Source organism: Hyperolius riggenbachi, chromosome 10 (genome assembly GCF_040937935.1).
Source record: "Hyperolius riggenbachi isolate aHypRig1 chromosome 10, aHypRig1.pri, whole genome shotgun sequence".
Taxonomy (NCBI): domain Eukaryota; kingdom Metazoa; phylum Chordata; class Amphibia; order Anura; family Hyperoliidae; genus Hyperolius; species Hyperolius riggenbachi.
This window is the reverse complement of record NC_090655.1, coordinates 287,709,643-287,998,000: the sequence shown is the minus strand read 5'-3', so window position 1 is coordinate 287,998,000 and position 288,358 is coordinate 287,709,643. Positions and strand designations below refer to the sequence as shown.

General features: G+C 48.0%; 2 protein-coding genes across 2 annotated transcripts; both read left to right on the top strand.

Moving 5' to 3' along the window:
* Positions 1-97,269: 97,269 nt before the first annotated feature.
* LOC137537282 (zinc finger protein 184-like) lies at positions 97,270-224,789 on the top strand. Its single transcript, XM_068259362.1, has 10 exons — positions 97,270-97,325; positions 110,044-110,163; positions 113,953-114,078; positions 114,164-114,287; positions 114,402-114,499; positions 114,613-115,398; positions 115,510-115,798; positions 148,056-148,747; positions 162,872-162,875; positions 223,194-224,789. The coding sequence occupies exons 2-10, from the start codon at positions 110,059-110,061 to the stop codon at positions 224,363-224,365; spliced, it is 3,396 nt and encodes a 1,131-aa protein (XP_068115463.1). The 5' UTR covers positions 97,270-97,325; positions 110,044-110,058; the 3' UTR covers positions 224,366-224,789.
* LOC137535896 (uncharacterized) lies at positions 200,201-222,981 on the top strand. Its single transcript, XM_068257771.1, has 7 exons — positions 200,201-200,245; positions 201,447-201,572; positions 201,658-201,781; positions 202,034-202,131; positions 202,245-202,422; positions 203,227-203,373; positions 222,962-222,981. Exons 1-7 carry the CDS (start codon positions 200,201-200,203, stop codon positions 222,979-222,981), a joined length of 738 nt encoding a protein of 245 aa, XP_068113872.1.
* Positions 224,790-288,358: the final 63,569 nt, after the last annotated feature.

Below are 288,358 nucleotides of genomic sequence, written 5' to 3'. Positions count from 1 at the left end.
ATAACACAGCTGACTGGAGAGGTGAGGAGGATTCTGGGAGGTCACATGACATCACTCTTATCTCTAGTAATATAACACACAGGTGACCTGAGAGGTGAGGGGGATTCTGGGAGGTCACATGACATCACTCTTATCTCTAGTAATATAACACAGCTGACTGGAGAGGTGAGGAGGATTCTGGGTGTCTCTTATCTCTAGTAATAAAGTACACAACCAGTTCTGGGCTGAGGTGGGGAAGGCACTAGCCCCTGAGGGTGCACCCATGCTCCCTCCCTATGAGTGCCCCCTGGCCTGGCCGATACAGAGTCGCGAGCAGAGTTTGTAGTATTGCTCCTCATCACATCGGGAAATCGGCCACGTCACAGGCTTGCAGCAACTTCTCTCTGTCTCCCTAAACTGGGGAGGGGGGTTCCCTAACCCCGGGGACAGTTTAGGGGACACTAAAAAGCTTGGACACACTGTAGGGACACTGGGAAGCTGGGACATACTATAAGGAGGCTGGGAAGCTGGGAGACACTATGAGGGGCACTGGGAAGCTGGGACACACTATGGAGGACACTAGGAAGCTGGGACACACTATGGGGGATACAGGGAAGCTGGGACACACTATGGGGGATACTAGGAAGCAGGGACATGCTATGGGGGACACTGGAAAGCTGGGACACACTATGAGGGGCACTGGGAAGCTGGGACACAATATGGGGGACAATATGAAGCTGGGACACAATATGGGGGACACTGGGGGGCTGGGACACACTATGGGGGATACAGGGAAGCTGGGACACAATATGGGGGACAATATGAAGCTGGGGCACACTATGAGGGGCACTGGAAGGTGGAGCATACTGTGAGGGGCACTGGGGAAGATTGGATTGGGGACACTGTGAAGCTAAGACACTATTGGGATGCTGGGACACACTATGAGGGGTGCTGGGAAGCTGGGACACACTATGAGGGGTGCTGGGAAGCTGGGACACACTATGGGGGACACTGGGAAGCTGGGACACACTATGGGGGACACTGGGAAGCTGGGACACACTATGAGGGGTGCTGGGAAGCTGGGACACACTATGGGGGACAATAGGAAGCAGAGGCACTCTATTAGGAGGCTGGGGCACACTATGGGGGACAATATGAAGCCGGGGCACACTATTAGGAGGCTGAGGCACAGTATGGGGACACTAGAATGCTATTGGGTTGCATTTAAGTCCTGGAAAGGGGTAATGGGAGGTATTAATCTCCAATGTGTAAATGTTCTCTGATACCCCGAGGAATGTCTCACTAGAAAAGGCCCCCCCTTGCTGCTGCTCCCATCAGGTGATCTGATTATCTAACTTGGGGAGGGAATGCCTTATACTGGGGGCTCATCAGGCCAGCTAAACTGAGGAGGGGCCCTGCCATATGCTGAGAAGGGGGGGGGGGAGGGGGCTCCTCTGGCTAACTTGAGGAGGAGGCTACCTAATACTGGGGGCTGATCGGGCTATCTAACTTGGGGAGGGGGATGCCTAGGACTGGGGGCTGCAGTGTTCTCCCCAGAATCAAACAAGTGGGCAGGCCGCCCACCTGAAATTAAGCCCCGCCCGGCTGTTTTCACGTGATCTATCAAGACGCGCTGGGCTCTCTTGCAAAATAGCAAAACCCAGCGCTGTCCTGAATCTGCGCTGCTTGTCTGCGTACAAAATCTTCTGCTTCCCGGCAGGCTCATACATTCATTGGCTCAGCGCGTGGTGAGAGGTGGGACCATCTGCACTAGCTTATAGCCTGTGGGGGGCGTGTTACAGGCTGTCTGCTTGCCGGAGTTTACAGGGAGACTCGAGCCTGTATGAGGTACACGCACATGGTTTAGCAGACCGGGGATTTATTGATGCAGTCACAGTTTCCAAATACCACAACTTCTCCCTCTGCTTGTACTCCTCACAGCCAGGTCCCTTCTCTCTGCAAGCGTCCAGCGTGTCAGGCTCCACCTCCAGCTACTGCTGTCCTCCGTATTCTTCTGATAGCCAGGACGGCATGGTTACGCTAGAAGCAAGCGAGTCACACTCTAGACCTCACAGCGTGTGGCCAGCTAATGGAGCACGGCAGCCCGCTCAGTAAATGCGGTCCCTCACTCCTCACATTCCATCTGGGCTCGCTCTAGTCTGGCTGCCAGTGACCACTGACCAGGTCACATAGCGTTCATTCATGCCTGTATATAGCAGGAGAGGCCGAGCCATTTTAGTTTCCTCAATTCCTAGTGCACTGTCTGTGCGAGAGGTGAGGGCCAGATCCTTTACTGCTAAATGAAAAAAAAACATTTCTGATTGGACTGCAGTCTGCCAGCATTTTTCAGAAAGGTCTGTACCTTGTATCCTCTGCTTTCACCCACCCCTAGTCCTAACCATTCCTTCCCCAGAGGCATCATTGCTACAAGACCTCACTGCTTTTTCTATACTGTATAGCAGACCTCCACTGCTGCAGCACAGATACATTTAGGTAGAGAACAGTATTTTCTGTGTCATCTGACAGGCAGCCATGCGCTGTAAACCTGCACAGGGCTGTGTAGCAGTGTGGCTTCAATTTATAACCAACGCTGATACACAGCTCTGGGTGGGCTTACAGCATTTAGTCGCCTTTCAGATGACGCAAAGGGCTCACATGTCCCTGCTTTTACCAGTACTGCTGCAGGGAGATGATCAGAAGGGCACTATCTGCATGGAGTCTGTATGTTCTCCCTGTGTCTGCATGGGTTTCTGCTGGGCACTCCTGTTACCTCCCAAATCCCAAATACATACAGATAAGTTCACTGGCTTCCCCCTAAATTAGCCATAGACTACAATACATACACTACACAATACACACATATGACTGGTAGGGACTAGACTGAGCCACTTTAATGGACAGTTAAGTGACAAGACAATATACGCTGTACATCACTGCGGAATTTGTCTGCGCTATATAAATACTTAAGTAATAATAATAATAGTGGGCACTCACCACCAATGAGTAGGTAAGCAATATATGGATGGGGGTGGTTTGAGGGTGAGACGGGGTAGTAAATACCCCATACATTTTCCCGATGCACCCCACCCGGCTACTTTTTCATGCCACCCGGCTGGAAAAAATTTCTGGGGAGAACACTGGGGCTGATCTGGTATTCCAAGTCCAAATATGCTTTATTGGAAGGACCAAATACCAAATACACTTAGCATTGCTAAAGCAAAACAATAGCATTAGCATGGGGGGGAGGGTGGTTGTGGTATTAAGGAAAGGGTATAGGGGCTTGGGGTATACAGTCCATAAGGGTGTGGAGAACAATACCACGGGAACGTGGAGCAGCACCAGCCCCCTGTGACGGCTGCTGCGGTTGTTCTTCTGCCGCCGCCTCTTCCTCCTCCACAGAAACACCTTCCTCATCATCCGAGCCTGACTCCTCTTCTTCCCCACACAACTCCTCTTCTTCCTCCTCCTCCCCCCTCTGTGGTGCCGCAGGTGTTGAGGAAACATCTGGTTCGGATGAAAATTGCTCCCCTGCCGTAACTGTTCTTCTTCACGCTCCTCCACAGCTTGATCCACCACTCTACGCACGGCACGCTCCAGGAAATAAGTGTAGGGGATCAAGTCGCTGATGGTGCCTTCAGCGCGACTCACCAGGTTGGTCACCTCCTCCTGCATTTCGCATCAGTGTCCAGTTGTTGGGCCACAACATCCCCATCTCCCCAGATTGTGTCCTTCTACTGTAATTGTACAGGTACTGGGTGGCGGCTTTCTCCTGGTCTAGCAGGCGAGAGAACATCAGCAGGGTGGAATTCCAGCGAGTTGGGCTATCGCATATCAAGCGTCTCACCGGCAAGTTGTTTCTCCGCTGAATGTCCGCAAAGCGTGCCATGGCCATGTAAGAGCGCCTGAAATGCCCACACAACTTCCTGGCCTGCTTCAGGACGTCCTCTAAGCCTGAGTACTTTGACACAAATCTTTGAACGACCAGATTCAGCACATGTGCCATGCAGGGTACATGTGTCAGCTTTCCCAAATTCAAAGAGGAAAGGAGATTGCTGCCGTTGTCACACACCACGTTGCCGATCTCCAGCTGGTGCGGGGTCAGCCAGTGCTCCACCTGTTTGTTAAGAGCAGCCAGGAGAGCTGCTCCAGTGTGACTCTCCGCTTTGAGGCAAGACATGTCTAAGATGGCGTGACACCGTCGTACCTGGCATGCAGCGTAGGCTCTGGGCAGATGGGGCTGTGTAGCTGGAGAGGAGGAGATGGCAGCACCACTAGAGTTGAACTGCCACTCAGGCAAGGAGGAGGAGGAGGATGAGGATGACAGCGAAGAGGATGTAGCAGGAGGATAAGGAGAGGAGGCAGCAGGAGGCCTGCCTGCAAGCCGTGGAGGTGTCACAAGTTGGTCCGCTGTGCAGCCACGTACTCCCTGCTTGCTGCCATCATTCACCAGGTTGACCCAATGGGCTGTGTACGTGAATCATTGATTTCCCCACCAAATTACTCCTGTGAAGTGTCAAATGCAGCGGATGTGGTGCTTGTAGTAGCGCTGGTGGCTGCGGTAGATGAGGTGTTCTGTGTTAAATAGTCAAGCACGTCCTGACAATCTTGGGAAGTGATGGCACGTGCCTTCCTCTGAGCACTGTACTTTGGGGCAGGGCCGCACGAAATCACATCAACATGACCTCGCACAGACCTGCCGGTGCCAGGTGGCCTTCCTCTGGGTCTGCCTCTACTTCTTCCTCTACCTGGTTTGTCCATTTTGTCCATCTCGGGGGGGGGGGGGGATGCTAGGTATATGCAGTGAGGTGGGTTCACTCAACACAGCAGCTAGGTAGATGCAGTGAGGTGGGTTCACTCAACACAAAAGGTAGGTATATGCAGTGAGGTGGGTTCACTGAACACAAAGGTAGTTATATGCAGTGAGGTGGGTTCACTGAACACAAAAGGTAGTTATATGCAGTGAGGTGGGTTCACTCAACACAAAAGGTAGTTATATGCAGTGAGGTGGGTTCACTGAACACAAAAGGTAGTTAGATGCAGTGAGGTGGGTTCACTCAACACAAAAGGTAGTTATATGCAGTGAGGTGGGTTCACTGAACACACAAAGTAGTTCTATGCAGTGAGGTGGGTTCACTGAACACAAAAGGTAGTTATATGCAGTGAGGTGGGTTCACTGAACACAAAAGGTAGTTATATGCAGTGAGGTGGGTTCACTCAACACAAAAGGTAGTTAGATGCAGTGAGGTGGGTTCACTCAACACAAAAGGTAGTTATATGCAGTGAGGTGGGTTCACTGAACACAAAAGGTAGTTATATGCAGTGAGGTGGGTTCACTGAACACACAAAGTAGTTCTATGCAGTGAGGTGGGTTCACTGAACACAAAGGTAGTTATATGCAGTGAGGTGGGTTCACTGAACACAAAGGTAGTTATATGCAGTGAGGTGGGTTCACTGAACACAAAAGGTAGTTATATGCAGTGAGGTGGGTTCACTGAACACAAAAGGTAGTTATATGCAGTGAGGTGGGTTCACTCAACACAAAAGGTAGTTCTATGCAGTGAGGTGGGTTCACTCAACACAAAAGGTAGTTAGATGCAGTGAGGTGGGTTCACTCAACACAAAAGGTAGTTATATGCAGTGAGGTGGGTTCACTGAACACAAAAGGTAGTTATATGCAGTGAGGTGGGTTCACTGAACACACAAAGTAGTTCTATGCAGTGAGGTGGGTTCACTGAACACAAAGGTAGTTATATGCAGTGAGGTGGGTTCACTGAACACAAAAGGTAGTTATATGCAGTGAGGTGGGTTCACTCAACACAAAAGGTAGTTATATGCAGTGAGGTGGGTTCACTGAACACAAAAGGTAGTTATATGCAGTGAGGTGGGTTCACTGAACACAAAAAGTAGTTCTATGCAGTGAGGTGGGTTCACTGAACACAAAAAGTAGTTCTATGCAGTGAGGTGGGTTCACTGAACACAAAAAGTAGTTATATGCAGTGAGGTGGTGTCACAGGAGCCCTTAGTGGTCAGACTGCAATTGGCCTTCTAAACGGTGCCAGCGCACGGATCGTGTGAACTCTGGTCGCAGTCAATGCGCAGGAACCCTTGGGAATTAGCCGCAGACAAACCAGAAGGGAGCCTGTGAGATACGGGTGATTACAACTTACACACGATTCCAGGGTATAACTGTCACCACTACGGGTAGGGGCCCGTGGACCCAACTGCCTGACTGATCCTGCGAATAAAAACGGTTAAAACACGCTGTATTCTGTCTAGCCAAAAACAACCAATAGTAGCGTCTCTTCAGAGACCCGGGATCAGTTCTGTGTGTGCTGAATAATAGGGTAGCTAGAACAACAACTGACGATAGCGTCGGTTTATTGAAAGCAATATAAATAATTAATATATACAGACAATTATTAAAATCAACAATTATTAAAACAGTAATAGCCAGTATGAAAAATAAAAAGGGAGAAAAAATACTTAGTTCCTGGAAAGATGTCCTTTAGTGGGAAAACTTATAAAGTTCTTGCTTTCAATCAAAGTTCAGAGTTCAGACCAGGTGGATGCCAGCATATCCTCAAGCTGGCACAGATGAAATCAAGATGATGTTTCAGGGTGGAGGACACTGAGTTTGGGTCCTCTGCCATTCTTATGCCCCTGATTCAGTAGGAGGGAGTGAGGGCGGGGAGCCACACACCCCCTTAGAAGATGAGATGAGCCCTCCCCTTGTCCTGGGGACCAGAAATCATATCTAACCATACATGGGCTCTATCTCACAGAACGGTACAGGTCAGGGCAGATTTATTAACATTTTCAGGTCTGTCTCGATTTACCCAGCGCCCTGATACCAGACATGAGGGGTGGGACCCCTGTGGTATCATCAGGGCACTTTCAAACTGCCTAACTGGCAGTCTTTACCTCAGAATGTTCTGAAACTTCCTCAGAACCAGCACCAGGACTCATGCTACACTTCCCCCACGTTTGGCGAAGCTGCCATCTCAGGAACCCTAGAAATATGACAGATCTGGGAAGTTTTGGATTATGCTATGAGACTCAGGTTATTCAGGATGTGTGCTAGCTGCTAGCAGCTGGCTTCCCTTTGATCCTTACCAGGGAGCAAGGTGTCAAGACCTCCCGGGGATTCGTAGCCTGCCTGGCTGAACCTAGGCCTCCTTATCACCCTTTGGTTAATTAACATCTACATGAGATCAGCTAGGTGTCACCTGGTTCCCAGAACAGAAAGGGGAATTAATGCCTCCATGTTATTCTGCCTTCCACAGGGAATATGTCCAAGCTAATTAACACCTCCCCCCAGCTTTTTACTCAGCTAAGACAAATCCCCCAGCTGTTCCTAGGCAGAGGGATACTACACATCAAATCTTGGTTTAACGATTTGTGTCGCTAACCGACCGCAATTGCGTTTTGGCCGACTGGGCGTCGCCCGGCGTCACAGGTGGGTTCACTGAACACAAAAGGTAGTTGTATGCAGTGAGGTCGGTTCACTGAGCACAAAAGGTAGTTATATGCAGTGAGGTGGGTTCACTGAACACAAAAGGTAGGTAGATGCAGTGAGGTGGGTTCACTCAGCACAAAGGTAGGTATATGCAGTAATGAGGTGGGTTAACTAAACACAACAGGTATTAGGTATATGCAGTACTGGGTAGTACAATGTGTAGCTCCCTGTTACACACACAGGTAGTCTCTGAATGTGTTGGGCCACTGGCAGTGGCACACACACAGTATGAATTATCAAGGCTATCTATGCAACACAAGTGTCAGTGGGACACACAGAAGAAAAAAAAATAGATCACAAGAAGAGGATTAGCTCTGAAAAGAGCTGTTGTGGGGTGCTATTACAGCAATAAGTTTCAGCCAGGAGCAAGCTAACAAGCCAAGAGCCTAACTAATCTTTCCCTAGGAGAAACGATCTGCAGCAGCTCGCCCTACTCTGGCTATTGCAGGCACACGAGTGAGTGTAATGGCCGGCAGAGCCTGCCTTATATAAGGGGGTGAGTGGCTCCAGGGCTGAGTGTAGCCTGATTGGCTACAATGTGCCTCCTGACTGTGATGTAGAGGGTCAAAGTTGACCCTAATGGAGCATTATGGAGCGAAACGAACTTCCGCAAACGTTCTCCTTCGCCGGCGAAGGCGAACCACCCAAAGTTCGCCTGGAACCGTTCGCCGGCGAACCGTTCGGGCCATCTCTACAGGAGACCAGGTCTGATAACCACACATACTACAGGGTAATGTATGATGCTGCAGGAGACCAGGCCTGATGACCACACATACTGCAGGGTAGTGTATGACGCTGCAGGAGACCAGGCCTGATGACCACACATACTGCAGGGTAGTGTATGATGTTGCAGGAGACCAGGCCTGATGACTGTACGATGCTGCAGGAGACCAGGCCTGATGTCCACACATACTGCAGGGTAATGTATGACACTGCAGGAGACCAGGCCTGATGACCACACATACTGCAGGGTAGTGTATGATGCTGCAGGAGACCAGACCTTATGACTGTACGATGCTGCAGGAGACCAGGCCTGATGACCACCCATACTGCAGGGTAGTGTATGATGCTGCAGAAGACCAGACCTGATGACTGTACGATGCTGCAGGAGACCATGCCTGATGACCACACATACTGCAGGGTAATGTGTGATGCTGCAGGAGACCAGGCCTGATGACCACACATACTGCAGGAGACCAGGCCTGATGACCACACATACTGCAGGGTAATGTATGACGCTGCAAGAGACCAGGCCTGATGGCCACACATACTGCAGGGTAATGTATGATGCTGCAGGAGACCAGGCCTGATGACCACACATACTGCAGGGTAATGTATGATGCTGCGGGAGACCAGGCCTGATGACCACACATACTGCAGGGTAATGTATGACGCTGCAGGAGACCAGGCCTGATGACCACACATACTGCAGGGTTATGTATGACGCTGCAGGAGACCAGGCCTGATGACCACACATACTGCAGGGTAATGTAGGATGCTGCATGGCGTACGAGAGGAATCGGCGCCGGGAGACTTGGGTGCAGGATACAGCCAGTATATAGCTGATCCTGCTGCTGCACAAGTTCCCGGCCATGTTAAATACTATTATCCCTCCAGGCCACCATGGATGGAGGGGAATGAAATAATTCGGCTTCCAGCAATTGCTGGAAGCCGAATTATTGTGTTGTAAAAGTAACTTCAGCTCTGTCTTCTGACGGCGCTGACGTTACTCCCTGTGCGCTGCTATAGCTGTAATTCCTATTACGGCCTATGGTGGCGCTGGCTGCTCCCAAGTCTCCTGCGCTGGATTCACTGTGTTCGGCTGCAAGAAACCAGGCCTGATGGCCACACCTACTGCTGGGTAATGTATGACACTGCAGGAGACCAGGCCTGATGACCACACATACTGCAGGGTAATGTATGATGCTGCAGGAGACCAGGCCTGATGACCACACATACTGCAGGGTAGTGTATGACGCTGCAAGAGACCAGGCCTGATGACCACACATACTGCAGGGTAATGTATGACGCTGCAGGAGACCAGGCCTGATGACCACACATACTGCAGGGTAGTGTATGATGTTGCAGGAGACCAGGCCTGATGACTGTACGATGCTGCAGGAGACCAGGCCTGATGTCCACACATACTGCAGGGTAATGTATGACATTGCAGGAGACCAGGCCTGATGACCACACATACTGCAGGGTAGTGTATGATGCTGCAGGAGACCAGACCTTATGACTGTACGATGCTGCAGGAGACCAGGCCTGATGACCACCCATACTGCAGGGTAGTGTATGATGCTGCAGAAGACCAGACCTGATGACTGTACGATGCTGCAGGAGACCATGCCTGATGACCACACATACTGCAGGGTAATGTGTGATGCTGCAGGAGACCAGGCCTGATGACCACACATACTGCAGGAGACCAGGCCTGATGACCACACATACTGCAGGGTAATGTATGACGCTGCAAGAGACCAGGCCTGATGACCACACATACTGCAGGGTAATGTATGATGCTGCAGGAGACCAGGCCTGATGACCACACATACTGCAGGGTAATGTATGATGCTGCGGGAGACCAGGCCTGATGACCACACATACTGCAGGGTAATGTATGACGCTGCAGGAGACCAGGCCTGATGACCACACATACTGCAGGGTTATGTATGACGCTGCAGGAGACCAGGCCTGATGACCACACATACTGCAGGGTAGTGTATGATGCTGCAGGAGACCAGACCTTATGACTGTACGATGCTGCAGGAGACCAGGCCTGATGACCACCCATACTGCAGGGTAGTGTATGATGCTGCAGAAGACCAGACCTGATGACTGTACGATGCTGCAGGAGACCATGCCTGATGACCACACATACTGCAGGGTAATGTGTGATGCTGCAGGAGACCAGGCCTGATGACCACACATACTGCAGGAGACCAGGCCTGATGACCACACATACTGCAGGGTAATGTATGACGCTGCAAGAGACCAGGCCTGATGGCCACACATACTGCAGGGTAATGTATGATGCTGCAGGAGACCAGGCCTGATGACCACACATACTGCAGGGTAATGTATGATGCTGCGGGAGACCAGGCCTGATGACCACACATACTGCAGGGTAATGTATGACGCTGCAGGAGACCAGGCCTGATGACCACACATACTGCAGGGTTATGTATGACGCTGCAGGAGACCAGGCCTGATGACCACACATACTGCAGGGTAATGTAGGATGCTGCATGGCGTACGAGAGGAATCGGCGCCGGGAGACTTGGGTGCAGGATACAGCCAGTATGTAGCTGATCCTGCTGCTGCACAAGTTCCCGGCCATGTTAAATACTATTATCCCTCCAGGCCACCATGGATGGAGGGGAATGAAATAATTCGGCTTCCAGCAATTGCTGGAAGCCGAATTATTGTGTTGTAAAAGTAACTTCGGCTCTGTCTTCTGACGGCGCTGACGTTACTCCCTGTGCGCTGCTATAGCTGTAATTCCTATTACGGCCTATGGTGGCGCTGGCTGCTCCCAAGTCTCCTGCGCTGGATTCACTGTGTTCGGCTGCAAGAAACCAGGCCTGATGGCCACACCTACTGCTGGGTAATGTATGACACTGCAGGAGACCAGGCCTGATGACCACACATACTGCAGGGTAATGTATGATGCTGCAGGAGACCAGGCCTGATGACCACACATACTGCAGGGTAGTGTATGACGCTGCAAGAGACCAGGCCTGATGACCACACATACTGCAGGGTAATGTATGACGCTGCAGGAGACCAGGCCTGATGACCACACATACTGCAGGGTAGTGTATGATGTTGCAGGAGACCAGGCCTGATGACTGTACGATGCTGCAGGAGACCAGGCCTGATGTCCACACATACTGCAGGGTAATGTATGACACTGCAGGAGACCAGGCCTGATGACCACACATACTGCAGGGTAGTGTATGATGCTGCAGGAGACCAGACCTTATGACTGTACGATGCTGCAGGAGACCAGGCCTGATGACCACCCATACTGCAGGGTAGTGTATGATGCTGCAGAAGACCAGACCTGATGACTGTACGATGCTGCAGGAGACCATGCCTGATGACCACACATACTGCAGGGTAATGTGTGATGCTGCAGGAGACCAGGCCTGATGACCACACATACTGCAGGAGACCAGGCCTGATGACCACACATACTGCAGGGTAATGTATGACGCTGCAAGAGACCAGGCCTGATGACCACACATACTGCAGGGTTATGTATGATGCTGCGGGAGACCAGGCCTGATGACCACACATACTGCAGGGTAATGTATGACGCTGCAGGAGACCAGGCCTGATGACCACACATACTGCAGGGTTATGTATGACGCTGCAGGAGACCAGGCCTGATGACCACACATACTGCAGGGTAATGTATGATGCTGCAGGAGACCAGGCCTGATGACCACACATACTGCAGGGTAATGTATGATGCTGCAGGAGACCAGGCCTGATGACCACATATACTGCTGGGTAACGTATGATGCTGCAGGAGACTAGGCCTGATGACCACACATACTGCAGGGTAATGTATGACGCTGCAGGAGACGAGGCCTGATGACCACACATACTGCAGGGTAATGTATGACGCTGCAGGAGACCAGGCCTGATGACCACACATACTGCAGGAGACCAGGCCTGATGACCACACATACTGCAGGGTAATATATGGCGCTGCAGGAGACCAGGCCTGATGACCACACATACTGCAGGGTAATGTATGAGGCTGCAGGAGACCAGGCCTGATGACCACACATACTGCAGGGTAATGTATGATGCTGCAGGAGACTAGGCCTGATGACCACACATACTGCAGGGTAATGTGGGATGCTGCAGGTGACATGGCCTGAGGACCACACATACTGCAGGGTAATGTATGATGCTGCAGGAGACCAGGACTGATGACCACACATACTGCAGGGTAATGTATGATGCTGCAGGAGACCAGGCCTGATGACCACACATACTGCAGGAGACCAGGCCTGATGACCACACATACTGCAGGGTAATGTATGAGGCTGCAGGATACCAGGCCTGATGACCACACATACTGCAGGGTAATGTATGATGCTGCAGGAGACCAGTTCTGATGACCTCACATACTGCAGGGTAATATATGACGCTACAGAGACAAGGCCTGATGACCACACTTACTGCAGGGTAATGTATGATGCTGCAGGAGACCAGGCCTGATGACCACACATACTGCAGGAGACCAGACCTGATGACCACACATACTGCAGGGTAATATATGATGCTGCAGGAGACCAGGACTGATGACCACACATTCTGCAGGATAATGTATGATGCTGCAGCAGACCAGGCCTGATGACCACACATACTGCAGGTTAATGTGGAATGCTGCAAGAGACCAGGCCTGATGACCACACATACAGCAGGAGACCAGGCCTGATGACCACACATACAGCAGGAGACCAGGCCTGATGACCACACGTACTGCAGGGTAATGTATGATGCTGCAGGAGACCAGGCCTGATGACCACACATACTGCAGGAGACCAGGCCTGATGACCACACATAGTGCAGGGTAATGTATGGCGCTGCAAGAGACCAGGCCTGATGACCACAAATACTGCAGGAGACCAGGCCTGATGACCACATGTACTCCAGGGTAATGTATGATGCTGCAGGAGACCAGGCCTGATGACCACACATACTGCAGGAGACCAGGCCTGATGACCACACATACTGCAGTGTAATGTATGGCGCTGCAAGAGACCAGGCCTGGTGACCACACATACTGCAGGAGACCAGGCCTGATGACCACATATACTGCAGGGTAATGTATGACGCTACAGGAGACCAGGCCTGATGACCACACATACTGCAGGGTAATGTATGGCGCTGCAAGAGACCAGGCCTGATGACTACACATACTGCAGGAGTCCAGGTCTGATGACCACACATGCTGCAGGTGAATGTACGACGCTGCAGGAGACCAGGCCTGATGGCCACACATACTGCAGGGTAATGTATGATGCTGCAGGAGACCAGGCCTGATGACCACACACACTGGAGGAGACCAGGCCTGATGACCACACATACTGCAGGAGACCAGGCCTGATGACCACACATACTGCAGAAGACCAGGCCTGATGACCACACATACTGCAGGAGACCAGGCCTGATGACCACACATACTGCAGGGTAATGTATGGCGCTGCAAGAGACCAGGCCTGATGACTACACATACTGCAGGAGTCCAGGTCTGATGACCACACATGCTGCAGGTGAATGTGCGACGCTGCAGGAGACCAGGCCTTATGGCCGCACATACTGCAGGGTAATGTATGACGCTGCAGGCGACCAGGCCTGATGACCACACACACTGCAGGAGACCAGGCCTGATGACCACATATACTGCAGGAGACCAGGCCTGATGGCCACACATACTGCAGGAGACCAGGCCTGATGACCACACATACTGCAGGAGACCAGGTCTGATAACCACACATACTGCAGGAGACCAAGCCTGATGACCAGACCTGATGACCACACACACTGCAGCGTAATGTATGATGCTGCAGGAGACCAGGCCTGATGACCACACATACTGCAGGGTAATGTATGACACTGCAGTAGACCAGGCCTGATGACCACACATACTGCAGGAGACCAGGCCTGAGTACCTCACATACTGCAGGAGACCAGGTCTGATGACCACACATACTGCAGGAGACCAGGCCTGAGTACCACACATACTGCAGGAGACCAGGCCTGATGACCACACACACTGCAGAAGACCAGGCCTGATGACCACACATACTGCAGGTGACCAGGCTTGATGACCACACATACTGCAGGAGACCAGGCCTGATGACCACACACACTGCAGGAGACCAGGCCTGATGACCACACATACTACAGGAGACCAGGCCTGATGACCACACATACTGTAGGAGACCAGGCCTGATGACCACACATACTGCAGGGGAATGTATGATGCTGCAGGAGGCCTTATGATTACACATACTGCAGGGTAATGTACGATGCTGCAGGAGGCCTAATGATCACACATACTGCAGGGTTATGTATGACGGTGCAGGAGACCAGGCCTGATGGCCACATATTCTGCAGTGTAATATATGATGCTGCAGGAGACAAGGCCTGATGACCACACATACTGCAGGGTAATATATGATGCTGCAGGAGACCAGGCCTGATGACCACACATACTGCAGGTTAATGTGGAATGCTGCAAGAGACCAGGCCTGATGACCACACATACAGCAGGAGACCAGGCCTGATGACCACACATACAGCAGGAGACCAGGCCTGATGACCACACGTACTGCAGGGTAATGTATGATGCTGCAGGAGACCAGGCCTGATGACCACACATACTGCAGGAGACCAGGCCTAAAGACCACACATAGTGCAGGGTAATGTATGGCGCTGCAAGAGACCAGGCCTGATGACGACACATACTGCAGGAGACCAGGCCTGATGACCACACGTACTGCAGGGTAATGTATGATGCTGCAGGAGACCAGGCCTGATGACCACACATACTGCAGGAGACCAGGCCTGATGACCACACATACTGCAGTGTAATGTATGGCGCTGCAAGAGACCAGGCCTGGTGACCACACATACTGCAGGAGACCAGGCCTGATGACCACACATACTGCAGGGTATTGTATGACGCTACAGGAGACCAGGCCTGATGACCACACATACTGCAGGGTAATGTATGGCGCTGCAAGAGACCAGGCCTGATGACTACACATACTGCAGGAGTCCAGGTCTGATGACCACACATGCTGCAGGTGAATGTACGACGCTGCAGGAGACCAGGCCTGATGGCCACACATACTGCAGGGTAATGTATGACGCTGCAGGAGACCAGGCCTGATGACCACACACACTGCAGGAGACCAGGCCTGATGACCACACATACTGCAGGAGACCAGGCCTGATGACCACACATACTGCAGAAGACCAGGCCTGATGACCACACATACTGCAGGAGACCAGGCCTGATGACCACACGTACTGCAGGGTAATGTATGATGCTGCAGGAGACCAGGCCTGATGACCACACATACTGCAGGAGACCAGGCCTGATGACCACACATACTGCAGTGTAATGTATGGCGCTGCAAGAGACCAGGCCTGGTGACCACACATACTGCAGGAGACCAGGCCTGATGACCACACATACTGCAGGGTAATGTATGATGCTACAGGAGACCAGGCCTGATGACCACACATACTGCAGGGTAATGTATGGCGCTGCAAGAGACCAGGCCTGATGACTACACATACTGCAGGAGTCCAGGTCTGATGACCACACATGCTGCAGGTGAATGTACGACGCTGCAGGAGACCAGGCCTGATGGCCACACATACTGCAGGGTAATGTATGACGCTGCAGGTGACCAGGCCTGATGACCACACACACTGGAGGAGACCAGGCCTGATGACCACACATACTGCAGGAGACCAGGCCTGATGACCACACATACTGCAGAAGACCAGGCCTGATGACCACACATACTGCAGGAGACCAGGCCTGATGACCACACATACTGCAGGGTAATGTATGACGCTACAGGAGACCAGGCCTGATGACCACACATACTGCAGGGTAATGTATGGCGCTGCAAGAGACCAGGCCTGATGACTACACATACTGCAGGAGTCCTGGTCTGATGACCACACATGCTGCAGGTGAATGTGCGACGCTGCAGGAGACCAGGCCTTATGGCCGCACATACTGCAGAAGACCAGGCCTGATGACCACACATACTGCAGGAGACCAGGCCTGATGGCCACACATACTGCAGAAGACCAGGCCTGATGACCACACATACTGCAGGAGACCAGGCCTGATGGCCACACATACTGCAGGAGACCAGGCCTGATGACCACACATACTGCAGGAGACCAGGACTGATAACCACACATACTGCAGGAGACCAAGCCTGATGACCAGACCTGATGACCACACACACTGCAGCGTAATGTATGATGCTGCAGGAGACCAGGCCTGATGACCACACATACTGCAGGGTAATGTATGACACTGCAGTAGACCAGGCCTGATGACCACACATACTGCAGGAGACCAGGCCTGAGTACCTCACATACTGCAGGAGACCAGGTTTGATGACCACACATACTGCAGGAGACCAGGCCTGAGTACCACACATACTGCAGGAGACCAGGCCTGATGACCACACACACTGCAGAAGACCAGGCCTGATGACCACACATACTGCAGGTGACCAGGCTTGATGACCACACATACTGCAGGAGACCAGGCCTGATGACCACACATACTGCAGGAGACCAGGCCTGATGACCACACATACTACAGGAGACCAGGCCTGATGACCACACATACTGCAGGAGACCAGGCCTGATGACCACACATACTGCAGGGGAATGTATGATGCTGCAGGAGGCCTTATGATTACACATACTGCAGGGTAATGTACGATGCTGCAGGAGGCCTGATGATCACACATACTGCAGGGTTATGTATGACGGTGCAGGAGACCAGGCCTGATGACCACACATACTGCAGGGTAATATATGACGCTGCAGGAGACCAGGCCTGATGACCACACATACTGCAGGGTAATGTATGATGCTGCAGGAGACCAGGCCTGATGACCACACATACTGCAGGGTAATATGATGCTGCAGGAGACGAGGCCTGATGACCACACATACTGCAGGGTAATGTATGATGCTGCAGGAGACCAGGCCTGATGACCACACATACTGCAGGGTAATGTATGAGGCTGCAGGAGACCAGGCCTGATGACCACACATACTGCAGGAGACCAGGCCTGATGACCACACATACTGCAGGGTAATGTATGGCGCTGCAGGAGACCAGGCCTGATGACCACACAGACTGCAGGGTAATGTATGAGGCTGCAGGAGACCAGGCCTGATGACCACACATACTGCAGGGTAATGTATGATGCTGCAGGAGACTAGGCCTGATGACCACACATACTGCAGGGTAATGTGAGATGCTGCAGGTGACATGGCCTGAGGACCACACATACTGCAGGGTAATGTATGATGCTGCAGGAGACCAGGACTGATGACCACACATACTGCAGGGTAATGTATGATGCTGCAGGAGACCAGGCCTGATGACCACACATACTGCAGGAGACCAGGCCTGATGACCACACATACTGCAGGGTAATTTATGAGGCTGCAGGATACCAGGCCTGATGACCACACATACTGCAGGGTAATGTATGATGCTGCAGGAGACCAGTTCTGATGACCTCACATACTGCAGGGTAATATATGACGCTACAGAGACAAGGCCTGATGACCACACTTACTGCAGGGTAATGTATGATGCTGCAGGAGACCAGGCCTGATGACCACACATACTGCAGGAGATCAGGCCTGATGACCACACATACTTCAGGGTAATGTATGATGCTGCAGGAGACCAGGACTGATGACCACACATTATGCAGGGTAATGTATGATGCTGCAGCAGACCAGGCCTGATGACCACACATACTGCAGGTTAATGTGGAATGCTGCAAGAGACCAGGCCTGATGACCACACATACAGCAGGAGACCAGGCCTGATGACCACACATACAGCAGGAGACCAGGCCTGATGACCACACGTACTGCAGGAGACCAGGCCTGATGACCACACATACAGCAGGAGACCAGGCCTGATGACCACACGTACTGCAGGGTAATGTATGATGCTGCAGGAGACCAGGCCTGATGACCACACATACTGCAGGAGACCAGGCCTGATGACCACACATAGTGCAGGGTAATGTATGGCGCTGCAAGAGACCAGGCCTGATGACCACACATACTGCAGGAGACTAGGCCTGATGACCACACGTACTGCAGGGTAATGTATGATGCTGCAGGAGACCAGGCCTGATGACCACACATACTGCAGGAGACCAGGCCTGATGACCACACATACTGCAGTGTAATGTATGGCGCTGCAAGAGACCAGGCCTGGTTACCACACATACTGCAGGAGACCAGGCCTGATGACCACACATACTGCAGGTTAATGTATGACGCTACAGGAGACCAGGCCTGATGACCACACATACTGCAGGGTAATGTATGGCGCTGCAAGAGACCAGGCCTGATGACTACACATACTGCAGGAGTCCAGGTCTGATGACCACACATGCTGCAGGTGAATGTACGACGCTGCAGGAGACCAGGCCTGATGGTCACACATACTGCAGGGTAATGTATGACGCTGCAGGAGACCAGGCCTGATGACCACACACACTGCAGGAGACCAGGCCTGATGACCACACATACTGCAGGAGACCAGGCCTGATGACCACACATACTGCAGAAGACCAGGCCTGATGACCACACATACTGCAGGAGACCAGGCCTGATGACCACACATACTGCAGGGTAATGTATGACGCTACAGGAGACCAGGCTTGATGACCACACATACTGCAGGGTAATGTATGGCGCTGCAAGAGACCAGGCCTGATGACTACACATACTGCAGGAGTCCAGGTCTGATAACCACACATACTGCAGGAGACCAAGCCTGATGACCAGACCTCATGACCACACACACTGCAGCGTCATGTATGATGCTGCAGGAGACCAGGCCTGATGACCACACATACTGCAGGGTAATGTATGACACTGCAGTAGACCAGGCCTGATGACCACACATACTGCAGGAGACCAGGCCTGAGTACCACACATACTGCAGGAGACCAGGTCTGATGACCACACATACTGCAGGAGACCAGGCCTGAGTACCACACATACTGCAGGAGACTAGGCCTGAGTACCACACACACTGCAGGAGACCAGGCCTGATGACCACACACACTGCAGGAGACCAGGCCTGATGACCACACATACTGCAGGTGACCTGGCCTGATGACCACACATACTGCAGGAGACCAGGCCTGATGACCACACATACTGCAGAAGACCAGGCCTGATGACCACACATACTGCAGGTGACCAGGCCTGATGACCACACATACTGCAGGAGACCAGGCCTGATGACCACACATACTGCAGGAGACCAGGCCTGATGACGACACATACTGCAGAAGACCAGGCCTGATGACCACACATACTGCAGGTGACCAGGCCTGATGACCACACATACTGCAGGAGACCAGGCCTGATGACCACACATACTGCAGGAGACCAGGCCTGATGACCACACATACTGCAGGGGAATGTATGATGCTGCAGGAGGCCTGATGACCACACATACTGCAGGGTAATGTATGACGCTGCAGGAGGCCTGATGACCACACATACTGCAGGGTAATGTACGATGCTGCAGGAGGCCTGATGACCACACATACTGCAGGGTAATGTATGACGCTGCAGGAGACCAGGCCTGAGGATCACACATACTGCAGGGTAATGTATGACGCTGCAGGAGACCAGGCCTGATGACCACACATACTGCAGGGTAGTGTATGATGCTGCAGGAGACTAGGCCTGATGACCACACATACTGCAGGGTAATGTATGAGGCTGCAGGAGACCAGGCCTGATGACCACACATACTGCAGGGTAATGTATGATGCTGCAGGAGACGAGGCCTGATGACCACACATACTGCAGGGTAATGTATGAGGCTGCAGGAGACCAGGACTGATGACCACACATACTGCAGGAGACCCGGCCTGATGACCACACATACTGCAGGGTAATGTATGGCGCTGCAGGAGACCAGGCCTGATGACCACACATACTGCAGGAGACCAGGCCTGATGACCACACATACTGCAGGAGACCAGGCCTGATGACCACACATACTGCAGGGTAATGTATGGCGCTGCAGGAGACTAGGCCTGATGACCACACATACTGCAGGGTAATGTGGGATGCTGCAGGTGACATGGCCTGAGGACCACACATACTGCAGGGTAATGTATGATGCTGCAGGAGACCAGGACTGATGACCACACATACTGCAGGGTAATGTATGACGCTGCAGGAGACGAGGCCTGATGACCACACATACTGCAGGGTAATGTATGAGGCTGCAGGAGACCCGGCCTGATGACCACACATACTGCAGGGTAATGTATGGCGCTGCAGGAGACCAGGCCTGATGACCACACATACTGCAGGAGACCAGGCCTGATGACCACACATACTGCAGGAGACCAGGCCTGATGACCACACATACTGCAGGGTAATGTATGGCGCTGCAGGAGACTAGGCCTGATGACCACACATACTGCAGGGTAATGTGGGATGCTGCAGGTGACATGGCCTGAGGACCACACATACTGCAGGGTAATGTATGATGCTGCAGGAGACCAGGACTGATGACCACACATACTGCAGGGTAATGTATGAGGCTGCAGGATACCAAGCCTGATGACCACACATACTGCAGGGTAATGTATGAGGCTGCAGGAGACCAGTTCTGATGACCTCACATACTGCAGGGTAATATATGACGCTACAGAGACCAGGCCTGATGACCACACATACTGCAGGGTAATGTATGAGGCTGCAGGAGACCAGTTCTGATGACCTCACATACTGCAGGGTAATATATGACGCTACAGAGACAAGGCCTGATGACCACTCTTACTGCAGGGTAATGTATGATGCTGCAGGAGACCAGGCCTGATGACCACACATACTGCAGGGTAATGTATGAGGCTGCAGGAGACCAGTTCTGATGACCTCACATGCTGCAGGGTAATATATGACGCTACAGAGACAAGGCCTGATGACCACACTTACTGCAGGGTAATGTATGATGCTGCAGGAGACCAAGCCTGATGACCACACATACTGCAGGGTAATATATGATGCTGCAGGAGACTAGGACTGATGACCACACATTCTGCAGGGTAATGTATGATGCTGCAGCAGAACAGGCCTAATGACCACACATACTGCAGGTTAATGTGGAATGCTGCAAGAGACCAGGCCTGATGACCACACATACTGCAGGAGACCAGGCCTGATGACCACACATACAGCAGGAGACCAGGCCTGATGACCACACGTACTGCAGGGTAATGTATGATGCTGCAGGAGACCAGGCCTGATGACCACACATACTGCAGGAGACCAGGCCTGATGACCACACATAGTGCAGGGTAATGTATGGCGCTGCAAGAGACCAGGCCTGATGACCACACATACTGCAGGAGACTAGGCCTGATGACCACACGTACTGCAGGGTAATGTATGATGCTGCAGGAGACCAGGCCTGATGACCACACATACTGCAGGAGACTAGGCCTGATGACCACACGTACTGCAGGGTAATGTATGATGCTGCAGGAGACCAGGCCTGATGACCACACATACTGCAGGAGACCAGGCCTGATGACCACACATACTGCAGTGTAATGTATGGCGCTGCAAGAGACCAGGCCTGGTTACCACACATACTGCAGGAGACCAGGCCTGATGACCACACATACTGCAGGTTAATGTATGACGCTACAGGAGACCAGGCCTGATGACCACACATACTGCAGGGTAATGTATGGCGCTGCAAGAGACCAGGCCTGAGGACTACACATACTGCAGGAGTCCAGGTCTGATGACCACACATGCTGCAGGTGAATGTACGACGCTGCAGGAGACCAGGCCTGATGGCCACACATACTGCAGGGTAATGTACGACGCTGCAGGAGACCAGGCCTGATGACCACACACACTGCAGGAGACCAGGCCTGATGACCACACATACTGCAGGAGACCAGGCCTGATGACCACACATACTGCAGAAGACCAGGCCTGATGACCACACATACTGCAGGAGACCAGGCCTGATGACCACACATACTGCAGGGTAATGTATGACGCTACAGGAGACCAGGTTTGATGACCACACATACTGCAGGGTAATGTATGGCGCTGCAAGAGACCAGGCCTGATGACTACACATATTGCAGGAGTCCAGGTCTGATGACCACACATGCTGCAGGTGAATGTACGACGCTGCAGGAGACCAGGCCTTATGGCCGCACATACTGCAGGGTAATGTATGACGCTGCAGGCGACCAGGCCTGATGACCACACACACTGCAGGAGACCAGGCCTGATGACCACACATACTGCAGGAGACCAGGCCTGATGGCCACACATACTGCAGGAGACCAGGCCTGATGACCACACATACTGCAGGAGACCAGGTCTGATAACCACACATACTGCAGGAGACCAAGCCTGATGACCAGACCTCATGACCACACACACTGCAGCGTCATGTATGATGCTGCAGGAGACCAGGCCTGATGACCACACATACTGCAGGGTAATGTATGACACTGCAGTAGACCAGGCCTGATGACCACACATACTGCAGGAGACCAGGCCTGAGTACCACACATACTGCAGGAGACCAGGTCTGATGACCACACATACTGCAGGAGACCAGGCCTGAGTACCACACATACTGCAGGAGACTAGGCCTGAGTACCACACACACTGCAGGAGACCAGGCCTGATGACCACACACACTGCAGGAGACCAGGCCTGATGACCACACATACTGCAGGTGACCAGGCCTGATGACCACACATACTGCAGGAGACCAGGCCTGATGACTACACATACTGCAGAAGACCAGGCCTGATGACCACACATACTGCAGGTGACCAGGCCTGATGACCACACATACTGCAGGAGACCAGGCCTGATGACCACACATACTGCAGGAGACCAGGCCTGATGACCACACATACTGCAGGAGACCAGGCCTGATGACCACACATACTGCAGAAGACCAGGCCTGATGACCACACATACTGCAGGTGACCAGGCCTGATGACCACACATACTGCAGGAGACCAGGCCTGATGACCAAACATACTGCAGGAGACCAGGCCTGATGACCACACATACTGCAGGGGAATGTATGATGCTGCAGGAGGCCTGATGACCACACATACTGCAGGGTAATGTATGACGCTGCAGGAGGCCTGATGACCACACATACTGCAGGGTAATGTACGATGCTGCAGGAGGCCTGATGACCACACATACTGCAGGGTAATGTATGACGCTGCAGGAGACCAGGCCTGATGACCACACATACTGCAGGGTAATGTGGGATGCTGCAGGTGACATGGCCTGAGGACCACACATACTGCAGGGTAATGTATGATGCTGCAGGAGACCAGGACTGATGACCACACATACTGCAGGGTAATGTATGAGGCTGCAGGATACCAGGCCTGATGACCACACATACTGCAGGGTAATGTATGAGGCTGCAGGAGACCAGTTCTGATGACCTCACATACTGCAGGGTAATATATGACGCTACAGAGACCAGGCCTGATGACCACACATACTGCAGGGTAATGTATGATGCTGCAGGAGACCAGTTCTGATGACCTCACATACTGCAGGGTAATATATGACGCTACAGAGACAAGGCCTGATGACCACACTTACTGCAGGGTAATGTATGATGCTGCAGGAGACCAGGCCTGATGACCACACATACTGCAGGGTAATGTATGAGGCTGCAGGAGACCAGTTCTGATGACCTCACATACTGCAGGGTAATATATGACGCTACAGAGACCAGGCCTGATGACCACACATACTGCAGGGTAATGTATGATGCTGCAGGAGACCAGTTCTGATGACCTCACATACTGCAGGGTAATATATGACGCTACAGAGACAAGGCCTGATGACCACACTTACTGCAGGGTAATGTATGATGCTGCAGGAGACCAAGCCTGATGACCACACATACTGCAGGGTAATATATGATGCTGCAGGAGACTAGGACTGATGACCACACATTCTGCAGGGTAATGTATGATGCTGCAGCAGACCAGGCCTGATGACCACACATACTGCAGGTTAATGTGGAATGCTGCAAGAGACCAGGCCTGATGACCACACATACTGCAGGAGACCAGGCCTGATGACCACACATACAGCAGGAGACCAGGCCTGATGACCACACGTACTGCAGGGTAATGTATGATGCTGCAGGAGACCAGGCCTGATGACCACACATACTGCAGGAGACCAGGCCTGATGACCACACATAGTGCAGGGTAATGTATGGCGCTGCAAGAGACCAGGCCTGATGACCACACATACTGCAGGAGACTAGGCCTGATGACCACACGTACTGCAGGGTAATGTATGATGCTGCAGGAGACCAGGCCTGATGACCACACATACTGCAGGAGACCAGGCCTGATGACCACACATACTGCAGTGTAATGTATGGCGCTGCAAGAGACCAGGTTTGGTTACCACACATACTGCAGGAGACCAGGCCTGATGACCACACATACTGCAGGTTAATGTATGACGCTACAGGAGACCAGGCCTGATGACCACACATACTGCAGGGTAATGTATGGCGCTGCAAGAGACCAGGCCTGATGACTACACATACTGCAGGAGTCCAGGTCTGATGACCACACATGCTGCAGGTGAATGTACGACGCTGCAGGAGACCAGGCCTGATGGCCACACATACTGCAGGGTAATGTATGACGCTGCAGGAGACCAGGCCTGATGACCACACACACTGCAGGAGACCAGGCCTGATGACCACACATACTGCAGGAGACCAGGCCTGATGACCACACATACTGCAGAAGACCAGGCCTGATGACCACACATACTGCAGGAGACCAGGCCTGATGACCACACATACTGCAGGGTAATGTATGACGCTACAGGAGACCAGGCTTGATGACCACACGTACTGCAGGGTAATGTATGGCGCTGCAAGAGACCAAGCCTGATGACTACACATACTGCAGGAGTCCAGGTCTGATGACCACACATGCTGCAGGTGAATGTACGACGCTGCAGGAGACCAGGCCTTATGGCCGCACATACTGCAGGGTAATGTATGACGCTGTAGGCGACCAGGCCTGATGACCACACACACTGCAGGAGACCAGGCCTGATGACCACACATACTGCAGGAGACCAGGCCTGATGGCCACACATACTGCAGGAGACCAGGCCTGATGACCACACATCCTGCAGGAGACCAGGTCTGATAACCACACATACTGCAGGAGACCAAGCCTGATGACCAGACCTCATGACCACACACACTGCAGCGTCATGTATGATGCTGCAGGAGACCAGGCCTGATGACCACACATACTGCAGGGTAATGTATGACACTGCAGTAGACCAGGCCTGAGTACCACACATACTGCAGGAGACCAGGCCTGAGTACCACACCTACTGCAGGAGACCAGGTCTGATGACCACACATACTGCAGGAGACCAGGCCTGAGTACCACACATACTGCAGGAGACTAGGCCTGAGTACCACACACACTGCAGGAGACCAGGCCTGATGACCACACACACTGCAGGAGACCAGGCCTGATGACCACACATACTGCAGGTGACCAGGCCTGATGACCACACATACTGCAGGAGACCAGGCCTGATGACCACACATACTGCAGAAGACCAGGCCTGATGACCACACATACTGCAGGTGACCAGGCCTGATGACCACACATACTGCAGGAGACCAGGCCTGATGACCACACATACTGCAGAAGACCAGGCCTGATGACCACACATACTGCAGGTGACCAGGCCTGATGACCACACATACTGCAGGAGACCAGGCCTGATGACCACACATACTGCAGGAGACCAGGCCTGATGACCACACATACTGCAGGGGAATGTATGATGCTGCAGGAGGCCTGATGACCACACATACTGCAGGGTAATGTATGACGCTGCAGGAGGCCTGATGACCACACATACTGCAGGGTAATGTACGATGCTGCAGGAGGCCTGATGACCACACATACTGCAGGGTAATGTATGATGCTGCAGGAGACCAGGACTGATGACCACACATACTGCAGGGTAATGTATGAGGCTGCAGGATACCAGGCCTGATGACCACACATACTGCAGGGTAATGTATGAGGCTGCAGGAGACCAGTTCTGATGACCTCACATACTGCAGGGTAATATATGACGCTACAGAGACAAGGCCTGATGACCACACTTACTGCAGGGTAATGTATGATGCTGCAGGAGACCAGGCCTGATGACCACACATACTGCAGGAGACCAGGCCTGATGACCACACTTACTGCAGGGTAATGTATGATGCTGCAGGAGACCAAGCCTGATGACCACACATACTGCAGGGTAATATATGATGCTGCAGGAGACTAGGACTGATGACCACACATTCTGCAGGGTAATGTATGATGCTGCAGCAGACCAGGCCTGATGACCACACATACTGCAGGTTAATGTGGAATGCTGCAAGAGACCAGGCCTGATGACCACACATACTGCAGGAGACCAGGCCTGATGACCACACATACTGCAGGAGACCAGGCCTGATGACCACATATACTGCAGGAGACCGGGCCTGATGACCACACATACTCCTGGGTAATGTATGACACTGCAGGAGTCCAGGCCTGATGACCACACATACTGCAGGAGACCAGGCCTGATGACCACACATACTTTTACATGTTGTCAAACTCTGGATGCTTCTGAGTGTATCTCTGATTTTCTGAGCTGATCTTCACCAGCCTGCAGTCCAGTTTGGGTACAAGTAGATGCTGTAACACCTGACTGGCTGTATATCTGCTGAGCATTGTGTATAAGGGGGGTGCAAGGTCTGCTCACAATCACAGAGCTCAGCAAGGTTTTGTAATATTGAAAGACACAGTGGTTGGTGGTGGCAATTAAGTTCCATGTAAATGCGCTATCTTGAGCCTGTTTACTGCAGGTACATAGGACAGATATTGAACGGTGCTGCATTTACTAAACCCACCACTACATTTGAGCGGTCTTATTATTTTTATTATTATTATTATTTACTATTTATATAGCGCCGACATGTTCCGCAGCGCTGTACAGAGTATATATTGTCTTGTCCCTTAGAGGTGCTTACTATCTAATCCCTTCCAGAGACCAATGTCTGTAGTCTATGTATGTATCTTAGTCTAGGGACAATTTAGGGGGGAGACAGGTAACTTGTTGTTTTTGGCACTAGGGGGAAACCGGAGTGCACAGAGGAAACCCACACAGACATGGGTAGAACATACAAACTCCATGCAGATAGTGCCTTGGCTGGAATTGGGTGATGCAAGGCGAGACAGCTAACCACTACGCCACCATGCTGCCTTATATTTCGGTACTGCTGAAAACCCACAGCATGCCCACTAAATTGGATTTTTTGATTAATGTGCAGGTTTAGCGCTGCTGTCTTCATCTAAGTAACTGTAATGCTGCCACTCCCCACCCACAAAGGAGAAATCATTTATGAACATCCCTCAGAGGTTTGATTTAAATATTTTTATAAATGAGTTTTCCTGTAATACTGGGGCTCCATCTGCCACCTACACTGGGGGGAGGGGGGGCTACACAACCGGAGGGGGGCACTTTGAACGCTCCACCTCTAGTACTGGGTAACCTTTTCCCGGCCCTTACACAGCTGACTGGGGAGGTGAGGAGGATTCTGGGAAATCATGTGACATTTATGTCGGTCTTTCTATACAGAGTTTTCCTCCAGTAAAGTCTGGTGATCATGTGACCATCACTGTGCCCCCACCTCACTCTGGGAGACACAATAAGGAGAAGATTCTGGAAATCACCAGGAAGATGATGGAGCTGCTGATAGGAGAGGTGAGCGGTGCTGGGAATTATGGGATATTATGCAGTAACAGCAAGGGGTGTGTCTGAGTGTTGACTGTATCATTGTATGTGTCAGGTTCCTGAAAGGTGTCAGGATGTCGCTGTCTGTTCCTCCATGGAGGGGTGCCAGTATATAGAAGGACACCAGGACCTCTACAAAGACACCATGATGGAGAATATGCCTCCCTTCACATCAACTGGTAAGAGGAGACTTTCATGTTTTGTAAAGAAGAGTGCAGACCAAGACCCCCCCCCCCCCCTCCTCCCATCATCTAATAAACACATAGAGACAATGTATACAGTCAGTGTGTGTGTTTCCTACAGATGTGTCCAGTAACAGAAACCCACCAGAAAGATGTACAGGTCCTCTTTATTCCCAAGATTGTCCACCTAGATCCCCCATCATCTGATAATCACATAGAGACAATGTATTCAGTCAGTGTGTGTTTCCTACAGATATATCCAGTAACAGGAACCAGGGCTGTGGAGTCGGAGTCGTGGAGTCGGAGTCGTGGAGTCGGCCAATTTTGGGTGCCTGGAGTCGGGGAAAAATGCACCGACTCCGACTCCTAATGAATTTGTAACTGTAATTAAAATAGAAAATATGATAAAATGTTCTATTTCTCAGATAATAGTCATTAAAATAATGTATATATACAGTAATAGCTGTGCTTAGTCCACAAACATGAAATAAACCAATCAAAATTAGTTACTTGTGCTGCTTCAATAAAGCAGTCCCCGTATTTTTAAGGTCCGATATACATATCTGATTGTGACTGTATATATGATGTGTACACAGGAATCTCTTATATATACTAAATAACATCTATGCTGTAAGAATAAAGCCTGATGTGTAGCTGTGTCACTAATAGAGATGGTCAAAGAGATGGAAATAATTCTGCACTGATGCTGATTTATGCAAATGTATGCACTCTCTTTGCTGATGTAATCAAATAATTTGATATGTTGTTAAAATTTGGTTTGGTGACTACAAATTAAAGGGTACCTGAGACGGATGAAAAGTAAAGTTTTATACATAACTGGGGCTTCCTCCAGCCCCCTTCAGGCTAATCAGTCCCTCGCTGTCCTCCACCACCCGGATCTTCTGATATGAGTCCTGGTAATTCAGCCAGTCAGCGCAGTCCGGCCACATGCCGCTCCCACAGCCAGGAACATTCTGCACCTGCGCAATAGTGCTGCACAGGTGTAGTATGCTCCTGGCGGCGGAGTGTGTGCCTGCGCACTACGCCCGACTGGCTCAAGTACCTGGACTCATAGGAGAAGATCCAGGTGGTGGAGGAGGACAACGAGGGACTGATTATCCTGAAGGCGGCTGGAGGAAGCCCCAGGTATGTATAAAACTTAAATTTCATCTGTCTCAGGTTTACTTTGTTACACAGTAGTACTATACTCTACATATGCACTCCCCATAGAGCTGCAGGGAATGCACTGAGAATGCTGTGCACATTGAACACAGAGGTGTTGTCTGTTTACAATCTCCTCATTCCCCTGCAGAGTACCTGCACATCACTCTTACATGTACCCACACTTACATTGCCTAGGGCCTGATAGATGTTCTTTGTTCCGGTTTGTACCTTTTACAAGTACTCTTACCAAGGACTAGTTTTAGTCTAAAGCGAATAAATATAGTAGTCTACATATCCTTCTCACTTCAGTTGTTTTGTAAAATTCCTAAGCGTTGGCAGTTAAGAGACGAATTTCATGTTACATACTTTTAGTCAACAAAATTGTAATATGCAAATTAGAGGAGTCGGAGTCTCGGAGTCGGAATCGGTGGAATCCTAAACTGAGGAGTCGGAGTCGGTGGATTTTTGGACCGACTCCACAGCCCTGACAGGAACCCACCAGAGAGATGTACAGGTCCTCTTTGTTCCCAAGATTGTCCACCTAGATCCCCCATCATCTGATAATCACATAGAGACAATGTATTCAGTCAGTGTGTGTGTTTCCTACAGATGTATGCAGTAACAGAAACCCGCCTGAGAGATGTACAGGTCCTCTTTATTCCCAGGGTTGTCCACAGGAAGATCCCACCATCCCCCGGCATTATCAGGTAGGTGGGGGGTGACGGTCCCCAGAGACTCCAAACCATGACACATTCTTTTATCGTGAGTATGCCGCTATCTGTGTTTTACATTTTACATTATCTCTCACTTTGTGCACTTAGGAGGGAGAACTTATACTAGGAAGTGATGTGGTTAAAGAGGAAGAAGAAGAGACATATGTGAGGAGTGATCAGCAGTCTCTGGAGGAGGGTGACATGATGAGGACATTTAAAGAGGAACAAGAAGAGACATATGTGAGGAGTGATCAGCAGTCTATGGAGGAGAGTGACATAATGAGAACAAGTAAAGAGGAAGAAGAGGAGACATATGTGAGGAGTGATCAGCAGTCTATGGAGGAGGGTGACATGGTGAGGACAAGTAAAGAGGAAGAAGAAGAGACGTATGTGAGGAGTGATCAGCAGTCTATGGAGGAGGGAGACATGAGGACAAGTAAAGAGGAAGAAGAAGAGACGTATGTGAGGAGTGATCAGCAGTCTACACAGGAGGGTGACATGATGAGGACCTATAAAGAGGAAGAAGAGACATATGTGAGGAGTGATCAGCCGTCTATGGAGGAGGGTGACATGGTGAGGACAAGTAAAGAGGAAGAAGAAGAGACGTATGTGAGGAGTGATCAGCAGTCTATGGAGGAGGGTGACATGATGAGGACAAGTAAAGAGGAAGAGGAAGAGAAATATGTGAGGAGTGATCAGCATTCTATGAAGGAGGGTGACATGATGAGGACAAGTAAAGAGGAAGAAGAAGAGGCGTATGTGAGGAGTGATCAGCAGTCTATGGAGGAGAGTGACATGATGAGGACAAGTAAAGAGGAGGAAGAGACATATGTGAGGATTGATCAGCAGTCTGTGGAGCAGGGTGTCATGATGAGGACAAGTAAAGAGGAAGAAGAAGAGACGTATCTGAGGAGTGATCAGCAGTGTATGGAGGAGGGTGACCTGATGAGGACATGTAAAGAGGAAGAAGAAGAGACGTATGTGAGGAGTGATCAGCAGTGTATGGAGGAGGGTGACATGATGAGGACAAGTAAAGAGGAGGAAGAGACATATGTGAGGAGTGATCAGCAGTCTGTGGAGGAGGGTGTCATGATGAGGACAAGTAAAGAGGAAGAAGAAGAGACGTGTGTGAGGAGTGATCAGCAGTCTATGGAGGAGGGAGAGATGAGGAGGACAAGTAAAGAGGAAGAAGAGGAGACGTATGTGAGGAGTGATCAGCAGTCTATGGAGGAGGGTGACATGATGAGGACAAGTAAAGAGGAAGAAGAAGAGACGTATCTGAGGAGTGATCAGCAGTGTATGGAGGAGGGTGACATGATGAGGACATGTAAAGAGGAAGAAGAAGAGACGTATGTGAAGAGTGATCAGCAGTGTATGGAGGAGGGTGACATGATGAGGACAAGTAAAGAGGAGGAAGAGACATATGTGAGGAGTGATCAGCAGTCTGTGGAGGAGGGTGTCATGATGAGGACAAGTAAAGAGGAAGAAGAAGAGACGTATGTGAGGAGTGATCAGCAGTGTATGGAGGAGGGTGACATGATGAGGACAAGTAAAGAGGAGGAAGAGACATATGTGAGGAGTGATCAGCAGTCTGTGGAGGAGGGTGACATGATGAGGACAAGTAAAGAGGAAGAAGAAGAGACGTATGTGAGGAGTGATCAGCAGTCTATGGAGAAGGGTGACATGATGAGGACAAGTAAAGAGGAAGAAGAAGAGACATATGTGAGGAGTGATCAGCAGTCTATGGAGGAGGGTGACATGATGAGGACAAGTAAAGATGAAGAAGAGACGTATGTGAGGAATGATCAGCAGTGTATGGAGGAGGGAGACATGATGAGGACAAGTAAACAGGAAGAAGAAGAGACGTATGTGAGGAGTGATCAGCAGTCTATGGAGGAGGGTGACATGAGGACATGTAAAGAGGAGGACAATGTTACAGAGGGCAGAACAGGTGAGTAATCAGCAGTAAGTGTAGAATAAATGTGTATCTGTATTGCTGTTATGTCACTGCTCACAGACTGGCCATATTAGGGGTTATGCTATGTGCTCATGTTAGATTTTTGCCATCTATAACTATCATTCATGACAGTATATGGTGACAGCTTACTAACAATAGCAGTACAGACACCCTGGGGAAGGGAAAGGTCTCTTTATTCTCTCACACTGGGCTGCCCTCCTTTCCTCTGACACTTTAGCAGGGGCAGCTTGCTGGTGTCAGCAGCACTGATTACCTAATAGTGTTACATTTCTGCTAATTTAGTTCCAGCTCTGATGCCCTTATGTCATTGTTCAGCCACCTTAGTGTGATCCCTGGTTGCTTAGATCTATGGGGAATTGCCTGCGTCTCAGCTCTTCCTGTGTCTGACACGGCTGAGGCGCACAGCCTTACACCCAGAGGCGGAGTATGGTGACATCATCTGTAGGTGAGTATGCAGCGCTGAGTTTACACACCCACAAGTATGGCTATAAAGCAATGCAGCCTTGGAAGAAGTGGCCAACAGTGTGAAATGGCTGACAGGCTTGCTTTACTACCCGCCCACTGCCTGACTCCTCCCATCACCTTGGTATGTCAGGCTTGCTTTAGTTCCCTGCACCCACTGCCTGACTCCTCCCATCACCTCAGTATGTCAGGCTTGCTTTAGTGCCCTGCACCCACTGCCTGACTCCTCCCATCACCTCAGTATGTCAGGCTTGCTTTACTACCCTGCACCCACTGCCTGACTCCTCCCATCACCTCAGTATGTCAGGATTGCTTTACTACCCTGCACCCACTGCCTGACTCCTCCCATCACCTCAGTATGTCAGACTTGCTTTAGTGCCCTGCACCCACTGCCTGACTCCTCCCATCACCTCAGTATGTCAGGCTTGGTTTACTACCCTGCACCCACTGCCTGACTCCTCCCATCACCTCAGTATGTCAGGCTTGCTTTAGTGCCCTGCACCCACTGCCTGACTCCTCCCATCACCTCAGTATGTCAGACTTGCTTTAGTGCCCTGCACCCACTGCCTGACTCCTCCCATCACCTCAGTATGTCAGGCTTGCTTTACTACCCTGCCCCCACTGCCTGACTCCTCCCATCACCTCAGTATGTCAGGCTTGCTTTAGTGCCCTGCACCCACTGCCTGACTCCTCCCATCACCTCAGTATGTCAGGCTTGCTTTACTACCCTGCACCCACTGCCTGACTCCTCCCATCACCTCAGTATGTCAGACTTGCTTTAGTGCCCTGCACCCACTGTCTGACTCCTCCCATCACCTCAGTATGACAGGCTTGCTTTACTACCCTGCCCCCACTGCCTGACTCCTCCCATTACCTCAGTATGTCAGGCTTGCTTTAGTGCCCTGCACCCACTGCCTGACTCCTCCCATCACCTCAGTATGTCAGGCTTGCTTTACTACCCTGCCCCCACTGTCTGACTCCTCCCATCACCTCAGTATGTCAGGCTTGCTTTAGTGCCCTGCACCCACTGCCTGACTCCTCCCATCACCTCAGTATGTCAGGATTGCTTTACTACCCTGCACCCACTGCCTGACTCCTCCCATCGCCTCAGTATGTCAGGCTAGCTTTAGTGCCCTGCACCCACTGCCTGACTCCTCCCATTTCCTGAGTGTATCAGGCTCTGTTCTCACTAAGCCTGCAACCAGCAAATGGACATGTCATTGGATCCTGTGCTAAGCAAATTCTGACTAGTGATATCCTGCAGTTCACATCAGTGGACAGCTCACAGCAAACATTAGCCATTGGTATTTACCGCAAACCTTATGCTAGGTTCGCGTTCCCCCCATACTTTAGCATGGTGCCATATTTTGACCCTTCAACCTCTAGTCTGGTAAAAGTGAAAATGTTTACATGAAAAAAGACACCTGGAAAAAGGGTGCAGGGAATTGCTGCTAGTAGAATATCACTAAAATTAGCCATATTCTACTACTGGATTTTTATAGTGAAATATTGGTAGTATTTACTGTACTGTAATATTCACTATGGCTAAACCAGGCCTTCTCTCACACAGATCCCTTGGTAGTGGTGCCTAACCCTAAATTTCCCCTAATCCGTAACCTCCCTCCCCCCTTTAGCCACACAGCCAGGAAAAGCAAGAAAAAGGGTACATTTTTTCTCCCCAAGAAGCCTGATTAGTGGCAAGAATGTAAAATTTTGATGCCCGATAGAATTGTAGTGCCTTTTTTTTTCAAAAGAGCTCCTGCACCCTTTATTCCTACTTCAAGTCAGGACAGCCAATTAACCATTTTTACCATATGGGCCACACACACCTGTAAAAGAAAGGAACCTGGCAGCCATTTTACAGTCATACTGGAGTCCGTGTAGGGAGAGCTGTGCTGCTGATTGAGGGACAGAGAGATAGCTTGCTGACAGTGTTCTGTGTTAGTCAGTGCTGTGTAGCTGTGTGCCTTCAGTTAGTGTAGGGAGAGCTGTGCTGCTGATTGAGGGACAAAGAGATAGCTTGCTGACAGTGTTCTGTGTTATTCAGTGCTGTGTAGCTGTGTGTCTGGAGTCAGTGTAGAGGGAGCTGTGCTGCTGACTGAGGGACAGAGAGATAGCTTGCTGACAGTGTTTTGTGTTATTCAGTGCTGTGTAGCTGTGTGCCTTCAGTCAGTGTAGGGAGAGCTGTGCTGCTGATTGAGGGACAGAGAGATAGCTTGCTGACAGTGTTCTGTGTTATTCAGTGCAGTGTAGCGGTGTGCCTTCAGTCAGTGTAGGGAGAGCTGTGCTGATCATTGAGGAACAGAGAGATAGCTTGCTGACAGTGTTCTGTGTTATTCAGTGCTGTGTAGCTGTGTGCCTGGAGTCAGTGTAGGGGGAGCTGTGCTGCTGATTGAGGAACAGAGAGATTGCTTGCTGACAGTGTTCTGTGTTATTCAGTGCTGTGTAGCTGTGTGCCTTCAGTCAGTGTAGGGAGAGCTGTGCTGCTGATTGAGGGACAGAGAGAGAGCTTGCTGACAGTGTTCTGTGTTATTCAGTGCTGTGTAGCGGTGTGCCTTCAGTCAGTGTAGGAGGAGCTGTGCTGCTGATTGAGGGACAGAGAGATAGCTTGCTGACAGTGTTCAGTGTTATTCAGTGCAGTGTAGCTGTGTGCCTGAAGTCAGTGCAGGGAGAGCTGTGCTGCTGATTGAGGGACAGAGAGACAGCTTGCTGACAGTGTTCTGTGTTATTCAGTGCTGTGTAGCTGTGTGCCTGGAGTCAGTGTAGGGGGAGCTGTGCTGCTGATTGAGGGACAGAGAGAAAGCTTGCTGACAGTGTTCTGTGTTATTCAGTGCTGTGTAGCTGTGTGCCTTCAGTCAGTGTACGGAGAGCTGTGCTGCTGATTGAGGGACAGAGAGATAGCTTGCTGACAGTGTTCTGTGTTGTTCAGTGCTGTGTAGCTGTGTGCCTGGAGTCAGTGTAGGGAGAACTGTGCTGCTGATTGGGGGACAGAGAGATAGCTTGCTGACAGTGTTCTGTGTTATTCAGTGCTGTGTAGCTGTTTGCCTGGAGTCAGTGTAGGGAGAGTTGTGCTGCTGATTGAGGGACAGAGAGATAGCTTGCTGACAGTGTTCTGTGTTATTCAGTGCTGTGTAGCTGTTTGCCTGGAGTCAGTGTAGGGAGAGCTGTGCTGCTGATTGAGGGACAAAGAGATAGCTTGCTGACAGTGTTCTGTTTTAGTCAGTGCTGTGTAGCTGTGTGCCTGGAGTCAGTGTAGGGGGAGCTGTGCTGCTGATTGAGGGACAGAGAGATAGCTTGCTGACAGTGTTCTGTGTTATTCAGTGCTGTGTAGCTGTGTGCCTTCAGTCAGTGTAGGGAGAGCTGTGCTGCTGATTGAGGGACAGGGAGATAGCTTGCTGACAGTGTTCTGTGTTAGTCAGTGCTGTGTAGCTGTGTGCCTGGAGTCAGTGTAGGGGGAGCTGTGCTGCTGATTGAGGGACAGAGAGATAGCTTGCTGACAGTGTTCTGTGTTAGTCAGTGCTGTGTAGCTGTGTGCCTGGAGTCAGTGTAGGGAGAGCTGTGCTGCTGACTGAGGGACAGAGAGATAGCTTGCTGACAGTGTTCTGTGTTATTCAGTGCTGTGTAGCTGTGTGCCTTTAGTCAGTGTAGGGAGAGCTGTGCTGCTGATTGAGGGACAGAGAGATAGCTTGCTGACAGTGTTCTGTGTTATTCAGTGCTGTGTAGCTGTGTGCCTTCAGTCAGTGTACGGAGAGCTGTTGCTGCTGATTGAGGGACAGAGAGATAGCTTGCTGACAGTGTTCTGTGTTATTCAGTGCTGTGTAGCTGCTTCCATAGGTGTTCTTGCAGTTCACCAACTAGAGACCCCAAAAGTTCTTTTGAGGACTGATCCTGCTGTTATTTTGTTGTTGTTTGTGGTGTGTAGCTTATTTACATCACCTGTTTAGTATAGTGTAGTGTGTGGCTGTTACAGCCCATCACTGTGTAAAAATAGCGGTTGAGTGACCATATTGTACTGTAGAAATGTTGTCACCTGACACTGTGGAGCTTGTAGTGCAGTGTTAGGCCCACACTGCACAAGCAGCATATTTTGTGATTGCTGTGTACTTAAAAAGATTAGGCAGATTTCAGCCAAATATTTAATGCCTCTGCCTCTAAATAAAGCCTTTGTGTAAAATACATATTTTGGAGGTAAATTTTGCTAGTTTCCACCCTCCGCCATGCAGCTGCCCTGGTTTTTGGATAGTTTGAAAGGCAATGGAGTCCCCACGAATGTTCGGTTGGGAAACATTTGCATAAAAGTCTGTGAATAGTCCGTGAACATTCATTCGCGATGTTCGTCCATCAGTAGTGTGGAGATGTATGCTGTGCCCATCGCAGTGACATAAATCACACGTGGCATAGATAGCCATGACAAGGATGGGAAGTCACAGCACATGTTACATCACATCCGCTGTCCTCCTGTTACTCCAGCTCACATTTACACATTGCCCAGCAAGCTCATGCTAAACCACAACTCCCAGGAGTGTGTAAGGGGCTAAATATGACCAACAAGCCCTCTTACTAGAATGCTATGCAAGACAAAAACTTTGCTTCTTAAAGGAACATTATCAAAGTTTAGTTTTTTTTTTTTTTTTTTTAAGCCCTTAATGCTGGGAATACACCATACAATTTTCTGTTAGATTCTTCTGTTAGATTTTCTGTTAGAATGCATAATTCGATTATTTTCTGTAGAGAATGGTCATTATCCCTGGTGCGATGTCTTCTGTTTATCTCCTGCTGATTAGAACAATGCCTAATTGCTCGGCAGACAGATGGTAAGATAGATACATTTCCAACATGTTGACCTTCTATCTATCTGGCAGGCAAATCTAACAGAAAACTGTATGGTGTATTCCCAGCATTAGGAGTTAAATGGACTTCGTAATGTCAGATAGTGGTAGTAAAAGAGAAATCAGCTTATCAGACCTTGCATAGTGCTAGGACAGTGCAGTGGTCTTATAAGCTGAATAGAGAAACCTGACACCACTGCACTGTCCTTGCACTATGCAAGATCTGATAAGCTGAATAGAGGAACCCGACACCACTGCACTGTCCTAGCACTATGCAAAATCTCATAAGCTAAATAGAGGAACCCATCACCACTGCACTGTCCTAGCACTATGCAAGATCTCATAAGCTAAATAGAGGAACCCATCACCACTGTACTGTCCCAGCACTATGCAAGATCTTATAAGCTGAATAGAGTAACCCGTCACCACTGCACTGTCCTAGCACTATGCAAGGTCTGATAAGCTGAATAGAGGAACCCGACACCACTGCACTGTCCTAGCACTACACAATGTCTGATAAGCTGAATAGAGGAACCCGACACCACTGCACTGTCCTAGCACTATGCAAGGTCTGATAAGCTGAATAGAGGAACCCGACACCACTGCACTGTCCTAGCACTATGCAGGATCTGATAAGCTGAATAGAGGAACCCGACACCACTGCACTGTCCTAGCGCTATGCAAGATCTGATAAGCTGAATAGAGGAACCCCACACCACTGCACTGTCCCAGCACTATGCAATGTCTGATAAGCTGAATAGAGGAACCCGACACCACTGCACTGTCCTAGCACTATGCAATGTCTGATAAGCTGAATAGAGGAACCCGACACCACTGCACTGTCCTAGCACTATGCAATGTCTGATAAGCTGAATAGAGGAACCCGACACCACCGCACTGTCCTAGCACTATGCAAGATCTGATAAGCTGAATATAGGAACCCGACACCACTGCACTCTACTAGCACTATGCAAGGTCTGATTAGCTGAATAGAGGAACCCGTCACCACTGCACTGTCCTAGCACTATGCAAGGTCTGATAAGCTGAATAGAGGAACCCATCACCACTGCACTGTCCTAGCACTATGCAGGATCTGATAAGCTGAATAGAGGAACCCGACACCACTGCACTGTCCTAGCAGTATGTGAGGTCTGATAAGCTGAATAGGGGAACCCGACACCACTGCCCTGTCCTAGCACTATGCAATGTCTGATAAGCTGAATAGAGGAACCCGTCACCACTGCACTGTCCTAGCACTATGCAAGGTCTGATAAGCTGAATAGAGGAACCCGTCACCACTGCACTGTCCTAGCACTATGCAAGGTCTGATAAGCTAAATAGAGGAACCCGTCACCACTGCACTGTCCTAGCACTATGCAAGGTCTGATAAGCTGAATAGAGGAACCCGTCACCACTGCACTGTCCTAGCACTATGCAAGATCTGATAAGCTGAATAGAGGAACCAGACACCACTGCACTGTCCTAGCACTATGCAAGGTCTGATAAGCTGAATAGAGGAACCCAACACCACTGCACTGTCCTAGCACTATGCAGGATCTGATAAGCTGAATAGAGGAACCCGACACCACTGCACTGTCCTAGCACTATGCAAGGTCTGATAAGCTGAATAGAGGAACCTGTCACCACTGCACTGTCCTAGCACTATGCAATGTCTGATAAGCTGAATATAGGAACCCGACACCACTGCACTCTACTAGCACTATGCAAGGTCTGATTAGCTGAATAGAGGAACCCGTCACCACTGCACTGTCCTAGCACTATGCAAGGTCTGATAAGCTGAATAGAGGAACCTGTCTCCACTGCACTGTCCTAGCACTATGCAAGGTCTGATAAGCTGAATAGAGGAACCCGACACCACTGCACTGTCCTAGCACTATGCAAGGTCTGATAAGCTGAATAGAGGAACCTGTCACCACTGCACTGTCCTAGCACTATGCAATGTCTGATAAGCTGAATAGAGGAACCTGCCACCACTGCACTGTCCTAGCACTATGCAATGTCTGATAAGCTGAATAGAGGAACCCGTCACCACTGCACTGTCCTAGCACTATGCAAGGTCTGATAAGCTGAATAGAGGAACCCGTCACCACTGCACTGTCCTAGCACTATGCAAGGTCTGATAAGCTGAATAGAGGAACCCGACACCACTGCACTGTCCTAGCACTATGCGAGGTCTGATAAGCTGAATAGAGGAACCCGACACCACTGCACTGTCCTAGCACTATGCAAGGTCTTATAAGCTGAATAGAGGAACCCGACACCACTGCACTGTCCTAGCACTATGCAAGGTCTGATAAGCTGAATAGAGGAATCCGACACCACTGCACTGTCCTAGCACTATGCAAGATCTGATAAGCTGAATAGAGGAACCCGACACCACTGCACTGTCCTAGCACTATGCAAGGTCTGATAAGCTGAATAGAGGAACCCGACACCACTGCACTGTCCTAGCACTATGCAAGGTCTGATAAGCTGAATAGAGGAATCTGTCACCACTGCACTGTCCTAGCACTATGCAAGGTCTGATAAGCTGAATAGAGGAACCCGACACCACTGCACTGTCCTAGCACTATGCAAGATCTGATAAGCTGAATAGAGGAACCCGTCACCACTGCACTGTCCTAGCACTATGTGAGGTCTGATAAGCTGAATAGAGGAACCCGACACCACTGCACTGTCCTAGCACTATGCAAGGTCTGATAATCTGAATAGAGGAACACGACACCACTGCACTGTCCTAGCACTATGCAAGGTCTGATAAGCTGAATAGAGGAACCCGTCACCACTGCACTGTCCTAGCACTATGCAAGGTCTGATAAGCTGAATAGAGGAACCCGACACCACTGCACTGTCCTAGCACTATGTGAGGTCTGATAAGCTGAATAGAGGAACCCGACACCACTGCACTGTCCTAGCACTATGCAAGGTCTGATAAGCTGAATAGAGTAACCCGACACCACTGCACTGTCCTAGCACTATGTGAGGTCTGATAAGCTGAATAGAGGAACCCGACACCACTGCACTGTCCTAGCACTGTGCAAGGTCTGATAAGCTGAATAGAGGAACCCGACACCACTGCACTGTCCTTGCACTATGCAAGGTCTGATAATCTGAATAGAGGAACCCGACACCACTGCACTGTCCTAGCACTGTGCAAGGTCTGATAAGCTGAATAGAGGAACCCGACACCACTGCACTGTCCTAGCACTATGCAAGGTCTGATAAGCTGAATAGAGGAACCCGACACCACTGCACTGTCCTAGCACTATGCAAGGTCTGATAAGCTGAATAGAGGAACCCGACACCACTGCACTGTCCTTGCACTATGCAAGGTCTGATAAGCTGAATAGAGGAACCCGACACCACTGCACTGCCCTAGCACTATGTAAGGTCTGATAAGCTGAATAGAGGAACCTGTCACCACTGCACTGTCCTAGCACTATGCAAGGTCTGATAAGCTGAATAGAGGAACCTGTCACCACTGCACTGTCCTAGCACTATGCAAGGTCTGATAAGCTGAATAGAGGAACCTGTCACCACTGCACTGTCCTAGCACTATGCAAGGTCTGATAAGCTGAATAGAGGAACCTGTCACCACTGCACTGTCCTAGCACTATGCAAGGTCTGATAAGCTGAATAGAGGAACCCGACACCACTGCACTGTCCTAGCACTATGCAAGGTCTGATAAGCTGAATAGAGGAACCCGTCACCACTGCACTGTCCTAGCACTATGCAATGTCTGATAAGCTGAATAGAGGAACCCGTCACCACTGCACTGTCCTAGCACTATGTGAGGTCTGATAAGCTGAATAGAGGAACCCGACACCACTGCACTGTCCTAGCACTGTGCAAGGTCTGATAAGCTGAATAGAGGAACCCGACACCACTGCACTGTCCTTGCACTATGCAAGGTCTGATAATCTGAATAGAGGAACCCGACACCACTGCACTGTCCTAGCACTGTGCAAGGTCTGATAAGCTGAATAGAGGAACCCGACACCACTGCACTGTCCTAGCACTATGCAAGGTCTGATAAGCTGAATAGAGGAACCCGACACCACTGCACTGTCCTAGCACTATGCAAGGTCTGATAAGCTGAATAGAGTAACCCGACACCACTGCACTGTCCTAGCACTATGTGAGGTCTGATAAGCTGAATAGAGGAACCCGACACCACTGCACTGTCCTAGCACTGTGCAAGGTCTGATAAGCTGAATAGAGGAACCCGACACCACTGCACTGTCCTTGCACTATGCAAGGTCTGATAATCTGAATAGAGGAACCCGACACCACTGCACTGTCCTAGCACTGTGCAAGGTCTGATAAGCTGAATAGAGGAACCCGACACCACTGCACTGTCCTAGCACTATGCAAGGTCTGATAATCTGAATAGAGGAACCCGACACCACTGCACTGTCCTAGCACTATGCAAGGTCTGATAAGCTGAATAGAGGAACCCGACACCACTGCACTGCCCTAGCACTATGTAAGGTCTGATAAGCTGAATAGAGGAACCTGTCACCACTGCACTGTCCTAGCACTATGCAAGGTCTGATAAGCTGAATAGAGGAACCTGTCACCACTGCACTGTCCTAGCACTATGCAAGGTCTGATAAGCTGAATAGAGGAACCTGTCACCACTGCACTGTCCTAGCACTATGCAAGGTCTGATAAGCTGAATAGAGGAACCTGTCACCACTGCACTGTCCTAGCACTATGCAAGGTCTGATAAGCTGAATAGAGGAACCCGACACCACTGCACTGTCCTAGCACTATGCAAGGTCTGATAAGCTGAATAGAGGAACCCGTCACCACTGCACTGTCCTAGCACTATGCAAGATCTGATAAGCTGAATAGAAGAACCCGACACCACTGCACTGTCCTAGCACTATGCAAGGTCTGATAAGCTGAATAGAGGAACCCGACACCACTGCACTGTCCTAGCACTATGCAAGGTCTGATAAGCTGAATAAAGGAATCTGTCACCATTGCACTGTCCTAGCACTATGCAAGGTCTGATAAGCTGAATAGAGGAACCCGACACCACTGCACTGTCCTAGCATTATGCAAGATCTGATAAGCTGAATAGAGGAACCCGTCACCACTGCACTGTCCTAGCACTATGTGAGGTCTGATAAGCTGAATAGAGGAACCCGACACCACTGCACTGTCCTAGCACTATGCAAGGTCTGATAATCTGAATATAGGAACCCGACACCACTGCACTGTCCTAGCACTATGCAAGGTCTGATAAGCTGAATAGAGGAACCCGTCACCACTGCACTGTCCTAGCACTATGCAAGGTGTGATAAGCTGAATAGAGGAACCCGACACCACTGCACTGTCCTAGCACTATGTGAGGTCTGATAAGCTGAATAGAGGAACCCGACACCACTGCACTGTCCTAGCACTATGCAAGGTCTGATAAGCTGAATAGAGTAACCCGACACCACTGCACTGTCCTAGCACTATGTGAGGTCTGATAAGCTGAATAGAGGAACCCGACACCACTGCACTGTCCTAGCACTGTGCAAGGTCTGATAAGCTGAATAGAGGAACCCGACACCACTGCACTGTCCTTGCACTATGCAAGGTCTGATAATCTGAATAGAGGAACCCGACACCACTGCACTGTCCTAGCACTGTGCAAGGTCTGATAAGCTGAATAGAGGAACCCGACACCACTGCACTGTCCTAGCACTGTGCAAGGTCTGATAAGCTGAATAGAGGAACCCGACACCACTGCACTGTCCTAGCACTATGCAAGGTCTGATAAGCTGAATAGAGGAACCCGACACCACTGCACTGCCCTAGCACTATGCAAGGTCTGATAAGCTGAATAGAGGAACCTGTCACCACTGCACTGTCCTAGCACTATGTGAGGTCTGATAAGCTGAATAGAGGAACCCGACACCACTGCACTGTCCTAGCACTATGCAAGGTCTGATAAGCTGAATAGAGGAACCCGACACCACTGCACTGTCCTAGCACTATGCAAGGTCTGATAAGCTGAATAGAGTAACCCGACACCACTGCACTGTCCTAGCACTATGTGAGGTCTGATAAGCTGAATAGAGGAACCCGACACCACTGCACTGTCCTAGCACTGTGCAAGGTCTGATAAGCTGAATAGAGGAACCCGACACCACTGCACTGTCCTTGCACTATGCAAGGTCTGATAATCTGAATAGAGGAACCCGACACCACTGCACTGTCCTAGCACTGTGCAAGGTCTGATAAGCTGAATAGAGGAACCCGACACCACTGCACTGTCCTAGCACTATGCAAGGTCTGATAATCTGAATAGAGGAACCCGACACCACTGCACTGTCCTAGCACTATGCAAGGTCTGATAAGCTGAATAGAGGAACCCGACACCACTGCACTGCCCTAGCACTATGTAAGGTCTGATAAGCTGAATAGAGGAACCTGTCACCACTGCACTGTCCTAGCACTATGCAAGGTCTGATAAGCTGAATAGAGGAACCTGTCACCACTGCACTGTCCTAGCACTATGCAAGGTCTGATAAGCTGAATAGAGGAACCTGTCACCACTGCACTGTCCTAGCACTATGCAAGGTCTGATAAGCTGAATAGAGGAACCTGTCACCACTGCACTGTCCTAGCACTATGCAAGGTCTCATAAGCTGAATAGGGGAACCCGACACCACTGCACTGTCCTAGCACTATGCAAGGTCTGATAAGCTGAATAGAGGAACCCGACACCACTGCACTGTCCTAGCACTATGCAAGGTCTGATAAGCTGAATAGAGGAACCCGTCACCACTGCACTGTCCTAGCACTATGCAATGTCTGATAAGCTGAATAGAGGAACCCGTCACCACTGCACTGTCCTAGCACTATGCAAGGTCTGATAAGCTGAATAGAGGAACCCGTCACCACTGCACTGTCCTAGCACTATGCAAAATCTGATGAGCTGAATAGAGGAACCCGTCACCACTGAACTGTCCTAGCACTATGCAAGGTCTGATAAGCTGAATATAGGAACCCGACACCACTGCACTGTCCTAGCACTATACAAGGTCTGATAAGCTGAATAGAGGAACCCGACACCACTGCACTGTCCTAGCACTATGCAAGGTCTGATAAGCTGAATATAGGAACCCGACACCACTGCACTGTCCTAGCACTATACAAGGTCTGATAAGCTGAATAGAGGAACCCGACACCACTGCACTGTCCTAGCACTATGCAAGGTCTGATAAGCTGAATAGAGGAACCTGACACCACTGCACTGTCCTAGCACTATGCAAGGTCTGATAAGCTGAATAGAGGAACCCGACACCACTGCACTGTCCTAGCACTATGCAAGGTCTGATAAGCTGAATAGAGGAACCCGACACCACTGCACTGTCCTAGCACTATGCAAGGTCTGATAAGCTGAATAGAGGAACCCGACACCACTGCACTGTCCTAGCACTATGCAAGGTCTGATAAGCTGAATAGAGGAACCCGACACCACTGCACTGTCCTAGCACTATGCAAGGTCTGATAAGCTGAATAGAGGAACCTGTCACCACTGCACTGTCCTAGCACTATGCAAGGTCTGATAAGCTGAATAGAGGAACCTGTCACCACTGCACTGTCCTAGCACTATGCAAGGTCTGATAAGCTGAATAGAGGAACCTGTCACCACTGCACTGTCCTAGCACTATGCAAGGTCTCATAAGCTGAATAGGGGAACCCGACACCACTGCACTGTCCTAGCACTATGCAAGGTCTGATAAGCTGAATAGAGGAACCCGACACCACTGCACTGTCCTAGCACTATGCAAGGTCTGATAAGCTGAATAGAGGAACCCGTCACCACTGCACTGTCCTAGCACTATGCAATGTCTGATAAGCTGAATAGAGGAACCCGTCACCACTGCACTGTCCTAGCACTATGCAAGGTCTGATAAGCTGAATAGAGGAACCCGTCACCACTGCACTGTCCTAGCACTATGCAAAATCTGATGAGCTGAATAGAGGAACCCGTCACCACTGAACTGTCCTAGCACTATGCAAGGTCTGATAAGCTGAATATAGGAACCCGACACCACTGCACTGTCCTAGCACTATACAAGGTCTGATAAGCTGAATAGAGGAACCCGACACCACTGCACTGTCCTAGCACTATGCAAGGTCTGATAAGCTGAATATAGGAACCCGACACCACTGCACTGTCCTAGCACTATACAAGGTCTGATAAGCTGAATAGAGGAACCCGACACCACTGCACTGTCCTAGCACTATGCAAGGTCTGATAAGCTGAATAGAGGAACCTGACACCACTGCACTGTCCTAGCACTATGCAAGGTCTGATAAGCTGAATAGAGGAACCCGACACCACTGCACTGTCCTAGCACTATGCAAGGTCTGATAAGCTGAATAGAGGAACCCGACACCACTGCACTGTCCTAGCACTATGCAAGGTCTGATAAGCTGAATAGAGGAACCTGACACCACTGCACTGTCCTAGCACTATGCAAGGTCTGATAAGCTGATGGATGTCCTTTTTCCTTCTACCATTATCTGCCATTCCTAAGTCTCTTAACTTCTGAAGGGCGTCTGGAAAAAATGTAAACTTTAATAGTGTTCTTTTAACACAGAAGGTATTTGTGCTTATTCAGGTTGGATAGAGCATTTGAAATGTCCCACAATGCACCACTGCTGAATATGCTAATCATCCTTATGTTGACCCTAAAAGCTGAACACACCCCCAGAACCGCTGGAATGCAATGATGTGTCAGGTTGTTTTAGGTTTCAGGGACAGCAAAGGGATGATTTGCATATTCTGCAGTGATGCATTGTGGGAGACATCATTTGCTCACTTTAACCTGAATAATCACAAATATCTTCTGTTTTGGGAAGGCAAATTTATGTTCCAGCTCAAATGTGACCGAGCCTGAGAGCTTCTCATGGTAGAACCTGTGTGATGTGATGACTTACAGGGGGTAGAATGCCTGCTATTCACACAGGAGGTACTGAAGGGGGCTCTCACACAGGCACAGAGGAGGCACTGAAATAACTGTGTGTGTCTGTGTGTGTGGGGGGGGGGGAGTGGAGATAGAGGAGGCACTGGAGGAGACACACAGGAGAGGCAGAGGAGGCAGTGAAGGGGACACACAGGAGAGGCAGAGGAGGCACTGGAGGGGACACACAGGAGAGGCAGAGGAGGCAGTGAAGGGGACACACAGGAGAGGCAGAGGAGGCAGTGAAGGGGACACACAGGAGAGGCAGAGGAGGCACTGGAGGGGACACACAGGAGAGGCAGAGGAGGCAGTGAAGGGGACACACAGGAGAGGCAGAGGAGGCAGTGAAGGGGACACACAGGAGAGGCAGAAGAGGCACTGGAGGGGACACACAGGAGAGGCAGAGGAGGCAGTGAAGGGGACACACAGGAGATAGAGGAGGCAGTGAAGGGGACACACAGGAGAGGCAGAGGAGGCAGTGAAGGGGACACACAGGAGAGGCAGAGGAGGCAGTGAAGGTGACACACAGAAGAGGCAGAGGAGGCACTGAAGGGGACACACAGGAGAGGCAGAGGAGGCAGTGAAGGGGACACACAGGAGAGGCAGAGGAGGCAGTGAAGGGGACACACAGGAAAGGCAGAGGAGGCAGTGAAGGGGACACACAGGAGAGAGGCAGAGGAGACAGTGAAGGGGACACACAGGAGAGGCAGAGGAGGCACTGAAGGGGACACACAGGAGAGGCAGAGGAGGCAGTGTAGGGTACACACAGGAGAGGCAGAGGAGGCACTGAAGGGAACACACAGGAGAGGCAGAGGCGGCACCGAATGGGACACACAGGAGAGGCAGAGGAGGAACTGAGGGAGACACAGGAGAGGCAGAGGAGGCACTGAAGGGGACACACAGGAAAGGCAGAGGCAGTGAAGGGGATACACAGGAGAGGCAGAGGAGGAATTGAAGGGGACACACAGGAGAGGCAGAGGAGGTAGTGAAGGGGACACACAGGAGAGGCAGAGGAGGCACTGAAGGGGGCACACAGGAGAGCCAGAGGAGGTAGTGAAGGGGACACACAGGAGAGGCAGAGGAGGCACTGAAGGGGGCACACAGGAGAGGCAGAGGAGGTAGTGAAGGGGACACACAGGAGAGGCAGAGGAGGCAGTGAAGGGGACTCACAGGAGAGGCAGAGGAGGCACTGAAGGGGACCCACAGGAGTGGCAGAGGAGGCACTGAAGGGGACACACAGGAGAGGCAGAGGAGGCACTGAAGGGGACACACAGGAGAGGCAGTGAATGGGACACACAGGAGAGGCAGTGAAGGGGACACACAGGAGAGGCAGAGGAAGCAGTGAATGGGACACACAGGAGAGGCAGAGGAGGCACTGAAGGGGCCACACAGGAGAGGCAGAGGAGGCAGTGAAGGGGACACACAGGAGAGGCAGAGGTGGCACTGAAGGGGACACACAGGAGAGGCAGAGGAGGCACTGAAGGGGACACACAGGAGTGGCAGAGGAGGCACTGAAGGGGACACACAGGAGTGGCAGAGGAGGCACTGAAGGGGACACACAGGAGAGGCAGTGAAGAAGACACACAGGAGAGGCAGAGGAAGCAGTGAAGGGGACACACAGGAGAGGGAGAGGAGGCAGTGAAGGTGACATACAGGAAAGGCAGAGGAGGCAATGAAGGGGACACACATGAGAGGCAGAGGAGGCACTGAAGGGGACACACAGGAGAGACAGAGGAGGCACTGAAATGACTGTGTGTGTGTGTGGGGGGGGGGAGACAGAGGAGGCACTGAAGGGGAAACAGAGGAGAGGCAGAGGAGGCAGTGAAGGGGACACACAGGAGAGGCAGAGGAGGCACTGAAGGGGACACACAGGAGAGGCAGAGGCGGCACTGAAGGGGACACACAGGAGAGGCAGAGGAGGCAGTGAAGAGGACACAGGAGAGGCAGAGGAAGCAGTGAAGGGGACATGCAGGAGAGGCAGCAGAGGAGGCAGTGAAGGGGACATGCAGGAGAGGCAGCAGAGGAGGCAGTGAAGGGGACATGCAGGAGAGGCAGAGGAGGCACTGAAGGGGACACAGGAGAGGCAGAGGAGGCAGTGAAGAGGACACACAGGAGAGGCAGAGGAGGCACTGAAGGGGACACACTGGAGAGGCAGAGGAGGCAGTGAAGGGGGCACACCGGAGAGGCAGAGGAGGCACTGAAGGGGACACAGGAGCGGCAGAGGAGGCAGTGAAGGGGACACACAGGAGAGGCAGAGGAGGCAGTGAAGGGGACACACAGGAGAGGCAGAGGAGGCAGTGAATGGGACACAGGAGAGGCAGAGGAGGCAGTGAAGGGGACACACAGGAGAGGCAGAGGAGGCAGTGAAGGGGACACACAGGAGAGGCAGAGGAGGCAGTGAAGGGGGCCCACAGGAGAGGCAGAGGAGGAAGTGAAGGGGACACACAGGACAGGCAGAGGAGGCATTGAAGGGGATACACAGGAGAGGCAGAGGAGGCAGTGAAGGGGACACACAGGAGAGGAAGAGTAGGCACTGAAGGGGACACACAGGAGAGGCAGTGAAGGGGACACACAGGAGAGGCAGAGGAGGCAGTGAAGGGGACACACAGGAGAGGCAGAGGAGGCAGTGAAGGGGACACAGGAGAGGCAGAGGAGGCAGTGAAGGGGACACACAGGAGAGGCAGAGGAGGCAGTGAAGGGGACACACAGGAGAGGCAGAGGAGGCAGTGAAGGGGACACAGGAGAGGCAGAGGAGGCAGTGAAGGGGACACACAGGAGAGGCAGAGGAGGCAGTGAAGAGGACACACTGGAGAGGCAGAGGAGGCAGTGAAGGGGACACACAGGAGAGGAAGAGGAAGCACAACTCCATGGACATCACTAATGAATTAATTAAATAAAATTTGGGTCATGACCAATTTGTAAAAAAGCTGGAGGGGTTTCCCAAGTTTTACAGGGGGCACAGTGATTTCTAGTCACACCCATTCCCCGCCTCCTCTGATCTCCTGTCCAATAGGAGCTGCAGGGTTCAGGTCCTTGGTTTCTTATTAGACAGAAGGATGGGAGGAGGAAAGTGGCTATACTGTATATGTAGGAGTATATATGTGTATCCTGTATATCCACCTACAGAAGTATTAGTGGTTTGGGATCTCCATGACATAAATGTATAATTCCTCCACCTCGCAGCTCCTATAATTTAGTGTTGTGTAAGGTCACAATATCTTTATTTGCACAATTGGGGACAAGAGAGAGATAAAGGGACATTACAAGGGGCATATGAGTGACACGAGGATACAATGGTAGTAAGAATGTGTAAGTGACACCACATTGCTCTACAAACATAACACAGATTTCTTGCTATAAGTACATAGAGGTCTGTTGTCACAGGAGTAACACATTGCTTCCATTGTCTCATCAAGCTCTACAATTTACTGCTTTCCATGTATGGCCAATGCTTTATGTGTAGGGAGGGGCAATGACATAAAAATAACTCTGACTTGTATGCAAATATAATGCAAAATGTATGCAGATAATCACATTTCTCAGGAAATGTATTTTCATTGTCCAAATTTCAAGATACAGAAAATGTGCACGCAAAGTTATTGTCCTGTGTTTGGCCGCCTGTAATGAGCACAACCTTCTGCAGTTCTCTGTCAGGCTGATAACTAGCGATGGTCAGTGACATGCCAATATCTCTGAGATGGTGCAAATTATATTATAATTATATGCAGAGTTATGCAGATGCTGCATCTGGCCCATTTCCAATCTGCATTATCTTTGCATCATTTTGGAATTCTCAGCAGCTCACTGACCATCCCTAATGATAATTGCTCCTCCCCTCAGAATTCTCTAACAGGAAGTGATGATGTTTCTCTATTTGCAGCGCAGAGTCCCAGCATCAGGAACCTCTCAGAGACTCGTCTCTCTGTATCCACAGACTGTACAACGGATGATGATGTCACTGGACAAGAGTCTCCTGCAGATATCCTGGTGACCCCAAATATTCCCCCTGACTCCCCTCACCTGTCTAACCGCGAGGGGCCTCATACCCAGCACAGCTCTCCCCCTGCTGGAGGGTCTTATTGCTGCTCCAAGTGTGGGAAATATTTTGTATGGAAATCACACCTCGTCAGACATGAGAGATATCATACTGGAGAAAAGCCCTATTCATGTGCTGAGTGTGGGAAATGTTTTGTATGGAAATCACACCTCGTCAGACATGAGAGATATCATACTGGAGAAAAGCCCTATTCATGTGCTGAGTGTGGGAAATGTTTTAGGGAAAAATCAAACTTTGTCAGACATGAGAGATCTCACACTGGAGAGAAGCCCTATTCATGTGCTGAGTGTGGGAAATGTTTTGGACAGAAAAACCAACTTGTCAGTCATGAGATCTCTCACACTGGTGAGAAGCCCTATTCATGTGCTGAGTGTGGGAAATGTTTTGGACAGAAATCAAACCTTGTCAAACATGAGAGCTCTCACACGGGTGTGAAGCCCTATTCATGTGCTGAGTGTGGGAAATGTTTTGGACAGAAATCAAACCTTGTCAGACATGAGAGATCTCACACTGGAGAAAAGCGCTATTCATGTGCTGAGTGTGGGAAATGTTTTGGACAGAAATCAGACCTTATCAGTCATGAAAGATCTCACACGGGCGTGAAGCCCTATTCATGTGCTGAGTGTGGGAAATGTTTTGGACAGAAATCAAACCTTGTCAAACATGAGAGCTCTCACACGGGTGTGAAGCCCTATTCATGTGCTGAGTGTGGGAAATGTTTTGGACAGAAATCACACCTTGTCAGTCATGAGAGATCTCACACTGGTGAGAAGCCCTATTCATGTGCTGAGTGTGGGAAATGTTTTCGAGTGAAAGGAAGCCTTATGAGACATGAGATGTCACACTGGTGAGAAGCCCTATTCATGTGCTGAGTGTGGGAAATGTTTTGGACAGAAATCAAACCTTGTCAAACATGAGAGCTCTCACACGGGTGTGAAGCCCTATTCATGTGCTGAGTGTGGGAAATGTTTTGGACAGAAATCACACCTTGTCAGTCATGAGAGATCTCACACTGGTGAGAAGCCCTATTCATGTGCTGAGTGTGGGAAATGTTTTCGAGTGAAAGGAAGCCTTATGAGACATAAGAAGTCACACTGGTGAGAAGCCCAATACTGAGTGCGGGAAATGTTTTGGCCATAAGTGTTCTTTTCCAATGTTAGGTTTACTTCTTGCAAATTGCATATGGCAGCATTTTTACACTGAATCCGAGGACTCCTTCATGCTGCTCAGTACATTGGATGGTTTCTGCTCTTTGACTGTCTATATTAAACTCCTTCAGTTCCTCCTGCAGTTGCAGGCGTTTGTAAGCGTTGGTCCCTAGCGTACGTCAGGCATTTTCCAGGTTGTGGCGTTGGCTGGTTATACGCTCTGCTACCATATATTGTGCGTTTGTTGAGAGTTTACTCAGCGTTTAACAGACGTTTTGACAGAAAGCCAAGGGAACCAGGAAGTGACGCTTATATTACAGGAAGTGACGCTTATATTACATGAAATGACGCTTATATTACAGGAAGTGATGTTTTACAGGAAGTAGAAACCAGGTAAAAATATAAAAATGGGGGACGGACTTCCGGTTCTGGCGCCTGTATGGGAGGAAGCAAGTAGCAGAGCTTCGTTAAGCCAGCCAGCCAGCCCGCGGCGGTGCAATAACCCATCCACACATCTGTGGATTATATCCCCGGGTGGCCTACAGTCTCCTGCTCACGGAGACATCACTCATGGACCGTTACCTCACTCGCTCTGCCAACACGTGAGGTGATACAGCGCAGCAGACACCACGAGGCAAGATGGCGCCTGGTACAGGAAAGCGCAGCTCCCGTTCTGACTCCCAGGCCTCACAACCCGACTGGGGAGAGGACTCTGATGCACCCTCAGAGGACGGTAAGAGAGCCCCACCACCCTTATACTACAAAGCCCTGGCCAAAGAAATGATGAAACTTCTGGCCCCAGATCTAGAAGCTATGGTGGGGAAGGCCGTCTCTAAGTCTCTAACGTCCATCACTAAAGAGTTGCAGAAACACTCCGCTAGACTAGATGACGCAGATCACCGCATTGAACTATGCGAAGGAGACTTGGATAAAGCATTCAATAAGATAGACTATCTTATGAAACAAAATGCTATTTCTCATGATCGCATTGAGGACTTGGAGAATAGATCAAGGCGTAATAATCTCAGCGTAGTGGGCCTGCCAGAGAACATCCGCCCTGATACGCTTCCTGAGCTCTGTGATTCTACTCTCCCCAGCTATTATCTTTGGAGGGGGACTTTAAAGTGGAAAGAGCCCATAGAGCAGGCCCACCTAAGCCGGAATCCCCCAAAGCCACTCCACGGCTTGTCATGGTGCGCTACTTGGACTATAACACAGCCAAAATCCTCAGAGCTTTCCAATCTCTGAATCAACCACTACTCCACCAAGATAAACCTATTAGGTTGTTTGTAACGATTGGTGTCAGCAACACAGATATTTCTGATTATTGGTAAACTGCAGTATCACCAATAATACAGATGCTATACCTGATTATGTGGTGATCTGCAGAATCACCAATAATACTAGTATAGCTAGACACAGGACACCTAATGTGGTATTGTGTTTGGTGCAACAGTAATTGGAGAAGTTATCTCCCGAGGAGCGGGAGATACAGACAGTACTGCAGCCAAGGATCCCCTGAGGGGCAGGGGATTCAGACTGCACTGCAGCCAGTGGACGCCTGAGAAGCAGGGACCACTGACGTTGTTTGAGAATATGATCACCTGAAGAGCAGGTGATCAAGAGTAAGCTATAGCCTAGGATCCCCTGAGGAGCAGGGAATACAGACTGTACTGCAGCCAGGAATTCCCTGAGGAGCAGGGAATTCAGATAGTACTGCAACCAGTGGACACCTGAGGAGCAGGGACCACTGACTGTGCTGCAAGGGTGGTCACAGGTGGAATGAGTGATTATGACTGTACTACAGCCAAGGATTCCCTGAGGAGCAGGGGATCGGACTGTACTGCAGCCAGTGGACCCCTGAGGAGCAGGGACCACTGACTGTGCTGCAAGATGATCTCCTGAGAAGCAGGTGATCAACAGACACTGCTTGCAGCTAACAGACACCTGAGGAGCAAGTGTCACAGACAGTACAGCAAGACTGATCACCTAAGGGTTAGGTGACAGCCCTTAAGAATTCCCTCACTAGTGGCAAGACCCACTAGTGAGGGCAGAAAGGTCAGACAAGCAAGGTCAGCAACGAACGGACAGATACAGTACAGAGGCGGAAGACTGATTCGGTATCAAGGTACAGGCAGAGTCGGCAACAGTTATCAGATAGGCAGAAGTACCGAATCAGTAAGCAAGAGAGTAGTCAGGAAAGCGAGAGATCATAACAGATAAACAATAGTAACATAACAATATCCTAGTCTAGGTGTGAAGTCCTTGGTTTCAACACCTGGGAACTAGACTAACAGATGAACAGTAGCAATATAGCAATATCCTAGTCTAGGTGTGAAGTCCTTGGTTTCAACACCTGAGAACTAGACTAAAGAATGGTACACAAGTCTACAATACAATAGTACTTAAAGCTATCAACGGAATCTGACTAAGTGTGAATTCCCAGCTCCGGCTGGTTCTAACACACTGTAAGATCTGACTAGGGTCTGAGTGCTCACACATAAGCATTCGCAACAGCAGACAACTCGCAACTGACAGGCAAGTCCTATAAATACCCAGAGCGCTCCACAGCGCCTCCCCAGTCACTCAGCCAATCTGGAGCATAGCTGGAGTCAGCTGACTCCCCTTTTACTTGCATAAAGGTCCTGTTGCCTGGCGCACGCGCAGCTCTTAATCTGTGTGCACTAGATGGACCAGGAGAACCAGCAGCATGTAGCTGCGCGGCAGAAGCCGGTGGCTGGAACGCGGAGATGGCCGCCATGCCGCTTGCCCATGCGGCGGCATCTCCGCTATTCTTTACATTGTTCAATGATTATTCTTATGAAGTATCCCAGAGACGCCAGGCCTTCACTAAAGCCTGCTCTTTTTTGGCTCTAAGAAACATCAAGTTTTCTTTCCTATATCCTGCCACTCTTAAAATAATGGAGGATGATGAGAAATTTTGCATCTTCAAAAACCCCAAGGAAGCTGATACCTACCTCCTCGCTCTATTCTCCTCTCCCAACCGCAAAGCTGCCTCTCCTGCTCCATCTTCAAGAGATGATCCTGCATGACTCTTTTCACATATGTTGGTCCTCCTGCTGCGGTCTGTGTCTTTTCTGGCTTCGGATGCAAAGATGCTTTGGAGCTACAGGGAAGAAGGGAAGTCCATGCTTCTTTGTTTTTTCATAGTTTGTTATTTTTTGGGGGAAGTTGGATTTGCTCCCTGCAACTATACCCCACCGATCTCCGTCACTTAGCGCCTTCCTTTTCTGGAATGGATCACTACCAAACTGTTGGAGCATACGTTTTTTCTGGTTCTCCTACTTTTGTTTTTTGATTGCTCTCTCTGGGGTCTATCGTTCTCAATGCATGTATAATAATGTCATTTGCTATACAGATCTCTCTGTTTCTTCAGGTTTTGGCACTGCTCGCCACCATACACTCCTTCCTTGAAGTACCTGTATTATGAAAGTGGCTTCATGGAATGTTAAAGGTCTGTGGTCTCCGGTAAAACGAGCACAAGTTTTAAGACATCTTAAGCATATCAATGCTGATATTGCTCTTTTACAGGAGACACACCTAGGGGCTCAAGAAATGCAATTTATGAACCAAAAAATGGGTTTTCTAAATGCATTGGCTCTCTAGCGATCAATAAAAAAGCTGGATTTCTCATTCTAATCAGCAAAAAACTGAATGCTACGGTGTATCACCTCTTCAATGACAATGAGGGTAGATGTGTGGCGATCAGAACCAACTTGCCTGATCACCCTTTAACAATATTTAACCTATATGGTCCCCATGAAGGGAAAAATAATGATTTCAAACATATCCATTCTCATATACTATCTATCAATCCTCAACAACTGTTAGTAGGGGGAGAGTTTAATGATGTTCTGCACATACTTGAAGATAGGAAGTTTAATACCTCCAAAATCGCTGCAGACTCGGTTAAGCCCCGTGCTTTGTCTGAATTTGCTACCTCTTTATCCTTACAAGACACTTGGAGATCTCTCCATCCTTATGATAGAGAGTATTCCTTCTACTCCTCCCCACATGAATCCTTCTCTAGGATAGACTATCTTTTTCTATCTGCCTCACTATGCTCCAGATTGGAGTGGGCTGAAATCCTGGATCTTGTCCTATCTGACCACTCCCCTATATCCATAAACCTTTTAGACCATAGAGGATCTGACTCTATCTGGCGATTCCCCTCTCATTTATACAGCGATGAAGCATTTCATTCCCTACTCCAATCATGGTGGTTTGAATACAAAGAAAATAACTCTCCACATCAGAAAGACCCCCATCTGTTCTGGGACACTGGCAAGGCTGTGCTCAGAGGCCGGATATTAGCCCACACCAGCTCTAAGGAACGCTTAATGTTTCATAAATATAACCAGCAATTACACCTCACTAGACAGGCTCACACACAATACAAACAACCCCCCTCCTCTCATCTTAGATCCCAATGGCTGAAAGCTAAATCTTTCACAGATAAGTGGATGAAAATGAGAGAAGCTTTCACCAAACCAGATCAGGCCCTTCAATTTTTCACATTTGGTAACAAAGCCGGGAAACTTCTGGCTACTCTAGGAAAAGGTAGATTCACCCCCTCTCCTCTCTCAATGCTTCAGAATGACCGTGGGGAACTTATACATCATCCCAGAGATATAAATGGCATTTTCTCCAAATTCTTCGGGGAGCTTTATTCTTCTCCTACCCCCTGTGATGAAAACAACAGTTTATCATGGTTAGAAAGAGTCCCACTGAAGACCCTTAGCCAAGATGAGCTAGAAGATCTCAACGCCCCGGTCACAGCCTCAGAGGTCACTTCTGTAATTAACAACTTATCAAATAACAAAGCGCCAGGACCTGATGGCCTATCCTCTGAATTCTATAAAATCCTCCAAAAAGACATATCCCCTACCCTAGTGGACGTATATGAGAAGATCCTAAGAGAAAGCCAATTTCTATCTTCAGCCAATGAAACTTATATCAAACTGATCTTCAAGAACAAGGACCCCACCAAAGCCGGATCCTACCGCCCTGTATCCCTTATAAACCAGGACCTTAAACTCCTAACAAAGCTAATGGCTAACAGACTAGCCCCATATATGCCCAAACTCATTCACCTCAACCAAGTTGGTTTCACACAAGAGCGATCGGCAGTTTCCAATATCAGGAAACCACTCACCATCCTTGAACAAGTCATAGCTTACCCTACAACATACCAAAAAAGTGCAGTCCTACTATTAGATGCACATAAAGCTTTTGACGAGGTAAATTGGAAATGGTTGGACCTTGTTCTCTTGAAAATGGGGTTTTCAGGCAACTTTATGAACCTCTATAGGTCAATGTATCAATCTCCTAAAGCCCACATATACACCCCTGGTTTCCTGTATTCTCCCTTTCTATTGCAAAAAGGTACTCGACAGGGGTGCCCCCTCTCCCCCCTTTTATTTACTATTGCCCTTAAACCCCTGGCCAGACTACTAGACAAATTAATTGGAGGCATTATGATTGGGGAGGAGCGGACCACTCGGGCTCTTTTTGCTGATGACATACTTTTATTTCTAAATCCTGATGAACAGGTACCCGAGATATTTAACCACCCTGGCGTTCTATTTATTGCGCCAGGGTGGCGGCGCAGCAGTTTTTTTAAAATATATATATTTTTTTAAATCATGTAGCTAGCCTAGCGCTAGCTACATGATGCCCCCCTCCCTGCGGCGTCCCTCCCACCCTTCCGATCGCCGCATACCCACGTTAGGAAATCCCATTCTGAACGGGATTTCCTTAAGGGCTTCCCCCGTTGCCATGACGACGATCGCAAAGACGGAGTCCCAATCCACCCCTCAGCGCTGCCTGCCACTGGTTGGCCAGGCTGCGCAAGGGTCTCGAGGGGGGGGGGTGGTTACGCGGCGGGTAGCGGCACATCGGTAGCGGTGGTGATCGTCCACAACACGCAGCAAGCTAAGTGCTTGCTGCATGTTTAATAAAAAAATTATGCAAATCGGCCCAGCGGGGCCTGAGCTGCGCCTTCCGGCGGTCATGTACGAGCTGAGCTCGTCCATACCGCCAAGGAGGTTAAATGAATACAAGACATAGGCCAAGAATCCGGCTTCCGGGTAAATAAATCTAAAAGTGAGCTATTATTTTTATCAAATAGAGCCCCTCCAGCAATCATAATCAATATGCTAGATGTGCAAGTCACCAAAGGACCTATTACCTACTTAGGTATTCAATTCCACAAAGATCCATCCTCTCTATATAACCTCAATATCACCCCTCTCATCCGTATACTGACATCTCAACTCCAAGGATGGCTTAACCTTCCTCTCAACCTCATGGGCAGAGGAGCATTAGTCAAAATGATTACCTTTGGTAAAGTCCTTTATCCCATGCAGGTGCTCCCTCTCCTCCTCAAACATGCCGACATCCAGCTATTAAATAGGGCTATTTCCTAATTTCTATGGAAAATACAAGAGCCAGAATCTCTTTCTCCAAATTACAACTCCCAAGGAGCCTGAGTGGTCTCAACCTCCCCAATATTCGCTTTTATAATTTAGCTTGTATGTTACGAGATGTCAGGGACTGGCTGTCTAAAACGTCAGGATTCTCTAACTTTACCTTAGAAAATGCTTTGATTGAACCTTGGTCCCCAATAGGTCTCCTTCATTCTAACTGGGCTTCTTTACCCCCTCGGCTGAGACATAATGTCATTGTTCGAGATACAATCATTACATGGAAGGAAACTAGAAAACTATTCCGCCTACCCTGGAGGGTTTCCAAGTACATGCCACTCTGGGGCACCCCAGCCTTTGAGCCTGGCATACAACATGGAGCCTTCCTTAGATGGGAGGAACAGGGTTTAAATAAACTCAGTCAACTCTTTGAAATGCACAAATCTAGATGGTTTAGCTTCCATAAACGTGCTCACGTCTGGAACCTGCCTAAATCTGACTTTCTAATGTACGGCGAGATCAAGTCATATGTAAAAGAGAGAGAACCGAGAGCCCAATATAGTGTAGTAGGTACTGATTATTGGATAATGTAAAAAAAAGAGTATAAGGATATACTCACAAACCAGGGTTACCTCCAGGCAACCACTGTAAAGGCAGGTGAGGAGATTGTCCTGTCCTCACTCAGGGTTAAGAAGTCGCTCTCTGTAGATAAGAAAGAAAGGGGTATCCCCCTCCACCAGGGGTGGATATTATATAATGTAATAGAGGACAGAGGCGCCTCTGTCCTCTATTACGTTAGATCAAGTCCTATGTTCAAAAACACCTCACATCTAAATCTTGTTTAGATACAATTACACCATTCAACCTATTTATACGGCCTGGAGGTGAGATACTTTCCCTTTCCACACTCCACTTAGGCCTACAAAACATTCAGGCATCTAAACTGGCTTTGATAAATCTGAAACGCTGGTCCAGCTACTTACACATCCCCAACTTGGAAGAAAAGATAATAGAAGGTAAACAGACATATCATAGTTTAATCATAAATGAATCATGGCGGGAATCCCATCTATTATTTTGACATCATGCAAAATATGCATTCAATATTCATTATAAAACTCCACCTCCGCACTACTCTTCAGAATGCCCCAAATGTAATCAGCCGAATGCTGACCTGGTTCATTGTATGTGGTTATGCCCAAAATCATACAATTCTGGGACCAAGTATCTCGGCTCCTCCTGCGTTTAACCACTTGCCGACCGCGCACTCATACCGCGCGTCGGCAAAGTGGCAGCTGCAGGACCAGCGACGCAGTACTGCGTCGCCGGCTGCAGGCTAATTAATCAGGAAGCAGCCGCTCGCGCGAGCGGCTGCTTCCTGTCAATTCACAGCAGGGGGCTCCGTGAATAGCCTGCGGGACGCCGATCGCGGCTCGCAGGCTAATTGTAAACACAAGCGGAAATAATCCGCTTTGTTTACATTGTACGTAAGGCAGATCGGCGATCCCCGGCCAATCAGCGGCCGGGGATCGCCGCCATGTGACAGGGGACAACCTGTCACTGGCTGCACAGGACGGATAGCGTCCTGTGCAGCCCCGATCACCGGGGATGAGCAGGTAGGAGAGGGAGGGGGGAATTTCGCCGCGGAGGGGGGCTTTGAGGTGCCCCCCCCCCCCGCAACATGCCTGCCCACCGGAGCGATCAGACCCCCCCTGCACATCATCCCCATAGGGAGGAAAAAGGGGGGGGGGCGATCTGATCGCTCTGCATGAAACATGATCTGTGCTGGGGGCTGCAGAGCCCACCCAGCACAGATCACAAAAAATAACGCTGGCCCTTAAGGGGGGGGGGGTAAAGGGTGGGTCCTCAAGTGGTTAAAATGTGGTACCCATAGTAGGGAACCTTTGCTTTATCTCTTTCATAACGAATCTAATCCCCCATCCTCTTCATCCCAATCAACCTCCAAAGCGCCCAAATACCCTGACATACTGCATCTTACCTTGGCGGCTGCTAAGAAAGCTATACTCAACAGGTGGATCTATCCCACTACCCCTAATATACAAGATGTTACAGATGTTCTTATGGACCTTTTTCTAATGGATAAAGTTGACTCTCTACTGCACAAAGAAAAAAAATGCCTAAAAGTTTTTCAAAAAGTGGAAACATTTTATCTTTCTTACATTTACTAATGACGAGATCCAGACATCCCTGGTCAGCCTTTTTCGATACACAGGATGGTATTGCACAGAAGACTTACAGTACATGGTACCCTAGGTTCCTTTAGACTAACTCCTTAAAGAGACTCCATAACAAAAATTGCATCCTGTTTTTTATCATCCTACAAGTTCCAAAAGCTATTCTAATCTGTTCTGGCTTACTGCAGCACTTTCTACTATGACAGTCTCTGTAATAAATCAATGTATCTTTCCCCTGTCAGACTTGTCGGCCTGTGTCTGGAAGGCTGCCAAGTTCTTCAGTGTTGTGGTTCTGATATGAACTCCCCCTTCCAGGCCCCTCTATGCACACTGCCTATGTATTAGTTAGATTAGAGCAGCTTCTCTCTTATCTTTTACAAGCTGGATAAATCGTCCTCTGAGCTGGCTGGGCTTTCACATACTGAGGAATTACAAACAAGGGTAAAGCTGTTTGCAGGAAGAAAAGAGCAGCCTGAAACTTCAGTGCATGAGAACTGCAGGGGGAAAGAAACACACAAATGATCTCTTGAGATTCAAAAGGAAGGGTGTATACAGCCTGCTTGTGTATGGATGTATTTTCTATGTGTGGACATACTACTGTACATCAACCTACTTCCTGTTTTGGTGGCCATTTTGTTTGTTTATAAACAAACTTTTTAAAACTGTTTTTAACCACTTTTAATGCGGCGAGGAGCGGCGAAATTGTGACAGAGGGTAATAGTAGATGTCCCCTAACGCACTGGTATGTTTACTTTTGTGCGATTTTAACAATACAGATTCTCTTTAAACGCCGATCAGTCCTCAACCATCCTCACAAGGAACAGAAACAGATATGAACTATATTTACCTTCAGAGAATAACTCTATTTTTATGCCACCCCATGAGAGAGCAATCGCAGGGAAGGAGGAGGGGGGGAAATGGGGAGGGAGTTTGGGATTGGAGTTAGTTGTATGGTTTTTAGGTTGTAACACTACACTGTATATACCACCTTTATTATCTGAAGACTCTGAAAATTCAGAGCCTCCTAGTAATTGGTTATTCAGTTTAATCTGCATTATGTAATCATTTTGTTCTGTCTAATGACAAGCTTCAACCGCTTCCTGGTTTCAATTTTTCATGCTTACTGTATGTTTAAAAATCCCAAATTAACATGTTTAGAAAAAAAAAAAGGAGGGGGGGTGTAGAGATTAATTTTAGAAAAAAGGGTGTTACATGTAAATTTGGGGCTCTAGCTTTTGGCAATATTTTATTTGTGGGTGTTGCAATCTAAGGCTGAATGATTTTCGGCTTTAAACTGCAAATTGTGATCAGGGGTAGGACGATCTTCAGATCACCAAAGCTGCAGTTATGTGGCGGTTTTCGCTGCCGCTGGTACCTGCTCTGCTCCCGGCTCTCTCCTCCTCAGTTGTGTATAATAGAAGGAGAACAGAGGCGCCAAAAGGATAAAATATGCTAAAAATGTTACAAAGTTAGGGAGGCAGTGGTGGACGCACCATCCCCAAACAGACACTAAAGCTGTTGATTAATCAGCACAAAAATGTATTCACACACTCGGATTATAACAGGCAACGCGTTTCGCAGGTATATTCCCGCTTCCTCAGGCAATAACAGTTGGAATATCACACAGCAAAAGGTCCAGTACACGCTTAGCGCCTCTGTGAGTGTCAGTTGGGTATGTAACAAATGAATTCCCTGCTGCAGAGGAGGCCAATGAGGGGTTATAGAGAACCAGAGACGTTGGACAAAAGATTTTATACATACCTGGGGCTTCCTCCAGCCCCATAAGCCTGGATCGCTCCCACGCCGCCGTCCTCCGCTGCCTCTATCCGCCGGTACCGGGTCCCGTACTTTCGGCCAGTCGAGCCAGTCAACGCAAGCGCAGTGCGTCACTGCCGGCAGACGCGGCCAATTGTACACAAGAACAGGGACTTCCTCCATACTATGTAGGCGCATGCGTAAGGATATAGAGGGAGTCCCTGCTGTTGTGTACAATTGGCCGCGTCCGCCGGAAGTGACGGGACCCGGTAGCGTTGATAGAGGCAGCGGAGAATGGCGGCGTGGGAGCGATCCAGGCTTATGGGGCTGGAGGAAGCCCCAGGTATGTATAAAAGCTTTTTAATTTTTTTAATACAGTTCGTCTCTGTTCCCTTTAATGAGTCGCACCCCGCCCCCTCCCTCTCAGGGACACAGCCAGGCCGGTGAATGGGGCACAGACACAGGAAGGACGGCCCGTCCCGCCCCTATCCCCGGGGACCCCGCCTCCTCCCTCTCAGGGAGACAGCCAGGCCGGTGAATGGGGCACAGACACAGGAAGGACAGCCCGTCCCGCCCCTATCCCCGGGGACCCCGCCTCCTCCCTCTCAGGGAGACAGCCAGGCCGGTGAATGAGGCACAGGAAGGACGGCCCACCCCTATGCCCGGGACCCCGCCCCCTCCCTCTCAGGGAGACAGCCAGGCCGGTGAATGGGGCACAGACACAGGAAGGACGGCCCGTCCCGCCCCTATCCCCGGGGACCCTGCCTCCTCCCTCTCAGGGAGACAGCCAGGCCGGTGAATGAGGCACAGGAAGGACGGCCCATCCCGCCCCTATCCCCGGGACCCCGCCCCCTCCCTCAGAGAGACAGCCAGGCCGGTGAATGGGGCACAGACACAGGAAGGATGGCTTGTCCTGCCCCTATCCCCGGGGACCCCGCCCCCTCCCTCTCAGGGAGACAGCCAGGCTGGTGAATGGGGCACAGACACAGGAAGGACGGCCCGTCCCGCCCCTATCCCCGGGGACCCCGCCTCCTCCCTCTCAGGGAGACAGCCAGGCCGGTGAATGAGGCACAGGAAGGGCGGCCCGTCCCGCCCCTATCCCCGGGACCCCGCCCCCTCCCTCTCAGAGAGACAGCCAGGCTGGAGAATGGGGCACAAACACAGGAAGGATGGATCATCCCGCCCCTATCCCCGGGGACCCCGCCCCCTCCCTATCAGAGAGACAGCCAGGCCGGTGAATGGGGCACAGACACAGAAATGATGGCTTGTCCCGCCCCTATCCCCGGGGAAACCTCACTGGAAGTTGTTGGTGAAGACAGAGGAGCCGGAGACCACTGCCCGGGGAGCCATTCACACATTGACACTTCTTTCTGCTCTCTACCTGATGGAGGGACGGACAGACAGCCAGTGACAACTACTACAGGTATTACTGTTGTCCCCTCTCTGCCTGTCCAGTGTGTGCTGCTGCCTGGCGGGGGGGTGACAGTGACTGACACTGACAACCTTCACCTCGCTGCTGCTGCTGCTGGCTGGTCGGCTTCTAGCAATCACCTGACTACTGGCTGCTTCACTCAGTTATTTCACTCATCCCACCTAAGCAGTGTATAGATAGGAAGTCAGCTAGATATATGTAGAGGGGGAGGAATATGATAGATTATATTTATATATATCCTGTATGGGTATGTGTGTGTGTGTGTATATATATATATATATATATATATATATATACATACATACACACACACACAGTGGGTTGCAAAAGTATTCGGCCCCCTTGAAGTTTTCCACATTTTGTCACATTACTGCCACAAACATGAATCAATTTTATTGGAATCCCACGTGAAAGACCAATACAAAGTGGTGTACATGTGAGAAGTGGAACGAAAATCATACATGATTCCAAACATTTTTTACAAATAAATAACTGCAAAGTGGTGTGTGCATAATTATTCGGCCCCCTTTGATATGAGTGCAGTCAGTTGCCTATAGACATTGCCTGATGAGTGCTAATGACTAAATAGAGTGCACCTGTGTGTACTCTAATGTCAGTACAAATACAGCTGCTCTGTGAGGGCCTCAGAGGTTGTCTAAGAGAATATTGGGAGTAGGGATGGGACGAATCCACAATTTCTTCGAATCCGGATCCGAATCTAAAAAGGTTCTCGAATATCTCAAACCTTTCGAATCCCGAATCTAACGAATCCTGCACATAAGAATTGTGCGATCCGTGGTATAGTTGCCTGCAGTATAGGTACCCAGGCATAGGTAGCGAGGTAAAGGTGCCTTCAGTATAGCTAGCTAGGTATGGGTGCCTTCAATATTGGTAGCTTTCAGTATAGGTAGCAAGGTATAGGGGCCTTCAGTATAGGTAGCAGGGTATATGGGCCTTCAGTATAGGTAGCAGGGTATATGGGCCTTCAGTATAGGTAGCAGGGTATATGGGCCTTCAGTATAGGTAGCAGGATATATGGGCCTTCAGTATAGGTAGCAGGGTATATGGGCCTTCAGTATAGGTAGCAGGGTATATGGGCCTTCAGTATAGGTAGGTATGTAGGTAGGCAGGTATAGGTGCCTTTAGGTAGGTAGGCACGTATAGGGGGCCTGTAGGTAGGTGGGTAGGTAGGTATTGAGGCCTGTAGGTAGGTATAGTAGCCTTTAGGTAGGTAGGTATAGGGGCCTTTAGGTAGGTAGGTAGGTATAGGGGCCTTTAGGTAGGTAGGTACGTGGGGGGGGCCTGTAGGTAGGTATTGAGGCCTGTAGGTAGGTATAGTGGCCTTTAGGTAGGTAGGTATAGGGGCCTTTAGGTAGGTAGGTAGTTATAGGGGCCTTTAGGTAGGTAGGTATAGGGGCCTTTAGGTAGGTAGGTACGTGGGGGGGGCCTGTAGGTAGGTAGGTATTGAGGCCTGTAGGTAGGTATAGTGGCCTTTAGGTAGGTAGGTAGGTATAGGGGCCTTTAGGTAGGTAGGTAGGTATAGGGGCCTTTAGGTAGGTAGGTACGTATAGGGGGCCTGTAGGTAGGTGGGTAGGTAGGTATAGTAGCCTTTAGGTAGGTAGGTATAGGGGCCTTTAGGTAGGTAGGTAGGTATAGGGGCCTTTAGGTAGGTAGGTACGTGGGGGGGGGGCCTGTAGGTAGGTATTGAGGCCTGTAGGTAGGTATAGTGGCCTTTAGGTAGGTAGGTATAGGGGCCTTTAGGTAGGTAGGTAGTTATAGGGGCCTTTAGGTAGGTAGGTATAGGGGCCTTTAGGTAGGTAGGTACGTGGGGGGGGGCCTGTAGGTAGGTAGGTATTGAGGCCTGTAGGTAGGTATAGTGGCCTTTAGGTAGGTAGGTAGGTATAGGGGCCTTTAGGTAGGTAGGTAGGTATAGGGGCCTTTAGGTAGGTAGGTACGTGGGGGGGGGCTGTAGGTAGGTATTGAGGCCTGTAGGTAGGTATAGTGGCCTTTAGGTAGGTAGGTATAGGGGCCTTTAGGTAGGTAGGTAGTTATAGGGGCCTTTAGGTAGGTAGGTATAGAGGCCTTTAGGTAGGCAGGTACGTGGGGGGGGGCCTGTAGGTAGGTAGGTATTGAGGCCTGTAGGTAGGTATAGTGGCCTTTAGGTAGGTAGGTAGGTATAGGGGCCTTTAGGTAGGTAGGTATAGGGGCCTTTAGGTAGGTAGGTACGTGGGGGGGGGGGCTGTAGGTAGGTAGGTATTGAGGCCTGTAGGTAGGTATAGTGGCCTTTAGGTAGGTAGGTATAGTGGCCTTTAGGTAGGTAGGTATAGGGGCCTTTAGGTAGGTAGGTACGTGGGGGGGGGCCTGTAGGTAGGTAGGTATAGTGGCCTGTTGGTAGATATAGTGTCAGGTAGGTAGGTATAGGGGGCCTTTAGGTAGGTATAGGGGCCTGTAGGTAGGTAGGTAAGGATAGTGGTAGGTAGGTAGAGAGAACCCCCCACGGCCTCCTCCGTCCCCCGTGCCTCCTCCGCTCACCCCTGCATAAGTATCTACTCACCTATCCATAGCGGAGCGCAGAGCGGCAGACCTCTTCGTTACTTCTCTGTTCCCTCTAGTGGCCGGACCGGCTTTTACTGATGACGTCATTGTAAAAGCCGTCACTAGAGGGAACCAGGAAGTCAGCGAGAGGTCTGCCGCTCTGCGCTCCGCTATGGATAGGTGAGTTGATACTGTATGCGGGCGGGCGGAGGAGGCGCGGGGGGGTCGGAGGAGGGCGAGCGCGAGCGGCGGATGCGCGGCGATGCAGCGTCGGGATTCGGCGGATTCGTATAGTGGAAAATGGCGTCGGGATTCGAATCCACGAATCTCGAATATTTCCCAATATTCGAGGGATTCGTGGATTCGCCAGATTCGTCGTCCCATCCCTAATTGGGAGCAACAACACCGTGAAGTCCAAAGAACACACAAGACAGGTCAGGGATCAAGTTATTGAGAAATTTAAAGCAGGCTTAGGCTACAAAACGATTTCCAAAGCCTTGAACATCCCACGGAGCACTGTTAAAGCGATCATTCAGAAATGGAAGGAGTATGGCACAACTGTAAACCTACCAAGACAAGGCCATCCACCTAAACTCACAGGCCGAATAAGGAGAGCGCTGATCAGAAATGCAGTCAAGAGGCCCATGGTGACTCTGGACGAGCTGCAGAGATCTACAGCTCAGGTGGGAGACTCTGTCCATAGGACAACTATTAGTCATGCACTATACAAAGTTGGCCTTTATGGAAGAGTGGCAAGAAGAAAGGCATTGTTAACAGAAAGCATAAGAAGTCCCGTTTGCAGTTTGCCACAAGCCATGTGGGGGACACAGCAAACATGTGGAAGAAGGTACTCTGGTCAGATGAGACCAAAATGGAACTTTTTGGCCAAAATGCAAAACGCTATGTGTGGCGGAAAACTAACACTGCACATCACTCTGAACACACCATCCCCACTGTCAAATATGGTGGTGGCAGCATCATGCTCGGGGGGTGCATCTCTTCAGCAGGGACAGGGAAGCTGGTCAGAGTTGATGGAAAGATGGATGGAGCCAAATACAGGGCAAACTAGGAAGAAAACCTCTTGGAGACTGCAAAAGACTTGAGACTGGGGCAGAGGTTCACCTTCCAGCAGGACAATGACCCTAAACATAAAGCCAGGGCAACAATGGAATGGTTTAAAACAAAACATATCTATGTGTTAGAATGACCCAGTCAAAGTCCAGATCTAAATCCAATTGAGAATCTGTGGCAAGATCTGAAAACTGCTGTTCACAAACGCTGTCCATCTAATCTGACTGAGCTGGAGCTGTTTTGCAAAGAAGAATGGGCAAGGATTTCAGTCTCTAGATGTGCAAAGCTGGTAGAGACATACCCTGAGGCTACTTGCACACCAAGACGTTGCGTTTTAGGGGACGTTATGGTCGCATAACGTGCCCCTAACACAACGTATGGTGGTGTTGAAGTTGGACGTCAGATTGAGCTGCGTTATGCAGCCCTCAAAGCAGCCGCTCCAGGTTAGTGATAGGAAGTCCGGATCTTTTTAAGGATTGGGATCATTTGAATCGGATCATTGAAAAGATCCGGATCTTTGAACCGAATCATTTGAATCATTTTACTAGGGAAGCAGACTGGGTGAAATGACTAGCAGGACAGGACTTTCCCTGCACTGTACATTCTGTATGTTCCTGTTTCTTCCAGACACACATCCATTGTGAACCGAATCTTTCATTGTGATGATCCGGATGATTCGACTCACAAAAAAGATCCGGATCAAATGAACAATTCGTTCATGATCCGGACAACACTACAGTCCTACCACGAGTCTCTGCAGTGCAGTGAATGTGGCTGGCCGGGGAGGAGGAGGGGAGACCTCCTCCTCCAACATTACTGAGCATGTGCAAGCAGTCTAACGCTGCTTAGCCCAGTATAACGTACAGCATGCAGCACTTTGTTTAAACGTGCTGCGTTACTGTGTAATACAACGTAGGCACTGTGAACAGCACAATTTTGCAGTGCTGTGAGTTAGGCTGCGTTACTGGCTGCTGTAACGTGGGACTTTAACGTCCCACTGTGAAACCAGCCTAAAAGACTGGCAGCTGTAATTGCAGCTAAAGGTGGTTCTACAAAGTATTGACTCAGGGGGCCGAATAATTACGCACACCCCACTTTGCAGTTATTTATTTGTACAAAATGTTTGGAATCATGTATGATTTTCGATCCACTTCTCACATGTACACCACTTTGTATTGGTCTTTCACGTGGAATTCCAATAAAATTTATACATCTTTGTGGCAGTAATGTGACAAAATGTGGAAAACTTCAAGGGGGCCGAATACTTTTGCAACCCACTATATATATATATATATATATATATATATATACAGTATATAGTAAATCAGGCTTTCCTAAATTAATATACTACACAATCATTACACACAAAGATGCAAACATGCAGGCTTACAAAATATAAAGTCTTGGTAGCATAGAGGTAGAGACATTGGTGCAATCAGGGCTGTTTCTAGCTTTTTTTTTCACCCCAGGCAATAAATTCTGCCCCCCCCCCCCCCCCCCTTTCAAAATAAAAATGAAAAACAACACTATAGAAGACATCCCATATGTTATAACCATGTGCCATATAATACATGCTGCCACCATGCACCTCATATATAACAACAGGTATTATGCCGCCCACACTACAAGTCCCGACATCATGTACCCACAGAGCAATTTCAGGTATCATGTCCTTCACATTGCAGCATCAGATTGTCAGGCCATGCAGTCTTCATTTCAGAATACTTTCCCACAAATCTGGGATATGTAAATGTGACCCCGCCTGTTAGGATAGCTGTGGCCTGGAGGGGGAATATCATGGTAGCAGCACACACATTTATCCTCTGCATATCCATGATGTCCCCTCCCACCACATCATGGGGGGAAATGCTGCCTTATCATGTGTGTGGGCTGTCATGGCCACGCCCATTTCTCACTGCAGCGCTGTCACTTCCTTTCCCTACAAGATCCCACAATGCACTTAGCATGCCGACCCCTTGAGATAAAAGGCCTCCTATGCTTTGTCATTTATGGCCATGTGGGGTACAATGGTATTTTTCCCTCCGCATTCGGAAAACCTCACACTTCTGTTGCTTTTTTCTCACACCGCATGCAATTCCTATTGCTGCTGTCAGCCGGCTGACGTGTGCAGAGAACTATATGGATATTCCACAGACTCTAATGTAATGTTAGCTGACTGCATGCAACAGATCTGTAGAAAACCGCGGTGACTCCAGTGTGATCCCTGCTGCAGTGTAACACTGTGTGTGAAATGCAGCAGCGTGTTCTCCAGTGTGATCCCTGCAGCACTGTAACAATGTGTGTGAAATGCAGCAGCGTGTTCTCCAGTGTGATCCTTGCAGCACTGTAACAATGTGTGTGAAATGGAGCAGCATGTTCTCCAGTGTGATCCCTGCCTCACTGTAACAATGTGTGTGAAATGGAGCATCATGTTCTCCAGTATGATCCCTGCCGCACTGTAACAATGTGTGTGAAATGGAGCAGCATGTTCTCCAGTGTGATCCCTGCCTCACTGTAACAATGTCTGTGAAATGGAGCAGCATGTTCTCCAGTGTGATCCCTGCCGCACTGTAACAATGTGTGTGAAATGGAGCAGCATGTTCTCTAGTGTGATCCCTGCTGGACTGTAACAATGTGTGTGAAATGGAGCAGCATGTTCTCCAGTGTGATCCCTGCCGGACTGTAACAATGTGTGTGGAATGGATTAGCATGTTCTCCAGTGTGATCCCTGCCGCACTGTAACCATGTGTGTGAAATGCAGCAGCATGTTCTCCAGTGTGATCCCTGCCGCCCTGTAACAATGTGTGTGAAATGCAGCAGCATGTTCTCCAGTGTGATCCCTGCCGCACTGTAACAATGTGTGTGAAATGGAGCAGCATGTTCTCCAGTGTGATCCCTGCCGCACTGTAACAATGTGTGTGAAATGGAGCAGCGTGTTCTCCAGTGTGATCCCTGCCGCACTGTAATAATGTGTGTGAAATGGAGCAGCATGTTTTCCAGCGTGATCCCTGCCGCACTGTAACAATGTGTGTGAAATGGAGCAGCATGCTCTCCAGTGTGATCCCTGCCGCACTGTAACAATGTGTGTGACATTGAGCAGCATGTTCTCCTGTGTGATCCCTGCCACCCTGTAACAATGTGTGTGAAATGGAGCTGAATGTTCTCCAGTGTGATCCCTGCCACACTGTAACAATGTGTGTGAAATGGAGCAGCATGTTCTCTAGTGTGATCCCTGCCGCACTGTAACAATGTGTGTGAAATGGAGCAGCGTGTTCTCCAGTGTGATCCCTGCCGCACTGTAACAATGTGTGTGAAATGGAGCAGCGTGTTCTCCAGTGTGATCCCTGCTGCACTGTAACAATGTGTGTGAAATGGAGCAGCATGTTCTCCAGTGTGATCCCTGCCGCACTGTAACACTGTATGTGGAATGGAGCAGCATGTTCTCCAGTGTGATCCCTGCCGCACTGTAACAATGTGTGTGAAATGGAACAACATGTTCTCCAGTGTGATCCCTGCCACCCTGTAACAATGTGTGTGAAATGGAGCAGCATGTTCTCCAGTGTGATCCCTGCCGCACTGTAACAATGTGTGTGAAATGGAGCAGCGTGTTCTCCAGTGTGATCCCTGCTGCACTGTAACAATGTGTGTGAAATGGAGCAGCATGTTCTCCAGTGTGATCCCTGCCGCACTGTAACACTGTATGTGGAATGGAGCAGCATGTTCTCCAGTGTGATCCCTGCCGCACTGTAACAATGTGTGTGAAATGGAGCAGCGTGTTCTCCAGTGTGATCCCTGCCGCACTGTAACAATGTGTGTGAAATGGAGCAGCATGTTCTCCAGTGTGATCCCTGCCGCACTGTAACAATGTGTGTGAAATGCAGCAGCATGTTCTCCAGTGTGATCCCTGCCGCACTGTAACAATGTGTGTGAAATGGAGCAGCGTGTTCTCCAGTGTGATCCCTGCTGCACTGTAACAATGTGTGTGAAATGCAGCTTCATGTTCTCCAGTGTGATCCCTGCCGCACTGTAACAATGTGTGTGAAATGGAGCAGCATGTTCTCCAGTGTGATCCCTGCCGCACTGTAACACTGTATGTGGAATGGAGCAGCATGTTCTCCAGTGTGATCCCTGCCGCACTGTAACAATGTGTGTGAAATGGAGCAGCGTGTTCTCCAGTGTGATCCCTGCCGCACTGTAACAATGTGTGTGACATGGAGCAGCATGTTCTCCAGTGTGATCCCTGCCACACTGTAACAATGTGTGTGAAATGGAGCAGCATGTTCTCCAGTGTGATACCTGCCGCACTGTAACAATGGGCTCGATTCACCAAGCGGTGCAAAGTGTTAGCACCGTGGTGAAAAGGCCCTTATCACGCCTAAAGTCACTTTAGGCATGATAAGAAGAAACTCGCGCGAAGTGCGCGCGCAACACCCGACGCTTCGCGCGAAGCTCCCATTAAGCCCTATGGGACTTTGCGCGCGCTCTCACGCGCGTACGCGCGAACGCGCTTACGCGCGGTAACTTCGCGCGAAGAGCAGGAAAAATCGGTGATAACTCAGTGGTGAAAAGGTCATCACGCCTAAAGTCTTTTAGGCGTGATAACTGGGTTATTACCGCTTTGTGAATCGAGCCCAATGTGTGTGAAATGGAGCAGCGTGTTCTCCAGTGTGATCCCTGCCGCACTGTAACAATGTGTGTGAAATGGAGCAGCATGTTCTCCAGTGTGATCCCTGCCGCACTGTAACAATGTGTGTGAAATGGAGCAGCATGTTCTCCAGTGTGATCCCTGCCGCACTGTAACAATGTGTGTGAAATGGAGCAACGTGTTCTCCAGTGTGATCCCTGCCGCACTGTAACAATGTGTGTGAAATGGAGCAGCATGTTCTCCAGTGTGATCCCTGCCGCACTGTAACACTGTATGTGGAATGGAGCAGCATGTTCTCCAGTGTGATCCCTGCCGCACTGTAACAATGTGTGTGAAATGGAGCAGCGTGTTCTCCAGTGTGATCCCTGCCGCACTGTAACAATGTGTGTGAAATGCAGCAGCATGTTCTCCAGTGTGATCCCTGCCGCACTGTAACAATGTGTGTGAAATGGAGCAGCGTGTTCTCCAGTGTGATCCCTGCTGCACTGTAACAATGTGTGTGAAATGCAGCTTCATGTTCTCCAGTGTGATCCCTGCCGCACTGTAACAATGTGTGTGAAATGCAGCTTCATGTTCTCCAGTGTGATCCCTGCCGCACTGTAACCGTGTGTGTGAAATGGAGCAGCATGTTCTCCAGTGTGATCCCTGCCGCACTGTAACAATGTGTGTGAAATGGAGCAGCGTGTTCTCCAGTGTGATCCCTGCCGCACTGTAACAATGTGTGTGAAATGGTGCAGCATGTTCTCCAGTGTGATCCCTGCCGCACTGTAACAATGTGTGTGAAATGGAGCAACATTTTCTCCAGTGTGATCCCTGCCGCACTGTAATAATGTGTGTGACATGGAGCAGAATGTTCTCCAGTGTGATCCCTGCCGCCCTGTAACAATGTGTGTGAAATGGAGCAGTATGTTTTCCAGTGTGATCCCTGCCGCACTGTAACAATGTGTGTGAAATGGAGCAGCATGTTCTCCAGTGTGATCCCTGCTGCACTGTAACAATGTGTGTGAAATGGAGCAGCATGTTCTCCAGTGTGATCCCTGCTGCACTGTAACAATGTGTGTGAAATGGAGCAGCGTCACACGTATATTTGTTTGGATGGCATACACTGGGCGTGTGTGAGGCATGACATCATATGTGTGAGATATTAACCCCAACATGGCAGCCATGACTGTGCAATAGTTATTGGCTGCTGTCATGGCAGAACCACAAGTCATCGTGATTGCAATCCAAAACTTGATTGGACCATGTAGGAATGCTTTGGGGTTTCCTCTGTCAAAGGACAGCAAAAGGTAACAAATAGGTGTGAAGAGCTTCATTAGGCTTCATTTCTGCCCTCTCAGTGACAGAGAAGTATAATCTCAGCATGAGGCAGGCCTAAGACAGTGATAGGCAAACTTGTCTCTCCAGTTGTTACTGAACTACAAGTCCCACAATGCATTGCAGGAGTCTTACAGCCACAGTCATGACTGTAATTCCTTACCAGCTGGAGAGACATGTTTGCCTATCACTGGCCTAAGAGAAGAGCTTCCTGCAGACCGCATGTCACATCCATATGGGGCCTGGACCTGTAACACATAAAGGTACATTTCATATTTGCTGGATATGAAGAGGCGCCATGTTTCTGATCACCTGAAAATATATCACTGAATTGCTGGCAGCAAGCCGGACCTGTGCATATCATTATTGTGTACATATCACAGCCAGAAACCACATTATTTCATCTCTTTGTAAGGGGACAGGCTAGGAAAGCCAAGTGTGATCTGATAATGATGTATATGTTTAGTGGGTCAGGAATCTGCTCCTATTGTGCATGTGTGATGAGCGATGCACAAAATATGACATATTAAGATAGGAACATTTTCCCTCCGATATGCATGAGGAGGTTCAGCCTAAAGCAGGGGGCGGGACTTGTAAACCCGCCTCCCAAAGCAGATTCCTCAGAAGAGAATCCTGCCTAGCGGCATCAGGCCTCAGTTTTCCAACAAGCCAGGAACATCTGGAGCCAGCAGAGGACTCTTATAGGGCACCCAAGGCGAAAATAAACTAATGAAATAAACAATTGTATCTATCTTCCTTCTCCTAAAAATTACTTTTTAAGATATTCCACAGTTTTAGTTTGTTTAAATCTACTTTTTAAGTTTTTACTGTTTTATTGTTTTTGCTCAATGACACATTCATTGAAGTATGCCAGAGCTAAAATCTATGAACTTTTGACCCTTTTTATCTCTTTCCTGCTCTCAGAATCAGAATCATTTATTTCGCCAAGCATGACTGGGTCATGCCCGGAATTGGTTTTAGCATCACAGGGCAGCTTCACAGAAATAAGTTACAGCAGAGGCATGAACGTAAACAGTGATCAGACAATAAGTTACAGCAGAAACATACAGTGAACGTAAACAGTGATCAGACAATAAGTTACAGCAGAAACATACAGTGAACGTAACAGTGATCAAACAATAAGTTACAGCAGAAAAACATACGGTGCAGAAAACCCGCGAGGCAGGATCACATCAAGAGCAAAGCAAAATACATGGAAAGATCACAGTACAGTAACCGCTCTTGTCCAATGGGTAGCGGCAGCAAGTAGGTGCTTCTGCATGGGATTTATAGGGAGTTCAAGAGTCTCACCGCTGTGGGGAAGAAAGTGTCTCTATGCCTTGATGTCTTTGTGAGGATGGACCAGAAACCTGAACCTCTGAAGCCATTTTCTGCTAGGAAAGTGTGTTATAATTGGAATTTCTTATCACTAAGGGGCCACACTGTAGTCACTTCCTGTCTGAGTCAGGACTGAGTCAGCCACTTACATACCTGATATTTAACTCTTTCAGGCAGAGAAAGAAAAAAAGGAACACAGCCTAGTTATTTGTGTGCCTGGCACTGTACATACCCATGTCTATCTCATCATGTCACCTTGGGGGTCCTTTAAGGCTGTCCTCCAAAAGGCATGGACTTCCACTTGTACTTCCACAGAGGACTGACATCTTCATACTTTATGTATTCCTTCTCCTCATTGTTCTCCTCTTTTATGTTTATGCTGTTTGCTACATTGTGCATTTTGTTACACAGAACATTTGTCTGTAATTGTGAGGAAACGCGGAAAAGCCGTCGTCTCTCATAGTGAGTCGGCTGTTTCCGCATCCAGCAGGGCGTCACAACGCGGAAAAACCGCGGCATGCCGCTTAGGCAGAGCGGCGGAATCCGCATTGGGAACGGCGGAATCCGCATTGAGAACGGCGGAATCCGCATTGGAGGCGGCCCCCGCAAGCGGTTCACAAAATACATTGTTAGACAGTACTGGTGTGGCTGGGACTGATAGTCCATCAAGATTCAGACTTACATGCACGCGAGCACAGAGGCAGAGTTTAAATAACAGTTAGAAGGGAGTCAGCTGACCAGCTGGGTCAGCTGACAATTTCCACTGCTCTCATTGGACCAGCAATTAGGGAGGTCCTGGAAAGGTCCTAGAGTATATATACTGCTGATTGTTCACTTGCTCTTTGTCTGGCGTGCGATCACATATGTGGGAGCACCCAGATCCGTAGTCAGATCCACAAGTGTGCCGGGACCAGCTGGAGCTGTAATCCTACACTTAGCTAGATTCTTTTGATAGCTAAAGTACTAGTTTGATTGTGATTATCTGTTATGACTTTTGCCTGCCTTGACTACCCTTCTGAACTCTGATCCTGTACCTCGATATTTCTGATACTCTGTTGCCGAACCCCGGCTCGTTCCTTGACTCTGCTTCTGCCTTCTGATTTTGTACCCCGATATATCTGATACCCCGTTGCTGAACCCTGCCTGTACTTTGACTCCGCCTTTGCCTCCTGATCTTGTACTTTATCTGTCCGTGTGTGTACGGCTTGGCTTGTCCGACCTCGAGAACCGACCTTGCTGTTAGAGGCGGTTCCTCGCTCTGTTAGTAATCCTTCCTCCTGAAGGTTACTTCCAGTCTGTCCTTCCTACTGTCAGTCTGACTCCTCCCGTCTTGGAGAGCTCAGGTCTGCGGAAGGAATCTGTGCAGTACTCCTTGCTGCACTGAGGCCTAGTCCTCTAAGTGTTACTGTTACACCCAACACTACTGTTATAAACTGTTCTTATCACCTTGCTTCGACACCAGTAACTTCTTACAGTTACGTCTCACAGACTATTGAGATCACTTGACTCTCCACACAGCAAGCAGGAGATAGACTTCCTCAGGCTTCTTCAAGGTTTACGTTATTTATTCAAGTAACAGATATACAGATAGATACAGTTTATCATCTCCTGGCAAAGCAGACTTCCATGTTGCGTTACAGCGGCGTGAGTATCTTCCTACTGAAGATACCCAGGTCTTCTTGTATCTACTCTATGTTACATCTAGACTACCTATGTACAGCATACATTATATCAGATTACAGAAAGGAAGAGCATACTTAGAGGTCCCAGTCAGCCTTGCGAGCTAGTGTGAAAGTAAAGAGCAGAATGCCCTCTCCATCGCTCACTCCGGGTTTAATACCGACTAGGAAAGAGTTAAATATGACATCATCTTTGCCACCCCCTAGATCAGATTATTGGTGGACCCACTCGTGGTGTCATCATACACACCTACTTGATTAATAATCAATGAGGCATTTGACCTATATGCAGGAATGTGGATGTTTAGTAAATATGGCTGATGTTTACTGTTCCTGTGGTGTACGTGTGGAGGTCAGAATAGGCCGATGGCCTTCTTTTAGGAACATGTTCTCAGTATCTGCGTGTATCCTCTGCTACACGCAGACCCTGAGATGCCTCTGCCTGCATCACAAAACCTCTATTTATTTTAAAGGCATACACTGCGGACAAGCCTTTTACATAAAACTCAGGCCAAGTAACTGAGGCCTACTTAAATTATAACAATCCCCCCTAAAACGGCTTGACCCGCAGATCCCAGCGTCTGAACCTCCCAGTACCTGGTTTCTTTCTTTTATGTTTCACTTTTCGATGTTCGTGCTCACACAACTTCTCTGCTCTCGGTGGTTACCCCTCGAAGAGAGAGAGCACGACCTCTTGGTCTTCCTGTAACCAGGCTCTCTGGGGAGGCCCTACTTCTAAATCCCTCTATACCACATGCTCAGCATTTGCGTCACTTGCGTATCACTCACAAACTTGCATGACCACAGAAAAGTGAAACTCGTTTGGTTGTTACTCAAGGGAGCAGTGCCAGGTGCCTTCTAAAAGAACGCCTTTATACAATCAGCTCCATCACAGGTACTACTAAACCTATACCCGTAACCCTGTATATCTCTTAATTTGAAAATATTGGTTCATGAGATTGTTTATGAGGCACCAATCTCTGGACCAGGTTAATTTGTTTTACGTAATTTTAACACGCAACCTCACCTGGATAATGATGCCTAAAGTTGTCATCCCCATCCAGACGACCAGTGGGTGTAGAAAGAACTTTGGAACTGCAGAGGCCCAGTCCGAGTGTCCCTGGAACATCACCGGAACCTTTGTCCACCAGGTCAGACTGGCACTCACCTGCTTATTTTTGTGTTCTACCTCGTTAAGATCACCTGTATCATGGTGAAATCTTACCTCTAACTTAGTGTACTGTTTGTTTAACCTTTGTAACAAAATGTGGTCGTCTTGGATCAAACCCTGTTCCCCTTTGTCCCATGTCGTGTTCTCTTTCAGGACGGGAACTACCCGTGAAACTTTGCACTTTAGAGTTCTCTTAACAATTTGAGAAACAACGTCATTCAACCTGGATGACTGGATCCATATGGGATCTCCACTCACCCAATATGTTCCCCTTGGAAAATCTCCCTTATCGGAACAATTATGAGAATATACCTTGAATGTATCATTAGACCTTATGTTAAAAAACCAAACCTTTCCTTCAGCCACCGGAACTATCGGTTGGGCTTCAGGGTGGATCTTTTGAATGGTAGCCTCGCATTCTGCGTTATTGAGCCTGCAGGCTTCTTCACTAAATTTGACTTGCCCCGGCCAACGCAGGTACTTCTGCAAGAATTGCCCGCATGAGGACAACTCTACTTGCTTCACTTCCCCGTCTAGCACCAAAAAAGGTTGACCTCTCAGGTCCTGGTGTAAGACACGGGTTGAGGTGGGAACTAAGGAAGTGGCGGTGCCTAAAGGAATGTTGCACCGTTTCCATTTGTTCACCCAAACATCTCGAAGCTGCCATGCAAAAGATCCTTCTCCAGAAAAATTAATATACCTCCCCTTGTCCAATCTCTCGCTGACAAAATATGTCCCCAGCTGTCCTGATTGGACCTCTTCCCCCCTTATGTCCTGAGGCACAATATGTACCTGAGGTCGGGAAGACTGTACTCTCTGCAATTTTTCAATTAAGAGTACCTCTTCGCTTACCCAACTAGCATGAGGATAAGTGGCTGCATCTGGACTGTGTAATATCGTCCCCTGTGGTGACCCGTGTGGTGTGAATGGGGTTCCCTGTGTTGGCTTTCCCTCCCCCGGGACCGCTCTCCCCACCCTCTTTGTCACCTGGAAATGTGGCTTGATCTCGATTTTTACTTCTTGTTTCGAGAACCACCCACCCTCGGCTTTCCAGCCTTTACGTGTGTATAGTTGTTTCAGAGGCACTCTCTGTTGGTAGCTCCAGAGTGTGATGTTGTCCCCCCTGTCTCTCCGGCAGGAGAATTGACGCCTCCTACTCGTTCCTCTCCAATCTGGAACCATCTCACTCTGCATAACCAAGACAAGGTACCCCTGAATCACACACTCCACCTTTTGCATGTACCCATTGTACTGCAATGTACCTTTTAACAAAACTTTGGATCGGTGCGTCGATTCTGGGAGTGTGGTACTCAATAGCAGATTTATACTGCCATTCAATTCCCACTGCCCGCACACCTGACCCTTTAGACCTTTCACCCACATTGTGCCCTAAAATTTGTTTTCTCCTGGCACAAGTGCTCTTTTCCTCCGTCCCTGCATGGTCCATCTGTGCCAAGCAGAGGGAGGTGTGAAAGGATTAGTACCTTTGTCACCCAACATTAACATGCTTGGGCCTTGCATTCTCATTAACCCCTTATTATACATGAGAATGTCCTCTCTTCGTTCTCCTAGGACGGAATGGCAACCTAGGATCACCATCAGCACGGTACTCTTCATTATAAAAGCACCACCTTGGGAAAGAAAAACATTAGCAATTTGCACTATGCTTTGCTCAGTCAGTTTTTTTAGACGTTTTCCGATCTCAGGAACCTCGGTTTTTAGTCTCTTTCCAATTTCAGGAATCTCGTGTTTTAGTCTCTTTCCAATTTCAGGAATCTCGTGTTTCTCCAAACTTAGATTGGCATCTGGAACCTTTCGCTTATCCGACTGACATCTCCATCTTTGCTGCCAGCACTGCAGCTGTCTCGATTCCATATTGCCCAACTCCTGAAATCAAAATACAAACAAATCAATTCTTATTAATGATTTGGGATTCGCCCTGCGGCTTGTACTCTGTACACTTTAAGTTGATCAATATATATCGTAATTGATCTCGTTGCTTTATGGTTCTCATGAACTCTGTTTACTCTTATTGGTAGATTGGAGTTAAACTTCACCCCCCTACCTCAGTACTATCCTCAGTACTTACCTGTTTAAAATATGCTCCCGCGGACTTCACCTTTGGAAGCTCTCACCTCATTGCAGCTCACTCCACATCCCCCCCCTATCTGTCCATGCGCGGCCGTCGCATGCACAGATTACGGATGCCACACCTGTTGCTGCTTTGCAGGTGAGCCTGCAATGCTCTTACTCATTATCGCATTAACTTATCTAGAACTTCATAGCGATACCAGCTCTGCTAGAAGTTCTGTGTGTTGTACCCTCTGATCGATGTTTGCCGTGCCACCACCCCCAGACTTAACAAAAAAAATGGCTGCCTCCCTGTAGGAAGGAGCATTTAAACAACACAGGGTGCAGGGCTAAGCATACCAGCGTCACATGCCCGTATGCAGATCCCTGAATGCCCACGTGGTAGGTAGTCACATGGCAAACACCGTACTGATACACTGTCACTCTGTAAATGGCAATTCTATCATCTGTATAATTGCCCCATGAACTGCTGTCAGTTCTTGTTCTATGTGATACAATTGAAAGGAGCTGGAAAAAAACATATTTGACCAATCAGTGGACGAAAAAAAAACGCACAAAAAACAGCCCCAGCCCAGCATAGACCTCTTAGTCAAGCTCTGGCCCTGTCCACGACAAAAAAAACGGAAAAAAGCGTTACCGCTCTGCAGCAGCGGCGACGGAAACCCGGATTGGTCATCTCCCTTTTTTCCACCTCCGGCACCCCCCTGATGCACTGTCCCCCCCCTATACTCTATTGGGAACTCATGCTGCACCACCCATTAAGGTGCCCCACTTACAGGAATAATCCCGTAAGCAACTCAGTACAGACACTTTCCTGACCTGCACTGCTACGTGTGTCCCTGCACCTAGCTGGGACACTCTTCCTATCTGTGCTCCTGCTAATCTGACAGTAATAGCTTGTTGCACGTATCCTGGCATTCCTTTCCATGGACTCAGGGAAAAACTCTGGGGAAATACTTCGAGAACCGAGACACACAGTAGCATGTCCAAAAAAAAGAAAAAAGAATCCCCTATGAATGATTCCTGGTCTGTATCAATCAGTCCACAGACTATGTATGTCAAAAAATATATATCAAATTTTATTTGTAATCAAATCACATAGTAAAAACATTAAAAAGCATAAAACCCCCCATCACCCCTATAATAAAGGGATCTCTGGATACAAGTTTTATGTGAATGCAAATATAATGACACAATCTTAGGTACAATTACCCTGGAAAAAAAACAGGAGCCATGCAAAAACAAACAAACAAAAAGGCTGTGTATCAGCCAACCATATTCAATGTGCAAAACAGCAATAAAAGTGCATAAGAGGAGGGATAGTGGACTGCACCCCACACCCAGAAAAACCGGGATATGTGCCGCAGTCCACACCCCACCACCAGTGCTAAACACAAGTTTACGAGTACATATACCACATAGGTGAAAATTAAAAAGTGCATGAGTGCCTAAACCATATAAGGTGCAAAATGCAAGGCTGAACTGTTGTCCAGGGTATTACCTTAAATATATCAGAGTCCAGAGTGGGGGATGCCGCCTTACGCGCTCGCAGATTAACATCTGCTTCTGTCGAGGCTCAAGTTTGTTGTGAGTTTGATTGTTTAAGTACGGAGGGGTTTGGGGCGGGGATTCCTGTTCTAGCGTACGTGGCCACGTACTATGCACGTCCACCGCCGCTAATCAATAGCGGCAGCGGCGTCGACCTGTTACTGTGGGCATATACGGAGGACACACTGGGCGTGGCATTGGCCATCTCATTATCCACGCAGCCAATCACGCGCATCAGATTGGCGCTGCGTGTCACGCGAACCCGTAGGTCGCGTAGGCAATATGTCCGTGCGCTCCAGAATTGGCCATCCGGCCAACCAGACGCACTGAAATTACGCCATATTAAAGCGACCCTGTGGTCACATAGATGCTGACACCTATTGAATCGATCCTACACACAGCATATCAAAAACACCCAAGCAACCCCTATAAGCCCCACCTCTGACTTACAATATCATAATCACAGAATTACATACAGATAATCTCTAGAACATCATCATATAATAAATCAACAGTGACATTATAATAATAACATAAAAACATAATATTGGATCCCAAAATGCTTGGTCCACAACGGCTCGTTAATGGTGTTATACTGCACTCTAGTGGTGAGGGACTACATCCAACAAGAAACCTATGGAAATTTATAAAGAATGTTGTAACATTAGTAAACTGATCTCCATATACAATATATTTCCATCAGGTGAACATATTGTTAGACAGCTTGGGGTTCGCTACTCACCAACTGACCCCACCTGGATCACATGCAATATAAAATGAACACACTAGAGACAGGAAAGGGACAGCCCAGAGGGTCCATAAATTAAATCATAGCTGTGTGATCGACGAAAGACAATGCACACACGACAAACCGGTGTTACTTTTTTACAGCCACACAGCAGAGGGTGATACACCATACCACATCAAATGCTAGCACCTGTTACTCACTTACAGGTGCATGGTTGCTATACTTACCAACCGCAACCATATATGTTTTTATTTAATTAAATTGTGAGAATTGTCACAAAATCATACTTACCAAACAATTCAGTGTGTGTAAATGGGTCTATGAGACAAAAGGGCACACGACAATTACCGACAAACAAAATTGGAGTACATCGCCCCTATTGCTTTAAAAAACAGCCGTAGCTGAATTCATCGTTTAGGCCCCACGGAAGTCGAGTCTGCAACTCATATATCCATCTGAGTTCCTTCTTTAGTAAAGTCACCGATATGTTACCTCCCCTCTCATTTGTTCTCACCTGCTGGATTCCCATGAATTTCCACCCCCTCAAGTCACTTCCATGCTGGTCAAGGGCATGTTCTGCCACCGGGGTTAAAGTCCTTCCTTCCTGCCTGTCCCTCTCTGCCAGTTTTATGGTTGAGATATGTTTTTGTAGTCTCAGTTTAAGCTGATTTTTTGTCTGGCCCACATATTGTCTGTGGCATGGACATTCTAGTAAATAAATTACTCCTTTCGTCTGACAATTAATAAAGTCCCTAATTTCATAGGACTTACCTGTTTTGGAGCTTCTGAAGATTTTACTAGTGATCATCAGTGGGCATACAGAACAGCTTCCACACCTATGACTACCCTTTAGGTGTCGGCTCCTCGTATCTTCTGAGAAGTGGCTTGTACTTAGAATATTCTTAAGTGTTGGTGCCTTTTTAGCTGTTATACTCGGGTAATTGGTGATACATTTTTTTATTACTGCATCATTCTGCAGGATATTCCAATGTTTCTTCATGACTTGATGGATATCATCCCATGCATTGTTGTATGGCGTAACAAATCGTGTCAATTTCTCCTGCTTTTCTCTCCTTGGTCTTGTTGTTAAAAGGTCCTCTCTTGGTGTTGCTCTTGCTCTTCTCAACGCGCGTTCTAGGCAACTTCGGGGGTATCCCCTGTATTGGAATCGTCTCTGCATTTTCTTACTTTCTTTTTCATATTCTTCTGTCGTTGAACAGTTCCTTTTCAAACGTATAAATTGTCCCATGGGTATGTTGGTTTTCAAATTCCTGGTATGGTGGGAGTCAAAACTGAGTAAGCTGTTTGCAGCCGTGGGCTTCCTAAAGATGGTCGTTTGCAGGGAGTCCTCCTCTCCTTTATAGATTCTCAAATCCAAGAACTCCACCTCTCTCTCGGAAATGGTGTAAGTCAGTCTGATATTCAAATTATTGACATTAAGTGTATCCAAAAATTCCCGGCATATGTACTCCGGTCCCTGCCATAAAATTAGCAGGTCGTCGATGAAGCGATACCACCCCAAAATGTGGGGATGGTACCGCTCCATCGACTCGTTCCACACTGTCTCTCTCTCCCACCACCCCAGAAATAAATTTGCCACTGATGGTGCGCATTTAATGCCCATGGCAATTCCTTTGGTCTGTAGAAAGTACCTCTGATCAAAGATAAAGAAATTTTTTGTCAAAATAAACTCTAATAATTCAAGTAAGAACTCATTTTTGTCTCGGTTGTTTCTACTATCCATCTGCATGAAATATCTCACAGCATGGATGCCCTGCCGGTGATCAATATTTGAGTATAGCGATTCTACGTCGCACGTCACCAAAAGGGTGTCCCTGGGAAGATGTACATGATTGATCTTGTTTAGAAGGTCCCCAGTGTCCCTAATATATGACTCCAAACTTGTAACAAATGGTTGGAGAAAATGGTCTACATATTGACTCGGTTTCTCGTTCAGCCCACCTATACCCGAAATTATCGGTCTCCCAGGTGGGTTCCTTTGGTCCTTGTGAATCTTCGGTAACATATAGAAGGTTGGTGTTATCGGCCACTCGTTCCACATAAATCTATATTCATTCGTGTTGATAATTTGTTCTTGTGTTGCTCTCTGCAGAATCCTCCTGAGTTCACCCTGAAACAATTTGCATGGATTATTCTTTAGTTTCTTGTAAAACTCCACATTTTGCAGTTGTCTATTAGCTTCTTTAAGGTACATTGAGGTGGGCCAGATCACAACATTTCCCCCTTTATCTGCTTCTTTTATTTGTATTTTCCTATCACCCTTCAGGTCTTTTATTGCTTTCCTCTGCTTTGATGATAAATTATGGTACCCTCTAATATGCTGTTCCTCTATCCCCTCTAGGTCCTGGCTCACAAGCTCAAAAAATAGTCTCACCTCTGGGCACACAGAGAGGGCCGGTGTAAATTTTGAAGCTGGTTTAAATGCTGGATCACCCACCTTATTTTGTGATTCACTTTCTTCTAGTAAACTCAGGAGATCCTGCATGGCCTGTTGGTCCTGCAGATTCGGGAACAGGTTTTCACATTCAACCACTTCCTTTGTGGATTTGTCGTAAAGCTTTCTGAGTATAAGGCGTCTGCAAAACAGATATACATCCTTAGTGACCTCAAATCTGTCAAACTGGTTAGTTGGCGCAAAAGAAAGCCCTTTCTCCAGTACCCCCCTCTCATCATGCGTTAAAACCCTGTCGGACAAATTGATGATTTTAAGTACCTCTGATTCATCTCCATCGTCATCAGCACTCTCCTCTCTGCCCCTGCCTTTGCCGGGATTCTTTTTCGTGGGATTTATCCTCCTGGTGTTTATTGCCCCTGTTTGGGTCACTTGTACCCTTTGTTTTATACCTGGATCATGGCCTTCCAATTCAGAATCCGGGCAGTCACTTGAGTCAGATACTGAGGCTATACTTTCTTCTCCTATGCCCGATCCTTCATTTGGTTTTGGGTGTTTGTTTGGTGGGTTCTTGGGCCTTCTCTGGCGCCTCCACACCTGTTGTCCCTTCGGATTCCCTCTGTGATTCCATTTAAATGCTCTATTTGTCATATAGTCCTTCCTATCCCTCTCCAATTTGCCTTTCTTATTTTTTAGGATATCAGCCTCTATTTTAGAGATGTCATTTTTAAGTTTAATCATGAAGGTTTCAACCCATTTCTTCTGGTCCATCTCATTAATTCTAATCTGTAATTCATTGATCTTCACCTTTGTCGCTACCAGAAGTTTCCGATCTAATGTAAGCAACATCTCAACTATTATTCTGGAGCATTTGCTTAAGCCTTCCTCCCAAAACTCCTTGTCATCTGGCCCTAATTGCCAGGAGGGGAAGATTTGGACCCGTAACCCTCTTGGGTAGATGCATTCCCTCATATAGTTCTCTAGGCTTTTCACATTCCACCAGGTTTTTATGTAAAGCAGGTGGGTATCTTTATACTCATTGCATAATGATCTTAAGGGGTCCGTTGGGGCCTCCCCCACCGCCCCCCCACTAGGTGCGTCCTGAAATAGTATCTTCAATTTATCTGCCCAATTGGATTCAAGTGTGTCCAACAAATTGGGATCCATATTTAATTGCTCTATGGAAAAAATCAAAGAGATTTTTAGAAGCTTATTAGAACACATTAAATTATTTGTCGAGCAAACAAAATTATATCTCCACAGTTCACACACGGGGAAATTATATTCAAAGCATAACCAAAAAAAAGAAAAAAGAATCCCCTATGAATGATTCCTGGTCTGTATCAATCAGTCCACAGACTATGTATGTCAAAAAATATATATCAAATTTTATTTGTAATCAAATCACATAGTAAAAACATTAAAAAGCATAAAAACCCCCATCACCCCTATAATAAAGGGATCTCTGGATACAAGTTTTATGTGAATGCAAATATAATGACACAATCTTAGGTACAATTACCCTGGAAAAAAAACAGGAGCCATGCAAAAACAAACAAACAAAAAGGCTGTGTATCAGCCAACCATATTCAATGTGCAAAACAGCAATAAAAGTGCATAAGAGGAGGGATAGTGGACTGCACCCCACACCCAGAAAAACCGGGATATGTGCCGCAGTCCACACCCCACCACCAGTGCTAAACACAAGTTTACGAGTACATATACCACATAGGTGAAAATTAAAAAGTGCATGAGTGCCTAAACCATATAAGGTGCAAAATGCAAGGCTGAACTGTTGTCCAGGGTATTACCTTAAATATATCAGAGTCCAGAGTGGGGGATGCCACCTTACGCGCTCGCAGATTAACATCTGCTTCTGTCGAGGCTCAAGTTTGTTGTGAGTTTGATTGTTTAAGTACGGAGGGGTTTGGGGCGGGGATTCCTGTTCTAGCGTACGTGGCCACGTACTATGCACGTCCACCGCCGCTAATCAATAGCGGCAGCGGCGTCGACCTGTTACTGTGGGCATATACGGAGGACACACTGGGCGTGGCATTGGCCATCTCATTATCCACGCAGCCAATCACGCGCATCAGATTGGCGCTGCGTGTCACGCGAACCCGTAGGTCGCGTAGGCAATATGTCCGTGCGCTCCAGAATTGGCCATCCGGCCAACCAGACGCACTGAAATTACGCCATATTAAAGCGACCCTGTGGTCACATAGATGCTGACACCTATTGAATCGATCCTACACACAGCATATCAAAAACACCCAAGCAACCCCTATAAGCCCCACCTCTGACTTACAATATCATAATCACAGAATTACATACAGATAATCTCTAGAACATCATCATATAATAAATCAACAGTGACATTATAATAATAACATAAAAACATAATATTGGATCCCAAAATGCTTGGTCCACAACGGCTCGTTAATGGTGTTATACTGCACTCTAGTGGTGAGGGACTACATCCAACAAGAAACCTATGGAAATTTATAAAGAATGTTGTAACATTAGTAAACTGATCTCCATATACAATATATTTCCATCAGGTGAACATATTGTTAGACAGCTTGGGGTTCGCTACTCACCAACTGACCCCACCTGGATCACATGCAATATAAAATGAACACACTAGAGACAGGAAAGGGACAGCCCAGAGGGTCCATAAATTAAATCATAGCTGTGTGATCGACGAAAGACAATGCACACACGACAAACCGGTGTTACTTTTTTACAGCCACACAGCAGAGGGTGATACACCATACCACATCAAATGCTAGCACCTGTTACTCACTTACAGGTGCATGGTTGCTATACTTACCAACCGCAACCATATATGTTTTTATTTAATTAAATTGTGAGAATTGTCACAAAATCATACTTACCAAACAATTCAGTGTGTGTAAATGGGTCTATGAGACAAAAGGGCACACGACAATTACCGACAAACAAAATTGGAGTACATCGCCCCTATTGCTTTAAAAAACAGCCGTAGCTGAATTCATCGTTTAGGCCCCACGGAAGTCGAGTCTGCAACTCATATATCCATCTGAGTTCCTTCTTTAGTAAAGTCACCGATATGTTACCTCCCCTCTCATTTGTTCTCACCTGCTGGATTCCCATGAATTTCCACCCCCTCAAGTCACTTCCATGCTGGTCAAGGGCATGTTCTGCCACCGGGGTTAAAGTCCTTCCTTCCTGCCTGTCCCTCTCTGCCAGTTTTATGGTTGAGATATGTTTTTGTAGTCTCAGTTTAAGCTGATTTTTTGTCTGGCCCACATATTGTCTGTGGCATGGACATTCTAGTAAATAAATTACTCCTTTCGTCTGACAATTAATAAAGTCCCTAATTTCATAGGACTTACCTGTTTTGGAGCTTCTGAAGATTTTACTAGTGATCATCAGTGGGCATACAGAACAGCTTCCACACCTATGACTACCCTTTAGGTGTCGGCTCCTTGTATCTTCTGAGAAGTGGCTTGTACTTAGAATATTCTTAAGTGTTGGTGCCTTTTTAGCTGTTATACTCGGGTAATTGGTGATACATTTTTTTATTACTGCATCATTCTGCAGGATATTCCAATGTTTCTTCATGACTTGATGGATATCATCCCATGCATTGTTGTATGGCGTAACAAATCGTGTCAATTTCTCCTGCTTTCCTCTCCTTGGTCTTGTTGTTAAAAGGTCCTCTCTTGGTGTTGCTCTTGCTCTTCTCAACGCGCGTTCTAGGCAACTTCGGGGGTATCCCCTGTATTGGAATCGTCTCTGCATTTTCTTACTTTCTTTTTCATATTCTTCTGTCGTTGAACAGTTCCTTTTCAAACGTATAAATTGTCCCATGGGTATGTTGGTTTTCAAATTCCTGGTATGGTGGGAGTCAAAACTGAGTAAGCTGTTTGCAGCCGTGGGCTTCCTAAAGATGGTCGTTTGCAGGGAGTCCTCCTCTCCTTTATAGATTCTCAAATCCAAGAACTCCACCTCTCTCTCGGAAATGGTGTAAGTCAGTCTGATATTCAAATTATTGACATTAAGTGTATCCAAAAATTCCCGGCATATGTACTCCGGTCCCTGCCATAAAATTAGCAGGTCGTCGATGAAGCGATACCACCCCAAAATGTGGGGATGGTACCGCTCCATCGACTCGTTCCACACTGTCTCTCTCTCCCACCACCCCAGAAATAAATTTGCCACTGATGGTGCGCATTTAATGCCCATGGCAATTCCTTTGGTCTGTAGAAAGTACCTCTGATCAAAGATAAAGAAATTTTTTGTCAAAATAAACTCTAATAATTCAAGTAAGAACTCATTTTTGTCTCGGTTGTTTCTACTATCCATCTGCATGAAATATCTCACAGCATGGATGCCCTGCCGGTGATCAATATTTGAGTATAGCGATTCTACGTCGCACGTCACCAAAAGGGTGTCCCTGGGAAGATGTACATGATTGATCTTGTTTAGAAGGTCCCCAGTGTCCCTAATATATGACTCCAAACTTGTAACAAATGGTTGGAGAAAATGGTCTACATATTGACTCGGTTTCTCGTTCAGCCCACCTATACCCGAAATTATCAGTCTCCCTGGTGGGTTCCTTTGGTCCTTGTGAATCTTCGGTAACATATAGAAGGTTGGTGTTATCGGCCACTCGTTCCACATAAATCTATATTCATTCGTGTTGATAATTTGTTCTTGTGTTGCTCTCTGCAGAATCCTCCTGAGTTCACCCTGAAACAATTTGCATGGATTATTCTTTAGTTTCTTGTAAAACTCCACATTTTGCAGTTGTCTATTAGCTTCTTTGAGGTACATTGAGGTGGGCCAGATCACAACATTTCCCCCTTTATCTGCTTCTTTTATTTGTATTTTCCTATCACCCTTCAGGTCTTTTATTGCTTTCCTCTGCTTTGATGATAAATTATGGTACCCTCTAATATGCTGTTCCTCTATCCCCTCTAGGTCCTGGCTCACAAGCTCAAAAAATAGTCTCACCTCTGGGCACACAGAGAGGGCCGGTGTAAATTTTGAAGCTGGTTTAAATGCTGGATCACCCACCTTATTTTGTGATTCACTTTCTTCTAGTAAACTCAGGATCCTGCATGGCCTGTTGGTCCTGCAGATTCGGGAACAGGTTTTCACATTCGACCACTTCCTTTGTGGATTTGTCGTAAAGCTTTCTGAGTATAAGGCGTCTGCAAAACAGATATACATCCTTAGTGACCTCAAATCTGTCAAACTGGTTAGTTGGCGCAAAAGAAAGCCCTTTCTCCAGTACTCCCCTCTCATCATGCGTTAAAACCCTGTCGGACAAATTGATGATTTTAAGTACCTCTGATTCATCTCCATCGTCATCAGCACTCTCCTCTCTGCCCCTGCCTTTGCCGGGATTCTTTTTCGTGGGATTTATCCTCCTGGTGTTTATTGCCCCTGTTTGGGTCACTTGTACCCTTTGTTTTATACCTGGATCATGGCCTTCCAATTCAGAATCCGGGCAGTCACTTGAGTCAGATACTGAGGCTATACTTTCTTCTCCTATGCCCGATCCTTCATTTGGTTTTGGGTGTTTGTTTGGTGGGTTCTTGGGCCTTCTCTGGCGCCTCCACACCTGTTGTCCCTTCGGATTCCCTCTGTGATTCCATTTAAATGCTCTATTTGTCATATAGTCCTTCCTATCCCTCTCCAATTTGCCTTTCTTACCCGTGTGGTGTGAATGGGGTTCCCTGTGTTGGCTTTCCCTCCCCCGGGACCGCTCTCCCCACCCTCTTTGTCACCTGGAAATGTGGCTTGATCTCGATTTTTACTTCTTGTTTCGAGAACCACCCACCCTCGGCTTTCCAGCCTTTACGTGTGTATAGTTGTTTCAGAGGCACTCTCTGTTGGTAGCTCCAGAGTGTGATGTTGTCCCCCCCGTCTCTCCGGCAGGAGAATTGACGCCTCCTACTCGTTCCTCTCCAATCTGGAACCATCTCACTCTGCATAACCAAGACAAGGTACCCCTGAATCACACACTCCACCTTTTGCATGTACCCATTGTACTGCAATGTACCTTTTAACAAAACTTTGGATCGGTGCGTCGATTCTGGGAGTGTGGTACTCAATAGCAGATTTATACTGCCATTCAATTCCCACTGCCCGCACACCTGACCCTTTAGACCTTTCACCCACATTGTGCCCTAAAATTTGTTTTCTCCCGGCACAAGTGCTCTTTTCCTCCGTCCCTGCATGGTCCATCTGTGCCAAGCGGAGGGAGGTGTGAAAGGATCAGTACCTTTGTCACCCAACATTAACATGCTTGGGCCTTGCATTCTCATTAACCCCTTATTATACATGAGAATGTCCTCTCTTCGTTCTCCTAGGACGGAATGGCAACCTAGGATCACCATCAGCACGGTACTCCTCATTATAAAAGCACCACCTTGGGAAAGAAAAACATTAGCAATTTGCACTATGCTTTGCTCAGTCAGTTTTTTTAGACGTTTTCCGATCTCAGGAACCTCGGTTTTTAGTCTCTTTCCAATTTCAGGAATCTCGTGTTTTAGTCTCTTTCCAATTTCAGGAATCTCGTGTTTCTCCAAACTTAGATTGGCATCTGGAACCTTTCGCTCATCCAACTGACATCTCCATCTTTGCTGCCAGCACTGCAGCTGTCTCGATTCCATATTGCCCAACTCCTGAAATCAAAATACAAACAAATCAATTCTTATTAATGATTTGGGATTCGCCCTGCGGCTTGTACTCTGTACACTTTAAGTTGATCAATATATATCGTAATTGATCTCGTTGCTTTATGGTTCTCATGAACTCTGTTTACTCTTATTGGTAGATTGGAGTTAAACTTCACCCCCCTACCTCAGTACTATCCTCAGTACTTACCTGTTTAAAATATGCTCCCGCAGACTTCACCTTTGGAAGCTCTCACCTCATTGCAGCTCACTCCACATCCCCCCCTATCTGTCCATGCGCGGCCGTCGCATGCACAGATTACGGATGCCACACCTGTTGCTGCTTTGCAGGTGAGCCTGCAATGCTCTTACTCATTATCGCATTAACTTATCTAGAACTTCATAGCGATACCAGCTCTGCTAGAAGTTCTGTGTGTTGTACCCTCTGATCGATGTTTGCCGTGCCACCACCCCCAGACTTAACAAAAAAAATGGCTGCCTCCCTGTAGGAAGGAGCATTTAAACAACACAGGGTGCAGGGCTAAGCATACCAGCGTCACATGCCCGTATGCAGATCCCTGAATGCCCACGTGGTAGGTAGTCACATGGCATACACCGTACTGATACACTGTCACTCTGTAAATGGCAATTCTATCATCTGTATAATTGCCCCATGAACTGCTGTCAGTTCTTGTTCTATGTGATACAATTGAAAGGAGCTGGAAAAAAACATATTTGACCAATCAGTGGACGAAAAAAAACGCACAAAAAACAGCCCCAGCCCAGCATAGACCTCTTAGTCAAGCTCTGGCCCTGTCCACGACAAAAAAACGGAAAAAAACGTTACCGCTCTGCAGCAGCGGCGACGGAAACCCGGATTGGTCATCTCCCTTTTTTCCACCTCCGGCACCCCCCTGATGCACTGTCCCCCCCCCTATACTCTATTGGGAACTCATGCTGCACCACCCATTAAGGTGCCCCACTTACAGGAATAATCCCGTAAGCAACTCAGTACAGACACTTTCCTGACCTGCACTGCTACGTGTGTCCCTGCACCTAGCTGGGACACACTTCCTATCCGTGCTCCTGCTAATCTGACAGTAATAGCTTGGTGCACGTATCCTGGCATTCCTTTCCATGGACTCAGGGAAAAACTCTGGGGAAATACTTCGAGAACCGAGACACACAGTAGCATGTCTCTGTATTTCTACCCCCTCCCTTTTAGCTGTTCTGCCCGGAGCCGCGAGCACAGCCTGACGTGACGTGGATCCCCCAGCCCCTCCTCCCCCCTGCCATGACGTGTGGGGGCCATGACTCTTGGGGGCGGGCCCTCTCCACTGCCGCCATTTTGAGTCCTGGACTGCCAGCTAAGATGGCTGCTCCCATAGCAGCCTCTCGATCCTATAACTTTAGGAGAGAAACCAAACTCACACAGAACATACATTTTTTATGCATAGTTACACACAGCATCGATACATTTTACCGAGAGTCAGCCTTCCGCTACCTATACTCTCTGGGATGCTTGCCAAACTTGAGACAAACCGCGTCACAGCTGCAATGCTAAATATTTTACATCTTAGCATCACCCAGGAACGTAGAAACCTCTCTCTCCTCACAAATCATTTGCAGCATATCTCCGCCATAACTCAGAACTACTCAAGCGCGCAGCGTAACTCTAAACCACATTAACCGCTAGTACTTCTGAGACGCACATTTATCAGTCTGACATGACTACAACATTAAACCTATATATACATTTAGAACTTTTAGCGGCCCTGACTGGAACTAGATAAACTTGCACCTCTCACTACGCTATCCACTACGGACAGAGAGGAAAAAAACACACTGATCGGGCTCTGGAAAAACGCCAGCTCAGCGAAGAAAAAACTTACTTCTAAGTTTTACTACTGTCTCAACTCCCCTCTCCTGTCTACTCAGCTATCTCTCTCTTTCTTCTCTCCCCTCTTCTCTCCCCCCCATCCATTACTAACAGACTGGAACACTGCTGTCCTCTCTCTGCCGCGGGGGACCCCCCCTATCTGTCTGGCACCCTTCCCAGTCTCTGGACGGGGAGAAAAAAAACAAAACCAACATAGGAAGAACGAAAAAAAAAAAATGAAGCACGCAGCCTCCACGCTGCAATTAACACAGAATGTACATATGAACACATTATCCTCTCCTTGTTAAAACACCAAATACAACACAGATAACGCCATATAACAACGTAAATCCTACTTGCCTGAGCCGCAGATTCTTGGCAATTCATCAGCATTCCCGCAACTTCTCCTGCGAAACTTCCATGGACTCCGGAACTTTCTGAGCGTGTTATCTCTGTTATCTCCGTCCCCACCCTGGACTGGCTCAGTGGATCGATATCTCCCGCAGTAAGTTGCAAGCTGGCCCCGGAGTGTCCCGTCCGACCCATATTTCGGCTGGTAACTGCAGTGCACAATGCAGTCACAGTGTAACGTCCAAGAGTTTTGCCGCTGATCCTCGAATTGCAGCCCGTGTGCTTGCTTGGCTCACGCAACGCACACTCCCCACACCACTTATCAGTCTCAGCTTGATAAGCTTTACAGTCCGCGTCTATTCCGCTTGTTTTGCTGTAGAACATCTTGAAAACTTCTTCGGCCCCGGCCCCTGTCTGCCTGTTTTGCTAGGCAGGGAAGGGTTTCTGCACCACTGTTATAAACTATTCTTATCACCTTGCTTCGACACCAGTAACTTCTTACAGTTACGTCTCACAGACTATTGAGATCACTTGACTCTCCACACAGCAAGCAGGAGATAGACTTTCTCAGGCTTCTTCAATGTTTACGTTATTTATTCAAGTAACAGAAATACAGATAGATACAGTTTATCATCTCCTGGCAAAGCAGACTTCCATGTTGCGTTACAGCTGCGTGAGTACCTTCCTACTGAAGATACCCAGGTCTTCTTGTATCAACTCTATGTTACATCTAGACTACCTATGTACAGCAGACATTATATCAGATTACAGAAAGGAAGAGCATACTTAGAGGTCCCAGTCAGCCTTGCGAGCTAGTGCGAAAGTAAAGAGCAGAATGCTCTCTCCATCGCTCACTCCGGGTTTAATACCGACTAGGAAAGAGTTAAATATGACATCATCTTCGCCACCCCCTAGATCAGATTATTGGTGGACCCACTCGTGGTGTCATCATACACACCTACTTGATTAATAATCAATGAGGCATTTGACCTATATGCAGGAATGTGGATGTTTAGTAAATATGGCTGATGTTTACTGTTCCTGTGGTGTACGTGTGGAGGTCAGAATAGGCCGATGGCCTTCTTTTAGGAACATGTTCTCAGTATCCTCTGCTACACGCAGACCCTGAGATGCCTCTGCCTGCATCACAAAACCTTTTATTTTAAAGGCATACACTGCGGACAAGCCTTTTACATAAAACTCAGGCCAAGTAACTGAGGCCTACTTAAATTATAACAACTACACTCTACTCAGGTGAACAGAGGGTAGCTAGTATATCGGATTATCAGTGATACTGCAGATCACGTATAATCTGGTATACATCTATATTCCCAGTGATTCTGCAGATCACTGGTAATCAGATCCTCTCTGTGCTTCACCGATCGTTACAGTAATAATCTATTTACACTTTATAATAAATGGCAGAGTCATTGTTTGGCTATGACCTGTTGTGAGTATCACAGGATGAAGCTGCTTCTGAAGAGACCGTTACCCAGAGATCTGTATTATTTAGAAATATTAGGTTGTATTATCCCTGTCTTCCCCACCTCAGATTAGTAAGTCCCTCTTTCCCGAATAGAAGAGGTGGTGGCAGTTTTTTAGTTGCATGTAGCAATTGTATGTGTGTACACATCCTCTCCTGGTCTGTCTGTAAGCCCACTTCCAGCACTCCAACACATCGATTGTATCCATGTGATTGGATGGTCTGTGTGCCCGACTAGATTGGGAGGCTTGAAGCAGGCTGGCCAGTAGGGGGCGTGTCACAGCTGCCATATGAGCACAGGCTTGGAAGTGATTGGGCGAGAGTTTGTATACACCCCACAACTCAGGTAGCAGGTCTTACAGGAACTGAGGCATGAAGCAGGCTGGCCAGTAGGGGCGTGTCAGCTGCCATAAGAGCACAGGCTTGGAAGTGATTGGGTGAGAGTTTGTATACACAGCTCAGGTAGCAGGTCTTACAGGAACTGAGGCTTGAAGCAGGCTGGCCAGTAGGGGGCGTGTCCCAGCTGCCATAAGACCACAGGCTTGGAAGTGATTGGGTGAGAGTTTGTATACACCTCACAGCTCAGGTAGCAGGTCTTACAGGAACTGAGGCATGAAGCATGCTGGCCAGTAGGGGGCGTGTCAGCTGCCATAAGATTGCAGGCGTGGAAGTGATTGGGTGACAGTTTGTATACACAGCTCAGGTAGCAGGTCTTACAGGAACTGAGGCTCTGTTATTTTTCAATACTATAACTGATTGTAATGATGAATTGTGGGAAGGCCGAGACCTAAAAGCTGAGGGGCAGCAGCTGGCAGGACTCAGGATCAGATCCACAGCCTCCAACCAATGAGCAGAGGAGAGGGGTGGACATTGCAGGACCAGCCAGGAGGACAAAGCAAGGGGAGGTCTCGCTGTGCCGCTGGGGCTGATGGACAGGACAAGATACCCCAGGGTGCAGGCGCAGAGCAAGATCTCCTAATCCAAGTATAAAAGCCTCCTCCAGTGATGCCACACATGACATGGGGACCCAGCAATGCAGGCCCTGGTGTGATCAGTGGTGTGAGAGCAGCTGCTGCTGACAGCTGGGAGGTAAGAAAAACTACTCATCAAAACTTCCCTGAGACCCCCTTCACTACAGGGCCCCAGGCAAAATTAGCCAATTACCCTGCCCCCCCACCTCCACTGACACCCCCTCTAGTAAGTGAAATTAATGCTGACTTTAAACCCCCCATGTGCCACTTCTCCTCCGTGATCTGGTGCGTGTTATCACATTATACATGCTGCCGGGTCACTGAGAAGATGCAGCCAGCGAGGATGAAGATGGGAAGGCATGGACTAATGGAGGAGAGCACCAGCTGGACAGGCAAATCACACGCTACCGGAAACTTTTGTAGGAATTTTGGGGACCACTATATAGCAAGTAGGAGACTTGGAGGGGGTGGTGGGTGACAGTGGGCCTTGGGCGGTGAAGGGTACAAGTCCGACTCTGGTAGCCCTCTGGTAGCAGAAATAGCCGGGCCTGATCGGGTCCATGCTATTACGCAAGTGCAGACAGCTCACGCCTGCTCAGTAGCATGGACCCAATCAGGCTCGGCTTTTCCTGCCAGAGACCGACCGTGGCGACTCTACTGCGTATGTGTGACCTGCTGACAAGGCTCTTGTCGGAGGAGAGGGACAAGGGAAGCCTCTGTATAAACCAGCTTCCCTCTGCTCAGGTAGACTGAAACGTCCTACAAAACAGCTGTCACTGAGATGCTGGGCTTTCTTATGGCATTTTTAGAGATTTTGCTCTGGATATTTGCCTGATGAAGCTGGAACCTAGTCCTGAGAAACGCGTTGCATTCTCTAGAGCTGATGCAGAAAAGGCTGATAACATTCCACACTGCACACCAATGTAACCAACCTGTACTTAACATAATAATGCTCTTTGTGCCGATAGCGCGAGAGTTTTACCATAGCAGTGCGCGTAAACCGTGTACACATGGTATGGGGGTAGTGTACTACACTACTGCCGTGCAGTGCGTACACTGTTTATGTGCATTGCTATGGTAATGCTATTAGCACAACAAGCGTTACTAGGTGTGGTACAGGCCGGTCACATTGCCACATGGTGTGCAATATTATCAGCCTTTGTTGCTTCAACCCCTGTGAGAGTTTTTATTTTATCTCTCACTCTAAATTGTCTTCCTTAACACTTGAGAGGAGACAAGTTCATATCCTCTTCTTTTTAAATTATTAATATTGTTTAGTATTTGTATCGTCTTGTCACTAACAGTCGCCCAGAGGAGCTCACAATCTAATCCCTACCGCAGACATATGCCCATCATAGTCTAGGGCCAGCTTTGTTACTGGGTAATATATAATATCCTTAGCTTGATCAGCTACGTTCTACTGACTGTGCAGGCGGCCTGCGGATCTCAGCGCTGGATCCGGTCAGTGCAGGGCGGGGAATAGTCTTTAGGATCCAGAGGCTTCCCCTCCGGAGGTGAGGTGTGGGGTACAGGGGCACAGTCACATCTCACAGCTTCCTATTGCAGTGTGCCTGAACTCTTACACAGGACAGAAGGAGATCATAGAGAAATGCACCCTGTATGTATGAAATCTCACAGGTAGTATAAGCGTACCGCTATTTCCAGTCAGTGCATGCAGTTCCACAACCAGAGGCTGCAGTTAGCCTATTCACCACAAGATGGCGAACGCTCACCTCCCAGGTGGAACGCACAGAAAGGAAGTAATGAAGCCACAGAGAGGATGTGATGTAACAAAGCAAGAAGAATTGTAGGAGTTTGAGACACACGGCTGTAAGAGGTAATTCTGTGATTATTGTTATATATTGGGCAGAGCAGAGGTCGGGGTGGACATACTTGTTATATATTGGGCAGTGCAGAGGTCGGGGTGGTAATACTTGTTATATATTGGGCAGAGCAGAGGTCGGGGGACATACTTGTTATATATTGGGCAGAGCAGAGGTCGGGGTGGGCATACTTGTTATATATTGGGCAGAGCAGAGGTCGGGGTGGACATACTTGTTATATATTAGGCAGAGCAGAGGTCGGGGTGGTCATACTTGTTATATATGGGGCAGAGCAGAGGTCGGGGTGGTCATACTTGTTATATATTGGGCAGAGCAGAGGTCGGGGTGGACATACTTGTTATATATTAGGCAGAGCAGAGGTCGGGGTGGTCATACTTGTTATATATTGGGCAGAGCAGAGGTCGGGGTGGTCATACTTGTTATATATTGGGCAGAGCAGAGGTCGGGGTGGGCGTACTTGTTATATATTGCACAGAGCAGAGGTCGGGGTGGACATATTTGTTATATATTGGGCAGAGCAGAGGTCGGGGTGGACATACTTGTTATATATTAGGCAGAGCAGAGGCCGGGGTTGACATACTTGTTATATATTGGGCAGGGCAGAGGTCGGGGTGTACAGTCTTGTTATATATTGGGCGGAGCAGAGGGCGGGGTGGAAATTCTTGTTATATATTGAGCAGAGCAGAGGTAGGGGTGGAAATTCTTGTTATATATTGGGCATGGCAGAGGTTGGGGTGGACATACTTGTTGTATATTGGGCAGAGCAGAAGTCGGGGTGGACATACTTGTTATATGTTGGGCAGAGCCGAGGTCGGGGTGGACATACTTGTTATGTATCGGGCAGAGCCGAGGTCGGGGTGGACATACTTGTTATATATTGGGCAGGGCAGAGGTCGGGGTGGACATACTTGTTGTATATTGGGCAGAGCAGAGGTCAGGGGGGACATACTTGTTATATATTGGGCAGAACAGAGGTCGGGGTGGACGTACATGTTATATATTGGCTAGAGCAGAGGTCGGGGTATACATATTTGTTATATATTGGGGAGAGCAGAGGTCGGGGTGGACATACTTGTTATATATTGGGCAGAGCAGAGGTCGGGGTATACATACTTGTTATATATTGGGCAGAGCAGAGGTCGGGGTGGACATACTTGTTATATATTGGGCAGAGCAGAGGTCAGGGTGGACATACTTGTTATATATTGGGCAGAGCAGAGGTCGGGGTGGACATACTTGTTATATGTTGGGCAGCAGAGCAGAAGTCGGGGTGGACATACTTGTTATATATTGGGCAGGGCAGAGGTCGGGGTGGACATACTTGTTGTATATTGGGCAGAGCAGAGGTTGGGGTGGACATACTTGTTACATATTGGGCAGAGCAGAGGTCAGGGTGGACATTCTTGTTATATATTGGGCAGGGCAGAGGTTGGGGTGGACATACTTGTTATATATTGGGCAGGGCAGAGGTCGCGGTGGACATACTTGTTATATATTGGGCAGAGCAGAGGTCGGGGGGGCATACTTGTTATATATTGGGCAGAGCAGAGGTCGGGGTGGTCATACTTGTTATATATTGGGCAGGGCAGAGGTCGCGGTGGACATACTTGTTATATATTGGGCAGAGCAGTGGTCGGGGGGGGCATACTTGTTATATATTGGGCAGAGCAGAGGTCGGGGTGGACATACTTGTTATATATTGGGCAGAGCAGAGGTCGGGGTGGGCATACTTGTTATATATTGGGCGGAGCAGAGGCCGGGGTGGACATACTTGTTATATATTGGGCAGAGCAGAGGTCGGGGGGGCATACTTGTTATATATTGGGCAGAGCAGAGGTCGGGGTGGACATACTTGTTATATATTGGGCAGAGCAGAGGTCGGGGTGGACATACTTGTTATATATTGTATATTGGGCAGAGCAGAGGTCGGGGTGGGCATACTTGTTATATATTGGGCAAAGCAGAGGTCGGGGTGGGCATACTTGTTATATATTGGGCAGAGCAGAGGTCGGGGTGGACATATTTGTTATATATTGGGCAGAGCAGAGGACGGGGTGGTCATACTTGTTATATATTGGGCAGAGCAGAGGTCGGGTGGACATACTTGTTATATATTGGGCAGAGCAGAGGTCAGGGTGGACATACTTGTTATATATTGGGCAGAGCAGAGGTCGGGGTGGCCATACTTGTTATATATAGGGCAGGGCAGAGGTCGGGGTGGACATACTTGTTATATATTGGGCGGAGCAGAGGTCGGAGTGGACATACTTGTTAAATATTGGGCAGAGCAGAGGTCGGGGTGGACATACTTGTTATATATTGGGCAGAGCAGAGGTCAGGGTGGACATACTTGTTATATATTGGGCAGAGCAGAGGTCAGGGTGGACATACTTGTTATATATTGGGCAGAGCAGAGGTCGGGGTAGTCATACTTGTTATATATTGGGCAGAGCAGAGGTCGGGGTGGTCATACTTGTTATATATTGGGCAGAGCAGAGGTCGGGGTGGGCGTACTTGTTATATATTGCACAGAGCAGAGGTCGGGGTGGACATATTTGTTATATATTGGGCAGAGCAGAGGTCGGGGTGGACATACTTGTTATATATTAGGCAGAGCAGAGGTCAGGGTGGACATACTTGTTATATATTGGGTAGAGCAGAGGCCGGGGTTGACATACTTGTTATATATTGGGCAGGGCAGAGGTCGGGGTGTACATTCTTGTTATATATTGGGCGGAGCAGAGGGCGGGGTGGAAATTCTTGTTATATATTGGGCATGGCAGAGGTTGGGGTGGACATACTTGTTGTATATTGGGCAGAGCAGAAGTCGGGGTGGACATACTTGTTATATTTTGGGCAGAGCAGAAGTCGGGGTGGACATACTTGTTATATGTTGGGCAGAGCAGAGGTCGGGGTGGACATACTTGTTATATATTGGGCAGGGCAGAGGTCAGGTGGACATACTTGTTGTATATTGGGCAGAGCAGAGGTCAGGGGGGACATACTTGTTATATATTGGGCAGAACAGAGGTCGGGTGGACCTCCTTGTTATATATTGGGCATAGCAGAGGTCGGGGTGGACATACTTGTTATATATTGGGTACAGCAGAGGTCGGGGTGGACATACTTGTTATATATTGGACAGAGCAGAGGTCGGGGTGGACATACTTGTTATATATTGGGCAGAGCTTGGGATGGACGTACATGTTATATATTGGGAAGAGCAGAGGTCGGGGTGGACATACTTGTTATATATTGGCTAGAGCAGAGGTCGGGGTGGACATATTTGTTATATATTGGGCAGAGCAGAGGTCGGGGTGGACATACTTGTTATATATTGGGCAGAGCAGAGGTCGGGGTATACATACTTGTTATATATTGGGCAGAGCAGAGGTCGGGGTGGACATACTTGTTATATATTGGGCAGAGCAGAGGTCGGGGTGGACATACTTGTTATATGTTGGGCAGAGCAGAGGTCAGGGTGGACATACTTGTTATATATTGGGCAGGGCAGAGATCGTGGGTGAACATACTTGTTGTATATTGGGCAGAGCAGAAGTCAGGGTGGACATACTTGTTATATGTTGGGCAGGGCAGAGGTCGGGGTGGACATACTTGTTATATATTGGGCAGAGCAGAGGTCGGGGTGGACATACTTGTTATATGTTGGGCAGCAGAGCAGAGGTCGGGGTGGACATACTTGTTATATATTGGGCAGGGCAGAGGTTGGGGTGGACATACTTGTTATATATTGGGCAGGGCAGAGGTCGCGGTGGACATATTTGTTATATATTGGGCAGAGCAGAGGTCGGGGGGGCATACTTGTTATATATTGGGCAGAGCAGAGGTCGGGGGGGCATACTTGTTATATATTGGGCAGAGCAGAGGTCGGGGTGGGCGTACTTGTTATATATTGGACAGAGCAGAGGTCGGGGTGGACATACTTGTTATATATTGGGCAGAGCTTGGGATGGACATACTTGTTATATATTGGGCAGAGCAGAGGTCGGGGTGGGCATACTTGTTATATATTGGGCGGAGCAGAGGCCGGGGTGGACGCACATGTTATATATTGGGCAGAGCAGAGGTCGGGGGGGCATACTTGTTATATATTGGGCAGAGCAGAGGTCGGGGTGGTCATACTTGTTATATATTGGGCAGAGCAGAGGTCGGGGTGGACATACTTGTTATATATTGGGCAAAGCAGAGGTCGGGGTGGGCATACTTGTTATATATTGGGCAGAGCAGAGGTCGGGGTGGACATGCTTGTTATATATTGGGCTGAGCAGAGGTCGGGGTGGACATACTTGTTATATATTAGGCAGAGCAGAGGTCGGGGTGGTCATACTTGTTATATATGGGGCAGAGCAGAGGTCGGGGTGGTCATACTTGTTATATATTGGGCAGAGCAGAGGTCGGGGTGGTCATACTTGTTATATATTGATTTTTATTGAAAAAATATATACAAAATATACAATACAATAAATAATAATGATATTCGTGATCAAGGATCACAAAAGCAAAACATACTTAATCGATATATACATTGTATATCTTATACATAATGCATTAGCAACAATACTATTTACACAAGCTGATGAATTATCCATATCACAAACTCCCTGAGCAGAAGAATACTCATTCAATCTACATTCAAAACCAGGCAGGACAACAGGAAACATGAATCCATCACCCTACACCCAACAAGTGACTATCACCAGAAACAATAACCACTCATTCTGCCATTTATGCAGGAGGGGTAAACAAAGACAAAAATATCAAAATCAACACAGGACAAACAAGGACACCCATAAGTTAGTTGGAGGGATAACTCCACTAATTATGTCTGCGGCCAATCATCAAAAAAGGTATGAAAAAAAACCCCCCAAAAACTGAAAAGGGTGATAAGAAACAGAAAGCTCACCCATAAGAGACGGAGATAGGCTAAGGAGGCCTGATGTTCTGCCACGCAAGGACCCAGGCACCTCTGCCCAAACTACGCCTCTCCAAGTCCCGGATCCTAGATACCTCACCCAGAATATTGCCTACCACCACCTGAACAGGAATGGTTTTATGCCTAAGTGGTACCTGACACCGTGCCAACCATGTGTGCTGCCTAACAACTAAGCTGACTAAGTATAAGGTGCATAAATCAAAACCCTGGTGGTGTCTGAATGCTCCATACGCCCACTCTGCGTAACTTAGACGCTCCAGAAAGGGAATACCTAGGCTTCCTCCCACCTGTTTATACACTTCAACGTTAAAAGGACAATGAAGTAGAAAGTGGTCCATGGATTCCTCAACACCACCACACTCCTCACGAGGACATCCACGTGCTTCCACCTTCAAGCACTTAACATTACTTCTAACGTAAAGCTTGCCATGAAAAGAGAGCCAAGCAATATCCCACAATTTATTTGGAATCCGCGGTGAATTAAGAAGTCGCAAACCCTCCTCCAATTTTACGCTTGGGCAATCTCTCAGGTACAGTGGCTCATGAAAGTATGAGTCTACCACCCGGCTCGTAAGGACACGCCTCTCGACCGATTTGATATCCTCCACAGTCAATCCCCACTGCCTTAATTTTCTCAAGCACATAACAACATAGGTCGGAAGATAGTCACGACGTGACGCCAGTCTCTTCACTGAACCACCACTTTCCCAACTCTTGAGGTAAGTCCCAAACCAGGTCCGAAAGATGCCTACCCAGTCAGGTGGGTTCTCTGCAGACATATTACCAAGATTGTGTTTAATAAAAATCAGAGTAAAGAAAACAATTGGGTTGACCATGTCTATGCCACCCTCCCGCCTGGCTCTGTAGGTGATGCTTCTACGCATGATGTTTCATCTATTTCCCCAGAGCATCTGGAAAAACAGATCACAGATCCTTGCATACAGAGATTGAGGCAAAACTGCAACATAGCTGACATATAAGAGGATTGGAACCAGATGGCTCTTGATCAGGTCCACCCTTTCCCTAAAGGTCAATTTCCAACCTTTCCATCGTGCTACTTTGGTGCTGACATCATTCAGCCTACTAACCCAATTTTGATGACCATAGTCACCAGGTCCAAATTCGATGCCAAGAATCTTGATTTTCGGGCACGGGAAAGGAGCCAGGAAGTACAAAGCTCTCTCCATCATTCCCCATCCAGAAAATTTCACACTTGTCTGGATTGACTTGTGAGCCTGATGCTTCTGAGTACTCGGCAATCTCCGAGACTACCACCTCTGCTTCCTCTGCCTTAGAGATCACCACAGTCACATCATCAGCACAGGCCACAACGCTGAAGGGTGAGACACCAGGGATGTCCACAGGAACTCCACTGAGCGCACTGCTCTCCAACCTTCTCACGAAAGGATCAATCGCAAATACGTACAGGAGGGAGCTCAGCGGACCACCCTGACGCACACCAGAACTTACTTCAAAAGGTTCGCCAACCCAGCCATTAATAAGCATGAAACTCTCTGCCCCTTTGTACAAAGTACGAAGCCAATCAACAAAACCTCCCTGTAGGCCGTACACACAAAATAGCCTCCATAGGTACTCATGGTTGACCCGATTAAAGGCTTTAGACATCTAGTGCCAGCAAATACTTTCCCCCGCCCTCAGCCCTGCAACATTCCAGGTCTTCCTGGACAGCCGAAAGTGCTGAGAAAGTACTTTTTCCTGAAATCAAGCAGTACTGGTGGCGAGAAAGCACACATGTCGCCTGAGACAATTGCCAGAACAAAATTTTCGGCAGAATCTTCCTGTCGATGTTGAGAAGACTGATGGGGCGCCAGTTCTCAATTATCTCAGGATCTTTGCCTTTTGACAAAAGGATCACCGCTGACTGTCTCATGGATGGTGGTAACTCACCCTCAGCAAGACATTGATTAAAAAGCTCTGCCAATTGTGGTGCCAGAAATGACTTGAAAGCCCTGTAAAACCCGGCCATCAACCCATCTGGACCAGGTGTCTTTTTGGGTGTGAGACTATCAATAGCTCTCACTACTTCTTCAGTGGTGATCTCTTCTGTCAGACATATGTCAAAAGCATCTGCATCACCCAGACCTGGAGTTGAGACCCAAAAACTTTCCATTTTTGCTTGGTCAATTGGCTTTTCTTCAAGCAGATCAACCTAAAAACTTCTGGCGATGGATAGGATTCCAAGCGTCGACTTTGCTAACGAACCCGATCCATCCCTGAGACCACTGACCGTTTTAAGGGCTGCGCCTTGTCTGCAATTCAGATAGGGATCAGGCAAGTGGTATTTGCCATAATCCCTCTCCAAACACAGAGAGGACAGACGGTCATACTGTTGCTGCCTAAGTTGATCCTTGACCTTAGAGATTTCTCTATGATCTCCACCTTCCGAAACAAGAACTTCAAGCCTTTTCCTCAATCGTTGGTAAGCATATTTACCAATTTGTCTTTTTCTGGCTAGGTTCTTGAAAAGAGCAACAACACGTCTTTTGACTACCTCCCACCACTCCGACCTGTTGTCAAAGCGGTCCAGTATGGTAATCTGTGCCTGAAAAAATTCCTTAACAGATTGTCTTACACTCTCTTCCAGTAGCATAGACGAATTTAGTCTCCAGATACCCCTACCTCTGGGAGCAGCATCTGAAACATTGAGGTCCACCGATAGAATACAGTGATCCGAGAATTCTACTGCCTGTACCCTAGGGGCCGTGGCAGTGAAACGCTCTGTAACAAAAAACCTGTCTATCCTACTCTGACTATCTAATCTACGAAAGGTGTACCCAGTGAGGTCTGGTGATTGTCGAACGTGAACATCCACCAGCCCAGCCTCACTAACTATCCTATTGAGAAATTTGCTGTCAGAGCCCAGCTGAGTGTTGGTACCACTCCTGTCCATAACCCTAACAATGGTGTTGAAATCACCACCAAACACTACCGGCTGGGTCGTAAAAAGGAAAGGCCTGATCGCTGTAAAGAGGCACTTCCTCTCCCAGGCCGACTGGGGTGCATAGATATTAATTAATCTGAGGTCTTGCCCCTTCACAGCGACATCTAGGACCAGACATCTCCCCATCTCCACCTCAACCACTCGCCGGCAAGTTACCATACCAGTAAAAAGCACCGCCACACCACTGTAAGGCTCAGCCGCAAGAGACCAAAAACTCGGACCGGACCTCCAGTCCCTCTTGGCCAGATGGATATCAGCCAAAGAGGTGAGCCTAGTCTCCTGCAAAAACAAAATGTCAGCATCAAACTCACTGAGAAAAAATAAGGCTAGTTTACGAGCTCTTACTGATTTTATACTGGCCACATTAACCACTTCACAACTGAGGGGTTTTACCCCTTGACCACAAGAGCAATTTTCACCTTTCAGCACTCCTTCCATTCATTCGTCTATAACTTTATTATTACTTATCACAATGAAATGAACTATATCTTGTTTTTTTCACCACCAATTACGCTTTCTTTAGGTGGGACATTATGCCAAGAATTATTTTGTTCTAAATGTGTTTTAATGGGAAAATAGGAAAAAAATGTGGGAAAAAATCATTATTTTTCCGTTTTCGGCCATTCTAGTTTTTAAATAATGCATGCTACTGTGATTAAAACCCATGAAATGTATTTGCCCATTTGTTCCGGATATTACACCATTTAAATTATGTCCCTATCACAATGTTTGCCGCCAATATTTTATTTGGAAATAAAGGTGCATTTTTTCAGTTTTGCGTCCATCCCTAATTACAAGCCCATAGTTTATAAAGTAAATGTTATACCCTCTTGACATAAATATTTAAAGAGTTCAGTCCCTAAGGTAACTATTTATGTATTTTTTTTAATTGTAATTTTTTTTTTACAGTGTGGGGGGTAATGAGTTAAATTATAATGTAAAACTATATATTTGTATATGAAAAATGCTTTTGGGTGTAGTTTTACTATTTGGCCACAAGATGGCCACAGTAACTTTTTGTGAATGCGTCCTGTAAGCATCGGAAGTACGCTTACAGGATGCTCAATGAGGCTTGGAAACTTTTTTTTTCACAACGATCGTGCTGCTTCTCATAGAAGCAGACGATCATTGCTGGGGGGCTTAGATCAACAAACATGAACGTTTTTTCCTGTTCATTGATCTCCGGGCGAGCGGGCGGCGTGCACGAGCGCGGGTAGCGGCGGAGGTGCGTATATCTACGCCCCTGGTGGGGAAAGGTTGTGCAAAGGGGTGTAGATATACGAACCGCTGGTGGTAAAGTGGTTAATGGTTGCCAGTTTCAATGGTGGGGAAACAGCCATTTGAGTGTTTAACCACTTGAGGACCCACCCTTTACCCCCCCCCTTAAGGACCAGCGCTGTTTGTTGTGATCTGTGCTGGGTGGGCTCTGCAGCCCCCAGCACAGATCAGATTGCATGCAGAGCGATCAGATCGCCCCCCTTTTTTCCCCCCTATGGGGATGATGTGCAGGGGGGGTCTGATCGCTCCTGCGTGCAGGCTAGTTGCGGGGGGGGGCACCTCAAAGCCCCCCTCCACGGCGACATTCACCCCCCTCCCTCTCCTACCTCTCCCCCCCGGTGATCCGGGCTGCACAGGACGCTATCCGTCCTGTGCAGCCAGTGACAGGACGTCCCCTGTCACTTGGCGGCGATCCCCGGCCGCTGATTGGCCGGGGATCGCCGATCTGCCTTACGGCGCTGCTGCGCAGCAGCGCCATACAATGTAAACAAAGCAGATTATTTCCGCTTGTGTTTACATTTAGCCTGCGAACCGCCATCGGCGGCCCGCAGGCTATTCACGGAGCCCCCCGCCGTGAATTGACAGGAAGCAGCCGCTCGCGCGGGGTGGTTATACTTGTTATATATTGGGCAGAGCAGAGGTCGGGGTGGGCATACTTGTTATATATTGGGCAGAGCAGTGGTCGGGGTGGACATACTTGTTATATATTGGGTAGAGCAGAGGTCGGGGTGGGCATACTTGTTATATATTGGGCAGAGCAGAGGTCGGGGTGGACATACTTGTTATATATTGGGCAGAGCAGAGGTCGGGGTGGACATACATGTTATATATTGGGCAGAGCAGAGGTCGGGGTGGACATACTTGTTATATATTGGGCAGAGCAGAGGTCGGGGTGGACATACTTGTTATATATTGGGCAGGGCAGAGGTCGGGGTGGTCATACTTGTTATATATTGGGCAGAGGTCGGGGTGGGCATACTTGTTATATATCGGGCAGAGCAGAGGTCGGGCTGGACATACTTGTTATATATTGGGCAGAGGTCGGGGTGGGCATACTTGTTATATATCGGGCAGAGCAGAGGTCGGGGTGGACATACTTGTTATATATTGGGCAGAGCAGAGGTCGGGGTGGACATACTTGTTATATATTAGGCAGAGCAGAGGTCGGGGTGGACATACTTGTTATATATTGGGCAGAGCAGAGGTCGGGGTGGACATTCTTGTTATATATTGGGCAGAGCAGAGGGCGGGGTGGACATACTTGTTATATATTGGGCGGAGCAGAGGTCAGGGTGGTCATACTTGTTATATATTGGGCAGAGCAGATGTCGGGGTGGACATAATTGTTATATATTGGGCAGAGCAGATGTCGGGGTGGACATACTTGTTATATATTGGGCAGAGCAGAGGTCAGGGTGGGCATACATGTTATATATTGAGCAGAGCAGAGGTCGGGGTGGACATACTTGTTATATATTGGGCGGAGCAGAGGTCGGGGTGGTCATACTTGTTATATATCGGGCAGGGCAGAGGTCGGGGTGGACATACTTGTTATATATTGGGCAGAGCAGAGGTCGGGTGGACATACTTGTTATATATTGGGCAGAGCAGAGGTCGGGGTGGACATACTTGTTATATATTGGGCAGAGCAGAGGTCGGGGTGGACATACTTGTTATATATCGGGCAGGGCAGAGGTCGGGGTGGACATACTTTGTTACAGACGAGGTCATAGTACACCTGTCACTATCCTGATCATCACCCTTGCAGTAATTGCCATACAAGAGACTGTTATGTAACTGCTGTAACGTGTGGTCCCCCTACATGTGCCATGGATTATTGGCATCTCAGTGCTAGTCTACTTTAGAGGACTCAGCAGGAAACCTCATAGGGAAATTCTGCTAACAGGATTGGGTGGACGGAACCTTCTCAAACTACTAGATTGCAGATAGATTGTAGTAAGCTGCACCCACACTATTCAGCCAATCCCAAAGCTTACTGCTGTAGAGGGTGCTTAACCTCCCTGGCGGTAAGCCCGAGCTGAGCTCGGGCTATGCCGCGCAGGGAGATATCTCAGCCCCTGGTGGGGCGATTTGCACCATGTAAAGTGCTGTGCGCGCAGCTAGCACTTTTGCACAGCTTGATCGCCGCCGCTCTTCGGCGATCGTCCGTACGCAGCGGCAAAAGTGGGCCCCCCCCCCCCGCCAGAGCCCTGCGCTGCCCGGACCAATGAGTTCCGGGCAGCGCTATGGGCTGGATCGAGTGCGCCTGACGTCAGGACGTCGGCTGACGTCCATGACGTCATGCCGATCGTCACCATGGCGACAGGAGAAGCCAAACAGGGGAACGCGTTATATACGCGCTCCCCTGTTTGCTATTGTTGCCGGCGGCGATCGGACTAGAGGGCCACATGCGCCCTCTAGTGGTGTTTCATGTAGCTACCACTCTGGTAGCTTTACATGAAACAAAAAAAAAATTAAAAAAATAGTTTTTTTTGACCATTTTTAAAAAAAAATTAACTGCCAGGGAGGTTAAAGAACTGTTCCCTAAGAGGTTTCCTGCTGAGTCTCCTAAACAAGACTAGTGCTGCCAGTTGCCCGTGTCTCCCAGCTATTATCCTCCAGTATGTAATGTCCCCACCCCAGTAAAACCACTGCTTCCCCAGTACAGCCATGTCCCCCAGCATTACCATTATCCTCCAGTATGTAATGTCCCCCTCCCCAGTAATGCCATTTCTCCCCCAGTATAGCCATGTCCCCCCTGTGTCCCCCAGCATTGCCATTATCCTCCAGTATGTAATGTCCCCACCCCAGTAATGCCATTTCTCCCCCAGTATAGCCATGTCCTCCCTGTGTCCCCCAGTATTGCCATTATCCTCCAGTATGTAATGTCCCCCACCCCAGTAATGCCATTTCTCCCCCAGTATAGCCATGCCCCCCCTGTGTCCCCCAGCATTGCCATTATCCCCAGTATAGCCATGCCCACACTCCAGTATTTCTCCCTTCCCCCACCTCCATGCAGAGTAGTAAGAGGACGGATTACATTGGTTTATAGCTACCTGTCAATGTGTGCTCCAGGCCTCTGCTCCCATCAGCCTCAGTCTCTGCCTCTCCTCATATCCTCATCCATCTACCACTACCAGCACTGCTGTAACATCACAGGAATGATAACAGTGGGAGGGGTTGCCTCAGTCTCCGCCTCTCCTCATATCCTCATCCATCTACCACTACCAGCACTGCTGTAACATCACAGGAATGGTAACAGTGGGAGGGGGAGGGGAGGAGAGAAGGCCAGCTGGAGAGGAGGCAGAGGGAAGACAGGACTGCAGCATGCTGTTAGTATAGTGCACAGGTAGCTATAAACCAGATTATTATGCTTTCCTGCAATACTCTGCATGGCCCCACCTCCCACAAGTGACAGCAATGGGGAGTGCTGGGGGGAGGGGGATCCTGTATTGGTAGATTCACCACTGACAACTTTACAGCCTAAATTATCTTCCCTTTTTTTATCTATCAAAAGGCAGCAGCATTCTGTATGGATCACATGACCACCTTACTGAGGATGGAGGAGGACCAGAGTCACATGACTGAGAGGATATTCAACCTCACCCTGGAGATCATCTGCCTGCTGACTGGAGAGGTGAGGGGGATTCTGGGAGGTCACATGACATCACTCTTATCTCTGGTAATATAACACACAGGTGACTGGAGAGGTGAGGGGGATTCTGGGAGGTCACATGACATCACTCTTATCTCTAGTAATATAACACAGGTGACTGAAGAGGTGAGGGGGATTCTGGGAGGTCACATGACATCACTCTTATATCTAGTAATATAACACAGGTGACTGAAGAGGTGAGGGGTATTCTGGGAGGCCACATGACATCATTCTTATCTCTAGTAATATAACACACAGGTGACTGGAGAGGTGAGGGGGATTCTGGGAGGTCACATGACATCATTCTTATCTCTAGTAATATAACACAGCTGACTGGAGAGGTGAGGAGGATTCTGAGTGTCTCTTATCTCTAGTAATAAAGTACACAACCAGTTCTGGGCTGAGGTGGGGAAGGCACTAGCCCCTGAGGGCGCACCCATGCTCCCTCCCTATGAGTTCCCCCCTGGCCTGGCCGATACAGAGTCGCGATCAGAGTTTGTAGTGTTGCTCCTCATCACATCAGGAACTCGGCCACGTCACAGGCTTGCAGCAACTTCTCTCTGTCTCCCTAAACTGGGGAGGGGGCTCCCTAACCCCGGGGACAGATTAGGGGACACTAAAAAGCTGGGACACACAGTGGGGACACTGGTAAGCTGGGACACACTATAAGGAGGCTGGGAAGCTGGGAGACACTGAGGGGCAATGGGAAGCTGGGACACACTATGGGGGACACTGGGGGGCTGGGACACACTATGGGGGATACAGGGAAGCTGGGACACACTATGGGGGACAATATGAAGCTGGGGCACACTATGAGGGGCACTGGAAGGTGGAACATACTGTGAGGGGCACTGGGGAGATTGGATTGGGGACACTGTGAAGCTAAGACACTATTGAGATGCTGGGACACACTATGAGGGGTGCTGAGAAGCTGGGACACACTATGGGGGACACTAGGAGGCTGGGACACACTATGGGGGACAATAGGAAGCAGAGGTACACTATTAGGAGGCTGGGGCACAGTATGGGGACACTAGGAAGCTGGGACACACTATGGGGGACAATAGGAAGCAGAGGCACACTATTAGGAGGCTGGGGCACAGTATGGGGACACTAGGAGGCTGGGACACACTATGGGGGACAATAGGAAGCAGAGGTACACTATTAGGAGGCTGGCGCACAGTATGGGCACACTATTAGGAGGCTGGGACACACTATGGGGGACACTAGGAGGCTGGGACACACTATGGGGGACAATAGGAAGCAGAGGTACACTATTAGGAGGCTGGGGCACAGTATGGGGACACTAGGAAGCTGGGCACACTATTAGGAGGCTGGGACACACTATGGGGGACAATAGGAAGCAGAGGCACACTATTAGGAGGCTGGGGCACAGTATGGGGACACTAGGAAGCTGGGACACACTATGGGGGACAATAGGAAGCAGAGGCACACTATTAGGAGGCTGGGGCACAGTATGGGGACACTAGGAAGCTGGGACACACTATGGGGGACAATAGGAAGCAGAGGCACACTATTAGGAGGCTGGGGCACAGTATGGGGACACTAGGAGGCTGGGACACACTATGGGGGACAATAGGAAGCAGAGGCACACTATTAGGAGGCTGGGAAACAGTATGGGGACAATAGGAAGCTGGGGCACACTATTAGGAGGCTGGGACACAGTATGGGGACACTAGGAAGCTGGGACACACTATGGGGGACAATATGAAGCCGGGGCACACTATTACGAGGCTGGGGCACAGTATGGGGGACACTAGGAGGCTGGGACACACTATGGGGGACAATAGGAAGCAGAGTCACACTATTAGGAAGCTGGGGCACACTATGGGGGACAATATGAAGCTGGGACACACTATTAGGAGGCTGGGGCACAGTATGGGGACACTAGGAAGCTGGGACACACTATGAGGGGGACAATATGAAGCCGGGGCACACTATTAGGAGGCTGGGGCACACTATTAGGAGGCTGGGGCACACTATGGGGGACAATATGAAGTTGGGACACACTATTAGGAGGCTGGGGCACAGTATGGGGACACTAGGAAGCTGGGACACACTATGAGGGGGACAATATGAAGCCGGGGCACACTATTAGGAGGCTGGGGCACAGTATGGGGACACTAGAATGCTATTGGGTTGCATTTAAGTCCTGGAAAGGGGTAATGGGAGGTATTAATCTCCAATGTGTAAATGTTCTCTGATACCCCGAGGAATGTCTCACTAGAAAAGCCCCCCTTGCTGCTGCTCCCATCAGGTGATCTGATTATCTAACTTGGGTAGGGGAATGCCTTATACTGGGGGCTCATCAGGCCAGCTAAACGGAGAAGAGTCACTGCCATATGCAAGGGGGGAGGGGAGGGGGAGGGGACTCCTCTGGCTAACTTGAGGAGGAGGCTACCTAATACTGGGGGCTGATCGGGCTATCTAACTTGGGGAGGGGGGATGCCTAATACTGGGGGCTGATCTGGTATTCCAAGTCCAAATATGCTTTATTGGCAGTACCAAATACACTTATTATTTATTTATTTATTTATAAAGCGCCAACATATTCCATGGCGCTGTACAATGTAAGAAAACAAACAAGGGATACATAATGATACAGACAATGATATACAGGATCTTCTCAAAAAATTAGCATATTGTGATAAAGTTCATTATTTTCTGTAATGTACTGATAAACATTAGACTTTCATATATTTTAGATCCATTACACACAACTGAAGTAGTTCAAGCCTTTTATTGTTTTAATATTGATGATTTTGGCATACAGCTCATGAAAACCCAAATTTCCTATCTCAAAAAATTAGCATATTTCATCCGACCAATAAAAGAAAAGTGTTTTTAAAACAAAAAAAGTCAACCTTCAAATAATTATGTTCAGTTATGCACTCAATACTTGGTCGGGAATCCTTTTGCAGAAATGACTGCTTCAATGCGGCGTGGCATGGAGGCAATCAGCCTGTGGCACTGCTCAGGTGTTATGGAGGCCCAGGATGCTTCGATAGCGGCCTTAAGCTCATCCAGAGTGTTGGGTCTTGCATCTCTCAACTTTCTCTTCACAATATCCCACAGATTCTCTATGGGGTTCAGGTTAGGAGAGTTGGCAGGCCAATTAAGCACAGTAATACCATGGTCAGTAAACCATTTACCAGTGGTTTTGGCACTGTGAGCAGGTGCCAGGTCGTGCTGAAAAATGAAATCTTCATCTCCATAAAGCTTTTCAGCAGATGGAAGCATGAACCCACTTTTGAACCAGAAACAGCGGCAGAAGCGCCTGACCTGGGCTACAGAGAAGCAGCACTGGACTGTTGCTCAGTGGTCCAAAGTACTTTTTTCGGATGAAAGCAACTTTTACATGTCATTCAGAAATCAAGGTACCAGAGTCTGGAGGAAGACTGGGGAGAGGGAAATGCCAAAATGCCTGAAGTCCAATGTCAAGTACCCACAGTCAGTGATGGTCTGAGGTGCCATGTCAGCTGCTGGTGTTGGTCCACTGTGTTTTATCAAGGGCAGGGTCAATGCAGCTAGCTATCAGGAGATTTTGGATCACTTCATGCTTCCTGTAATACTGGAGCTCCATCTGCTACCTACACTGGGGGGAGGGGGGACTACACAACCGGAGGGGGGCACTTTGAACGCTCCACCTCTAGTGCTGGGTAACCTTTTCCCGGCCCTTACACAGCTGACTGGTGAGGTGAGGAGGATTCTGGGAGATCATGTGACATTATTGTTGGTCTTTCTATACAGAGTTTTCCTCCAGTGAAGTCTGGTGATCATATGACCATCACAGTGCCCCCACCTCACTCTGGGAGACACAATAAGGAGAAGATTCTGGAAATCACCAGGAAGATGATGGAGCTGCTGATAGGAGAGGTGAGTGGTGCTGGGAATTATGGAATATTATGCAGTGAAAGCAAGGGGTGTGTCTGGGTGGTGACTGTATCATTGTATGTGTCAGGTTCCTGAAAGGTGTCAGGATGTCGCTGTCTGTTCCTCCATGGAGGGATGCCAGTATATAGAAGGACACCAGGACCTCTACAAGGACACCATGATGGAGAATATGCCTCCCTTCACATCAACCGGTAAGAGGAGACTTTCATGTTTTGTAAAGAAGAGTGCAGACCCCCCCCCCCCCCCATCATCTGATAATCACATAGAGACAATGTATTCAGTCAGTGTGTGTGTGTTTCCTACAGATGGATCCAGTAACAGAAACCCACCAGAGAGATGTACAGGTCCTCTTTATTCCCTGGAATGTCTACAGGAAGATCCCACCATCCCCCGGCATTATCAGGTAGGTGGGGCTGAGGGTCCCCAGAGACTACAAACCATGACACATTCTTTTCTCCTGAGTATGCTGTTATCTGTGTTTTACATTGTACATTATCTCTCACTTTGTGCACTTAGGATGGAGAACTTATACAAGGAAATGATGTGGTGAAAGAGGAAGAAGAAGAGATGTATGTGAGGAGTGATCAGCAGTCTATGGAGGAGGGTGACATGATGAGGACAAGTAAAGAGGAAGAAGAAGAGACATATGTGAGGAGTGATCAGCAGTCTATGGAGGAGGCAGACATGATGGGGACATGTAAAGAGGAAGAAGAGACATATGTGAGGAGTGATCAGCAGTCTATAGAGGAGGGTGACATGATGAGGACAAGTAAAGAGGAAGAAGAAGAGATGTATGTGAGGAGTGATCAGCAGTGTGTGGAGGAGGGTGACCTGATAAGGATCTATAAAGAGGAAGAAGAGGAGACGTATGTGAGGAGTGATCAGCAGTCTATGGAGGAGGGTATCATGATGAGGACAAGTAAAGAGGAGGAAGAAGAGACATATGTGAGGAGTGATCAGCCGTCTATGGAGGAGGGTGACCTGATGAGGACATGTAAAGAGGAAGAAGAAGAGATGTATGTGAGGAGTGATCAGCAGTCTATGGAGGAGGGGCACCTGATAAGGACATGTAAAGAGGAAGAAGAAGAGACGTATGTGAGGAGTGATCAGCAGTCTATGGAGGAGGGTATCATGATGAGGACAAGTAAAGAGGAGGAGGAAGAGACATATGTGAGGAGTGATCAGCAGTCTATGGAGGAGGGTGACATGATGAGGACAAGTAAAGAGGAGGAGGAAGAGACATATGTGAGGAGTGATCAGCAGTCTATGGAGGAGGGTGACATGATGAGGACAAGTAAAGAGGAGGAAGAAGAGACATATGTGAGGAGTGATCAGCCGTCTATGGAGGAGGGTGACCTGATGAGGACATGTAAAGAGGAAGAAGAAGAGATGTATGTGAGGAGTGATCAGCAGTCTATGGAGGAGGGTGACCTGATGAGGACATGTAAAGAGGAAGAAGAAGAGATGTATGTGAGGAGTGATCAGCAGTCTATGGAGGAGGGTGACATGATGAGGACAAGTAAAGAGGAAGAAGAAGAGAAGTATGTGAGGAGTGATCAGCAGTGTATGGAGGAGGGTGACGTGATGAGGACATGTAAAGAGGAAGAAGAGACGTATGTGAGGAGTAATCAGCAGTGTATGGAGGAGAGTGACATGATGAGGACAAGTAAAGAGGAGGACAATGTTACAGAGCGCAGAACAGGTGAGTAATCAGCAGTGTATATAGAATAAATGTGTATCTGTATTGCTGTGATGTCACTGCTCACAGACTGGCCATATTAGGGGTTATGCTATATGCTCATGTTAGATTTTTGCCATCTATAACTACCATACATGACAGTATTGGGTGACAGCTTACTAACAATAGCAGTACAGACACCCTGGGGAAGGGAAAGGTCTCTTTATTCTCTCACACTGGGCTGCCCTCCTTTCCTCTGACACTTTAGCAGGGGCCGCTTGCTGGTGTCAGCAGCACTGATTACCTAATAGTGTTACATTTCGGCTAATTTAGTTCCAGCGCTGATGCCCTTAAGCCATTGTTCAGCCACCTTAGAGTGATCCCTGGTTGCTTAGATCTATGGAGAATTGCCTGCGTCTCAGCTCTTCCTGTGTCTGACACAGCTGAGGCGCACATACAAAAATTAAATATACTGCCTGACTCTACCACCACCTTAATAATTAGTAATACCCACACCTCAGTACAGGGGGAGTGACCATATGTAATATATACAGAATGGGCCATTTATATGGATACACCGTAATAAAATGGGAATGGTTGGTGATATTAACTTCTTGTTTGTGGCACATTAGTATATGTGAGGGGAAAACTTTTCAAGATGGGTGGTGACCATGGCGGCCATTTTGAATCCAACGTTTGTTTTTTCAATAGGAAGAGGGTCATGTGACACATCAAACTTATTAGGAATTTCACAAGAAAAACAATGGTGGGCTTGGTTTTATTGTAACTTTATTCTTTCATGAGTTATTTACAAGTTTCTGACCACTTATAAAATGTGTTCAATGTGCTGCCCCTTGTGTTGGATTGTCAATGCAACCCTCTTCTCCCACTCTTCACCCACTGATAGCAACACCGCAGGAGAAATGCTAGCACAGGCTTCCAGTATCTGTACCCTCTTCTCCCACTCCTCACACACTGATAGCAACACCGCAGGAGAAATGCCAGCACAGGCTTCCAGTATCCGTACCCTCTTCTCCCATTCTTCACACACTGATAGCAACACTGCAGGAGAAATGCCAGCACAGGCTTCCAGTATCTGTACCCTCTTCTCCCACTCCTCACACACTGATAGCTACACCGCAGGAGAAATGCCAGCACAGGCTTCCAGTATCCGTACCCTCTTCTCCCACTCTTCACACACTGATAGCAACACCGCAGGAGAAATGCCAGCACAGGCTTCCAGTATCCGTACCCTCTTCTCCCACTCTTCACACACTGATAGCAACACCGCAGGATAAATGCTAGCACAGGCTTCCAGTATCCGTACCCTCTTCTCCCACTCTTCACCCACTGATAGCAACACTGCAGGAGAAATGCTAGCACAGGCTTCCAGTATCCGTACCCTCTTCTCCCACTCCTCACACACTGATAGCAACACTGCAGGAGAAATGCCAGCACAGGCTTCCAGTATCCGTACCCTCTTCTCCCACTCTTCACACACTGATAGCAACACCGCAGGAGAAATGCTAGCACAGGCTTCCAGTATCCGTACCCTCTTCTCCTACTCCTCACACACTGATAGCAACACCGCAGGAGAAATGCCAGCACAGGCTTCCAGTATCCGTACCCTCTTCTCCCACTCTTCACACACTGATAGCAACACCGCAGGAGAAATGCTAGCACAGGCTTCCAGTATCCGTACCCTCTTCTCCCACTCTTCACCCACTGATAGCAACACTGCAGGAGAAATGCCAGCACAGACTTCCAGTATCTGTACCCTCTTCTCCCACTCCTCACACACCGATAGCAACACCGAAGGAGAAATGCCAGAACAGGCTTCCAGTATCTGTACCCTCTTCTCCCACTCTTCACACACTGATAGCAACACTGCAGGAGAAATGCCAGCACAGGCTTCCAGTATCCGTACCCTCTTCTCCCACTCTTCACCCACTGATAGCAACACCGCAGGAGAAATGCCAGCACAGGCTTCCAGTATCTGTACCCTCTTCTCCCACTCTTCACACACTGATAGCAACACTGCAGGAGAAATGCTAGCACAGGCTTCCAGTATCCGTACCCTCTTCTCCCACTCTTCACCCACTGATAGCAACACTGCAGGAGAAATGCTAGCACTGGCTTCCAGTATCCGTACCCTCTTCTCCCACTCCTCACACACCGATAGCAACACCGAAGGAGAAATGCCAGAACAGGCTTCCAGTATCTGTACCCTCTTCTCCCACTCTTCACACACTGATAGCAACACTGCAGGAGAAATGCCAGCACAGGCTTCCAGTATCCGTACCCTCTTCTCCCACTCTTCACCCACTGATAGCAACACCGCAGGAGAAATGCCAGCACAGGCTTCCAGTATCCGTACCCTCTTCTCCCACTCTTCACCCACTGATAGCAACACCGCAGGAGAAATGCCAGCACAGGCTTCCAGTATCTGTACCCTCTTCTCCCACTCTTCACACACTGATAGCAACACTGCAGGAGAAATGCTAGCACAGGCTTCCAGTATCCGTACCCTCTTCTCCCACTCTTCACCCACTGATAGCAACACTGCAGGAGAAATGCTAGCACTGGCTTCCAGTATCCGTACCCTCTTTTCCCACTCCTCACACACTGATAGCAACACCGCAGGAGAAATGCCAGAACAGGCTTCCAGTATCTGTACCCTCTTCTCCCACTCTTCACACACTGATAGCAATACCGCAGGAGAAATGCTAGCACAGGCTTCCAGTATCTGTACCCTCTTCTCCCACTCTTCACACACTGATAGCAACACTGCAGGAGAAATGCTAGCACAGGCTTCCAGTATCCGTACCCTCTTCTCCCACTCTTCACACACTGATAGCAACACTGCAGGAGAAATGCCAGCACAGGCTTCCAGTATCCGTACCCTCTTCTCCCACTCTTCACACACTGATAGCAACACCGCAGGAGAAATGCCAGCACAGGCTTCCAGTATCCGTACTCTCTTCTCCCACTCCTCACACACTGATAGCAACACCGCAGGAGAAATGCCAGAACAGGCTTCCAGTATCTGTACCCTCTTCTCCCACTCTTCACACACTGATAGCAACACTGCAGGAGAAATGCTAGCACAGGCTTCCAGTATCCGTACCCTCTTCTCCCACTCCTCACACACTGATAGCAACACCGCAGGAGAAATGCCAGCACAGGCTTCCAGTATCCGTACCCTCTTCTCCCACTCCTCACACCACTGATAGCAACACCGCTGGAGAAATGCCAGCGCAGGCTTCCAGTATCCGTACCCTCTTCTCCCACTCTTCACACACTGATAGCAACACTGCAGGAGAAATGCCAGCACAGGCTTCCAGTATCCGTACCCTCTTCTCCCACTCTTCACACACTGATAGCAACACCTCAGGAGAAATGCCAGCACAGGCTTCCAGTATCCGTACCCTCTTCTCCCACTCTTCACACACTGATAGCAACACCGCAAGAGAAATCCCAGCACAGGCTTCCAGTATCCGTACTCTCTTCTCCCACTCTTCACACGCTGATAGCAACACCGCAGGAGAAATGCTAGCACAGGCTTCCAGTATCCGTACCCTCTTCTCCCACTCTTCACACACTGATAGCAACACCACAGGAGAAATGCTAGCACAAGCTTCCAGTATCCGTACCCTCTTCTCCCACTCTTCACACACTGATAGCAACACCGCAGGAGAAATGCTAGCACAGGCTTCCAGTATCCGTACCCTCTTCTCCCACTCTTCACACACTGATAGCAACACCACAGGAGAAATGCCAGCGCAGGCTTCCAGTATCCGTACCCTCTTCTCCCACTCTTCACACACTGATAGCAACACTGCAGGAGAAATGCCAGCACAGGCTTCCAGTATCCGTACCCTCTTCTCCCACTCTTCACACACTGATAGCAACACCGCAGGAGAAATGCCAGCACAGGCTTCCAGTATCCGTACTCTCTTCTCCCACTCTTCACACACTGATAGCAACACCGCAGGAGAAATGCCAGCACAGGCTTCCAGTATCCGTACCCTCTTCTCCCACTCCTCACACACTGATAGCAACACCGCAGGAGAAATGCCAGAACAGGCTTCCAGTATCTGTACCCTCTTCTCCCACTCTTCACACACTGATAGCAACACCGCAGGAGAAATGCTAGCACAGGCTTCCAGTATCTGTACCCTCTTCTCCCACTCTTCACACACTGATAGCAACACTGCAGGAGAAATGCTAGCACAGGCTTCCAGTATCCGTACCCTCTTCTCCCATTCCTCACACACTGATAGCAACACCGCAGGAGAAATGCCAGCACAGGCTTCCAGTATCCGTACCCTATTCTCCCTCTCCTCACACACTGATAGCAACACCGGTGGAGAAATGCTAGCGCAGGCTTTCAGTATCCGTACCCTCTTCTCCCACTCTTCACACACTGATAGCAACACTGCAGGAGAAATGCCAGCACAGGCTTCCAGTATCCGTACCCTCTTCTCCCACTCTTCACACACTGATAGCAACACTGCAGGAGAAATGCCAGCACAGGCTTCCAGTATCTGTACCCTCTTCTCCCACTCCTCACACACTGATAGCAACACCGCAGGAGAAATGCCAGCACAGGCTTCCAGTATCTGTACCCTCTTCTCCCACTCCTCACACACTGATAGCAACACTGCAGGAGAAATGCCAGCACAGGCTTCCAGTATCCGTACCCTCTTCTCCCACTCTTCACACACTGATAGCAACACCTCAGGAGAAATGCTAGCACTGGCTTCCAGTATCCGTACCCTCTTCTCCCACTCTTCACACACTGATAGCAACACCGCAGGAGAAATGCCAGCACAGGCTTCCAGTATCCGTACTCTCTTCTCCCACTCTTCACACGCTGATAGCAACACCGCAGGAGAAATGCTAGCACAGGCTTCCAGTATCCGTACCCTCTTCTCCCGCTCTTCACACACTGATAGCAACACTGCAGGAGAAATGCCAGCACAGGCTTCCAGTATCCGTACCCTCTCCTCCCACTCCTCACACACTGATAGCAACACTGCAGGAGAAATGCTAGCACAGGCTTCCAGTATCCGTACCCTCTTCTCCCACTCTTCACACACTGATAGCAACACCGCAGGAGAAATGCTAGCACAAGCTTCCAGTATCCGTACCCTCTTCTCCCACTCCTCACACACTGATAGCAACACCGCAGGAGAAATCCCTGCACAGGCTTCCAGTATCCGTAGTTTCAGGTATCTTCACAGCATAGACAATTGCCTTCCGATGACCCCAAAGATAAAAGACTAAGGGGATCAGATCGGGAGACCTTATGGGCCATTCCTCTGGCCCACGACGACCAATCCACTTTCCAGGAAACTGCTCATCTAGCAATGCTCGGACCTGACACCCATAATATGGTGGTGCACCACCACACATTCTGCACTCATACACCCCTTCGGGTAGTACCAATTCATCCAATCTTCAGAGAGGTGGAGGGAGCTAGTGCAGGTTACAGTGAAAAATGATGAGGTCTTCAGCTTGCAAGCGTAAAGCAGCATATGCCGGCATGTATAAGTCTCACCAATCCTGTGGAACTCCTGTGGCTTCCGTCTGGTATACCTCCGGATTCCGCCTCCTCCAGGATCACCCACATCAACTTATGTGTAATGGTATCGCTGGCTTTTCTGATGGTCAGCGTATCAGCGCTACCCGTCCTGCACTGCCGTGCTCATTCAGGGGGGAGACGCTCTTACCACCTACAAACGCTGCTTCTGCTACCGCCGCACTGGCTGTGGGATTTGAACCCGCCCATCGACACGTTCTGCCCGCCCCCCTTGTGAGCTTCGTCAGGATGTGCGCTGAGGCGCACAGCCTTAGACCCAGAGGCGGAGTATAGTGACATCATCTGTATGTGAGTATGCAGCTCTGGGTTTAAACAGCCACAAGCATGAGTATAAAGCAATGCTGCCACCAGTGTGAAATGGCTCACAGGCTCACTTTACTACCCTGCACCCACTGCCTGTCTCCTCCCATCACCTCAGTATGTCAGGCTTGCTTTACTACCCTGCACCCACTGCCTGACTCCTCCCATCACCTCAGTATGTCAGGCTTGCTTTAGTGCCCTGCACCCACTGCCTGACTCCTCCCATCACCTCAGTATGTCAGGCTTGCTTTACTACCCTGCATGCACTGCCAGACTCCTCCCATCACCTCAGTATGTCAGGCTTGCTTTAGTGCCCTGCACCCACTGCCTGACTCCTCCCATCACCTCAGTATGTCAGGCTTGCTTTACTACCCTGCCCCCACTGCCTGACTCCTCCCATCACCTCAGTATGTCAGGCTTGCTTTACTACCCTGCACCCACTGTCTGACTCCTCTCATCACCTCAGTATGACAGGCTTGCTTTACTACCCTGCACCCACTGCCTGTCTCCTCCCATCACCTCAGTATAACAGGCTTGCTTTAGTGCCCTGCACCCACTGTCTGACTCCTCTCATCACCTCAGTATGACAGGCTTGCTTTACTACCCTGCACCCACTGCCTGACTCTTCCCATCACCTCAGTATGTCAGGCTTGCTTTACTACCCTGCACCCACTGCCTGACTCCTCCCATCACCTCAGTATGTCAGGCTTGCTTTACTACCCTGCATGCACTGCCAGACTCCTCCCATCACCTCAGTATGTCAGGCTTGCTTTAGTGCCCTGCACCCACTGCCTGACTCCTCCCATCACCTCAGTATGTCAGGCTTGCTTTACTACCCTGTACCCACTGCCTGACTCCTTCCATCACCTCAGTATGTCAGGCTTGCTTTACTACCCCGCACCCACTGCCTGACTCCTTCCATCTCCTCAGTATTAGTGGTGCTCAAATACCCCTTTTCAAAATTCGAGTTAGGTCGAATTCGAATAGTAAATTATTCGAGATCAGTCGAATATTCGAGTCGAATAATTTTTACTATTCGATTCGACCTCGAAATTCGAGCTCACTATTCGAGTCGGTATTCGAGCTCATTATTCGAGCTGACTATTCGAAATGGCCTTAAATAGCTTCCAACACTTGTTTTGAGGGTGAATGATGCAAGAAACCTCTTTTTTTCCAAGTAACAACAGCAAGTGATTATGTGGGGATGTTCCTTTAAAAAAAAAAAGTTGAAAAGAGAAGTTGTGTCCAGAAATTTGTTCAGTACTGTATATACTTCTTCTTCTTCTTCTTTATCTTCTATATCTTCTTCTTCTTCTTCTTCTTCTTCTATATCTTCTTCTTCTATATCTTCTTCTTCTTTTATATTGTCTTCTTCTTCATCTTCTTCATCATCATCTTCTTCTTCTTCATCTTCTTTTTCTTCATCTTCTTCTTCATCTTCTTCATCTTCTTCATCTTCTTCTTCTTCTTCTTCTACATCTACTTCATCTTCAACTTCTTCATCTTCTTCTTCTTCTTCATCTTCTTCATCATCTTCATCTTCTTCTTCTTCTTCTTCATCATCTTCTTCTTCATCTTCTTCTTCTTCATCTTCTTCTTCTTCATCATCTTCATCTTCTTCTTCTTCATCTTCTTCATCTTCTTCATCTTCTTCTTCTTCATCTTCTTCATCTTCTTCTTCATCTTCTTCATCATCTTCTTCTTCATCATCTTCTTCTTCTTCATCTTCTTCTTCTTCTTCATCTTCTTCATCTTCATCTTCTTCATCTTCTTCTTCTTCATCATCTTCATCTTCTTCTTCATCTTCTTCTTCTTCATCATCTTCATCTTCTTCTTCTTCATCTTCTTCTTCTTCATCTTCTTCTTCTTCATCTTCTTCATCTTCTTCTTCTTCATCTTCTTCATCTTCTTCATCTTCTTCTTCTTCGTCTTCTTCTTCTTCATCTTCATCTTCTTCTTCTTCATCTTCATCTTCTTCTATATCGTCTTCTTCTTCACTTATTTCTCTTTTCAAATTTTTTTTTTTAAAGAAATGCAGCTATTTTTGAGCGTAACAAATAGCTGGTGGCGCACGCATGTTGGAAGCGCCATTGTATGTGCTCCCTGGCAGTGGAAACACACAGACAGCAGGAGGTAAATTCAGCAGCAGGAGGAGGATGATGAGTGTGTGGCAGCAGGCAGTCAATGAGGCAGGCAGCGTGACATAATAGCCCTGGTACCTAGCGGTGATACCAGGGCTGTAAATAAACACAGCAGGCAGGAGGTCCCAGACAGCGGTCGTGCAGCCCACATTGTGTCCAATACACAACTGGGACAACACAGTTTTCAACCCGGGCACCTCAGAAAAATTAAACCTTTTTTTTTTTTTTTATGGTTTTGTAGTTTTGGTTTTACAACCAATTACACAGATATAGCTATTTTTTGACGTAATAGCTGGTGGCAGAGTGGCAGCAGAAGGTAAATCTGTGTACCCTGGCGTTGGGAAACACAGACAGACAGACAGCAGCAGCAGCAGCAGCAGGAGGAATGGAGGAGTAATGTGAGCAGCTATTGTTTGACGTAATAGCTGGTGGCAGAGTGGCAGCAGAAGGTAAATCTGTGTACCCTGGCGTTGGGAAACACAGACAGACAGCAGCATCAGCAGGAGGAATGGAGGAGTAGTGTGAGTGTGGCAGCAGGCAGGCAGCGTGACATAATAGCCCTGGTACCTAGCGGTGATACCAGGGCTGTAAATAAACACAGCAGGCAGGAGGTCCCAGACAGCGGTCGTGCAGCCCACATTGTGTCCAATACACAACTGGGACAACACAGTTTTCAACCCGGGCACCTCAGAAAAATTAAACCTTTTTTTTTTTTTTTATGGTTTTGTAGTTTTGGTTTTACAACCAATTACACAGATATAGCTATTTTTTGACGTAATAGCTGGTGGCAGAGTGGCAGCAGAAGGTAAATCTGTGTACCCTGGCGTTGGGAAACACAGACAGACAGACAGCAGCAGCAGCAGCAGGAGGAATGGAGGAGTAATGTGAGCAGCTATTGTTTGACGTAATAGCTGGTGGCAGAGTGGCAGCAGAAGGTAAATCTGCGTACCCTGGCGTTGGGAAACACAGACAGCAGCATCAGCAGGAGGAATGGAGGAGTAGTGTGAGTGTGGCAGCAGGCAGGCAGCGTGACATAATAGCCCTGGTACCTAGCGGTGATACCAAGGCTGTAAATAAACACAGCAGGCAGGAGGTCCCAGACAGCGGTCGTGCAGCCCACATTGTGTCCAATACACAACTGGGACAACACAGTTTTCAACCCGGGCACCTCAGAAAAATTAAACCTTTTTTTTATGGTTTTTTGGTTTTGTTTGTAAAACAAATTACACAGATATATAGCTATTGTTTGACGTAATAGCTGGTGGCAGAGTGGCAGCAGAATGTAATTCTGTGTACCCTGGCAGTGGGAAACACAGACCGACAGCAGCAGCAGCAGGAGGAATGGAGGAGTAATGTGAGCAGCTATTGTTTGACGTAATAGCTGGTGGCAGTGTGGCAGCAGAAGGTAATTCTGTGTACCCTGGCAGTGGGAAACACAGACAGACAGCAGCAGCAGGAGGAATGGAGGAGTAGTGTGAGTGTGGCAGCAGGCAGGCAGTGTGACATAATAGCCCTGGTACCTAGCGGTGATACCAGGCCGTAAATGAACACAACAGGAGGTCCCAGACAGCGGTCGTGCAGCCCACATCGTGTCCAATACACAACTGGGACAACACAGTTTACAACCCGGGCACCTCAGAAAAATTAAACCTTTTTTTTTTTTTAATGGTTTTTTGGTTTTGTTTGTAAAACAAATTACACAGATATATAGCTATTGTTTGACGTAATAGCTGGTGGCAGAGTGGCAGCAGAAGGTAAATCTGTGTACCCTGGCAGTGGGAAACACAGACAGACAGCAGAAGGGCAGTACACAGCAGCCCACTGTAGGTGTAAAATGTGTGGCTGCAGGCGACGTAATAGTCAAAGTGAACCAGGCTGGCTTAGTGAGCAGGAGCCAGGAGGTGGTAAAGGGTGGTAAGGCACATTAACGATGGTTCTTAGCCAGTTCATGTCCCCCTCTCGCCGACAACAGGGGCCAGGAACTCGCCTTCCACCCACGCCTGGTTCATCTTGAGAAACGTCAGTCTGTCCACAGACTTGTGAGACAGACGTGAGCGTTTCTCGGTGACCACGCCACCAGCTGCACTGAAGCAGCGCTCGGACAGCACGCTGGAAGGGGGGCAGGACAGCACTTCCAGGGCGTACTGCGCCAGCTCGCTCCAGATCTCCAGGCGCTTGACCCAATACTCCATGGGATCAACAGGGGCATCGCTGTCAAGCCCGCTGTAGGACCCCATGTAGTCAGCCACCATGCGGGTCAGGCGCTGGCTGTGACCGGTGGAGGATGCTGCTGCATGCACCTCCTCTCTAGTCACTGCTGCCGGAGCCTCTACAGTCCTGTAGAGCTCGTGGCTGAGAGACAGCAGGTCTGTGGGGCGCTTGCTGCTGGATGCAGGCACCTGCTGCTGCCTCTGTGCTGGCTGCTGGACAGTGGGGGTGGAAGGCTGGGGGAAGGCTTCCTCCAAGCGCTCAACAAGGGCCTGCTGCAAGCTCCTTATTTGTTGCGCTGGGTCTCCTCCTGCAGGCGGCAGGAACTGGCTCAACTTCCCCTTGAGGCGTGGGTCCAACATCATGCTGATCCAGATGTCCTCCCTCTGCTTCATCTGGATCACCCTGGGGTCTCTGCGCAGGCACGTCAGCATGTGCGCTGCCATTGGGAAGAGGCGGGCCACGTCTGCTGGCACATCGACGGCAGTGCTGCTGTCCTCATCCTCCTCCTCTGCCTCGTCAGCCTCATCCTCTCTCCACCCCCGCACCAACTCAGCTGCACTGTGCTGCTCCCCCTCATCAGCAGCAAGGTCAGGGACCTCCACCAAGTCCTCCTCCCCCTCCCCCTCAGAGGTGGACTGTGCAGCTGCTTGCCGCTCCTGCTGGTCCAAGGCTGCCGCTCCCTGTTCCAGCAAAGCATCGAGGACCCTGTTCAGCAGACAAACCAGGGGCACCCACTCGCAGACCATAGCATGGTCCCTGCTCACCATGTTAGTGGCCTGCAGAAAGGGAGCCAGCACTAAGCACACCTGCTGCATGTGCCTCCAGTCATCATCGGGGACGATGGACGGGATGTTGCTGGTCTTGTCCCTTCTCTGAGCGGCGGAAACAGTGGCCAGGGCAAGGTACTGTTTGACAGCGCGCTTCTGTTCAACCAGACGCTCCAACATCGCCAGGGTGGAGTTCCAGCGAGTCGGGACGTCAAGGATCAGCCGATGGCGTGGCAGATCCAGCTCCTTTTGCACGTCTTCCAGGCTCGCACAGGCTGCAGCCGAGTGCCGGAAGTGACGCACAACGTTCCTTGCCGTTTCCAGCAGTTCGCCCATCCCCTGGTAGGTGCGCAAGAACTTCTGCACCACCAGGTTCAGCACGTGGGCAAGACAGGGGATGTGGGTCAGGTTTCCCCTGTCTATTGCGGCAACCAGATTGGCCCCATTGTCGGCCACCACCTCTCCGACTCTGAGGCCTCTGGGGGTCAGCCAAATCCTCTCCTGCTCCTGGAGTTTGGCCAACACATGGGTTGCCGTCAGCTTGGTCTTCCCAAGGCTGACCAAGTGCAGCAGCGCTTGGCAGTGGCGGGCCTTCACGCTGCTGCTGAGGCGGGGGGTTTGGCCAGGTGTGCCGGAGGATGGCAGAGGATCGGAGGAACCTGCTGCAGTTCCCCTGACCCTGCGGGGTGGCACCACCCACTGTGTTGCTGCTGCTGCTGTGCCCGCTGCTGCTCTCCCATCCTCACCCCCTTCCACCAAGCTGACCCAGTGGACAGTGAAGGACAGGTAGCGGCCTGTCCCGAAGCGGCTGCTCCAGGAGTCCATGGTGACGTGGACCCTTTCACCAACCGCGTGCTCCAGCCCTCGCTCCACATTGGCCATCACAAAGCGGTGCAGTGCAGGAATGGCCTTGCGGGAGAAAAAGTGTCTGCTGGGGAGCTGCCAGTCTGGGGCTGCGCAAGCAAGCAGCGCACGAATGTCGCTCCCCTCCTGCACGAGCGTGTACGGCAGGAGTTGGGAGCACATGGCCCGTGCCAGCAAGCCGTTCAGCTGCCGCACGCGACGGCTGCTGGGAGGCAGAGCCCTAACCACCCCCTGGAAGGACTCGCTCAAAAGGCTCTGGCGTGGCCTTTTGCTGGCACGGGAATCAGCAGACACAGCGGAGGAGGCCACTGAGGACTGGCTGCCAGAACAGGCCTCAGTGTCGGCGGCAGAAGTTGCAGAGGGGGGAGGAGCAGTGCGTTTCCGCACTCCTGCTGGTGCTTCTGGAGGAGCAGGAGGGCGGGTGGCTGCTGTTGCTGCTGCTGCTGAAGGCTGTGCAGTGATGGGTGTGGTGCCACTGCCAGCACCAGATGCCTTCAGCCTCTGGAACTCCTGATGCTGGTGGAAATGTTTCGCAGCAAGGTGGTTGATGAGCGAGCTGGTGCAGAACTTTAAGGGGTCTGCACCTCTGCTCAACTTCCGCTGACAGTGGTTGCAAGTGGCGTACTTGCTGTACACTGTGGGCATGGTGAAAAAGCGCCAGATTGGTGACAGAAACATCCCCCTACGGCATGGAAGCGCTGCTGCCTGTCTCCCTGTGGTGGTTTGGGGGGGGGGCTTGGGGGGCTTGGGTGCGGCTGGTGGTGGTACTGGCAGATGCTGCTGCTGCTGCTGCTGAGCCTGAGACACCAGCAGGCTGTGGGACCTGCCTACTGCTGCTGCCAATGCTTGCAATGATGCGCCTCCTTGCAAGGCCCACAAGAGCATCCTCCTCCTCCTCCTCAGAGCTGCTGAGGACGACATCCCCTGGAGGTGGTGGCACCCAGTCTCTGTCTGTCACCGGGTCATCAACATCCTCCCCCTCCTGAAACATGTCCTGCTGGGATGAGGACCCCCCAAACTCCTCTCCTGATGCATGGATGGACTGCTTGACTGTCGCCACAGTCTTGCTGTCCAATCCCTCATCCCCCAAAGTGCCCATCAGCATCTCCTCCTCAAGATCGCCAACAACAGCAGACAATTTACTCATGATGCCTGGGGTCAAAAGACTGCTGAATGACAGGTCGGCGAGTGACGGTGAACTGGCCTCCTCCCCAGACCCTGCTGGGCGGCTGCTGCGAACAGGGGTGGTGGTGGTGGTGGTGAGGGTGGAGGCCTCAGATGCAGAGCTGATGGCGGGCTGCTCATCCTCCGTCATGAGTTGCACCACAGTGTCTGCATGCTTTTCCTCAATGGGACGTTTCCGACCCGGCTGGAGGAAAATCGGAGCAGGTGCTACACTTTGCTGCTGCTGTGTCTCTGCAGCGTGAGTTGCAGATGCTCCTGCTGGGCGGCGCCCAAGGTGTCCAAGGCCAGTGGCTATGGGAGGAATGTTAGCCACTGACGCTGCTGCTGCTGCTGCGGAACTGTGCATGGTGGCGCGCCCGCGGCTTGCCACAATGCTGCTCCCTCTCCTCCTGATTCCCTTGCTGCCCTTCCCCTTGCCCAAACCGCGCTGGCTGCCACTTCCAGACATCTTCGATGTTTTGGGCGTATAGACAAAAGTTTTTTAAAAGGGCGGGTGAAAAGTGGGGTACTTTAATGGAGTGGGTTGGTGGGTGAGGTGACTGAGTGAGTGTCCCTAGTACAGTAAGTAAGTAGTAACAGTCAGGAAGTACAACTAGCAGTTACAACTTACAATAATCAGTAGTAATCACAAGTAAATTTAGTGTGTGTACACTACAGACAGTGAGTGCACGCACGCGCAAACACGCGCAGGAGCTAGCCTATGAACAGTGACTGAGTGAGTGTCCCTAGTACAGTAAGTAAGTAAGTAGTAACAGTCAGTAAGTACAACTAACTAATTACAATAATCAATCAGTTATCAGAAGGAAATAGAGTGTGTGTAGTGTGTACACAGACAGTGAGTGCACACACGCAGGAGCTAGTAGCCTATGAACAGTGACTGAGTGTCCTAGACTCCTAGTACAGTAAGTAGTAACAGTAAGTACAACTAACTAATTACAATAATCAATCAGTTATCAGAAGGAAATAGAGTGTGTGTAGTGTGTACACAGACAGTGAGTGCACACACGCAGGAGCTAGTAGCCTATGAACAGTGACTGAGTGTCCTAGACTCCTAGTACAGTAAGTAGTAACAGTAAGTACAACTAACTAATTACAATAATCAATCAGTTATCAGAAGTAAATAGAGTGTGTGTAGTGTGTACACAGACGGTGAGTGCACACACGCAGGAGCTAGTAGCCTATGAACAGTGACTGAGTGTCCTAGACTCCTAGTACAGTAAGTAGTAACAGTAAGTACAACTAACTAATTACAATAATCAATCAGTTATCAGAAGGAAATAGAGTGTGTGTAGTGTGTACACAGACAGTGAGTGCACACACGCAGGAGCTAGTAGCCTATGAACAGTGACTGAGTGTCCGAGACTCCTAGTACAGTAAGTAGTAACAGTGAGTACAACTAATTACAATATTCAATTACAATAATCAATCAGTTATCAGAACTTGGAAATAGAGTGTGTGTAGTGTGTACACAGACAGTGAGTGCACATACGCAGGAGCAGCTAGTAGCCTATGAACAGTGACAGTGAGTGTCCTAGTACAGTTACAGTATATAACTACAATACTAATACAATCAGTAGTAAAGGACAGCAGAAATACTGGTATAGAATAGAGAGAAATAAACAGAGGACAGGAGGACAGCTGCCCACACAGGCAGGCCCTGAGGCCTAAAGCTGTAAGCCTGCAGCAGCTGGCCTGTCTCTATGTAACACAAAAGCTACTAACTAAAATACAATGTCTAACTAACTAACAACAATATAGGTGTGTATAGGAGGTGTATGTGAGCAAAAACGCTAGGTAAATGACCACAATAAAGCTCTTGCTAAGCCAAAGCACAAAGGAGCAACTCTCTCTCTATGCAAGTCTCAGGCAAGGACGGAGAAACGTAACATGGCGGCCGCTATTTATAGGGTAGGGGCTGGCCAGGGTCCCCCTCTGTGATTGGCTGCCGTCAGAGGGCCTGGGAGCCCTCTGATTGGCTCTAAGGACATCAATCTGGGCTATGACGCTATTCGAGCTCGGTACCGAGCTCGAATAGCGCCGTTTGCTCGAATAGCTCGAATAGTGAATGGGCTATTCGAGTGTACGCGAATAGCCCATTCGAATAGCTGCAGCTATTCGGAGCTCGAATACCGAGCTCGAATAGCTGAAAAAGAGCTCGAATATTCGAGCTACTCGAATATTCGAGCTCTGCTGAGCACCACTGCTCAGTATGTCAGGCTTGCTTTAGTGCCCTGCACCCACTGCCTGACTCCTCCCATCACCTCAGTATGTCAGGCTTGCTTTACTACCCTGCACCCACTGCCTGACTCCTCCCATCACCTCAGTATGTCAGGCTTGCTTTAGTGCCCTGCACCCACTGCCTGACTCCTCCCATCACCTCAGTATGTCAGGCTTGCTTTACTACCCTGCACCCACTGCCTGACTCCTCCCATCACCTCAGTATGTCATGCATGCTTTAGTGCCCTGCACCCACTGCCTGACTCCTCCCATCACCTCAGTATGTCAGGCTTGCTTTAGTGCCCTGCACTCACTGCCTGACTCCTCCCATCACCTCAGTATGTCAGGCTTGCTTTACTACCCTGCACCCACTGCCTGACTCCTCCCATCACCTCAGTATGTCAGGCTTGCTTTACTACCCTGCACCCACTGCCTGACTCCTCCCATCACCTCAGTATGTCAGGCTTGCTTTAGTGCCCTGCACCCACTGCCTGACTCCTCCCATCACCTCAGTATGTCAGGCTTGCTTTAGTGCCCTGCACCCACTGCCTGACTCCTCAGGGGGAGAGGGGTGGTTTGGCCGGGCATCGGGGGCGGGCGATTGGCGCCCCCCACCCCGGTGCCCGGGCAAAGAGGGGAAAATAAAGGTTGTTGGAATAAAAAATTCTAAGGGTGTAAATAGCACGGCACTGATTGAAATATTCATCTGTTATACTCACCAGAGATTGGAAGTATTGGAAGAGATGTAAAGAGGGGGAAATAGGGGAAATGTGAAGGGTTAAATCTATGTCGATGGTTTTCACGTGGAGAAAGACGCAAAAATGTGAGATAGGAAGTGCCCGGTGATTTTCAGAATAGATGTACACTCGGGGGTGAGGGGGGTAGAGGGAGGGAGTCTAGTCATGACTCGGGGTGCACTTAGTTCCTTCCTCGACCTACAAACCAAAGGAAAAGAGACCCACGAGGGGGACATGGGGGGAGGCGGGTGGGTGTGGGGCGCTTCATTGCCCCCTGGGGAGATTAGCATGTAAATAGTAAGTTTGCGAATACAGGGGAATAGGAGGGTAAGTGAGGGATTACAATGAGGGCAGATCACAGCCCCGAGATCAGGAGGGAGGGGTGGGAATTGCTGGTAAGTTAGATAATAAGGGTGTGAGTATAGGGGGATAGCAACTGAGGAAAGAAATAATTTGCCTTAAAGGCTTTGATGTGAATAAAACGGTATTATATCTCTGCCTGCTGTGTTATTGTAAGAGGAAACGCCTGGCCCATTTCCCTGGACCTGATGAAGGTAATTTAGAGGCCCAGGAAAAAGTAAAGGAGAGAATTCTAGAAAGGATTGTCTTGTTTCTTCAAGGAGGGATAATCTGTGGGGGGAGGCAGTGGAGAGAGAGGAAAGATGGAGAGGAAGGATAGAGAGGACCAGTCCCGTGAGCGGGTGCAGAGAAGACTCCATTATGATGACTCGATCTCAACCTCCAGTGGGCCAGAAAGCCCTCAGATGGAAAAGTATAGACCCTCTGCACAGGAGAAGCATGCTCCAATATCCCAGTATAGGGGTAAGTGGCCGACATCCACTACAACATATAGGATGGGTCATTCTGCCTTTTCATGTTTCTTATTCTAATTCTTTTCTCTTATTTTATTTTTCTTGGACCGATTCTCTCATGCCCGTAAAATTAGAAAGGATAAGTAGATGGCATCAAAATGTAAAGTAAGTATAGATTAGAATGTCCCAGGATACTTTATTTTCCCTTAATGTCCATGGTGTTAATGTCCCAGAAAAAGATCTACTCTATTACGGTGTTTATAAAGAGATAAGATCCAGAAAGCATTCCTCCAGGAGACTCATTTCAGAGGGACCAGCAGCCAAAGATTACCATCAGGAAATTCCCTTCTGCCTTTTATAGCAATACTCCAGACGCAAGGAGTAGGGGGGTAGCGATAGTACTGGCCAGTAATGTTAGGCTTGAAGAGGCGGAGGTACGTGGAGACACACAAGGAGTAGGGGGTAGCGATAGTACTGGCCAGTAATGTTAGGCTTGGAGAGGCGGAGGTAAGTGGAGACACACAAGGAGTAGGGGGGTAGCGATAGTACTGGCCAGTAATGTTAGGCTTGAAGAGGCGGAGGTAAGTGGAGACACACAAGGAGTAGGGGGGTAGTGATAGTACTGGCCAGTAATGTTAGGCTTGAAGAGGCGGAGGTAAGTGGAGACACACAAGGAGTAAGGGGGTAGTGATAGTACTGGCCACTAATGTTAGGCTTGAAGAGGCGGAGGTAAGTGGAGACACACAAGGAGTAGGGGGGTAGTGATAGTACTGGCCAGTAATGTTAGGCTTGAAGAGGCGGAGGTAAGTGGAGACACACAAGGAGTAGGGGGTAGCGATAGTACTGGCCACTAATGTTAGGCTTGGAGAGGCGGAGGTAAGTGGAGACACACAAGGAGTAGGGGGGTAGCGATAGTACTGGCCAGTAATGTTAGGCTTGAAGAGGCGGAGGTAAGTGGAGACACACAAGGAGTAGGGGGGTAGCAATAGTACTGGCCAGTAATGTTAGGCTTGAAGAGGCGGAGGTAAGTGGAGACACACAAGGAGTAGGGGGGTAGCGATAGTACTGGCCAGTAATGTTAGGCTTGAAGAGGCGGAGGTAAGTGGAGACACACAAGGAGTAGGGGGGTAGTGATAGTACTGGCCAGTAATGTTAGGCTTGAAGAGGCGGAGGTAAGTGGAGACACACAAGGAGTAGGGGGGTAGCGATAGTACTGGCCAGTAATGTTAGGCTTGAAGAGGCGGAGGTAAGTGGAGACACACAAGGAGTAGGGGGGTAGCGATAGTACTGGCCAGTAATGTTAGGCTTGAAGAGGCGGAGGTAAGTGGAGACACACAAGGAGTAGCGGGGTAGAGATAGTACTGGCCAGTAATGTTAGGCTTGAAGAGGCGGAGGTAAGTGGAGACACACAAAGAGTAGGGGGGTAGCGATAGTACTGGCCAGTAATGTTAGGCTTGAAGAGGCGGAGGTACGTGGAGACACACAAGGAGTAGGGGGGTAGTGATAGTACTGGCCAGTAATGTTAGGCTTGGAGAGGCGTAGGTAAGTGGAGACACACAAGGAGTAGGGGGGTAGGGATAGTACTGGCCAGTAATGTTAGGCTTGGAGAGGCGGAGGTAAGTGGAGACACACAAGGAGTAGGGGGGTAGCGATAGTACTGGCCAGTAATGTTAGGCTTGAAGAGGCGGAGGTAAGTGGAGACACACAAGGAGTAGGGAGGTAGCGATAGTACTGGCCAGTAATGTTAGGCTTGAAGAGGCGGAGGTAAGTGGAGACACACAAGGAGTAGGGGGTAGTGATAGTACTGGCCAGTAATGTTAGGCCTGAAGAGGCGGAGGTAAGTGGAGACACACAAGGAGTAGGGGGGTAGCGATAGTACTGGCCAGTAATGTTAGGCTTGGAGAGGCGGAGGTAAGTGGAGACGCACAAGGAGTCGGGGGGTAGCGATAGTACTGGCCAGTAATGTTAGGCTTGAAGAGGCGGAGGTAAGTGGAGACACACAAGGAGTAGGGGGGTAGCGATAGTACTGGCCAGTAATGTTAGGCTTGAAGAGGCGGAGGTAAGCGGAGACACACAAGGAGTAGGGGAGTAGTGATAGTACTGGCCAGTAATGTTAGGCTTGAAGAGGCGGAGGTACGTGGAGACACACAAGGAGTAGGGGGGTAGCGATAGTACTGGCCAGTAATGTTAGGCTTGAAGAGGCGGAGGTAAGTGGAGACACACAAGGAGTAGGGGGTAGCGATAGTACTGGCCAGTAATGTTAGGCTTGGAGAGGCGGAGGTAAGCGGAGACACACAAGGAGTAGGGGGGTAGCGATAGTACTGGCCAGTAATGTTAGGCTTGAAGAGGCGGAGGTAAGTGGAGACACACAAGGAGTATAGGGTGGTAGCGATAGTACTGGCCAGTAATGTTAGGCTTGGAGAGGTGGAGGTAAGTGGAGACACACAAGTAGTAGGGGGGTAGCGATAGTACTGTCCAGTGATGTTAGGCTTGGAGAGGCGGAGGTAAGTGGAGACACACAAAGAGTAGGGGGGTAGCGATAGTACTGGCCAGTAATGTTAGGCTTGAAGAGGCGGAGGTAAGTGGAGACACACAAGGAGTAGGGGGGTAGCGATAGTACTGGCCAGTAATGTTAGGCTTGAAGAGGCGGAGGTAAGTGGAGACACACAAAGAGTATGGGGGTAGCGATGGTACTGGCCAGTAATGTTAGGCTTGAAGAGGCGGAGGTAAGTGGAGACACACAAGGAGTAGGGGGGTAGCGATAGTACTGGCCAGTAATGTTAGGCTTGAAGAGGCGGAGGTAAGTGGAGACACACAAGGAGTAGGGGGGTAGCGATAGTACTGGCCAGTAATGTTAGGCTTGGAGAGGCGGAGGTAAGTGGAGACACACAAGGAGAAGGGGGGTAGTGATAGTACTGGCCACTAATGTTAGGCTTGAAGAGGCGGAGGTAAGTGGAGACACACAAGGAGTAGGGGGGTAGTGATAGTACTGGCCAGTAATGTTAGGCTTGAAGAGGCGGAGGTAAGTGGAGACACACAAAGAGTAGGGGGGTAGCGATAGTACTGGCCAGTAATGTTAGGCTTGAAGAGGCGGAGGTAAGTGGAGACACACAAGGAGTAGGGGGGTGGTGATAGTACTGGCCAGTAATGTTAGGCTTGGAGAGGCGGAGGTAAGTGGAGACACACAAGGAGTAGGGGGGTAGCGATAGTACTGGCCAGTGATGTTAGGCTTGAAGAGGCGGAGGTAAGTGGAGACGCACAAGGAGTAGGGGGGTAGTGATAGTACTGGCCAGTAATGTTAGGCTTGAAGAGGCGGAGGTAAGTGGAGACACACAAGGAGTATGGGGGTAGCGATAGTACTGGCCAGTAATGTTAGGCTTGAAGAGGCGGAGGTAAGTGGAGACACACAAGGAGTAGGGGGGTAGCGATAGTACTGGCCAGTAATGTTAGGCTTGAAGAGGCGGAGGTAAGTGGAGACACACAAGGAGTAGGGGGGTAGTGATAGTACTGGCCAGTAATGTTAGGCTTGGAGAGGCGGAGGTAAGTGGAGACACACAAGGAGTAGGGGGGTAGCGATAGTACTGGCCAGTAATGTTAGGCTTGAAGAGGTGGAGGTAAGTGGAGGCACACAAGGAGTAGGGGGGTAGCGATAGTACTGGCCAGTAATGTTAGGCTTGGAGAGGTGGAGGTAAGTGGAGACACACAAGGAGTAGGGGTGTAGCGATAGTACTGGCCAGTAATGTTAGGCTTGGAGAGGTGGAGGTAAGTGGAGACACACAAGGAGTAGGGGTGTAGCGATAGTACTGGCCAGTAATGTTAGGCTTGGAGAGGTGGAGGTAAGTGGAGACACACAAGGAGTAGGGGTGTAGCGATAGTACTGGCCAGTAATGTTAGGCTTGGAGAGGTGGAGGTAAGTGGAGACACACAAGGAGTAGGGGTGTAGCGATAGTACTGGCCAGTAATGTTAGGCTTGAAGAGGCGGAGGTAAGTGGAGACACACAAGGAGTAGGGGGGTAGCGATAGTACTGTCCAGTAATGTTAGGCTTGAAGAGGCGGAGGTAAGTGGAGACACACAAGGAGTTGGGGGGTAGTGATAGTACTGGCCAGTAATGTTAGGCTTGGAGAGGCGGAGGTAAGTGGAGACACACAAGGAGTAGGGGGGTAGCGATAGTACTGGCCAGTAATGTTAGGCTTGAAGAGGTGGAGGTAAGTGGAGGCACAGAAGGAGTAGGGGGGTAGCGATAGTACTGACCAGTAATGTTAGGCTTGAAGAGGCGGAGGTACGTGGAGACACACAAGGAGTAGGGGGGTAGCGATAGTACTGACCAGTAATGTTAGGCTTGAAGAGGCGGAGGTAAGTGGAGACACACAAGGAGTTGGGGGGTAGTGATAGTACTGGCCAGTAATGTTAGGCTTGGAGAGGCGGAGGTAAGTGGAGACACACAAGGAGTAGGGGGGTAGCGATAGTACTGGCCAGTAATGTTAGGCTTGAAGAGGCGGAGGTAAGTGGAGACGCACAAGGAGTAGGGGGGGTAACGATAGTACTGGCCAGTAATGTTAGGCTTGAAGAGGCGGAGGTAAGTGGAGACACACAAGGAGTAGGGGGGTAGCGATAGTACTGGTCAGTAATGTTAGGCTTACAGAGGCGGAGGTAAGTGGAGACACACAAGGAGTTGGGGGGTAGTGATAGTACTGGCCAGTAATGTTAGGCTTGGAGAGGCGGAGGTAAGTGGAGACACACAAGGAGTAGGGGGGTAGCGATAGTACTGGCCAGTAATGTTAGGCTTGAAGAGGTGGAGGTAAGTGGAGACACACAAGGAGTAGGGGGGTAGCGATAGTACTGGCCAGTAATGTTAGGCTTACAGAGGCGGAGGTAAGTGGAGACACACAAGGAGTAGGGGGGTAGCTATAGTACTGGTCAGTAATGTTAGGCTTGAAGAGGCGGAGGTAAGTGGAGACACACAAGGAGTAGGGGGGTAGCGATAGTACTGACCAGTAATGTTAGGCTTGAAGAGGCGGAGGTAAGTGGAGACGCACAAGGAGTAGGGGGGTAGCGATAGTACTGTCCAGTGATGTTAGGCTTGGAGAGGCGGAGGTAAGTGGAGACACACAAAGAGTAGGGGGGTAGCGATAGTACTGGCCAGTAATGTCAGGCTTGAAGAGGCGGAGGTAAGTGGAGACACACAAGGAGTAGGGGGGTAGCGATAGTACTGGCCAGTAATGTTAGGCTTGAAGAGGCGGAGGTAAGTGGAGACACACAAAGAGTATGGGGGTAGCGATAGTACTGGCCAGTAATGTTAGGCTTGAAGAGGCGGAGGTAAGTGGAGACACACAAGGAGTAGGGGGGTAGTGATAGTACTGGCCAGTAATGTTAGGCTTGAAGAGGCGGAGGTAAGTGGAGACACACAAGGAGTAGGGGGGTAGCGATAGTACTGGCCAGTAATGTTAGGCTTGAAGAGGCGGAGGTAAGTGGAGACACACAAGGAGTAGGGGGGTAGCGATAGTACTGGCCAGTAATGTTAGGCTTGGAGAGGCGGAGGTAAGTGGAGACACACAAGGAGTAGGGGGGTAGCGATAGTACTGGCCAGTAATGTTAGGCTTGAAGAGGCGGAGGTAAGTGGAGACACACAAGGAGTAGGGGGGTAGTGATAGTACTGGCCAGTAATGTTAGGCTTGAAGAGGCGGAGGTAAGTGGAGACACACAAGGAGTAAGGGGGTAGTGATAGTACTGGCCAGTAATGTTAGGCTTGAAGAGGCGGAGGTAAGTGGAGACACACAAGGAGAAGGGGGGTAGTGATAGTACTGGCCACTAATGTTAGGCTTGGAGAGGCGGAGGTAAGTGGAGACACACAAGGAGTAAGGGGGTAGTGATAGTACTGGCCACTAATGTTAGGCTTGGAGAGGCGGAGGTAAGTGGAGACACACAAGGAGTAAGGGGGTAGTGATAGTACTGGCCACTAATGTTAGGCTTGAAGAGGCGGAGGTAAGTGGAGACACACAAGGAGTAGGGGGGTAGTGATAGTACTGGCCAGTAATGTTAGGCTTGAAGAGGCGGAGGTAAGTGGAGACACACAAGGAGTAAGGGGGTAGTGATAGTACTGGCCAGTAATGTTAGGCTTGAAGAGGCGGAGGTAAGTGGAGACACACAAGGAGAAGGGGGGTAGTGATAGTACTGGCCACTAATGTTAGGCTTGGAGAGGCGGAGGTAAGTGGAGACACACAAGGAGTAAGGGGGTAGTGATAGTACTGGCCACTAATGTTAGGCTTGGAGAGGCGGAGGTAAGTGGAGACACACAAGGAGTAAGGGGGTAGTGATAGTACTGGCCACTAATGTTAGGCTTGGAGAGGCGGAGGTAAGTGGAGACACACAAGGAGTAGGGGGGTAGCGATAGTACTGGCCAGTAATGTTAGGCTTGAAGAGGCGGAGGTAAGTGGAGACACACAAAGAGTAGGGGGGTAGCGATAGTACTGGCCAGTAATGTTAGGCTTGAAGAGGCGGAGGTAAGTGGAGACACACAAGGAGTAGGGGGGTAGCGATAGTACTGGCCAGTAATGTTAGGCTTGAAGAGGCGGAGGTAAGTGGAGACACACAAAGAGTATGGGGGTAGCGATAGTACTGGCCAGTAATGTTAGGCTTGAAGAGGCGGAGGTAAGTGGAGACACACAAGGAGTAGGGGGGTAGCGATAGTACTGGCCAGTAATGTTAGGCTTGAAGAGGCGGAGGTAAGTGGAGACACACAAGGAGTAGGGGGGTAGCGATAGTACTGGCCAGTAATGTTAGGCTTGAAGAGGCGGAGGTAAGTGGAGACACACAAGGAGTAGGGGGGTAGCGATAGTACTGGCCAGTAATGTTAGGCTTGGAGAGGCGGAGGTAAGTGAAGACACACAAGGAGTAGGGGGGTAGCGATAGTACTGGCCAGTAATGTTAGGCTTGGAGAGGCGGAGGTAAGTGGAGACACACAAGGAGTAGGGGGGTAGCGATAGTACTGGCCAGTGATGTTAGGCTTGAAGAGGTGGAGGTACGTGGAGACACACAAGGAGTAGGGGGGTAGCGATAGTACTGGCCAGTAATGTTAGGCTTGAAGAGGCGGAGGTAAGTGGAGACACACAAGGAGTAGGGGGGTAGCGATAGTACTGGCCAGTAATGTTAGGCTTGAAGAGGCGGAGGTACGTGGAGACACACAAGGAGTAGGGGGGTAGTGATCGTACTGGCCAGTAATGTTAGGCTTGGAGAGGCAGAGGTAAGTGGAGACACACAAGGAGTAGGGGGGTAGTGATAGTTCTGGCCAGTAATGTTAGGCTTGAAGAGGCGGAGGTAAGTGGAGACACACAAGGAGTAGGGGGGTAGTGATAGTACTGGCCACTAATGTTAGGCTTGGAGAGGCGGAGGTAAGTGGAGACACACAAGGAGTAGGGGCGTAGTGATAGTACTGGCCAGTAATGTTAGGCTTGAAGAGGCGGAGGTAAGTGGAGACACACAAGGAGTAAGGGGGTAGTGATAGTACTGGCCACTAATGTTAGGCTTGGAGAGGCGGAGGTAAGTGGAGACACACAAGGAGTAGGGGGGTAGCGATAGTACTGGCCAGTGATGTTAGGCTTGAAGAGGCGGAGGTAAGTGGAGGCACACAAGGAGTAGGGGGGTAGCGATAGTACTGGCCAGTAATGTTAGGCTTGAAGAGGCGGAGGTAAGTGGAGACACACAAGGAGTAGGGGGGTAGTGATAGTACTGGCCAGTAATGTTAGGCTTGAAGAGGCGGAGGTAAGTGGAGACACACAAGGAGTAGGGGGGTAGCGATAGTACTGGCCAGTAATGTTAGGCTTGAAGAGGCGGAGGTAAGTGGAGACACACAAGGAGTAAGGGGGTAGTGATAGTACTGGCCACTAATGTTAGGCTTGGAGAGGCGGAGGTAAGTGGAGACACACAAGGAGTAGGGGGGTAGCGATAGTACTGGCCAGTAATGTTAGGCTTGAAGAGGCGGAGGTAAGTGGAGACACACAAGGAGTAGGGGGGTAGCGCTAGTACTGGCTAGTAATGTTAGGCTTGGAGAGGCGGAGGTAAGTGGAGACACACAAGGAGTAGGGGGTAGCGATAGTACTGGCCAGTAATGTTAGGCTTGGAGAGGCGGAGGTAAGTGGAGACACACAAGGAGTAAGGGGGTAGTGATAGTACTGGCCACTAATGTTAGGCTTGGAGAGGCGGAGGTAAGTGGAGACACACAAGGAGTAGGGGGGTAGCGATAGTACTGGCCAGTAATGTTAGGCTTGAAGAGGCGGAGGTAAGTGGAGACACACAAGGAGTAGGGGGGTAGCGATAGTACTGGCCAGTAATGTTAGGCTTGGAGAGGCGGAGGTAAGTGGAGACACACAAGGAGTAGGGGGGTAGCGATAGTACTGGCCAGTAATGTTAGGCTTGAAGAGGCGGAGGTAAGTGGAGACACACAAGGAGTAGGGGGGTAGTGATAGTACTGGCCAGTAATGTTAGGCTTGGAGAGGCGGAGGTAAGTGGAGACACACAAGGAGTAGGGGGGTAGCGATAGTACTGGCCAGTAATGTTAGGCTTGGAGAGGCGGAGGTAAGTGGAGACACACAAGGAGTAGGGGGTAGCGATAGTACTGGCCAGTAATGTTAGGCTTGGAGAGGCGGAGGTAAGTGGAGACACACAAGGACTAGGGGGGTAGCGATAGTACTGGCCAGTAATGTTAGGCTTGGAGAGGCGGAGGTACGTGGAGACACACAAGGAAGATATTTGTTGGTAAAGGGACTTATTAATTCTCGTAGGATGACGCTGGGGGTAGTCTATGTCTCTAACTCGGGTCAGGCGGGGTTTCTGGAGCAGATTTTGAATAGGTTGGTTGACTTCTTGGAGGGATCAATAGTGATAGCGGGTGATGTAAATTTAGTATTGGATCCCTCTATGGATTCCTCTACAGGGAGATCCGCTCTCACAAAGGGAGCCATACAGAGGGTTAAACGTGCTCTCATAAAACGACAACTAATCGATATTTGGCGTATCCAACACCCCTCAATGAGAGATTATACGTTCTATTCCTTCCCTCGTAACTCCTCCTCCCGCATAGATTATTTTTTGATTTCTCATATTTTTCTTTCGGAAGAAGATGAAACTAAGATAGAAGCTGCCCTGATCTCGGATCATTCATCTATCAAGTTACATATAGGACGGAAAATAATAAGGAATGGACCATGGAGTTGGAGTCTAAACCACTCACTCCTGAGAACTGAAGAGATAGCTGGGAGGATAGCAAGTGAATTGAAGGTATACTCTAAGGAGAATGATAAGGAGGATACTCCCCCTTATTGGTCTGGGAAGCTCACAAAGCGTTGATAAGAGGGACTTTGATCAGAGAAGGTAGTTGGCTGGAGAAGGAGCGAGAAAGAGAGGTAATGACCTGTGTAACAGAAATTGAGAAATTGGAGCTCTTACATAAAAATACACTGAGTAAGGAGATGTTGGGAGAGCTTACGAGGAAAAAGGAAAAACTTAATAATATCCTTTTTACAAAGGCAAAATACGCTGCCATGAGATGTAAGGGGAGCTTTTATGAATTTGGGAATAAGGAGGGGGGGGGGGGGGGGAGGCTGTTGGCCAGAACCCTGAAACAGCAACAGACATCTAACTACGTCCCTTTTCTCTGCGACCCACATGGTCAGAAACCTCATGGAAATGAGTCACTAACTAAGATGTTCGGTTCCTACTCTAGCAAACTATGCAAAATAGAAGATGTCCCAAGAGGTGGGGATGGGAAGCGGGGGAGGAGGAGGGAATGGAGGAAGCCTCAGGCTTGGCCCTTTAGAGGTTAGTATGGAAATATTAATTACAGCGGAGGAATTATTTGAGGCTGTGGGGCAAATGTCAAGGAGGAAAGCTCCTGGACCCGATGGCTTCTCTTTAGACTATAATAGAAAATACAGAGATATATTAGAACCCTTTTGGTGAAGGGCATTGACTTCCTTATGTATAGAGGGTGGATTTGGGGTAAATTTGGACATGAATCGCTAGCCTCCCATATCTCAGTGATTATAAAGGAAGGGAAGGATTCTGCTTCCTGCTCAAGCTACAGACCTATTTCTCTATTATCTATAGATCTAAAGGTCTTCACAAAAATAATGGCGATTACACTGTCCCCGGTGCTGAAAGAACTAGTGCATTCTGATCAAGTGGGATTTATAAAGGGGAGGGAGGCTCGTGGTAACACAGTTAGATCCGTGGATATAGTCCAGTGGGTTAGCTCCTCACCTGACCCTGTGTTATTGCTTTCTACAGATGCTGAAGAGGCGTATGGCAGAGTCAGGTGGGGATTTATTAGAGTAGTATTGAAACACATAGGACTTGGTGAGAACATGAGATCATGGATCTTATCCACGTATAGAGACCTAACAGCTAGGATTAAAGTAAATGGGATGTTATCGCAGTCCATTGAGACAGCAAATGGCAAACGTCATGCTCAGAAGCTTATTTTAAAGAGAATTTGTACAATAAAAAACATACCAATGGAGTCACTGTGATCCCCTGGGTCCCTCTTGGCTGTTCCCGCTGCTCCAGACCGGCCCGTCTGGCACCAACAACCATGCCACGCTCAAAATTGCTTAAATCCCCTTTTTTTCCCCTTCTGACATTCAGTTTGGAGTTCAGGAGATTTGTCTCAATTCACTAAGCTTATCTCCTGTCTTTAATAACGTTTCTAGAGTGGTCACCATGGTGATAAGGCATGTAGTATTCAGGCAACATTTTACCTCAGGCAAACCTAAAGTTAACTCTTCTGTCTTTAAGTTAACTCTCCAATCCTTAAAATAACTCCAGAGTTAAAGACAGGCTGTTAATTAACTGCATGTGAAAATAACTACAGAGGAGGTAAATTAACTACGGAGGAGGTAAAATAACTACAGAGGAGGTAACTTAACTACAGAGGAGGTAAATTAACTACGGAGGAGGTAAAATAACTACAGAGGAGGTAACTTAAAGTGGATCCAAACCAAACATTTTTTTTTATTTAAAATATTTAGTTGCACCAGTCTGACACATACAAAGATAAATAAACACTCCTTCAAACCTATGATCATTTCAGTGCATGCTTTTCACCCTTCTCTTTTCATAACTACGGTTATACTGGGGGCAGCCATTAGCAATTCCTCCATTTCCAGACACCATCTACTCCACCAGTTTGCCGGATTCTGTCCCGGCAATATGAAAGGAAGGGAGGGGTTCCTCCAATAAATGTAAAATATTTTATATTTGTCATCATGCAGCTGAAAAAAGGCTGCTACTTATTATTATAATTTAGAAAATAGATTTTATTTCTAAAATCTTGTATTTTTAATTTGGGTCCACTTTAAGGAATGAAGAGATAAAATAACTCTCTCACTGTGTGGAGGTAAGTTTTCTCTTGCCTTATTATCTCCAGCATGATCTTAGTGAATTGAGGCCATTATTGTCTTGACCAGGACCACATCCCTAAATGCATTGAAGCAACTGCCATCTGATTGGTTGATTAGATAATGTTCCTAATAATCCTTTAGGTAAGCGTGTATATATATATCCTATACAATAAAATGCAAGTGTCCCTGCGTCATCAGCTGAATGGTTGTGTGTCCCTGGCTTTGTTGTACTGAGCATGTGCGCAGCCAGGGCAGTTAGGACACAGGGCCGGACCTGACAGTTTGCTGTGTGTGGTTCACAGAGGTTCTCATTGCATTGTGGGAAATAACAGCTTTTTCCAACTGCCAAGCAAGCATCTCCCTGTGTGCATATACTTCAGGCAGTGGTGGGGAACGAGCAAGTGGGACGCGTATGTGCGCGCATTGCGGGGGGTAGCGGCAGTGACCTAGCGCCTGGTTTCTAACAGGCGGACCTCTTTACTAATATATATATATATATATATATATATATATATATATATATATATTCTGTATCATGTTACAGTATACTGTACTGCAGGTTTTTCTACATAGTGAATTATCTGCGCTCCAGTCTACAGACAAGGTGAAACTGAGAGCAATAAACAAAGCACACACACAGAGACTACAGGGGGCGTGCATAACCTCTCCCTATCACAGCAGAGGCAGCACATTCCTCTCTGGTTCGACAAAGCTTGACAAAGAAAAGAAGATTAGATATATTACAGAGACAGTGCAACTAGAAAAGGCTGCAGTAATCCAGATCGCATTAGAACAGATATAAGAACTTATAGGATAGGAGAAATAAGGCTGACATTTTTGTTACAGAGTCTCTTTAAAAACCGTGCGTAAGAATATTGACATAGCAGGAGTTAGAATAGGGCCAACAGAGCAGAAAATTGCCGCCTATGCTGACAAAATTCACCTATTGATTTTTTTAAGGGGAATATTTACAGTGCTACTATTCTTACACTGTTAATGGCAGAGGCCTCAAACCTGCGATAGTCAGGCATTGGGTGACTGGGGTCCAAATTCACTAAAGGGGGTGGAGCCACAAACAGCCAATCAGATTTGTTAGATTGATTTCAGCCATTCTGTTATTGGCAGGGTTCTCAAACTTGACACAGTTGGTCACTGGGTAACTTGGATTAATGTTCAGGAAAGTGGGTGGAGCCTACAACAGCCAATTAAAATTCACCTATTAATTTTCAAGGGGAACATTTACATTGCTGCCACTCTTATACTCTTAATGGCAGATGCCTCGAATCTGGTACAGTCTGTCACTGGGAGACTGGGGTTTCAATTCAGAAAAGGGAGTGGGCCACAAACAGCCAATCAGATTTGTTTAATTTCAATGGAAAAATGCAACTTATTGATGCCAAGGACCCCAAAGCTCATAAACTTGGACTGGTGATTGAGTGACCGTATGTCAAGGCTAGAAACAGTGGGCGGAGCCAAAAATAGCTTTTTACATGGGAAAATATAAACTGCAGCCATTCTTACACTGTTAATAGCAGATGCCTCAAACCTGCTACAGTTTGTCATTGGGTGACTGGTGTTCAAATGCCAGAGAGGGGTGGAGCCTCAAACAGCCAATCTGATTTGTTTAATTTATGGGAATATACAAATTATTGATGCCAAAACTCACAAACTTGGTCATTGAGTGACTGTGTGTCAAGGTTACAAAAACTGGATTGTGTCAAAAAACAGATTTCCCTGGGAAAATGTAGACTGCAGCCCTTCTTACACTGTTAATGGCAGAGTTCTCAAACTTTGCACAGTTGGTCACTGGGTGACTGGGATTAATATTCAGTAAAGTGAGTGGAGCCTAAAAAAGCCAATCAAAATTCACCTGTTGATTTTCAGGGAGAATATTAAAATTGCTGCCATTCTTGCACTGTTAATGGCACAGGCCTCAAACCTGATACAGTTGGTCATTGGGTCACTGGGGTTCAAATTCATAAAAGGGGGCGGAGCCACACGCAGCCAGATTTGTTTAATTTCAATGAGAAAATGCAAATTATTGATGCCAAGGATCCTAAAGCTCATAAACTTGGTAATTGAGTGACTGTGGGTGGAGCCAAAACAAAAGTGGATGCAGCCAAAACAAATTTCACTGGGAAAATATAAACTGCAGCCCTTCTTACACTGCTATTGGCAGGGTTCTTGAACCTTCCCCAGCTGGTCACTGGGTGACTGAGATTAGTATTCAGAGAAGTGGGTGGAGCCTATCATAGCCAATCAAAATTCACCTGTTAATTTTTCAAGGGGAATATTTGAATTGCTGCCATTTTTACACTGTTAATAGTAGATGCCTCAAACATGCTACAGTTGATCATTGGGTGACTGGGGTTCAGATGCTGGAGAGGGGTGGAGCCTCAAACAGCCAATCTGATTTGTTTAATTTCTATAACGATATACAAATTATTGATACCAACGACCCCAAAGCTCACAACCTCGGTCATTGAGTAATTGTGTGTTAGGGTTAGAAAAAGTAGGCGGAGTCAACACCAGCCAAATACATTGCCCGGGCAACGCCGGGTCATCAGCTAGTGAATTAATAAAATAAAAATGTTGTCATGACCGGTTTGATAAAAAGCTGGAGGGGTTTCCCAAGTTTTACAGAGGGGCACAGTGATTTCTAGTCACACCCATTCCCCGCCTCCTCTGATCTCCTGTCCAATAGGAGCTGCAGGGTTCAGCTGCTTAGTTTCTTATTAGGCAGAAGGATGGGAGGAGGAATGTGGCTATACTGTATGTATAGGAGTATATATGTATGTATGTATATCTAGCTACAGCAGTATTAGTGGTTTGCGATCTCCATGACATAAATGGATAATTCCTCCACCTCGCAGCTCCTATAATTTAGTGTTGTGTAACGTCACAATATCTTTATTTGCACAATTGGGGACAAGAGAGAGATAAAGGGACGTTACAAGGGGCATATGAGTGACACGAGGATACAATGGTAATAAGAATGTGTAAGTGACACCACATTGCTCTACAAACATAACACAGATGTCTTGCTATAAGTACATAGAGGTCTGTTGTCACAGGAGTAACACATTGCTGCCATTGTCTCATCAAGCTCTACAACTTACTGCTTTCTATGTATGGCCAATGCTTTATGTGTAGGGGGGTCAATGAGATGTATTTAACTCTGTAGTTGTATGCAAGTATAATGCAAATTGTATGCAGATAATCATATTTCTCAGGAAATGTATTGCATTGTCCAAATTTCAAGATAAAGAAAATGTGCACGCAAAGTTATTGTCATGTGATTGGCCGCCTGTAATGAGCACAACCTTCTAAGAAAAATTTCAGGATACAATCCTTTAGATGTGTAAAGGATCAAAACACAGTCCTTTTTCAGGGCAGTCCACCTTGCCCACCAACACTTGTTTTTGTATCTTTAAAAAGGACTATAACAACTGATGCAATCTCAAGAAGGCAAAAAAGATCTCTGAAAAACTTTATTCGCACAAGTAAAAAACATCCAAAAACATGGTTCTTCAATATCACAATAGTAGGTCTTGGAAATACAATAAATTAGTTTTGAATTAGTAAATGCCTTGAAGTTTAATACCTGCAAAGCTATAACCAGTTACTGATTCAAAACTAATTTATTGTATTTCCAAGACCTACTATTGTGATATTGAAGAACCATGTTTTTGGATGTTTTTTACTTGTGCGAATAAAGTTTTTCAGAGATCTTTTTTGCCTTCTTGAGATTGCATCAGTTGTTATAGTCCTTTTTAAAGATACAAAAACAAATGAGCACAACCTTCTGCAGTTCTCTATCAGGCTGATAACTAGCGATGGTCAGTGACATGCCCATAACTCTGAGATGGTGCAAATTATATTATAATTATATGCAGAGTTATGCAGATGCTGCATCTGGCCCATTTCCAATCTGCATCATCTTTGCATCAACTTGGAATTCTCAGCAGCTCACTGACCGCCCCTAATGATAATTGCTCCTCCCCTCAGAATTCTCTAACAGGAAGTGATGATGTTTCTCTATTTGCAGCGCGGAGTCCCGGCATCAGGAACCTCTCAGAGACTCGTCTCTCTGTATCCACAGACTGTACAATGGATGATGATGACATTGGACAAGAGTCTCCTGCAGATATCCTGGTGACCCCAAATATTCCCCCAGACTCCCCTCACCTGTCTAACTCTGAGGGGCCTCATACCCAGCACAGCTCTCCCCCTGCTGGAGGGTCTCACTCCTGTTCCACGTGTGGGAAATGTTTTGTATGGAAATCACAGCTTGTCAGTCACGAGATATGTCACACTTGTGAGAAGCCATATAAATGTTCTGAGTGTGGGAAATGTTTTGTACAGAAATCAAACCTTGTCAGTCATGAGAGAATTCACACTGGCGAGAAGCCCTATTCGTGTGCCGAGTGTGGGAAATGTTTTGGACATAAAGGAAAACTTGTCAAACATGAGAGATCTCACACTGGTGAGAAGCCCTTTTCATGTGCTGAGTGTGGGAAATGTTTTGGACAGAAATCACACCTTGTCAAACATGAGAGATCTCACACTGGTGAGAAGCCCTTTTCATGTTCTGAGTGTGGGAAATGTTTTGGACAGAAATCACACCTTGTCAAACATGAGAGCTCTCACACTGGTGTGAAGCCCTATTCATGTGCTGAGTGTGGGAAATGTTTTGGCCAGAAGTCAGACCTTGTCAAACATGAGAGATCTCACACTGGTGTGAAGCCCTATTCATGTGCTGAGTGTGGGAAATGTTTTGGGCAGAAATCAGACCTTGTCATACATGAGAGATCTCACACTGGTGTGAAGCCCTATTCATGTGCTGAGTGTGGGAAATGTTTTGGAGAGAAAGGAAGCCTTGTCAAACATGAGAGATCTCACACTGGTGAGAAGCCCTATTCATGTGCTGAGTGTGGGAAATGTTTTGGACAGAAAGGACACCTTGTTACACATGAGAGAACTCACACTGGTGAAAAGCCCTATTCATGTGCTGAGTGTGGGAAATGGTTTGCACATAAAATAAGCCTTGTCAAACACGAGAGATCTCACACTGGTGAGAAGCCCTATTCATGTGCTGAGTGTGGGAAATGTTTTGGAAATAACGGAAGCCTTGTCAGACATGAGAGATGTCACACTGGTGAGAAGCTCTATTCATGTGCTGAGTGTGGGAAATGTTTTGGAGAGAAAGGAAACCTTGTCAAACATGAGAGATGTCACACTGGTGAGAAGCCCTATTCATGTGCTGAGTGTGGGAAATGTTTTGGACATAAAAGAACCCTTGTCAATCATGAGAGATATCACACTGGTGAGAAGCCCTATTCATGTGCTGAGTGTGGGAAATGTTTTGGACATAAAAGAACCCTTGTCAAACATGAGAGATATCACACTGGTGAGAAGCTCTATTCATGTGCTGAGTGTGGGAAATGTTTTGGAGAGAAACGAAGCCTTATGAGACATGAGATGTCACACTGATGAGAAGCCCTATGTGTGTACTGATTGTGGGAAATGTTTTGGCCATAAGTGTTCTTTTCTAATGTTTGTGTTTCTTTTTACATGGCAGCATTTTTACACTGATTCCCGAGGACTCTCATGCTGGTCAGTGCATTAGATTGTTGCTGCTCTTTGGCTGTCTATATCAAACTCCTTCGACTCCTCCAGCAGTTGCTTGCTATTCCAGGCGTTTGTAGGCGTTGGTCCCTAGCGTACGTCAGGCATTTTCTAGGTTGTGGCATTGGCTGGTTGTACGCTCTGCTACCATATATTGTGCGACGACAGTCAGTGACACCCTCAAGCAAGAGGGTAAGACACAGAAAGAAATTTCTGAATGAATAGGCTGTTCCCAGAGTGCTGTATCAAGGCACCTCAGTGGGAAGTCTGTGGGAAGGAAAAAGTGTGGCAGAAAACGCTGCACAACGAAAAGAGGTGAGCGGACCCTGAGGAAGATTGTGGAGAAGGGCCGATTCCAGCCCTTGGGGGACCTGCGGAAGCAGTGGACTGAGTCTGGAGTAGAAACATCCAGAGCCACCATGTACAGGCGTGTGCAGGAAATGGGCTACAGGTGCCACATTCCCCAGGTCAAGCCACTTTTGAACCAGAAACAGCGGCAGAAGCGCCTGAGCTGGGTTACAGAGAAGCAGCACTGGACTGTTGCTCAGTGGTCCAAAGTACTTTTTTCGGATGAAAGCAACTTTTACATGTCATTCGGATATCAAGGTGCCAGAGTCTGGAGGAAGACTGGGGAGAGGGAAATGCCAGAATGCCTGAAGTCCAGTGTCAAGTACCCACAGTCAGTGATGGTCTGGGGTGCCATGTCAGCTGCTGATGTTAGTCCACTGTGTTTTATCAAGGGCAGGGTCAATGCAGCTAGCTATCAGGAGATTTTGGAGCACTTCATGCTTCCAGCTGCTGAAAAGCTTTATGGAGATGAAGATTTCATTTTTCAGCACGACCTGGCACCTGCTCACAGTGCCAAAACCACTGGTAAATGGTTTACTGACCATGGTATTACTGTGCTCAATTGGCCTGCCAACTCTCCAGACCTGATCCCCATAGAGAATCTGTGGGATATTGTGAAGAGAAAGTTGAGAGACGCAAGACCCAACACTCTGGATGAGCTTAAGGCCGCTATCTAAGTATCCTGGGCCTCCATAACACCTGAGCAGTGCCACAGGCTGATTGCCTCCATGCCACGCCGCATTGAAGCAGTCATTTCTGCAAAAGGATTCCTGACCAAGTATTGAGTGCATAACTGAACATAATTATTTGAAGGTTGACTTTTTTTGTTTTAAAAACACTTTTCTTTTATTGGTCGGTTGAAATATGCTAATTTTTTTAGATTGGAATTTTGGGTTTTCATGAGCTGTATGCCAAAATCATCAATATTAAAACAATAAAAGGCTTGAACTACTTCAGTTGTGTGTAATGAATCTGAAATATATGACACACACACACACACACACACACACACAGACACACACACACACACACACACACACACACACACACACACACACACACACACACACACACACACACACACACACACACACATACACGCACATACACTTACACGCACACACACACACACACGCACACACACACACACACACACACACACACACACACACACACACACACACACACCCATAATTATTCATACCCCTGGCAAATTTTGACTTAAAATTACTTTTATTTAACCAGCAAGTAATTTTTTGAGGGGAAATGACATAGGTGTCTCCCAAAAGATAATAAGACGATGTACAAGAGGCATTATTGTGGGAAATACATTTCTCAGCTTTTATTTACATTTGAGCAAAAAGTGTCCAGTCCAAAATGATTCATACCCTTCTCAATAATCAGTAGAAAATCCTTTACTGGCTATTACAGCAATCAAACGCTTCCTATAATTGCAGACCAGCTTTTTGCATGTCTCCACAGGTATATTTGCCAATTCATCTTTAGCAATGAGCTCCAAGTCTTTCAGGTTGGAGGGTCTTCTTGCCATCACTCTGATCTTTAGCTCCCTCCACAGAGTCTCAATTGGATTCAAGGCAGGACTCTAGCTGGGCCACTCCAAAACCTTAATGTTGTTGTCTGCTAACCATTTATTCACCTCTTTTGCTGTGTGTTTTGGGTCATTGTCATGCTGAAATGCCCACTGGTGCCCAAGGCCACGTTTCTCTGCAGACTGCCTGATGTTGTCGTTGAGAATCCTCATGTATTTCTCTTTTTTTCATGGTGCCGTTTACTGTGATTAGGTTCCCTGGTCCATTTACTGAAAAACACCCCCAAAGCATTAGGTTCCCACCACCATGTTTGGCAGTGGGGATGGTGTTCTTTGGGTTGAACGCTTCTCCTTTTTTACCCCAAATGAAGGAAACATCATTGTCACCAAACAATTCCATTTTTGTTTCATCTGACATAACACAGAAGACCAGAAGTCGTCCTCTTTGTCCAGATGAGCATTTGCAAAGCCTAGCGAGCTTTTGTGTGCCTTATCCTCTAGATTATAAGCTCGCAAGGGCAGGGACCTCCTCCTAGTGTTTCTCATATTGCTTTCATTTTAACATATCCACATGTACCAACTACACATCAACTGTATGTATTTGTATTTCTACTATTCATTGTCATGACTGTACAGTGTCTTGTATCTCTTATGTATATTTGTTCCCCATTATTTGTTTGTACTATGTACAGCGCTACGGAAGATGTTGGCGCTATATAAATAAAAAATACTAATAATAATAAAGTGGCGTCCTTCTTGTTCTGCATCAGTGGAACCCAGCAGTATGCAGTGTCCGTTGGATTGTCTGCCTTGAGACATTGCCACCAGCAGAGCCCAGATTCACCAGGATGGCCTTGGTGGTGATCCTTGGATTCTTTATCACCTCTCTCACTATCCTCCTGGCCAGCACAGGTGTCACTTTTGGCTTCCAACCACACCCTCTGAGATTTTCCATAGTGCAGAACATCTTGTATTTTTTAATAATATTTTGCACTGTAGCCACTGAAACTTTAAAACATATAGAAATGGCCTTGTGGCTCTTTCCTGACTTGTGAGCAGCCACAATGTGCAGCCGCAGGTCCTCACTGAGCTCCTTTGTCTTAGCCATGACTGTCCACAATCCAACTGCAGAGAGCTGCTGTTTTTTTTTTTTTTTTTTTTTTTAAATATCTTTATTTATATCATTCCATTTATACAAAATTTATACAAAATCCATTCATACAATCTTCAGCAGGGATATTCCCTTTTACCCACATGTACATATAATATTGATTTTATCAAATCGACAATCTGCTCTTACTACCCCTTAAAAAAACAACAACAAAAAAAGAGAAAAGAGAACATGTCCACGCCTTAGTTTCTTGGGTGTATCATCTTGTTAATCTCAAGCACTCATGCATTACCCTCATGCACCCCTTACTCTCATCCAACTTACATACTCGCTCCTCTTTCATTCATATACTGGTCCTCTTCTATTTTCTTTCATTTTCACTCTCCCCTTTTCCTCCCTTCTCTTCTCTACCCCTTACTTTCTTCTGTCACTGAACCCCATATGGGGCCACCCTCCTGATCACATTCCCCTCACCAACCATCATATTCCCCTTCCCTCTTAAATACCTCCCATTGAGACCATTTCTTCTCATATAGACCCCCCTCTCCCTTAATAAAGCTAGTTAATTCCTCCATTCTCTGTGTTTCTACCACTTCTTTAATCCATTCCTGAATTGTTGGTGGACTCTGGGTGGATTTCCAATGTTTTGCTACTAATATTCTTGAGGCATTAATCAGTGATTTCAGCAAGGAGTTTTTATATTTTTTAACTGACCATCTATTACTATGTAACAAAAAAAAAGCAGGGTCCTCCTGTGTCTCTACCCCGGTGATCTGCCTTATTATACCCCTAACCTCTGACCAGAACCCCCCCCCCCCCCCAATTCTTTACATCCCCAGAAGATGTGAATGATATCTCCCCTCTCCTCCCCACATCTCCAGCACATTGATGAGGCACCTGGGAACATTCTACTCAATCTGTCCGGTGTATAATACCACCTTGCAAAGATCTTGTATCCTGCTTCCTGTCCTCTTGTGGGCATTGCTGACCTACTAGCAAAGGTTAGTACTTTTTTCCACTGTACCTCTGTGAATACTTTCCCCAAATCTTTTTCCCACTTCTCTCTCAAAGTTTTTGTGTGATCCTCACTCTCATTGAGAATCTTATATACCCTTGACAGCATTCCCTTATTTTGCCCTCTGCCTCTACACATTTCCTCGAATGGGGTTAGGTCTCTAATTAGTGCCTCCTTAGAACCTTGACTTCTCACGAAAGATTTTATCTGGGCATATTTCCATTCATCCATATATCCCCCTTCCCCTGTATCCAACAATGTCTGAATCGGGATCCATTCTGCGCCAGCTATTATATTACCAACTTTCAGCCCCTGTCGCCCCTTCCAGTGTGGGTATTTATGAAGCTCCATTCCCGCCGGGAATTTTATATTCCCGAAGATGGGAATCATGGGGGTAGGCCAGGGCGACACGCCTGCGTTCTTCCTCCCCTTTCTTAAAATATTCAGTGTGTGTCTCACCAATTCAGTCCCCTTTTTCTTTACCTCTATCCCACTTTTCTCCTGAATCCAGGGGAGGTTACCTATCGGGCTCCCTATCATTTCCTCCTCTACCATTACCCACCTCTTCTCCTCACGATTCCTGTTCCAGTCTATTATTCCAACCAATACCGAGGCCTCAGCATATTTTTTAAAGTCTGGGACCGCCAAACCCCCTTTCTCCCTTTCCATCGTCTGTAACCTATAGCTTACTCGAGTTTTCCGACCTCTTTCTATAAATCGACCTATAATACTTTTCAAATGACGAAAAAAGGGAGGAGGGGGTATTGGAACTGGTAAAGCCTGGAACAGGTAGAGAAAACGGGGAAGAACATTCATCTTTATGATGGATATTCTGCCGAACCAGGAGAAACATGGCCCATCCCAAGCTTCCAAATCCTGTTTTATCCTTTCCAATAAGGGGAAGTAGTTGTCATTTACTATATCTTTTAAGTCAAAACCTATCTTTACTCCCAGGTACCTCATCATTCTATTCTGCCATTTAAATGGGAAATTCCGGATCAATTCTTCCCTTTGTTTCCCTCTCACCCCCCCCCCCCCCCCCCAAGCGATTATTGTAACTTTGTCAAAACTGATCTTCATATTAGAGAGCCTCCCAACTTTATCAAATTCCCTCACCAAGCTAGGTAACGACCTCTGAGGATCTCTGATGTAGAATAACATGTCATCTGCATACGCTGATACTTTATGCATCTGTCCCCCAATTTCCAAGCCCCGTATGCTGGAGTCCGCTCTCACCCTACACAAGAATGGTTCCAATGATAGGGCGAATACTAGTGGAGACAGGGGACATCCCTGTCTCGTCCCATTTTTTATTTCACATGGGTCAGAGGTCACCCCATTAACTCTTATCTTTGCATTTGGAAAAGTATATAGGCCCATTACTCTTGCACTCCTCTTTTCTCGTAACCCCACATGTTTTAACACCCCTTCTATGTAGGCCCACTCCACCCTGTCAAACGCTTTCTCAGCATCTGTAGACAGAAATACGACAGGGTTGGAGTGGGCCCTCGTCCAACATGCCAGATCCAGGGTGCGGGTAGTGCCGTCCCTTGCCTCCCGCCCCCCATAAACCCCACCTGGTCTGGGTATACCAACTGATTCATAAGCGGTGCCAGCCTATTGGACAAAATGTTTGCGAAGATTGTAATATCTACATTCAGTAGTGCTATTGGTGTAAAACTTTGGCACTGCATTGGGTCCTTTCCCTCCTTGTGCAGCAGTGAGATGTAGGGCTCCAGCATACGGGGCGTAAATCCGCAACCCTCTCCCTCCCCCTCGGTCATTCCATTGCTTCAGCTAAATATCCCACCAATTGTTCACTAAACCTTGCATAATATTCCATTGTTAGCCCATCCGGGCCAGGTACTTTACCTAGTGGCATTTGTTTTATTGCTATTTTAATTTCCTCCACCTGAATCTGACCTTCCAGGAATGAGGCGTCTTCCTCTGACAGCCTGGGCATTCCACTTTCCTCTATATAACTTCTTATTTCCTCTCTTTTCTCCTCTCCATCTCCCGGTGATGTCTCCACTTTCCTCTATATAACTTCTTATCTCCTCCCTTCTCTCCTCTCCATCTCCCGGTGATGTCTCCACTTTCCTCTATATAACTTCTTATCTCCTCCCTTCTCTCCTCTCTATCTCCCGGTGATGTCTCCACTTTCCTCTATATAACTTCTTATCTCCTTTCTTCTCTCCTCTCCATCTCCCGGTGATGTCTCCACTTTCCTCTATATAACTTCTTATTTCCTCTCTTGTCTCCTCTCCATCTCCCGGTGATGTCTCCACTTTCCTCTATATAACTTCTTATTTCCTCTCTTGTCTCCTCTCCATCTCCCGGTGATGTCTCCACTTTCCTCTATATAACTTCTTATTTCCTCTCTTGTCTCCTCTCCATCTCCCGGTGATGTCTCCACTTTCCTCTATATAACTTCTTATCTCCTCCCTTCTCTCCTCTCTATCTCCCGGTGATGTCTCCACTTTCCTCTATATAACTTCTTATTTCCTCCCTTCTCTCCTCTCTATCTCCCGGTGATGTCTCCACTTTCCTCTATATAACTTCTTATCTCCTCCCTTCTCTCCTCTCCATCTCCCGGTGATGTCTCCACTTTCCTCTATATAACTTCTTATCTCCTCCCTTCTCTCCTCTCCATCTCCCGGTGATGTCTCCACTTTCCTCTATATAACTTCTTATCTCCTCCCTTCTCTCCTCTCCATCTCCCGGTGATGTCTCCACTTTCCTCTATATAACTTCTTATTTCCTCTCTTCTCTCCTCTCTATCTCCCGGTGATGTCTCCACTTTCCTCTATATAACTTCTTATCTCCTCCCTTCTCTCCTCTCCATCTCCCGGTGATGTCTCCACTTTCAAGTTATACAGCCCCTTATAATATTCCCTAAACACCCGGGTTATTTCTCCCAACTCATAAACTACTCTAGACTTTTTGTCTTTTATGCAGGGGATATAATTACTCCTCTGCTGTTTTTTTAGGACCCTCGCTAACATAGCGCTGCTCCTATTCCCATATTCATAAAAGGAGCGTTTGCATCTTAATGCCACATTTTTAACCCCTTGAAACAACAATGCCCTCAAGCGCCCGTGTGCTCTCTTTCCCTCTCTAATTCCTCCCAGCACTCTTCCATGTTCTCCCCCTTATGCTGTTCCAGTCTTTTTATATTTTCCAGCGCATTTTTTATATTCCTATCCCTTTCCTTCTTCTTTCTAGTCCCCTTCTGTATCAATATACCCCTCATATAGCATTTGTGGGCCTCCCATACCGTCATTTCAGACGCCTCACCCCTGGAATTTGTAAAAAAATATAAATCCAATTCATCTCTCATCTTTTGTACAGTCCCCTCATCTCTTAATAATGAATTATTTAATCGCCACATCATGGGTCCCTTTATTTTTTCTCCCCACTCAAGTTTCACTATTACTGGTGCGTGATCTGACAGTGTTATGGGGCCTGTTTCTGAGCCACTTACTACAGAAAGTATATCATGCGACACCAGGATATAATCTATCCTGACGTGGCACTTATGCATCTGAGAATGTGTAGTCCCTCACCGTAGGGTTACACACGCGCCAATCGTCCACAAGCTGTGCCCTGCACAGTAACTCTTTACTTCTTTTATAGGTTTTCAAGGATGTCGTTGTTCTTCCCTTAGATGTATCCAATCGGGGGTCCAAAGACATATTCAGGTCTGTACATATTATCACACCCCCCTCCCTAAATGATTCTAATTTATTAATGAATCTCCCCAGGGTTTCTACCTGTTTAACACTTGGCGCGTAATATGACCCCACCGTGACTATCCTGTTCTTCAATTCACCCTTAAGTTAAATCTCCCCTGTGGATCTGCATATTCTTCCTTTAAAATAAATGGGACATCCTTCGATAATAATATAGCCGTCCCCTTCACTTGAGATGGTTGTAGACCGCTCAGATGTATTGTCTGGTAGTACCTATCGTAAAAATGTGGGACACATGGAGCTTTAAAGTGGGTCTCCTGTAGGCAGATTATATCTGCCCCCTCTCTATGGCATAGCCTAAGGATAGATGCTCTCTTCTCCGGGATAGTCAAGCCCCTGGCGTTCAGTGACAACATTTTAAGGCTACCTAACTTCATCTTTATGTACCTTCCTTGTTCTCAATTCTGTCCCAGTATCCATTTTTTAAACTTTTCCACCCATTCTTATCCCCCCTCCCACATTCACACCCCTCTTCTCACTCATCCCACAGCAATCCCCCTTCCCATCCACCCTCACCCCTTTTTTTCTCCCTGAGGAATCTTTCCTCTTGAAACCCATCCCCAGTTTCTTAGGCGTGCTGCTCCGCCTTCTGGGTATTAAGCCACCATCCCCCTAAAGCGTGGAAACTCAACCTCCCCCCCCCCCATGAAGCTCCGCTTATTTCAGCTATCCACCAAAAACTGAGGGGGACAAAATCATCAAGGAGGGGGGGGGGGGGGGGGAAAGAGAGAGAGAAAACAAACAAATCGAAACAAAACAAATCTAATCAAATCAAAACCCAATTTCAGCCCTCCCCTCCAGACCTTTGCCATGGCGCGTTCCCCCTTTTCTCTTCTTCTTATTTTAGCCTTCTAACCCTCCCCCACCCCCTACAATCCCCCCCCCCCCAATCTATCAACGGGGTCTGCGCCAGGGCTCCAGCTGCTTACCTACAATATACACTTTCTGATGATGTCGCCATCTGTATATTATTCTATCCTATATTTCTACTAACACCAATATCCCACAGAATATATACACAGATTAAATCATTCTCACAATAATCTCCCTCCCATAGATGCAATTTGATTGCCTCCAGTGCCACATCAGAGCTGCTGTTTTTTACCTGTTGAATTGATTAAAACAGCTGTTCCCAATTAATCAGGGTAATTAGGATACTTTAAAACAGCTTGGACTATTTGGAATAGTATAAAACTTTGGATTCTCCCACAGAATGTGACAGTTTGTGAAGGGTATGAATAATTTTGGACTGGACACTTTTTTCTCAAATTTAAATAAATGCTCCCCCCCCCCCCCCACACACACACACAATAATTCCTCTTATTATCTTTTGGGAGACACCCATGTCATTTCCCATCAAAAAATAACTTGTTGGTTGAATAAAAGCAACTTTAAGTCAAAATTTGCCAGGGATTTGAATAATTATGGGAAGCACTGTGTATGTATCTATATATATATGTGTGTGTGTGCCATATGCGTGTATGTGCGTGTAATGCTAGCTATAGAAAATACACACATACATATAATTGTAGTCTGCCATGGGGCTGTGTACACCAAGCAGGATTCCCAGTATATATATAATGTGTATGTGCCATATGCGTGTATGTGCGTGTAATGCTAGCTATAGAAAATACACACATACATATAATTGTAGTCCGCCATGGGGCTGTGTACACCAAGCAGGATTCCCGGTATATATATAATGTGTATGTGCCATATGCGTGTATGTGCATGTAATGCTAGCTATAGAAAATACACACATACATATAATTGTAGTCCGCCATGGGGCTGTGTACACCAAGCAGGATTCCCAGTATATATATAATGTGTATGTGCCATATGCGTGTATGTGCATGTAATGCTAGCTATAGAAAATACACACATACATATAATTGTAGTCCGCCATGGGGCTGTGTACACCAAGCAGTATTCCCAGTATATATATAATGTGTATGTGCCATATGCGTGTATGTGCGTGTAATGCTAGCTATAGAAAATACACACATACATATAATTGTAGTCCGCCATGGGGCTGTGTACACCAAGCAGGATTCCCAGTATATATATAATGTGTATGTACCATATGCGTGTATGTGCGTGTAATGCTAGCTATAGAAAATACACACATACATATAATTGTAGTCCGCCATGGGGCTGAGTACACCAAGCAGGATTCCCAGTATATATATATAATGTGTATGTGCCATATGCGTGTATGTGCGTGTAATGCTAGCTGTAGAAAATACACACATACATATAATTGTAGTCTGCCATGGAGCTGTGTACACCAAGCAGGATTCCCAGTATACGCTTTGAGCTTTTATATCTGAGGCATCACACATGGCAGAGGGTGAGGAAACAGGCTCAGTGACATGTTTATCCCAGCAGTGCTCATCAGTCCCTCTTTATCCTCTGAAGCTGAAAATGCTGTTTTTCTTTTTTACAAGCCAGAAATTCATATTCTGTAATGACTGCCGGTAGCTTGACACTTCCCATTTTCTTCCAGAAGTAATATTCTGCACAATAGGGGAGCCTATTACTAAGTTCTACACCCGGGCTAAGGCTGGGATCACACACGTTGGGGTTTTGTGTCATGGAGCAGAGCAGTCTGATCCATCATTGTGTATTAAAAAATTGTGTATCAAATCAAAATCCCAATTTCTGACAGACATCGTGCAACTCCATCTCTTCCTAAAATCGTTCAGGCCTATTGCAACCCCCTTTAGGGCATAAAATAATACCGCATGTCGGGCTATTTATACATATTGTGAAAAAACCACATGAACTGTAACTATAGCTAATAAAAACCCTTTAAGGCTCATTTAAACTGGAGGAGTCTTAAATATCATATGCCCAACTCTGACCCCCAGATCCAGATTTCTCAATCAATTGGTACAAGGAGTGAAAACTTCAGGACAATAATTTATATATAGATAAATCAATTAATTATTTTTACAGTTATTAGAACAATAGCAAATCGAATTACTGCTTCTTACAAAATCCACAAAATACTTCTTAAAGAGACTCTGTAACAAATGAAAAAAGTTCCCCTGGGGGGTACTCACCTCGGGAAGCCTCAGGGTCCCAATCAAGCTTCCCCCATCCCTGTAGCTGCAGGCAGTCCAGCGCTGGCTCCCCCGAAGCGTCCCACAATCCTGCTCGACAAGCCTGACAAGACTTGCTATATTTACCTTCCCGGCTCCAGCGGGGGCGCTGTTGAGGCACTCAGCACGGAGATAGGCGGAAATAGCCGATCTCTGTTGGGTCCGCTCTACTACGCAGGCGCAGGAGACTTGCAGGAGACCTGCGCCTGCGCAGTAGAGCGGCCCGACAGCGATTGGCTATTTCCGCCTATCTCCGAGCGGAGAGCCAATACTGCGCTTGCGCTGGAGCCGGGAAGGTAAATATTTACATCCCCGCTGTTCGGAGGGGCACAGCGAGACCGCCGCTGGAAAGAGGAGGATGAGGAAGCCTCGATAGGATCTGGAGGCTTCCCCTACCCGAGGTGAGTATTCCCCCCCCGGGGAGGTTTTTCTGGTTACAGGTTTTCTTTAATATTAGACCATTAATCACAAGCAAGGCAACCACAAGATAGCATACATCTTCTACTGTAATGTAATGCACGCTTTAGCTTTGAGAACAAGGGAAAAATATGGAAGTGATCTAACCTGTCTACATCCACAAGAATAGCATGCATTTTACTTTACTGCAGACTCTTATGCGGGGGATACACGGTACGTTTCTGTACCGTGTATCGAGCAGCTGATCCGGCCAGCGGATAATATTCAGCCGGTCCGATCATGCTGCTCGATCCCTGGCGGCGGACAATGGCAGGGAATCGAGCGGCTGATAATGGCGGGGATGAGCGGTAATCGATCCGCGCGGATGAGGTCGATCCGGCGTCTAATCTGCTGCCGGATCGACCCGTGTATTCTCAGCATTAGGTCTCCTTCACATTGAGGAACATGTAAAAGCGCATGATAAAAAGATGCATGCATTTATGCCGCTTTAGCGCATGTTTCAGTGCATTGTGTTGCGCTTTTCTTAAGCATATTTAGTTGTAGCAGTTTTCAAGGGGAAGAAGAAGAAGGGGACTAGATCCCAGAAAGCTTGCATAATTTAACTCTATCAGTTATCCATTAAAAGGTATTATTTTTTACAAAACGTTGATTTTTCTACCTATATAATACAGCAGTTGTCAATAAATTTTTTCCACAATAATTCCTCTTGTACATCGTCTTATTATCTTTTGGGAGACACCTATGTCATTTCCTGTCATAGAATTACTTGCTGGTTGAAAAAAAGTAACTTTATGTCAATGTGTGTGTGTGTGTGTGTGTGTGTGTGTGTGTGTACAGTGTGTGTGTGTGTGTAGTGTGTACAGTGTGTGTGTGTGTGTATATATATACAGTGTGTGTGTGTGTGTGTACAGTGTGTGTGTGTGTAGTGTGTACAGTGTGTGTGTGTGTGTGTGTGTGTGTGTGTATATACAGTGTGTGTGTGTGTACAGTGTGTGTGTGTGTCTGTACAGTGTGTGTGTGTGTGTACAGTGTGTGTGTGTGTGTGTGTGTGTGTGTCTGTACAGTGTGTGTGTGTGTGTGTGTACAGTGTGTGTGTGTGTGTACAGTGTGTGTGTGTATACAGTGTGTGTGTGTGTGTGTCTGTACAGTGTGTATGTGTGTGTGTGTGTGTGTACAGTGTGTGTTTTTATTAAACCTATAAACTCTTACAGCTAATTGTTCATTATTTGAAAATCTGACAAATCAGTAAAATACAACAACCTATGCAAAATTATTTTGCATGAAAACAGGGAACTAAATATTCAGCAGTTTTGGTCAATGATGGTTGCAAACATTTTGGCAATAACAGGATACCCACAAGATGCCCCCATGTGTACAGATAAGAAAAACATAAATCACCAGAGCTGGCAAATACTTGGAAACAAAGGCCAGGGGCTGAGGGTCAGTGTGTTCTTTTTCACAACAACTTGCTTAACCTCCCTGGCGGTAAGCCCGTGCTGAGCACGGGCTATGCCGCGCAGGGGGATTTCTCAGGCCCTGCTGGGCCGATTTGGACACTTTTTGTTTTGCAACACGCAGCTAGCACTTTGCTAGCTGCGTGTGCAGTCTGATCGCCGCCGCTCTGCCCCGATTAGGTGCCTCCGTTCGCCGCGCCGCCCCCCCCCCCCAGACCCCGTGCGCTGCCTGGCCAATCAGTGCCAGGCAGCGCTAAGGGGTAGGCCGGGACTCCCAATGACGTCGGTGACGTCATGCCGCCCGTCGCCATGGCGACGGGGGAAGCCCTCCAGGAGATCCCGTTCTTTGAACTGGGGGGATGCCGCTGAGCTGCGGCTATCATGTAGCGAGACTTTGTCTCGCTACATGAAAAGTAAAAAAAAATTGAAAAAAAGAGTTTGCTGCCCCCTGGCGGATTTTTAATAAACCGCCAGGAGGGTTAATAGGAAAGTGTCTTTGATGCAGCACCTTGCAGCTTGGTTATGATAGATTTGCCACACATCTTGTGCTAGTTACCATAGATGTACTTATTCCATGGCTATCATATATATTCTAGTGAGCTGCAGCAACTCCAAAGTGCTCATTTTTAGCAATACCATTGCGAACACAAATAGGGTTGCAATGTTATGAAATATAACCGTATAATAACTACCTCAAATAATATTACGGTATGATGGTATCACAGTATACAGTATTACACAATTATTGCCTTGTCGCTAATCTTTCGGGGGGCTCACGCAGCAACGTAGGACAACGGAGTAGCGAGGGGAGCCTCAATAGGATCCTGAGGCTTTCCTCTCTTGAGGTAAGTAGCTGATTTTGTTTAAAGTAACTTTTAAAGTAAAATTATTTTACGGCCATAACTCGACCTTTGGGATCTAGCGTATACCCAAACTGACCAGTTATTGTTGCCCCCAGTATAGGTTAGCAAGGTAGGTGCCTCCAGTATACGTAGCCAGTATAGTTATAGGTTCCTCCAGTATACGTAGCTAGTATAGTTGCCCCAGTATAGGTATAAGTGCCTCCAGTATAGATAGCTAGTATAGTTGCCCCAGTATAGGTATAGGTGCCTCCAGTATACATAGCTAGTATAGTTGCCCCAGTATAGGTATAGGTGCCTCCAGTATAGCTAGCTAGTATAATTGCCCCAGTATAGGTGCCTCCAGTATAGCTAGCTAGTATAGTTGTCCCTAGTATAGGTGGCTCCGGTATACAGTGGGATGCAATAGTTTGGGCAACCTTGTTAATTGTAATGATTTTCCTGTATAAATCGTTGGTTGTTACGATAAAAAATGTCAGTTAAAAAAATAGGAGACACACACAGTGATATCTGAGAAGTGAAATTAAATTTATTGGATTTACAGAAAGTGTGCAATAATTGTTTAAACAAAATTAGGCAGGTGCATAAATTTGGGCACCACAAAAAAGAAATGAAATATTTAGTAGATCCTCGTTTTGCAGAAATTACAGCCTCTTAACGCTTCCTGTAGGTTCCAATGAGAGTCTGGATTCTGGTTGAAGGTATTTTGGACCATTCCTCTTTACAAAACATCTCTAGTTCATTCAGGTTTCATGGCTTCCGAGCATGGACAGCTCTCTTTAACTCACACCACAGATTTTCAGTTATATTCAGGTCTGGGGACTGAGATGGCCATTCCAGAACATTGTACTTGTTCCTCTGCATGAATGCCTTACTGGATTTTGAGCAGTGTTTAGGGACGTTGTCTTGCTGAAAGATCCAGCGCAGCTTCAGCTTTGTCACTGATTCCTGGACATTGGTCTCCAGAATCTGCTGATACTGAGTGGAATCCATGCATCCCTCACCTTTGACAAGATTCCCAGTCCCTGCACTGGCCACACAGCCCCACAGCATGATGGAACCACGATCATATTTTACTGTAGGTAGCAGGTGTTTTTTTTTTTTTTTTTTGGAATGCTGTGTGGGTTTTACTCCATGCATAAGGGGCTTATTATGACCAAATAACTCAATTTTAGTTTCATCAGTCCACAGCACCTTATGCCAAAATGAAGCTGGCGTGTCCATATGTGCGTTAGCATACCTCAAGCGGCTCTGTTTGTGCTGTGGGTGGAGTAAAGGCTTCCTCTGCATCACTCTCGCGTACAGCATCTCCTTGTGTAAAGTGCGCCGAATGGTTGAAGGTTGCACAGTGTCGCCATCTGCAGCAAGATGATGTTGTAGGTCTTTGGTGCTGGTCTGTGGGTTGTCTCTGACTGTTCTCACCATTCGTCGCTTCTGTCTATCCGAGATTTTTCTTGGTCTGCCACTTCGAGCCTTAACTTGAAGGTAGCTAGTATAGTTGCCCCCAGTATCGATATAGGTGTCTCCAGTGTAGGTAGCTAGTATAGTTGCCCCAAGTAGAAGTATAGGTGCCTCCAGTGTAGGTAGCTAGTATATTTCCCCCAGTATAGGTACAGGTGCCTGCCAGTATAGATAGCTAGTATAGTTCCCCCAGTATAGGTATAGATGTCTACAGTGTAGGTTGCTAGTATAGTTGCCCCAGTATAGGTGCCTCCAGTGTAGGTAGCTAGTATATATACAGTGGCTTGCAAAAGTATTCGGCCCCCTTGAAGTTTTCCACATTTTGTCACATTACTGCCACAAACCTGAATCAATTTTATTGGAATTCCACATGAAAGACCAATACAAAGTGGTGTACACGTGAGAAGTGGAACGACAATCATACATGATTCCAAACATTTTTTTACAACTAAATAACTGCAAAGTGGCGTGTGCGTAATTATTCAGCCCCCTTTGGTCTGAGTGCCATCAGTTGCCCATAGACATTGCCTGATGAGTGGTAATGACTAAATAGAGTGCACCTGTGTATAATCTAATGTCAGTACAAATACAGCTGCTCTGTGAAGGCCTCAGAGGTTGTCCAAGAGAATATTGGGAGCAACAACACCATAAGGTCCAAAGAAGACACGAGACAGGTCAGGGATAAGTTATTGAGAAATTTAAAGCAGGCTTAGGATACAAAAAGATTTCCAAAGCCTTGAACATCCCACGGAGCACTGTTCAAGCGATCATTCAGAAATGGAAGGAGTATGGCACAACTGTAAACCTACCAAAACAAGGCCATCCACCTAAACTCACAGGCCAAACAAGGAGAGCGCTGATCAGAAATGCAGTCAAGAGGCCCATGGTGACTCTGGACAAGCTGCAGAGATCTACAGCTCAGGTGGGGGAATCTGTCCATAGGACAACTATTAGTCATGCACTGCACAAAGTTGGCCTTTATGGAAGAGTGGCAAGAAGAAAGCCATTGTTAACAGAAAAGCATAAGAAGTCCCATTTGCAGTTTGCCACAAGCCATGTGGGGACACAGCAACCATGTGGAAGAAAGTGCTCTGGTCAGATGAGACCAAAATGGAACTTTTTGGCCAAAATGCAAAACGCTATGTGTGGCGGAAAACTAACACTGCACATCACTCTGAACACACCATCCCCACTGTCAAATATGGTGGGGGAAGCATCATGCTCTGGGGGTGCTTCTCTTCAGCAGGGACAGGGAAGCTGGTCAGAGTTTATGGGAAGATGGAGGGAGCCAAATACAGGGCAATCTTGGAAGGAAACCTCTTGGAGACTGCAAGAGACTTGAGACTGGGGCGGAGGTTCACCTTCCAGCAGGACAACAACCCTAAACATAAAGCCAGGGCAACAATGGAATGGTTTAAAACAAAACAGATCCATGTGTTAGAATGACCCAGTCAAAGTCCAGATCTAAATCCAATCGAGAATCTGTGGCAAGATCTGAAAACTGCTGTTCACAAATGCTGTCCATCTAATCTGACTGAGCTGAAGCTGTTTTGCAAAGAAGAATGGGCAAGGATTTCAGTCTCTAGATGTGCAAGGCTGGTAGAGACATACCATAAAAGACTGGCAGCTGTAATTGCAGCAAAAGGTGGTTCTACAAAGTATTGACTCAGGGGGCTGAATAATTATGCACACCCCACTTTTCAGTTATTTATTTGTAAAAAATGTTTGGAATCATGAATGAGTTTCGTTCCACTTCTCACATGTACACCACTTTGTATTGGTCTTTCATGTGGAATTCCAATAAAATTGATTTATGTTTGTGGCAGTAATGTGACAAAATGTGGAAAACTTCAAGGGGGCTGAATACTTTTGCAAGCCACTGTAGTTCCCCCAGTATAGGTATAGGTGCCTCCAGTGTAGGCAGCTAGTATATATAGTTCCCCCAGTATAGGTATAGGTGCCTCCAGTGTAGGCAGCTAGTATATACAGTTCCCCCAGTATAGGTGCCTCCAGTGTAGGCAGCTAGTATATATAGTTCCCCCAGTATAGGTATAGGTGCCTCCAGTGTAGGTAGCTAGTATATACAGTTCCCCCAGTATAGGTATAGGTGCCTCCAGTGTAGGCAGCTAGTATATATAGTTCCCCCAGTATAGGTATAGGTGCCTCCAGTGTAGGTAGCTAGTATATATAGTTCCCCCAGTATAGGTATAGGTGCCTCCAGTGTAGGTAGCTAGTATAGTTGCCCCTATTATAGGTGCCTCCAGTGTATGTAGCAAGTATAGTAGCCCCCAGTATAGGTGCCTCCAGTGTAGGTAGCTAGAATAGTTGCCCCTAGGATAGGTATAGGAGCCTCCAGTGTAGGTTGCTAGTATAGTTCCCCTAGTATAGGTACAGGTACAGGTGCCTGCCAGTATAGATAGCTAGTAGAGTTCCCCCAGTATCAATATAGGTGTCTCCAGTGTAGATAGCTAGTATAATTCCACCAGTATAGGTGCCTCCAGTGTAGGTATAGGTGCCCCAAGTGTAGGTAGCTAGTATAGTTCCCCAGTTTAGGTATAGGAGCCTCCAGTGTAGGTAGCTAGTATAGTTCCCCCAGTATAGGTATAGGTGTCACAAGTTTAGGTAGCTAGTATAGTTCCCCCAGTATAGGTATAGGTGCCTCCAGAATAGATAGCTAGTATAGTTCCCCCAGTATAGGTATAGGTGCCTCCAGTGTAGGTAGCTAGTATAGTTCCCCCAGTATAGGTATAGGTGTCACAAGTTTAGGTAGCTAGTATAGTTCCCCCAGTATAGGTATAGGTGCCTCCAGAATAGATAGCTAGTATAGTTCCCCCAGTATAGGTATAGGTGCCTCCAGTGTAGGGAGCTAGTATAGTTCCCAGAGTATAGGTACAGGTGCCTGCCAGTATAGATACAGTAGCTAGTATAGTTTCCCAGTATAGGTATAGGTGTCCCAAGTATAGATAGCTAGTATAGTTCCCCAGTATAGGTATAGGTGTCTCCAGTATAGATAGCTAGTATAGTTCCCTCAGTATAGGTATAGGTGTCTCCAGTATAGATAGCTAGTATAGTTCTGCCAGTATATGTATAGTTGCCCCCAGTATAGGTATAGGTGCCTCCAGTGTAGGAAGCTAGTATAGTTCCCCCCAGTATAGCTGCCCCCAGTATAGGTAGCTAGTATAGTTCCCCCAGTATAGGTATAGGTGCCTCCAGTGCAGCGGCTGGGGAGAGTGGGCAGAAACTACTCTCCTTCCTCCAGCCAGCCACACGGGGCATCCATCTTGTTCCTCCCAAGCATTGTCACTTTAATAACAGTGCCCCCTGTGGTGACATGTGGCTACGTCTTCACAGGGTGTGCAGTTACCAATGTGATGACGCCTGGGAGGAAGTAGATTGTAGCAGTGTGTGGCAGAAGGTAGGTGAGCCCCCTCTCCCTGTGGATGCAGAAAATAAACGCAATGGGCAACATGTCAGCACAAAATAAACGCAATGGGCAACATGTCAGCACAAAATAAACGCAATGTGGGCAACATGTCAGCAGAAAATAAACGCAATGGGCAACATGTCAGCACAAAATAAACGCAATGTGAGCAACATTTCAGCACAAAATAAACGCAATGTGAGCAACATCAGCACAAAATAAATGCAATGCGAGCAACATGTCAGCACAAAATAAACGCAATGTGAGCAACATTTCACCTGTAAAAAAAAAGCATTTACTCACCTGACAGAAGTCTCCGGCCTCTGGCGCGCTGCTCCATCTTGCTCCTGCACTGCAGTCTCCCGCGCTGACAGGCAAGATGGTGCCCAAAGCCCTGTACTGGAGACACAAATAGTCTCCAGTACAGGGCTTCGGCAGCCATCTTACCGTAGCCCTGCTCGCCTGCCGGAACGGAAGACTATGCAGGCTGGAGCGGGGCTGCGGGCAATGAACTGTCACAGCGTTTATAGATGCCGCAGCCAGTTCATGCAGATACGGTGGCAAGAGTCCCGAGGCCGGGATGTCCCGCGGCTAAAAGCGGGACGTTTCTCAGGACCTCATGCAGCCTGGGACAGCGGACCCCGAAGGCGGGACGCGTCCCGGGTAAAGCGGGACGTATGGTCACCGTATATAAATACTGCTTTCATCCTGTTTGGGTTTGAGTTACATTGTTGTGAAACAGGACTGCTTCAATTACCGCCAACAATACTTTTTTACATAAATTAATATATTGCAAACACAATCATTACACACAAAAGTGCAAACTTGCAGGCTTACAAAATGTAAAGTCTTGGTAGCATAGAGGTAGAGACATTGGTGCAATCAGGGCCGTTTCTAGCCTTTTCTCACCCCGGGCAATACCCCTCAGAAAAACAAACAAACAAAAACATGACACTAGAGAAGACATCCCATATGATATAACCATGTGCCATATACTACATGCTGCCACCATGCACCTCATATATAACAGCAGGTATTATGCCGCCCACACTACAAGTCCCGACATCCTGTCCCCACAGAGCAATTTCAGGTATCATGTCCTTCACATTGCAGCATCAGATTGTCAGGCAATGCGGTCTTCATTTCAGAATACTTTTCCACAAATCTGGGATATGTAAATGCAGGGCCCCCAACCGCCCCGATTTAGTCGGGACGGTCCCGATTTTGGGGGGCCGTCCCGCGCCGCCCCCCTGGTCCCGGCCGCTGGGGAGAGAGGGGAAAAAAAACTGATCGAGGCACCAGCCCGGGATGCGGCATGGATGGCCGCCGCCATTACACTTCTCCCTCCCTCCTAATATGCCCCCCAGGTTCCCCTTCCCCCCGCAGAGTAAAATGGGAAGCGGAGCGAGCTGTAAGTCTTACCACTGCCTCTCCGTGCGTACCGGGATCTCATCTGGTCTCGCTTCCTGCTTCCTGTGACGTCACAAGAAGCTGAGAAGACCAGATGAGATCCCGGTACGCACGGAGAGGCAGTGGTAAGACTTACAGCCCTCTCCGCTTCCCATTTTACTCTGCGGGGGGAAGGGGACACTGGGGGGCATATTAGGAGGGAGGGAGAAGTGTAATGGCGGCGGGCGGCGGCCATCCATGCCGCATCTCGGGATGGTGCCTCGAACGGTTTTTTTTCCCCTCTCTGCCCACCCACGGCCACCCTCACCCTCCTCCCCACCCACTGGCACCCTCACTCCCTTTCGGGAGTAATTAACATAAATTAATAGTTATTTTAAAAAAAAACTTTTTTGTGGGGTGGGCGTGACTAGGGGGTTGGGGTGTTGTCAGGGGTGTGGCCTAAGTGTCCCGTTTTCTCCCATTAAAATGTTGGGAGGTATGTAATGTGACCCCGCCTGTTAGGATAGCTGTGGCCTGGAGGGGGTATATCATGGTAGCAGAACACACATTTATCCTCTGCACATCCATGATGTCCCCTCCCACCACATCATGGGGGGAAATGCTGCCTTATGATGTGTGTGGGCTGTCATGGCCACGCCCATTTCTCACTGCAGCGCTGTCACTTCCTTTCCCTACAAGATCCCACAATGCACTTAGCATGCCAACCCCTTGCGAGAAAAGGCCTCCAATGCTTTGTTATTTGGGGCCATGTGGGGTACAATGGTATTTTCCCTCCACATTTGGAAAACCTCACACTTCTGTTGCTTTTTTCTCACACCGCATGCAATTCCTATTGCTGCTGTCAGCTGGCTGACGTGTGCAGAGAACTATATGGATATTCCACAGACTCTAATGTGATGTCAGCTGACTGCATGCAAAAGATCTGTAGAAAACTGTGGCGACTCCAGTGTGATCCCTGCCACACTGTAACAATGTGTGTGAAATGGAGCAGCATGTTCTCTAGTGTGATCCCTGCCACGCTGTAACAATGTGTGTGAAATGGAGCAGCATGTTCTCTAGTGTGATCCCTGCCACGCTGTAACAATGTGTGTGAAATGGAGCAGCATGTTCTCTAGTGTGATCCCTGCCACGCTGTAACAATGTGTGTGAAATGGAGCAGTATATTCTCCAGTGTGATCCCTGCCGCACTGTAACACTGTGTGTGAAATGGAGCAGCATGTTCTCCAGGGTGATCCCTGCCACACTGTAACAATGTGTGTGAAATGGAGCAGCATGTTCTCTAGTGTGATCCCTGCCGCACTGTAACAATGTGTGTGAAATGGAGCAGCGTGTTCTCCAGGGTAATCCCTGCCACACTGTAACAATGTGTGTGAAATGGAGCAGCATGTTCTCTAGTGTGATCCCTGCCGCACTGTAACACTGTGTGTGACATGGAGCAGCATGTTCTCCAGTGTGATCCCTGCCGCACTGTAACAATGTGTGTGAAATGGAGCAGCATGTTCTCTAGTGTGATCCCTGCCACACTGTAACAATGTGTGTGAAATGGAGCAGCATGTTCTCTAGTGTGATCCCTGCCGCACTGTAACAATGTGTGTGAAATGGAGCAGCATGTTCTCCAGTGTGACCCCTGTCGCACTGTAACAATGTGTGTGAAATGGAGCAGCATGTTCTCCAGTGTGATCCCTGCCGCACTGTAACAATGTGTGTGAAATGGAGCAGCATGTTCTCCAGTGTGATCCCTGCCGCACTGTAACAATGTGTGTGAAATGGAGTAGCGTGTTCTCCAGTGTGATCCCTGCCGCACTGTAACACTGTGTGTGAAATGGAGCAGCGTGTTCTCCAGTGTGATCACTGCCACACTGAATGTGTGTGAAATGGAGCAGCATGTTCTCCAGTGTGATCCCTGCCGCACTTTAACAATGTGTGTGAAATGCAGCAGCATGTTCTCCAGTGTGATCCCTGCCGCACTGTAACAATGTGTGTGAAATGGAGCAGCATGTTCTCCTGTGTGATCCCTGCCACACTGTAACATTGTGTGTGAAATGGAGCAGCATGTTCTCCAGTGTGATCCCTGCCGCACTGTAACAATGTGTGTGAAATGGAGCAGCGTGTTCTCCAGTGTGATCCCTGCCGCACTGTAACAATGTATGTGAAGTGGAGCAGCGTGTTCTCCAGTGTGATCCCTGCCGCACTGTAACACTGTGTGTGAAATGGAGCAGCGTGTTCTCCAGTGTGATCCCTGCCGCACTGTAACACTGTGTGTGAAATGGACCTGCGTGTTCTCCAGTGTGATCCCTGCCACACTGTAACAATGTGTGTGAAATGCAGCAGCATGTTCTCCAGTGTGACCCCTGCCGCACTGTAACAATGTGTGTGAAATGGAGCAGCATGTTCTCCAGTGTGATCCCTGCTGCACTGTAACAATGTGTGTGAAATGGAGCAACATGTTCTCCAGTGTGATCCCTGCTGCACTGTAACAATGTGTGTGAAATGGAGAAGCGTGTTCTCCAGTGTGATCCCTGCCGCACTGTAACAATCTGTGTGAAATGGAGCAGCATGTTCTCCAGTGTGATCCCTGCCGCACTGTAACAATGTGTGTGAGCTGCAGCAGCATGTTCTCCAGTGTGATCCCTGCCACACTGAATGTGTGTGAAATGGAGCAGCATGTTCTCCAGTGTGATCCCTGCCGCACTGTAACAATGTGTGTGAAATGGAGCAGCATGTTCTCCAGTGTGATCCCTGCCGCACTGTAACAATGTGTGTGAAATGCAGCAGTGTGTTCTCCAGTGTGATCCCTGCCGCACTGTAACCATGTGTGTGAAATGGAGCAGCATGTTCTCCAGTGCCGCACTGTAACATAGTGTGTGAAATGGAGCAGCATGTTCTCCAGTGTGATCCCTGCCGCACTGTAACAATGTGTGTGAAATGGAGCAGCGTGTTCTCCAGTGTGATCCCTGCCGCACTGTAACACTGTGTGTGAAATGGAGCAGCGTGTTCTCCAGTGTGATCCCTGCTGCACTGTAACACTGTGTGTGAAATGGACCTGCGTGTTCTCCAGTGTGATCCCTGCCGCACTGTAACAATGTGTGTGAAATGGAGCAGCGTGTTCTCCAGTGTGATCCCTGCCGCACTGTAACAATGTGTGTGAAATGGAGCAGCATGTTCTCCAGTGTGATCCCTGCCGCACTGTAACAATGTGTGTGAGCTGCAGCAGCATGTTCTCCAGTGTGATCCCTGCCACACTGTAACAATGTGTATGAAATGGAGCAGCATGTTTTCCAGTGTGAACCCTGCCACAATGTAACAATGTGTGTGAAATGCAGCAGCGTGTTCTCCAGTGTGATCCCTGCCGCACTGTAACAATGTGTGTGAAATGGAGCAGCATGTTCTCCAGTGTGATCCCTGCCGCACTGTAACAATGTGTGTGAGCTGCAGCAGCATGTTCTCTAGTGTGATCCCTGCCACACTGAATGTGTGTGAAATGGAGCAGCATGTTCTCCAGTGTGATCCCTGCCGCACTGTAACAATGTGTGTGAAATGGAGCAGCATGTTCTCCAGTGTGATCCCTGCCGCACTGTAACAATGTGTGTGAAATGCAGCAGTGTGTTCTCCAGTGTGATCCCTGCCGCACTGTAACCATGTGTGTGAAATGTAGCAGCATGTTCTCCAGTGCCGCACTGTAACAATGTGTGTGAAATGGAGCAGCATGTTCTCCAGTGTGATCCCTGCCGGACTGTAACAATGTGTGTGAAATGGAGCAGCGTGTTCTCCAGTGTGATCCCTGCCGCACTGTAACACTGTGTGTGAAATGGAGCAGCGTGTTCTCCAGTGTGATCCCTGCCGCACTGTAACACTGTGTGTGAAATGGAGCAGCGTGTTCTCCAGTGTGATCCCTGCTGCACTGTAACACTGTGTGTGAAATGGACCTGCGTGTTCTCCAGTGTGATCCCTGCCGCACTGTAACAATGTGTGTGAAATGCAGCAGCATGTTCTCCAGTGTGATCCCTGCCACCCTGTAACTATGTGTGTAAAATGGAGCAGCATGTTCTCCAGTGTGATCCCTGCCACACTGTAACAATGTGTATGAAATGGAGCAGCATGTTCTCCAGTGTGATCCCTGCCACAATGTAACAATGTGTGTGAAATGCAGCAGCATGTTCTCCAGGGTGATCCCTGCCGTACTGTAACAATGTGTGTGAAATGGAGCAGCATGTTCTCCAGTGTGATCCCTGCCGCACTGTAACAATGTATGTGAAATGGAGCAGCATGTTCTCCAGTGTGATCCCTGCTGCACTGTAACAATGTGTGTGAAATGGAGCAGCGTGTTCTCCAGTGTGATCCCTGCCGCACTGTAACAATGTGTGTGAAATGGAGCAGCATGTTCTCCAGTGTGATCCCTTCCATAATGTAACAATGTGTGTGAAATGGAGCAGCATGTTCTCCAGTGTGATCCCTTCCATAATGTAACAATGTGTGTGAAATGGAGCAGCGTATTCTCCAGTGTGATCCCTGCCGCACTGTAACAATGTGTGTGAAATGGAGCAGCATGTTCTCCAGTGTGATCCCTACCGCACTGTAACAATGTGTGTGAAATGGAGCAGCATGGTCACATGTCTCTATATGTGTTTTACTGTATACTGTAAATAAAGTTGATTGAAGTGAAATGTATATTTGTTTGGTTGGTATACATTGGGCATGTGTGAGATGTGACATCATATGTGTGAGACTTTAAAACCAAAATGGCAGCTATTTGTGCAATAGTTATTGGCTGCAGTCATGGCAGAACCACAAGTAATCGTGATTGCAATCCAAAACGAGATTGGACCATGTAGGAACGCTTTGAGGTTTCCTCTGTCAAAGGAAAAGGCTTCCCTAACAAATAGGTGTGAAGAGCTTCATTAGGCTTCATTTCTGCCCTCTCAGTGACAGAAGCATAATCTCAGCATGGGGCCGGCCTAAGAGAAGAGTTTCCTGCAGACCCCATGGCACATCCATATGGTGCCTAGACTTGTAACACATAAAGGTACATTTCATATTTGCTATATCCTCCACAGCCTCCAACCAATGAGCAGAGGAGAGGGGCAGACATTGCAGGACCAGCCAGGAGGACAAAGCAAAGGGAGGTCTCGCTGTGCCGCTGGGGCTGATGGACAGGACAAGATACCCCAGGGTGCAGGTGCAGAGCAAGATCTCCTAATACCAGTAATAAAGCCTCCTCCAGTAGAGTGACCAGACGTCCCGGATTGCCCGGGACGCGTCCCGGATTCGGGGTCCGCTGTCCCAGGCAGCATGATGTCCCGGGAAACGTCCCGCTTTCAACAGCGGGACGTCCCGGCCTCGGGACTCTGGCCACTCTATACTCATGAACTGGCAGCGGCGTCTATAGACGCCGTGCCAGTTCATTGCCCGCAGCCCCGCTCCAGCCTAACTGTCTTCCGGTGTTCCGACACCGGCAGGCGAGCAGGGCTACGGCAAGATGGCTGCCAGAGCCCTGTACTGGAGACTATTTGTGTCTCCAGTACAGGGCTTCGGGCGCCATCTTGCCGTAGCCTTGTCAGCGCGGGAGAGAAGATCAGCAGCAAGATGGTCCCGGGAGCAGCGCGCCAGAGGTCGGAGACTTCTGCCAGGTGAGTAAATGCTTTCTTTTCCAGGTGAAATGTTTGCCCGCATTGCGTTTTTTTTTTCCAGGTGAAATGTTTGCCCGCATTGCGTTTCTTTTCTGGTGAAATGTTTGCCCGCATTGCGTTTCTTTTCCAGGTGAAAGGTTTGCCCGCATTGCGTTTTTTTTTCCAGGTGAAATGTTTGCCCGCATTGCGTTTCTTTTCTGGTGAAATGTTTGCCCGCATTGCATTTCTTTTTCAGGTGAAATGTTTGCCCGCATTGCGTTTTTTTTTCCAGGTGAAATGTTTGCCCGCATTGCTTTTCTTTTCTGGTGAAATGTTTGCCCGCATTGCGTTTCTTTATTGGTGAAATGTTTGCCCGCATTGCGTTTCTTTTCTTGTGAAATGTTTGCCCGCATTGCGTTTCTTTTCTGGTGAAATGTTTGCCCGCATTGCGTTTATTTTCTGGTGAAATGTTTGCTTGCGTTGCGTTAATTTTCTGGTGAAATGTTTGCCCGCATTGCGTTTATTTTCTGGTGAAATGTTTGCCCGCATTGCGTTTATTTTCTGGTGAAATGTTTGCCCGCATTGCGTTTCTTTTCTGGTGAAATGTTTGCCCGCATTGCATTTCTTTTTCAGGTGAAGTGTTTGCCCGCATTGCGTTTTTTTTTCCAGGTGAAATGTTTGCCCGCATTGCTTTTCTTTTCTGGTAAAATGTTTGCCCGCATTGCGTTTCTTTATTGGTGAAATGTTTGCCCGCATTGCGTTTCTTTTCTTGTGAAATGTTTGCCCGCATTGCGTTTCTTTTCTGGTGAAATGTTTGCCCGCATTGCGTTTATTTTCTGGTGAAATGTTTGCTTGCGTTGCGTTAATTTTCTGGTGAAATGTTTGCCCGCATTGCGTTTATTTTCTGGTGAAATGTTTGCCCGCATTGCGTTTATTTTCTGGTGAAATGTTTGCCCGCATTGCGTTTATTTTCTGGTGAAATGTTTGCCCGCATTGCGTTTATTTTCTGGTGAAATGTTTGCCCGCATTGCGTTAATTTTCTGGTGAAATGTTTGCCCGCATTGCGTTAATTTTCTGGTGAAATGTTTGCCCGCATTGCGTTAATTTTCTGGTGAAATGTTTGCCCGCATTGTGTTAATTTTCTGGTGAAATGTTTGCCCGCATTGCGTTTATTTTGTACTGACATGTTGCCCGCATTGCGTTTATTTTGTACTGACATGTTGCCCGCATTGCATTTATTTTGTACTGACATGTTGCCCGCATTGCGTTTATTTTGTACTGACATGTTGCCCGCATTGCGTTTATTTTATACTGACATGTTGCCCGCATTGCATTTATTTTGTGCTGACATGTTGCCCATTGCGTTTATTTTGTACTGACATGTTTGCCCGCATTGCGTTTATTTTGTACTGACATGTTGCCCGCATTGCGTTTATTTTGTACTGACATGTTGCCCGCATTGCGTTTATTTTGTACTGACATGTTTGCCCGCATTGCGTTTATTTTGTACTGACATGTTTGCCCGTATTGCATTTATTTTGTACTGACATGTTGCCCGCATTGCGTTTATTTTGTACTGACATGTTGCCCGCATTGCGTTTATTTTATACTGACATGTTGCCCGCATTGCATTTATTTTGTGCTGACATGTTGCCCATTGCGTTTATTTTCTGGTGTCCGGGGTAACTGTTACTGCATTTATTATTTAATGGTCATAGATGGCTATGTTTGCTGCTTTGTGGTTACGGTATACTATTAGCATCACACAGTTTCTGCACACCCATGATGCAAAGTCTCGTTTGTCTTATGCCTCACTGTTACATCATTACATTAGCTCCGCCCATACAATGTCATGGCCATGCCCATTTTTCGCCGCGGCACGCCGCAGCCCCCCACCCAGTCTTTATTGCTGTGCGCTCCTCAGTCCTCCCCACTTTTCGCCGCGCCACGCGCGCTGTCCCCCACCCCCCTCCCCGTCCCAGGTTGGACCCACAAAAATCTGGTCACTCTACCTCCAGTGATGCCACACATGACAGGGGACCCAGCAATGCAGGCCCTGGTGTGATCGGTGGTGTGAGAGCAGCTGCTGCTGACAGCCGGGAGGTAAGAAAAACTACTCATCAAAACTTCCCTGAGACCCCCCTTCACTACAGGGCCCCAGGCAAAATTAGCCAATTACCCTGCCCCCCCACCTCCACTGACACCCCCTCTAGTAAGTGATATTAATGCTGAGTTTGATCCCCCCATGCCCCACTTCTCCTCTGTGATCTGGTGCATGTTATCACATTATACATGCTGCCGGGCCACTGAGAAGATGCAGCCAGCGAGGATGAAGATGGGAAGGCATGTACTAATGGAGGAGAGCACCAGCTGGACAGGCAAATCACACCCTGCCGGAAACTTTTGTAGGAATTTTGGGGACCACTATATAGCAGGTAGGAGACCTGGAGGGGGGCGGTGGGTGACAGTGGGCCTTGGGCGGTGAAGGGTACAAGTCCGACCCTGGCAGCCCCCTGGCAGCAGAAATAGCCAGGCCTGATCGGGTCCATGCTACTGCACAAGTGCAGACAGCTCACACCTGCTCAGTAGCATGGACCCAATCAGGCTCGGCTTTTCCTACCAGAGACCGACCGTGACGGCGCTACTGCGTATGTGTGACCTGCTGACAAGGCTCTTATCGGAGGAGAGGGACGAGGGAAGCCTCTGTATAAACCAGCTTCCCTCTGCTCAGGTATACTGAAATGCCCTACAAAACAGCTGTCACTGAGGCACTGGGCTTTCTTAGGTCACTTTTTGAGATTTTGCTCTGGATATTTGCCTGATGAAGCTGGAACCTAGTCTCGAGAAACGCGTTGCATTCTCTAGGGCTGATGCAGAAAAGGCTGATGACATTCCACACTGCACACCAATGTAACCAGCCTGTACTGAACACAATAATGCTTTGTGTACCGATAGCGCAAGAGTTTTACCATAGCAGTGCGCGTAAACCGTGTACACGTGGTATGGGGGTAGCGTACTACACTACTGCCGTGCAGTGCGTACACTGTTTATGTGCATTGCTATGGTAACGCTATCAGCACAACAAGCATTACTAGGTTTGGTACAGGCCAGTCACATTGCCACGTGGTGTGCAATATTATCGACCTTTGTTGCTTCAACCCCTGGGAGAGTTTTTATTTTATCTCTCACTCTAAATTGTCTTCCTTGACACTTGAAAGGAGACAAGTTCATATCCTCCTCTTTTTAAATTATTAATATTATTTAGTATTTATATTGTCTTGTCACTAACAGTCCCTCAAAGGAGCTCACAATCTAATCCCTACCGCAGGCATATGCCCATCATAGTCTAGGGCCAGCTTGGTTACTGGGTAATATATAATACCCTTAGCTTGATCAGCTACATTCTACTGACTGTGCAGGAGGCCTGCAGATCTCAGCGCTGGATCCGGTCAGTGCAGGACGGGGAATACTCTTTAGGACCCAGAGGCTTTCCCTCCGGAGGTGAGGTGTGGTGTACAGGGGCACAGTCACATCTCACAGCTTCCTATTACGGTGTGCCTGGACTCTTACACAGGACAGGAGATCATAGAGAAATGCACCCTGTATGTATGACATCTCACAGGTAGTATAAGCGTACAGCTATTTCCAGATGGCTGAGTCAGTGCATGCAGTTCCACAACCAGAGGCTGCAGTTAGCCTATTCACCACAAGATGGCGAACTCTCACCTCCCAGGTGGAACGCACAGACAGGAAGTAAGAAAGCAGCAGAGAGGATGTGATGTAACAGCTAGAGGAATTGTAGGAGTTTGAGACACACGGCTGTAAGAGGTAATTGTGTGATTATTGTTATATATTGGGCAGGGCAGAGGTCGGGGCGGACATACTTGTTATATATGGGGCAGAGCAGAGGTCGGGGTGGGCATACTTGTTATATATTGGGCAGAGCAGAGGTCGGGGTGGTCATACTTGTTATATATTGGGCGGAGCAGAGGTCGGGGTGGACATACTTGTTATATATTGGGCAGAGCAGAGGTCGGGGTGGGCATACTTGTTATATATTGGGCAGAGCAGAGGTCGGGGTGGGCATACTTGTTATATATTGGGCAGAGCAGAGGTCGGGGTGGTCATACTTGTTATATATCGGGCAGAGCAGAGGTCGGGGTGGACATCCTTGTTATATATTGGGCAGAGCAGAGGTCGGGGTGGACATACTTGTTATATATTGGGCAGAGCAGAGGTCGGGGTGGACATACTTGTTATATATTGGGCAGAGCAGAGGTCAGGGTGGTCATACTTGTTATATATTGGGCAGAGCAGAGGTCGGGGTGGTCATACTTGTTATATATTGGGCAGGGCAGAGGTCGGGGTGGACATACTTGTTATATATTGGGCAGAGCAGAGGTCGGGGTGGCCATACTTGTTATATATTGGGCAGAGCAGAGGTCGGGGTGGTCATACTTGTTATATATCGGGCAGAGCAGAGGTCGGAGTGGTCATACTTGTTATATATTGGGCAGAGCAGAGGTCGGGGTGGTCATACTTGTTATATATTGGGCAGAGCAGAGGTCAGGGTGGACATACTTGTTATATATCGGGCAGAGCAGAGGTCGGGGTGGACATACTTGTTATGTATCGGGCAGAGCAGAGATCTGGATGGTCATACTTGTTATATATTGGGCAGAGCAGAGGTCGTGGTGGGCATACTTGTTATATATTGGGCAGAGCAGAGGTCGGGGTGGACATACTTGTTATATATTGGGCAGAGCAGAGGTCGGGGTGGTCATACTTGTTATATATTGGGCAGAGCAGAGGTCGGGGTGGACATACTTGTTATATATTGGGCAGAGCAGAGGTCGGGGTGGGCATACTTGTTGTATATTGGGCAGAGCAGAGGTCGGGGTGGCCATACTTGTTATATATTGATTTTTATTTGAAAAAATATACAATACAATAAATAATAATGATATTCGTGATCAAGGATCACAAAAGCAAAACATACTTAATCGATATATACATTGTATATCTTATACATAATGTATTAGCAACAATACTATTTACACAAGCTGATAAATTATCCACATCACAAACTCCCTGAGCAGAAGAATACTCATTCAATCTACATTCAAAACCAGACAGGACAACAGGAAACATGAATCCATCACCCTACACCCAACAAGTGACTATCACCAGAAACAATAACCACTCATTCTGCCATTCATGCAGGAGGGGTAAACAAAGACAAAAATATCAAAATCAACACAGGACAAACAAGGACACCCATAAGTTAGTTGGAGGGATAACTCCACTAATTATGTCTGCGGCCAATCATCAAAAAAGGTATGAAAAAAAACCAAAAAAACTGAAAAGGGTGATAAGAAACAGAAAGCTCACCCATAAGAGACGGAGATAGGCTAAGGAGGCCTGATGTTCTGCCACGCAAGAACCCAGGCACCTCTGCCCAAACTACGCCTCTCCAAGTCCCGGATCCTAGATACCTCACCCAGAATATTGCCTACCACCACCTGAACAGGAATGGTTTTATGCCTAAGTGGTACCTGACACCGTGCCAACCATGTGTGCTGCCTAACAACTAAGCTGACTAAGTATAAGGTGCATAAATCAAAACCCTGGTGGTGTCTGAATGCTCCATACGCCCACTCTGCGTAACTTAGACGCTCCAGAAAGGGAATACCTAGGCTTCCTCCCACCTGTTTATACACTTCACCGTTAAAAGGACAATGAAGTAGAAAGTGGTCCATGGATTCCTCAACACCACCACACTCCTCACGAGGACATCCACGTGCTTCCACCTTCAGACACTTAACATTACTTCTAACGTAAAGCTTGCCATGAAAAGAGAGCCAAGCAATATCCCACAATTTATTTGGAATCCGCGGTGAATTAAGAAGTCGCAAACCCTCCTCCAATTTTACGCTTGGGCAATCTCTCAGGTACAGTGGCTCATGAAAGTATGAGTCTACCACCCGGCTCGTAAGGACACGCCTCTCGACCGATTTGATATCCTCCACAGTCAATCCCCACTGCCTTAATTTTCTCAAGCACATAACAACATAGGTCGGAAGATAGTCACGATGTGATGCCAGTCTCTTCACTGAACCACCACTTTCCCAACTCTTGAGGTAAGACCCAAACCAGGTCCGAAAGATGCCTACCCAGTCAGGTGGGTTCTCTGCAAACATATTACCAAGATTGTGTTTAATAAAAATCAGAGTAAAGAAAACAATTGGGTTGACCATGTCTATGCCACCCTCCCGCCTGGCTCTGTAGGTGATGCTTCTACGCATGATGTTTAATCTATTTCCCCAGAGCATCTGGAAAAACAGATCACAGATCCTTGCATACAGAGATTGAGGCAAAACTGCAACATAGCTGACATATAAGAGGATTGGAACCAGATGGCTCTTGATCAGGTCCACCCTTTCCCTAAAGGTCAATTTCCAACCTTTCCATCGTGCTACTTTGGTGCTGACATCATTCAGCCTACTAACCCAATTTTGATGACCATAGTCACCAGGTCCAAATTCGATGCCAAGAATCTTGATTTTCGGCTGGGGCACGGGAAAGGAGCCAGGAAGTACAAAGCTCTCTCCATCATTCCCCATCCAGAAAATTTCACACTTGTCTGGATTGACTTGTGAGCCTGATGCTTCTGAGTACCCGGCAATCTCCGAGACTACCACCTCTGCTTCCTCTGCCTTAGAGATCACCACAGTCACATCATCAGCATAGGCCACAACCCTGAAGGGTGAGACACCAGGGATGCCCACAGGAACTCCACTGAGCGCACCGCCCTCCAACCTTCTCACGAAAGGATCGATAGCAAATACGTACAGGAGGGAGCTCAGCGGACAACCCTGACGCACACCAGAACTTACTTCAAAAGGTTCACCAACCCAGCCATTAATAAGCATGAAACTCTCTGCCCCTTTGTACAAAGTACGAATCCAATCAACAAAACCTCCCTGTAGGCCGTACACACAAAGTAGCCTCCATAGGTACTTATGGTTGACCCGATCAAAGGCTTTAGACTGATCCAGTGCCAGCAAATACTTTCCCCAGCCCTCAGCCCTGCAACGTTCCAGGACTTCCCGGACAGCCAAAAGTGCTGAGAAAGTACTTTTTCCTGAAATCGAGCAGTGCTGGTGGCGAGAAAGCACACATGTCGCCTGAGACAATCGCCAGAACAAAATTTTTGCCAGAATCTTCCTGTCGATGTTGAGAAGACTGATGGGGCGCCAGTTCTCAATTATCTCAGGATCTTTGCCTTTTGACAAAAGGATCACCGCTGACTGTCTCATGGATGGTGGTAACTCACCCTCAGCAAGACATTGATTAAAGAGCTCTGCCCATTGTGGTGCCAGAAATGACTTGAAAGCCCTGTAAAACTCGGCCGTCAACCCATCTGGACCAGGTGTCTTTTTGGGTGTGAGACTATCAATAGCTCTCACTACTTCTTCAGTGGTGATCTCTTCTGTCAGACATATGTCAGAAGCATCTGCATCACCCAGACCTGGAGTTGAGACCAAAAAGCTTTCCATCTTTGCTTGGTCAATTGGCTTTTCCCCAAGCAGATCAACATAAAAACTTCTAGCGACGGATAGGATTCCAAGCCTGGACTTTGCCACTGAACCCGATCCATCCCTGAGACCACTGACCGTTTTAAGGGCTGCACCTTGTCTGCAATTCAGATAGGGATCAGGCGAGTGGTATTTGCCATAATCCCTCTCCAAACACAGAGAGGACAGACGGTCATACTGTTGCTGCCTAAGTTGAGCCTTGACCTCAGAGATTTCCCCATGATCTCCGCCTTCCGAAACAAGAACTTCAAGCCTTTTCCTCAATCGTTGGTAAGCAACATATTTACCAATTTGTCTTTTCCTGGCTAGGTTCTTGAAAAGAGCAACAACGCGTCTTTTGACTACCTCCCACCACTCCGACCTGTTGTCAAAGCAGTCCAGTATGGTAATCTGTGCCTGAAAAAATTCCTCAACAGATTGTCTTACACTCTCTTCCAGTAGCATAGACGAATTTAGTCTCCAGATACCCCTACCTCTGGGAGCAGCATCTGAAACATTCAGGTCCACCGATAGAATACAGTGATCCGAGAATTCCACTGCCTGTACCCTAGGGGCCGTGGCAGTGAAACGCTCTGTAACAAAAAAACCTGTCTATCCTACTCTGACTATCTAATCTACGAAAGGTGTACCCAGTGAGGCCTGGTGAATGTCGAACGTGAACATCCACCAGACCAGCCTCACTAACTATATATTAGGCAGAGCAGAGGTCGGGTTGACATACTTGTTATATATTGGGCAGGGCAGAGGTCGGGGTGGACATACTTGTTATATATTGGGCAGAGCAGAGGGCGGGGTGGAAATTCTTGTTATATATTGGGCAGAGCAGAGGTCGGGGTGGAAATTCTTGTTATATATTGGGCAGAGCATAGGTCGGGGTGGTCATACTTGTTATATATTGGGCAGAGCAGAGGTCGGGGTGGACATACTTGTTATATATTGGGCAGAGCAGAGGTCGGGGTGGACATACTTGTTATATATTGGGCAGAGCAGAGGTCGGGGTGGACATTCTTGTTATATATTGGGCAGGGCAGAAGTCGGGGTGGACATTCTTGTTATACATTGGGCCGAGCAGAGGTCGGGGTGGACATACTTGTTATATATTGGGCAGGGCAGAGGTCGGGGTGGACATTCTTGTTATATATTGGGCAGAGCAGAGGTCGGGCTGGACATACTTGTTATTTATTGGGCAGAGCAGAGGTCGAGGTGTACATACTTGTTATATATTGGGCAGAGCAGAGGTCGGGGTGGACATACTTGTTATATATTGGACAGGACAGAGGTCGGGGTGGACATACTTGTTATATATTGGGCAGAGCAGAGGTCGGGGTGGACATACTTGTTATATATTGGGCAGAGCAGAGGTCGGGGTGGTCATACTTGTTATATATTGGGCAGGGCAGAGGTCGGGGTGGTCATACTTGTTATATATCGGGCAGGGCAGAGGTCGGGGTGGGCATACTTGTTATATATTGGGCAGGGCAGAAGTCGGGGTGGACATTCTTGTTATATATCGGGCAGAGCAGAGGTCGGGGGTGGACATACTTGTTATATATTGGGCAGAGCAGAGGTCGGGGTGGACATACTTGTTATATATTGGGTAGAGCAGAGGTCGGGGTGGACATACTTGTTATATATCGGGCAGAGCAGAGGTCGGGGGTGGACATACTTGTTATATATTGGGCAGAGCAGAGGTCGGGGTGGACATACTTGTTATATATTGGGCAGAGCAGAGGTCGGGGGTGGACATACTTGTTATATATTGGGCAGAGCAGAGGTCGGGGTGGACATACTTGTTATATATTGGGCAGAGCAGAGGTCGGGGTGGACATACTTGTTATATATTGGGCAGTGCAGAGGTCGGGGTGGACATACTTGTTATATATTGGGCAGGGCAGAGGTCGGGGTGGTCATACTTGTTATATATTGGGCAGAGCAGAGGTCGGGGTGGACATACTTGTTATATATTGGGCAGTGCAGAGGTCGGGGTGGACATACATGTTATATATTGGGCAGAGCAGAGGTCAGGGTGGACATACTTGTTATATATTGGGCAGAGCAGAGGTCGGGGTGGACATACTTGTTATATATTGGGCAGAGCAGAGGTCGGGGTGGCCATGCTTGTTATATATTGGGCAGAGCAGAGGTCGGGGTGGTCATACTTGTTATATATTGGGCAGAGCAGAGGTCGGGGTGGGCGTACTTGTTATATATTGCACAGAGCAGAGGTCGGGGTGGACATATTTGTTATATATTGGGCAGAGCAGAGGTCGGGGTGGACATACGTGTTATATATTAGGCAGAGCAGAGGTCGGGTTGACATACTTGTTATATATTGGGCAGAGCAGAGGGCGGGGTGGAAATTCTTGTTATATATTGGGCAGAGCAGAGGTCGGGGTGGAAATTCTTGTTATATATTGGGCAGAGCATAGGTCGGGGTGGTCATACTTGTTATATATTGGGCAGAGCAGAGGTCGGGGTGGACATTCTTGTTATATATTGGGCAGGGCAGAAGTCGGGGTGGACATTCTTGTTATATATTGGGCCGAGCAGAGGTCGGGGTGGACATACTTGTTATATATTGGGCAGGGCAGAGGTCGGGGTGGACATTCTTGTTATATATTGGGCAGAGCAGAGGTCGGGGTGGACATTCTTGTTATTTATTGGGCAGAGCAGAGGTCGAGGTGTACATACTTGTTATATATTGGGCAGAGCAGAGGTCGGGGTGGACATACTTGTTATATATTGGACAGGACAGAGGTCGGGGTGGACATACTTGTTATATATTGGGCAGAGCAGAGGTCGGGGTGGACATACTTGTTATATATTGGGCAGAGCAGAGGTCGGGGTGGTCATACTTGTTATATATTGGGCAGAGCAGAGGACGGGGTGGACATACTTGTTATGTATTGTGCAGAGCAGAGGTCGGGGTGGTCATACTTGTTATATATTGGGCAGAGCAGAGGTCGGGGTGGACATACTTGTTATATATTGGGCAGAGCAGAGGTCGGGGTGGGCATACTTGTTATATATTGGGCAGAGCAGAGGTCGGGGTGGTCATACTTGTTATATATTGGGCAGAGCAGAGGTCGGGGTGGACATGCTTGCTATATATTGGGCAGAGCAGAGGTCGGGGTGGACATACTTGTTATATATTGGGCAGAGCAGAGGTCGGGGTGGACATACTTGTTATATATTGGGCAGAGCAGAGGTCGGGGTGGGCATACTTGTTATATATTGGGCAGAGCAGAGGTCGGGGTGGTCATACTTGTTATATATTGGGCAGAGCAGAGGTCGGGGTGGACATGCTTGCTATATATTGGGCAGAGCAGAGGTCAGGGTGGACATACTTGTTATATATTGGGCAGAGCAGAGGTCGGGGTGGTCATACTTGTTATATATTGGGCAGAGCAGAGGTCCGGGTGGACATACTTGTTATATATTGGGCAGGGCAGAGGTCGGGGTGGGCGTACTTGTTATATATTGCACAGAGCAGAGGTCGGGGTGGACATATTTGTTATATATTGGGCAGAGCAGAGGTCGGGGTGGTCATACTTGTTATATATTGGGCAGAGCAGAGGTCGGGGTGGACATACTTGTTATATATTGGGCAGAGCAGAGGTCGGGGTGGGCATACTTGTTATATATTGGGCGGAGAAGAGGCCGGGGTGGACGCACATGTTATATATTGGGCAGAGCAGAGGTCGGGGTGGACATACTTGTTATATATTGGGCAGAGCAGAGGTCGGGGTGGACATGCTTGTTATATATTGGGCAGGGCAGAGGTCGGGGTGGTCATACTTGTTATATATTGGGCAGAGCAGAGGTCGGGGTGGAGATACTTATTATATATTGGGCAGAGCAGAGGTCGGGTGGTCATACTTGTTATATATTGGGCAGAGCAGAGGACGGGGTGGACATACTTGTTATGTATTGTGCAGAGCAGAGGTCGGGGTGGACATACTTGTTATATATTGGGCAGAGCAGAGGTCGGGGTGGACATACTTGTTATATATTGGGCAGAGCAGAGGTCGGGGTGGACATACTTGTTATATATTGGGCAGAGCAGAGGTCGGGGTGGACATACTTGTTATATATTGGCTAGAGCAGAGGTCGGGGTGGACATACTTGTTATATATTGGGCAGGGCAGAGGTCGGGGTGGACATACTTGTTATATATTGGGCAGGGCAGAGGTCGGGGTGGACATACTTGTTATATATTGGGCAGGGCAGAGGTCGGGGCGGACATACTTGTTATATATTGGGCACAGCAGAGGTCGGGGTGGACATACTTGTTATATATTGGGCAGAGCAGAGGTCGGGGTGGACATACTTGTTATATATTGGGCAGAGCAGAGGTCGGGGTGGACATACTTGTTATATATTGGGCAGAGCAGAGGTCGGGGTGGACATACTTGTTATATATTGGGCAGAGCAGAGGTCGGGGTGGACATACTTGTTATGTATTGTGCAGAGCAGAGGTCGGGGTGGACATACTTGTTATATATTGGGCGGAGCAGAGGCCGGGGTGGTCATACATGTTATATATTGGGCAGGGCAGAGGTCGGGGTGGGCATACTTTGTTACAGAGGAGGTCATAGTACACCTGTCACTATCCTGATCATCACCCTTGCAGTATTTGCCATACAAGAGACTTATATACAGTGGCTTGCAAAAGTATTCGGCCCCCTTGAAGTTTTCCACATTTTGTCACATTACTGCCACAAACATGAATCAATTGTATTCAAATTCCACGTGAAAGACCAATACAAAGTGGTGTACATGTGAGAAGTGGAACGACAATCATACATGATTCCAAACATTTTTTACAACTAAATAACTGCAAAGTGGCGTGTGCGTAATTATTCAGCCCCCTTTGGTCTGAGTGCAGTCAGTTGCCCATAGGCATTGCCTGATGAGTGCTAATGACTAAATAGAGTGCACCTGTGTGTAATCTAATGTCAGTACAAATACAGCTGCTCTGTGACGGCCTCCGAGGTTGTCTAAGAGAATATTGGGAGCAACAACACCATGAAGTCCAAAGAACACACCAGACAGGTCAGGGATAAAGTTATTGTGAAATGTAAAGCAGGCTTAGGCTACAAAAAGATTTCCAAAGCCTGGAACATCCCACGGAGCACTGTACAAGCGATCATTCAGCAATGGAAGGAGTATGGCACAACTGTAAACCTACCAAGACAACGCCGTTCACCTAAACTCACAGGCCGAACAAGGAGAGCGCTGATCAGAAATGCAGACAAGAGGCCCATGGTGACTCTGGACGAGCTGCAGAGATCTACAGCTCAGGTGGGAGACTCTGTCCATAGGACAACTATTAGTCGTGCACTGCACAAAGTTGGCCTTTATGGAAGAGTGGCAAGAAGAAAGCCATTGTTAACAGAAAGCATAAGAAGTCCCATTTGCAGTTTGCCACAAGCCATGTGGGGGGCACAGCAACCATGTGGAAGAAGGTGCTCTGGTCAGATGAGACCAAAATGGAACTTTTTGGCCAAAATGACAAACGCTATGTGTGGCTTCAAATTAACACTGCACATCACTCTGAACACACCATCCCCACTGTCCAATATGGTGGTGGCAGCATCATGCTCGGGGGGTGCATCTCTTCAGCAGGGACAGGGAAGCTGGTCAGAGTTGATGGGAAGATGGATGGAGCCGAATATAGGGCAATCCTGGAAGAAAACCTCTTGGAGTCTGCTAAAGACTTGAGACTGGGGCGGAGGTTCACCTTCCAGCAGGACAATGACCCTAAACATAAAGCCAGGGCAACAATGGAATGGTTTAAAACAAAACATATCCATGTGTTAGAATGGCCCAGTCAAAGTCCAGATCTAAATCTAATCGAGAATCTGTGGCAAGATCTGAAAACTGCTGTTCACAAATGCTGTCCATCTAATCTGACTGAGCTGGAGCTGTTTTACAAAGAAGAATGGGCAAGGATTTCAGTCTCTAGATGTACAAAGCTGGTAGAGACATACCCTAAAAGACTGGCAGCTGTAATTGCAGCAAAAGGTGGTTCTACAAAGTATTGACTCAGGGGGCTGAATAATTATGCACACCCCACTTTTCAGTTATTTCTTTTTAAAAAATGTTTGGAATCATGTATGATTTTCATTCCACTTCTCACGTGTACTCCACTTTGTATTGGTCTTTCATGTGGAATTCCAATAACATTGATTCCTGTTTGTGTCAGTAACGTGACAAAATGTGGAAAACTTCAAGGGGGCCGAATACTTTTGCAAGCCACTGTAACTGCTGTAACGTGTGGTCCCCCTACATGTGCCATGGATTATTGGCATCTCAGTGCTAGTCTACTTTACAGGACTCAGCAGGAAACCTCATAGGGAAATTCTGTTAACAGGATTGGGTGGACGGAACCTTCTCCAACTGCTAGATTTCAGATAGATTGTAGTAAGCTGCACCCACACTATTCAGCCAATCCCAAAGCTTACTGCTGTAGAGGGTGCTTAAATAACTGTTCCCCTGTGTCCCCCAGCATTGCCATTATCCTCCAGTATGTAATGTCCCCCTCCCCAGTAATGCCATTTCTCCCCCAGTATAGCCATGTCCTACCTGTGTCCCCCAGCATTGCCATTATCCTCCAGTATGTAATGTCCCCCTCCCCAGTAATGCCATTTCTCCCCCAGTATAGCCATGTCCTACCTGTGTCCCCCAGCATTGCCATTATCCTCCATTATGTAATGTTCCCCTCCCCAGTAATGCCATTTCTCCCCTAGTATAGCCATGTCTTCCCTGTGTCCCCCAGCATTGCCATTATCCTCCAGTATGTAATGTTCCCTACCCCAGTAATGCTATTTCTCCCCCAGTATAGCCATGTCCCCCCTGTGTCCCCCAGCATTGCCATTATCCTCCAGTATGTAATGTCCCTCACCCCAGTAATGGCATTTCTATCCCAGTATAGCCATGTCCCCCTGTGTCCCCCAGCATTGCCATTATCCTCCAGTATGTAATGTCCCCTACCCCAGTAATGCTATTTCTCCCCCAGTATAGCCATGTCCCTCTGTGTCCCCCAGCATTGCCATTATCCCCAGTATGTCATGTCCCCCACCCAAATAATGCCATTTCTCCCCCCGTATAGCCATGTCCCCCTGTGTCCCCTAGCATTGCCATTATCCCCAGTATGTAATGTCCCCCACCCCAGTAATGCCATTTCTCCCAAGTATAGCCATGTCCGCTCTGTGCCCCTCAGAATTGCCATTATCCTCCAGTATGTAATGTCCCCACCCCAGTAATGCCATTTCTCCACCAGTATAGCCATGTCCTCCCTGTGTCCCCCAGCATTGCCATTATCCTCCCGTATGTAATGTCCCCCACCCCAGTAATGCTATTTCTCCCCCAGTATAGCCATGTCCCTCTGTGTCCCCCAGCATTGCCATTATCCCCAGTATGTAATGTCCCCACCCAAGTAATGCCATTTCTCCCCCAGTATAGCCATGTCCTCCCTGTGTCCCCCAACATTGCCATTATCCTCCAGTATGTAATGTCCCCCACCCCAGTAATGTCATTTCTCCCCCAGTATAGCCATGCCCACACTCCAGTATTGCTCCCTTCCCCCACCTCCATGCAGAGTAGTAATAGGAGGGATTACATTGGTTTATAGCTAGCTGACGCAGTGTGCTCCAGTCCTCTGCTCCCATTAGCCTCAGTCTCTGCCTCTCCTCATATCCTCATCCATCTACCACTACCAGCGCTGCTGTAACATCACAGGAATGGTAACAGTGGGAGGGGTTGCCTCAGTCTCTGCCTCTCCACATATCCTCATCCATCTACCACTACCAGCACTGCTGTAACATCACAGGAATGGTAACAGTGGGAGGGGGAGGTGAGGAGAGAAGGCCAGCTGGAGAGGAGGCAGAGGGAGGACAGGACTGCAGCATGCTGTGAGTATAGTGCACAGGTAGCTATAAACCAGCATATTATGCTTTCCTGCAATACTCTGCATAGCTCCACCACCCACAAGTGACAGCAATGGGGAGGGGGATCCTGTATTAGTTGTTTCACCACTGACAACTTTACAGCCTAAATTATCTTCCCTTTTTTATCTATCAAAGGCAGCAGCATTCTGTATGGATCACATGACCACCTTACTGAGGATGGAGGAGGACCAGAGTCACATGCCTGAGAGGATATTCAACCTCACCCTGGAGATCATCTGCCTGCTGACTGGAGAGGTGAGGGGGATTCTGGAAGGTCACATGACATCATTCTTATCTCTAGTATTATAACACACAGGTGACTGGAGAGGTGAGGGGGATTCTGGAAGGTCACATGACATCATTCTTATCTCTAGTAATATAACACACAGGTGACTGGAGAGGTGAGGGGGATTCTGGGAGGTCACATGACATCACTCTTATCTCTAGTAATATAACACAGCTGACTGGAGAGGTGAGGAGGATTATGGGTGTCTCTTATCTCTAGTAATAAAGTACACAACCAGTTCTGGGCTGAGGTGGGGAAGGCACTAGCCCCTGAGGGCGCAGCCATGCTCCCTCCCTATGAGTGCCCCCTGGCCTGGCCGATACAGAGTCGCGAGCAGAGTTTGTAGTATTGCTCCTCATAACATCGGGAACTCGGCCACGTCACAGGCTTGCAGCAACTTCTCTCTGTCTCCCTAAACTGGGGAGGGGGCTCCCTAACCCCGGGGACAGATTAGGGGACACTAAAAAGCTGGGACACACTGTGGGGACACTGGTAAGCTGGGACACACTATAAGGAGGCTGGGAATCTGGGAGACACTATGAGGGGCACTGGGAAGCTGGGACACACTATGGGGGATACTAGGAAGCTGAGACACAATATGGGGGACAATATGAAGCTGGGACACACTATGAGGGGCACTGGAAGGTGGAACATACTGTGAGGGGCAACGGGAAGATTGGATTGGGGACACTGTGAAGCTAAGACACTATTGGGATGCTGGGACACACTATGAGGGGTGCTGGGAAGCTGGGACACACTATGAGGGGTGCTGGGAAGCTGGGACACACTATGAGGGGTGCTGGGAAGCTGGGACACACTGTGAGGGACACTAGGAGGCTGGGACACACTATGGGGGACAATAGGAAGCAGAGGCACTCTATTAGGAGGCTGGGGCACCGTATGGGGACACTAGAATGCTGCTTGGGTGCATTTAACCAGCTGAGCGGTCTGAACGAGCTCAGCTCGTCCAGTACCGCCGGAGCCTGCCGCTCAGGCCCTGCTGGGCCAATTTGGCTCAAATAAAAAGCAGCACACGCAGCCGGCACTTTGCCAGCCGCGTGTGCTGCCTGATCGCCGCTGCAGTGCGGCGATCCGCCGCATGCAGCGGCGAAAGAGGGTCCCCCCAGCCGCCTGAGCCCAGCGTAGCCGGAACAAAAAGTTCCGGCCAGCGCTAAGGGCTGGATCGGAGGCGGCTGACGTCAGGACGTCGGCTGACGTCCATGACGTCACTCCGCTCGTCGCCATGGCGACGAGGTAAGCGAAACACGGAAGGCCGCTCATTGCGGCCTTCCGTGTTATTTCTGGCCGCCGGAGGTGATCAGAAGATCGCCTCCGGAGCGCCCTCTAGTGGGCTTTCATGCAGCCAACTTTCAGTTGGCTGCATGAAATAGTTTTTTTTTTAATTAAAAAAAAACCCTCCCGCAGCCTCCCTGGTGATCTTAATAGAACGCCAGGGTGGTTAAGTCCTGGAAAGGGGTAATGGGGTGTATTAATCTCCAATGTGTAAATGTTCTCTGATACCTCGAAGAATGTTTTACTAGAAAAGGCCCCCCTTGCTGCTGCTCCCACCAGCTGATCTGATTATCTAACATGGGGAGGGGGTTGCCTTATACTGGGGGCTCATCAGGCTAGCTAAACTGAGGAGGGGCCCTGCCATATGGTGAGAAGGGGGGGGGAGGGGGCTCCTCTGGCTAACTTGAGGAGGAGGCTACCTAATACTGGGGGCTGATCGGGCTATCTAACTTGGGGAGGGGGGATGCCTAATACTGGGGGCTGCAGTGTTCTCCCCAGAATCAGACAAGTGGGCGGGCCGCCCACCTGAAATTAAGCCCCGCCCGGCTGTTTTCACATGATCTATCAAGACGCGCTGGGCTCTCTTGCAAAATAGCAAAACCCAGCGCTGTCCTGAATCTGCCCTGCTTGTCTGCGTACAAAATCTTCTGCTTCCCGGCAGGCTCATACATTCATTGGCTCAGCGCGTGGTGAGAGGTGGGACCATCTGCGCTAGCCTATAGACTGTGGGGGGCGTGTTAGAGGCTGTCTGCTTGCCGGAGTTTACAGGGAGACTGGAGCCTGTATGAGGTACACGCACATGGTTTGGCAGACCGGGGATTTATTGATGCAGTCACAGTTTCCAAATACCACAGCTTCTCCCTCTGCTTGTACTCCTCACAGCCAGGTCCCTTCTCTCTGCAAGCGTCCAGCAAGTCAGGCTCCAGCTACTGCTGTCCTCCGTATTCTTCTGATAGCCGGGACGGCATGGTTACAATAGAAGCAAGCGAGTCACACTCTAGACCTTACACCGTGTGGCCAGCTAATGGAGCAGAGCAGCCCACTCAGTAACTGCTGTCCCTCACTCCTCACATTCCATCTGGGCTCGCTCTGGTCTGACTCCTGTGACCACTGACCAGGTCACATAGAGTTCATTCATGCCTGTATATAGCAGGAGAGGCCGAGCCATTTTAGTTTCCTCAATCCCTAGTGCACTGTCTGTGCGAGAGGTGAGGGCCAGATCCTGTACTGCTAAATGAAAAAAAAACATTTCTGATTGGACTGCAGTCTGCCTCCATTTCCTGCCACCTCTGCCCATCATTTTTCAAAAAGGTCTGTACCTTGTATCCTCTGCTTTCACCCACCCCTAGTCCTACCATTCCTTGCCCAGAGGCACCATTGCTACAAGACCTCACTGCTTTTTCTATACTGTATAGCAGACCTCCACAGCTGCAGCACAGATACATTTAGGTAAAGAACAGTATTTTCTGTGTCATCTGACAGGCAGCCATGCGCTGTAAACCTGCACAGGGCTGTGTAGCAGTGTGGCTTCAATATATAACCAACGCTGATACACAGCTCTGGGTGGGCTTACAGCATTTATTCGCCTTTCAGATGACGCAAAGGGCTCACATGTCACTGCTTTTACCAGTACTGCTGCAGGGAGATGATCAGAAGGGCACTATCTGCATGGGGTCTGTATGTTCTCCCTGTGTCTGCATGGGTTTCTGCTGGGCACTCCTGTTACCTCCCAAATCCCAAATACACACATATGACTATGGTAGGGACTAGACTGAGCCACTTTAATGGACAGTTAAGTGACAAGACAATATACGCTGTACAGCGCTGCGGAATTTGTCTGAGCTATAGAAATACTTAAGTAATAATAATAGTGGGCACTCACCACCAATGAGTAGGTAAGCAATATATGGGTGGAGGTGGTTTGAGGGTGAGACGGGGTAGTAAATACCCCATACATTTTCCCGATGCACCCCACCCGGCTACTTTTTCATGCCACCCGGCTGGAAAAAACTTCTGGGGAGAACACTGGGGCTGATCTGGTATTCCAAGTCCAAATATGCTTTATTGGCAGGACCAAATACCAAATACACTTAGCATTGCTAAAGCAGAACAATATCATTAGCATGGTGGGGGAGGGTGGTTGTGGTATTAAGGAAAGGGTACAGGGGGTTGGGGTATACAGTCCATAAGGGTGTGGAGAACAATACCACGGGAACGTGGAGCAGCACCAGCCCCCTGTGACGGCTGCTGCGGTTGTTCTTCTGCCGCCGCCTCTTCCTCCTCCACAGAAACAACTTCCTCATCATCCGAGCCTGACTCCTCTTCTTCCCCACACAACTCCTCTTCTTCCTCCTCCTGGTTCGGATGAAAATTGCTCCCACGACTCTTCCTGCCGTAACTGTTCTTCTTCACGCTCCTCCACAGCTTGATCCACCACTCTATGCATGGCACACTCCAGGAAATAAGCGTAGGGGATCAAGTCGCTGATGGTGCCTTCAGCGCGACTCACCAGGTTGGTCACCTCCTCAAACGGCCGCATTAGCCTGCATGCATTTCGCATCAGTGTCCAGTTGTTGGGCCACAACATCCCCATCTTCCCAGATTGGGTCCTTCTACTGTAATTGTACAGGTACTGGGTGACGGCTTTCTCCTGTTCTAGCAGGCGAGAGAACATCAGCAGGGTGGAATTCCAGCGTGTCAGGCTATTGCAAATCAGGCGTCTCACCGGCAAGTTGTTTCTCCGCTGAATGTCCGCAAAGCGTGCCATGGTCCATGTAAGACCGCCTGAAATGACCACACAACTTCCTGGACTGCTTCAGGACGTCCTCTAAGCCTGGGTACTTTGACACAAATCTTTGAACGACCAGATTCAGCACATGTGCCATGCAGGGTACATGTGTCAGCTTTCCCAAATTCAAAGAGGAAAGGAGATTGCTGCCATTGTCACACACCACGTTGCTGATCTCCAGCTGTTGCGGGGTCAGCCAGTGCTCCACCTGTTTGTTAAGAGCAGCCAGGAGAGCTTTTCCAGTGTGACTCTCCGATTTGAGGCGAGACATGTATAAGATGGTGTGACACCATCGTACCTGGCATGCAGCGTAGGCTCTGGGGAGATGGGGCTGTGTAGCTGGAGAGGAGGAGATGGCAGCACCACTAGAGTTGAACTGCCACTCAGCCGAGGAGGAGGAGGATGACAGCAAAGAGGATGTAGCAGGATGAGAAGGAGAGGAGGTGGCAGGAGGCCTGCCTGCAAGCCGTGGAGGTGTCACAAGTTGGTCCGCTGCGCAGCCACGTACTCCCTGCTTGCCATCATTCACCAGGTTGACCCAATGGGCTGTGTACGTAATGTAGCGGCCCTGCCCGTGCTTGGCAGACCAGGCATCCGTGGTCAGGTGGACCCTTGACCCAACGCTCTTTGCCAGAGATGACACCACTTGCCTCTCAACTGCACGGTACAGTTTGGGTATGGCCTGTTTAGAAAAATAATTGCAGCCTGGTATCTTCCACTGCGGTGTCCCAATGACCACAAATTTACGGAAAGCCTCAGACTCCACCAGCTTGTATGGTAATAGCTGGCGAGCTAATAGTTCCGCCACGCCAGCTGTCAGATGCCGGGCAAGAGGGTGACTGGCAGACATTTGCTTCTTATGCTCAAATACTTCCTTCATGGACACCTGGCTGCTGTGGGCAGAGGAGCAGGAACCGCTCAAGGGCAGAGGAGGTGTGGAGGAGGGTGGCTGTGAAGGTGCAAGGGAGAAAGTGGCTGAAGACGCTGCACCTGAAGGAGGAAGAGGAGAAGGAGGGTGGCTTGTCTTTTGAGGGGTGCTGCTTTTCCTCAGGTGTTCTTGCCATTGCTGTTTGTGCCTTTTCTCCAGGTGCCTTCATAAGGCACTTGTCCCTACGTGAGAGTTGGCCTTTCCACAGCTCAATTTTTGGAGGCAGCCCCCCTGGGATGATGGCACTATGGTGGCATCAGCAGCTGACGTTGAAGGGCATGTTGGCTGGCTATCCATAGCTGGTGATACATGGCGCCGGACATTGCCCCAGCTGTTTCTGAGGACGACCTCCCTCTGCTTCTTTCATGGACTCGTCTCTTCCTACTCCGCTCTGACTCCCCCTCTGAACTGTCCCCCTGGTCATCTCCTCTATTGGGAACATAGATGGCATCCGTATAATCGTCATCATAATCCTCCTGCCCAGCTCCGCTTTCCCCAGACACCTCCAAAATGGCACCAACACCAGGTACTTCATCATACCCCTCCTCACACGTTACGTCTATACTATCGCCACCTAACACAGACGTATGAGGTGGTGTAACTTGCTTAGCGCCTTCATCTTGTTGTAACAGTATTGGCTGTGAATCATTGATTTCCCATCCAAATTACTCCTGTGAAGTGTCAAATGCAGCAGATGTGGTGCTTGTAGTAGCGCTGGTGGCTGCGGGAGATGAGGTGTTCTGTGTTAAATAGTCAAGCACGTCCTGACAATCTTGGGAAGTGATGGCACGTGCCTTTTTCTGAGCACTGTACTTTGGAAACACAAACTGATTTTTATCAGATCAACAATTAGGTTCCCCGTTAGAGAATACAGAGATATAAAATATAACTTTTATTGATTTATTCTAAAACCATATTTGATATATTTTTCCTTATAAACCATATGAGGTAGGTGTATTTATAATAGTAATCAATATATGACCTATAGGTCCATATGATACTTGATCCCACCTATTCCTCACTAAAGATTGCTTAAGTGCTATTTACAATTCCCCCCACCACAAATCCAACATGTTTCAACCCCCTCTTATGGGGCCGTCGTCAGGGACAAAAGTGCTAAGTGCTAGGGTATAGAGTGCATAAGAACATTACATAGCAATCATTATATACAGAAAAATAAAAAAGAGAGCTGTGCTCCCAAGCTCAGTCAAGCAATCTTTAGTGAGGAATAGGTGGGATCAAGTATCATATGGACCTATAGGTCATATATTGATTACTATTATAAATACACCTACCTCATATGGTTTATAAGGAAAAATATATCAAATATGGTTTTAGAATAAATCAATAAAAGTTATATTTTATATCTCTTTATTCTGTAACGGGGAACCTAATTGTTGATCCCACTGTACTTTGGGCCAGGGCCGCACGAAATCACATCAAGATGACCTCGCACAGACCTGCCGGTGCCAGGTGGCCTTCCTCTGGGTCTGCCTCTACCTCCTTCCTCTACCTGGTTTGACCATTTTGTCCATCTCGGGGGGAATGCTATATATATGCAGTGAGGTGTGTTCACTCAACACAGCAGCTAGGTAGATGCAGTGAGGTGGGTTCACTCAACACAAAGGTAGTTATATGCAATGAGGTGGGTTCACTGAACACAAAAGGTAGTTGTAACGATCGGTGTAACACAGAGAGGGTCTGATTACTGGTGATCTGCAGTATCACCGAGAATGCAGATATATACCCGATTATTGATGATCTGCAGTATCACCGATAATCAGATATATCTCTAACCTCTGGATACCTGAGTGATGAGAGTGTTTTGGTGCACACAGTAATACTTTGAGGACTGAGCCCCAGAAACAAGTATAAGGCAGCAAGGAGTACTGCACAAATACAACTTCCTTCCGAAGACCTAGGCTCTCCCGAGGGGAGGAGTCAGGCTGAGCGTAGGAAGGACAGAACGTGAGTGACACCAATGAGGGAGTGTCACTAACAGATCTGTGAACTGCCTCTAACAGTAAGGTCAGTTCTCGAGGTCGGGCAAGCCAGGTCGTTAACACACAGACAGATCAGGTACAAAATCAGGAGACAGATGCAGAGTAAACGGACAAGCAGGGTTCGGCAACAGAGTATCAGAGATAACGAGGTACAGAATCAGGAGGCAGATGCAGAGTCTAAGGACAAGCCGGGGTTCGGCAACAGAGTATCAGAATAGCAAAATACAGGATCAGAGTTCAGAAGAGTAGTCAGGCAAGCAGAAGGTCATAACAGATAAACAATACAGTTCAATATTCCTAACGCTAAGGTGTGAGCTCCGTGATCATCAACACCTTTGGAAACTATGCTAGAACACAGATACTGACAAGGTCTGAGTGCTACCACGTAGTGATCGCAACGCCAGACACTGGAAGAATGACTAGCATCCAGTATATATACACCAGCGCTCTCCAGCGCCTTCCCTAAGTGCTGGACCAATGAGGAGTGGTGGAAATGTCAGCTGACCAGCTCGGTCAGCTGACCCTTCTCTGGCTGCCATATACGTTCTGCCTCTCCGCGCGCACGCGCGGCATTCTGAACCTAGGTCGACTATCAGTCGCAGCCACACCTGTCATGTTGCGCAATGTCTTTGCTGACCCATGCGCGGGGTTGGTCGCACCGCTACCAGCACAGGCGGTGGCGACCTCCTCGCGTTGGAACAAACAGTCAGAGGTAGGCCTATGCGCGCCAGCCGCCGCGTCAGACACGGCGGTTTCCCCGCGTTCCGCCATGCCAACCGCGGAAACAGCCGCCTCACTCTGAATTGAAGCGACGGCTTTTCCGCGTTTCTTCACAGTAGTTATATGCAGTGAGGTGGGTTCACTGAACACTAAAGGCAGTTAGATGCAGTGAGGTGGGTTCACTACACACAAAAGGTAGTTAGATGCAGTGAGGTGGGTTCACTCAACACAAAAGGTAGTTATATGCAGTGAGGTGGGTTCACTGAGCACAAAAAGTAGTTCTATGCAGTGAGGTGGGTTCACTGAACACAAAAAGGTAGTTATATGCAGTGAGGTGGGTTCACTGACCACAAAAAGTAGGTAGATGCAGTGAGGTGGGTTCACTCAGCACAAAGGTAGGTATATGCAGTAATGAGGTGGGTTAACTAAACACAACAGGTATTAGGTATATGCAGTACTGGGTAATACAATGTGCAGCTCCCTGTTACACACACAGGTAGTCTCTGAATGTGTTGGGCCACTGGCAGTGGCACACACACAGTATGAATTATCAAGGCTATCTATGCAACACAAGTGTCAGTGGGACACACAGAAGAAAAAAAAATAGATCACAAGAACAGGATTAGCTCTGAAAAGAGCTGTTGTGGGGTGCTATTACAGCAATAAGATTCAGCCAGGAGCAAGCTAACAAGCCAAGAGCCTAACTAATCTTTCCCTAGGAGAAACAATCTGCAGCAGCTCGCCCTACTCTGACTATTGCAGGCACACGAGTGAGTGTCATGGCCGACACTCCCTGCCTTATATAAGGGGGAGAGTAACTCCAGGGCTGAGTGTAGCCTGATTGGCTACAATGTGCCTCCTGACTGTGATGTAGAGGGTCAAAGTAGACCCTAATGGAGCATTATAGGGCGAATCGAACTTCCGCAAACGTTCGCCTTCGCCGGCGAAGGCGATTCACCCAAAGTTCGCCTGAAACCGTTCGCCGGCGAACCGTTCGGGCCATCTCTACAGGAGACCAGGTCTGATAACCACACATACTGCAGGGTAATGTATGATGCTGCAGGAGACCAGGCCTGATGACCACACATACTGCAGGGTAATGTATGATGCTGCAGGAGACCAGGCCTGATGACCACACATACTGCAGGGTAATGTATGACGCTGCAGGAGACCAGGCCTGATGACCACCACTAGTGCAGGGTAGTGTATGATGTTGCAGAAGACCAGGCCTGATGACCACACATACTGCAGGGTAATGTGGGATGCTGCAGTGGACCAGGCCTGATGACCACACATACTGCAGGGTAAAATATGACGCTGCAGGAGACAAAGCCTGATGACCACACAAACTGCAGGAGACCAGGCCTGATGGCCACACATACTGCAGGAGACCAGGCCTGATGACCACACATACTGCAGGAGACCAGGCCTGATGACCACATACTGCAGGAGACCAGGCCTGATGACCACACAAACTGCAGGGTAACCAATGATGCTGCAGGAGACCAGGCCTGATGACCACACATTCTGCAGGGTAATGTATGATGCTGCAGGAGACTAGGCCTGATGACCACACATACTGCAGGGTAATGTATGACGCTGCATCAGACCAGGCCTGATGACCACACATACTGCAGGAGACCAGGCCTGATGACCACACATACTGCAGGAGACTAGGCCTGATGACCACACATACTTTTACATGCTGGCAAACTCTGGATGCTTCTGAGTGTGTCTCTGATTTTCTGAGGTTATCTTCACCAGCCTGCAGTCCAGTTTGGGTACAAGTAGATGCTGTGTAACACCTGACTGGCTGTATATCTGCTGAGCATTGTGTATAAGGGGGGGGGGGGCAAGGTTTGCTCACAATCACAGAGCTCAGCAAGGTTTTGTCATTTTGAAAGACACGGTGGTTGGTGGTGGCAATTAAGTTCCATGTAAATGCGCTATCTTGAGCCTGTTTATTGCAGGTACATAGGACGGATATTGAACGGTGCTGCATTTACTAAACCCACCACTATGTTTGAACTGTCTTATTATTTAGTATTTATATAGCGCCAACATCTTCCGCAGCGCTGTACAGAGTATATTGTCTTGTCCCTCAGAGGTGCTCACTGTCTAATCCCTACCAGAGACATATGTCTGTAGTCTATGTATGTATCATAGTCTGGGGGCAATTTAGGGGGGAGACAGGTAACTTGTTGTTTTTGGCATGTGGTAGGAAACCGGAGTGCACAGAGGAAACCCACACAGACATGGGGAGAACATACAAACTCCATGCAGATAGTGCCTTGGCTGGGATTGGGGACCCAGTGATGCAAGGCGAGACAGCTAACCACTACGCCACCATGCTGCCTTATATATCGGTACTGCTGAAAACCCACAGCATGCCCACTAAATTGGATTTTTTGATTAATGTGCAGGTTTAGCGCTGCTGTCTTTATCTAAGTAACTGTAATGCTGCCACTCCCCACCCACAAAGGAGAAATCATTTATGAACATCCCTCACAGGTTCCATTTAAATATTTTTTATAAATGAGTTTTCCTGTAATACTGGGGCTCCATCTGCTACCTACACTGGGGGGAGGGGGGAGGGCTACACAACCGGAGGGGGGCACTTTGAACTCTCCACCTCTAGTGCTGGGTAACCTTTTCCCGGCCCTTACACAGCTGACTGGTGAGGTGAGGAGGATTCTGGGAGATCATGTGACGTTATTGTTGGTCTTTCTATACAGAGTTTTCCTCCAGTGAAGTCTGGTGATCATGTGACCATCACTGTGCCCCCACCTCACTCTGTGAGACACAATAAGGAGAAGATTCTGGAAATCACCAGGAAGATGATGGAGCTGCTGATAGGAGAGGTGAGTGGTGCTGGGAATTATGGGATATTATGCAGTAACAGCAAGGGGTGTGTCTGTGTGGTGACTGTATCATTGTATGTGTCAGGTTCCTGAAGGGTGTCAGGATGTTGCTGTCTGTTCCTCCATGGAGGGGTGCCAGTATAAAGAAGGACACAAGGGGCTCTACAAGGACACCATGATGGAGAATATACCTCCCTTCACATCAACCGGTAAGAGGAGACTTTCATGTTTTGTAAAGAAGAGTGCAGACCCTTCCCCCCACTCACAAATATCATCTAATAATCACATAGAGACAATGTATTCAGTCAGTGTGTGTGTTTCATACAGATGTATCCAGCAACAGAGACCCACCAGAGAGATGTACAGGTCCTCTTTATTCCCTGGATTGTCCACCTAGATCCCCCATCATCTGATAATCACATAGAGACAATGTATTCAGTCAGTGTGTGTGTTTCCTACAGATGTATCCAGTAACAGAAATCCACCAGAGAGATGTACAGGTCCTCTTTATTCCCTGCAGTGTCTACAGGAAGATCACACCATCCCCCGGCATTATCAGGTAGGTGGGGCTGAGGGTCCCCAGAGACTCCAAACCATGATACATTCTTTTCTCCTGAGTATGCTGTTATCTGTGTTTTACATTTTACATTATCTCTCACTTTGTGCACTTAGGATGGAGAACTTATACAAGGAAATGATGTGGTGAAAGAGGAAGAAGAAGAGACGTATGTGAGGAGTGATCAGCAGTCTATGGAGGAGGGTGACATGAGGACAAGTAAAGAGGAAGAAGAAGAGACATATGTGAGGAGTGATCAGCAGTCTATGGAGGAGGGTGACATGATGAGGACAAGTAAAGAGGAGGAAGAAGAGACATATGTGAGGAGTGATCAGCAGTCTATGGAGGAGGGTGACATGATGAGGACAAGTAAAGAGGAAGAAGAAGAGACGTATGTGAGGAGTGATCAGCAGTCTATGGAGGAAGGTGACATGATGAGGACAAGTAAAGAGGAGGAAGAAGAGACATATGTGAGGAGTGATCAGCAGTCTATGGAGGAGGGTGACATGATGAGGATAAGTAAAGAGGAAGAAGAGGAGACGTATGTGAGGAGTGATCAGCAGTCTGTGGAGGAGGGTGAAATGATGAGGACAAGTAAAGAGGAAGAAGAGGAGACGTATGTGAGGAGTGATCAGCAGTCTATGGGAGAGGGTGACCTGATGAGGACATGTAAAGAGGAAGAAGAAGAGACGTATGTGAGTGATCAGCAGTCTAGGGAGGAGGGTGACATGATGAGGACAAGTAAAGAGGAAGAAGAAGAGACGTATGTGAGGAGTGATCAGCATTCTGTGAAGGAGGGAGACATGATGAGGACAAGTAAAGAGGAAGAAGAAGGGACGTATGTGAGGAGTGATCAGCAGTCTAGGGAGGAGGGTGACATGATGAGGACAAGTAAAGAGGAAGAAGAAGAGACGTATGTGAGGAGTGATCAGCAGTCTATGGGAGAGGGTGACCTGATGAGGACATGTAAAGAGGAAGAAGAAGAGACGTATGTGAGTGATCAGCAGTCTAGGGAGGAGGGTGACATGATGAGGACAAGTAAAGAGGAAGAAGAAGAGACGTATGTGAGGAGTGATCAGCATTCTGTGAAGGAGGGAGACATGATGAGGACAAGTAAAGAGGAAGAAGAAGAGACGTATGTGAGGAGTGATCAGCAGTCTACGGAGGAGAGTGACCTGATGAGGACAAGTAAAGAGGAAGAAGAGGAGACGTATGTGAGGAGTGATCAGCAGTCTATGGAGGAGGGTGACATGAGGAGGACAAGTAAAGAGGAAGAAGAAGAGACATATGTGAGGAGTGATCAGCAGTCTATGGAGGAGGGTGACATGATGAGGACAAGTAAAGAGGAAGAAGAGACATATGCGAGGAGTGATCAGCAGTCTGTGGAGGAGGGTGAAATGATGAGGACAAGTAAAGAGGAAGAAGAAGAGACGTATGTGAGGAGTGATCAGCAGTCTACGGAGGAGAGTGACCTGATGAGGACAAGTAAAGAGGAAGAAGAGGAGACGTATGTGAGGAGTGATCAGCAGTCTATGGAGGAGGGTGACATGAGGAGGACAAGTAAAGAGGAAGAAGAAGAGACATATGTGAGGAGTGATCAGCAGTCTATGGAGGAGGGTGACATGATGAGGACAAGTAAAGAGGAAGAAGAGACGTATGTGAGGAGTGATCAGCAGTCTATGGAGGAGGGTGACATGATGAGGACAAGTAAAGAGGAAGAAGAGACATATGTGAGGAGTGATCAGCAGTCTATGGAGGAGGGTGACATGATGAGGACAAGTAAAGAGGAAGAAGAAGAGACATATGTGAGGAGTGATCAGCAGTCTATGGAGGAGGGTGACATGATGAGGACAAGTAAAGAGGAAGAAGAGACATATGCGAGGAGTGATCAGCAGTCTGTGGAGGAGGGTGAAATGATGAGGACAAGTAAAGAGGAAGAAGAAGAGATGTATGTGAGGAGTGATCAGCAGTCTATGGAGAAGGGTGACATGAGGAGGACAAGTAAAGAGGAAGAAGAGGAGACGTATGTGAGGAGTGATCAGCAGTCTATGGAGGAGGGTGACATGATGAGGACAAGTAAAGAGGAGGAAGAAGAGACGTATGTGAGGAGTGATCAGCAGTCTATGGAGGAGGGTGACATGATGAGGACAAGTAAAGAGGAAGAAGAAGAGACGTATGTGAGGAGTGATCAGCAGTCTATGGAGGAGGGTGACATGATGAGGACATGTAAAGAGGAAGAAGAAGAGACGTATGTGAGGAGTGATCAGCAGTCTATGGAGAAGGGTGACATGATGAGGACAAGTAAAGAGGAGGACAATGTTACAGAGGGCAGAACAGGTGAGTAATCAGCAGTGTGTATAGAATAAATGTGTATCTGTATTGCTGTGATGTCACTGCTCACAGACTGGCCATATTAGGGGTTATGCTATGTGCTCATGTTAGATTTTTGCCATCTATAACTATCATTCATGACAGTATTGGGTGACAGCTTACTAACAATAGCAGTACAGACACCCTGGGGAAGGGAAAGGTCTCTTTATTCTCTCACACTGGGCTGCCCTCCTTTCCTCTGACACTTTAGCAGGGGCGGCTTGCTGGTGTCAGCAGCACTGATTACCTAATAGTGTTACATTTCTGCTAATTTAGTTCAAGCGCTGATGCCCTTATGTCATTGTTCAGCCACCTTAGTGTGATCCCTGGTTGCTTAGATCTATGGGGAATTGCCTGCGTCTCAGCTCTTCCTGTGTCTGACACGGCTGAGGCGCACAGCCTTACACCCAGAGGCGGAGTATGGTGACATCATCTGTAGGTGAGTATGCAGCGCTGGGTTTACACACCCACAAGTATGGCTATAAAGCAATGCAGCCTCGGAAGAAGCGGCCACCAGTGTGAAATGGCTGACAGGCTTGCTTTAGTGCCCGCCCACTGCCTGACTCCTCCCATCACCTCAGTATGTCAGGCTTGCTTTACTACCCTGCATCCACTGCCTGACTCCTCCCATCACCTCAGTATGTCAGGATTGCTTTATTGCCCTGCACCCACTGCCTGACTCCTCCCATCACCTCAGTATGTCAGGCTTGCTTTACTACCCTGCCCCCACTGCCTGACTCCTCCCATCACCTCGGTATGTCAGGCTTGCTTTACTACCCTGCACCCACTGCCTGACTCCTCCCATCACCTCAGTATGTCAGGCTTGCTTTACTACCCTGCACCCACTGCCTGACTCCTCCCATCACCGCAGTATGTCAGGCTTGCTTTACTACCCTGCCCCCACTGCCTGACTCCTCCCATCACCTCAGTATGTCTGGCTTGCTTTAGTGCCTTGCACCCACTGCCTGACTCCTCCCATCACCTCAGTATGTCAGGCTTGCTTTACTACCCTGCACCCACTGCCTGACTCCTCCCATCACCTCAGTATGTCAGGCTTGCTTTACTAACCTGCATCCACTGCCTGACTCCTCCCATCACCTCGGTATGTCAGGCTTGCTTTACTACCCTGCGCCCACTGCCTGACTCCTCCCATCACTCCAGTATGTCATGCTTGCTTTACTACCCTGCATCCACTGCCTGACTCCTCCCATCACCTCAGTATGTCAGGATTGCTTTATTGCCCTGCACCCACTGCCTGACTCCTCCCATCACCTCAGTCTGTCAGGCTTGCTTTACTACCCTGCACCCACTGCTTGACTCCTATCATCACCTCAGTATGTCAGGCTTGCTTTAGTGCCCTGCACCCACTGCCAGACTCCTCCCATCACCTCAGTATGTCAGGCTTGCTTTAGTGCCCTGCACCCACTGCCTGACTCATCCCGTCACCTCAGTATGTCAGGCTTGCTTTAGTGCCCTGCACCCACTGCCAGACTCCTCCCATCATCTCAGTATGTCAGGCTTGCTTCAGTGCCCTGCACCCACTGCCTGACTCCTCCCATCACCTAGGTATGGCAGGCTTTCTTTACTACCCTGCACCCACTGCCTGACTCCTCCCATCACCTCAGTATGTCAGGCTTGCTTTAGTGCCCTGCACCCATTTCCTGACTCCTCTCATCACCTCGGTATGTCAGGCTTGCTTTACTTCACTGCACCCACTGCCTGACTCATCCCATCACCTCGGTATGTCAGGCTTGCTTTACTACCCTGCCCCCACTGCCTGACTCCTCCCATCACCTCGGTATGTCAGGCTTGCTTTACTACCCTGCCCCCACTGCCTGACTCCTCCCATCACCTCGGTATGTCAGGCTTGCTTTACTACCCTGCACCCACTGCCTGACTCCTCCCATCACCTCAGTATGTCAGGCTTGCTTTACTACTCTGCACCCACTGCCTGACTCCTCCCATCACCGCAGTATGTCAGGCTTGCTTTACTACCCTGCCCCCACTGCCTGACTCCTCCCATCACCTCAGTATGTCTGGCTTGCTTTAGTGCCTTGCACCCACTGCCTGACTCCTCCCATCACCTCAGTATGTCAGGCTTGCTTTACTACCCTGCACCCACTGCCTGACTCCTCCCATCACCTCAGTATGTCAGGCTTGCTTTACTACCCTGCACCCACTGCCTGACTCCTCCCATCACCTCAGTATGTCAGGCTTGCTTTACTAACCTGCATCCACTGCCTGACTCCTCCCATCACCTCGATATGTCAGGCTTGCTTTACTACCCTGCGCCCACTGCCTGACTCCTCCCATCACCTCATTATGTCAGGATTGCTTTATTGCCCTGCACCCACTGCCTGACTCCTCCCATCACCTCAGTATGTCAGGCTTGCTTTACTACCCTGCACCCACTGCCTGACTCCTCCCATCACCTCAGTATGTCAGGCTTGCTTTAGTGCCCTGCACCCACTGCCTGACTCATCCCGTCACCTCAGTATGTCAGGCTTGCTTTAGTGCCCTGCACCCACTGCCAGACTCCTCCCATCACCTAGGTATGGCAGGCTTGCTTTACTACCCTGCGCCCACTGCCTGACTCCTCCCATCACTCCAGTATGTCATGCTTGCTTTACTACCCTGCATCCACTGCCTGACTCCTCCCATCACCTCATTATGTCAGGATTGCTTTATTGCCCTGCACCCACTGCCTGACTCCTCCCATCACCTCAGTGTGTCAGTCTTGCTTTACTACCCTGCATCCACTGCCTGACTCCTCCCATTACCTCAGTATGTCAGGCCTGCTTTACTACCCTGCCCCCACTGCCTGACTCCTCCCATCACCTCAGTATGTCAGGCTTGCTTTAGTGCCCTGCCCCCACTGCCTGACTCCTCCCATCACCTCAGTATGTCAGTCTTGCTTTAATGCCCTGCACCCACTGCCTGACTCCTCCCATCACCTCAGTATGCCAGCCTTGCTTTACTACCCTGCACCCACTGCCTGACTCCTCTCATCACCTCAGTATGTCAGGCTTGCTTTACTACCCTGCACCCACTGCCTGACTCCTCCCATCACCTCAGTATGTCAGGCTTGCTTTACTACCCTGCACCCACTGCCTGACTCCTCCCATCACCTCAGTATGTCAGGCTTGCTTTACTAACCTGCATCCACTGCCTGACTCCTCCCATCACCTCGATATGTCAGGCTTGCTTTACTACCCTGCGCCCACTGCCTGACTCCTCCCATCACCTCATTATGTCAGGATTGCTTTATTGCCCTGCACCCACTGCCTGACTCCTCCCATCACCTCAGTATGTCAGGCTTGCTTTACTACCCTGCACCCACTGCCTGACTCCTCCCATCACCTCAGTATGTCAGGCTTGCTTTAGTGCCCTGCACCCACTGCCTGACTCATCCCGTCACCTCAGTATGTCAGGCTTGCTTTAGTGCCCTGCACCCACTGCCAGACTCCTCCCATCACCTAGGTATGGCAGGCTTGCTTTACTACCCTGCGCCCACTGCCTGACTCCTCCCATCACTCCAGTATGTCATGCTTGCTTTACTACCCTGCATCCACTGCCTGACTCCTCCCATCACCTCATTATGTCAGGATTGCTTTATTGCCCTGCACCCACTGCCTGACTCCTCCCATCACCTCAGTGTGTCAGTCTTGCTTTACTACCCTGCATCCACTGCCTGACTCCTCCCATTACCTCAGTATGTCAGGCCTGCTTTACTACCCTGCCCCCACTGCCTGACTCCTCCCATCACCTCAGTATGTCAGGCTTGCTTTAGTGCCCTGCCCCCACTGCCTGACTCCTCCCATCACCTCAGTATGTCAGTCTTGCTTTAATGCCCTGCACCCACTGCCTGACTCCTCCCATCACCTCAGTATGCCAGCCTTGCTTTACTACCCTGCACCCACTGCCTGACTCCTCTCATCACCTCAGTATGTCAGGCTTGCTTTAGAGCCCTGCCCCCACTGCCTGACTCCTCCCATCACCTCAGTATGCCAGGCTTGCTTTAGTGCCCTGCTCCCACTGCCTGACTCCTCCCATCACCTCAGTATGTAAGGCTTTGTTTAGTGCCCTGCACCCACTGCCTGACTCCTCCCATCACCTAGGTATGGCAGGCTTTCTTTACTACCCTGCACCCACTGCCTGACTCCTCCCATCACCTCAGTATGTCAGGCTTGCTTTAGTGCCCTGCACCCACTGCCTGACTCCTCCCATCACCTCAGTATGACAGGCTTGCTTTAGTGCCCTGCTCCCACCTCTTGACTCCTCCCATCACCTCAGTATGTCAGGCTTGGTTTAGTGCCCTGCACCCACTGCCTGACTCCTCCCATCACCTCAGTATATCAGGCTTGCTTTAGTACCCTGCACCCACTGCCTGACTCCTCCCATCACCTCAGTATGTCAGGCTTGCTTTAGTACCCTGCACCCACTGCCTGACTCCTCCCATCACCTCAGTATGTCAGGCTTGCTTTAGTGCCCTGCATCCATTGCCTGACTCTTCCCATCACCTCAGTATGTCAGTCTTGTTTTACTACCCTGCATCCACTGCCTGACTCCTCCCATTACCTCAGTATGTCAGGCTTGCTTTACTACCCTGCACCCACTGCCTGACTCCTCCCATCACCTCAGTGTGTCAGTCTTGCTTTACTACCCTGCATCCACTGCCTGACTCCTCCCATTACCTCAGTATGTCAGGCCTGCTTTACTACCCTGCCCCCACTGCCTGACTCCTCACATCACCTCAGTATGTCAGGCTTACTTTACTACCCTGCACCCAGTGCCTGACTCCTTCCATCTACTCAGTTTGTCAGGCTTGCTTTACTACCCTGCACCCACTGCCTGACTCCTCCCATCACCTCAGTATGTCAGGCTTGCTTTAGTGCCCTGCCCCCACTGCCTGACTCCTCCCATCACCTCAGTATGTCAGTCTTGCTTTAATGCCCTGCACCCACTGCCTGACTCCTCCCATCACCTCAGTATGCCAGGCTTGCTTTACTACCCTGCACCCACTGCCTGACTCCTCTCATCACCTCAGTATGTCAGGCTTGCTTTAGAGCCCTGCCCCCACTGCCTGACTCCTCCCATCACCTCAGTATGCCAGGCTTGCTTTAGTGCCCTGCTCCCACTGCCTGACTCCTCCCATCACCTCAGTATGTCAGGCTTGGTTTAGTGCCCTGCACCCACTGCCTGACTCCTCCCATCACCTCAGTCTGACAGGCTTGCTTTAGTGCCCTGTACCCACTGCCTGACTCCTCCTATCACCTCAGTATGTCAGGCTTGCTTTACTACCCTGCACCCACTGCCTGACTCTTCCCATCACCTCAGTATGTCAGGCTTGCTTTAGTGCCCTGCACCCACTGCCTGACTACTCCCATCACCTGAGTATGTCAAGCTTGCTTTACTGCCCTGCACCCACTGCCTGACTCCTCCCATCACCTCAGTATGTCAGGCTTGCTTTACTACCCTGCACCCACTGCCTGACTCCTCCCATCACCTCAGTATATCAGGCTTGCTTTACTGCCCAGCACCTACTGCCTGACTACTTCCATCACCTCAGTATGTCAGACTTGCTTTACTACCCTGCACTCACTGCCTGACTCCTCCCATCACCTCTGTATGTCAGGCTTGCTTTAGTTCCCTGCACCCACTGCTTGACTCCTCCCATCACCTCAGTATGTCAGGCTTGCTTTACTGCCCTGCACCCACTGCCTGTCTCCTCCCATCACCTCAGTATGTCAGGCTTGCTTTAGTTCCCTGCACTCACTGCCTGACTCCTCCCATCACCTCAGTTTGTCAGGCTTGCTTTAATGCCCTGCACCCACTGCCTGACTCCTCCCATCACCTCAGTATGTCAGGCTTGCTTTAGTGCCCTGCACCCACTGCCTGACTCCTCCCATCACCTCAGTATGACAGGCTTGCTTTAGTGCCCTGCTCCCACCTCTTGACTCCTCCCATCACCTCAGTATGTCAGGCTTGCTTTAGTGCCCTGCATCCACTGCCTGACTCCTCCCATCACCTCAGTATGACAGGCTTGCTTTAGTGCCCTGCTCCCACTGCCTTACTCCTCCTATCACCTCAGTATGTCAGGCTTGCTTTACTACCCTGCACCCACTGCCTGACTCCTCCCATCACCTCAGTATGTCAGGCTTGCTTTAGTGCCCTGCACCCACTGCCTGACTCCTAAGCGGGAGAGTGGGGGGAGAGGGGTGGTTTGGCCGGGCATCAGGGGCGGGCGATTGGCGCCCCCCACCCCGGTGCCCGGGCAAAGAGGGGAAAATAAAGGATGTTGGAATAAAAAATTCTAAGGGTTTAAATAGCACGGCACTGATTGCAATATTCACCTGTTATACTCACCAGAGATTGGAAGTATTGGAAGAGATGTAAAGGGTTAAATCTATGTCGATGGTTTTCACGTGGAGAAAGACGCAAAAATGTGAGATAGGAAGTGCCCGGTGATTTGCAGAATAGATGTACACTCGGGGGTGAGGGGGGTAGAGGAGGGAGTCTAGTCATGACTCGGGGGTGCACTTAGTTCCTCCCTCGACCTACAAACCAAAGGAAAAGAGACCCACGAGGGGGAAATGGGGGGAGGCGGGTGGGTGTGGGGCGCTTCATTGCCCCCTGGGGAGATTAGCATGTAAATAGTAAGTTTGCGAATACAGGGGAATAGGAGGGTAAGTGAGGGATTACAATGAGGGCAGATCACTGCCCCGAGATCAGGAGGGAGGGGTGGGAATTGCTGGTAAGTTAGATAATAAGGGTGTGAGTATAGAGGGATAGCAACTGAAGAAAGAAATAATTTGCCTTAAAGGCTTTGATGTGAATAAAACTGTATTATATCTGTGCCTGCTGTGTTATTGTAAGAGGAAACGCCTGGCCCATTTCCCTGGACCTGATGAAGGTAATTTAGAGGCCCAGGAAGAAGTAAATGAGAGACTTCTAGAAAGGATTCTCTTTGTTTCTTCGAGGGATAATCTGTGGGGGGAGGCAGTGGAGAGAGAGGAAAGATGGAGAGGAAGGATAGAGAGGACCTGTCCCGTGAGGGGGTGCGGAGCAGACTCCATTATGATGACTTAATCTTAACCTCCAGTGGGGCAGAAAGCCCTCAGATGGAGAGGTATAGAACCTCTGCACAGGAGAAGCATGCTCCAATATCCCAGTATAGGGGTAAGTGGCCGACATCCACTACAACATATAGGATGGGTCATTCTGCCTTTTCATGTTTCTTATTCTAATTCTTTTTTCTTATTTTATTTTTCCTTGACCGATTCTCTCATGCCCGTAAAATTAGAAAGGATAAGTAGATGGCATCAAAATGTAAAGTAAGTATAGATTAGAATATTATATAGTATTTTCCCTTAATGTCCATGGTCTTAATGTCCCAGAAAACAATCTACACTATTACGGTGTTTATATAGAGATAAGATCCAGATAGCATTCCTCCAGGAGACTCATTTCAGGGGGACCAGCAGCCAAAGATTACCATCAGGAAATTCCCTTCTGCCTTTTATAGCAATACCCCAGACGCAAGGAGTAGGGGGGTAGCGATAGTACTGGTTAGTAATGTTAGGCTTGAAGAGGCGGTGGTAAGTGGAGACGCACAAGGAGTCGGGGGGTAGCGATAGTACTGGCCAGTAATGTTAGGCTTGAAGAGGCGGAGGTAAGTGGAGACACACAAGGAGTAGGGGGGTAGCTATAGTACTGGCCAGTAATGTTAGGCTTGAAGAGGCGGAGGTAAGTGGAGACACACAAGGAGTAGGGGGGTAGTTATAGTATTGGCCAGTAATGTTAGGCTTGGAGAGGCGGAGGTAAGTGGAGGCACACAAGGAGTAGGGGGGTAGCGATGGTACTGGCCAGTAATGTTAGGCTTGGAGAGGCGGAGGTAAGTGGAGGCACACAAGGAGTAGGGGGGTAGCGATGGTACTGGCCAGTAATGTTAGGCTTGGAGAGGCGGAGGTAAGTGGAGACACACAAGGAGTAAGGGGGTAGCGATAGTACTGGCCAGTAATGTTAGGCTTGAAGAGGCGGAGGTAAGTGGAGACACACAAGGAGTAGGGGGTAGCGATAGTACTGGCCACTAATGTTAGGCTTGGAGAGGCGGAGGTAAGTGGAGACACACAAGGAGTAGGGGGGTAGCAATAGTTCTGGCCAGTAATGTTAGGCTTGAAGAGGCGGAGGTAAGTGGAGACACACAAGGAGTAGGGGGGTAGCGATAGTACTGGCCAGTAATGTTAGGCTTGAAGAGGCGGAGGTAAGTGGAGACACACAAGGAGTAGGGGGGTAGCGATAGTACTGGCCAGTAATGTTAGACTTGGAGAGGCGGAGGTAAGTGGAGACACACAAGGAGTACGGGGGTAGCGATAGTACTGGCCCCTAATGTTAGGCTTGAAGAGGCGGAGGTAAGCGGAGACACACAAGGAGTAGGGGGGTAGCGATAGTACTGGCCAGTAATGTTAGGCTTGGAGAGGCGGAGGTAAGTGGAGACACACAAGGAGTAGGGGGGTAGCGATAGTACTGGCCAGTAATGTTAGGCTTGGAGAGGCGGAGGCAAGTGGAGACGCACAAGGAGTAGGGGGGTAGCGATAGTACTGGCCAGTAATGTTAGGCTTGGAGAGGCGGAGGTAAGTGGAGACACACAAGGAGTAGGGGGGTAGCAATAGTTCTGGCCAGTAATGTTAGGCTTGAAGAGGCGGAGGTAAGTGGAGACACACAAGGAGTTGGGGGGTAGCGATAGTACTGGCCAGTAATGTTAGGCTTGAAGAGGCGGAGGTACGTGGAGACACACAAGCAGTAGGGGGGTAGTGATAGTACTGGCCACTAATGTTAGGCTTGAAGAGGCGGAGGTAAGCGGAGACACACAAGGAGTAGGGGGGTAGCGATAGTACTGGCCACTAATGTTAGGCTTGAAGAGGCGGAGGTAAGCGGAGACACACAAGGAGTAGGGGGGTAGCGATAGTACTGGCCACTAATGTTAGGCTTGAAGAGGCGGAGGTAAGCGGAGACACACAAGGAGTAGGGGGGTAGCGATAGTACTGGCCACTAATGTTAGGCTTGAAGAGGCGGAGGTAAGTGGAGACACACAAGGAGTAGGGGGGTAGCGATAGTACTGGCCCCTAATGTTAGGCTTGAAGAGGCGGAGGTAAGTGGAGACACACAAGGAGTAAGGGGGTAGCGATAGTACTGGCCAGTAATGTTAGGCTTGAAGAGGCGGAGGTAAGTGGAGACACACAAGGAATAGGGGGGTAGCGATAGTGCTGGCCAGTAATGTTAGGCTTGAAGAGGCGGAGGTAAGTGGAGACACACAAGGAGTAGGGGGTAGCGATAGTACTGGCCAGTAATGTTAGGCTTGAAGAGGCGGAGGTAAGTGGAGACACACAAGGAGTAGGGGGTAGCGATAGTACTGGCCACTAATGTTAGGCTTGGAGAGGCGGAGGTAAGTGGAGACACACAAGGAGTAGGGGGGTAGCGATAGTACTGGCCAGTAATGTTAGGCTTGAAGAGGCGGAGGTAAGTGGAGACGGACAAGGAGTCGGGGGGTAGCGATAGTACTGGCCAGTAATGTTAGGCTTGAAGAGGCGGAGGTAAGTGGAGACACACAAGGAGTAGGGGGGTAGCGATAGTGCTGGCCAGTAATGTTAGGCTTGAAGAGGCGGAGGTAAGTGGAGACACACAAGGAGTAGGGGGTAGCGATAGTACTGGCCACTAATGTTAGGCTTGGAGAGGCGGAGGTAAGTGGAGACACACAAGGAGTAGGGGGGTAGCGATAGTACTGGCCAGTAATGTTAGGCTTGAAGAGGCGGAGGTAAGCGGAGACACACAAGGAGTAGGGGGGTAGCGATAGTACTGGCCAGTAATGTTAGGCTTGGAGAGGCGGAGGTAAGTGGAGACACACAAGGAGTAGGGGGGTAGCGATAGTACTGGCCAGTAATGTTAGGCTTGAAGAGGCGGAGGTAAGTGGAGACACACAAGGAGTCGGGGGGTAGTGATAGTACTGGCCAGTAATGTTAGGCTTGAAGAGGCGGAGGTAAGCGGAGACACACAAGGAGTAGGGGGGTAGCGATAGTACTGGCCAGTAATGTTAGGCTTGGAGAGGCGGAGGTAAGTGGAGACACACAAGGAGTAGGGGGGTAGCGATAGTACTAGCCACTAATGTTAGGCTTGAAGAGGCGGAGGTAAGTGGAGACACACAAGGAGTAGGGAGGTAGCGATAGTACTGGCCAGTAATGTTAGGCTTGAAGAGGCGGAGGTAAGTGGAGACACACAAGGAGTAGGGGGGTAGCGATAGTACTGGCCAGTAATGTTAGGCTTGAAGAGGCGGAGGTAAGTGGAGACACACAAGGAGTAGGAGGTAGCGATAGTACTGGCCAGTAATGTTAGGCTTGAAGAGGCGGAGGTAAGCGGAGACATACAAGGAGTAGGGGGGTAGCGATAGTACTGGCCAGTAATGTTAGGCTTGAAGAGGCGGAGGTAAGTGGAGACACACAAGGAGTAGGGGGGTAGCGATGGTACTGGCCAGTAATGTTAGGCTTGAAGAGGCGGAGGTACGTGGAGACACACAAGAAGTAGGGGAGTAGCGATAGTACTGGCCAGTAATGTTAGGCTTGAAGAGGCGGAGGTACGTGGAGACACGCAAGGAGTAGGGGGGTAGCGATAGTACTAGCCACTAATGTTAGGCTTGAAGAGGCGGAGGTAAGTGGAGACACACAAGGAGTAGGGGGGTAGCGATAGTACTGGCCAGTAATGTTAGGCTTGAAGAGGCGGAGGTAAGTGGAGACACACAAGGAGTAGGGGGGTAGCGATAGTACTGGCCAGTAATGTTAGGCTTGAAGAGGCGGAGGTAAGTGGAGACACACAAGGAGTAGGGGGGTAGCGATAGTACTGGCCAGTAATGTTAGGCTTGGAGAGGCGGAGGTAAGTGGAGACACACAAGGAGTAGGGGGGTAGCGATAGTACTGGCCAGTAATGTTAGGCTTGGAGAGGCGGAGGTACGTGGAGACACACAAGGAGTAGGGGGGTAGCGATAGTACTGGCCAGTAATGTTAGGCTTGAAGAGGCGGAGGTAAGTGGAGACACACAAGGAGTAGGGGGGTAGCTATAGTACTGGCCAGTAATGTTAGGCTTGAAGAGGCGGAGGTACGTGGAGACACACAAGGAGTAGGGGGGTAGCGATAGTACTGGCCAGTAATGTTAGGCTTGAAGAGGCGGAGGTAAGTGGAGACACACAAGGAGTAGGGGGGTAGCGATAGTACTTGCCAGTAATGTTAGGCTTGGAGAGGCGGAGGTAAGTGGAGACACACAAGGAGTAGGGGGGTAGTGATAGTACTTTCCAGTAATGTTAGGCTTGGAGAGGCGGAGGTAAGTGGAGACACACAAGGAGTAGGGGGGTAGCGATAGTACTGGCCAGTAATGTTAGGCTTGAAGAGGCGGAGGTAAGTGGAGACACACAAGGAGTAGGGGGGTAGCGATAGTACTGGCCAGTAATGTTAGGCTTGAAGAGGCGGAGGTAAGTGGAGACGCACAAGAAGTAGGGTGGTAGCGATAGTACTGGCCAGTAATGTTAGGCTTGGAGAGGCGGAGGTAAGTGGAGACATACAAGGAGTAGGGGGGTAGCGATAGTACTGGCCAGTAATGTTAGGCTTGAAGAGGCGGAGGTAAGTGGAGACACACAAGGAGTAGGGGGGTAGTGATAGTACTGACCAGTAATGTTAGGCTTGAAGAGGCGGAGGTAAGTGGAGACACACAAGGAGTATGGGGGTAGCGATAGTACTGGCCAGTAATGTTAGGCTTGAAGAGGCGGAGGTAAGTGGAGACACACAAGGAGTAGGGGGGTAGCGATAGTACTGGCCAGTAATGTTAGGCTTGGAGAGGCGGAGGTAAGTGGAGACACACAAGGAGTAGGGGGGTAGTGATAGTACTGGCCAGTAATGTTAGGCTTGAAGAGGCGGAGGTATCTGGAGACACACAAGGAGTAGGGGGGGTAGTGATAGTACTGGCCAGTAATGTTAGGCTTGAAGAGGCGGAGGTAAGTGGAGACACACAAGGAGTAGGGGGTAGCGATAGTACTGGCCAGTAATGTTAGGCTTGGAGAGGCGGAGGTAAGTGGAGACACACAAGGAGTAGGGGGGTAGCGATAGTACTGGCCAGTAATGTTAGGCTTGGAGAGGCGGAGGTAAGTGGAGACACACAAGGAGTAGGGGGGTAGCGATAGTACTGGCCAGTAATGTTAGGCTTGGAGAGGCGGAGGTAAGTGGAGACACACAAGGAGTAGGGGGGTAGCGATAGTACTAGCCACTAATGTTAGGCTTGAAGAGGCGAAGGTAAGTGGAGACACACAAGGAGTAGGGAGGTAGCGATAGTACTGGCCAGTAATGTTAGGCTTGAAGAGGCGGAGGTAAGTGGAGACACACAAGGAGTAGGGGGGTAGCGATAGTACTGGCCAGTAATGTTAGGCTTGAAGAGGCGGAGGTAAGTGGAGACACACAAGGAGTAGGAGGTAGCGATAGTACTGGCCAGTAATGTTAGGCTTGAAGAGGCGGAGGTAAGCGGAGACATACAAGGAGTAGGGGGGTAGCGATAGTACTGGCCAGTAATGTTAGGCTTGAAGAGGCGGAGGTAAGTGGAGACACACAAGGAGTATGGGGGTAGCGATGGTACTGGCCAGTAATGTTAGGCTTGAAGAGGCGGAGGTACGTGGAGACACACAAGGAGTAGGGGAGTAGCGATAGTACTGGCCAGTAATGTTAGGCTTGAAGAGGCGGAGGTACGTGGAGACACGCAAGGAGTAGGGGGGTAGCGATAGTACTAGCCACTAATGTTAGGCTTGAAGAGGCGGAGGTAAGTGGAGACACACAAGGAGTAGGGGGGTAGCGATAGTACTGGCCAGTAATGTTAGGCTTGAAGAGGCGGAGGTAAGTGGAGACACACAAGGAGTAGGGGGGTAGCGATAGTACTGGCCAGTAATGTTAGGCTTGAAGAGGCGGAGGTAAGTGGAGACACACAAGGAGTAGGGGGGTAGCGATAGTACTGGCCAGTAATGTTAGGCTTGGAGAGGCGGAGGTAAGTGGAGACACACAAGGAGTAGGGGGGTAGCGATAGTACTGGCCAGTAATGTTAGGCTTGGAGAGGCGGAGGTACGTGGAGACACACAAGGAGTAGGGGGGTAGCGATAGTACTGGCCAGTAATGTTAGGCTTGAAGAGGCGGAGGTAAGTGGAGACACACAAGGAGTAGGGGGGTAGCTATAGTACTGGCCAGTAATGTTAGGCTTGAAGAGGCGGAGGTAAGTGGAGACACACAAGGAGTAGGGGGGTAGCGATAGTACTGGCCAGTAATGTTAGGCTTGAAGAGGCGGAGGTACGTGGAGACACACAAGGAGTAGGGGGGTAGCGATAGTACTGGCCAGTAATGTTAGGCTTGAAGAGGCGGAGGTAAGTGGAGACACACAAGGAGTAGGGGGGTAGCGATAGTACTGGCCAGTAATGTTAGGCTTGGAGAGGCGGAGGTAAGTGGAGACACACAAGGAGTAGGGGGGTAGTGATAGTACTTTCCAGTAATGTTAGGCTTGAAGAGGCGGAGGTAAGTGGAGACACACAAGGAGTAGGGGGGTAGCGATAGTACTGGCCAGTAATGTTAGGCTTGAAGAGGCGGAGGTAAGTGGAGAAGCACAAGGAGTAGGGTGGTAGCGATAGTACTGGCCAGTAATGTTAGGCTTGGAGAGGCGGAGGTAAGTGGAGACATACAAGGAGTAGGGGGGTAGTGATAGTACTGGCCAGTAATGTTAGGCTTGAAGAGGCGGAGGTAAGTGGAGACACACAAGGAGTAGGGGGGTAGTGATAGTACTGACCAGTAATGTTAGGCTTGAAGAGGCGGAGGTAAGTGGAGACACACAAGGAGTAGGGGGGTAGCGATAGTACTGGCCAGTAATGTTAGGCTTGAAGAGGCGGAGGTACGTGGAGACACGCAAGGAGTAGGGGGGTAGTGATAGTACTGGCCAGTAATGTTAGGCTTGAAGAGGCGGAGGTATCTGGAGACACACAAGGAGTAGGGGGGGTAGTGATAGTACTGGCCAGTAATGTTAGGCTTGAAGAGGCGGAGGTAAGTGGAGACACACAAGGAGTAGGGGGTAGCGATAGTACTGGCCAGTAATGTTAGGCTTGGAGAGGCGGAGGTAAGTGGAGACACACAAGGAGTAGGGGGGTAGCGATAGTACTGGCCAGTAATGTTAGGCTTGGAGAGGCGGAGGTAAGTGGAGACACACAAGGAGTAGGGGGGTAGCGATAGTACTGGCCAGTAATGTTAGGCTTGGAGAGGCGGAGGTAAGTGGAGACACACAAGGAGTAGGGGGGTAGCGATAGTACTAGCCACTAATGTTAGGCTTGAAGAGGCAGAGGTAAGTGGAGACACACAAGGAGTAGGGAGGTAGCGATAGTACTGGCCAGTAATGTTAGGCTTGAAGAGGCGGAGGTAAGTGGAGACACACAAGGAGTAGGGGGGTAGCGATAGTACTGGCCAGTAATGTTAGGCTTGAAGAGGCGGAGGTAAGTGGAGACACACAAGGAGTAGGAGGTAGCGATAGTACTGGCCAGTAATATTAGGCTTGAAGAGGCGGAGGTAAGCGGAGACATACAAGGAGTAGGGGGGTAGCGATAGTACTGGCCAGTAATGTTAGGCTTGAAGAGGCGGAGGTAAGTGGAGACACACAAGGAGTATGGGGGTAGCGATGGTACTGGCCAGTAATGTTAGGCTTGAAGAGGCGGAGGTACGTGGAGACACACAAGGAGTAGGGGAGTAGCGATAGTACTGGCCAGTAATGTTAGGCTTGAAGAGGCGGAGGTACGTGGAGACACGCAAGGAGTAGGGGGGTAGCGATAGTACTAGCCACTAATGTTAGGCTTGAAGAGGCGGAGGTAAGTGGAGACACACAAGGAGTAGGGGGGTAGCGATAGTACTGGCCAGTAATGTTAGGCTTGGAGAGGCGGAGGTACGTGGAGACACACAAGGAGTAGGGGGGTAGCGATAGTACTGGCCAGTAATGTTAGGCTTGAAGAGGCGGAGGTAAGTGGAGACACACAAGGAGTAGGGGGGTAGCTATAGTACTGGCCAGTAATGTTAGGCTTGAAGAGGCGGAGGTAAGTGGAGACACACAAGGAGTAGGGGGGTAGCGATAGTACTGGCCAGTAATGTTAGGCTTGAAGAGGCGGAGGTACGTGGAGACACACAAGGAGTAGGGGGGTAGCGATAGTACTGGCCAGTAATGTTAGGCTTGAAGAGGCGGAGGTAAGTGGAGACACACAAGGAGTAGGGGGGTAGCGATAGTACTGGCCAGTAATGTTAGGCTTGGAGAGGCGGAGGTAAGTGGAGACACACAAGGAGTAGGGGGGTAGTGATAGTACTGGCCAGTAATGTTAGGCTTGAAGAGGCGGAGGTAAGTGGAGACACACAAGGAGTAGGGGGGTAGCGATAGTACTGGCCAGTAATGTTAGGCTTGAAGAGGCGGAGGTAAGTGGAGACGCACAAGGAGTAGGGTGGTAGCGATAGTACTGGCCAGTAATGTTAGGCTTGGAGAGGCGGAGGTAAGTGGAGACTTACAAGGAGTAGGGGGGTAGCGATAGTACTGGCCAGTAATGTTAGGCTTGAAGAGGCGGAGGTAAGTGGAGACACACAAGGAGTAGGGGGGTAGTGATAGTACTGACCAGTAATGTTAGGCTTGAAGAGGCGGAGGTAAGTGGAGACATACAAGGAGTAGGGGGGTAGCGATAGTACTGGCCAGTAATGTTAGGCTTGAAGAGGCGGAGGTAAGTGGAGACACACAAGGAGTAGGGGGGTAGTGATAGTACTGACCAGTAATGTTAGGCTTGAAGAGGCGGAGGTAAGTGGAGACACACAAGGAGTAGGGGGGTAGCGATAGTACTGGCCAGTAATGTTAGGCTTGAAGAGGCGGAGGTACGTGGAGACACGCAAGGAGTAGGGGGGTAGTGATAGTACTGGCCAGTAATGTTAGGCTTGAAGAGGCGGAGGTATCTGGAGACACACAAGGAGTAGGGGGGGTAGTGATAGTACTGGCCAGTAATGTTAGGCTTGAAGAGGCGGAGGTAAGTGGAGACACACAAGGAGTAGGGGGTAGCGATAGTACTGGCCAGTAATGTTAGGCTTGGAGAGGCGGAGGTAAGTGGAGACACACAAGGAGTAGGGGGTAGCGATAGTACTGGCCAGTAATGTTAGGCTTGGAGAGGCGGAGGTAAGTGGAGACACACAAGGAGTAGGGGGGTAGCGATAGTACTGGCCAGTAATGTTAGGCTTGGAGAGGCGGAGGTACGTGGAGACACACAAGGAGTAGGGGGGTAGCGATAGTACTGGCCAGTAATGTTAGGCTTGGAGAGCCGGAGATACGTGGAGACACACAAGGAGTAGGGGGGTAGCGATAGTACTGGCCAGTAATGTTAGGCTTGAAGTGGCGGAGGTAAGTGGAGACACACAAGCAGTAGGGGTGTAGTGATAGTACTGGCCAGTAATATTAGGCTTGAAGAGACGGAGGTAAGTGGAGACACACAAGGAGTAGGGGGGTAGCGATAGTACTGGCCAGTAATGTTAGGCTTGAAGAGGCGGAGGTACGTGGAGACACACAAGGAAGATATTTGTTGGTAAAGGGACTTATTAATTCTCGTAGGATGACGCTGGGGGTAGTCTATGCCTACCTGTCTAGGTTGGTTGAGTTCTCTGAGGGATCAATACTGATAGCGGGTGATGTAAATTTAGTATTGGATCCCTCTATGGATTCCTCTACAGGGAGATCCGCTCTCACAAAGGGAGCCATACAAAGGGTTAAACGTGCTCTCATAAAACGACAACTAATCGATATTCGGCGTATCCAACACCCCTCAATGAGAGATTATATGTTCTATTCCTCCCCTCGTAACTCCTCCTCCTGCATAGATTATTTTTTGATGTCTCATAATTTACTTTCGGAAGAAGATGAAACTAAGATAGAAACGGCCCTGATCTCGGATCATTCATCTATCAAGTTACATATAGGACGGAAAATAATAAGGAATGGACCATGGAGTTGGAGTCTAAACCGCTCACTCCTGAGAACTGAAGAGATAGCAGGGAGGATAGCAAGTGAATTGAAGGTATACTCGAAAGAGAATGATAAGGAGGATACTCCCCCTTATTGGTCTGGGAAGCTCACAAAGCGGTGATAAGAGGGACTTTGATCAGAGAAGGTAGTTGGCTGGAGAAGGAGCGAGAAAGAGAGGTAATGACCTGTGTAACAGAAATTGAGAAATTGGAACTCTTACATAAAAATACACTGAGTAAGGAGGTGTTGGGAGAGCTTACAAGGAAAAGGGAAACACTTAATAATATCCTTTGTACAAAGGCAAAATACGCTGCCATGAGATGTAAGGGGAGCTTTTATGAATTTGGCAATAAGGAGGGGGGGGGGGGCTGTTGGCCAGAACCCTGAAACAGCAACAGACATCTAACTATGTTCCTTTTCTCTGCGACACACATGGTCAGAAACATCATGGAAATGAATCACTGACTAGGATGTTCGGTTCCTACTCTAGCAAACTATGCAAAATAGAAGAAGATGTCCCAAGAGGTGGGGGATGAGAAGCGGGGGAGGAGGAGGGAATGGAGGAAGCCTCAGGCTTGGCCCTTTAGAGGTTAGTATGGAAATATTAATTACAGCGGAGGAATTATTTGAGGCTGTGGGGCAAATGTCAAGGAGGAAAGCTCCTGGACCCGATGGCTTCTCTTTAGACTATAATAGAAAATACTGAGATATATTAGAACCCTTTTGGTTAAGGGCATTGACTTCCTTACGTATAGAGGGTGGATTTGTGGTAAATTTGGACATGAATCGCTAGCCTCCCATATCTCAGTGATTATAAAGGAAGGGAAGGATTCTGCTTCCTGCTCAAGCTACAGACCTATTTCTCTATTAAATAAAGATCTAAAGGTCTTCACAAAAATAATGGCGAATACACTGTCCCCGGTGCTGAAAGAACTAGTGCATTCTGATCAAGCTCTACAATTCCCTGCTTTCCATGTATGGCCAATGCTTTATGTGTAGGAAGGTCAAAGAGATGTAGGTAACTCTGTACTTGTATGCAAATATAATGCAAATTGTATGCAGATAATCACATTTCCCAGGAAATGTATTGCATTGTCCAAATTTCAAGATACATAAAATTTGCACGTAAAATTATGGTTGTGTGATTGGCCGCCTGTAATGAGCACAACCTTCTGCAGTTCTCTGTCAGGCTGATAACTAGCGATGGTCAGTGACATGCCCATAACTCTGAGATGGTGCAAATTATATTATAATTATATGCAGAGTTATGCAGATGCTGCATCTGGCCCATTTCCAATCTGCATCATCTTTGCATCATTTTGGAATTCTCAGCAGCTCACTGACCCTCGCTAATGATAATTGCTCCTCCCCTCAGAATTCTCTAACAGGAAGTGATGATGTTTCTCTATTTGCAGCGCGGAGTCCCGGCATCAGGAACCTCTCAGAGACTCGTCTGTCTGTATCCACAGACTGTACAACGGATGATGATGTCACTGGACAAGTGTCTCCTGCAGATATCCTAGTGACCCCAAATTTTCCCCCAGACTCCCCTCACCTGTCTAACCCTGAGGGGCCTCATGCCCAGCACAGCTCTCCCCCTGCTGGAGGGTCTTATTCCTGTTCCACATGTGGGAAATGTTTTGGACAGAAATCACACCTTGTCATTCATGAGAGATCTCACACTGGTGAGAAGCCCTATTCATGTGCTGAGTGTGGGAAATGTTTTGGACAGAAATCAAACCTTGTCAAACATGAGAGATCTCACACCGGTGAAAAGCCATTTTCATGTGCTGAGTGTGGGAAATGTTTTGGACAGAAATCAAACCTTGTCAGACATGAGAGATCTCACACTGGTGAGAAGCTCTATTCATGTGCTGAGTGTGGGAAATGTTTTGGACAAAAATCAAACCTTGTCAAACATGAGAGATCTCACACTGGTGAGAAGCCCTATTCATGTGCTGAGTGTGGGAAATGTTTTAAGCAGAAATCATATCTTGTCAGTCACGAGAAATCGCACACTGATGAGAAGCCTTATTCATGTGCTGAGTGTGGGAAATGTTTTGTACAGAAATCAATCCTTGTCAGACATGAGAGATCTCACACCGGTGAAAAGCCATTTTCATGTGCTGAGTGTGGGAAATGTTTTGGACAGAAATCACAGCTTGTCATACATGAGAGATCTCACACTGGTGAGACGCTCTATTCATGTGCTGAGTGTGGGAAAAGTTTTGGACAGAAATCACGCCTTGTCATACATGAGAGATCTCACACTGGTGAGAAGCCCTATTCATGTGCTGAGTGTGGGAAATGTTTTGGACAGAAATCAGAGCTTGTTGTACATGAGAGATCTCACACTGGTGTCAAACCCTATTCATGTGCAGAGTGTGGGAAACGTTTTGGACTGAAATCCGACCTTGTCAAACATGAGAGATCTCACACTGGTGTAAAGCCCTATTCATGTGCTGAGTGTGGGAAATGTTTTGGACGTAAAATACACCTTGTCACGCATGAGAGAACTCACACTGGTGAGAAGCCCTATTCATGTGCAGAGTGTGGGAAATGTTTTGGACCGAAAGGAAGCCTTGTCAGACATGAGAGATCTCACACTGGTGAGAAGCCCTATTCATGTGCTGAGTGTGGGAAATGTTTTGGACGGAAAGGAAGCCTTGTCAGACATGAGAGATGTCACACTGGTGAGAAGCCCTATTCATGTGCTGAGTGTGGGAAATGTTTTGGAGAGAAACGAAGCCTTATGAGACATGAGATGTCACACTGGTGAGAAGCCCTATTCATGTGCTGAGTGTGGGAAATGTTTTGGAGAGAAACGAAGCCTTATGAGACATGAGATGTCACACTGGTGAGAAGCCCGATGTGTGTACTGAGTGTGGGAAGTGTTTTGGCCATAAATGTTCTTTTCTAATGTTTGTGTTTCTTTTTACATGGCAGCATTTTACGCTGATTCCCGAGGACTCTCATGCTGGTCAGTGCATTAGATTGTTGCTGCTCTTTGGCTGTCTATATAAAACTCCTCCGACTCCTCCAGCAGTTGCTTGCTATTCCAGGCGTTTGTAAGCGTTGGTCCCTAGCGTACGTCAGGCATTTCCTAGGTTGTGGCATTGGCTGGTTGTACGCTCCGCTACAATATATTGTGCGACGACGACAGTCAGTGACAACTACTACTGCTATTACTACGGTCCCCTCTCTGCCTGTCTCCTATAATTAATATATATAAACAGGTCCTTCTCAAAAAAATTAGCATATTGTGAATAAAGTTCATTATTTTCTGTAATGTACTGATAAACATTAGATTTTCATATATTTTAGATTCATTACACACAACTGAAGTAGTTCAAGCCTTTTATTGTTTTAATGTTGATGATTTTGGCATACAGCTCATGAAAACCCAAAATTCCTATCTCAAAAAATTAGCATATCATGAAAAGGTTCTCCAAACGAGCTATTAACCTAATCATCTGAATCAACTAATTAACTCTAAACACCTGCAAAAGATTCCTGAGGCTTTTAAAAACTCCCAGCCTAGGGCGCATGCGCGGCGCCGACGAGACCACATGTGAGATCTCGCCGCTCCGCTCCTTGGCAAGCTACCACCCGCAATAGCAACAACTTCCAGCACTGCCACAGCCCTCAATCTTGGGGATATCACTACCGAACATGTCGGGAAAAGGAAAGGAGAAAAACGGGCAGAAAAATCCCACCTCTACGCCCTCTACAAAGCATTCTTCTCAAGCCGCCTCCCGCCCCGCCCAATCCAAGATGGCCGACGGGACGAGCCAGGCATCTAGGAGCGGCCCTTCCACTCCAGACAAACAAGAAATGCTCCCTGCTTTCAACCCGGACCTAGACCTGACACCACAACTACCTCCGCTTCATGAGGATCTCCTCACACACATCCAGCGAGTATTCAGACTTGAACTGAAAGAGGCAGTCAAGAGCATTACAGACCAAATTAAAGATCTGGGCTACCGAGTAGATGCAATAGAAAAACAGGTCGACGACATAGCTGAGGCACAAGAGGATGACAAATCCCAAATAGACCAGCAAGCCGAGAAAATTGAAATGTTGGAGCTCAGGCTAGAAGACGCCGAAAATCGCAGCAGGAGAGCGAATGTCCGCATACGAGGCCTTCCAGAGTCAATCACGGATCTGAAGCCCACGGCCCTCAACCTTTTCACTGCTCTCCTTCCTCAGGTAGACCAGGGCTCTTTCCGCATAGTCAGGATCCACCGGGCACTGGCGAAGCCCCGCAACCCTGACCTGCCCCGAGATGTGGTCCTCAAGTTCCAATATGAGGAAATCCGTGACCTTGTACTAGAAGCGGCCAGAAACCTTACCGCTCTCCCCGGCGTTCCGAGCTCGGTGCAGCTGTACGCAGACCTGGCGCCATCAACCATACAGCGCCGCCGAAACCTCCGCCCTGTGACCACCTCGCTCCAAAAGGCCGCAGTGAGGTATAGATGGGGCTTCCCCTTCTCTCTATCTTTCACACACAACGGCACAGTATATTCCTGCCGAACACTCGAGGAAGGCCGCAGACTGCTAGAACGAACAGGCATACAGATGGAACCCATGCCTCCCACAACACTGCCGCAAAGGTCATCGCGCCCGTCCAGGACATGGTCCTCCAGAAGGAGCAGACAGCGCTCATCCCAACCCGTGTGAGCTCCCTTCGGGTGCACACCCCTCGACCTAAGGTTATATCTATAACGGTCAGCCTTTTCTACCTACAAACAGTCTAGACCTACAATCAATCTGAAGCGAAAAACTGAATTATCTCTCTCTACAGGGACATGTGAGTACATTACATCCTATCTCACCCATATAGCCCCTGTCCTAAGAGGGAACATAGACTTCCAGCCTACCCTGGACTCCCCACATACCCTTTCAACGTCACTTGCGGACGATCCATTTTGCCACTGAACTAGCTGGAACCCACCGCTATCCACTTATCACTATTAGACATGTGAGATTACCCCGATCTTATAGCATTTGGGACCACAGTTAAGGGCAATTAACACCCTGTACAGCCATGGACCCAGCCTCAACACTACCCCTACACGCCCCATGCTGAGCTGAAAATGGGCTTCAACAACTCAACTCATCCGCCGCAGATGACCAACTGTAACAAAACTCCAGGGAAAATTACTCATTCCTTACACGAAACTATGCTACGCTCTCTCTGAGTAAACCTGCCTATCTGACTTTCAAGGTTATTTTCAATTATAACTACCACCCACTAGATGGTGCTGTTGGCACACATAAAAAATAACTCAAGCATTAACTTTAATGTTTTCTCACCCTGCCATGGGTGCTTGCTGAGGACACCAATGCTGTCCCCCACCTAATGAGCAGGGCCGAAGGCGCATTATTATTGCTCTCAGCCCTCCTCATTCTTAAGAGGAATTTCTCCTCTAATCAATCGTATAACCACATTACCATTAGAGTTAGGCCATGTTGGCCACCTTTATTGTTGTATGTTTATGTTTATTTACAGGTCTATGATATTATGCAAATCTACTGTTCTAAAATAGATGCTCCAGTTGATGGAGGAGACACACTGTTGCTTGTTCCCTGTCGCTTACAAATTTTAGCACTTACTAAACCCTAATCAATATGGCCCAAATCAATATTATATCCCACAACGCCAAAGGCCTAAATTCGCCATTTAAACGGAGAAAAGCCTTTCTAGACTATCAGAAATGTTCTCCGGATATAATTTGTATTCAAGAGACGCACTTTACTAAAGTATCATTCCCCAAATATTTCCACACTCAATATCAGCGACACTTTGTCTCCTCGGCTCCCTCTAAACATAGAGGTGTACTTACCCTTCTCAAGAACTCCCTGCCATTTGTCCTAGAAAACTGCATTAACGATGAAGAAGGCTGCTATACTATCTTGATAGGCTCAATACAATCACGTAAAATATGCATAGTTAACCTATACGCTCCGCCTGAAGCACCTCTGACCCCTATCAATGCGATCCGAAAACATCTAGAAAACTACCAGTCCTATCACACCATATGGGCGGGCGATTTTAACATCGCTCCCAACCCAACCATAGATAGATCACAGCAACCCCCCTCCTCCAGGCAGCGTCAACTCTCCACATCCCTACGCAAAACGCTCACTGAGACACATATGGTAGATGCATGGAGAGAATTTAACCCAACCTCCCGCAACTATACCTTTTTCTCCTCTGCACACCACACCTACTCTAGAATAGATGCCATACTCCTATCCTCTGCCCTAATACCCAATCTGATCTTCGCTAGGCACATGATTAGCACCTGGTCAGATCATGACATAGTCTGGATAGCGTGCACGTCCCTCACCACCCCTATTGCTCGACCCCCCTGGAGGCTTAATGAGACCCTCTTAACAGATGGGGAGACGGTCCTTGAAATGGAAGAACACCTAACAAACTATTTTCAATTGAATGACATAGACCACATTAGACCAGACATTTTATGGCTGGCACACAAACCTACCATCCGGGGGCAACTAATAAAAATTGCTGCACAAAAGAAAAAAGCCAAAACCAACCAACAACTTAATCTAGAACACAAACTATTCCATTTGCAGACGGCCCATGCCTCCTCCCCTTCCAGATACTTATACAAACAAATTCAGGACACTCAACACCAAATAGACATACTTCTATCAGCTCGAACAGAAAAAGCCATTAGATGGACCAAGTCAAAAGCCTACGTACAATACAACAAGCCTAATACGTGGCTAGCCCGTAAACTTAGACACACTCACTCTATCAACAAAGTCCTCCAAATTAAGACAAAAATGGGAACAATTACGTCTGACCCACTTAAAATTCACTCGGAATTTGCGGATTACTACAAATCGCTATACGCCACCAAAACACCCCCTACAACCCGCCAATCCAACAATCCATTCTACCAAAGCCTAGCACATCCCAAACTTCTACCAGATAAAGCCAGCGCTCTCAACATCCCAGTCTCCGACCACGAAATTTTTTTAGCCATTAAAAAACTAAAGAACGGGAAAGCACCTGGGCCCGACGGTTTTACGGCCATATACTATAAAAAATTTAAAAAAATCCTCACACCCTACCTCAAAAGACTATTTAATTCTATTCTGGACGGCAAAACCCCTCCCCCAGAATTTCTCCAATCCATTATTGCTGTTATCCCCAAACCAAAAAGAGACCCGCTAGATATCAAAAACTATAGGCCCATATCATTGCTCAATCTCGATTATAAAATTTTAACTGCCATACTAGTAGCCAGACTAAATAAAGTGCTAGGATCCCTCATTCACAAAGACCAAGTAGGCTTTGTTCCGCTCCGCCAAGCCCCAGACAACGTCCGAAAAATCATCAACCTGCTACATATAGTTAAATCAAACAAAACCCCCTCTGCACTTCTCTCACTAGATATGGAGAAAGCATTTGACACGATAGATTGGCCCTTTATGCTTGACACACTCCATAATGCAGGAATTACTGGCCCTTTTCTCCAAGCTGTCAAATGTCTTTACTCCAATCCTTCAGCCCACCTTAAACTTCCTACTGACCTCCCGGTAAACATCCCCATACAACGAGGAACGAGACAGGGCTGTCCTCTTTCCCCTGCCATCTTCGCCCTTACAATAGAACCCTTAGCTAATAAAATACGAGCCATGTCTGACATACAAGGCATTAAGGTCAGAAATTCCGAATACAAGGCCAGCCTATTCGCGGACGATCTCCTACTAACGCTCTCTTCACCCCACACCTCTATTCCTAACCTGCTTCAACTGGTCAAGCAATTTGGACAACTATCTGGACTTACCCTAAACATTAATAAGTCTGAGATACTGTTCGCAAACATGTCTAAACGAAATGCGGAGGCTTTAGCCACTAAGATGGGATTATCCTATCAGTCAAAATATATTACCTACCTAGGAATCAAGATCTCCACGAACCCTGCTGACCTGTCTTCATTAAACTATAAGCCAATGATTTCTGAACTAAAACACGATTTGGTCTAATGGAATTCTCCCTCCATCTCATGGTCGGGCCGCATCCACTCGGTCCGAATGAACCTATTACCGCGCCTCCTTTACCTCTTCAGAACACTACCTATCCAGCTAACTAAAGCCTCACTCAAAGACCTGCAGACCTCTATCTTTAAATTCATAGCTAATAATAAGAAAAGTAGGATTAGACAGAGCACCATGCACCTTAATCGAGAAAGAGGAGGGCTAGGTGTCCCAGACCTATTTAGCTACTACAGGGCTGCTCAAATAGCCCAACTGGCACAACTACACTCTATTAACAACCATCCTCTCTGGGCAGACATAGAGAATGATCTCCTTGCTCCACTTAACCTGGCGGCCCTCCAGTGGTCCCCTCAACTTGCTCCAAACAAATACAAAACACAATCACCTCTGTCAGCTCATTCCCTTACTATCTGGAACAAACTCAGATTAGCCAAAAAACTTCAATCTCCTATCCCCCTACAAATGTCAATCATTGGGAACCCCGGCTTTCCCCCTGGCTGGGAGCTACGACCCTTTCAATGGTGGAAGGACCATAACTTTATAACCATCTCCAACTTTTTGGTTAACAATCGCCTCCCAAATTGGGCAAACTTTTGTACTCACACGTCATTCCCACCTAAAGAATACTTTAGGGCCCTACAAATCTTCCATTACCTAACCACACTAACCCAGTCTACGCTCCCCCTTCCCCCACGCACCACCTATGAGCACTGGTGTGACCAGAGACCTCTGGAGGGCGGTCTCATTTCTTATCTCTACTCAGTCATATCTCAACCCTTAGACACAGTAAAAATCCCAGCGATGGTAGCTTGGGAAACCGATTTAGGCACGACCCTTACATTCAAACAATGGTCTAAATGCTGCCTCACTCTGGCTAAAGGAAGCAGCTACTTCTCGCATATCGAAACAAACTTCAAAATCCTCCATCGCACATACCTCACCCCCCAGAAACTTCATGCCATGTCCAGAGACAAATCCCCCCGCTGCTTTAGGCAATGTGGCCAACTGGGTGACATGGCCCATATTTGGTGGTTCTGCCCTATAGCTCAAAAATACTGGGCACAAGTGGCCTCTACTATAGGCACGGCCATTGAAACCTCTCTCGCACCGGACCCACTTCAATTACTCCTGGGGCATAAACCACTAAGGTGGAAATACCCACAACACAGACTTGCACAACACATAGCCAAAGCGGCTAGACTTCACATTGCCCGCCAATGGCTGAAGCCGACCCTATCATTTGAAATGACAGATGCCATAATTACAGAGATCTTAATAGCTGAAAGGCTCCTAGCCATAATAAACGATACTACTTTATCCTTTACACGTACTTGGCAACCCTGGCTCTCGGCATCACCAGCCCTAGGCCTACGAGCCAGTGCCCTCTCCTTCTAGGAGCACCAATACATGCTATTTGTAATTATAGAAGAACTTTGTGGATGTATAGCTACAAAAATATTCATATGACCTGTCTGTTTCTTGGTTTGTTAATACTCTGATCTATTTGTTAGCTAATAATTGACTTTTGTATTTAACATAACATTGGCCCTGAATAAGGGTCTATCTAAATGCTGTCAATTTTCACTGCAATTTTCAATAAAACTTTTGAAACTAAAAACTCCCAGCCTGGTTCATTAACCGCAATCATGGGTAAGACTGCCGACCTGACTGCTGTCCAGAAGGCCATCATTGACACCCTTAAGCAAGAGGGTAAGACATAGAAAGAAATTTCTGAACGAATAGGCTGTTCCCAGAGTGCTGTATCAAGGCACCTCAGTGGGAAGTCTGTGGGAAGAAAAAAGTGTGGCAGAAAATGCTGCACTACGAGAAGAGGTGACCGGACCCTGAGGAAGATTGTGGAGAAGGACCGATTCCAGACCTTGGGGGACCTGCGGAAGCAGTGGACTGAGTCTGGAATAGAAACATCCAGAGCCACCGTGTACAGGCGTGTGCAGGAAATGGGCTACAGGTGCCGCATTCCCCAGGCCAAGCCACTTTTGAACCAGAAACAGCGGCAGAAGCACCTGACCTGGGCTACAGAGAAGCAGCACTGGACTGTTGCTCAGTGGTCCAAAGTACTTTTTTTTGGATGAAAGCAACTTTTGCATGTCATTCGGAAATCAAGGTGCCAGAGTCTGGAGGAAGACTGGGGAGAGGGAAATGCCAAAACGCCTGAAGTCCAGTGTCAAGTACCCACAGTCAGTGATGGTCTGGGGTGCCATGTCAGCTGCTGGTGTTGGTCCACTGTGTTTTATCAAGGGCAGGGTCAATGCAACTAGCTATCAGGAGATTTGGGAGCACTTTATGCTTCCATCTGCTGAAAAGCTTTATGGAGATGAAGATTTCATTTTTCAGCATGATCTGGCACCTGCTCACAGTGCCAAAACCACTGGTAAATGGTTTACTGACCATGGTATTACTGTGCTCAATTGGCCTGCCAACTCTCCTGACCTGAACCCCATAGAGAATCTGTGGGATATTGTGAAGAGAAAGTTGAGAGATGCAAGACCCAACACTCTGGATGAGCTTAAGGCCACTATTGAAGCATCCTGGGCCTCCATAACACCTGAGCAGTGCCACAGGCCGATTGCCTCCATGCCACGCCGCATTGAAGCAGTCATTTCTGCAAAAGGATTCCCGACCAAGTATTGAGTGCATAACTGAACATAATTATTTGAAGGTTGACTTTTTTTGTTCTAAAAACACTTTTCTTTTATTGGTCGGATGAAATATGCTAATTTTTTTAGATTGGAATTTTGGGTTTTCATGAGCTGTATGCCAAAATCATCAATATTAAAACAATAAAAGGCTTGAACTACTTCAGTTGTGTGTAATGAATCTAAAATATATGAAAGTCTAATGTTTATCAGTACATTACAGAAAATAATGAACTTTACCACAATATGCTAATTTTTTTAAAAGGACACACACAGTACACACACACACACACACACACACACACACACACACACACACACACACACACACACACACACACACACACACACACACACACACACACACACACACACACACACACACACACACACACACACACACACACACACACACACACACACACACACACACACACACACACACACACACACACACACACACACACACACACACACACACACACACACCCCTGCCCATAATTATTCATACCCCTGGCAAATTTTGACTTAAAATTACTTTTATTTAACCAGCAAGTAATTTTTTTTACGGGAAATGACATAGGTGTCTTCCAAAAGATAATAAGACGATGTACAAGAGGCATTATTGTGGGAAATACATTTCTCAGCTTTTATTTACATCTGAGCAAAAAGTGTCCAATCCAAAATAATTCATACCCTTCTCAATAATCAGTAGAAAACCCTTTACTGGCTATTACAGCAATCAAACGCTTCCTATAATTGCAGACCAGCTTTTTGCATGTCTCCACAGGTATATTTGCCAATTCATCTTTAGCAATGAGCTCCACGTCTTTCAGGTTGGAGGGTCTTCTTCCATCACCCTGATCTTTAGCTCCCTCCACAGATTCTCAATTGGATTCAAGGCAGGACTCTAGCTGGGCCACTCCAAAATGTTAATGTTGTTGTCTGCTAACCATTTCTTCACCTCTTTTGCTGTGTGTTTTGTGTCATTCTCATGCTGAAATGCCCACTGGTGCCCAAGGCCACGTTTCTCTGCAGAGTGCCTGATGTTGTCGTTGAGAATCTTCATGTATTTCTCTTATTTTCATGGTGCCGTTTATTGTGATTACGTTCCCTGGTCCATTGGCTGAAAAACACCCCCAAAGCATTAGGTTCCCACCACCATGTATGACAGTGGGAATGGTGTTATTTGGGTTGAAGGCTTCTCCTTTTTTACACCAAATAAAGGAAACATCATTGTGACCAAAGAATTCCATTTTTGTTTCATCTGACATAACACAGAAGACCAGAAGTCGTCCTCTTTGTCCAGATGAGCATTTGCAAAGGCCTGGCGAGCTTTTGTGTGCCTTATCCTCTAGGTTATAAGCTCGCAAGGGCAGGGACCTCCTCCTAGTGTTTCTCATACTGCTTTGATTTTAACATATCTACATGTACCAACTACACATCAACTGTATGTATTTGTATTTCTACTATTCATTGTCATGACTGTACAGTGTCTTGTATTTCTTATGTATACTTGTTCCCCATTATTTGTTTGTACTATGTACAGTGCTACGGAAGATGTTGGCACTATATAAATAAAAAATAATAATAAAGTGGCGTTCTTCTTGGTTTGCATCCGTGAAACCCAGCAGTGTGCAGTGTCCGTTGGATTGTCTGCCTTGAGACATTGCCACCAGCAGAGCCCAGATTCACCAGGATGGCCTTGGTGGTGATCCTTGGATTCTTTATAACCTCTCTCACTATCCTCCTGGGCCAGCACAGGTGTCACTTTTGGCTTCCAACCACGTCCTCTGAGATTTTCCATAGTGCAGAACATCTTTTATTTTTTAATACTACTTTGCACTGTAGCCACTGGAACTGGAAAACATATAGAAATGGCCTTGTAACCCTTTCCTGACTTGTGAGCAGCCAAAATGTGCAGCCGCAGGTCCTCACTGAGCTCCTTTGTCTTAGCCATGACTGTCCACAATCCAACTGCAGAGAGCTGCTGTTTTTCACCTGTTGAATTGATTAAAACAGCTGTTCCCAATTAATCAGGGTAATTAGGATACTTTAAAACAGCTTGGGCTATTTGGAATAGTAAAGAACTTTGGATTGTCCCACAGAATGTGACAGTTTGTGAAGGGCATGAATAATGTTGGACTAGACACTTTTTTCTCAAATGTAAATAAATGCTGAGAATGTTTTTTTCCCACAATAATTCCTCCTGGACATCGTCTTATTAACTTTTGGGAGACACCTATGTCATTTTCCATCAAAAAATAACTTGTTGGTTGAATAAAAGCAACTTTAAGTCAAAAATTGCCAGGGATTTGAATAATTATGGGAAGCACTGTGTATGTATCTATATATATAATGTGTATGTGCCATATGCGTGTATGTGCATGTAATGCTAGCTATAGAAAATACACACATACATATAATTGTAGTCCGCCATGGGGCTGTGTACACCAAGCAGGATTCCCAGTATATATATAATGTGTATGTGCCATATGCGTGTATGTGTGTGTAATGCTAGCTGTAGAAAATACACACATACATATAATTGTAGTCTGCCATGGGGCTGTGTACACCAAGCAGGATTCCCGGTATATATATATAATGTGTATGTGCCATATGCGTGTATGTGTGTGTAATGCTAGCTATAGAAAATACACACATACATATAATTGTAGTCCGCAATGGGGCTGTGTACACCAAGCAGTATTCCCAGTATATATATAATGTGTATGTGCCATATGCGTGTATGTGCATGTAATGCTAGCTATAGAAAATACACACATACATATAATTGTAGTCTGCCATGGGGCTGTGTACACCAAGCAGTATTCCCAGTATATATATAATGTGTATGTGCCATATGTGTGTATGTGTGTGTAATGCTAGCTATAGAAAATACACACATACATATAATTGTAGTCTGCCATGGGGCTGTGTACACCAAGCAGGATTCCCAGTATATATATATAATGTGTATGTGCCATATGCGTGTATGTGCATGTAATGCTAGCTATAGAAAATACACACATACATATAATTGTAGTCTGCCATGGGGCTGTGTACACCAAGCAGGATTCCCAGTATATATATATATAATGTGTATGTGCCATATGCATGTATGTGCGTGTAATGCTAGCTATAGAAAATACACACATACATATAATTGTAGTCCGCCATGGGGCTGTGTACACCAAGCAGGATTCCCAGTATATATATAATGTGTATGTGCCATATGCGTGTATGTGCATGTAATGCTAGCTATAGAAAATACACACATACATATAATTGTAGTCTGCCATGGGGCTGTGTACACCAAGCAGTATTCCCAGTATATATATAATGTGTATGTGCCATATGCGTGTATGTGTGTGTAATGCTAGCTATAGAAAATACACACATACATATAATTGTAGTCCGCAATGGGGCTGTGTACACCAAGCAGTATTCCCAGTATATATATAATGTGTATGTGCCATATGCGTGTATGTGCATGTAATGCTAGCTATAGAAAATACACACATACATATAATTGTAGTCTGCCATGGGGCTGTGTACACCAAGCAGTATTCCCAGTATATATATAATGTGTATGTGCCATATGTGTGTATGTGTGTGTAATGCTAGCTATAGAAAATACACACATACATATAATTGTAGTCTGCCATGGGGCTGTGTACACCAAGCAGGATTCCCAGTATATATATATATAATGTGTATGTGCCATATGCATGTATGTGCGTGTAATGCTAGCTATAGAAAATACACACATACATATAATTGTACTCCGCCATGGGGCTGTGTACACCAAGCAGGATTCCCAGTATATATATATAATATGTGTATGTGCCATATGCGTGTATGTGTGTGTAATGCTAGCTATAGAAAATACACACATACATATAATTGTAGTCCGCCATTGGGCTGTGTACACCAAGCAGGATTCCCAGTATATATATAATGTGTATGTGCCATATGCGTGTATGTGCGTGTAATGCTAGCTATAGATAATACACACATACATATAATTGTAGTCCGCCATGGGGCTGTGTACACCAAGCAGGATTCCCGGTATATATATATAATGTGTATGTGCCATATGCGTGTATGTGCGTGTAATGCTAGCTATAGAAAATACACACATACATATAATTGTAGTCTGCCATGGGGCTGTGTACACCAAGCAGGATTCCCGGTATATATATATTGTGTATGTGCCATATGCGTGTATGTGTGTGTAATGCTAGCTGTAGAAAATACACACATACATATAATTGTAGTCTGCCATGGGGCTGTGTACACCAAGCAGGATTCCCAGTATATATATAATGTGTATGTGCCATATGCGTGTATGTGCATGTAATGCTAGCTATAGAAAATACATACATACATATAATTGTAGTCTGCCATGGGGCTGTGTACACCAAGCAGGATTCCCAGTATATATATAATGTGTATGTGCCATATGTGTGTATGTGAGTGTAATGCTAGCTATAGAAAATACACACATACATATAATTGTAGTCCGCCATGGGGCTGTGTACACCAAGCAGGATTCCCAGTATATATATATATATAATGTGTATGTGCCATATGCGTGTATGTGCGTGTAATGCTAGCTATAGAAAATACACACATACATATAATTGTAGTCCGCCATGGGGCTGTGTACACCAAGCAGGATTCCCAGTATATATATAATGTGTATGTGCCATATGCGTGTATGTGCATGTAATGCTAGCTATAGAAAATACATACATACATATAATTGTAGTCTGCCATGGGGCTGTGTACACCAAGCAGGATTCCCAGTATATATATAATGTGTATGTGCCATATGCGTGTATGTGCATGTAATGCTAGCTATAGAAAATACATACATACATATAATTGTAGTCCGCCATGGGGCTGTGTACACCAAGCAGGATTCCCAGTATATATATAATGTGTATGTGCCATATGTGTGTATGTGCGTGTAATGCTAGCTATAGAAAATACACACATACATATAATTGTAGTCCGCCATGGGGCTGTGTACACCAAGCAGGATTCCCAGTATATATATAATGTGTATGTGCCATATGCGTGTATGTGCGTGTAATGCTAGCTATAGAAAATACACACATACATATAATTGTAGTCTGCCATGGAGCTGTGTACACCAAGCAGGATTCCCAGTATATATATAATGTGTATGTGCCATATGCGTGTATGTGCATGTAATGCTAGCTGTAGAAAATACACACATACATATAATTGTAGTCTGCCATGGGGCTGTGTACACCAAGCAGGATTCCCAGTATATATATATATATATAATGTGTATGCGCCATATGCGTGTATGTGAGTGTAATGCTAGCTGTAGAAAATACACACATACATATAATTGTAGTCCGCCATGGGGCTGTGTACACCAAGCAGGATTCCCAGTATATATATAATGTGTGTATGTGCCATACGCGTGTATGTGCGTGTAATGCTAGCTATAGAAAATACACACATACATATAATTGTAGTCCGCCATGGGGCTGTGTACACCAAGCAGGATTCCCAGTATATATATAATGTGTGTGCCATATGCATGTATGTGCGTGTAATGGTAGCTATAGAAAATACACACATACATATAATTGTAGTCCGCCATGGGGCTGTGTACACCAAGCAGGATTCCCGGTATATATATATAATGTGTATGTGCCATATGCGTGTATGAGCGTGTAATGCTAGCTGTAGAAAATACACACATACATATAATTGTAGTCCGCCATGGGGCTGTGTACACCAAGCAGGATTCCCAGTATATATATAATGTGTATGTGCCATATGCGTGTATGTGTGTGTAATGCTAGCTGTAGAAAATACACACATACATATAATTGTAGTCTGCCATGGGGCTGTGTACACCAAGCAGGATTCCCGGTATATATATAATGTGTATGTGCCATATGCGTGTATGTGCGTGTAATGCTAGCTATAGAAAATACACACATACATATAATTGTAGTCCGCCATGGGGCTATGTACACCAAGCAGGATTCCCAGTATATATATAATGTGTATGTGCCATATGCGTGTATGTGCGTGTAATGCTAGCTATAGAAAATACACACATACATATAATTGTAGTCCGCCATGGGGCTGTGTACACCAAGCAGGATTCCCAGTATATATATAATGTGTATGTGCCATATGCGTGTATGTGTGTGTAATGCTAGCTGTAGAAAATACACACATACATATAATTGTAGTCTGCCATGGGGCTGTGTACACCAAGCAGGATTCCCGGTATATATATAATGTGTATGTGCCATATGCGTGTATGTGCGTGTAATGCTAGCTATAGAAAATACACACATACATATAATTGTAGTCCGCCATGGGGCTATGTACACCAAGCAGGATTCCCAGTATATATATAATGTGTATGTGCCATACGCGTGTATGTGCGTGTAATGCTAGCTATAGAAGATACACACATACATATAATTGTAGTCTGCCATGGGGCTGTGTACACCAAGCAGGATTCCCAGTATATATATAATGTGTATGTGCCATATGCGTGTATGTGCGTGTAATGCTAGCTATAGAAAATACACACATACATATAATTGTAGTCCGCCATGGGGCTATGTGCACCAAGCAGGATTCCCAGTATATATATAATGTGTATGTGCCATATGTGTGTATGTGCGTGTAATGCTAGCTATAGAAAATACACACATACATATAATTGTAGTCTGCCATGGGGCTGTGTACACCAAGCAGGATTCCCAGTATATATATATAATGTGTATGTGCCATATGCGTGTATGAGCGTGTAATGCTAGCTGTAGAAAATACACACATACATATAATTGTAGTCCGCCATGGGGCTGTGTACACCAAGCAGGATTCCCAGTATATATATAATGTGTATGTGCCATATGCGTGTATGTGTGTGTAATGCTAGCTGTAGAAAATACACACATACATATAATTGTAGTCTGCCATGGGGCTATGTACACCAAGCAGGATTCCCAGTATATATATAATGTGTATGTGCCATATGTGTGTATGTGCGTGTAATGCTAGCTATAGAAAATACACACATACATATAATTGTAGTCTGCCATGGGGCTGTGTACACCAAGCAGGATTCCCAGTATACATATAATGTGTATGTGCCATATGTGTGTATGTGCGTGTAATGCTAGCTGTAGAAAATACACACATACATATAATTGTAGTCTGCCATGGGGCTGTGTACACCAAGCAGGATTCCCAGTATATATATAATGTGTATGTGCCATATGTGTGTATGTGCGTGTAATGCTAGCTATAGAAAATACACACATACATATAATTGTAGTCTGCCATGGGGCTGTGTACACCAAGCAGGATTCCCAGTATACATATAATGTGTATGTGCCATATGCGTGTATGTGCATTTAATGCTAGCTATAGAAAATACACACATACATATAATTGTAGTCCGCCATGGGGCTGTGTACACCAAGCAGGATCCCCAGTATATATATAATGTGTATGTGCCATATGTGTGTATGTGCGTGTAATGCTAGCTGTAGAAAATACACACATACATATAATTGTAGTCTGCCATGGGGCTGTGTACACCAAGCAGGATTCCCAGTATATATATAATGTGTATGTGCCATATGTGTGTATGTGCGTGTAATGCTAGCTATAGAAAATACACACATACATATAATTGTAGTCCGCCATGGGGCTGTGTACACCAAGCAGGATTCCCAGTATATATATATAATGTGTATGTGCCATATGCGTGTATGTGCGTGTAATGCTAGCTATAGAAAATACACACATACATATAATTATAGTCCGCCATGGGGCTGTGTACACCAAGCAGGATTCCCAGTATATATATATAATGTGTATGTGCCATATGCGTGTATGTGCGTGTAATGCTAGCTATAGAAAATACACACATACATATAATTGTAGTCTGCCATGGGGCTGTGTACACCAAGCAGGATTCCCAGTATATATATAATGTGTGTGTGTGCCATATGCGTGTATGTGCATGTAATGCTAGCTATAGAAAATACACACATACATATAATTGTAGTCCGCCATGGAGCTGTGTACACCAAGCAGGATTCCCAGTATACACTTTGAGCTTTTATATCTGAGGCATCACACATGGCAGAGGGTGAGGAAACAGGCTCAGTGACATGTTTATCCCAGCAGTGCTCATCAGTCCCTCTTTATCCTCTGAAGCTGAAAATGCTGTTTTTGCTTTTTTTTACAAACCAGAAATGCGTATTCTGTAATGACTGCCGGTAGCTGGACACTTCCCATTTTCTTCCAGAAGTAATATTCTGCACAATAGGGGAGCCTATTACTAAGTTCTACACCTGGGCTAAGGCTGGGATCACACACGTTGGGGTTTTGTGTCATGGAGCAGAGCAGTCTGATCCATCATTGTGTATTAAAAAATCGTGTATAAAATCGAAATCCCAATTTCTGACAGACATCGTGCAATTCCATTTCTTCCTAAAATCGTTCAGGCCTATTGCAACCCCCTTTAGGGCATAAAGTAATACCTCATGCCGGACTATTTATACATATTGGGCCTGATTCACAAAGCGGTGCAAACTTTTTCGCGGACAGTGTGTGTGTGTGTGTGTGTGTGTGTACAGTGTGTGTGTGTACAGTGTGTGTGTGTGTGTACAGTGTGTGTGTGTGTTTTTATTAAACCTATAAACTCTTACAGCTAATTGTTCATTATTTGAAAATCTGACAAATCAGTAAAATACAACAACCTATGCAAGATTATTTTGCATGAAAACAGGGAACTAAATATTCAGCAGTTTTGGTTGCAAACATTTTGGCAATAACAGGATACCCACAAAATGCCCCCATGTGTACAGATAAGAAAAACCATAAACCACCAGACCTGGCAAATACTTGGAAACAAAGGCCGGGGCTGAGGGTCAGTGTGTTCTTTTTCACAACAACTTGCTTAATAGGAAAGTGTCTATGATGCTGCACCTTGCAGCTTGGTTATGATAGATTTGCCACACATCTTGTGCTAGTTACCACAGATGTACTTATTCCATTGCCATCATATATATTTTAGTCAGCTGCAGCAGCTCCAAAGTGCTCATTTTTAGCAATACCATTGCGAACACAAATAGGGTTGCAACGGTATGAAATATAACTAACTACCTCGAATAATATTACGGTATCACGGTATCACGGTATACAGTATTATACAATTATTGCCTTGTCGCTAATCTTTCGGGGGACTCACTCAGCAACGTGGGACAACGGAGTAGCGAGGGAAGCCTCAATAGGATCCTGAGGCTTTCCTCTCTTGAGGTAAGTATCTGATTTTGTTTAAAGTAACTTTTAAATTAAAATTATTTTACGGCCATAACTCAACCTTTGGGATCTGGCGTATACCCAAACTGACCAGTTATTGTTGCCCCCAGTATAGGTTAGCCAGGTAGGTTCCTCCAGTGCTGGTAGCCAGTATAGTTGCCCCCAGGATAGGTTAGCAAGGTAGGTGCCTCCAGTATAGTTATAGGTTCCTCCAGTATACGTAGCTAGTATAGTTGCCCCAGTATAGGTACAGTTGCCTCCAGTATAGCTAGCTAGTATAGTTGCCCCAGTATAGGTATAGGTGCCTCCAGTATACGTAGCTAGTATAGTTGCCCCAGTATAGGTACAGTTGCCTCCAGTATAGCTAGCTAGTATAGTTCCCCCAGTATAGGTACAGGTGCCTCCAGTATAGCTAGCTAGTATAGTTGCCCCAGTATAGGTATAGGTGCCTCCAGTATAGCTAGCTAGTATAGTTGCCCCAGTATAGGTATAGGTGCCTCCAGTATAGCTAGCTAGTATAGTTGCCCCAGTATAGGTATAGGTGCCTCCAGTACAGCTAGCTAGTATAGTTGCCCCTAGTATAGGTGCCTCCAGTATACAGGGGGATGCAAAAGTTTGGGCAACCTTGTTAATCGTAATGATTTTCCTGTATAAGTCGTTGGTTGTTACGATAAAATGTTGGTTAAAAAAATAGGAGACACACAGTGATATTTGAGAAGTGAAATGAAGTTTATTGGATTTACAGAAAGTGTGCAATAATTGTTTAAACAAAATTAGGCAGGTGCATACATTTGGGCACCACAAAAAAAGAAATGAAATCAATATTTAGTAGATCCTCCTTTTGCAGAAATTACAGCCTCTTAATGCTTCCTGTAGGTTCCAATGAGAGTCTGGATTCTGGTTGAAGGTATTTTGGACCATTCCTCTTTACAAAACATCTCTAGTTCATTCAGGTTGGATGGCTTGCGAGCATAGACAGCTCTCTTTTACTCACACCACAGATTTTCAGTTATATTCAGGTCTGGGGAATGAGATGGCCATTCCAGAACATTCTACTTGTTCCTCTGCATGAATGCCTTACTGGATTTTGAGCAGTGTTTAGGGTCGTTGTCTTGCTGAAAGATCCAGCCCCAGTGCAGCTTCAGCTTTGTCACTGATTCCTGGACATTGGTCTCCAGAATCTGCTGATACTGAGTGGAATCCATGCATCCCTCAACTTTGACAAGATTCCCAGTCCCTGCACTGGCCACACAGCCCCACAGCATGATGGAACCACGATCATATTTTACTGTAGGTAACAGGTGTTTTTTTTTTTGGAATGCTGTGTGGTTTTTCCTCCATGCATAACGCCCCTTGTTATGCCCAAATAACTCAATTTTAGTTTCATCAGTCCACAGCACCTTATGCCAAAATGAAGCTGGCGTGTCCATATGTGCTTTAGCATAACTCAAGCGGCTCTGTTTGTGCTGTGGGAGGAGAAAAGGCTTCCTCTGCATCACTCTCGCGTACAGCATCTCCTTGTGTAAAGTGCGCCGAATGGTTGAACAATGCGCAGTGTCTCCATCTGCAGCAAGATGATGTTGTAGGTCTTTGGTGCTGGTCTGTGGGTGGACTCTGACTGTTCTCACCGTTCGTCGCTTCTGTCTATCCGAGATTTTTCTTGGTCTGCCACTTCGTGCCTTAACTTGAACTGAGCCTGTGGTCTTCCATTTCCTCAATATGTTCCTAACTGTGGAAACAGACAGCTGAAATCTCTGATACATCTTTCTGTATCCTTCCCCTATACCTTGATGGTGAACAATCTTTGTATTCAGGTCATTTGAGAGTTGTTTTGAGACCCCCATGTTGCTACCCTTCAGAAAAAATTAAAACAGGAGGGAAACTTACAATTGACCCCCTTAAATACTCTTTCTTATAACTGGATTTCCCTCTGTATGTAGGTCAGGGGTCACTGAGCTTACCAAGCCAATTTGAGGTCCAATAATTAGTTCTAAAGGTTTTGGAATCAATAAAATTACAACAGTGCCCAAATTTATACTCCTGCCTAATTTTATTTAAACAATTATTGTGCACTCTCTGTAAATGCAATAAACTTCATTTCACTTCTCAAATATCTCTGTGTGTCTCCTATATGATATATTTAACTGACATTTATTCTCTTAACAACCAACGATTTATACAGGAAAATCATGACAATTAACAAGGTTGCCCAAACTTTCGCATCCCACTGTAGGTAGCTAGTATAGTTGCCCCCAGTATCGAAATAGGTGCCTCCAGTGTAGGTAGCTAGTATAGTTCCCTCAGTATAGGTACAGGTGCCTGCCAGTATAGATAGCTAGTATAGTTCCCCCAGTATAGGTATAGAGGTCTACAGTGTAGGTTGCTAGTATAGTTGCCCCAGTATAGGTATAGGTGCCTCCAGTGTAGGTAGCTAGTATATATACAGTGGCTTGCAAAAGTATTCGGCCCCCTTGAAGTTTTCCACATTTTGTCACATTACTGCCACAAACATGAATCAATTTTATTGGAATTCCACATGAAAGACCAATACAAAGTGGTGTACATGTGAGAAGTGGAACAAAAATCATACATGATTCCAAACATTTTTTACAAATAAATAACTGCAAAGTGGGGTGTGCGTAATTATTCAGCCCCCTTTGGTCTGAGTGCAGTCAGTTGCCTGTAGACATTGCCTGATAAGTGCTAATGACTAAATAGAGTGCACCTGTGTGTAATCTAAAATCAGTACAAATACAGCTGCTCTGTGAGGGCCTCAGAGGTTGTCTAAGAGAATATTGGGAGCAACAACACCGTGAAGTCCAAAGAACACACAAGACAGGTCCAAGACAGCTCAGGGATCAAGTTATTGAGAAATTTAAAGCAGGCTTAGGCTACAAAAAGATTTCCAAAGCCTTGAACATCCCACGGAGCACTGTTCAAGCGATCATTCAGAAATGGAAGGCGTATGGCACAACTGTAAACCTACCAAGACAAGGCCGTCCACCTAAACTCACAGGCCGAACAAGGAGAGCGCTGATCAGAAATGCAGTCAAGAGGCCCATGGTGACTGGACGAGCTGCAGAGATCTACAGCTCAGGTGGGAGACTCTGTCCATAGGACAATTATTAGTCGTGCACTGCACAAAGTTGGCATTTATGGAAGAGTGGCAAGAAGAAAACCATTGTTAACAGAAAAGCATAAGAAGTCCCATTTGCAGTTTGCAACAAGCCATGTGGGGGACACAGCAAACATGTGGAAGAAGGTGCTCTGGTCAGATGAGGCCAAAATGGAACTTTTTGGACAAAATGCAAAACGCTATGTGTGGGGGAAAACTAACACTGTACATCACTCTGAACACACCATCCCCACTGTCAAATGTGGGGGAAGCATCATGCTCTGGGGGTGTTTCTCTTCAGCAAGGACAGGGAAGCTGGTCAGAGTTTATGGGAAGATGGATGGAGCCAAATACAGGGCAATCTTGGAAGAAAACCTCTTGGAGTCGGCAAAAGACTTGAGACTGGGGCGGAGGTTCACCTTCCAGCAGGACAATGACCCTAAGCATAAAGCCAGGGCAACAATGGAATGGTTTACAACAAAACATACCCATGTGTTAGAATGGCCCAAAGTCCAGATCTAAATCTAATCGAGAATCTGTGGCAAGATCTGAAAACTGCTGTTCACAAACGCTGTCCATCTAATCTGACTGAGCTGGAGCTGTTTTGCAAAGAAGAATGGGCAAGGATTTCAGTCTCTAGATTTGCAAAGCTGGTAGAGACATACCCTAAAAGACTGGCAGCTGTAACTGCAGCAAAAGGTGGTTCTACAAAGTATTGACTCAGGGGGCTGAATAATTACGCACACCCCACTTTGCAGTTATTTATTTGTAAAAAATGTTTGGAATCATGAATGAGTTTCGTTCCACTTCTCACGTGTACACCACTTTGTATTGGTCTTTCACATGGAATTCCAATAAAATTGATTCATGTTTGTGGCATTAATGTGACAAAATGTGGAAAACTTCAAGGGGGCTGAATACTTTTGCAAGCCACTGTAGTTCCCCCAGTATAGGTATAGGTGCCTCCAGTGTAGGCAGCTAGTATATATAGTTCCCCCAGTATAGATATAGGTGCCTCCAGTGTAGGCAGCTAGTATATATAGTTCCCCCAGTATAGGTGCCTCCAGTGTAGGTAGCTAGTATAGTTGCCCCTATTATAGGTGCCTCCAGTGTATGTAGCGAGTATAGTAGCCCCCAGTATAGGTGCCTCCAGTGTAGGTAGCTAGAATAGTTGCCCCTAGTATAGGTATAGGTGCCTCCAGTGTAGGAAGCTAGTATAGTTGCTCCCAGTATAGCTGCCCTCAGTATAGGTAGCTAGTATAGTTCCCCCAGTATAAGTATAGGTGCCTCCAGTGTACGTAACTAGTATATATAGTTCCCCTAGTATTGGTGCCTCCAGTGTAGGTAGCTAGTATAGTTCCCCCAGTATAGGTACAGGTGCCTCCAGTGTAGGTAGCTAGTATATATAGTTCCCCCAGTATAGGTATAGGTGCCTCTAGTGTATGTAGCTAGTATATATAGTTCCCCTAGTATAGGTGCCTCCAGTGTAGGTAGCTAGTATAGTTCCCCCAGTATAGGTACAGGTGCCTCCAGTGTAGGAAGCTAGTATAGTTCCCCCCAGTATAGGTGCCTCCAGTATACATAGCTAGTAGAGTTCCCCCAGTATCGATATAGGTGTCTCCAATGTAGATAGCTAGTATAGTTCCCCCAGTATAGGTATAGGTGCCTCCAGTGTAGGTTGCTAGTATAGTTCCCCTAGTATAGGTACAGGTACAGGTGCCTGCCAGTATAGATAGCTAGTAGAGTTCCCCCAGTATCAATATAGGTGTCTCCAGTGTAGATAGCTAGTATAGTTCCCCCAGTATAGGTGCCTCCAGTGTTAGGTATAGGTGCCCCCAGTGTAGGTAGCTAGTAAAGTTCCCCAGTATAGGTATAGGAGCCTCCAGTGTAGGTAGCTAGTATAGTTGCCCCCAGTATAGGGACTGGTGTCTCCAGTATAGATAGCTAGTATATTTCCCCCAGTATAGGTATAGGTGTCACAAGTGTAGGTAGCTAGTATAATTCCCCCAGTATAAGTATAGGTGCCTCCAGTATAGATAGCTAGTATAGTTCCCCCAGTATAGGTATAGGTGCCTCCAGTGTAGGGAGCTAGTATAGTTCCCAGAGTATAGGTACAGGTGCCTGCCAGTATAGATACAGTAGCTAGTATAGTTCCCCAGTATAGGTATAGGTGTCCCAAGTATAGATAGCTAGTATAGTTCCCCAGTATAGGTATAGGTGTCTCCAGTATAGATAGCTAGTATAGTTCCCCCAGTATAGGTATAGGTGCCTCCAGTATAGATAGCTAGTATAGTTCTGCCAGTATATGTATAGTTGCCCCCAGTATAGGTATAGGTGCCCCCAGTATAGGTAGCTAGTATTGTTCCCCCCAGTATAGCTGCACCCAGTGTAGGAAGCTAGTATAGTAGCAACATTTCAGCACAAAATAAAATAAACATAATGTGAGCAACATGTCAGCACAAAATAAACGCAATAGGGGCAACATGTCAGCACAAAATAAACGCAATGTGAGCAACATTTCAGCACAAAATAAACGCAATGTGAGCAACATGTCAGCACAAAATAAACGCAATGTGAGCAACATGTCAGCACAAAATAAACGCAATGTGAGCAACATTTCAGCACAAAATAAACGCAATGTGAGCAACATTTCAGCACAAAATAAACGCAATGTGAGCAACAGTCTGTTGCCTCCCGGCTGCTCGGGTTCGGCATGTAGCGGAAAGAATTGACAAATTATTGGGTGGGGCTGGGGAAGACCCGGCTGTCATGGTACACATTGGCACCAATGACAAAGTTAGTAGGAGATGGAAGGTCCTCAAAAATGATTTTCAGGTACTTGGAGATAAACTTAAAGCAAGGACCTCCAAGGTGGTGTTCTCTGAAATACTGCCAGTGCCACGTGCTACATCTGAGAGACAGAGGGAGCTTAGGGAGTTAAATAAGTGGCTGAGAAATTGGTGTAGGAAGGAAGTGTTTTGGTTCCTGGAGAACTGGGCAGACTTTGCAGTCGGCTACAGGTTCTACAGCAGGGATGGGCTGCACCTTAATGGGGAGGGTGCAGCAGCATTGGGGGAGAAGATGGCTAATCGGTTGGAGGAGATTTTAAACTAGGATCTGGGGGGAGAGGGGAAGATAAAGTCTCAATATGTAGACAAGATAAGGTAAAAAGACAGTGGGAGCCTAACATTATGGGGGGTGGAGAGGGGGGTGGGGACAGTGTAAAGATTAAGGAGGTTGCTAAAACTTCAAGTAGCCCATTTCAGGTAAACAAAATTGGTAAATGTGGTGGTAAAAATATAAAGTGCATGGTAACCAATGCTCGGAGCCTTGCAAATAAAATAGACGAACTAGAGTTCATTCTGAATGACAAAGGCTATGACATTGTGGGTATAACCGAGACATGGATGGATGAAAGCCATGACTGGATAGCTAATTTAAAAGGATACAATGTGTTTAGGAGGGATAGAACAGGGAAAAAAGGTGGAGGGGTTTGTCTCTTTGTTAAGAATTCTTTTACAGCTGTCCCCAACGATGAGATGGAGGAAGATTGCGAAGATGTGGAGTCCGTTTGGGTAAATATTCATGGTGGAAATAAAAGTTGCCAATTGCTTATTGGGGTATGCTACAGGCCACCTCATATTAATGAAGCTGCAGAACTGTGATTACTACAGCAAATTGAAAAAGCTGCAAGTAAAAATGAGGTCATAGTTATGGGCGACTTCAACTTTCCAGACATTGACTGGGGTATTGAGGCTACCCATTCTGGTAAAAGCAGCAGATTTCTGGCAGCACTACAGGACAATTACTTGACTCAAATGGTAACGGAACCAACTAGGGGAAATGCGTTACTGGATCTGATCATTTCTAATAGATCAGATAATGTATCAAATGTGCAGGTTCAAGAACATTTGGGAAATAGTGATCACAACATGATAACGTTTGATCTGGTGACTGATAGGCCACGGGGCAGCGGGACCACTAAAACTATGAATTTTAGAAAAGCAAAGTTCAATCAAATTAGGCAGGCACTAAGTTTGGTGAACTGGGATAATGTACTACAAGGGGAGGACACTGAAGGGAAATGGCAAGCTTTTAAACGTATTCTCAATCAATATTGTAGTATGTATATCCCATATGGAAACAAAATGTCTAGGAATAAAAAAAGGCCTCTATGGATGAATAGGAAGGTTAGGGATAAAATGAAGAGGAAAAGGAATGCCTATAAGGTCCTAAAACAGGAGGGGACCGAGGCTGCACTAAGCAATTATAAGGAGTGCAATAAAAATTGTAAAAAAAGAAATTAGGCTGGCAAAGATCGAAGCTGAAAATCAAATCGCTAGGGATATCAAATCTAACCCAAAAAAGTTTTACAAGTACATCAACTCTAAAAAAAGAAAGGTTGACTGTATAGGAATCCTAAAGGATGAGGGTGGGAACTCAATGGTGGATGACCAAGGTAAGGCAGAGTTATTAAATGCTTTCTTTGCTTCTGTCTTCACAAAGGAAACAGCAGTTGCAAATTACAGAGGTAGAAGAGTCTCAATCTTCTAACTGTAATATTAACCACTTCAGCCTACAGGTGTTTCACCTTCAGCACGCAGACACTTTTCCCCTTTCAGCACTCCTCCCATTCATTCCCCAATAACTTTTTCACTACTCATCACACATAAATGATTTATATCTTGTTTTTTTCGCCACAAATCAAGCTTTTTGTGAGCGATACTTGTTTTCAGTAAATACTTTATTTTCTATGCATTTTATAGTGAAAAACCAAGGAAAAAATGAAAAAAATACACTATTTCTCAAATTCCATCCCCTATAGTTTTAAAAAAAACAATATTACTATAGATAAAATACACACATTTTATTTGCCCATTTGTCTTGGTTGTCACAACATATAAATTATGTCCCTAGTACAAAGTATAGTGACAGTATATTGCTTGGAAATAAAGGTGTATTTTTTCTATGTTGTGTTTTTTGTTTTCTCATTGTACACTACCAAGGATTAAAAGTCCTTATTTGCATAACTAACAGGAATACGCCCTCATGGCATACATATTTACAAAGCTGAGTCCCTAAGGTAAAGATTTATGTATTCTTTTTTCAAATCTGTCACTTTTTGTGGGTTTTACAAGTGTTTTATTTTGGTACAGAGTTTATGAAAACACCAATATTATTGCTTTTCATTCACTTTGGCAGTTAGAAAAATTAACATGAAATACGCCTCAACTTTCTTACTACCCAAATTGTATTCTCTTGCTTGTCACGGTTAAAATGATACCCTATATACATAATCACATAGCATTTTGGGCTCACAGCACACTATTAACCGCAAGTAGTGCCAATTGATTTTTCAAAGCCATTTTTTTCAACAAATGCAGCAATGTCATTCTTTCTTAGCAACGCCCATGGAGTGTCAGAACATTCAATACATGTCATAAATGTTACCATTCTGAAAATTAGAGACCCAGGCCTACTCAGATATACATATTTGGTAACATTGGGACGTATGCGGTTTTGCTGAAGTTGCACCATAACTCTGAAAATTGCATTTTTGAACAGTTTTTTTCAGTTTGGCAGTATGAAGAATTCACATGACACAGGCCTCAATCCTAAAACACACCAAAATCTATTCTACAGCTTGTCACGGTTAAAAAGATACCCTATATACATAATTGCATAGTGTTTTGGGCTCACAGCACACTATTAACCGCAAGTAGCGCCAATGGATTTTTCAAAGCCATTTTTTTCAACAAATGCAGCAATGTCATTCTTTCTTAGCAAAGCCCATGGAGTGTCAGAACATTCAATACATGTCATAAATGTTACCATTCTGAAAATTAGAGACCCAGGCCTACTCAGATATACATATTTGGTAACATTGGGACGTATGCGGTTTTGCTGAAGTTGCACCATAACTCTGAAAATTGCATTTTTGAACAGTTTTTTCCAGTTTGGCAGTATGAAGAATTCACATGACATAGGCCTCAATCCTAAAACACACCAAAATCTATTCTACAGCTTGTCACGGTTAAAAGAAAACCAAATGACAATGATGACAAATACAATGGAACTTACCATTGGACGTCTAGCAGGATTGGAGAAAAGTCAGAAGTCAGGTGTCAGAAGCCAAAGCAAATTGGTGGGTCAGAAGAAGGGAGGGGTCAGCATAGTTCATTCCAAGCATGTGGCTAAAGTTCAATTTGGAACAGGGTCCAAAGTTCAATTTGGCAGCTTGATTATGTTTCTGGGCTTCTCCCAAGCATCCAGTTTCCTCCAACACCTCAGAAACACATTGGTAGGCCAAATGTGAGCTTCTTAAGGGACAGTAAGTGACATGAGTACACAGGAAATGGTAAAAGGCCAGTAAAATATGTCCAGGTTTAAAAAAAATATAGACACCCCCCCCCCCCCCAAATATAAAGGAAGAAGATGAAATTAATAATGTGGAAGAGTGTGGTATGTCCTGAAGCAAGTGGCAACGCATAGTGCTGGGGCTGAGTGGCAATCCGGGCAAAAATATCTGGACTCCCTCCTCATCTTGTGTTTCACACACACTCTGCATCTTCTCGTAGGGGTGGCTTTCACTTCATTTGGGGGGATCAGGGCAGGAAAGTGTCTTTAAGTCTGAGGGTATTCTCCAAATAAATCGGATCGTTTTGCTGAGCGATTTGGGTAGGGCCAAAAATTAGAGACTTGTGGACTTTCTCCTGGAACTGCACAAAGGTGTCCCTTCCGCCTGCTTTTGCATACAAGACAAATGCGTTCTGCATTGACACCTCCAGCAAGTAATAGGCTATCTTCTTATACCATGCCCTCCGCCTTCTTCTTAGCATATAAGGAGCCAGTTTTTGGTCTGCCAAGTCCACTGCTCGCATTTTCTTGGTGTACTCCACTACAGCCTGTGGTTTTACAGTTCCCTCCCCTCTTGACGAGGCAGGAACGGTGGCCTCACTGTGGATCGTTGTTAGGATCAACACATCCCTCTTGTCAAAGTATTTTAGTGCGAGGAGTTCGCCACATCTGAGGCTGTAGGACTGTCCTCTATGTAGTTTTTTTGTTCAGTACCTTTAGTGGGAGGCCTACACGGTTGGATCTAACTGTCCCACATGCTCCAGTCTTGGCTGAGTACAGGAACTTAAACAAAGGTACACTTGAATAAAAATTATCTACATAGAGGTGGTACCCCTGGTGGAGATAAGGGGTTAAAAGATCAATAACAATGTTCCCACTGGTGCCAATGTACTGTGGGCACCCAGCTGGCTGTAAAGCGGAGTCCTTGCCTTCGTATACTGTAAAGGCGAAGGTGTAGCCAGTGCCACTCTCACATGCCTTGTACATTTTTACCCCATATCTTGCCCTCTTGCTAGGTATGTACTGCTTAATGGCAAGTCTTCCATGAAATGGTACAAGGGACTCGTCCACTGCAATGTCACGGTCACGGTGTAGAGATCTCGAAATACTGCAGTAAGGTGGGTCAGCATGGGCCTTAACTTGAATAACCTATCATGGGCAGGGTCAGTCCGTGAAACATGGTTGGTATTATCATTCAAATGAAAAAATTTAGATAGCAAGTCAAATCGTTGCCTTTTCATTGTTGCTGGGTAGAGGGGCGCGCTATGATAGAGGTCCTTGGACCAATATATTCTCAGTTGTGGCTTTGTTGTGACACCCATGCTGAGATTCAAGCCAATGAAAATTTTAAATTCGGGCACGTTGGTGGGTTTCCATTTTGTCACAGTCCAGTGGGTGGGGTTTTCAGCTAAAAATTGTTCAGCATAGAGATTAGTCTGCTCAACCATATGCTGCCAAAAGTCCACCGTAATAAAGAGCTGGTACAGCTCAATGGCTGACAGATTGTCAATAGGCACTGACACACCAGGAGTGGCTGTAAAGTGTGGTATATTGGGCACCTCAAAATTAGGGGGTGACCAAGTGCCATTAAGGATATGCTCTGGTACCGGCTGCCTGCGAGGTACCGATGGCCGCTCACCCCGTCTGCTGGCTCCCCTCTGCCCAGTGCTGCTGCTGGCTGCTGGGGTGTTGCCCGCTGAGACCCCAGCTATGGCTTCTGACTGTCCAGTTGGTTCCTGTCTGCTGGCTCCTGTCTGCCCACTGCTGCTGCTGGCTGCTGTGGTGTTGCCCGCTGAGACCCCAGCTATGGCCTCTGACTGTCCTGACGGTTCCTGTCTGCTGGCTCCTGTCTGCCCACTGCTGCTGCTGGCTGCTGGGGTGTTGCCCGCTGAGACCCCAGCTATGGCATCTGACTGTCCAGTTGGTTCCTGTCTGCTGGCTCCTGTCTGCCCACTGCTGCTGCTGGCTGCTGTGGTGTTGCCCGCTGAGACCCCAGCTATGGCCTCTGACTGTCCTGACGGTTCCTCATCAGGGGAATCAGGATCATCCCAACACAATTGGTGAGATGGCAGCCCTCCGGACTCTGAGCTTTCAGTACCTGAATCAGAGTCGCTCGGAGGGGACCACTCGCTGCCTGAGTCATCCCCAGATTCCTCACTGCTGCTCTGCTCGCAGAAGGCGACTGCCTCCTGCAAAGAAAAGCGCCTCCTCGCCATACTAAAAAGAAGAGATAGAAATAAAAAGTAAGAAGAAAAAGAAAGAAATAGATTGTGTTTTTTTTTTTTTTAAAGTGACAGTTTTTTAATTGAAATAGATAGATAAAATAGATAAAGAGTAGATAGAAAGAGTATATAGAAAGAGTAGAGAGGGTGAAAATACCCAAAAGTTAGGAAGGGAGGTTAGAAAGAATAAATGGCAAGGAGAGGGAGGATCAGGAGATAAGAGGGTAGATATGGGGTTAAAATCAAGGAATGGGGGGCAAAATTTTAATAATATAAGTCCTACCACACTGCTGCAGTCTCTCTCTCAGCTCCTGTCAGCACAGATCACTCACAGAATCTGTGATGACAGAGAGCTGTGAGAGAGAGAGAGGGAAACTTTGTTTATAAACATTTAGCAGAATGTACATTGTTACTGGCTGTAACAATGTGCATTCTGCCTGTAAACTCATCTGATTGGTTAAGGGACCTGCTGGTCCCTTGAACCAATTAGCGCTCCGTCGGCTGGGCTGTGAACGAGCGGCGGGTGCGCGCGCATGAGCGCGCACCCGCGGAAATAACGCTGGACGTACTTGTGCGTCCATTTAGCCTGCAATGCGCCTATCTGGACGAATAGATCCGTCCAGATAGGCTGAAGTGGTTAAATACTTAACGCAGGAAGAAGTGAAGGCAAGACTAAATAAATTAAAAATAGACAAGGCACCTGGCCCGGATGGCATGCATCCTCTGGTCCTAAGGGAATTAAGTTCAGTTACAGATAAACCCCTTTATCTTATCTTTTGTGACTCTCTTTTAACTGGCAGAGTCCCAGTGGATTGGCGTACAGCCCACGTTTTCCAATTATTTAAGAAGGGCAAAAAATCTGATCCAGGAAATTATAGACCTGTAAGCTTAACATCAGTTGTATGCAAACTATTTGAGGGGTTACTAAGAGATACTATACATGACTTCATAGTAGAAAATAATCTTATTTTTCAGCATCAACATGGGTTTACTAAAGACAGGTCCTGTTTGACTAACATGCTCAGCATTTATGAGGTAGTGAATGCTAATATGGATATTGGGAATGCTGTAGATGTGATATACTTGGACTTTGCAAAGGCCTTCGACACTGTTCCCCACAAAAGTCTGGTGCAAAAGTTGAGGATGCAAGGACTGGGGAAGAGTCTGTGTGCATGGATAGGGAACTGGCTAATGGACAGAAAACAAAGAGTTGTGGTCAATGGATCATACTCAAAATGGGAGACTGTTAGCAGTGGGGTCCCACAGGGGTCTGTACTGGGTCCAGTGCTCTTCAATTTATTTATTAATGACCTAGTGGATGCAGTAGTGAGCAATGTTGCTATTTTTGCAGATGATACAAAATTGTGCAGAATCATCAACTCTCAGGAAGATAGGGACATATTGCAACAGGATCTGGATAGGATGGCTATATGGGCACATAAATGGCAGATGAAATTCAATGTTGAAAAATGTAAAGTCATGCATTTTGGTCGTACCAATGGTCTAGCACCATACAAAATAAATGGGATACAGTTGGGGACATCAAACTTGGAGAAGGACTTAGGAGTACTCATCGACAACAAGTTAAATAATCGTACTCAAGGCCAAGCCGCTGCAGCTAAAGCTAACAAAATTTTGGGATGCATTAAAAGGGAAATAAAAACTCGAGATGCTAGCATAATATTGCCCCTGTTTAACTCTCTAGTAAGGCCACATCTGGAATATGGAATTCAGTTCTGGGCACCACATTACAAAAAAGATATTGCAGTTTTAGAGCAGGTGCAGAGACGAGCAACAAAATTGATACGTGGGATGGAAGGTCTCGCTTACCAAGAAAGGTTAGATAAACTGGGTTTATTTAGTCTAGAGAAAAGACGCCTTAGAGGAGATCTAATTAACATGTATAAATACATCAGAGGGCAATATAATAGCTTGGCGGATGAGCTTTTTGTCCCTAGGCCTTCTCAAAGGACTAGAGGACATGATCTGCGCATGGAGGAAAAACGTTTTAGCCATTTATTTAGGAAAGGGTTCTTTACAGTAAGAGTGATTAAGATGTGGAATGCATTGCCACCGGAAGTAGTTATGGTGAACTCTATACATATATTATCTATATATGCATTTAAAGGGGGCTTAGATGCTTTCCTTGCGTTGAAAGGCATCCATGGCTACAATTACTAGGTAATGTCTAATGATGTTGATCCAGGGATTTTATCTGATTGCCATCTGGAGTCGGGAAGGAATTTTTCCCTTTGGGGCTAATTGGACCATGCCTTGTAAGGGTTTTTTCGCCTTCCTCTGGATCAACAGGGATATGTGAAGGAGCAGGCTGGAGTTGTACTTTGTACTGGTTGAACTCGATGGACGGATGTCTGTTTTCAACCAAAATAACTATGTAACTATGTAACATTTCAGCACAAAATAAACGCAATGTGAGCAACATATCAGTACAAAATAAATGCAATGTGAGCAACATGTCAGCACAAAATAAATGCAATGTGAGCAACATGTCAGCACAAAATAAACGTAATGTGAGCAACATATCAGTACAAAATAAACGCAATGTGAGCAACATGTCAGCACAAAATAAATGCAATGTGAGCAACATGTCAGCACAAAATAAACGTAATGTGAGCAACATGTCAGTACAAAATAAACGCAATGTGTGCAACATGTCAGCACAAAATAAACGTAATGTGAGCAACATATCAGTACAAAATAAACGCAATGTGAGCAACATGTCAGCACAAAATAAATGCAATGTGAGCAACATTTCAGCACAAAATAAACGCAATGTGAGCAACATCAGCACAAAATAAATGCAATGCGAGCAACATGTCAGCACAAAATAAAACGCAATGTGAGCAACATGTCAGCACGAAATAAACGCAATGTGAGCAACATGTCAGCACAAAATAAACGCAATGTGAGCAACATTTCACCTGTAAAAAAAAAGCATTTACTCACCTGACAGAAGTCTCCGGCCTCTGGCGCGCTGCTCCATCTTGCTCCTGCACTGCAGTCTCCCGCGCTGACAGGTAAGATGGTGCCCAAAGCCCTGTACTGGAGACACAAATAGTCTCCAGTACAGGGCTTCGGCAACCATCTTACCGTAGCCCTGCTCGCCTGCCGGAACGGAAGACTATGCAGGCTGGAGCGGGGCTGCGGGCAATGAACTGTCACAGCGTCTATAGATGCCGCAGACAGTTCATGCAGATACGGTGGCTAGAGTCCCGAGGCCGGGATGTCCCGTGGATAAAAGCGGGACGTTTCCCGGGACCTGATGCAGCCTGGGACAGCGGACCCTGAATGCGGGACGCGTCCCGGGTAAGGCGGGACGTATGGTCACCGTATATAAATACTGCTTTCATCCTGTTTGGGTTTGAGTTACATTGTTGTGAAACAGGACTGCTTCAATTACAGCACCCAATACTGTGTTACATAAATTAATATATTACAAACACAATCATTACACACAAAAGTGCAAACTTGCAGGCTTACAAAATGTAAAGTCTTGCTAGCATAGAGGTAGAGACATTGGTGCAATCAGGGCCGTTTCTAGCCTTTTCTCACCCCGGGCAATACCCCCCAGAAAAACAAACAAACAAAAACATGACACTATAGAAGACATCCCATATGATATAACCATGTGCCATATAATACATGCTGTCACCATGCACCTCATATATACACAGCAGGTATTATGCCACCCACACTACAAGTCCCGACATCCTGTCCCCACAGAGCAATTTCAGGTATCACGTCCTTCACATTGCAGCATCAGATTGTCAGGCAATGCGGTCTTCATTTCAGAATACTTTTCCACAAATCTGGGATATGTAAATGTGACCCCGCCTGTTAGGATAGCTGTGGCCTGGAGGGGTATATCATGGTAGCAGCACACACATTTATCCTCTGCACATCCATGATGTCCCCTCCCACCACATCATGGGGGGAAATGCTGCCTTATGATGTGTGTGGGCTGTCATGGCCACGCCCATTTCTCACTGCAGCGCTCTCACTTCCTTTCCCTACAAGATCCCACAATGCACTTAGCATGTCAACCCCTTGAGAGAAAAGGCCTCCAATGCTTTGTGCTTTGTGTAGATATTGTGATAGTCCTGTGTTGTAGCGCCCCACACATTAGGCCGGGCTTGGAGAAAACACAGATAATGTTCTCCTATGGACGACTCGCTCCTGACGACCGGTAGAGCTGTGGAGACTGGGCTATTACGCCAACATCTTGTTTACATTGTGTGCACGGGTTGTGCACTTGATGCGATTTTACCACAAAAGGGTCCCTGTCACAAGGGCACTCCGTGCGAGTTTCTGTTTGCATTTGTATTTTTGCTTTGAATAAATGTTTGCAACCTTGGAAATGTAGCTGATGGATGTATGATCTATTTATCCGGTGATGGTCACTTCTTGTCTGAGCACTGGGTGACTGCAGCTTTGAGTACCTACAGCTGATTGTTGGAATTGTGGATGTAGCACTGAGGATTACATTGGAAGTTCCTATGGACATTGCCAGACACCTGTTACACTGTTTCTTTTCCCCCTCATGTCATAGCTTGCACTGTGTTGTGCACTTTATGCATCATGTTACATCTGTCAGTGTAATCACCAGTGCTGTATTTAGTACCAGTGTCCATATTTGATGTATATCATTGTCTGTATCATTATTTATCCCGTGTTTGTTATCCCACTATGTACAGCGCCACGGAATATGTTGGTGCTTTATAAAGCAATACGAATCGCATGCTGTATGCGGGAAAAAGCAACAAAGCTGACGGCTAGGCTGGGATCACATTTGGGGACACACGCGTGTTTTGCTGCAATGTGGAATGGTATGCAGAATGCATGGAACGCATGTAATGCTTTTCTATGGACATTTGGGGCCATGTGGGTACAATGGTATTTTTCCCTCTGGATTTGGAAAACCTCACACTTCTGTTGCTTTTTTCTCACACCGCATGCAATTCCTATTGCTGCTGTCAGCTGGCTGACGTGTGCAGAAACTATATGGATATTCCACAGACTCCAATGTGATGTCAGCTGACTGCATGCAAAAGATTTGTAGAACACCGCGGTGACTCCAGTGTGATCCCTGCCGCACTGTAACAATGTGTGTGACATGGAGCAGCATGTTCTCCAGTGTTATCCCTGCCGCACTGTAACAATGTGTGTGAAATGGAGCAGCATGTTCTCCAGTGTTATCCCTGCCGCACTGTAACAATGTGTGTGAAATGGAGCAGCATGTTCTCCAGTGTGATCGCTGCCGCACTGTAACAATGTGTGTGAAATGGAGCCTTGTGTTCTCCAGTGTGATCCCTGCCGCGCTGTAACAATGTGTGTGAAATGGAGCAGCATGTTCTCCAGTGTGATCCCTGCCGCACTGCAACACTGTGTGTGAAATGGAGCAGCATGTTCTCCAGTGTGATCCCGGCCGCACTGTAACAATGTGTGTGAAATGGATCGGCATGTTCTCCAGTGTGATCCCTGCCGCACTGTAACACTGTGTGTGAAATGGAGCGGCATGTTCTCCAGTGTGATCCCTGCCACACTGTAACAATGTGTGTGAAATGGAGCAGCGTGTTCTCCAGTGTGATCCCTGCCACACTGTAACAATGTGTGTGACATGGAGCAGCATGTTCTCCAGTGTGATCCCTGCCACACTGTAACAATGTGTGTGAAATGGAGCAGCATGTTCTCCAGTGTGATCCCTGCCGCACTGTGACAATGTGTGTGAAATGCAGCAGCATGTTCTCCAGTGTGATCCCTGCCACACTGTAACAATGTGTGTGACATGGAGCAGCATGTTCTCCAGTGTGATCCCTGCCGCACTGTAACAATGTGTGTGACATGGAGCAGCATGTTCTCCAGTGTGATCCCTGCCGCACTGTAACAATGTGTGTGGAATGGAGCAGCATGTTCTCCAATGTGATCCCTGCTGCACTGTAACAATGTGTGTGAAATGGAGCAGCGTGTTCTCCAGTGTGATCCCTGCCGCATGGTAACAATGTGTGTGAAATGGAGCAGCATGTTCTCCAGTGTGATCCCTGCCGTACTGTGACAATGTGTGTGAAATGGAGCAGCATGGTCACACGTCTCTGTATGTGTTTTACTGTCTGCTGTAAATAAAGTTGGTTGAAGTGAAATGTATATTTGTTTGGTTGGTATACACTGGGCATGTGTGAGATGTGACATCATATGTGTGAGACTTCAACCCCAACATGGCAGCCATGACTATTTGTGCAATAGTTATTGGCTGCTGTCATGGCAGAACCACAAGTAATCATGATTGCAATCCAAAACGAGATTGGACCATGTAGGAACGCTTTGAGGTTTCCTCTGTCAAAGGAAAAGGCTTCCCTAACAAATAGGTGTGAAGAGCTTCATTAGGCTTCATTCCTGCCCTCTCAGTGACAGAAGCATAATCTCAGCATGGGGCCGGCCTAAGAGAAGAGTTTCCTGCAGACATCATGGCAGATCCATATGGTGCCTGGACTTGTAACACATAAAGGTACATTTCATATTTGCTATATCCTCCACAGCCTCCAACCAATGAGCAGAGGAAAGGGGCAGACATTACAGGACCAGCCAGGAGGACAAAGCAAGGGGAGGTCTCGCTGTGCCGCTGGGGCTGATGGACAGGACAAGATACCCCAGGGTGCAGGCGCAGAGCGAGATCTCCTAATACCAGTAATAAAGCCTCCTCCAGTGATGCCACACATGACAGGGGGACCCAGCAATGCAGGCCCTGGTGTGATCGGTGGTGTGAGAGCAGCTGCTGCTGACAGCCGGGAGGTAAGAAAAACTACTCATCAAAACTTCCCTGAGACCCCCTTCACTACAGGGCCCCAGGCAAAATTAACCAATTACCCTGCCCCCCCTCCACTGACACCCCCTCTAGTAAGTGATATTAATGCTGAGTTTGATCCCCCCATGCCCCACTTCTCCTCCATGATCTGGTGCGTGTTATCACATTATACATGCTGCCGGGTCACTGAGAAGATGCAGCCAGCGAGGATGAAGATGGGAAGGCATGGACTAATGGAGGAGAGCACCAGCTGGACAGGCAAATCACACCCTGCTGGAAACTTTTGTAGGAATTTTGGGGACCACTATATAGCAGGTAGGAGACATGGAGGGGGGTGGTGGGTGACAGTGGGCCATGGGCGGTGAAGGGTACAAGTCTGACCCTGGTAGCCCTCTGGTAGCAGAAATAGCCGGGCCTGATCGGGTCCATGCTACTGCACAAGTGCAGACAGCTCACGCCTGCTCAGCAGCATGGACCCAATCAGGCTCGGCTTTTCCTACCAGAGACCGACCATGGCGTATGTGTGACCTGCTGACAAGGCTCTTATCGGAGGAGAGGGACGAGGGAAGCCTCTGTATAAACCAGCTTCCCTCTGCTCAGGTAGACTGAAATGTCCTACAAAACAGCTGTCACTGAGATGTTGGGCTTTCTTATGGCACTTTTAGAGATTTTGCTCTGGATATTTGCCTGATGAAGCTGGAACCTAGTCCTGAGAAACGCGTTGCATTCTCTAGAGCTGGTGCAGAAAAGGCAGATAACATTCCACACTGCACACCAATGTAACCAGCCTGTACTGAACATAATAATGCTATTTGTGCCGATAACGCAAGAGTTTTACCATAGCAGTGCATGTAAACCTTGTACGTGTGGTATGGGGGTAGCGTAGCACGTGCTACACTACTGCCGTGCAGTGTGTACACTGTTTATGTGCATTGCTATGGTAACACTATCAGCACAACAAGCGTTACTAGGTTTGGTACAGACTGGCCACATTGCCACGTGGTGTGCAATATTATCAGCCTTTGTTGCTTCAACCTCTGTGAGAGTTTTTATTTTATCTCTCACTCTAAATTGTCTTCCTTAACACTTTAGAAGAGAGAAATTCATATCCTCCTCTTTTTAAATTATGAATATTATTTAGTATTTATATATAGTCTTGTCACTAACAGTCCCTCAGAGGAGCTCACAATCTAATCCCTACCGCAGGCATATGCACATCATAGTCTAGGGCCAGCTTTGTTACTGGGTAATATATAATATCCTTAGCTTCATCAGCTACGTTCTGCTGACTGTGCAGGTGGCCTGCGGATCTCAGCGCTGGATCCGGTCAGTGCAGGACAGGGAACACTCTTTACCCAGAGGCTTCCCCTCCGGAGGTGAGGTGTGGGGTACAGGGGCACAGTCACATCTCACAGCTTCCTATTACAGTGTGCCTGGACTCTTACACAGGACAGAAGATCATAGAGAAATGCACCCTGTATGTATGAAATCTCACAGGTAGTATAAGCGTACAGCTATTTAAAATTTTCAGATGGCTGAGTCAGTGCATGCAGTTCCACAACCAGAGGCTGCAGTTAGCCTATTCACCACAAGATGGCGAACTCTCACCTCCCAGGTGGAAGCCACAGACAGGAAGTAATGAAGCCACCGAGAGGATGTGATGTAACAGCAAGAGGAATTGTAGGAGTTTGAGACACACGGCTGTAAGAGGTAATTGTGTGATTATTGTTATATATTGTGCAGAGCAGAGGTCGGGGTGGACATACTTGTTATATATTGGGCAGAGCAGAGGTCGGGGTGGACATACTTGTTATATACTGGGCAGAGCAGAGGTCGGGGTGGACATACTTGTTATATATTGAGCAGAGCAGATGTCGGGGCGGACATACTTGTTATATATTGTGCAGAGCAGAGGTCGGGGTGGACATACTTGTTATATATTGGGCAGAGCAGAGGTCGGGGTGGACATACTTGTTATATATTGGGCAGAGCAGAGGATGGGGTGGTCATACTTGTTATATATTGGGCAGAGCAGAGGTCGGGGTGGTCATACTTGTTATATATTGGGCAGAGCAGAGGTCGGGGTGGACATACTTGTTATATATTGGGCAGAGCAGAGGTCGGGGTGGTCATACTTGTTATATATTGGGCGGAGCAGAGGTCGGGGTGGACATACTTGTTATATATTGGGCAGAGCAGAGGTCGGGGTGGTCATACTTGTTATATATTGGGCGGAGCAGAGGTCTGGGTGGGCATACATGTTATATATTGGGCAGAGCAGAGGTCGGGGTGGTCATACTTGTTATATATTGGGCAGAGCAGAGGTCGGGGTGGTCATACTTGTTATATATTGGGCAGAGCAGAGGTCCAGGTGGACATACTTGTTATATATTGGGCGGAGCAGAGGTCGGGGTGGGCATACTTGTTATATATTGGGCAGAGCAGAGGTCGGGGTGGACATACTTGTTATATATTGGGCAGAGCAGAGGTCGGGGTGGACATACTTGTTATATATTAGGCAGAGCAGAGGTCGGGGTGGGGACATACTTGTTATATATTGGGCAGAGCAGAGGTCGGGGTGGACATACTTGTTATATATTGGGCAGAGCAGAGGTCGGGGTGGACATACTTGTTATATATTGGGCAGAGCAGAGGTCGGGGTGGACATACTTGTTATATATTGGGCAGAGCAGAGGTCGGGGTGGGGACATACTTGTTATATATTGGGCAGAGCAGAAGTCGGGGTGGACATACTTGTTATATATCGGGCAGAGCAGAGGTCGGGGTGGACATACTTGTTATATATTGGGCAGAGCAGAGGTCGGGGTGGACATACTTGTTATATATTGGGCAGAGCAGAGGTCGGGGTGGTCATACTTGTTATATATTGGGGAGAGCAGAGGTCGGGGTGGACATACTTGTTATATATTGGGCAGAGCAGAGGTCGGGGTGGTTATACTTGTTATATATTGGGCAGAGCAGAGGTCGGGGTGGACATACTTGTTATATATTGGGCAGAGCAGAGGTCGGGGTGGACATACTTGTTATATATTGGGCAGGGCAGAGGTCGGGGTGGACATACTTGTTATATATTGGGCAGGGCAGAGGTCGGGGTGGACATACTTGTTATATATCGAGCAGAGGTCGGGGTGGTCATACTTGTTATATATCGGGCAGAGCAGAGGTCGGGGTGGACATACTTGTTATATGTTGGGCAGAGCAGAGGTCGGGTGGACATACTTGTTATATATTGGGCAGGGCAGAGGTCGGGGTGGACATACTTGTTATATATTGGGCAGAGCAGAGGTCGGGTGGACATACTTGTTATATATTGGGCGGAGCAGAGGTCAGGGTGGACATACTTGTTATATATTGGGCAGAGCAGAGGTCGGGGTGGGCATACTTGTTATATATTGGGCAGAGCAGAGGTCGGGGTGGACATACTTGTTATATATTGGGCAGAGCAGAGGTCGGGGTGGACATACTTGTTATATATTGGGCAGGGCAGAGGTCGGGGTGGACATACTTGTTATATATCGGGCAGAGCAGAGGTCGGGGTGGACATACTTGTTATATGTTGGGCAGAGCAGAGGTCGGGGTGGACATACTTGTTATATATTGGGCAGAGCAGAGGTCGAGGTGGACATACTTGTTATATATTGAGAAGAGCAGGGGTCGGGGTGGACATACTTGTTATATATTGGGCAGAGCAGAGGTCGGGGTGAACATCCTTGTTATATATTGGGCAGAGCAGAGGTCGGGGTGAACATACTTGTTATATATTGGGCAGAGCAGAGGTCGGGGTAGACATACTTGTTATATATTGGGCAGAGCAGAGGTCGGGGTGGTCATACTTGTTATATATTGGGCAGAGCAGAGGTCGTGGTGGGCATACTTGTTTTATATTGGGCAGAGCAGAGGTTGTGGTGGACACACTTGTTATATATTGGGCAGAGCAGAGGTCGGGGTGGACATACTTGTTATATATTGGGCAGAGCAGAGGTCGGGGTGGACATACGTGTTATATATTGGGCAGAGCAGAGGTCGGGGTGGTCATAGTTGTTATATATTGGGCAGAGCAGAGGTCGGGGTGGACATACTTGTTTTATATTGGGCAGAGCAGAGGTTGTGGTGGACACACTTGTTATATATTGGGAGGAGCAGAGGTCGGGGTGGTCATACTTGTTATATATTGGGCAGGGCAGAGGTCGGGGTGGACATACTTGTTATATATTGGGCAGAGCAGAGGTCGGGGTGGACATACTTGTTATATATTGGGCAGAGCAGAGGTCGGGGTGGTCATACTTGTTATATATTGGGCAGAGCAGAGGTCGGGGTGGATATACTTGTTATATATTGGGCAGAGCAGAGGTCGGGGTGGTCATACTTGTTATATATCGGGCAGAGCAGAGGTCGGGGTGGACATACTTGTTATATATTGGGCAGAGCAGAGGGCGGGGTGGACATACTTGTTATATATTGGGCAGAGCAGAGGTCGGGGTGGTCATACTTGTTATATATTTGGCAGAGCAGAGGTCGGGGTGGACACACTTGTTATATATTGGGCAGAGCAGAGGTCGGGGTGGACATACTTGTTATATATTGGGCAGAGCAGAGGTCAGGGTGGACATACTTGTTATATATTGGGCAGGGCAGAGGTCGGGGTGGACACACTTGTTATATATTGGGCAGAGCAGAGGTCGGGGTGGACATACTTGTTATATATTGGGCAGAGCAGAGGTCAGGGTGGACATACTTGTTATATATTGGGCAGAGCAGAGGTCGGGGTGGACATACTTGTTATATATTGGGCAGAGCAGAGGTCGGGGTGGACGTACATGTTATATATTGGGCAGAGCAGAGGTCGGGGTCGACATACTTGTTATATATTGGGCAGAGCAGAGGTCGGGGTGGACATACATGTTATATATTGGGCAGAGCAGAGGTCGGGGTGGACACACTTGTTATATATTGGGCAGAGCAGAGGTCGGGGTGGACATACTTGTTATATATTGGGCAGAGCAGAGGTCGGGGTGGACACACTTGTTATATATTGGGCAGAGCAGAGGTCGGGGTGGACATACTTGTTATATATCGGGCAGAGCAGAGGTCGGGGAGGACATACTTGTTATATATTGGGCAGAGCAGAGGTCGGGGTGGACATACTTGTTATATATTGGGCAGAGCAGAGGTCAGGGTGGACATACTTGTTATATATTGGGCAGGGTAGAGGTCAGGATGGACATACTTGTTATATATTGGGCAGAACAGAGGTCGGGGTGGACATACTTGTTATATATTGGGCAGGGTAGAGGTCAGGATGGACATACTTGTTATATATTGGGCAGGGCAGAGGTCGGGGTGGACATACTTGTTATATATTGGGCAGAGCAGAGGTCGGGGTGGACATACTTGTTATATATTGGGCAGTGCAGAGGTCGGGGTGGACATACTTGTTATATATTGGGCAGAGCAGAGGTTGGGGTGGACATACTTGTTATATATTGGGCAGTGCAGAGGTCGGGGTGGACATACTTGTTATATATCGGGCAGAGCAGAGGTCAGGGTGGACATACTTGTTATATATTGGGCAGAGCAGAGGTCAGGGTGGACATACTTGTTATATATTGGGCAGTGCAGAGGTCGGGGTGGACATACTTGTTATATATTGGGCAGTGCAGAGGTCGAGGTGGACATACTTGTTATATATTGGGCAGTGCAGAGGTCGGGGTGGACATACTTGTTATATATTGGGCAGTGCAGAGGTCGGGGTGGACATACTTGTTATATATTGGGCAGAGCAGAGGTCGGGGTGGACATACTTGTTATATATTGGGCAGTGCAGAGGTCGGGGTGGACATACTTGTTTTATATTGGGCAGTGCAGAGGTCGGGGTGGACATACTTGTTATATATTGGGCAGATCAGAGGTCGGGGTGGACATACTTGTTATATATTGGGCAGAGCAGAGGTCGGGGTGGATATACTTGTTATATATTGGGCAGAGCAGAGGTCGGGGTGACATACTTGTTATATATTGGGCAGAGCAGAGGTCGGGGTGGACATACTTGTTATATATTGGGCAGAGCAGAGGTCGGGGTGGAAATACTTGTTATATATTGGGCAGAGCAGAGGTCGGGGTGGACATACTTGTTATATATTGGGCAGATCAGAGGTCGGGGTGGACATACTTGTTATATATTGGACAGAGCAGAGGTCGGGGTGGACATACTTGTAATATATTGGGCAGAGCAGAGGTCGGGGTGGGCATACTTGTTATATATTGGGCAGAGCAGAGGTCGGGGTGGACATACTTGTTATATATTGGGCAGTGCAGAGGTCGGGGTGGACATACTTGTTATATATTGGGCAGTGCAGAGGTCGGGGTGGACATACTTGTTATATATTGGGCAGTGCAGAGGTCGGGGTGGACATACTTGTTATATATTGGGCAGATCAGAGGTCGGGGTGGACATACTTGTTATATATTGGGCAGAGCAGAGGTCGGGGTGGATATACTTGTTATATATTGGGCAGAGCAGAGGTCGGGGTGGTCATACTTGTTATATATTGGGCAGAGCAGAGGTCGGGGTGGACATACTTGTTATATATTGGGCAGAGCAGAGGTCGGGGTGGTCATACTTGTTATATATTGGGCAGAGCAGAGGTCGGGGTGGACATACTTGTTATATATTGGGCAGAGCAGAGGTTGGGGTGGACATACTTGTTATATATTGGGCAGAGCAGAGGTCGGGGTGGACATACTTGTTATATATTGGGCAGAGCAGAGGTCGGGGTGGACATACTTGTTATATATTGGGCAGATCAGAGGTCGGGGTGGACATACTTGTTATATATTGGGCAGATCAGAGGTCGGGGTGGACATACTTGTTATATATTGGGCAGAGCAGAGGTCGGGGTGGACATACTTGTTATATATTGGGCAGAGCAGAGGTCGGGGTGGGCATACTTGTTATATATTGGGCAGAGCAGAGGTCGGGGTGGACATACTTGTTATATATCGGGCAGAGCAGAGGTCGGGGTGGTCATACTTGTTATATATTGGGCAGAGCAGAGGTCGGGGTGGACATACTTGTTATATATTGGGCAGAGCAGAGGTCAGGGTGGACATACTTGTTATATATTGGGCAGGGTAGAGGTCAGGATGGACATACTTGTTATATATTGGGCAGAACAGAGGTCGGGGTGGACATACTTGTTATATATTGGGCAGGGTAGAGGTCAGGATGGACATACTTGTTATATATTGGGCAGGGCAGAGGTCGGGGTGGACATACTTGTTATATATTGGGCAGAGCAGAGGTCGGGGTGGACATACTTGTTATATATTGGGCAGTGCAGAGGTCGGGGTGGACATACTTGTTATATATTGGGCAGTGCAGAGGTCGGGGTGGACATACTTGTTATATATTGGGCAGTGCAGAGGTCGGGGTGGACATACTTGTTATATATTGGGCAGTGCAGAGGTCGGGGTGGACATACTTGTTATATATTGGGCAGAGCAGAGGTCGGGGTGGACATACTTGTTATATATTGGGCAGTGCAGAGGTCGGGGTGGACATACTTGTTATATATTGGGCAGTGCAGAGGTCGGGGTGGACATACTTGTTATATATTGGGCAGAGCAGAGGTCGGGGTGGACATACTTGTTATATATTGGGCAGTGCAGAGGTCGGGGTGGACATACTTGTTATATATTGGGCAGTGCAGAGGTCGGGGTGGACATACTTGTTATATATTGGGCAGATCAGAGGTCGGGGTGGACATACTTGTTATATATTGGGCAGAGCAGAGGTCGGGGTGGATATACTTGTTATATATTGGGCAGAGCAGAGGTCGGGGTGACATACTTGTTATATATTGGGCAGAGCAGAGGTCGGGGTGGACATACTTGTTATATATTGGGCAGAGCAGAGGTCGGGGTGGAAATACTTGTTATATATTGGGCAGAGCAGAGGTCGGGGTGGACATACTTGTTATATATTGGGCAGAGCAGAGGTCAGGGTGGACATACTTGTTATATATTGGACAGAGCAGAGGTCGGGGTGGACATACTTGTTATATATTGGGCAGAGCAGAGGTCGGGGTGGGCATACTTGTTATATATTGGGCAGAGCAGAGGTCGGGGTGGACATACTTGTTATATATTGGGCAGTGCAGAGGTCGGGGTGGACATACTTGTTATATATTGGGCAGTGCAGAGGTCGGGGTGGACATACTTGTTATATATTGGGCAGTGCAGAGGTCGGGGTGGACATACTTGTTATATATTGGGCAGATCAGAGGTCGGGGTGGACATACTTGTTATATATTGGGCAGAGCAGAGGTCGGGGTGGATATACTTGTTATATATTGGGCAGAGCAGAGGTCGGGGTGGTCATACTTGTTATATATTGGGCAGAGCAGAGGTCAGGGTGGACATACTTGTTATATATTGGGCAGAGCAGAGGTCGGGGTGGTCATACTTGTTATATATTGGGCAGAGCAGAGGTCGGGGTGGTCATACTTGTTATATATTGGGCAGAGCAGAGGTTGGGGTGGACATACTTGTTATATATTGGGCAGAGCAGAGGTCGGGGTGGACATACTTGTTATATATTGGGCAGAGCAGAGGTCGGGGTGGACATACTTGTTATATATTGGGCAGATCAGAGGTCGGGGTGGACATACTTGTTATATATTGGGCAGATCAGAGGTCGGGGTGGACATACTTGTTATATATTGGGCAGAGTAGAGGTCGGGGTGGACATACTTGTTATATATTGGGCAGAGCAGAGGTTGGGGTGGACATACTTGTTATATATTGTGCAGGGCAGAGGTCGGGGTGGACATACTTGTTATATATTGGGCAGAGCAGAGGTCGGGGTGGACATACTTGTTATATATTGGGCAGATCAGAGGTCGGGGTGGACATACTTGTTATATATTGGGCAGAGCAGAGGTCGGGGTGGACATACTTGTTATATATCGGGCAGAGCAGAGGTCGGGGTGGACATACATGTTATATATTGGGCAGAGCAGAGGTCGGGGCGGACATACTTGTTATATATTGATTTTTATTGAAAAAATATATACAAAATATACAATACAATAAATAATAATGATATTCGTGATCAAGGATCACAAAAGCAAAACATACATAATCGATATATACATTGTATATCCTATACATAATGTATTAGCAACAATACTATTTACACAAGCTGATGAATTATCCACATCACAAACTCCCTGAGCAGAAGAATACTCATTCAATCTACATTCAAAACCAGGCAGGACAACAGGAAACATGAATCCATCACCTACACCCAACAAGTGACAATCACCAGAAACAACAACCACTCATTCTGCCATTTATGCAGGAGGGGTAAACAAAGACAAACATATCAAAATCAACACAGGACAAACAAAGACACCCATAAGTTAGTTGGAGGGATAACTCCACTAATTATGTCTGCGGCCAATCATCAAAAAATGTATGAAAAAAAACCCCAAAAAAACTGAAAAGGGTGATAAGAAACAGAAAGCTCACCCATAAGAGACGGAGATAGGCTAAGGAGGCCTGATGTTCTGCCATGCAAGGACCCAGGCACCTCTGCCCAAACTACGCCTCTCCAAGTCCCGGATCCTAGATACCTCACCCAGAATATTGCCTACCACCACCTGAACAGGAATGGTTTTATGCCTAAGTGGTACCTGACACCGTGCCAACCATGTGTGCTGCCTAACAACTAAGCTGACTAAGTATAAGGTGCATAAATCAAAACCCTGGTGGTGTCTGAATGCTCCATACGCCCACTCTGCGTAACTTAGACGCTCCAGAAAGGGAATACCTAGGCTTCCTCCCACCTGTTTATACACTTCAACGTTAAAAGGACAATGAAGTAGAAAGTGGTCCATGGATTCCTCAACACCACCACACTCCTCACGAGGACATCCACGTGCTTCCACCTTCAAGCACTTAACATTACTTCTAACGTAAAGCTTGCCATGAAAAGAGAGCCAAGCAATATCCCACAATTTATTTGGAATCCGCGGTGAATTAAGAAGTCGCAAACCCTCCTCCAATTTTACGCTTGGGCAATCTCTCAGGTACAGTGGCTCATGAAAGTATGAGTCTACCACCCGGATCGTAAGGACACGCCTCTCGACCGATTTGATATCCTCCACAGTCAATCCCCACTGCCTTAATTTTCTCAAGCACATAACAACATAGGTCGGAAGATAGTCACGATGTGATGCCAGTCTCTTCACTGGACCACCACTTTCCCAACTCTTGAGGTAAGTCCCAAACCAGGTCCGAAAGATGCCTACCCAGTCAGGTGGGTTCTCTGCAAACATATTACCAAGATTGTGTTTAATAAAAATCAGAGTAAAGAAAACAATTGGGTTGACCATGTCTATGCCACCCTCCCGCCTGGCTCTGTAGGTGATGCTTCTACGCATGATGTTTAATCTATTTCCCCAGAGCATCTGGAAAAACAGATCACAGATCCTTGCATACAGAGATTGAGGCAAAACTGCAACATAGCTGACATATAAGAGGATTGGAACCAGATGGCTCTTGATCAGGTCCACCCTTTCCCTAAAGGTCAATTTCCAACCTTTCCATCGTGCTACTTTGGTGCTGACATCATTCAGCCTACTAACCCAATTTTGATGACCATAGTCACCAGGTCCAAATTCGATGCCAAGAATCTTGATTTTCGGCTGGGGCACGGGAAAGGAGCCAGGAAGTACAAAGCTCTCTCCATCATTCCCCATCCAGAAAATTTCACACTTGTCTGGATTGACTTGTGAGCCTGATGCTTCTGAGTACTCGGCAATCTCCGAGACTACCACCTCTGCTTCCTCTGCCTTAGAGATCACCACAGTCACATCATCAGCATAGGCCACAACCCTGAAGGGTGAGACACCAGGGATGCCCACAGGAACTCCACTGAGCGCACCGCCCTCCAACCTTCTCACGAAAGGATCGATAGCAAATACGTACAGGAGGGAGCTCAGCGGACAACCCTGACGCACACCAGAACTTACTTCAAAAGGTTCACCAACCCAGCCATTAATAAGCATGAAACTCTCTGCCCCTTTGTACAAAGTACGAATCCAATCAACAAAACCTCCCTGTAGGCCGTACACACAAAGTAGCCTCCATAGGTACTTATGGTTGACCCGATCAAAGGCTTTAGACTGATCCAGTGCCAGCAAATACTTTCCCCAGCCCTCAGCCCTGCAACGTTCCAGGACTTCCCGGACAGCCAAAAGTGCTGAGAAAGTACTTTTTCCTGAAATCGAGCAGTGCTGGTGGCGAGAAAGCACACATGTCGCCTGAGACAATCGCCAGAACAAAATTTTTGCCAGAATCTTCCTGTCGATGTTGAGAAGACTGATGGGGCGCCAGTTCTCAATTATCTCAGGATCTTTGCCTTTTGACAAAAGGATCACCGCTGACTGTCTCATGGATGGTGGTAACTCACCCTCAGCAAGACATTGATTAAAGAGCTCTGCCAATTGTGGTGCCAGAAATGACTTGAAAGCCCCGTAAAACTCGGCCGTCAACCCATCTGGACCAGGTGTCTTTTTGGGTGTGAGACTATCAATAGCTCTCACTACTTCTTCAGTGGTGATCTCTTCTGTCAGACATATGTCAGAAGCATCTGCATCACCCAGACCTGGAGTTGAGACCAAAAAGCTTTCCATCTTTGCTTGGTCAATTGGCTTTTCCCCAAGCAGATCAACATAAAAACTTCTAGCGACGGATAGGATTACAAGCCTGGACTTTGCCACTGAACCCGATCCATCCCTGAGACCACTGACCGTTTTAAGGGCTGCACCTTGTCTGCAATTCAGATAGGGATCAGGCGAGTGGTATTTGCCATAATCCCTCTCCAAACACAGAGAGGACAGACGGTCATACTGTTGCTGCCTAAGTTGAGCCTTGACCTCAGAGATTTCCCCATGATCTCCGCCTTCCGAAACAAGAACTTCAAGCCTTTTCCTCAATCGTTGGTAAGCAACATATTTACCAATTTGTCTTTTCCTGGCTAGGTTCTTGAAAAGAGCAACAACACGTCTTTTGACTACCTCCCACTACTCCGACCTGTTGTCAAAGCAGTCCAGTATGGTAATCTGTGCCTGAAAAAATTCCTCAACAGATTGTCTTACACTCTCTTCCAGTAGCATAGACGAATTTAGTCTCCAGATACCCCTACCTCTGGGAGCAGCATCTGAAACATTCAGGTCCACCGATAGAATACAGTGATCCGAGAATTCCACTGCCTGTACCCTAGGGGCCGTGGCAGTGAAACGCTCTGTAACAAAAAACCTGTCTATCCTACTCTGACTATCTAATCTACGAAAGGTGTACCCAGTGAGGCCTGGTGAATGTCGAACGTGAACATCCACCAGACCAGCCTCACTAACTATCCTATTAAGAAATTTGCTGTCAGAACCCAGCTGAGTGTTGGTACCACTCCTGTCCATAACCCTAACAATGGTGTTGAAATCACCACCAAACACTACCGGCTGGGTCGTAAAAAGGAAAGGCCTGATCGCTGTAAAGAGGCACTTCCTCTCCCAGGCCGACTGGGGTGCATAGATATTAATTAATCTGAGGTCTTGCCCCCTCACAGCGACGTCTAGGACCAGACATCTCCCCATCTCCACCTCAACCACTCGCCGGCAAGTTACCATACCAGTAAAAAGCACCGCCACACCACTGTAAGGCTCAGCCGCAAGAGACCAAAAACTCGGACCGGACCTCCAGTCCCTCTTGGCCAGATGGATATCGGCCAAAGAGGTGAGCCTAGTCTCCTGCAAAAACAAAATGTCAGCATCAAACTCACTGAGAAAAAATAAGGCTAGTTTACGAGCTCTTACTGATTTTATACTGGAAACATTAATGGTTGCCAGTTTCAATGGTGGGGAAACAGCCATTTGAGTGTTTAAGGTAGAATCCCTCCAACTTACTTCACTAAGGACAAAAAAAAATAGAAAAACACAAGACAGAGACAACATTAGGATGTATTCTTCTGCCCAGAATCTGATGTGTCCATACCCTCCTCAGAGGGCGGATCTGCTTGTTCACTATTCAAAGCATTGAATCTGTTAGACAAATGAATGCCTTGTCTTTTAACAGCGGTCTCATACTGTTTTTGCAACCGTCTTTCCTTCAAGGTTTTCGGTTTATGCTTTTTTACATACTTAAGTCTGTTTTCCAAATATAATAGTTCATCTGCCGGTAAATCTTCCCACTCGACAGACATCAACGGCTCTCTCTCTGTTGAGGGAGGAACCAGAGATGTTTCAGAAGGTGATATTGGACCAGGGGGATCTGACAAAGGACCGGGGACGGAAAGTTCATCAGGAGGGACGGGGGGTGGAACAGGAGGGGAAGGTTTAACAGGAGGGGGAGGTAAGGGAGAGGTTTCAGGGGGATCAGTTGAAGAAGGGGAAGAAGTTTTGGAACTAGGCCCAAGTTTCGGAGTTGATTGGGGCAATGGCCCCTCACCATCTCTGTGAGATGAATTTTTCTTAGGTCCCTTTTCCCTGGGACCCATGTGAGACCCAGGATGAGGGATATCAGTGGCTTTCCTTTTTGGGCCTTCAGCCTCGGACAAATTCTGGGAGAGAGTGCCCGCTCCCCTCCTCACATTCCCAGCACGACCTCTCCCCCTGGCCCTCTTCACCGTATGCCACAGTTCCTCGGAGGCCCCATCAGCAGACGCCGTTTCAGGGGGGAGCACAGTCGTTGGGTTTACAATAGGTTCAGACACAGGATTTGACACATCGGGAAGGGTGACAGGGGAGACAGACTGAGAGGACTGCACAATGGGAAAGTTAAGGGCATACGACTGTACTCCCTCCTCTTCCATCTTTACCAACAAGGCCTCCTTCACTGCGGCAGGAAGGTTTTCCCAGGAGTTTGGGCACACACTGTATGGATGGCCAAAGCTGTGGCACAAATTACATTTAATGTTTTTACAATCCTTCGCGTCATGCCCAAACTCCTGCCAAAGTCCACACCGGGGCTGCTTACAGCCATAGCTGTAGTGTCCCCTCCCCCCACAACGGTTGCAGACCCTAGGCTGACCCGGGTAGAAAACTGAGATCTTGTCTCTCCCGATCAGAGCAGATCTGGGCACGTGACAATATACTCCATTTTTATATCTCATTTTTATCGGGATCTCATAACCGCCCCACCAGATACCCAGGTCATCCAGGATCCTCTGGGGACGGGACACCACATCTACATAGTGAGAGAGCCAGAGGATAACGTCTTGTACTGGGATGGACTCATTGTACACTACGACGGTAGCTTTCCTCTCCAGGGGTTGCCGAGACACATACGATGCAACAAAATTTTTCCACTCTGCTCTCCTTCTATCCTTCTCTTCCATGAAAAACTCTTGCCCCCCTGAAGTCAGAAAGCTAACGTCGTAGTACTCAGGGGGGTCACCAGGTGCAATGATCGCATAAATGTCCTGGGCCTTTACACCCGTGTCAAGGAGAAGGCGGACGAAGTCCTGCTTTCCCGGGATCCGGGACTCCCCAATCCATTTCAAACGGACCACATTCCTCCTTCCCCCCAACACGGATGCATCCTCCCCCTGTTCCAAGGGAGCGGGCACTCTCTTACCACCTGCAACACCACCTCCCACCCCACCCCCCGCCACCCGGGCATACGAGACGGGTTTGTTGACCGGTAACTTAGGTACCACGACAGGTACCGTAGCTTTCCCACCTCTCGTAATGGAGGCTACACTAGGGATGGAAGAGGAAGCTGCCTGCTTTATAGACGGATGACATTCCCCTACCCCATTAATAATCTCCATAAGGATTTCATTACCATTGATGTCATAACAGAAAAGAACTTCATTTCTGATTAAAAATCTGAGATCGGTTGTTTTGAAATCCGCCTGGATGCCTAAACTAGAGTCACCCAGTCCTACTGAGGTAATTTTGCTTAGGTCAACATTATCTGGTAAAGAAAAAAAAATCAACAGTTTTGCAGGTTTTAGCTTCTAGTACATACAACACCTCTGGTTCAAAAACATACCGCCTGCTGCCAGCTGTGAAATCACCAATTACTTTTTCGTGCAAAAAATCATTTTTCCTTTCATGCTGAGATGATAGTGCTTTGCCGGGTGAATCAGGTACCACAAGAGAAACATCTGTGCCAGTAGAGTCAGGAATCAGCACCGACCTTTTTACAGCTACAGTCTGTACGTCACCAAAAATGGTGTCCACAGTGGTAAATTCAAGGTTGACAGCAGCTGTGGCCAATCCTGACCCCCGACTCCCACCAGACTCCACAAGAGGATCACCACATTCATTATTCTTATCTACCAGAATATCGCTTTCCACATCAGTAACATTACATGTATTATCTACATTTTTGTCCCTGGAAATGGACTGTTTTTCAATTTGCACAGCTATTTCAGTTTTGTCACCAGTAGGGGGCAGCACAGCGCTATCATTCCCCTTTACAGGTGAATCCATGTGACCTGCAGCACACTGCCTCTTACCTCCGCTGCCAGGCTCACATGATTCCTTCAGTACATCACCTCCCCCACTGCTGCCAGCTCCAGTGACATTGCTGCTGCTGCTGCTGCTGCTAGTTCCAGCATTCATGGCAGCAGGGACGCACAGTACCTTACTTCCGGTGATGTCACTTCCGGTTTTACAACTTCCGGTGACGTCACTTCCGGTTTTCGCCAGGCGCTTCCCTGCTGGTCCAGCCCTCGTGCTCTCCACAGTAGACGGTTGTGGAGCGCAGGGCTGCTTGCGGGCGCCATGTTTCTTCTGTACTGTAAGTTTGTACCCCCATCTCCTTTTCTTTGCTGCTCTAGGGAGCGATGCACGGATCTCCTCCTTTGTTTCCTCCTCAGCGCCAGGCACTTCCCCCATACTCTCTGTACAGGGCTGTAGTTCTGTAGGGGCTGCTGGGGGCACATCTGGACATACAGGCACTTCACCCATATTATCTGTACAGGGCTGTAGTTCTGCAGGGGCTGCTGGGGGCACATCTGGACATACAGGGACATCACAGCTTTCACTGTCAGCGCTCCTTCCATCCACAGTAAGCACATCAGACTGCACAGGCTTCTCCCCCACATCTTTCATTTGGGTAACATCAGCATCCTGGACTTTGCACACAGCAGGAACACCTCCATCTCCATCAGCTTTCACAGCAGTAGGCACCACACCAGGGGGTTGAGCGATGGGGTTTTCAGACACAGCTGGATCATTCTGCTGCACTTCACTGGCCCCAGCTCCCTCCGCACTTTTCAGGGTCACCTCCATCTCCTCCACCGGCCCACACGGGTTTTCACAGGGATTACCCTCCACCCTTTCCGCAGGACTCACGGTTTGGAGTTTTTGGGATGCCTCAGCTCTCACATCAGGTGCAGGGATTGCTCTCTCCATAGCCTGTTTTGTTGCTTGCTGACGGAACCGGGTAGCATTTCGGTAGGTCTCCCGAAAGGGTCCACCTTTCTCCTCCAGCTCCACCACCACTTTTTGCTGTTCGTTCACCTTTCTTTGCAGTTCTGCAGTCACCGGATCTGTTTGAAGGAACTCCGGTCTCCATCTCACTCCAAATCGACTGATCCGTTCCTTTAGCTGCATTTCCAGTTGGTCACACAAATGTGAATGATAGCACATTGCCTTATTCCAGGCCACCACATCCGCCACAACATCTCTGTAAACCGCTTCACGGATATTCCCCCCTGCCCCTAGGTACGACAGGTCAGGGGGGGCATGAGCCAGCTGCTCCATTGCTGGAAGCAGCTGGCTAGTGTAGAGAGGGCCCCTGCAGGCCAAGGCCTAAGCAGGGACCTCAGGAGTCTCCAAGCCCAAAACCAAGCACAGAACTGGGCTAGGTATAAGCCGGTTATGCTGCTCTCTGGATCTCAACAGGAGCTCCCCAACACACGTCTGCTCTGGTGCACAGACTTGTTATATATTGGGCAGAGCAGAGTTCGGGGTGGACATACTTGTTATATATTGGGCAGAACAGAGGTCAGGGTGGGCATACTTGTTATATATTGAGCAGAGCAGAGGTCGGGGTGGACATACTTGTTATATATTGGGCAGAGCAGAGTTCGGGGTGGACATACTTGTTATATATTGGGCAGAGCAGAGGTCAGGGTGGGCATACTTGTTATATATTGGGCAGAGGTCGGGGTGGACATACATGTTATATATTGGGCAGAGCAGAGGTCGGGGTGGACATACTTGTTATATATTGGGGAGAGCAGAGGTCGGGGTGGGCATACTTGTTATATATTGGGGAGAGCAGAGGTCGGGGTGGACATACTTGTTATATATTGGGCAGGGCAGAGGTCGGGGTGGACATACTTGTTATATATTGGGCAGGGCAGAGGTCGGGGGACATACTTGTTATATATTGGGCAGGGCAGAGGTCGGGATGGACATACTTGTTATATATTGGGCAGAGCAGAGGTCGGGGTGGACATACTTGTTATATATTGGGCAGAGCAGAGGTTGGGGTGGGCATACTTGTTATATATTGGGCAGAGCAGAGGTCGGGGTGGACATACTTGTTATATATTGGGCAGAGCAGAGGTCGGGGTGGACATACTTGTTATATATTGGGCAGAGCAGAGGTCGTGGTGGACATACTTGTTATATATTGGGCAGGGCAGACGTCGGGGTGGTCATACTTGTTATAAATTGGGCAGAGCAGAGGTCGGGGTGGACATACTTGTTATATATTGGGCACAGCAGAGGTCGGGGTGGACATACTTGTTATATATTGGGCACAGCAGAGGTCGGGGTGGGCATACTTGTTATATATTGGGGAGAGCAGAGGTCGGGGTGGACATACTTGTTATAGATTGGGCAGGGCAGAGGTCGGGGTGGACATACTTGTTATATATTGGGCAGGGCAGAGGTCGGGGGACATACTTGTTATATATTGGGCAGGGCAGAGGTCGGGATGGACATACTTGTTATATATTGGGCAGAGCAGAGGTCGGGGTGGACATACTTGTTATATATTGGGCAGAGCAGAGGTCGGGGTGGACATACTTGTTATATATTGGGCAGAGCAGAGGTCGGGGTGGACATACTTGTTATATATTGGGCAGAGCAGAGGTCGTGGTGGACATACTTGTTATATATTGGGCAGGGCAGACGTCGGGGTGGTCATACTTGTTATAAATTGGGCAGAGCAGAGGTCGGGGTGGACATACTTGTTATATATTGGGCACAGCAGAGGTCGGGGTGGACATACTTGTTATATATTGGGCAGAGCAGAGGTCGGGGTGGACATACTTGTTATATATTGGGCAGAGCAGAGGTCGGGGTGGACATACTTGTTATATATTGGGCAGAGCAGAGGTCGGGGTGGACATACTTGTTATATATTGGGCAGAGCAGAGGTCGGGGTGGACATACTTGTTATATATTGGGCAGAGCAGAGGTCGTGGTGGACATACTTGTTATATATTGGGCAGGGCAGACGTCGGGGTGGTCATACTTGTTATAAATTGGGCAGAGCAGAGGTCGGGGTGGACATACTTGTTATATATTGGGCACAGCAGAGGTCGGGGTGGACATACTTGTTATATATTGGGCAGGGCGGAGGTCGGGGTGGACATACTTTGTTACAGAGGAGGTCATAGTACACCTGTCACTATCCTGATCATCACCCTTGCAGTAATTGCCATACAAGAGACTTATATACAGTGGCTTGCAAAAGTATTCGGCCCCCTTGAAGTTTTCCACATTTTGTCACATTACTGCCACAAACATGAATCAATTGTATTCAAATTCCACGTGAAAGACCAATACAAAGTGGTGTACATGTGAGAAGTGGAACGAAAATCGTACATGATTACAAACATTTTTTACAACTAAATAACTGAAAAGTGGCGTGTGCGTAATTATTCAGCCCCCTTTGGTCTGAGTGCAGTCAGTTGCCCATAGGCATTGCCTGATGAGTGCTAATGACTAAATAGAGTGCACCTGTGTGTAATCTAATGTCAGTACAAATACAGCTGCTCTGTGACGGCCTCAGAGGTTGTCTAAGAGAATATTGGGAGCAACAACACCATGAAGTCCAAAGAAGACACCAGACAGGTCAGGTAAAAGTTATTGAGAAATTTAAAGCAGGCTTAGGCTACAAAAAGATTTCCAAAGCCTTGAACATCCCATGGAGCACTGTTCAAGCGATCATTCAGCAATGGAAGGAGTATGGCAAAACTGTAAACCTATCAAGACAAGGCCATCCACCTAAACTCACAGGCCGAACAAGGAGAGCGCTGATCAGAAATGCAGTCAAGAGGCCCATGGTGACTCTGGACGAGCTGCAGAGATCTACAGCTCAGGTGGGAGACTCTGTCCATAGGACAACTATTAGTCATGCACTGTACAAAGTTGGCCTTTATGGAAGTGTGGCAAGAAGAAAGGCATTGTTAACAGAAAAGCATAAGAAGTCCCGGTTGCGGTTTGCCACAAGCTATGTGGGGGACACAGCAACCATGTGGAAGAAGGTGCTCTGGTCAGATGAGACCAAAATGGAACTTTTTGGCCAAAATGAAAAACGCTATGTGTGGCTTAAAATTGACACTGCACATTACTCTGAACACACCATCCCTACTGTCCAATATGGTGGTGGCAGCATCATGCTCTGGGGGGTGCATCTCTTCAGCAGGGACAGGGAAACTGGTCAGAATTAATGGGAAGATGGATGGAGCCAAATACAGGGCAAACTTGGAAGAAAACCTCTTGGAGTCTGCAAAAGACTTGAGACTGGGGCGGAGGTTCACCTTCCAGCAGGACAACGACCCTAAACATAAAGCCAGGGCAACAATGGAATGGTTTAAAACAAAACATATCTATGTGTTAGAATGGCCCAGTCAAAGTCCAGATCAAAATCCATTCGAGAATCTGTGGCAAGATCTGAAAACTGCAGTTCACAAACGCTGTCCATCTAATCTGACTGAGCTGGAGCTGTTTTACAAAGAAGAATGGGCAAGGATTTCAGTCTCTAGATGTACAAAGCTGGTAGAGACATACCCTAAAAGACTGGCAGCTGTAATTGCAGCAAAAGGTGGTTCTACAAAGTATTGACTCAGGGGGCTGAATAATTACGCACACCCCACTTTGCAGTTATTTATTTGTAAAAAATGTTTGGAATCATGTATGATTTTCTTTCCACTTCTCACGTGTACACCACTTTGTATTGGTCTTTCATGTGGAATTCCAATAACATTGATTCCTGTTTGTGTCAGTAACGTGACAAAATGTGGAAAACTTCAAGGGGGCCGAATACTTTTGCAAGCCACTGTAACTGCTGTAACGTGTGGTCCCCCTACATGTGCCATGGATTATTGGCATCTCAGTGCTAGTCTACTTTAGAGGACTCAGCAGGAAACCTCATAGGGAAATTCTGCTAACAGGATTGGGTGGACGGAACCTTCTCCAACTGCTAGATTTCAGATAGATTGTAGTAAGCTGCACCCACACTATTCAGCCAATCCCAAAGCTTACTGCTGTAGAGGGTGCTTAAGAACTGTTCCCCTGTGTCCCCCAGCATTGCCATTATCCTCCAGTATGTAATGTCCCCTATCCCAGTAATGCCATTTCTTTCCCAGTATAGCCATGTCCCTCTGTGTCCCCCAGCATTGCCATTATCCTCCAGTATGTAATGTCCCCCTACCCAGTAATGCCATTTCTCCCCAGTATAGCCATGTCCCCTCTGTGCCCCTCAGCATTGCCATTATCCTCCAGTATGTAATGTCCCCTATCCCAGTAATGCCATTTCTCCGCCAGTATAGCTATGTCCCCCCTGTGTCCCCCAGCATTGCCATTATCCTCCAGTATGTACTGTCCCCCACCCCAGTAATGCCATTTCTCCCCAGTATAGCCATGTCCCCCTGTGTCCCCCAGCATTGCCATTATCCTCCATTATGTAATGTTCCCCTCCCCAGTAATGCCATTTCTCCCCCAGTATAGCCATGTCCCCCCTGTGTCCCCCAGCATTGCCATTATCTTCCATTATGTAATGTCCCCCTCCCCAGTAATGCCATTTCTCCCCAGTATAGACATGTCCCCCCTTTGTCCCCCAGCATTGCCATTATCCCCAGTATGTCATGTCCCCCTCCCCAGTATAGCCATTTCTCCCCAGTATAGCCATGTCCCCTCTGTGCCCCTCAGCATTGCCATTATCCTCCAGTATGTAATGTCCCCCTCCCCAGTATAGCCATTTCTCCCCAGTATAGCCATGTCCCCTCTGTGCCCCTCAGCATTGCCATTATCCTCCAGTATGTAATGTCCCCCACCCCAGTAATGCCATTTCTCCCCCAGTATAGCCATGTTCTCCTGTGTCCCCCAGCATTGCCATTATCCTCCAGTATGTAATGTCCCCCACCCCAATAATGCCATTTCTCCCCCAGTATAGCCATGTTCTCCTGTGTCCCCCAGCATTGCCATTATCCCCAGTATGTAATGTCCCCCACCCCAGTAATGCCATTTCTCCCCCAGTATAGCCATGTTCTCCTGTGTCCCCCAGCATTGCCATTATCCTCCAGTATGTAATATCCCCCCACCCCAGTATAGCCATGCTCACCCACAGTATTGCTCCTTCCCCCACCTCCACGCAGAGCAGTAAGATGAAGGATTTACATTGGTTTATAGCTAGCTGTCACAGTGTGCTCCAGTCCTCTGCTCCCATTAGCCTCAGTCTCTGCCTCTCCTCATATCCTCATCCATCTACCACTACCAGCACTGCTGTAACATCACAGAAATGGTAACAGTGGGAGGGGGAGGTGAGGAGAGAAGGCCAGCTGGAGAGGAGGCAGAGGGAGGACAGGACTGCAGCACGCTGTGAGTATAGTGCACAGGTAGCTATAAACCAGCTTATTATGCTTTCCTGCAATACTCTTCATTACCCCACCACCCACAAGTGACAGCAATGGGGATTTGGATCCTGTATTAGTCGTTTCACCGCTGACAACTTTACAGCCTAAATTATCTTCCCTTTTTTATCTATCAAAAGGCAGCAGCATTCTGTATGGATCACATGACCACCTTACTGAGGATGGAGGAGGACCAGAGTCACATGACTGAGAGGATATTCAACCTCACCCTGGAGATCATCTGCCTGCTGACTGGAGAGGTGAGGGGGATTCTGGGAGGTCACATGACATCACTCTTATCTCTAGTAATATAACACAGCTGACTGGAGAGGTGAGGAGGATTCTGGGAGGTCACATGACATCACTCTTATCTCTAGTATAATAACACACAGGTGACTGGAGAGGTGAGGGGGATTCTGGGAGGTCACATGACATCATTCTTATCTCTAGTATTTTAACACACGGGTGACTGAAGAGGTGAGGAGGATTCTGAGAGGTCACATGACATCATTCTTATCTCTAGTAATATAACACACAGGTGACTGGAGAGGTGAGGGGGATTCTGGGAGGTCACATGACATCATTCTTATCTCTAGTAATATAACACAGCTGACTGGAGAGGTGAGGAGGATTCTGGGTGTCTCTTATCTTTAGTAATAAAGTACACAACCAGTTCTGGGCTGAGGTGGGGAAGGCACTAGCCCCTGAGGGCGCACCCATGCTCCCTCCCTATGAGTTCCCCCCTGGCCTGGCCGATACAGAGTCGTGAGCAGAGTTTGTAGTATTGCTCCTCATAACATCGGGAACTCGGCCACGTCACAGGCTTGCAGCAACTTCTCTCTGTCTCCCTAAACTGGGGAGGGGTGTTCCCTAACCCTGGGGACAGTTTAGGGGACACTAAAAAGCTGGGGGACACTGGGAAGCTGGGACACACTATAAGGAGGCTGGGAAGCTTGGAGACACTATGAGGGGCACTGGGAAGCTGGGACACACTATGGAGGACACTGGGAAGCTGGGACACACTATGGAGGACACTAGGAAGCTGGGACATGCTATGGGGGACACTGGGAAGCTGGGACACACTATGGGGGATACTGGGGGGCTTGGACACACTATGGGGGATACAGGGAAGCTGGGACACAATATGGGGGACAATATGAAGCTGGGGCACACTATGAGGGGCACTGGAAGGTGGAACATACTGTGAGGGGCACTGGGGAGATTGGATTGGGGACACTGTGAAGCTAAGACACTATTGGGATGCTGGGACACACTATGAGGGGTGCTGGGAAGCTGGGACACACTATGAGGGGTGCTGGGAAGCTGGGACACACTATGAGGGGTGCTGGGAAGCTGGGACACACTATGAGGGGTGCTGGGAAGCTGGGGCACACTATGGGGGACACTGGGAAGCTGGGACACACTATGAGGGACACTGGGAAGCTGAGACACACTATGAGGGGCGCTGGGAAGCTGGGACCCACTATGAGGGGTGCTGGGAAGCTGGGGCACACTATGGGAGACACTGGGGAGCTGGGACACACTGAGGGGCACTGGAAAGCTGGGGCACACTATGGGGGACACTAGGAAGCTGGGACACACTATGAGGGGTGCTGGGAAGCTGGGACACACTATGGGGACACTAGGAGGCTGGGACACTATGGGGGACACTAGGAAGCTGGGACACACTATGGTGGACACTAGAAGGCTGGGGCACACTATGGGGGACACTAGGAAGCTGCGACACAGTATGGGGGACAATAGGAAGCGGAGGCACACTATTAGGAGGCTGGGGCACAGTATGGGGACACTAGGAAGCTGGGACACACTATGAGGGGTGCTGGGAAGCTGGGACACACTACGAGGGGTGCTGAGAAGCTGGGGCACACTATGGGGGACACTAGGAGGCTGGGACACACTATGGGGGACTATATGAAGCTGGGGCACAGTATGGGGGACAATAGGAAGCTGGGGCACAGTATGGGAGACAATATGAAGCTGGGGCACACTATTAGGAGACGGGGGCACAGTATGGGGACACTAGAATGCTGCTTGGGTGCATTTAAGTCCTGGAAAGGGGTAATGAGGTGTATTAATCTCCAATGTGTAAATGTTCTCTGATACCCCGAGGAATGTCTCACTAGAAAAGCCCCCCCCCCCCCCCCCTTGCTGCTGCTCCCATCAGGTGATCTGATTATCTAACATGGGGAGGGGTTGCCTTATACTGGGGGCTCATCAGGCCAGCTAAACTGAGGAGAGTCACTGCCATATGCTGGGAAGGGGGGGGGAGGGGACTCCTCTGGCTAACTTGAGGAGGAGGCTACCTAATACTGGGGGCTGATCTGGGTATCTAACTTGGGGAGGGGGGTACCTAATACTGGGGGCTGATCTGGTATTCCAAGTCCAAATATGCTTTATTGGTAGGACCAAATACCAAATACACTTAGCAATGCTAAAGCAAAACAATAGCATTAGCATGGGGGGAGAGTGGTTGTGGTATTAAGGAAAGGGTATAGGGGGTTGGGGTATACAGTCCATAAGGGTGTGGAGAATATAAGGGACAGTATAGGTGGCTGGGGTATATAGTCCATAGGGGCGAGGAGGGTATAGGGGGCAGTATAAGGGGTGTACAGTTATTAGGGTATCATATTGCTCTCAGTTGGTGGCAGGTGGGGCAGCTATTTGCATGGTTGTTGCCTCTTTCCCAGTAGGATGTAGCGTTTCCTCTCCTCATCTGTGGAGGTAAAATCAGGATGTGGGCGGAGAGTCTCTGGAAGTGGGCGGTCCTCACAGGTGTATATTTGCTGCAGTGTAGCAGGAAGTGGGCCTCATCCTCCAGGACCCCCTGGTCACATTGTCTGCACTGTCTCTCCTCCCGGGGCTTCTATGTCTGTGTGCCGCCCTGTCTCTATCTCCAGGCTGTGGGCACTCAGACGGTACAGACTCGACTCGGGGTCTGTCTGTCTTTGGGGTGTAGCCTCCACTGATATGGGGCCATTGTGTACTCCCTCTGCAGTAATTGGTAGATGGTGAGTTTCTGGGAGTTCTTTATGTCGTTCCTCCATTCCTCTATATATCGTTCCTTACAGCTTTTTATAGTCCCTTTTATTTGTGCTTTTGTTAGGCTGTGTTGGTGGTCTTGGCTGGGCTGGCTGCTGACGCTTTGTTTCAGAGCGCATAGTATGGCCTCGCCCCCTGGCTCAGTCAGGCTTTATGGTGGTAAGTGCTGGAGCTGCTGCTCATTATATGTGCCCAGTATGAAAGCGCCCTCTGCTGGATAGTCAGCATAGTGATATGGCCTCGGCTCCCTGGCTCAGTGACGGAGCAGTGCGTTTCAGCGCTGCTAGCTTTGGGCGCAGCCAGCGCCGCCATAGACTATAATGGGAATCAGTCTATAGCGGCGCTCAGTGAGGAAGGTCGAAGACAGAGCCGAAGTTGCTTAAAAAACACAATAATTCGGCCTCCAGCAATCGCTGGAAGCCGAATTATTTCATCCCCCCACTATCCATGGCGGCCTGGAGGGGGAATAGTAATTAAAACGGCCCGGACTTGTGCAGAAGCAGGACCAGCCATATAACAGCTGGATCCTGCGCCCAAGTCTACCAGCGCCGAATTCAAATGTACGCCTCAGTGAGGCTTTATGTTGGAAGGTGCTGGTGGTAGGTGTGCCCAGTATGAGAGTGCCCTCTGCTGGATAGTCAGCCATAGTGGTATGGTCTCGGCTCCCTGGCTCAGTGAGGCTTTATGGTGGAAGGTGCTGGTGGTATGTGTGCCCAGTATGAGAGTGCCCTCTGCTGGATAGTCAGCATAGTGGTATGGCCTCGGCTCCCTGGCTCAGTGAGGCTTTATGGTGGTATGTGTGCCCAGTATGAGAGTGCCCTCTGCTGGATAGTCAGCATAGTGGTATGGTCTCGGCTCCCTGGCTCAGTGAGGCTTTATGTTGGAAGGTGCTGGTGGTAGGTGTGCCCAGTATGAGAGTGCCCTCTGCTGGATAGTCAGCCATAGTGGTATGGTCTCGGCTCCCTGGCTCAGTGAGGCTTTATGGTGGAAGGTGCTGGTGGTATGTGTGCCCAGTATGAGAGTGCCCTCTGCTGGATAGTCAGCATAGTGGTATGGTCTTGGCTCCCTGGCTCAGTAAGGCTTTATGGTGGAAGGTGCTGGTGGTATGTGTGCCCAGTATGAGAGTGCCCTCTGCTGGATAGTCAGCATAGTGGTATGGCCTCGGCTCCCTGGCTCAGTGAGGCTTTATGGTGGTATGTGTGCCCAGTATGAGAGTGCCCTCTGCTGGATAGTCAGCATAGTGGTATGGCCTCGGCTCCCTGGCTCAGTAAGGCTTTATGGTGGAAGGTGCTGGTGGTAGGTGTGCCCAGTATGAGAGCGCCCTCTGCTGGATAATCAGCACAGTGGTATGGCCTCGGCTCCCTGGCTCAGTGAGGCTTTATGGTGTAAAGTGCTGGTGGTATGTGTGCCCAGTATGAGAGTGCCCTCTGCTGGATAGTCAGCCATAGTGGTATGGCCTTGGCTCCCTGGCTCAGTAAGGCTTTATGGTGGAAGGTGCTGGTGGTATGTGTGCCCAGTATGAGAGTGCCCTCTGCTGGATAGTCAGCCATAGTGGTAGGGCCTTGGCTCCCTGGCTCAGCGAGGCTTTATGGTGGAAGGTGCTGGTGGTATGTGTGCCCAGTATGAGAGTGCCATCTGCTGGATAATCAGCACAGTGGTATGGCCTCGGCTCCCTGGCTCAGTGAGGCTTTATGGTGGAAAGTGCTGGTGGTATGTGTGCCCAGTATGAGAGTGCCCTCTGCTGGATAGTCAGCATAGTGGTATGGTCTTGGCTCCCTGGCTCAGTAAGGCTTTATGGTGGAAGGTGCTGGTGGTATGTGTGCCCAGTATGAGAGTGCCCTCTGTTGGATAGTCAGCCATAGTGGTATGGTCTCGGCTCCCTGGCTCAGTGAGGCTTTATGGTGGAAGGTGCTGGTGGTATGTGTGCCCAGTATGAGAGTGCCCTCTGCTGGATAGTCAGCCATAGTGGTATGGCCTCGGCTCCCAGGCTCAGTTAAGCTTTGTGGTGGAAGGTGCTGGTGGTATATGTGCCCAGTATGAGAGCGCCCTCTGCTGGATAGTCAGCCATAGTGGTATGGCCTCGGCTCCCTGGCTCAGTGAGGCTTTATGGTGGAAGGTGCTGGTGGTATGTGTGCCCAGTATGAGAGCGCCCTCTGCTGGATAGTCAGCCATAGTGGTATGGCCTTGGCTCCCTGGCTCAGTAAGGCTTTATGGTGGAAGGTGCTGGTGGTATGTGTGCCCAGTATGAGAGTGCTCTCTGCTGGATACTCAACCATAGTGGTATGGCCTCGGCTCCCTGGCTCAGTGAGGCTTTATGGTGGAAGGTGCTGGTGGTATGTGTGCCCAGTATGAGAGCGCCCTCTGCTGGATAGCCAGCATAGTGGTATGGCCTTGGCTCCCTGGCTCAGTGAGGCTTTATGGTGGAAGGTGCTGGTGGTATGTGTGCCCAGTATGAGAGTGCCCTCTGCTGGATAGTCAGCCATAGTGGTAGGGCCTTGGCTCCCTGGCTCAGTGAGGCTTTATGGTGGAAGGTGCTGGTGGTATGTGTGCTCAGTATGAGAGTGCCCTCTGCTGGATAGTCAGCCATAGTGGTATGGCCTCGGCTCCCTGGCTCAGTGAGGCTTTATGGTGGAAGGTGCTGGTGGTATGTGTGCCCAGTATGAGAGCGCCCTCTGCTGGATAGTCAGCATAGTGGTATGGCCTTGGCTCCCTGGCTCAGTGAGGCTTTATGGTGGAAGGTGCTGGTGGTATGTGTGCCCAGTATGAGAGTGCCCTCTGCTGGATAGTCAGCCATAGTGGTATGGCCTCGGCTCCCAGGCTCAGTTAAGCTTTGTGGTGGAAGGTGCTGGTGGTATATGTGCCCAGTATGAGAGCGCCCTCTGCTGGATAGTCAGCCATAGTGGTATGGCCTCGGCTCCCTGGCTCAGTGAGGCTTTATGGTGGAAGGTGCTGGTGGTATGTGTGCCCAGTATGAGAGCGCCCTCTGCTGGATAGTCAGCCATAGTGGTATGGCCTTGGCTCCCTGGCTCAGTAAGGCTTTATGGTGGAAGGTGCTGGTGGTATGTGTGCCCAGTATGAGAGTGCTCTCTGCTGGATACTCAACCATAGTGGTATGGCCTCGGCTCCCTGGCTCAGTGAGGCTTTATGGTGGAAGGTGCTGGTGGTATGTGTGCCCAGTATGAGAGCGCCCTCTGCTGGATAGCCAGCATAGTGGTATGGCCTTGGCTCCCTGGCTCAGTGAGGCTTTATGGT

Excerpts from the sequence above, each read along its gene's own strand:
- LOC137537282 (XM_068259362.1), top strand. The coding sequence starts at position 110,059 with ATGGATCACATGACCACCTTACTGAGGATGGAGGAGGACCAGAGTCAC. Across the intron at positions 114,288-114,401 it reads GCCTCCCTTCACATCAACCG|ATGGATCCAGTAACAGAAAC; the intron begins GTAAGAGGAGAC and ends TGTTTCCTACAG. Across the intron at positions 115,399-115,509 it reads TGATGAGGACAAGTAAAGAG|TCTATGGAGGAGGGTGACCT; the intron begins GAGGAAGAAGAG and ends AGTGATCAGCAG.
- LOC137535896 (XM_068257771.1), top strand. The coding sequence starts at position 200,201 with ATGATGCTGCAGGAGACCAGGCCTGATGACCACACATTCTGCAGG. Across the intron at positions 201,573-201,657 it reads TGGAGCTGCTGATAGGAGAG|GTTCCTGAAGGGTGTCAGGA; the intron begins GTGAGTGGTGCT and ends TGTATGTGTCAG. Across the intron at positions 202,423-203,226 it reads GGGTGACATGATGAGGACAA|ACATGATGAGGACAAGTAAA; the intron begins GTAAAGAGGAGG and ends TGAAGGAGGGAG.